The following is a 222,050-nucleotide window of genomic DNA, read 5'->3' as shown; positions in this document are numbered from 1 at the left end:
TTCCGGGCCAAAAGCAAGCATAGACATCAGTGGCCTGCATTATCTCTATTTCACTAGCATTGTCCTTCAGCCTCACTCCAGGTAGCTGGGACTTCCCAAATGGCACTGTCACTTGCTCAGGTGAGTAGTCCAATTTGCCGAGAGATTGATTTGGGAGGGCTGTAATTTCCCCCTTTCAATGGACTTCTGGTCCAGCCTAGCAATACATTAATATGGTATTCCTGTTCAGTATGAAATTCTTACATAGAAATATGTGGCTGACCCAGAAGATGGCTACTCTATAAAGGTACAAATCACTATTCTTGATTTGGCAAACAAAACCTCCTGTGAACAGTGTAGTTACTTCAACTATATATGATTGTAGATGTATGTGATCACCATGCTTTTAAACTCCTTTCCCTTGTTGTTTTTCATTAAGCATAAGCATTTCACAGTTACGGAATTTTAATGTGTATGGTAAGTTAAATGAAAAATATGAAACATTTCTTTGTTTTATTGCAGTCTCTATTTTTCTCCTTCTCAGAAAGAAAACCAGCTCTAGAAAATATGTGTACAATCTTTTTCCTCACTCCTGCAGCAAGACTGAGCACTATTATAGATTAGATTTGATTTCTGCTCATTCAGAAAGAGAATTTAAGCAAATATGGGTTAAACTGGGAACAAATGGTTATAGAAATGAAACATTGCTTTTTGTTCTTATTGCTTATTGTTCTCTGGTAACTGAAAAATCTTCAAATAAAATAATAAAAAACATTTTAATCAAGAAATCCCTATAGTGGTCCATTAACCCAATTGCTGTACGATAAATTACAAGTAAGATTGTTGATGGTGTTTTCTGAACAGTTGATTTTTTTTCTTCTCACTTGCTTTTGCTATAAATCTTTTTCAGCAAAACACACACCCTAAAGGGTGTGATCCTGAAATTAGATATGCCATAACTACACAGGAGACTGCAAGCAGCCGTCATTGAAACCTGAAAGATCACCAAGATAACGATGTACAGTCGACAAACCGCAGTATTTGAAAAACGTGAGAAACACCATGCAGGCTTATTTGAAAGGAGGAGGATGCTGTTTTCACAGTTTTCATTCTATGCTAACAATGGTCATATTCATATTTTTGTTTAACTGTGACTGTGACTGGGATACAGAAGGCTTGAATTGGTTAAAAGGCTACCCAGAAATATTAATAAATTATGGCTCAAAAGTTCTGCATACACCCCTGATATGATGTGGCTATTATAGGCATTTTAAAAAAATTATTATTTCAAGAAGATTCGAGAAGGGAAGCAGCATTAGTTGCTGTGGCATTCAAAGAAATTTATTATGGCATAAGCTAGCCTTCAAGGTGGCACAGAACCTTAAAGTCAACCATTTAAAAAGCATTTGTAGATCTAAGCCATGAGTGATCAATCCCAGGCACAGTGAATGTATTAGGCCACCCAAGCTTTTTTTTTTGCCCACCCCCTCCCCCAAGACCCGACAGATTTTGGAAGTAATGAAAAGAAAAAAAGTTGACATAGCACTTGAGTGGGCAGAAAGATTTATACCCAGTCCAGCACCTTGATGGGGATTCAACTTGCCCCTTTCCTCGTAATCAGATCAATTGTTTGTTGAGCATGAAGAGAGCAAACCCTCTCTTTGTGATTTGTGCAGGTCAGCCGAGGAGATGGGCGATGTGCACCTATTTACATGTGAGCACGCAGAAACACAGGAACATGGGGTGGTCACACCTACTTCTGCCATATGGCCCCTGGAGGGTTGGCCAAGAGTGAATGTAGCCCTCGGGTCAATAAAGGCGATCTGATCTGGATCCAGCCCATAGACAGTGTGCATATATGTAGCCTAGGTGTGTATTGATTTGAGCCAAGATTCACTGTGACTCATACACAACGTTCTCTGAATGCCAGTACTCAGTCACAGAAAAAAACAAAACAATACCTTGCAGCATGGATAGAGTTCCTGAGTAATCACAAGTAGCTCATATCTGTCTGGCATTAGGATGCAAAGATTCCACCTAGAATGCCTAAGCTACAGGTGGGCTTTAGCTCTGGTACTTCTTCCTTGGTTAAGATACAGAGCAAAGCACATACCAACATGCCTAGCCTTCAACCTTTCAGACAGCGACTCATCTTTAATCCAATACTTGCCCACCCTTCTTCTTTTCCCTTTAAAAAGTGACAAGAGGCAACAATAGTTGTGTCTGCTGTGCAACCTATTTTCAGTTAAAATCCACCAGCAGAATACTAATGATACATTATTTCTATCTAGTGTTCTATTCCTGATCCATGTTTTCTTAGAAACCTGAGATATTATGAAAAAATGTGGTGAGTGCAGTTGTTACCAACTAGTTCATTTTTATTTCCCCTATTCCCCTATTTTCAGTTAATTATAACCATTTTTATTAGATGTATATGGTCAATCTACTGTGACTTCCCAATATTGCTCTTATTTTTTTTAGGTATTCCTGTTTAGCTACATGGATGACTTAAAGGTTGAGAAAGGTAGAATGGAGATTAACATTTTTCATAAATGTTAACAGACTCCTCTGAACAAGAACATCAAAATCCTCTCTCCCTTTAATGAAATCACATGGCTAAGTAATTCTTCACATTTTTTAAAGTTGTGATGAAGGAGATGAAAGAAATATTCAAAGATTAGAAAAAGGAAAGATTAGAAAAAGGAAAATGATCCAAGATTGGAAAGCCTGTATTATTATTTTTTACAAAAAGAGCCATAGTACACACTTTTTTGTTTCCTCCTGTTCCTAGTTATTAGGAATGGTAATATATTTTATGCTGATTTTGTGTTGTTGTTGTGTGTGTTTTTTTTTTGGGGGGGGACCACAGAATTTGTCAAAATAAATATTGAATACAACCTATTTGTATGATTGAAAGTACTCTTCAAGTGCAATCTGGCCAGTACAAATCACCATTCAAGAGTCAGATATTCCCAGTGCCATCCATCATTTCTGCTCTGATATGTCACATGTGAAGAGTCAGCTTATTCTTCTAGATTTAGACATTCAGTAGTCTATCCAGTAAATGGCTGAAGTCTTCTTCTGGGCAGCACACCAAACATGAAAAGTCAAGTCTTTCGTGCAGGCACACTACTCAGTGCTGGAGCAGAAAGTTGGTGGCTACGTTAAGGTCATTATTTGAAGCCCTCAAAGCTTCCAGAGCATCCAGTCGGGAAAATCCCATTTCCATGAGCCGTGCTACCTAGCAGAAAAGGAAAGAGACAGAAAGAGGTCTTTATCTGGAATTTCAGCTAAGCAGTCAAGATAATTGCATGCTTTAAAAAAATGATTAAGAAAAGGTAAATATACTACAAGATAGGGCTTTGGCTGCCATATGGGAGGAAACCACTCTGTGGCTCCTTGTCCATGCCTGTGTTAAACAAGTTTCTGGAGGCTGATGCTGGGAAAGAAAAGGAGAAGTCTTATCTAATGTGATCTGGGGCTTTTCACTGTTAGTCAAAAGGGAAGGGGGGCACTGAAGTGGTTACCACACCAACAGAAAAGTGTGAGAACCCAGCCTTAGTTTTTAGGTCTTTTCTCTTAAGTGCTACGTTCTGAGACAGTGAAATTTTCACATGGAGCGGTTGCCCCCGCCCACCCTGGTTTAAACTGAAGAAGTGTATTGCCTCAAAAAGGGAACATTTGAATTTGGTTTCAGAGATGCACTGTACGAAAATCTTGAAATTGGAGGAAACACTTTTTAAAATAAGGTTCCCCACAGTTTGGAATCTACTTCCTTATCACAATAAAGCTGTCATTATCCAAGTTCTCAGTTGGAAGCAAATGTAAAACCATGTTGGACTGCAAAATGTGTCAGGGGTGTGCTACCTGTGTTTCCAAGGAACATTTAATAAGGCCCTTAACTAAACCCGCTGTAAACAGAGTTGTCATTCTAATGCAGACAGTTCCAGCTCCAATGCTCATAACAAAAGGAAGAAGGGCCATTGGCTTTTGATGAACCGTGTGCATTTAATTGCAGGTATTCAGGGAGTGCTGTTGCTGTTAAGATATAGATGGGCCTACTGCTTTGCACGGTGGAATGGACATGTTTAAATCAGAAAATGAATTTCTAAATGAATCAACATTTCCAGACTGATGGCATGTGTACTTTTAAAGAACAGAGAATGATCAGTATTTGTCACAGTCCTGATTTTCATTTTTTCTTATCCAGTTATAGAAATGAATCAGAGGGACAGGTGAGTCAGGCAACCCCCACACCAGCTCATCAACTGTCATTTGGCTCCTGGCCTGCTTTTCTTTCCACCAATGAGCCTGTCCACCCCACCACCCATGGTCTCCACTGGATCCAAGTGCTACTCGGCTCTCCTAAAATTGTCTCATGCAATTCCAATCTTTGGCCTGTATACTTTCAAATCTAATGCTTGTAAGAAAGGAAGGAAAGGCCACTGTACCTTTTGTTGTTCTGCTGTGTGTGCGCACTTCGGTGTCCTACACCGGCTACACAAAACCTGCTCCCTGTGGCTGACAGGAACCACAGTGGGAACAGACAATGCAAAATTCCCATAATCAACTTTCTGTTCTCCGATTGGGTACTACGGTGCTAGGAAGGGAGCATGGGAAGCCATAGAAGTGCCCTTAATTAAACAGAATTGAGTAATATGCCACATAACCATGTTGGCTCTCTCCATCACCAACACAATCACACGTATCCTTACCTGTTCTTCAGAAACTTCAGCCGGAGGTAGCACCTCCTGTTCCGTCTGGTGATTATCCTGATAGTTTGCATTCCGTCGATGGCGTAAAGTAGGAAAGAGACGATTCCAGTTGATCATTCCACCCTGTAAACAAATATCCCCGAAATTGCTATTGTTTAAATAGAAAACTGGCAAAACGACCGTTACGACTGAAGAGGAAATCAATCTCTACCACACAAAATGAAGCATTACATGGTTTGAGACCAGGATATTAAAGGACTGCCTCTTTCCATATCATCCTGTCTATACCATGTCATCTTCGTTGGAGGCCCTACTATGCGTCCCACTAGATTCAGAAGCATGACTGTGAGACAGGGTATTTTCTATTGTGACACCCAGCTTGTGGAACACTCTCCCTAGAGAGGTTGGCTGGATTCTTGCCTTTAAGCTTCATGTGTATGAGTGAAACATTATTATTATTATTATTTCACAGACCCATTAGTGTGTGGATTAAATCTGTATCCCTGTTTCTTTTATTGCACTCTTGGTTTTAATGTAGAAAATTGATTTCAATCATTCACAGTGTTTCTATTGTTAACTTGTTGCATTTTCTTTTGTAAACCGCTTTGAATTTATTTTATCATGAGAAATGGGAAATGAAAAAATAAATACATGAAGACTGGTCAGAAAACTTGTTAGAATGATAGTTACAGGTAGGTAGCCGTGTTGGTCTGCCGTAGTTGAAACAAAATAAAAGAATTCCTTCCAGTAGCACCTTAGAGACCAACTAAGTTTGTCATTGGTATGAGCTTTCGTGTGCATGCACAATTCTTCAGATACAAAGCTCATACCAATGACAAACTTAGTTGGTCTCTAAGGTGCTACTGGAATGAATTTTTTTATTTTGTAAGAATGATGTAAAATGTACCTCAAAATAAACCTTGTCTTCTGAAAGTAGTTTAACATCCCTAACTGCCAATGGTAATATCCATCCTAAGGTTGACTAATGTTTGTTGCAGTGTCAAACATTCCATTCCATATTGTTTTAGCTTGTTTGATACTGGAGGGCTGGCATGCAGTATGAGATAAAATTTCCATAGTTTTGACCATTATGTGTAAAGTGAGCAGCGTTTGAAAGAGGGATAGGAGAATAGCTAGGAGCCAAATGGCTCTTGGGACCTGGGTTGTGGGCACCAAAACAGAACCATTTTGGGGGGGGGGTGGCAACACTTTTGATTTATAATTTTGATAAGCATTAACTAATACACTGAGGTCCAGCTCTGAGGGCCTTCTGGTGGTTCCCTCACTGTGAGAAGTCAGGTTACAGAGAACCAGGCAGAGGACCTTCTTGGTGGTGACGCCCAACCTGTGGAATGCCCTCCAATCAGATGTCAAGGAAATAAACACCTGAAGGCAGCCCTGATTAGGGAAGTTTTTAATGCTTTATATTTTATTGTGTTTTATTGTTCTGTTGGGAGCCGCCCAGAGTAGCTGAGGAAATAATATTATTAATAATAATAATAATAATATTAATATTATTATTAATATATTATTATTATTATTATTATTATTATTATTATTATTATTATTAACATAAGGGACACATTGTCAATATCACTTTTTAAGCAGAAATTGTTATAACATGTTCAATTTGGTGTTTACAATAAAAATATTTGTACCATTTTCAAAACACTCTACTCTTTATTGTTAAACTCCTTAACATATAGAGCCTATCCTTAACATATACTTTGACGTTTCAAAGGACATGCATTTCAGTAATCCTTGAGTGTGAGGCAGGCGCAAAGAATGGCACCCAGTCTTTTTGAGGTGCTCACAAATGGAGAATCTTCAGACGCCTTGCTAATTCCAAACCCTAAAATGCGCTATCTTTAGAATTTTCTAGTAATCATTGAGTCTTGCTCTGTGTGTATACCAAATGTCAGCTTTCCAGCTGGTATAGAGGTACCTTCATATTCTTCTGATCAAGGCAGTGATGTACAACTGTTCTTCTTTTAAAATATTCTAATAACTGGAGGCTTGAACACCAAATTTCAGATTTCAAGGTGCTCCAGAAGAAGCATCTATTTATTTCATAAAAATTATATACCGCTTCATTATAAAACCCTGTCAAGTACCATTACTATGTTGATGTGTCTGTACATTCATCTGCTATTCAGGCTTAACAACCTCTCTACATATAGAAACTAAGCCTGCAACATGGAATTCGCACCCAAAGTCACAGTTATTTGTAAGAGAAAGTGACTAACTACCGTGTTTCTCATATTATAAGACACGTCTTATATTTATTTTTTCCTGAAAAACACACAGCATGGCTTATTTTCAAGGGATGTCTTATTTTTTAATTAAGTACCGGTACCGGTATCTGTACAGACCACAGACCTGCTCCCACCGGGTCTTCGCCCGCGGCAGGCAAAGGCTGCAGCCGGGTCCTGGGGCTGTGCGCGCAGCAGGCAAAGGCTGTAGCCGGGTCCCGGGGCTGCGCGCTGAGGCTGCAGCCGGGTCTCGGGTGTCCACGCGCGGTGCGCAAAGGCTGCAGCCGGGTCCTGGGGCTGCGCGCACGGCAGGCAAAGGCTGCAGCCGGGTCCTGGGGCTGCGCGCGTGGCAGGCAAAGGCTGCAGCCGGGTCCCAGGTGTCCGCACGCAAAGGCTGCAGCCGGGTCCTGGGGCTGCGCGCTGAGGCTACAGCCGGGTCCCGGGTGTCCGCGCACGGTGCACAAAGGCTGCAGCCGGGTCCTGGGGCTGCGCGCACGGCAGGCAAAGGCTGCAGCCGGGTCCTGGGGCTGCGCGCGCGGCAGGCAAAGGCTGCAGCCGGGTCCCAGGTGTCCGCACGCAAAGGCTGCAGCCGGGTCCTGGGGCTGCGCGCTGAGGCTACAGCCGGGTCCCGGGTGTCCGCGCACGGTGCGCAAAGGCTGCAGCCGGGTATTGGGGCTGCGCGCGCTGCGGCTGCAGACGGGTCCCGGGTGTCCGCGTGCGGTGCGCAAAGGCTGCAGACGGGTTCTGGGGCTGCGCGCTGAGGCTGCAGCCAGGTCCCGGGGGTTAACGCGGCAGCAGCAACCCTTCTTTGCCACAGACCTGCTCCCACCACCCGGTACGGCTTATTTTTGAGGTATGCCTTATATTTTTCCACCTCAGGAAAATCCTGCCATGCCTTATTTTGTAGGGATGCCTTAAAATATGAGAAACACGGTACTACTACTACTAGTAGTAGTTAGTCACTTTCTCTTACAAATAACTGTGGCTTTGGGTAGTAGTAGTAGTAGTAGTAGTAGTAGTGTTACTAATAATAGCAGTCCCATAGCTCTTCCCTGGCCATTCTATTGAAGCGCTGTTCTAAGCCACAATTTGACTTAAGTGTGTTATCCAAACCTGGGGCTCATTTAGCTTCCTCCAAACAAACCATAAGTTGTAACCAAGGTTTGTCCTATGGTTTACAGCTCATGGCTTGTCTAGCAAAGCTAAGCACTGTCTGATTCCTTATGTTCCACCTCAATCATTAAAAGACTCTAATGGGGGACTGAGGTTTGGTTGATCATCACCAGGGTGTAAGACTTCATTGTAGCATGGTAATCCCTGCCCTGTGAACCACCACCCCTTCTTTCTTTTGAAAACTTTTCTTTTCTTTTCACAGGCACTTACAATATTATTTTTAAAATAAAAAAACCCAGTATTTTTTATGTTTTTAATGTTTTTACGGATCTTTTTAAATTTTTATTGGTGTATATTGTATTTTGTCTTGCTATATTTTTAAGAATGCGCAGATTATAAATTCATTCATTCATTCATAAATAAAGCAAGCAAGCTCAGGTTCAGATGGCAAGCTAAGGCAAAATCATGGTTTAGATCAGTGCAGCAGGAAAATGACCAAGGAGGAGCAAAATGGTGACAATCTCCTCTCTGAGAGCCTACACATTTGCTTGTTCATGCTACACCACAATTTCATTGGGCACTATGTGCAAATAAGGGCATTGTGATTGTTTTAAGAGCCTATTTACTAGAAATAAATCTGAAGCAACTTCTACCTAGGTGGCACCAGCAATTCCTTTATCTTCTTTAGCAAATCTGACCTCATTAAAAGTTGCTATGTCCATTTCCCCCCAGATTTGCAAGCAAGCAGGCGTATTCTACCATTTTCTTTACCTTAACTCTTCCTGTTATTTTTAGCATCTGCATCACTGAACTGGCACCTCACTTCCACTAGTGACAAGTTCTGGTCTACATTAGTTAGAAGGTCCTTGAAAAATATCTGATTATTTTTAAGAACTTAGTTTTAATTATTCCCCATGGTGTGCGTATGTATATCTCAGAGGCAGACTGGGTTTATTCTCCCTTCCTCTTAGATTTGTGACAAGATTCCTTCCTTTCCTGTTTCTATAGGAATGTGGTTTCCTTCCTGCTGAGCCTACTAGTCGTGTTTCTCAGCAAGGTTCCTTCTTAAAAGGAATCTATTTTTGTCTACTTTGATTGTTTTTGTTTTCCTTTGGGTGGTGATTTTTCTTCCCTCTGCTGTCTAATGGCTTGCCTGAATTAAAAAGTAACTTAATGTTCCTTTTCAGTCTTATTTTAAATGGATGGCCTAATCTTAAGACTTGTTCTGCCTTATACGTAGGCTCAAATAATCCTAACTATGGCACATGTCACAGGGGGGGGGGGACAAAACATGGATGCCATCATGTCAGCAGCACCAGGGCCTTAGGTTGGCAGATATGACAAAGTAAAGTTTCAGAATGCCCACTTTGCACATCACAGAGTTACAAGTAATTGTTTACCATTAATACACCAATCTGTGCTATTTTGTTCCTTTTTACTAACACAGAGGAAAACCCCACAATTCCCAGCTGGGTGTTCTGTCCGAGTGACTGATCGTAGTTTTCTTTCACTCCAAACAAATAACAACGACAACCCAAAGTTTGTTCTTGGCTCACCAATAATAGTGTGTTTGAAGTGAAACAAACCCTAATCTCTAGTTCAGCTGTGATTGGCTCACGCATGGTAAATACTTAACTATGGTTTACTAGGGTGTGCAAACACAGTCATTGTCATTTAGTGCTCTCCATCTTTGAAAGAGAAAAAATAAGGACCTAATTCATAGAGCTTTGAAAGGATTTGAGATAAATATTACTGAAGTTGCACTAAAATAATTAGGAACAGTCATGCTAACAATGTGGTATATTAGTGTCAGGTTACTGGAGGGTGCTACGTACACCACAATTTAATGAACGCTCCCCCCTCCCCCTGAAATAAGAAAGACTTGAACCTCTCTCTCTCTCTCTGTGTGTGTGTGTATTCTTGTGTATTCTTGTGTCTGTCTCTCTCTCTCCGCCCCATTCAGATAGCCTGAAAATAACTTGGGAATGAGCAGCACAGAAACCTCGGTTCTCTTAAGTTCAATTAGTGCCTTTCTATTTTCTCTACTGTGAAGAACAGCTGGTTGATTTGGAGCTTTAATAGCCTGCCTCATTAAAAAAAATTCCAACAGCTTTCAGAAATGAGTAAAAATACAAGTCATTAGTAAAGATGAGCAAAATCAGGTCCTATCACTCTCTGCAGCTGTGCAGAATTAACGAAAGACGAATATCCCTCTTATTTAGCACTGAGAAAAAGAGGCTACATAAAGGCTGCAATTCTACACGCTGCTCTGGGGAAAAGACCCACTGAACAAAATGGGTCTTACTTGTGAGGAAAGATGCACAGGTCTGTGCTGTAAAGATACTAATTCTGTTCTTACCTCTATAACCTTTTTCTTTATAGAAAGATTTATATGAAGATTTTTATGAGTTGGTGAGCAGGTGATTTTTTAAAAAATAGTTTTTTTTAGAGAGAACTGCTAAGAACAGCAGTTGCCTTTACTGTCCCCTCATCCTGCGCATTACTGATTTCAGGAACTCTATTACCTCACCAGGTTTTTAACTGTATTGGTTAGTTTTATGTATTTCTGCATTGTGGGCTTGTATCTTCCAAGAAAGCAAGATAGGAATAAAATTAAAAATATAATATATGACTAACATATACTGTACTTAACTTCAACTGTGTGACATTCTGAGAGGCAAAAAGTCCCCTAGAATAAAATTTGCTTTACAAATATCTTAAACATGAGGAGGGGGGAAGGAGGAGGAGGAAATGGCCAGTTGAGTTTCTTCAGACAAATAATTACAAAATGTGTGTGTCCCAGCTAAGATAGTCTTACGTCTATGAACAGACAATCTTAAATTGCAAAAGAAGAGAAGGCAGGTCGTGTCATGTTATCATTTTAGCAGGTTATTTGAGTCTAAAAACAAATAAGGAACAATTTGAACCCAGAAGTTCTAAACTTGCCTCTGCCTCGAACTCTTTGGAAAGCCACTATCTCTTAGTTTCTTACAGGGCTGGTGTAAGATTTCCTGAGATAATGTATGTCAAGAACCCAAAGAACATAGGGCAGGTTACATCAAAGATAACAAAGTATAAGAACTACAGAACCTAAAATCACCGGAAACACAGCAGTGCACCCATACAGTACATTGGGTAGAGTCAACTAAAACTCAACCCCATGAAAGCCTGGGCAACAAGGTGCATTTGCTGACCTGCTGATTAAAGATGGACCATGTTCGTGCAAGACGCATCTCAGTGCAAGATGCCGTTTAAACTGGATACTATACAAATCCAAACTATTTATTCTTATTATTGAGACATCAAATGCTCCGCTTCCTGTGCCTGTGAAACATCCTCCAAACTGTGACCTTCATTTACCACCATATGATCAGTTAATATAAAGGAAACAAGGGTAGGAGGAGTGTTTGAGAAACTGATTTTATCGCTGGCATGCTTAGCTAAGGCACCTCAGGTGACAAGAGTTGTCAGCCTGGGGTACTGCTGTTAAGTCAGGCATTAAGAAAAAATACTTCCCACACCTCCTTGCCCTATGATGGCTTAGCAATGACTCTAGAAGGGGGCATGATATCAATGGGAAAGAAGAATAAAAACGGGATAACGGTGCTAAAGAAAAAAGAACAAACTTCTGGCCATTAACAAAATAAAAAAAATTCCTTCAGTAGCACCTTAAAGACCAACTAAGTTTTTATTTTGGTATGAGCTTTCGTGTGCATGCACACTTCATCAGATACCACGAAAGCTCATACCAAAATAAAAACTTAGTTGGTCTTTAAGGTGCTACTGAAGGAATTTTTTTTATTTTGTTTCGACTCAGACCAACACGGCTACCTACCTGTAACTAGAATTCTGGCCATTAACTCATTCCTGTTATTTTTCTACACATAAGTTAATAATGAAAGAAAAGATTGTTATAACAAAACAAAACAAAACTTGGTCAAATGACTGCTCCAACCAACAGTAGGTTGACACAAAAAGATGTTGAGCCAGTTCGCATGTCATGATAACTCGTAGTTAAAATAAACAATAGTTTGATGCACCTGCAATTACAGCACTGGGCTTAGCATTACAAGTGAACGAGTGCTCACGGTTCATTTCCCTCAAACAAACCACAAGTCCTACGTGAAGAAACACCCTTGGTTTCTGCTCATGCTTTGCTTGGAGGGAAACAAAACACAAATGCTTGTTCACACGTAATGCTAAGCCTGTGCTGCAGTTTGTTTCCTCCTCGCTGGGGAAAGGCAGGAGGAAGCAAAGTGGGCATGAATGAGCAGCATGTATTATTTTCAAATATGGTTTAATGTGTCATGTGAACCAGACCATTACACATCAGTTCCTAAGAAAGGGGTGACAGCTCTTTGAATAAGGCAACAGATATTCATGAACCTTAAGTCTCAAGTCTGTGGAAAGAACTCCTCAAATCTCTTCTTCAGATTAAAATAGGGAAAAACCCTAATGGAGTGACCAAATAACAGACTTCCAGCCAGGAGCTTTGAACAGCTGTCGGCATATCACTAACCTTTTGCAGAGCCTTCCTAGATCATGAAGCCAACCAGATTTTATTCTTTAAGTGTGCTACTCACACTTTCCCAAATTCACTATGAGTAGCATAATGACCATTCCCCACATCATAGGACTAGAATGGGGAAGAGACATTGTGCAGCTGGATTTGCTCCTCTATTTGAAAATTTAACAAATCAGGGCAAATATATGCTTTAGAACTGAATAGGAACATTGATCCCTTAGCAAACAAAGTAAAAAAAGGGGGGGGTTATACTCAGACAACAATACTCACTTCAGGTCCTGATTCAGTGCTAAGGAAAACAGCCCAATTTGGTTTGGACTGATTTGGAAGCTGCCAGTTTAATCTTGGGTCTAAATCCCAGTTTGGAAAATCCAACACTTCACGTTTCCCCATTCACTATTATGAGGAAATAACAAAATGGCTATAACATTCTTCTGTTAGGCAGAATTGGATGAAACCTACAGCTATAATAGGAGCTCCTCTTGGGCTGATGCTGCCTGCCAAATTGCAGAAATATACTAAGTTCAGGAAATCAGAGGGAAAGCTCCTGAATTTTTAGTTCCAAACATCTACCATACCATTTGTTCTGCCCTCTTTTCAGTTTTCTAAACAAAGAAGCCCCCAAAATAATCTCTTTATCATTCTGGTTCCCGTTTTCTGTGCTTTTTCAAACTCTTTGATATACTTTTGAGATTGGATGATACCAAATGCTGCGATGCCATGGATTTATATATTTACGAAGCAATCTGGTAAAGCAAAGTTGGAAAGTGTCTGACCACTGTTTTTATTTCGAACCAAACACAAAGCTTGGGAACAGATTGATCATATGACCGTTGTCTAAAAAACAGACAAACACTGTTGAACCAGTTTTTCCAACCTACCTTAAAGCTTATATATCTCACAATAGAAATGCAGACAGATTGTTAACCAACAATGGAAGAATACAGACAATGTCTACAGAGGGAGAAAATAAATCAACCAATTTAAACACCTTGCCAGAGTTTCACAAATATTCTTCATGTTAAAGGGGTTGTGTGCAGTTGCTATGGCAATCTTACTTTTCATATCTCTGCTTTCATTTAGATCTTGGTTCCTATTGGAAAGAACGCTGTTGGTCAAGACAGTCAGTGGGAAGGAGAACATTGGGAAATTGAGCAAATTAAAGAAGAAGAGCCCCCTGAAAATGTATTTGTAAGGGGAAGTGTGTAGGTGGTTTCGCCACCTGGATACAAGCATTGCAGAAGACACTGCCCACAAAAAAGTTTATGCAAACCTATCTGGCAGCTACTCCAGGGTATATACTGACCCACTGAAGGCACAAATTTCCCTCCAAGTTTGGGCTAGTCAAGAAGATGTGGGTCTTGCTCATGCCCCCTCTTTGAATGTCATGCCACTTATATCAAGAGATGACAGATAACAGGAGAGGGTTCTCAGTCCATATTGGCCTAATATCATGCAATGGGGAAAGTTCTTCAGAAGAAAAATTAAACACCATCAATGCGAATTGTGCACAATAAAATGGAAATGAATAATAGAGAGGTCTACTTTATATTACAACTGTGCATCTGCAGGCCATACGCAATCAAGTTGAACATATGTTGCTGGTCATGTTTTGGAGTGTACTTATATTTGCATAAGGTATTTAGACCTATTAACTTTTTATCATGTTTCTTATATGTTTCAACTAGTCTTAATCCTTCTACCTCTTTGAATGAGGGAAAGGGGAAAAATCATTAAAGACCTGAGAAAGTACACTTAGGGGGCCCTCTCCACCACTTCCTGCAGGGTCAAGGGCCACTTGGAGAATGCTTGGAAGGGCCCCTAGCTATTTTCCTCCAACAATGCCCCTTGCTACATCATAGGGTCGATTCATTTCAGAGGGACTACCGGAACTACCTGGATTATGGAGAAAGCTAGAGAGTTCCAGAAAAACGTCTACTTCTGCTTCATTGACTATGCAAAAGCCTTTGACTGTGTCGACCACAGCAAACTATGGCAAGTTCTTAAAGAAATGGGAGTGCCTGATCACCTCATCTGTCTCCTGAGAAATCTCTATGTGGGACAAGAAGCTACAGTTAGAACTGGATATGGAACAACTGATTGGTTCAAAATTGGGAAAGGAGTACGACAAGGTTGTATATTGTCTCCCTGCTTATTTAACTTATATGCAGAATTCATCATGCGAAAGGCTGGACTAGATGAATCCCAAGCAGGAATTAAGATTGCCGGAAGAAATATCAACAACCTCAGATATGCAGATGACACAACCTTGATGGCAGAAAGTGAGGAGGAATTAAAGAACCTTTTAATGAGGGTGAAAGAGGAGAGCGCAAAATATGGTCTGAAGCTGAACATCAAAAAAACCAAGATCATGGCCACTGGTCCCATCACCTCCTGGCAAATAGAAGGGGAAGAAATGGAGGCAGTGAGAGATTTTACTTTCTTGGGCTCCTTGATCACTGCAGATGGTGACAGCAGTCACGAAATTAAAAGACGCCTGCTTCTTGGGAGAAAAGCAATGACAAACCTAGACAGCATCTTAAAAAGCAGAGACATCACCTTGCCGACAAAGGTCCGTATAGTTAAAGCTATGGTTTTCCCAGTAGTGATGTATGGAAGTGAGAGCTGGACCATAAAGAAGGCTGATCGCCGAAGAATTGATGCTTTTGAATTATGGTGCTGGAGGAGGCTCTTGAGAGTCCCATGGACTGCAAGAAGATCAAACCTATCAATTCTTAAGGAAATCAGCCCTGAGTGCTCCCTGGAAGGACAGATCGTGAAGCTGAGGCTCCAATACTTTGGCCACCTCATGAGAAGAGAAGAATCCTTGGAAAAGACCCTGATGTTGGGAAAGATTGAGGGCACTAGGAGAAGGGGACGACAGAGGACAAGATGGTTGGACAGTGTTCTCGAAGCTAAGAACATGAGTTTGACCAAACTACGGGAGGCAGTGCAAGACAGGAGTGCCTGGCGTGCTATGGTCCATGGGGTCACGAAGAGTCGGACACGACTAAACGACTAAACAACAACAACCGGGTGTTCGGGTGCACAGTATCAACTAGAGGCCAGCCACTGAGAGGAGCTCTGTTGTCAAATCTCTGAGCCAAAATATAGCCCTCTCCCCAAATGTCCATAAACTTTTGCCCCTGAAATAGTCACCCCTAGTTTTACTATCTCTTTTTGCACCTGGCATGCCAAATTTCAAATCCAAAGCTTAGAAAAGCAGCCCTTCAGTTCACCCTTAACTATAGATATTTCTAAGTACCTATAGATAACACAGGCAGGTTAACCTTTCACTATGCAAACACAGATCTGCTATGCAAAATGTCCACTCCCACAAGCAGCTGCTTTCACCTTAGTGGGAACAACACATGCTTTTTCCCCCACTGCTGTGGCTGCTGAGCCCTGTATAGTCCCAAGTTCAGCCTCTAGTCTAGGAGGAAAAGAAGCTCTGCCAGGGAGACCCCACCACCACCGCCACCCTCTGCCATGCCCCTACACCAATACACATTTTTGGGGAGCCTTGGGGCAGGGGAAAGGGGACATTATGGGGGGTACTTCTCAAGTATCCTTGAAGATGTGCAATGGTTTCAAATGCATAGAAAGCCTTGACTCTTTTGGGGGCTGCTTCAAGGATGCTTGTGTGTCCCTCGATCTAGATAAAACAAATTACGCTCCACAAATAAGCTAAATCCCCCAGGCAAAATGGTATTTTCTTTACCTGCTGCTGTCTTTGATGCCTCATCGGGGCAAACTGAGACATCAAGATTTGCCTATCCAATAGCTCCATCCTTTGTTGCCTCTGTATGTCCACAGTTGCTCCCATTCCAACTCTTATCTCACTGGATGGCTCCACAGATGAGAAAATTGGTTCAAGAGTCCAAGCAAATATTCTTGCCACACCACTGGGTACACAAAGTACATGGTACACTTTTAGCACACTGCTGCTGTAGCACATTCCAGAAATCTGAAAGCAAAAATAATCAACAATTCTTAATATGCAGCTATCAGAATGCCATATTGACTAGCAAAATTTGGATAACATTTATCTGAACAATTAGCTTTAGTGACACATCATTACCTCATAACTGGATATGGATTTCAAAAGGTTGTTACTTTTAATGTGAAAGCAAAACTCCAAAGATGACGAATCTTGTCTCACACATGGTTCCAGATTTTACTGAAGCACAAGTATATCACAAAGAATATGGTTGTTCTGGCAAGTAATACAAAGAAGAACCACCAACTAAATGTGGGCAGGCAATATGAGAAATTAGGAGGGAAATTAGTTATCTATTCCACAGCGGACTCTACTTGGGAACGTCACAAGGAGAATGTTTACAAATCAACCATTTCTCTACGCAAACACCACAACAGGCCCTATTTGCTCTAGAATAGGTAATTTCCCTCCATCTAAGTCATAACTGTTTAATCATTACAGCATAGCACAGAAAGAAGTTACATCATCCAACAGGTTAATATTACTTGTCCAAATTAATAAATTTATGCCTGATTTTTACTACAATTACATTATTTTCTTATCTTAAGTCAGACGGCTGTTTTTAGAAACTAATACATGCCTCAAGAATATTTTTGGGGGATGAAAAGGGTATGGGAGATGGCAGATATAGATGGGAAAATTTCAAGTCAGGGTGGTGGTTTATTTACCTGCTTAAACTTCAAGCAATTCAGAGGTTGGCCACTCTTTGGCAATATCACCATTGCCTATGTGTCATGGGTATGCATTCAGCATAAGTTTCTTTCTGCTTGGAGCTGCAACTAAGCTACCCACTTGGCCAGGTGAGTGGATATTTGCCTCAAGAAAATTGAAACATTGGTACTGTATCGGCAAAAGGGCCAGGATCTTTTGTTAAGCAAATGCCTTAACTGTCCTGTTTTTAGGACAGGAAAGTCTGTTTTCCCCCGGAACAAATACTATAATGGTAGAGATGAACAGCCTCTTTCTTCCACTCATTTTGTCCATGCGTAAGATGCAACCACCACAAGAGCAGCATGCATTTTTCTTTTCTCAGAAGAGATACGATCTTACACATACAACACATTGTGGGGAGAGGCATAGCTTGTGTCTGAGACAGTGTTCGTTTCCTCCTTGGAGTCTAATGTGGCATGATGAAGATGCATCACATTCACTCCCAACTCTACTTTGATAAAAAGAGAAAATAACTGCAGTGTATGTGAATGTTGCCTGTAGGAAACTAAGAGAGATATTTAACTGTCACATATGCTGGTACACTGCAACATCAGTACTGATGTATTTATACTGGTGTAAAATGTCTTAAAACCACAAAAGGAGATGGTGTGCTATACCTACAGTATTTCCATTTGCCCTATCAAGCATTTATGCGTATTTAGTGGTGTTTGATTTGCTTTATTACTTTCTTTGACACTCAAAACTTCCTCTTCCGCTAGTTCATAAGTTATCACCCGAGAAGCTAAACACATGCAAATTCAAGCTGTTTTTCTTTCTATTAAAAAAACCCTGTTTTTCTTCTGACTTAAAAATAAGATGGACGGTGTGAGGATCTTTTTACAGTTCAATTTCTTTCTAAATGAACTATATTACAGCATTATCCTGGAATCTTAATGCACAAACTAAAAAGGTTGCAAGGATATATATGCACAAACTAAAAAGGTTTCAAGGATATATATTCACGCAAGAGCATATATTAACGCAAGAGTCTAACCAATTAATTAGTCAGCAAGCTAAATGAGTCATATTTTGTATTCTCTCCAGGGTTTACTATTATTTTTTTAGAGTAGCTAAACTGTCCTAGAGCAGAGATCAATATTGTTATGGTGTAAGCAAAGGATCCTTTGCACCGTGTATAAAATCTGGCACATGATTAAAAAAAAACCTCTTCTTTTTCCCTTGGATTAGCATTGTCAAATGTCCTCATTTGAAATACACATCACTGTCTAGTGGTCTGCACCCTCCCATCTCAACACTAAACCACAAAGAAAAAAGGAAGTGGCTGTGGCTTTGTTTTCACTTCCGATAAATCAAACAGACACTCTGTGCTGACATGCTATATGACAGAGATGCCCATTTGTACTCCTTTTGCTTAAATGGAAGATTTAACAATTCAGCTAGAATCATCTACATTCCACTGAGCATGAAAAAGGGAAGAAGTAATGAATGACAGCCAAAACCCGTTGCCAGGCATGTGAAACAAGACTGTCCCATCATTTCGTTCAGCCTTCTTCCCTTTGCCTTCTGTGAGCAAACGTCAGGAAGCCAAGGGACAATTTCGTTACTCTGAGTTTCCAGCACATTCGTCATGACTCACAACACTTTCCAGTTTAGGACAGTACTTAAGCAACACCATATTGGCCTCAACAAAAGTTCAGCAGTACCTGTACAGCAGATTTGAAAACAAGTGCCGTTTTGAAATACTGACTACCAATGTGAAATCAAAGGCCGGCATATGGCTCAAGAGGCAGGTGGACTACAACTCTGATCATCCCTAGCTAACAGGACCAGTGGTCAGGGATGATGGTAATGACAGTCCCAAAACATCTGGAGGGCTGAGTTTCCCTATGCCTGGGCTAAGGGTACAGGTCCTCTTATGAATCTGTAGCTGGTTAGAGAACAGGAAACAGAGAGCAGGAATAAATCAGCAGTAGTCACAATGGAAACATGTAAAAAGGATTTGTATTGGGGCTGGCCCGTTTAACTTGCTTATAAAATGGTGTTGCGTTACGCAGGGGTGAGCAGTGTGGTTTGCTGATGGCCTCAAATGATTCAAGGTAAAAAGAAAAAGGTGACTGCCGAGATTCCCAAAATGATTTCTCCGAACTGGGGGAGTAGGCAATAAAATGACAAACTTAGTTCAAAGTAAGAGTACAACGAAATACAGTGGGGCAAAATCTCCTAACTTCATATGTAAACTAATGGAGTCAGAGTTGATGGTGACCAACAAGGTTACCAATCTTGGTTGTCCTGGGTGAGTAGCCAATAAAATCAAATTGCAGCAGCTGTGAAAAATGTGAATCCCATCCTAGCATTAGCAAAGCAACTAAAAATGAAACTCCCAATACCACAATGCCTTTATACCAGGAGTGGCAAACCTCTGGCCTAAGGGCCAGATGTATCCTGCAGCCGCACCCAACATCAGGCTTGTAGTCTCTTCCCCTTGCCCCCTCCCCACAACAAAATCAAGCTTTTAAAAAAGCTTCCATTGGTGCCAGTGGCAGGATTATTAAAAGTCTCACTGCAGCTGGGGTGAATCTTTCAGGGGTGGTGGTGTCACAGGTAGGGGGGGGTTAACCCTCCTCCCGGTGCATCATCAGTTTGTCAGTCATATTTTTATTGTTTGCAGTACCATATAACTCACTCCCCACCCCCCAAAACCCCCAGACAATTCAAGAGCAAGTTAAAAGCCAAGTTCTCAGAACTTCAAAATGTCAAGTTCCCGAAATCATTTAGGTTAAAAAGTCCCTTGGCAGTTGACACTGTTTTAAAAGTAGTTCATAACTATCTTGATTGTTGCATATAGTGCAATATAAAGTGAGCCTTGTCTATGTCATCCAGCAGCTAATTCCCAAAGCATCTGACCTTCTAAATTATTATGAAATGGACAGATCAATCTATCCTAATTTCTCATATTGCCTGCCCACATTTAGTTGGACAGATCAAGAGTAATGCAGAATATATTACACAATATCTTCAGTCTGGCCTGATCTGCCTACAGAAAGGTGGTCCCGTCAGATATTTTGTGGGCACTGTTTGAAATATAAGCTGAGTAAATGCATGCCCTAACAAGGGGTGGGGGAGGTCATTCCTACAGATAAACAGTTCATTTATGGCCAGATTTAATTTTAATATTCCAAACTGAAGGCTAAGAATCTTTCATATAGTCAAAGCTCATTTTGGAATCTTCAGCAAAAATTACATCACAGATATTACGGTCCAAAGATTACATTTGAAATGGAATAACTTGACAACAAACGATTACCAAGCTTACAAAACACAGTTTTCCTAAATACCGTGTTTCTCCCAAAATAAGACACATTGCGGCTTATTTTCGGGGGATGTCTTATTTTTTTATTGAGCATGGTACGGGGCTTTCTTGCGCCGCCCGCTGAGCCCGCTGCCGGGTCCCTGGGCTTCGGGCGGTGCGGCGCGTCGTGGCTGGGGCTGCTGCCGACTCCTGCCGGCTCCTGCCACTTCGCGCGCCGCCCGCTGAGCCCGCTGCCGGGTCCCTGGGCTTCGGGCGGTGTGGTGCGTCGTGGCTGGGGCTGCTGCCGGCTCCTGCCGGCTACTGCCACTTCGCGCGCCGCCCGCTGAGCCCGCTGCCGGGTCCCTGGGCTTCGGGCGGTGCGGCGCGTCGTGGCTGGGGCTGCTGCCGGCTCCTGCCGGCTACTGCCACTTCGCGCGCCGCCCGCTGAGCCCGCTGCCGGGTCCCTGGGCTTCGGGCGGTGCAGCGCGTCGTGGCTGGGGCTGCTGCCAGCTCCTGCCGGCTACTGCCACTTCGCGCGCCGCCCGCTGAGCCCGCTGCCGGGTCCCTGGGCTTCGGGCGGTGTGGCGCGTCGTGGCTGGGGCTGCTGCCGGCTCCTGCCGGCTACTGCCACTTCGCGCGCCGCCCGCTGAGCCCGCTGCCGGATCCCTGGGCTTCGGGCGGTGCGGCGCGTCGTGGCTGGGGCTGCTGCCGGCTCCTGCCGGGTCCTGCGGCTTCGTGTGCCGCCCGCTGCCGGGTCCTGGGGCCCGTTCAGTCGGAGCTCGGCGCGTCTCTGTGCTGGCGCTCCCGCTGGGCTGGGGCTTGGCGCGCGCTGCTGCGTTTGCCGGCTCCCGCTGGGTCGGCATGTCTTATTTTGGGGGGATGTCTTATATATTTTTGCCTTTAAAAGATCGTGCCATGGCTTATTTTAGAGGCACGTCTTATTTTAGGAGAAACACGGTACTGCTAAATTAGCAAGATTTTTTAATGGAGACTAAGGATATCAATGGCTACTCATTATGATAGCTATAGACTAGCTCCAGGACCAGAAACAGTATGTCTCTGAATACCAGTCACTAAGCACAACATTAGAAGGCAATTGCCAGATCAAGGGTTTCCCCACAGTCACCAGTTTGACCACTGTAGGAAATAGAATGGTGAACTAGATAGGCCTTTGGTCTGATCTGGCAGCATTCCTGAAATCTAGATCTCAATGTTAGACAAAAGACTAATCTTTCCACTACCTAGTAATCTTTGCACGGCACAGAGCACAATCAAAAATGCAATCCGACTTTCTTTTTAAAAACTTTTTATTTTAGAATACATTACATACACGCATGCAACAAAATAATAATGAGGAAATGGAAATAAAAAGGGAGTGGACATCATTCAGTTTAATATGCAATAAATAATGAATTCTAGTCCACAATACAACAAGTCCCTCCTATCTCAGAAGCCGCATGTGTCAAGTTTTTCAAGCTCAGCACAAGTTAGAAAAACAAACAAACAAGAAAGCAAACAAGCAAACAAACAAACTATATGGTAGATAGTTCCCGTGGCTTAAAACAAGAGGAAAACATTTACTCTATGACAGTAAACAACTGTAGTCACTAACAGAGGCTGCCAGGGGTAGCTTGAAAAAGGAGTGCAGAATGGCAAATACGGTAGATTCATTTTTTCTATATTCTATGGTTTTGTCAAAGGAGTGCCATGTGCACAACAATGTCAACATTAACAATGACATGGTATTCATTCATTCAATTTGCATCCCACCTCCCCCCCCCCCCCACGCAGGTAGAGAAAAGCCCAGAGCATAAGAAACAGCAATGATAAAACATTAAACACACAACAGGTAAAAGCAGTTTAAATATTATAAAAAATGGTTACAGTGTATCTCTGCCATCAAATACCTTAGTAAAAGGAATGTTTTTAAATTTCTCTTGAAAGTTAATAATGTGGGAGACAGATGCACCTTACTAGGGAGGATATTCCACAAATGGGGAGCCACCACTGAAAAGGTTCTGCACAGCTCATCGTCAACCAGGCAGCCAGCTTATTTGAAGGCAGTTTTCCAGTTTTGGTAAGTATAATGAGTTGGATCCAAAGGTCACTCAATCGAAAGGAGGGAACCTTTGTATCCAATATGATGTATTTTTGGAATTGGTGATAAACACTGAAAGGAAACACAGCTGGATTTCAACTTAAAACTTGTCAAGTCTGCACCAAATACAAGTTTCATAAACATTTGAAAAGAAAAGAAAATTCTCCTATGAAGTTAAAAGTAAAGGTAAAAGGACCCCTGACCATTAGGTCCAGTCGTGACCGACTCTGGGGTTGCAGCGCTCATCTCGCTTTATTGGCCGAGGGAGCCGGTGTACAGCTTCCAGGTCATGTGGCCAGCATGACTAAGCCACTTCTGCCCCCGTCGCGGGGATTTGAACTGCCGACCTTTTGATCGGCAAGCCCTAGGTTCTGTGGTTAAACCCACAGCACCACCCTTTGAAGTTACCCGCTCTCTAACAAAAGTAACACTGCACACTGAGGCCAAAAATCCTTTAGCAATGATAGACCTCCCAAGATAGCTCAGTCAGTAGAGTATGAGACACTACAATCTCAGGGTTGTTGGTTAGAGCCCCACATTGGGCAAAGGATTCCTGCATTGCAGGGGGTTGGACTAGATGACTCTCATGGTCCCTTCCAACTCTACAGTTCTATGATTCCAAGACACTGCAAGCTTCACAGTTCTTAAAAGGCTGCCCTGTGGCTTACAGCAACTAAGTTCATTCTTCCTCAGCCTCCCAAGGGTGACCATATATAGGGAAGGTCATTCAAATATCAATGGATGACATTTTACCCATGGATAGCATTTTATGCATTCCTCCAAGCTCAAGAAAGTAGAGTATTACGTCACCAGCCTAAGCTTATGGGATAGAGCATGGAACAAACGTTACAGAGTGCTGGAATTAACCCTACTATCTGGGATTCAGATTTTATGTTGTAGTACATTTTCTGCATCGGCAGGAGGTTTGACTGGCTGACCTCTGAGCTCCGCTTCAGCTCTATGAGTGGCACAAACAATGATTCACTTAAGGATTATGCAATAATAGCTTTTTGCAAGCTTTCAAGAAGGGTACAACATCAATTTGAGGTCCAAGAATTTTCAAATGATAATGAATTATTCTTTGCAAATGCAAATCACACAATGCATTTTGAAAATGAGTGTCAGGTCTGTCAAAGTCTGCCATTCTAACTGCAGAAACAGCAACTTGAATGTCTAGGCAACTGATAAAGCAATCACTACCTTACTCACCTCTGATTGCTGGTACTTCTTGTTCTGTAGTTTGCTGACAAAACATGAGAACAAAACAAGAGACCTTTCTTTCTACAAGAACTTCCTGACAGTAAGAGCTGTTCAACAGTGTAATTTGCTGCCAAGGAGTGTGGTGGAATCTCCTTCTTTGGAGGTCTTTAAGCAGAGGCTTGACAAGTCATATGTCAAGAATGCTTTGGAGGTGTTTCCTGCTTGGCAGGGGGTTGGACTGGATGGCCCTTGTGGTCTCTTCCAACTCTATGATTCTATGACCTATGCTTTCAAACAGACTTCCAACTAAATAAATGTGACAGACAAGAGATACTGAAAGAAAAACCAGCCAGGGAAGTTGGAGGCAAGTATTTAAATTCCACTTTAAATAATTGGAAGTTTTGTAAGAAGCCGAAGAATGTCAACTTTTATTTTAAAATATTTCTGTTCATCATGCTACATTTTCACATGGTAAAAAGTAACACAGGATCATCTAATAAAGGACAGCTCTAAGACCACTTTGCACCTGATGGATCTGCATGGCAATGCAGGCAGCTCCGAACATTCAAAAGTCCACTTCTTCTGTTATCCACAACTGAAATGCCATTTTGCTGCATATTTATCCTACATAAAAATGTCCCTACAGCTGTGACTTGGGGCAGCCTGGCACTGATTTCCATTATGAGAAAATAACCATTATAAGAAGAAACCTTAAAAAACCTGACCCCAAGAAGCGTTTCTCAAATGCAGCCACTTTTATAAAGACAGCATGTTGAATCTAGAGCAGCCTGGAAGTGAATACACAGGACAGGGCAAACATTTAGAGTATTCTGTAGCACTGGTGATTAGCAAGGACAAGTATTTTAGAAAAGACATTTTTCATTCTCTTGCAAAGATTTTATGAAATATATCAGTACGAGAAGGGAAGATTGTCAAGCATCTAACTACTTATGTACTCTTGCCAAAGTGTACATTAGAGTATAGCTTGAAGTTATGCCAAACGCAGAGTGCAATTCAATTCATGTGCTTTTGTCTTCCACATACAGGAAGCTACATCTGTCAAAGGATGTCAAGGAAGACTGTTTCCCCTCATCTGTCCAAATAATCATTGTAAGCATTTCTTTGTTTCGAAACCAGAAATGAAAGCCTCAGTTTTCCTGCCCATTATTCCAAAAATATCAGCTATCAACCAGCCACACAAAGAAAAACACGCCGTCTTGGCCTAATATGGGCTAAATGACTAAATTATTAGAGACTAAAAATAAGCTTCTTAAAGCAAAGCTTTATTTGTAGTCTAATGAAGAGATGAATACAAACACTAAATTAAACAAAGGAAACTGTATTAAACATTACGTCTGAAAAGCTAAGACTGAAAAGCTAAATGAGAACCCTATTGCCACTGGCTTGCTCTCATGAACCATGAGCCAGACTCCTGGATATATTTAGATTTGCCTGCATTGTGTGCGTAAGTCTACCTCCCAGTCCCAGTCTACTGTAAACAAGATGAAAGAGATTCACAGGTCCTATCCACTAACGTCAGCTGTCAACTTTTACAATATTGTGTCTTGAAATGAGGTGAATTTGGTATGACCTTAGAGGTAGAATGTTGTTAATCACAGACGCTTCAGGGTTGGTAAAGTCAACTTCAGGGTTTTGTATTTGTTTGTTTTTAAATGGAAATATGGAATAATAAAAAGTTTTACAGACAGCAGAACCAAGCTAGCAACTGGTTATGCTAAATTTAGCTTGCTAAGAGGTGTTTTCTTCTCTCCTCATCCCCACAGATGCATGTTAACTGGAAAATGAGGAACATGGAGGAATGACACCTGCGGCAATGGAATGGGACTTGGGAGCAGGAAGAGAAGGGGCTAGGGGTATTATCTGGCCATACCCAATCATCTGGCAATACTAGGTGTTAACCAGACCTCTTAACTTCTAAATGTACAAACTGTGGCACACACCCCATGGATGCATGTGTTTGGGACAAGACAAAGCGTGTGCAAGGTTTCTGAGAGGAAGAGGATCTCCTTAGTCAAGTTTAGGCATTGCTGTCTCTAAGGGAGACAGACCTGGCATAAAATACAGATGGGGCTAGGGTGATGAAGTTTCAAGGAGAGAGAGGATCATACCTTAACTTTTTCTCCAACTCCTAGCAACTGAGGCTTGACATTGCAGCTATCACTTACTCTGTGCTTCGGAAACATTTTCTGCCATATATAAAAGAGTGTGCCTGAAATTATGTGCAAGGATCGCTATATCATACATCTAACAGCTAACAAGCATTGAGTTATGGGGTACAGAAAGGGCTGCTGATTAGAAAAAGGCTTTGAGTTCAAAATGTCTGATCAACAGGGCTTCAGCTACAATATTCCAAATTGAAAATGTGCAGAAATTTTAGATGGAACATCCCTTACCAGCCTTTCGGATGTTAAGATCTGCAAAGGGCCTCTCTCTGCTTTCAGAAGTGCAGGGAATGGCAGCCCAGACGAAGGCTTTTTCCATTGGAGCTCCTAACTTGTGGAACTCCCTCCCCTCAGAGGTGCACATAGCAGCCTCATTGTACAACCTCTGTCATATGTTGAAGATGCACCTCTAGCCTTTCTTTGACAGCATAGGTCCCAATTTGGCCTGTGAGGCAATTTCCCCCAAACTCACCCCCCATCCACCCATCTGCCCCACAAGTGGTGTGGGGAATCAGTTGACGGATGGTGACTTCAACCTGCTAGACTGGCTGTGTGACTGAGTTCCTTGATCCCTGCAGAAAGCAACTTTGCTAGCTCAGCAACTTTGCTAGCCAAGCATGAGATAGGCCCTGTCTAATCTCTAAAAACCGTTTTATGGGCAAGATGTTCAAGGGCATTCTGGCAGCTTGATCCAGTTTTCCTGGAGGAAACTATTTATCTTGATCCTTGATCCTTTTTGATTTCCACCCTGGTTATAGACGGAAATTGCCTTGGTATCCTGGTGGATAACCTTCACCCAAAGATGGATGGTAAGAATATGAATCTGTGTCTCTAATCAACATTCAATACCATCAGCCACAGTATTAGTCTGAGCCAACTATGTAGTTCTAGTTACAGGTAGGTAGCCGTGTTGGTCTGACGTAGTCGAAACAAAATAAATAAAAAATCCTTCCAGCAGCACCTTAAAGACCAACTAAGTTTTTATTTTGGTATGAGCTTTCGTGTGTATGCACACTTCTTCAGATACACTGAAATAGAAGTCCCCAGACGCTGGGGGTGAAGGACGTCTGGACCTACAAATACTGCTGGTCTCCAACTCACTTCAGGTCCCACAAGCATAGCTAATGTTTGGGGATGATGTGAGTTATAGTCCAGCAGCAAATGGAGGACCAAAAGAGAGCCACCCCTGATCTATGTAAACATCTGGAGCTTGGGGGATCATCAATATTGCTTTCGCTTTTTCATTCAGGTTGTAGGGAGATAGTGGAAAGTCTCAACCGTACTCATTATGGTGCATCAAGGTGTATGCACTGAAACATAACCGAGAAGACAAAAGTACTGCTGGACAGTGAATCAGTCTATTCAGAGACAGGTGTACATTTTGTTTCAGGTGATGACTCCCGTTTCCTTTAAAAGAAGTTAGTGCTGATCACTTTGAAAGGAAAAAGATCTGATCATTACAAACACTGAAACACAGTGCAGTTTGCAAAGTGGAAGTGTTTTGCTACAGGTGTGAGGCAACTGCCCCCACTCCACTCCCACAGAAATAAAAAAAATAAAAAAATACCTGCTGCAAGATTACAATGAAGACATGTGAGCTGAAACCCAAATATAGATCCTATTTTTGGACAGTTGCATTTAGTGATGCATGCAACTTACATATATTATTTTAAAGAACACTTTATATAGCTTGAAAGGGGAAGTAAAGATTGGAATAAATTAAATCTAGTTCCAAGGTAATGATAACAGAGCTGGTGAATGACTACAGTATAAGCCCACCCATTTTGTTAAAAGCTTGCATTTTACTAGGAATTGTGCAACTTTTGGAATTTGATATATGAAGAATTGAAAAAATTATTTAAAAGTACCTTTAAGAAAAAGCCTGAGATATTTTTATTAAATTTAATACCAGAAAAAATTAAAACAACAAAAAGGATATTACTTATGTATGGATTAGTGGCAGCGAGGATCCTGATAGCCCGAAATTGGAAATCAGATAAAGTACCAAATATAGCAGATTGGCAAACATTGATGGTAGAATATATTCAATTGGCAACAACATCAGCAAGAATAAGGGGGCAAACAAGACAAAAAGCAAAAAAGGAATGGGAGATGTTTGAAGAATATTTATTAAAAAACGGAATATCAAAATCCCTAATAGCAGGCTTAGGCTGAATCTGATTTATTATGCATGAAAAAAGTATTAAGTAGTTAATATATTATTGAATGTGAGATAATTTGGGGGGGGGGAATGAATTACAGACTGGATAATTGGAAGATCGATTTCTTTTCTTCTATTTCTTTTTAAAATTGTCCTTTTCCTTTTGTATTTTTACTTTTATTTTTCACTTTTGTTCCTGTAATGGGTTTTCTTTTCTTTTCTTTTTTTGTGCTATATATTGTCTGTCTGGGGAAAGTGTGTATGTATGTAGTATGAAATGTTTGTAATTATACCTTTTTTAAAACAATAAAGATATTTTCTCAAAATAAAAAAGGGAATTGTGCCCTTGTAGACCACTTTTCACCATACTGGTTTCCATTCATTTCAATGGGGAACAGAAAAAAAATGTGAGTATTTGCAGCAAAACTGCCTCCCACACCAACTCTAAGTGATCTGATTCACCTTCAAATTATCAAGATATTCCAGGGGAAGCAATGTGTCTCGGTGTGCAAAGTGCACAGAAACTCACCGCATCCCAACCCCATGTCCTGCAGTGGGAAGACTCCATGAGTACACAAAGGTTCATGTTGAAGAAGTTCATTTTAATCCAGAAAGAGGCTTGGAGGAACTAACACACCCCAAGGCTCTGTTTTTAGGGCAGAACTGCACTACCTGCAACACTTTTTGCTCATGTACAGTACAGTATACATAAATGATGCCCTGTGGTTGTGTGTTTAGGAATAAAAGGTACATAAAATGCAGTCTTTGAGGTAATGGTGATTTGAACCCAAGTTCTAATTAATTAATCTATGGCCTTTTAAACAGTGTGTTGGGGGTGGTGCTATTGTTTTTGTTTGTTACTATGTTATGTATTTATACTGTAAATCACCCTGTGGTCCCTGGATGGCCGCAATCATGAATTTAGGTAACTAAATGTATATGTATAGATTTAAAAATCTGAGCATACAGTGCACTGACCTAGCAATGGCCACTATAACTATCATATGATACAGTTTACAGATCTATCACCCTACATCTTCATGTAACCCTGTATTGTCCAATTAAAAAGCAGGTAAGTATAACTTCAGTCATTGCCATCTTTGGCAATTACTGTTCTGTTCTGATTCAAATGTGTGTGTGTGGGAAACAACTTTCATTTAAAAATTAGTGTTATAAATAGAGGACAGAGCATCAGAAATGCTGGGGGGGGAAGTATGTGAAAAACTTATTTTGCCTGGTTTTAATTTTTTTCTATGGGATTTTAGGCTGCTCTTATATCTTTCGTTTTTGTTAGTGGTATTTCAAACATTCTGTATCCTTCTGTTTTAATTAATCTCACAGTTGTATAGAAACCATAGAATTGTAGAGTTTGAAGGTACCATCAAGTCCAACCCCCTGCGTTGCAGGAATATGCAGCTGTAGATCGAACCTACAACCTTGGCATTATCAGCACCATGCTCTAACAACTGAGCTATCCAGTGGTGCCAGTAAATTGTAAATTGTGCACAAGTACAGTACTTGATTATGTTAGCTGCCTGGAAACCTCAATGAAGGGTGGAATATAATTATTCAAATAAAAATTCGCAAACCTCCCATATTATCGTTTCTTCTGTTGTCATTATTAGACTTCTCTTAGCAAAAAGGAAGCAACTGGCTACAGAGTTTAAAATACAATACAATACAACACTGAACTTATGATCAAATCTTTACTGGTCCCGCCCCCCCCCCAAAAAAATCACTCATGTGATCTGGAAAAATATAAATGAGATAGAAAATGTTTCCTACCACTACAGTCTAAGGGACTTTCCAGATTATTCTTTTTTTTTGCTGAGTGAACCTGAATGGCCAAATACCAATCCTATGCAGCGTTCTTGTAAGCAAACCCCACTACATTCAGTGGAACGTCATTTCCATGTATCCAGCCAATATCCACGCCAGAGAAAATTGTGTTTCCCCCCCCAAACCAAACCAAAATGCCCAAATGCTGACATCAAAGGTACTGTACCTAGTAACTCTTGATTAGAGTTTACCATGGTCATCTACTGGCAAAACAACATCAAACCTGTGGTTACGTAAAATACACTCAACAAACACACAAGGCATAACCAGCTGTGTTCCTACATAAATAAAATATATTTTTCACTATATCAAATAACTCATGGAGTTCAACGGAAATGACTCATAAAGTTCAATGGAGTAAGTAGAAGACCCAGTAGATCAGTTCATGAACATACAAAGACACAGGTGGAATAGATACAGTGGTACCTCGGTTTATGAACACAATTGGTTCCGGAAGTCTGTTCATAAACTGAAGCGTTCATAAACTGAAGCGAACTTTCCCATTGAAAGTAATGGAAAGTGGATTAATCCGTTCTAGACGGTCCGCGGAGTAACCGTTCATAAACTGAAGCGAACTTTTCCATTGAAAGTAATGGAAAGTGGATTAATCCGTTCCAGACGGGTCCGTGAAGTACTTAAATTGAAGCGTTCATAAACTGAAACATGGGTGTAATTGGTTCCGGAAATCTGTTCATAAACTGAAGCGTTCATAAACTGAAGCGAACTTTCCCATTAAAAGTAATGGAAAGTGAATTAATCCGTTCCAGATGGGTCCGCGGCGTTCATAAACCGAAAATTCATAAACCGAGGTGTTCATAAACCGAGGTTCCACTGTACTAGTAAATGTGTGGACCTCGTGAATGAACTGATCTGTGAATGAGCTGATCTACTGGGTCTTCTGCTTACTCCGTTGAACTTTATGAGTCATTTCCATTGAACTCCATGAGTTATTTGATATAGTGAAAAATATATTTTATTTATATAAGAACACAGCCAGTTACGTCTTGTATGTTTGTTGAATGGTCATCTACTGGGCACTGCCCATGACACAACTGGCAGCAAGTGATGCGAGCCATTTTTGCCGCATTTGGACATAGCGCTAACCCACCCTTCCCAAGTCTGGTGCCCTTCTGATGTTTCGGACTGTAATTCCTATTAGCACCAGCCAGCATGGCCAATAGTTGATGGGGTGGTAAGAGCTATAATCCAACAACATCTGGAAGATACCAAGTCTGGGAAGTGCTGCACTAAGTCTTTGGTTTGTTGAACAAGCCAGCATCAAACACACAGCTGTTCAAACAACCCAGTTTGTTGCCCCAGCTTGCCCTGTGAATACCCAACAACTACGCCTAACCTTTTGTGTTGCCTAAAAAGGCATCACTCCATGCCCAGTTCTCTTATCACTGGCTAGCTGTAGAAATGGTACAGGGAACACAAACCCTCTCCTTATGGGAAATCTTCCACAGCTCTTGGCAAAACCCGAAGAAGAACCTTCCTAAAGCATTCCTCCCTTCCATCATTCCTATCATGACAGTCCTCTTCGTAATGGATAAGTACTGAAACGTATAGATTTATAAACTGTATCAAAGGCTCTATCATTTACCACTGGGATTTCTTTTAATTAAATGGAGTGTAGAGTACATGTAATGTAGTAGCCATCTCTCTGTGAAAGCTAGCTTATCTACTACTGAGCAAAGGAGCAGACTGGAAGTGAAATAACAGGCAAAGTTCATGTGCTGAACCATTTTGGCCACTATCTTTTGTTGTTATTGTAGTTAAGAACTTCAGCTGAATTGAATTTGGTAAAGGCTGTAAACATTAAAACAGAAAAGTGCACGTGAGTGCTGAAAACTGTTAACTTATTGTAAAGAAAATAGTAACGAAATACACTTACCAGCCCACTTAAAGCTACAATCCAGATGTAAGACCCAGAAGTTAAAAGCTACAAGACAAAAACACACAGTTTAAAAATGCAACTTATATTACACAATGCTTTGGTTGACTATTGCTATCAATAAATGAAGTAGCAGATATCACAGTAAATCTGCGTAAGTAGGAAAGTGATTGAAACCGAAGGAGATAGAACAAGAAACAAAGCTAAACCACAACCAATGAAAACACCTGTGTGGAAACAATTTACCAATTAAATATTTTGGAATATGGTGTTTCACTAATGGTGCCTGGTTGGTGGGGGGGGGGAGGGGGTTGAGGGGTTGAGTCCAACTGCGTATATAAAAAGGAGAGGGAGAATACAGTTGAAAAACCATGCACCAATCTGCTGACGATTGTTGTGCTGCAAAGTGCAACTGGATCTGACCATTTTTTCTTCAGAATTTACTTCTACGGGCAATGATGAACTGAAAGACTTTTCTTCATTAGACTCCCCATCTCTACTATTTAAAAACCATGGGTAAAATACTTTAAACAGAGAGAAGGGTTGGAAAGTAGATATGAAGTTGCAGAAAGATGAAACGCAAGAAGATGCTGAAGCCAGGGAAAGAAGTATTTAAAAGGAAACGGTTGTGTATATAGTGCAGGAGAAGCAGAAATGAGTAATAACCTGACAGTGGCATATTCATTCCCCCTCTTCTGCAAAATGTTAATAAAAAACCAACCCCAAAATAAACATGGAACAGATGAATAAAAAACTGGCAATTTCCACTGGCAGTTGCATTTGTTTTATAAATTATGCTATTGTTATGTGCAGCTCTTCAATCTTTTTAGAACTTTCGGTGTGTAACTCTTTCTAGATTAAATATTATTATTTTTTCAACAAGTCTTGCCACTGAATTCTGACAAACTGCTTGAATGTGTGCCATATGTTGGACAGGCATTTACCCGGCACGAGAAAAGCACATTCAAATGACAAAACCACACAATCGAGCAAAATCTCTGTTGCACATGGTGAAGTTTTTAACGGCACACCTATCAGTTTGTCATGATAAGAAAGGAAAGCACAGCAAGAATAACTGAAGCTGAGATAAACATCTAGACTAGATGCTAGCAGTTATCGCCTTACTTGTAAGATAAAAATGATCAAAATAACAGACTTTGCAGACCATGTACTTTATTTTCCTCTGTTATTAGGAATAATGAATGGCTCTGTCAGCAGAGCCAGGTTTGAGGCTATACTCATGGGATGCCTTTCCACTTTAAGATTCCAAACATCAGCATCTGAGCTGAAGTGTATTAAGCAGAATGCACTGCTCTGTTAATTGTTCAGACGACAGAGACTTCACATCTATACCAGGTCTGGCTGACCTAGGTCCCTAAGACTCCCAGTTCAAGGCCCAGGGGCTCCAGTAGCCTCCAGTTTTCTTAATTTGTTTAAAATACTCATTTTTAAACTCCAAGGAGAACCATCTCACCCTACCTAATCAATAAAATTTTGACAATGGGAAATACTACAGACATGCACATAGCTGCCAAGCCTCCCATATTCCCCGGGAAACCCCCGTTTTACCAGCCGTTTCCCGCTGGCAGCCCGGATTTTAAAAAAACCCCGTAAATCCCGCGGATTCTTACCGACCCAGGGGAGGCTCCTTCTGCACATGTCTGGAATCTCTGGACATGCGCAGAAGGGATTTCTGACGCTGTGGCCATTTTGGAAATGGGCAGCGCATGCGTAGAAGCAACTTCCGGTGCTGCTCTGCCCAGTTCCAAAATGGCTGCAGTGCGACTTCCGGCGCTGCGGCCATTTTGGAAATGGGCAGAGCATGCGTAGAAGCAACTTCTGGTGCTGCTCTGCCCAGTCCGAAAATGGCCGCAGCGCGACTTCCGGTCGCAGCGCGACTTCCAACTACGGATTTTTCAATCTGGAAGTTGGCACCTATGCATGCAGAAAGTGGGCTATTACTAACCATAGCTGCCAAGTCTCCCGCTGAAAAATGCGGGATCAGCAGCGGCGTGGCACCGGAAGTCGCTACTACGCATGTCTGGACATGCGTAGAAGCAACTTCCGGTGCTGCGCTACCCATGTCTGGGCACCGGAAATCGGGCGGCGCCAGCACCCAAAATGGAGCCTCTGGCAGGTAGGAAATCCAGGGGATTTCCAGGATTTTTTTCCATTCAGGAGAACAGTGGGAAACTGATTAAAATCCGGGGGTTTCCCACGAGAAATGGGAGATTTGGCAGCTATGCCACTAACAGCTATGGAACAAGGTGTCTGGATTACCGTCACGAACATTTGCAAAATTAGCGAGCACTTCAGGTTCATCATGCAACCCCATGCACTGCAGCATGAATTGAAAAGTTTCCAATTCAAACAATTATATTGTGTCTTTGGACTAAATATTTGGAACAGATTATATAATACGGGGGAGTTCTGGAAAACACTGCAAGGAAATGAAAGTTGCTGCACTGCTAAGTAAATGAAAAGCAAGCAAATCAATACATACTGTACCTGCAAACCCAATATATAGACCAGTGTCTTGTTTGTGATGGAAAACTGGCCTAGAATTTGTGTCACTTGCACTCTTGGAATGGAGCAATAAAATGGTACAAAAAGAGCAAATACAGGGCCCAAGCTGTTGAGACAAAATACAGTACAAAAATGGGGGGTCAATCGAATTTGTACAAAAAGGCTTCAGCCTCTCTCCCTTGACTGAATTTGAAGTCGAAACATGTCTCTCAATCTATTAAAAATGTTAAATGCTGTGCCTATCTTATTTAGAGCAAAAATTCTAAGAATGATCAGAGGCTTTCCACTCCCCAGATTGATGACAACAACCCAGAAGGCTGAGAGAAAGACCCTTGCCTGCTTCCCATCTACACAACCCTGTCCATCAGTAAAACTGCTATTGCTGGATGAAGAATGATGAACCAGGTCCACTCTCATCTTAGCACCTATCTAGCACATCAGAGGTGAGTGATTTCACCTGCCTCTTTTCTGCATCCTTTTTTCTTCTTCATACTTGGTTTTTTTGAAGAACAACCAAGAGACAGAAAGTAGGAACTGGCTTTCACAGAAAGACTTGTTTAGAAAACTGTGCCCTATAAAAGCAGTAGGAATATATTCATAGCTGCCAAGTTTTCCCTTTTCTCGCGAGGAAGCCTATTATGGATAACTTGGCAGCTATGAATATATTTCAGTATAACAATGGTAGCTTATTTTGAGTAGCTACTTTTACTTAAAGAGCAAACAACAAAAGAGCATAAAACACATAATATTTCCGGGGGGGGGGAGCAGGGGGCGGGATGCAGTTTATCAAATTCAAGTAGAAGAAAAGCAAGAAAACAGGAATTTCAAAACTCTGATTCATAGCCCTTTTCAAGACACATCACCACCTATTTAGTATCTCTGTGAATAATAACATGAAACCATGTGCGTAGAGGTGAAATCTCAAGACCAAAACACACAAGTTTTTTTATTGCAGCAAGGTCACACCCAGTTATTTTTTTCAGAAGCATTTCTCTGGCTCTCCCACTTTGTTGCACATACACAAGGTACTTTGAGTTATTTTGTTCTCTCTTAAGCACATTCTCCTGCAAAGACCAAATGTTCTCTAGCCTCATACATTCTCTTAGCATCATCTCCCTCAAAGGATAGAGAGCAATACTGCAGCTGGGTGAGCAAGGGGCCAAATGTCCTTGTTTCTTGTGCTGCTTTTCACAGACCTGGTGACATGCATTTTCTCCTCTGCTGTGCTGTCTCACTGATTCTATCTTTAGTGTCTGGCCATGCTCGGGAGCAGTGGCTCTAAGAGAATAGTGCTACTGCCATACTGGTTTTGCGGGAAACTTTAAGACAGGCAGCCATGCTTGTGTACGGGGCTTGAGGCCAAGACTGTGGTGCAACGCATAAAAGAATATGATCCAGGCAGTGGCGTAGTGAGGTGATGCAACACCCAGGGTGGCAAATTGCAATGCACCCAGGGGGGGAGCGGGGGCGCTACGTAACAACGCATGCGTTGTTACATGGTGGGGAATCACCGCCCCTGCGCCTCCAAAGCCGCGCACCTCCAGCGCCAAGCTCGAGGTAGAAAACCCGCTCGGTGCGGCATGCCCGCCACACCAAGCGGGCTTTTTACCTGGAGTTTGGAGGTTTGGAGCTTTGGAGTCGCGGGGGGGGCACCGATACCCCACCACGTAATGACACATGCACAGTGGAACCCGGGGCGGACAGCCCCCATCGCCCCCCCCATTGCAATGCCCCTGGATCCAGGAAACTGCAGTGCTCATGTACGTTTTGTGTGGTCTTAGGCAAATCACTCTTTACGGAAGTATTACTAGGTTTGCAAATGTAAACAAACAAACAAACCATTAAAACAGAACACCAGCATTTCCTCAAAAGCCAGTCAAGGCTTCCTCCTTCAGTTACAACAAGAGCCCTCAGAGAGCTGCTACCTCATTTGATTGAAGGAGGTAGCCAGTGGTCTTCTAAAGTCAGCATCAAGTCTCAGGTGTACATTACTGGTACTGTATTCTGTTTCGCCATAAATCAACAGAGCATTGGCCTGGGGAGGCATTAGAACCTCAAATCAGAAAATTGTTGGTGAGCTATATTTTTAAGGACATTTTAAAAATTAACATTCTGACACGCGTAATGCAAGTCAGTGTGGTGCTCTTGCATGTAAAAAGGTTTTTAATATGGAAAATACCAGTATAAACTGAAAATGCAGTCCTATCTAATATGTTTGAAAAAGATAAGAGAGCCCAGTATGTATTCTGTCACATGGCAACAACTAATCACAACCAAGGTTCTGGTAGTGCAGGGGTTCTCGTATGGCAGACAAGAAATTGAATGTCAGCTGTATTTCCCCCCTATAATTCCAGTGAAGCCAGTGTGGTGTAGTGGTTAAGAGCGGTAGACTCGTAATCTGGGGAACCGGGTTCGCGTCCCCACTCCTCCAAATGCATCTGCTGGGTGACCTTGGGCTAGTCACACTTCTCTGAAGTCTCTCAGCCCCACCCACCTCACAGGGTGTCTGTTGTGGGGGAGGAAGGGAAAGGAGAATGTTAGCCGCTTTGAGACTCCTTCGGGTAGTGATAAAGCAGGATATCAAATCCAAACTCTTCTTCTTCATCTTCATCATCCATCTGTATAAAGCCATGTGTGGACAGGTCTTTGATAACGAAGATGCACAGGCAAAAAATTATCCAGAAGCATCCTAACCATGTAGTTCCTTATTCTCTGTGCTTTTGAGGTTTTGCAACTCTCTATCACAATGCCCATTTCTTGTTACGTAATATGTTTACTTACAGAAGAGGTTTCTGTCAAAGTGCTTGTATATATAAAATAAGTTCAGCCTTGTCTGCACATGCACCAAAATAAGACTATAAGTTGGATCAGATTAATGGTCTATCTCACCTAGCATCCTGTTTTACAGTGGCAGCTTCAAGCATTTGGGAAGCCTACAAGCAAGCATGAAGGCAACAGCTCCTCTCTGTTGCTTGCCCCTTCCCTCAGTCATTAGTATTAACAACTACATTACCTCTGAACAGAGAGCCTATATTTACAAGTCATGGTGAATAACCACAGCAAATTCCTGAGGTTATTTATGCACTGTGTGAATAAGCACTTTCTTTGGTCTGTCCTGACCTTACTGTGAAAAGCTGAGTTCTAGTACAATGTTCTAGTATTGAGTTCAACATAGAAGACTCTCTCTCTATCCCCTTTTTCCATACTATAAGTCTCTATAAACCTCTGTCACAGGAAGGGGCGTAGGAAAAGGGGGGGCGGTCCTCCCCACGTGTCATCCCTGGGGGTGTGTGTGACAAAATCCTGGCAGGGCGCGATTGCGGGTGCGATCGCCACCGCACCAGATTGCACCACTCTGGGTGCCCAAGAGGCTAGCTCCGCTGCTGGTGACAGGCAGAGGCATGTTAGGATCTCTTACCCACAAGAAGGATCATGGCAGAGACACATGCCCGACTGGCATGTTCCCTCCCTCCTGGTCAATCGTTTGGGAGCTTCAAAAGCTTTCTTCAGCCTGAACATCACAGCGACTGATGCCTACTGACATCAGCACACTTACAGATCCGCAGAGTTTGCATACAGTAATTGCGTAACAGAACTCAGTAGCACAGCATTTGGCTAATCTACGTTTATTTACATATAAACACACATGGAGCACAGCAACATGGCTCCCTCTCTCTCTAGCATCAGGCAGCAAAGAGAAAGAACAAAGGACAATAGTCCCTCTTCAGGAAACACAGTAGCACAAACATCCTGTTTCCGTCACGTCCGACTGTGGAATGAAAACATATATCATCATGTGATAGACAACAATCCCATGAATGCAGACACGGGGAATGAATCTCTAACAAGGCATACCTAGACTCCCTTGTGCCCTTGCCCATCCCTTGTATTCTGCTGAGGTGCTCAGAAGAGCCTGCATGCCTCTTCTGAGCAGTGGAGGAGCAGCCCACCAAGTAAACAGATGGGCTGAGGCCAACCTGGTCAACCACTGGGTACGTCCCTGGTCACAGGGGTGGATAACCTTTTTTCAGCCCAAGGGCCAATGTGCCAGCAACCACAGGCCAGTGATGGAAGACTAAGAGGCAAAGGAGGGCATAGCAATGGATGCAATTCTTTCCTTTGTAGAGTAGGCTACATTCCAGTCATAGAAAAATCAGAGGTCTCTACATCATTCAATCCGCCATCAACACAAGCAAGTGACATTGTCACAGTTTAAAAACACATGCCAGCCAGGCAAAAACAGTCAAGTGCAGAGCCAAGTCAGTAAGAGACACTGTTTGGGGGTAGAGTACCAGGGACTAGTAAGAGAGATCTGGAGAGCAAGATTTTGTTCCTGGGCCTGATGTTTCCAACCAGGCACTATCATGTCTCCTTTGCTGCCAAGTTTCTCTGACCTAAAAAGCATTAGTGTTTGGTCTTTTATTGTTTTTAAAACCCAGAGCTGCTGATATGAGGTGGGAGGAGAGACTTCATAATGAGGAGATGGGGATATTTGACAATAGGGTGCTGCATGTGCAGTCAAATTGTACAATCTATTTATCAGCTTTGAACTCTGTAACATCATTGTGCTGCATAAGTACTACTGTGCTAGAAGTTGATAGAGGGTAGAGTCAAGGAAAGGAGTTACAGTGGAACCTCTACTTACTACCATAATCCGTTCTAGCGGCCTATCCTTTAGGCTAAATGGGTCGCTGGTAGAAGCACCGTTGTGCGCATATGCAGACAACAGCAGCTGCTTCTGCGCGTGCGCAAATGGCAGAAGCCACTTCTGCCGTGCGTGAATTGCGGCAAACCCAGTATTTACTTCCGGGTTTGCCGCGGTCGCGACTTGGATCGGGCCCAAGTAGAGGCGGTCGTAAGTAGAGGTTCTACTGTACTTCAGTCCTGTCTGGAGTTTTGAGACTATAATTGTTTCCAACAGACAATGCAAAAGAGACTTTCCCATGATTATCAGACTTCCCCATTATCTCTGATCACATGGTATATGTATCGATGGTGGGGAGTCAAATGTTGAATGCACGTCAAAACTGAACATGTCAGGGGAAAGGGTAAAACTGTATGGAAAAGCATTCAGATATTTGGCATTTGAATCCAGCTGCAAATAAATGTCATGGCACTGTGGATTATGTAAATTTAAAAGCAGCTTCCTCCTTTTGGCCTGGCCAAAGACATTTTGCAGCCTGGAATGAAAGTTATTTCAGATGCAGAAACTGAGTGGACTCACAGTGGAACAACATCATCTGCTGTACCTGAGGGTAGATTAGGAGTAGAGGCGGATTTGGAGAGAGCAACCGGTTCAGTTGCACTGGGTGCAAAGCCTCAGTAGCACCACAGGGGGCACTGCAACTATTATGTAGAATGGAAGTGAGCGGCCGGGGGCACCAAATTTTGGCATTGCACAGGGCTGAAATTTGAGACCCCAAGTTCCACCACTTTTTTTAGCAGGCTAGCTTTGGGGGCTGCTGCAGCCCCAACCCGAGGCAGCTGCCATATTGCTTAATGGCAGTGTACTTTGGAAACATGTTTTTTAAGCACAAACAAGAGCACCACAAATCACATAATCCATAAATGGAATCATGTTTAATGCATCATTGAAGTCGCACTAAGTACTATTTTGATCACATGCCTACATTTTTTAAAAAACAAAACACCTGAGCATTTCATTGCTTTTTGGAAAGACTATAGTATAAAATACTAAGCAGGTGACAGCTTATTAAAAATCACATAGCATATTAATAGCTTGCCTCTTAACACCAGTTAACTGTCAGCCTCTTAACACCAGTTAACTGTCAGTAATTGAACAAATATGACTGCAAACTTGATTACATTTACAACTCATGGACTGATTTGCATTAACTGGTGTGGAATTTACTCGTAAAAAACCCCCCACACTAAAATCAAGAGATGCTTCAGGGAATTGACATACATAGATACCCCAGGTAATTTCCTATGGAACGACTGCTTTTTAGTTTAGGCTTCTATCATCCCATTCATTATGTAACACAATTTCTTCTTTTTTAAGTCAGGAAGGTCCTGAAAACCCCACAAAGCAGATGATACAGAATACAGCACCATGGCCCTTTCAAAACATTTCCCATTTCTTTGTCACAGAAACCCACTAGATGCTTAAAGTTGTTTAGTCAGACCATGATATACAAAACCTATCTACCCCACAAAACCTCACTTTTCACCAAAACCTGATACTTGTTTCTAGGTAAACAAAACATTGGCTAAATGTCAAGTAAACATCACAATTCTTCCCTTTTTAGTGTGGGAAGTTCTGCTTTGAGTGGCTTGTCTAGCTAATTAGATTTTATTTGTGGATGTGTACCCTTGCTTGCCCTAGGTGTCCTCTTACTGCTAAAGGAAAATCACACTCTCATTCCCATTTTATATGTGAACTAGCTGACCCGGCCACGCGTTGCTGTGGTTCTTTCCTGTGATTCACCCCACCCTGTCCCGATCCATGACGTATCCTGCCCCTCCTCCCTCCACCCCGGCTCATCCCTGTGTTTTGGTAGGATACCCTTCCCTCTGTTGTCCCTGGGGAGTGTTGCCCCCGCGCCCCAGTATCTCCATACCTTGGCCCCCACCCTTCAAAAAGGAACTGTTAGGTTCTGGGTTTTATTTCCCAGCATGCACTTTTGTCTGAGCCCTCTGTTGTCCCTGGGGAGTGTTGGCCCCTACCCCCGGTATCTTCCTACATTGGCCCCCACTCTTGGAGAAAGAAATGTCAGTTTCTGGGTTCCATTTCCCAGTATTTACTTTTGTCTGAGCCCTCTGTTGTCCCCTCACCCCTGTATCTCCATACATTGGCCCCTGCGCACGCATCGTGAACATTTCTATATATTTAGATTACGGATTGGGGGTGATGATGCGCCCTGGGACGCAGAGAACTACTTAAAAAATCCCGAGCCGGGGGGGGGTGTCAAATAGTGAAGCCCCACAACCCCGTAGCAACAGACAGGCCCAGACAGAAGGAGGGGGGGGGTCATATGGGCCACTTGGCGCGGGCCTCTGAATCTAAATATATAGATGAGGAGAACACGCCCCCATGTATAAGATACCCTCTAATTTGGGAGACTCAACATTTAGAAAATGGGGGGAGGTTTTCCAGAGCTGTTGAGCTTTTTTTCCAAACATGCGTAGTAGCGACTTCCGGTGCCACGCCGCTGCTGATCCCGCATTTTTCAGCGGGAGACTTGGCAGCTATGGTTAGTAATAGCCCACTTTCTGCATGCATAGGTGCCAACTTCCAGATTGAAAAATCCGTAGTTGGAAGTCACGCTGCGACCGGAAGTCGCGCTGCGACCGGAAGTCGCGCTGCGGCCATTTTCGGACTGGGCAGAGCAGCACCAGAAGTTGCTTCTACGCATGCTCTGCCCATTTCCAAAATGGCCGCAGCGCCGGAAGTCGCACTGCAGCCATTTTGGAACTGGGCAGAGCAGCACCGGAAGTCGCTTCTACGCATGCGCTGCCCATTTCCAAAATGAGCTTTTTTTGGGGGGGGACATTCATGCCACAAAGAAACCACCAAATGGCTGTCCACTCACCACCAGCTACTGCCTATCGCCCGCCCAAATGCCGCTGCAACACCCAATCAAAAAAAGGCCTTGCCACAGTAACAAAATCCTCGTCTTATACATGGAAAAGTATGATGCCTTGCTGCCATCATGATATGAAGTCTGGACCTTGGTGTCAAGAACCATTTCATGGTACAATGCCCTCACAAGAGGGCTGAGATTTTGATATTTGCAACAACGCTGAGCATCCACACCATAGCCCATCCGGCAAAAATATAAACACCTTCATCTTACAGTAGATATCATATCTAGCAATTTTAACTTTCCCCTCTGCTTTTCTGACCTTTTTTTTTGGAACTGATGAAGTAAGGTTTGGTCTATGAAAACCACGATCTGTCGGTTTCTTTTTTAAAGGCTGTTAACACGCTACAACACTCTTGGGGGGGGGGGGAACGAAGCATGAAAAACATGAGGTGAATAGATGCTGTCACTTCCCATACTGTTTTTTTAGGTATACTTCAGCCATAGGGAGGGGAAATGCCATCAACTCCTTAAAAGTGTAGTCTGACCTAATCACTCGTAAGAACAACATGCAAAGGGGAAACAGTTGCATTTGAAATGAGTAGCGAGGGCAAGCACCACACAGAGGACTTAACAGAGGACTCAACAAACTACTGATAAAGTGAGTAGAGGGAAGACTATATTTTGTTCTTTTCAAAATAAGGCATTTAAACTGCTGTGGGAGTCCAATCTGATGTGACTATGAAGCAGGCACTTCTTTCGACAGGAGAAGCAATTTGTGGAGAATATTTATGATACAGCAATGTTCATAGAAGCATGTAGCAGGGCAAATTGGCAATGAAACTTAATGGAATATGCAGGGATGGAGAACCTCACAAGAAGAATAAGAAATCAAGAAGAGATACTTTTTAAAATAGAAGGGGGGAATTTATTGATTATTTGAAGACATATTGCAAACAAATTAAAACATTAGCGGGATTGACATAAACACGTGCAGTAAGAGATAACTAAGGGGAGGATAAAGGAAAATTTATAAATATATTTGAATTGGATACGTAGTAACAAAAGGATATGAAAGAAATAACTGTAGAAGGGAGGGGAGGGAAGTCGAGGGGAAGGTACCGTAAATTAGATTTGTAAAGTGTTTGCTTTTCTGGCTAAAATGTTTCTATAAGTTGAAAAATAAGAAGCATGTAGTAGGACTGTAGTTAACATCTGTTGCAGGAATACAAATAACTTTAATTTCAATTGCAACATTGTTAGTGTTTCTAATATAGATATTGGGGTGGGGGGTTAGAACTGGAAATTAACCCTTATATTAAAAGAGTACTAGAAGAAAAAAACTGGTTCAGTACAAGTTTTTAAAGAATAAAGGATAGGTATTTATAGGATATGTAGTAATATTAAGCTGTAATTTACAAACTAGTTTAATCACTATTCATGTTTAAAGAATGCAATATTGACTTTACAGTTCCCTTTTAAAAATGAATTTTTTCTTTAAAACTTTTTATTTCTAGGATGTTTTAAAATGTCTTTCCACTTTTCGGGAAAAATTGTTCTAAAGTAGTCCAGCCCTATGCATGTTTTACAGTATCTGGTGCTTTTTAGTTTAGAAAAAAAGGGAATCAAGAGGGGACATACAGAGGTGTGAAAAGTTCCACACGGTATGGAGAAAGTAGGCAGAGAGACCTTTTCCTCATTCTCTTCCAATATTAGAACTCAGAGTCACCCAATGAAGCTGGAAGTTTCAGGAGACACAAAAATAAGTGTTTCTTCACACAGCACATGAGAAAACAGAATTTTCTGCTGTGTTGTGATGGGCGCCATGCAATGACTTTAGAAGGGGCTTAGACAAATTCGTGGAAGATAAGGCTAGCCTATTTATAATGGAGGGGTGCTATCTCAAGTAATGGAAGCGATATACCTGTGGTATACCTGTGAATACCAGTTGCAGGTAAACACAAATGGAGAAAGTGCTGTTGGACTCGTGTCCTGCTTTTCGGCTTCCTATACACATCTGATTGGCCACTATGAGAAAAGGATGCCAAACAAGATGGGCTTTGTTCTGATCACAGAGGGACGCACATGGCACTGTGGTCTAAACCACTGAGCCTCTTGGGCTTGCCGATCAGAAGGTTGCCGGTTCGAATCTGCGCAACAGCGTGAGCTCCCACCATTGCTCTGTCCCAGCTTCAGCCAACCTAGCAGTTTAAAAGCATGCCAGTGCAAGTAGATAAATAGCTGCAGCGGGAAGGTAAACGGCGTTTCTTTGCCCTCTGGCACTCATCACAGGGTCCCGTTGCGCCAGAAGCGGTTTAGTCATGCTGGCTACACGCTAGCTCCCTCGGCCTGAAAAGCGAGATGAGCGCCGCAATTCCATAGTCGCCTTTGACTGGACTTAACCATCCAGACGTCCTTTACCCTTTTTTAGCTACCTGTTCTGACCCCCCCCACTGGCTTTTGTTCTTACCCCCCCCCACTGATTAGATTTACTCCAAAAGAGGTATGCAGTCCCCACATGACCCAAACCTGTCCAGATTTATATGGACACTGTGTCTACTGGAGCTTACTTCCAAGTAAGCATTGACAGGGGGCTTCAATCCTCGGATAACATCCAATGCTGCTTGCCCACTCATGCAATGGAAGCTAGTGGCGCAACAGGAATCCCTGGTTTCTCTGAGAATCATAGAATTGTAGAGCTGGAAGGGACCTTGAGCATCCTCTAGTCCAACCCCCTGCAATGCAGGAATCTCAACATGTGGTTCCCCTGTGTGTCATATGACCCTTTGGAGCAGATTTTTGGAGCACACAGTGGGCTACAGGGGGAAGGGAAGGGAAGAGAAGCCCTGTTGTGTGTGTGAACGTTCACACAACATTGGTTCTCACTCCAAGTGGTGTATTAACAGGTATCACAATGTTTCATTGTTTATGTTGAACAGTGACCTTGTAATATACTTTGGCTTTTTAAGTGGGGCAGAAAAATAATATTCACAATGCATTTTCTCATATATATTTTATCCCACAGTAAGTTTGACCCCCCCCCTCAAAATAACAGCACACTCTTATATTTATAGTCAAAACTCAGTTCCACTGTGTTCAGTGGCACTCATTAAGATAAACACGCATACGATTGCAGCCTCGGACTTTTTATTAAAGAACAACGGCAAATCATACACTTTCAAAAAGTTTTGTCATTGATTTCAGTGTGATAATGATCGTTGCACTTTATGTATATTTGACAGCTAAATCCTATTTTAATGTACCAAATCTGACAAGTTGAGGTTGGTTGTGTATCTTTTAACCACTCCATTAGAGAGAAAGGTTATATGCATGCTGGTTTGTATCACTGCAGAATGTATGTTTAATGCATTCAACAACTCATTTTGACATCGCTAGGGTTCTCTGCCAAATTAAGACATTAATAGATATGACACTAAGAGTTTTTCACTTTTCACGGGCAATCACATTTCAAAACTGTGCACAACTATGGTATATCCATATGCTATGTTCCTGCTAGATACTGGTCATCCTAACCTCACATTGGCAATAATTCAATATCATTTTGGGTATGGACACCTGCATTTATTTCACTCATCCTCTCTTGATATTTTGACAGGCTTTCTGCTTTATGAACTAGATAAATTTACAAAGCTTTTTTTAATCTATCACAATATTGTCCCCGAAATCAAAAATCTGGAAAAGGACATTTGATTCTTGTATTGAGTTTGAACAGAATATGGAACGGAACCGGTATACTTAAGCATAAAAACATACTAAAATGTTTCAAAACCTTCTTTATTTTGCAGTTGTGAGCTCTGATTTGACATTGTGCATGTGCAACAGCCTTTAAAGAAGGCTAGAATTGCACCAATCAGCCACAGAGTGAGAAGAGGGATAGAGGGGGGCTTTTCAAAGTTTAATCAAGCGCATACTTAACTTTGTCCTATTCAAATAACCCAGCCTATTTGTGGAGCTCTCACTGTCCAATACCATCTTCCATACACAACTATAACCATGCAGAAATTATTGAACTGGAGGAACGTCTCAGTCCACCAATTCCCACAGCCCATGAAAACAGACAATCAGCAGGATTCCAGCTTCCTTTAAAGAGCTTTGCAAATGCTGTGCTGGCTGTGAGATAGGGGGATCACATCTACAGCTCCTCTTCCATGCATTTCTGTCTAGGGATGCAAATACAGATGCCAGCTTCTCAGCACATAAATCACTGCTATTTCTTTAAGCACAACAAATTCAAAAACATTTGAAGCAAACTGCTGTTTACATTGCAACTACTGGAAACCCCAAAATTAGGAACCACATACAGTATAAATAATATTGTGAAATACACAGAAGTTGGGAGGAGCAGTTCTATCTATTCATGTCTCCTATTAAAAGCTCCCTGGGACTTGAAACAAAAAATCATTAGGAGTTGTACCAGCAAAGTCTCTTCCTTCCTCTTTTCTGCATCTGTTCTCTCCCCCCCCCCCCCCAAGCTAGGTTAGTTTTTGTACTTGCACAAAATGTAATTCTCAATAAACACAATATGGACTGAGCTCTAAGTTGCTGCTGCTGCAGATATACAGTACTACAAATCAAAGAATATACCCTCATCATTCAAGACAGCTAGTGAGGTGCAGAAATAATGTTACTACAAACTGAACTAATATCCTGTTTTTATTAACTGTGCCCAGGCCCGGCGCTACCATTAAGGCGAGCTAGGCCATCGCCTAGAGTGCCAACATGGAGGGGGCGCTGCGCTGGCCAGCCTGCTGCCCGCTGAGCGCCCGCTGTGCCCAGGAGGCAGAGTGAGGGCTCCGGCAGCGCCTTCACTCTCCGCCAGCACGGCGAGCCGCCGGGGCTGCAGGCAGGCAGGAGAGTGCCTGCCACGGCGCCCGAAAGCTCTGAGCTGCAACAGGCGCTCGCGGGGCCACGGCAGGAGAGCGAGCGGGAGATGATGGGCGCAGCGCTGGAGCAGCCGCCCAGGGGAGGGTCATGCCTTCCGCTTCCGGGTCTCCTGAGCTCACTGCCTTGGCGGCCGGCTCCTCCTCCGCGCTCTGCCTCCTTGAATGGGGCCGGGGGGCTCTGCGAGGCCCCGGCCGCACTGCATGCCCAGAGTATGGCGTCGCCAACATCTGCCTGCACCGGGACGGCGGTGTCTCCGCCTGTGGTGAGTTCAGTGTGGCCGGTGAGTGGGGCACGAGCCAGGTGGCATTAAGGAGCCGGGCCGAACGACCCACAAGGGCGGCTGCGGGGTTGGAGCGAGGGCTTCTGTGTCCTGCAATCCCGTAGGAGGAGGCCGCCGGCGGGGTCGTGCGGCTACCCAGCTCGCTGCGCTCGCTGGGGTGCCCCTGGGGGGCTAGCGCCCTGTGTTTGATATATGATTGGCCGGGGGGGGGGGCGCCAGAAGGTGATCTCGCCTAGGGCGCAAAAAACTCTAGCACCGGCCCTGACTGTGCCACAAGACAGTTTTGCAACACAGTTGTGAAGCAATCTGTGTGGCTGAGGGTTGCTAACTACACAACACACTAGACTGAGCAGAGTGAAACTCCATGTAAGTTTGGGAGCTGAAAGCCACACAACCACTTCTGCTGCCACAACCAAACATTGTAAGCTTTCTAACCACTGTGGACTGTAGATGAATGAACCTAGACTTTATTTCTTTCCTCTCATAAAGCTCATAATTGAGCTCCCACTGACCAACACAACCATAGCCATGCAGGGTGAAAAAATTGTTGGACTAGTGAAAAGGTTTATGAAGTAGTATGTGCAAAGTTTTATTTGGTAAATAAGGAGCTACTGTGCTGAAAGTGAGAGGTGGGTTTGTGTACCGGGGGAGGAGGTTCTTAATGGGCGTGCAATCATAAAATAATATCACAAACTTATTTCCCCCTTTGACACACCGTGAAACAAAGGGTTTGCATATGTGTGAAGAAGTGAGTCTGAGCATGTTGCAGGTGTTTGGGGAGAGGATAGAAACTCTTTAAACAATGCAAAGGCTCAATTCACATGAAAGAAGACCACACACAAAATACTGTATTCGTTTTTGGCAACTTCTAAACTGCTAGAGAGCTGCAGTCAAAGCTTTGACTGCTTTTGTTTTTTTTTTAAATAAATAAATAAATAAATAAATAATTGGCTGCTTCCCTGGCCTCTTGAGCTCCCACCTCCTTTTGCCCACCACTTTCCCTCTAGCAGCACACAGCTGCTTCCATTCTTAAGAATGATGTGAGGATTACAGACAGAAGTTAGTCTGATGTGGCCAGAGAGAGCGGGCCATTGGGACAAGTGGGCTTTGGAATTTCCACTCCCAGGCAGATTGGCTAGGCAATATTTCACAGGGTGAAAAAAATAGCCACATCAGAAGATTTGGCAGTGTATTTTGCAGCACAGCAAGGATTAAGTATTTCTGACTTGGTCTGCCAACAATCCTTTCAGACAGAAAGTTCATTCTGCCATACTGTTCCAAGTCTAGTGTCAGGGTCTCAGTTTCAGAAAGCAGATTTCTCCATTTATTAACACTGCCAGTGAGCATTTAGGTTAATCCTGAAGAAACCAGGGGCATGGTTTAGGCCCTTCCTTTCAAGTTACTAACTTGCTTTATCTCATTGCAAACTTCTGATCTTCTATAGATTGCTGTTTTGAAACCCAAACTTAAAGAGCTGGAATTATATTTTTTAAAAGAAGACGAAATAATTTAACTACTAATTTAACTACTTGGTTTTACACAAGGCTAACCTATTGACCACTTGCACTGAAAAATATGATTGCCTATATTAAACACAACACACACACCCCACTCCTTTCTTCTGTTTTTCTAGGTCTCCTAAACTTCCTGGATATATCAGCTATGGCAACAGCCTGGGCCACCGCTGCCTCGACAGCCCATCAGACTAATAATTCAACTTGCGACCTGTATGAGCACAGAGATACGGCACATATCCTGCTGCCCATGTTCTACAGTGTTCTTTTCCTAATCGGAATGCTTGGAAACGCACTTGCTTTAGCTGTAATCGTTAAGAACAGAAAGAAAATGAATTCTACTACTATTTACTCAACCAATCTTGTTGTATCAGACATTCTTTTCACTACGGCGTTGCCTGGAAGAATAGCATACTATGCACTGGGCTTTAACTGGCCATTTGGAGAAGCACTCTGCAGACTCTCAGCACTTGTCTTTTACATCAACATTTATGCCGCTGTGAACTTCATGACATGCCTGAGCATTGACAGGTTTGTCGCCGTGGTTCATCCTTTACGCACAAAGATCAGAAGAGTTAAATGTGCCACGTATATCTGTTGCTTTGTGTGGTGTCTTGTACTTGCCCAAACCATTCCATTGCTTTTACAAGAAATGTCATACCAGGAAGGAGAAATAATAACATGCATGGAATACCCAAACTTTGAACGAATTCCAAATCTCCCTTGGATACTTCTTGGAGCCTGCCTTCTGGGATATGCATTTCCCCTTGGGATTACACTAGTCTGTTACTCTAAAATTAGTTGCAAACTCTGCCATATTGCAAGAGAAAACCCACTAGCTGAAAAGTCTGGAACCAACAAGAAGGCTTTTAATACAATTATTTTTATCATCGTTGTCTTTGTCATCTGTCTTACTCCGTATCATGTTGCCATTATCGTATACATGATTAAGAAGATTGTGCTTAAAGATATCATTCCATGCAGCAGTCGGCAAATCTTCCAAAAGACCCTCCATTACACTGTTTTCCTGATGAATTTAAACTGCTGTTTGGATCCTTTCATCTATTTCTTTGCATGCAGAGGATACAAAAGAACAATCATGAAAATATTGAGACGTCAAGGAAGCATATCACTATCGAGTGCTGTCAAAACAGCTCCTGAGGAAAGCTCTCGTGATATAGGAGACACACAGTTGTCTCCCCTTTCAACATATTTAAATGGGAAAAGGTGAACACAAATTAACATTTGAAATGTGCTTCCAGAGTTTCTATTTCAGAAAACATTGGTAACAGTAAAAACCATGAACTATTTCTTTTTTTTTAAAGGAGCTAATATTTTTATTCTTCCAGGAGTGGCATGGATTGGAGTGGTGATGTAGCACATGTAGCCACAAGAAAGAGAAAAACTGGCATTGTATTTGCTTTTAAAATTTGGTTTCATGTTTTTGTTTGTCCATGTTACTTTATCATGGGGTGCAGTTATGTCTATTTCTATTTCTGAATCTCAGGAGCCCAGGCAGGAGAGTGAATCACTTTTTGATTTAGGGCTTAGACAGAGAAGCAAGCTAAAATTAAACTGAATGTTTAACTCCAGTTCATTCACCCTTAACACCTATGACTGGCACAAGGGATATACCTGGAAGGAAGCATGCAATAATCTTTGCTTTTCCATAGGTAATTAACTATGTATATAAAATCATCGTTTATATATAAAAGCCTCCTGTCACAAGAAAGGGGTGATTTGCCTAATCTACCAGTGTGACTTTCCAATCTACCATGTAGACATCTCCAAGAATATGCAGTATACTGGCAAACAGTAGAGTATGAAACTACCACAGCTGGGCAGATGGTAAGCAACCAAGATAGGGAGGAGGTCAGAAGCAGGGTGTGGCTAAGAATGGCACTTCTGTTCAGTAGGAAGCAGTCACTGATTTAAGCAAAAAAACACCCTGTCTCTTAGCTTCTAAAAGAAGAAAATACATGTACCGGTAGCATGTTGTACAAGAGGAAGGAGGGAAGGGTTGTTATCTACCATCAGCAACATCTGCATCCTAAAAATCCTTTGTTGAGTCTTCTGGTTTACTTTTCATACTGTTTTGTTTTCCATTAGTGAGTTCTTTTGCATCCTGATCCTTTGACTTTTTGTTTGTGTTCTTGTACCTACGTGCTGTCCTTTCTCAGAATCAGGGGGTCGTTGGATCACGATGGGCTTGTTTTTTTTAAATCCCACGCATACATATAGGCAGCTGTGTTTTGGCAGAAACCAATAACCTTGCTTGGATTAAGGATGAACTATGATAAATTACCGTACTAAGAATGCAAGGGAAGTCATTCATGGAATAAGAGACTGAGGAATGGGTAGATATGCACAAAAACATATATTTTATAAATTCAGCTTTAAAAAATTCTCCAGTAGGAAAAGTAAAGCAGCAGAACAATAGTTTAAAAACTGGCAATTATGAAATATGTGTCTATAAAATGAGAGATATTGTGGTAAAGGGCAGTACCTAGTTTTATAAGGCACTAACTCTCCCAAGAATGAAACCCAGAAGCAGGAACAGGGATTGGAGCTTGGGGTTTGGATGGCATAAGCTACTTGTAGTATTTTTAGAGACATATCAAGTGAAAATTAGGTGGTATGTTTCATTGTGGGAGTTCTGATACCTCCTGATGTTATAAATAGTTGTGGACTGGTACCTAAAAGCAGTTGCTCTGTAGTAAAACAAGCAGTGAACATGTGGCACATGACAGCTGCCCGTGCAGGTGCGGAACAGTGGCAGAGCTCAAGCTAGCAAAAGAACAGGAGTTAACACCACTACCAGTTCTCATGCAGTGTCCTTCCTTCCATTTAAGGATCGATAGATTTTAAAACATCAGAAATGAGTTAGAGGAGCATTCCCACGTGAGCCTGGTACTAGGTAGCATGAAGTGACAGATGAAAAACATCCTGATTTTTAGACTTTTAAGGGTGGTATTTTCTTCTTCTAAAAATCATGTTTGGCATGTTAATAGGGTTTGAGACTCATGGCAATCAGCGACTTTGTTATTTGTCTGAAGGGGAAATGTAACACAATATCTATTCTTTAGGAAAATATACAAATATAGTCAAAGCAAATTAAAACCAACTACTAGCAATATCCAACCTATGTTCATTTCACTTATTTGTATATTCCTGCTATTTTCCTGGACGCTTTAGTTTTATTCTAAGAGCAAGAAAAGTTGGGTCTACAAAAAGGTACCAATGCCACATATGCCTATTATAAACATTGTTGTAATAGCAAACTTGAGCTCAAGCCGAAAAAATGAAGAGCTTTACACAATAAAGGCTTAAAGAACTGGGGCATATTAACTCAATTCCCTTTAATGTAAAGCTAGTGAGGAATGGTGCCCTAAAGCACTGTTTCTCATGGTGGCCTGGAGCCACTTTCAGGTGTGCCTCCTTGCAGCTGCCTGCCCAGCACCTTCTTGCTTGCCTGTCTCACCCACTAGCCATCCCATGGCCTTTTGGTTGGACCAACTCCTTGCATGCTGAACAAAGGTGGTCACAAGATGGAGAAACTGGGGGAAGGAGGAGGTGGGAAATAACGTCTTCCCTCAATGCCAGAAGTTTCGCCATCACGAACCCAATACAATATGTATTAAACCAGGGATGGGGAAACTATGGCCCTTGCGATGCTGTTGGATTGCAACTCCCATCATCCCTGACCATCTTCCCATCCTTGCTGGGGTTAAGAGAGTTAGAGTCTAACAGAATGTGGTGGGCCCCTGGTGCCCTATCTGTGCATTAAACAATACATAATAGTCAACATAAAAAAACTTTTACAAACACACACACAGAGAGAGAGAGAGAGCAGAGAGTATATAATATTCAAAAAACAAACAAACCCAACAACCTGGATGATAACACAGTTCTAGTACTCCTGTATTAATGTTGATGGTGAGACAGTGTCTCGACTAAAGCCATTACTGAGTTGAGATTTGGACCATCAATTGTATCCCACCCTCTTTATTACTACACGACACAAGCTCTTCTCCACCTTTTGCAATGTTCTTGGTGGCTAATGCTAAAGGATAATACAGAATTCTGTCCCTTTAAGCAAGAGAAACCAGGCACCAAACTTTCTGCAGTTAGTATCTGGCGAGTTACTAGCTTTCCTGCTGAGACGCTATAAGTGGAAGTGCCAGTTATCAAGGATCATGAGATGTGTGGGTAATGGGACAAGTTACTTAAGTATCTGCAAATACAAAGGGCATGAAAATTAGTTGGTGCAGACAAACTCTTTATATTTCATTGCAGGTACTTTCAGATATCACTATTACTGTCCAGCAATGTCCCTTCCATTGCATAGAGATGGTAAATGCAATGTGCAGTGGCTTAAGATTCAGCCATCTGCCTGTCATTAACCTTCTGGAAAAGACATACATATATTTAGGCTGAGGTACTGTCAATGCTGCAAAGAGTCACAAGTTATCTGCAAAGTCCTGACATTTCAGATCAGTATCTCATGACCTCCCATTGTGGCTTCATCCTTGGCAATGAAGAGGAAGGAAGTCTGGTGACTAAGCCTGGCCAGAGGTACTCTTCACTTTATAAATGTGGCCTCACAAGGCAAAAAGACATTGACAGTATTTTCAAATGTGATTATTGAGCAAAATGCTGCAGACAAGCTGATAATTAGCAATGGTAATTATTAGTGTTGTCACTAGTTAATCCTTTGAATTGTAGGAAATTCATGTATGGAATCTGAATATATTTGGCTATGAGGAAGAAGGTGGTACCCAGACCTAGAGCTAACACACTCACTGAAATCAATGGAGCAGATTAATTATGACTGACTACAATCTGATTGATTTCATTGGGTGCACAGTATATAAATCTGGACCCAACTCTGTGTCTTTAGGTGCTGCAGATATCATCTTAGAAGAGGCATCTTCCCTTCACTTTTATACTGGAGGGAATGCCTGTTCTAAGCGTGTCCTTGCCACATGCAGCTTTTATTTGTATAAAAATAAAGCATTTTTTAGAAATCTGCCATCTAGTTGAAAATGTCATAGCCCTAGTAATTACTGGTATGTTATCCCCTGAATCAAGTTCTCTCATACAGGAGACCAGAAACCAGCACAGGAACACCATCTCTCCCGCTTCTCTTCCAAAAAACCATGGTTCTCATATCTTCCATAACCAGACATGATATTAGTGTCAGCAGCAAAGAGCCAATTGTACTACTGCACTGGAGAGTTGGTCCCTGCAAGAGTACAGTGTAGTGCACATACCATACTTAGCAGTGACAAAGGCAGAGACAGTGGCGGGATTCCATACAGTCCCCTTGTACTGCATCCTACAGGTCTTTTCAGTCTTTTTCTGAGCTCTAAAGAACAATGTGTGAGCACATATTAGTTCTGTCCCCTAGCCTGAGAGACGTTGTAGCTATAGCTGTGTTATACATAACACTACATATGGGATTTATAAAAGTGAGTAGGCAGAATATGATTTCACAATATCTGTACAACTAGGTCTGTGACCTCAATGGAACCTATTGTTTGGTTTGACTCTTTTCTAAGTATCAAAAACATTTTGAGACATAATAAAAAAATTCCTTCAGTAGCACCTTAAAGACCAACTAAGTTTATATTTTGGTATGAGCTTTCGTGTGCATGCACACTTCTTCAGATACCAGAAGAAGTGTGCATGCACACGAAAGCTCATACCAAAATATAAACTTAGTTGGTCTTTAAGGTGCTACTGAAGGAATTTTGTTATTTTGCTTCGACTCAGACCAACACGGCTACCTACCTGTAACTAGAATTTTGAGACATGTTATCATGTGTAGGAAGGAAGAAAAAAGTCCAAGTCCTTTGGCTCACCGAAACTCACTCTTTGGAGTCAACCTATCATCTTGAAATACATTTAAGAATAACCTGCAGTACAAACTCCAATTCAAACAGCACACTTTTGGAAAAGTTATTTGTATATATATATTTACCACTTGGATAAAAACAAACTAATGTTTCAGTTGCAAAGCTGATGAAATTTCTATACCTTCCTCTAAACAAACATTTAAAGAAAACTAATAGACTAAGGTCAACGCACATCTGTATGCGCTTATACAAGTTACCAAGGTAGAGACACAACATGTGGTTTATGTTTTGAAATGCTTTCTCAGAATAGCCCGAAAACTTCCTCCCAAGAATCTTTCACAACATGATATCCATCAGTAACAAACAAGAAAAGGAAGTGAGGGTACTGCTGGCAAAACACCTTTCTCATTTGATTTGCCACCTCATTATACCTTGCTGCTTCTAACCGCATTAAGCACTTTTTGTGTGGTGACAATATTGATTGGAAGTGATACTGAGGTTTTTCAAGGTGCTGAACCAGTCCTGCCATGCAGCTACTTGTTACAATTGCCAATTTTTGTGTGCACTTTTTCATTTTGAAAAGCATTTCTTCCAAGACAATGGCAAGAAAATAAATCACCAAGTAATAAATGAAATTTTAAAAAGAAAATGAAGTCAAAGCTTTTCTAAGACATAAAAGCTCCCTTCTTTCCGTGAGCAGCTGTCATGGTTTTACGTCTACAGACGAATCCAAGAAAGCCATTCTCTACACAAAGAAAAGGGGAAATAATCATCTCCCTTGATGTTGCTGCTTGGAGTGGTGGACCAGAAAAACAAACATGTAAGGGGCTCAGTAGGATGCAAGGTGATCTTATTGGTTTTATTCATTTATTTAATAAAATGTATACACTGCTTGATGGTAAAAACAACAACAACACACCACGTTTACGAAAGGATAAAACAAATCAATAAAAAAATACTGTACAACAATAGTTTAAAACATGCAAGTTAAAATACTAATGATGCATACATGCCCTCTTCACATGTTCAGATCTGCTCACTGGAAAGGAGCCTGTATCAATGCTATGTTGGATGGCACTAGCAAAAGTGTTTTACTCATTATGGCAAAGAGAAGACTAGATACTGTGAAGCAGCCTTGGGAGATAATAAGCTGTCACATACTGGTCTGTTTCTCTCCAAACAAACCACAAACAGAAGCCAAGGTCCATTCCAGTATGCTGCTCATTCACTATAAGCTGCCGTCCACAAAATCCAGGGTTCAAATGGTATTTGAACCTGGATTACCATGTCTAAGCCCCAAGTTTCATCAAATTCATGAAATATCACTTTCTTGAAGCCCTACCATATCAGAGTAAGGTATCAAGACACTTTTGCAAGATATTGCACCATCCATTTAGACATTTGCGAGGGTGGTGGAAAGAAAATAAGTTGTGATTTTTAAAAAGAAAAGAAAAGGCTTTCGTAAGCCTACAGCTAGAAGTAGTTTTATGAATAGTTTCATGGATATCAACAGTTTTAAAAGCTATGCCAAAGTCACACAACAGTTTGCAACCCCTAAAGTTGAATGCAGGTCAACAGCTGTGTCAACCAAGTGGTTGATAAAGTTTGGGGGTATGCTGTCAGCAGTATGCTGATGACACACAGCTCTATTCTCCTTTACATCTGCAGGCGTAGCAGTGGATGTGCTGGCACTGTTAGTGGGTGGTTCCCTAGACCAGATGGATGGGAGACTGCCAGCTCTTGACGGATTGACACTCCTTCTTAAGAAGCAGGTACATACGGTAGCTTTGGACCCACTGCTGTTGCTTAAGGCCCAGGTGGCCTCGGTGACGCAGAGTGCCTTCTGTCAGCTTCAACTCATGGCCCAGCTACGCCCCTATCTGGACAAGGGTTGCAATGCGTTATACATGGGGCTGCCTCTGAAGATGGTTCAGAAACTTCAGCTGCTGCAAAATTTGATAGCCAAATTGCTCACTGGACCAAGACAGTTTGAGCATATAACACCGATCCTTGCCCGACTACACCATGTGCCAATTAGTTTCCAAGCCCAATTCAAAGTGCTGGTGCTGACCTTTGCAGTCTTACATGGTTCAGGACCTCAATACTTTAAGGACTGCCTCTTCCCATACAAACTGACCTGGACCCTGTGCTTGTCATTCGAGGCGCTTCTCTATGTCCCTCATCCCCAAGAGGTTTGGAGGGTGACAAAACGAGAACCAGATTTTTCTGTGGTGGCTCCCCATCTGTGGAATGCTCTCTCCAGAGAGGCTTGCATGGCACCTTCATTACATGTCTTCTGGCGCCAGGCGGAAACATTCCTCTTTACTCAGGCCTTCAGCCATTAAATACCGTATATCGTGGCGTATAAGACGACTTTTGAACCCAGGAAAATCTTGTCAAAAGTTGGGGGGCCATCTTATCCGCCGGGAATAAGATTCTGCGGTCGCCGCATACGGTGGGGGGGAGCTCAAAAACGGCCGCAGCCGCATCCCCACCATATGCAGCGACTGTGTAAGCGAGAGGGGACGCGGCACGGGGCTTTCCTTCCTCTTCCCTGCAGGGAAAGCAGCAGCAGCTTACTCGCATGCAAGCAGGCACCGCTTTCTTTCGCGGAGCTTTTCTCCCTCCTCCCTCCTCCCTTCTCCCTCCTGGGAAAGAAAGCGGCACCCGTTTACGTGCGTGTAAGCAACTGCCGCTTTATTTTCCTGCAGGAAGAGGGGAAAGAAAAGCACGGAAAGAGAAGCAGCTTCTTTCTTTCTCTCTCCCTCCTCCCTCCTCCGTGCAGAGAAAGAAAACGGCACCCTTTTACGCGTGTGTAAGCAACTGCCGCTTTATTTCCCTGCAGGAAGAGGGGAAAGAAAAACACGGAAAGATAGCAGCTTCTTTCTTTCTCTCTCTCTCTCCCCCCCCCACTCGCCTCCGTGCCTGGAACAATAGAGTGCGAGTGGAGCCAGCTCTGGGCTGCGCTCCCTCCCCTTCTCCCTCTCTCCACCTCTCCTCCCCTCCCTCCGAATGAAATCTACGGTAGTTCAAAATGCTACCTGTAGTTCTTAGCATGCCTGCAAGTAAGTGCATTTAAACATCTGTGCATTTAAGCACTGATGTCTCTCTTTTGGCTTCATTTACTGGTATTTAAAAAGCGGGGAGAGGAAGAGATACAGAAAATATTTATTTGGTGTGTGTTGGAAGTTTGGGATAAACTCTATATTTTGACTGGAAAAGTAGGGAGTCGTCTTATACGCCCAGTCGCCTTATACACCGGAATATACGGTAATCTATGGCCTGTTAAATGTTGGGAGGGGGGCTGTTATGAAATTTTTTTAAATTATGCTGTATATTGTTATGCTCTGTATTTTTAAATTATGCTGCGTAAATTATGTTCTTACATTGTGCACCACCCTGGGATATTTGGGCTAAAGGGTGATATATAAATCTCCTGTACAGTATTTACTATCTGTGCAAGGCTGCAAAAACAAAGATAATTTTCAAGGATCTGACATACCACAATATGCAGGGGCATAGGCTGGATCTGGCTTAGTGGGTCACAAGTTGTGCAGGCTATGTAAAAACAAGTAAGGGAAGGCAAACACCAATTTGCATGTTAGTTCCTAAATATAGTAGGAAGCCTGTACAACTTATGGTTGAGCAAGCCAAACACAAGCCACCAGCTATTTATTTGGCATGCCAGGAAGTTGAAACTCACACATGACCATGGCAGTTTTTACAATCCTAAGCATGCAGCAAAAACCAATATGTTAAGGAAGTTTGTGGGCTGCATTTGGCTTGATGGATCACATATTGTAAGTTCTGATCTCTTATGTCAGAGTTAAGGCAGTCACATAGGCCACCAGCAAGTCAAACTATTCCATGACTGCTCTGTAGCAATAATAGATACTGAACAGTAGAGGGCAATACAGTTACATCAATAACTCTAGCCTTTTGAAGGCAAGGCAAATAAATACAAGATAAAGCATGGGCATACAGAATATTTAAGGAAATAGATTAAATACAATGGGATGAATCATTTGGAGTGTTGCTAATATCCAAAGATAACAACAGCACATGAATGCCATACTCATGGTCCCTCAAAAAGATGACAGCGTTCTATATAGAATCAACAATTTCACATGGAATTATTAGGGAATTTGCCACATCCAGCATAAATACTTTCAGTCTCAAACCCATACCAAGCATTGCTCAAGCACGAACAATGATTCTGCTTTTCTTAATTTTAAGAAAAGCCCCCTAAGGTCTCTTGGTTTTATAAGTATCGATTCTCATCTTTCTGAAATCTCAGCAGCCTAAAAAAAGTGTGCATTTGTGTCACACTGGAGCCAAAGTCCAAACCTCTACACTAGTGCTTAGTGCTTAAGGGGATGTATTTGGGCTTTGTGTTGTTTCCCCCTCAATTATTACTTCCTCGTCTTCTGAAAGTTCTGGAAACCTGAGGTCTGTTGTGGACATGTGTGAACATGTGCTCATGTGATTTATTCACCTATGCATGCAAACAGTGCCACAATGAACATTTACCAAAGACAATTTTCTCTCCTCTCCTTACCCACTCTCCAACAGCCACTACTTAAGGGAGGCGGCTGGCAGCGGCAGCCATGGAGAGACCATGGAGAGGCAACAGGATGCTCTGTCGCAGTCGCCACCGCCGTGGCAGCTGCTCAGGACAAGCACTGGCTTTTCCTCCTTCCCGAGCTCAGCGTTGGCGGTGCTGGTGGGGGAGGGAAACTGGGACATTCCGGGATCAAATCAGAAGCTGGTTTGGCTTTTGAAATTCCAGGGCTGTCCCTGGAAAACAGGGACATTTGAGGGTATGCCACACACGAGCGCTTGCATGAAAATTCGAAGAGTGAGCCCAAAGCATAGGAGAGTCGAGTACAAAAAGTTCACATACCAATTTATCTGCAGGATTTCTAAAATCTGCCTGCTCTTACTTGCTACCCCCCCCCCCACCACTCCATAATCTCTGGTAATAATAGCAATTTCCTGAACAGCTACTGCCTGGTTCCCAATGGAGTACTGCTTATAAAGCAAATAAGCAATAGCAAATGAGGCATCAGCCACCAGTATGCTGAAAGTGTACATCATTCTGCAGACAAACTGCTAATAGGTGGTAGAATGTTCCTGAGACAAAGCTGTGGCTCAGTATTTTACATGGAGAAGGTTACAGGTGCAATTCCTGGTGTCTCCACGTAGGACTCAGGAAAGACTGCTGCCTAAAATCCTGGAGAGCTAGATAAGCCAATGGCCTAGCAATCAATGGTTTTCAACCTTTTTGAGTCCACGGCTCCCTTGACCAAGTACATTCTTTCTGCGGCACCCCTGAGGGGCTCAGGGGCCCAGTTATGTCACCCCTTGCCTGCAAAGCTGGCAGCCTCTTGCCTTTTTTCAAACACCCTCCCCTTGTGGAGTGTTCCCTCAGCCTCCTCTCCTCTCCTTGGGAGTCCTCGGGGCAGCTTCTGCTGCAACAAACAGCTGTGCAAACCTTTGGGAAGCATAGAAGTGAGAGGACATCAGAGGAGGGAGGGAAGGAAGGAAAGAGGGACAGAGGCCAGTGTTGTCTGCGGCACCCCTGGCCATCATTCAAGGCAGATTTCTAATGACAACTAGGGCATTTCGGGAAATGTCGTTTCACTATGCTGGGGAAACAGCAACTTTACAGTAATTTACAACTGGGAGCGATTGTGTCAACCTCCCATTTCATATCGCTGTTCCATAGCGGAACTAGGGCTTCAAAAGGATTGTCTTCTTTCTCCGCTGGAAAATTCCCCAGAATCACAGGACCACATCCATCCGTCTCTGAGGGTGGGACATCTGAATGTCATTGCTAATTCTCCCTCATTTTCTCTCAGCCAATGCTGTGCAGCCCATGGCATTCTCTTTCTTTCTTTCTTTCATATATATGTGCTATGCATTTCATTGTTTTGTATTAGGTCAACTGACAGCAAATCTTCATCAAGGTAGAGTCTCTTTCTTGTGAGGGGGGGGGGAGGCACAAAGGACAGGGTTTTAGCGCGTGGGCTCACAATCAGCAGTAGGAGAATTAGTTATCATTAGTTTTTACTAGGAATGAAAGGGAAGTGCAAAAACCTAACCTCTGCATTCACAATGTGCTTTCGATTTTGAAAAGAAGGGTTACAAATTACATTTGCAAGGGGATTTCCAAAGGAGCACAGAATTAAAGCATAATGATTTATCAGAAACTCCCTGCCCTATAAAAATAAATAAAATGTATGCTTATAATATACAGCCATTACAACAATACATGTGAACATGTTTATTTCTTTACATTGCAGTACTTCAGCCATATGAATGCTTTATGTTTATGCCATGAAAATGAGTAATTTAAGGGTAGGAAAGCAGAAAAACCACACTAGCAGACAGGAGGAAATATTTAATCAGCTGACATATGTAACAAGAACGAAACGTGCCTTGTTTATACACCTATAGATTATTCACAATATTTTTTTATTGGAGAAGATCTATATAACCAATCAGGGAACTAGTTGCATTATTTCATTTCCTGACTGTAAATGAGGGCTTCTATTTTAGTAAACGGAAGTTTTTACAAAGACAAGAACTCCAAATCTTTTGCAGATCTGAGAGTACAAAGAAGGCATCTCTAAAAGAACAGCAAAGTGCAAACAGGTAGGAAATGTGATTAATTGTCCATCTCCGTTCGTGATATCAACCATTTTAAAATATCTACATATACTGTACCAATATATAGATTCTAAAGCAGCAAAATAAAATTGAATGCCACCACTGTTATAAGCTTTTAACATTAATACTTCAGTATTGTAATGTAAGTGATTTTTAACTTTCTGAACTACATGCAATTTTTCAAAATCCCTGCTGTTTTTAATCAAATAGCTAGAATGAAAGACTGACAACATAAAGACCATCTCTATAACAAAGGGAGAACTGCTCCCACATTTCTGAAATAATGAATATGCTATACATACAATATCCTCAGTTAATTTAAATTCAGAGACATTGAGAGATACAAAGAGTTGCTGAAAATGAGCAACTCTTTCAAAAATTGAGTTTTTCCTGTAGAATTAAACAAACAAAAGGATAAACCAAAGCAAACTCAGGATATATATATGCCATATTTATAATCCCAAGACCTACTTTAGGTACACCTAAGGCACTGCACACAATCTGTAGGGTTTCATTGTTGGACAGATTTCCATGTAATGCTGCAATCTGCCTTTGAAAGTCCCCTCAGTTCCAAACATTACCAGTCACATTTCATAGGGGAAAGCTACTTTTTAAAAAATACAAGCCTCACCCACCCCCACCCCCCGTTGCAAGGTTCTTTAGATTCAAACCCATGTTGTGTTGAGTTATGTTGTATTATAAGACTTGTTACTAAAAGTACTTATACCAGCCTAATTTTAAACTGCTAAACATTAATGTTGTGACCATTTTCACATTATCTTTAAGGTTAGGTTTATTAATAAGCGACTTAAAATAAGCCGCTGGGAAAGAGGTTTTTTGATGGACCTGATTATTCAGTTACAGCAGCTAAATGCTTTTACCACTAAACATAGCAAACAGGTCCAAATTCTGAGGTCCTGTGTGCCCAAAATACAATTCTAAATGTGCAGCCTTTTCAGGGTATTTTTAAAAGTCACTTACCTAGTAGCCCTCGTAAACAAGATCTGCCTGATGAGAAATCCATTTTTTTGGTCGTTCAGTCAACCAGTGTGCCACAAACTATCCTATGTATCTCCGATCAAGCAGATCCCTAAAAATGTTAAATTTGCCCAACAGCTGCCCTTTCCATACTTCTTCCTTTATGTTTTCTCGACTTCATGCACCAAAATGGTGACAAATGAACCAGCCAAGAATAAACCTTGGCTACAATTCTGTTGGTGAATCACAAGCTTGGGTTTGGATGGTACTCAAAGCCAAACCTCAGCTTGGCTAAGTGTGGGATGGGAACAAAAGGAACAAAGGAAGAGCAAAGCAGCTGTGAGCACATGGTTTGGCTTACTGTGTGTTGTGAATCTGGCCAGACTGTGCTATATGATCTATCTAAAATTCCAGAGGTATGGTACACATACAAAGGTAAAGTACTGAGAGATAAGCAGCAGTAGTTCATGGCTGGCAAAGTCTTCTCTTACTAAAGTGAACAGGTTTAGCCATAGTTCAGTGACAGAGCACACACTCTGGTTGCCGAATGCCTTCAACGTTCCAGGTTCAATTCCTGGCATCTCCAGGTATGGCTGGGATATACTTCTCTCTGAATCCCTAGAGCAGGCATCCCCAAACTTTGGCCCTCCAGATGTTTTGGGCTACAATTCCCATTATCCCTGACCACTGGTCCTGTTAGCTAGGGATCATGGGAGTTGTAGGCCAAAACATCTGGAGGTTTTGTGCCTGCCCTAGAGAGCCATTGCCACTTGGTGTAGATGCTACTGAGCATGATGTGCCGATGGTCTGACTCCCATAGATGGGGAACCTGTGGCTCTCTAGATTTTATTGGGTGACCAATGGTCAGGGATGATGGAAACTGTAGTCCAACAATGCCTTGAGGGCCACAGTTTAGCCACTCCTTCGTTAAATTTAAGTTTTATACTGAAAAACAAGGATGTGGTCTCCTCCAATATGAAAGCAATGTTTCTGAGGTTGGAAGCCAGTGCTGCTTTCTAACTACATCTGGGCTAAGCAATCAGTTCTGAGCATGTACTTGTAACGTATGGTGGTAACAAATATGCAGTATTCCAAATTTCATCTAAGCAAACTCGTTTTTTTAGTTAGGCATGTTTTTTTCTTTCATTTCTAACACACTTAGTTTTTAAGCCTTTCTTCATATATTATAAATAACTAGATGTCGAAATGTTATATCATTTCCCAGCTTGCTTTTATTCTCACAAATTTACAACACCATCGTGAAAATTTTCATTCAGAAGTTCATAGGGCTTGTTTCAAGCTAAGCGGTTGGAAGACTCCAACCCTAAATTACCAAAACCACTTCTGTTGTTGTCTACACTAAGGCTCATAGGCTAAAAGGAACTAGAAAGCCTTAACACACGTGTGCAAGCTTTAGTTTGCTTTCATTTCCAAGGCCCTATTGATCTAGGAGACCTAAAGAATCCAGTGGACAATGCCAAGATAAATTAGTTATCATGTGTCCTAATCTACACATGCCACTGATTACAGATGCACAGGAGGAACATCTGTTTGGGTCTTTAACCAAGGATTTTGGTGTACTAGGGTAAACTAGGTCTCTTGATGATGGGTCTTAGGGATGAAATATTAGTCATGTAAGGGGGAAAGGGGCTGTGGAACTTGGGGGAAACAATGCCCTTCCAGGCCCCTTGAGCCTTGCATGTTTGGGGTGAAGACTTGGGGGAGGAACACGAGGCTGTGGATTCTCTTGGAACCCTGACTAAAATCAAGTACAAATTATAAAGATGGAGGTGGGAGGAGCAGAACCTGACTATATTCCTGAAGAATCAAGCACAGTTTTCCCATCTGGATCCCCTCTTAAGGGTTTGGTCATATGAAAGAGGGATTTTCCTAGACTGAAGAATGGGAAGGGTATCTAAAACAGTCGTGGGTAGGTAGTCTGTGGGGTGCAAACAGTATTCTGTTAGCATAAATTGGGTAATGGTCTCTAACCTTGATGGCTACTGATGTGTTTGCCAGTGCCTGGCATAATGCTTCACACATAGAGCCTTTCCTAGGCAGGCCTCTAAAACCAATCAAGGTGTTCTGTGATGGTTTAATCGCTGCTGTAGGAACCAGGCTGGGAGGAAGACACCTGCATATTCCGGAGGTCTCACACACTTCTTTGCATAACAAATGAGAGTCATTCCAGTTGCTAAAGAATGATTTTATCCTGGTTCTCTTAGCCAAAGCTAAGTTTAGTTTCTCAAACAAAAATTGAGATTTCTAAAGTCATAGTGCAGATGAACATTCAAAATGGTAGTGGGACCCTCAGTAACAAATTTGGATCTAGAATCCATGTTAGATATGATGTATTAACGCTGATTAGCTATTTTCCCTGCTTTCTGATCTAAGTTGAAGATCCCATCTAAACTGTACTAAACAAAGAATAATAAGCTTCTTGACAGTAATACGGTATGTGGTCTCCATGTCAGCTACTCATGGTGGCTTAAGCCAACATCACTGCAACAGCCTCATGTATGTGATGCTAAGCTAGCTGACTGGTGGTCTAAATTCCATTATAGCAGGTTTGTAAATAATCAATTGCTCATTCACCTGTGATGAGTAAGAATCTCCTCCAGCATACTAGGCAGGAAGCTTAACAAAATGTCACCTTTTAAAGGGCAGCACAAGTTACTTTCATAGGTGGGGGGAGAGTAGGAACATTAGTAAAAGCTGCAAGGTTAGTAACCTGCAGACGTATTTGCTAGACTGCATTGCAGCAAGCTACTGCAAAACATCTAGTGGTTAGGACTGCATTGCCATAACTAACTTTGTGGTAGCTAAAGGGTCCTTAAGAGACTAGGTTGCAGCATGCAATTATGTCCCCAACCCATCTTATCTCTCTGTCCTATGTCATGCTTTTGCATACAGCTGCTGTGCTTCATTTGGACTTTCTGGAACCACATATTTCAATGCTAACAATGATCAGCTACTGCAGTACAGTAGTGCAATCTTTACAAGAAATGCAAATACAAGACTGCAATCTTTACAAGAAATGAGCAAGTGTCAAAACCAGTGGCACCCACCACTTGTGCACGTTAAAAAAAACACACAGCAGAGGCAGCTCAAAAGCACAGCAGCTCAGAAGATGAAGAGAGACCAAAGGTTTTCTCATTCAGCCACAAAAACAGGGAGGGTGTGGGGAGCTGCAAAGCAGCAGGCACTGGCAACCCACCCAAGAGAGTGAAAGAAAGTAAAAAGACTCTCTTTTACCATGTTCAGAACTTCCTCTTTCAGGTTATCTGCTGCCAAAAGACTGCAGAGTTTTTCAGTCTACTTCCCTCTACTTTCACCACATCTTCTAATTTCAGATATGAGCATCCTGGAGGAGGAGGGAGGTATGGTCATCCTTTGACATGAGTAATGATGCATGAATATGTTGTTCAGACTTTGCCATTTACAGCAAATAAAATGAGTTTTATTTGTGTATGAGAAAATCCACTGAATATTCAGGAAATATTTTTGTCCGTTGATAATTCTGCAATATTACCGGTAAAGGTAAAAAGTAAAGGGACCCCTGACCATTAGGTCCAGTCGTGACCGACTCTGGGGCTGCGCGCTCATCTCGCATTATTGGCCGAGGGAGCCGGCGTATAGCTTCCAGGTCATGTGGCCAGCATGACAAAGCCGCTTCTGGCAAACCAGAGCAGCACATGGAAACGCCGTTTACCTTCCCGCTGTAGCGGTTCCTATTTATCTACTTGCATTTTGACGTGCTTTCGAACTGCTAGGTTGGCAGGAGCTGGGACCAAGCAACGGGAGCTCCCCCCGCCACAGGGATTCGAACCGCCGACCTTCTGATCAGCAAGCCCTAGGCTCAGTGGTTTAACCACAGCGCCACCTGGGTCCCTTACAATATTTGTTGTTGTTGTTGTTGTTGTTTAGTCGTTTAGTCGTGTCCGACTCTTCGTGACCCCATGGACCATAGCACGCCAGGCACTCCTGTCTTCCACTGCCTCCCGTAGTTTGGTCAAACTCATGTTCGTAGCTTCGAGAACACTGTCCAACCATCTTGTCCTCTGTCGTCCCCTTCTCCTAGTGCCCTCAATCTTTCCCAACATCAGGGTCTTTTCCAAGGATTCTTCTCTTCTCATGAGGTGGCCAAAGTATTGGAGCCTCAGCTTCACGATCTGTCCTTCCAGGGAGCACTCAGGGCTGATTTCCTTAAGAATGGATAGGTTTGATCTTCTAGCAGTCCATGGGACTCTCAAGAGTCTCCTCCAGCACCATAATTCAAAAGCATCAATTCTTCGGCGATCAGCCTTCTTTATGGTCCAGCTCTCACTTCCATACATCACTACTGGGAAAACCATAGCTTTAACTATACGGACCTTTGTCGGCAAGGTGATGTCTCTGCTTTTTAAGATGCTGTCTAGGTTTGTCATTGCTTTTCTCCCAAGAAGCAGGCGTCTTTTAATTTCGTGACTGCTGTCACCATCTGCAGTGATCAAGGAGCCCAAGAAAGTAAAATCTCTCACTGCCTCCATTTCTTCCCCTTCTATTTGCCAGGAGGTGATGGGACCAGTGGCCATGATCTTGGTTTTTTGATGTTGAGCTTCAGACCATATTTTGCGCTCTCCTCTTTCACCCTCATTAAAAGGTTCTTTAATTCCTCCTCACTTTCTGCCATCAAGGTTGTGTCATCTGCATATCTGAGGTTGTTGATATTTCTTCCGGCAATCTTAATTCCTGCTTGGGATTCATCTAGTCCAGCCTTTCGCATGATGAATTCTGCATATAAGTTAAATAAGCAGGGAGACAATATACAACCTTGTCGTACTCCTTTCCCAATTTTGAACCAATCCGTTGTTCCATATCCAGTTCTAACTGTAGCTTCTTGTCCCACATAGAGATTTCTCAGGAGACAGATGAGGTGATCAGGCAGTCCCATTTCTTTAAGAACTTGCCATAGTTTGCTGTGGTCGACACAGTCAAAGGCTATACCGGTAGTAAATACCGGTATTAAATACCAAACAATTTATGCCCTTTATGGCAACAACAACATCTTTATGCCCTTTATGGCAACAACAACACATTTGATAATTTGTGAAATGATCAGCATTTCTCTATAATGAGGGTGGGTGATCATGGACTATTGATGAACCCTTAGCCAGTTTCTAGTGAACCACCTGTTGGTGCCTGGAATTTTTGCATAATAATAATAATAATAATAATAATAATAATAATAATAATAATAATAAATGTTAGACTAGGCCAGCCTTGGTCCGATTCAAGTCAATGCAGTCTTAAGTTCTTAATCAAGAAAGCATGCTTAGACTCACCACAGGACTCACTATGTCAGAGCCAATACAGAAACCATGAAAATGCATTCCTGCTTTGTAGATTTCAGCATGCACTGGAAGATTCTAGCAAGATTCAAGCAGAGTCTACAAAACTGAAGTCAGTCCACCCTTCCTCTACAACAGGGGTCAGCAAACTGTCCCTCAGACCTTGTGGGGGGCTGGACTATTTGGGGGGGGGGAAATGAACGAATTCCTATGCCCCACAAATAACCCAGAGATGCATTTTAAATAAAAGCACACATTCTACCCATGTAGAAACACCAAGGAGGCCCCACAAATAACCCAGAGATGCATTTTAAATAACAGGACACATTCTACTCATATAAAAACACACTGACTCCCGGACTGTCCACGGGCCGGATTTGGAAGGCGATTGGGCCGGATCCGGCCCCCAGGCCTTAGTTTGCCTACCCATGCTCTACAATATAGTTATTATAAAGCTGCTTCTCTAAAAACTTGTTTCTGGGGTTTTTTCTAAACAATATTCATTGGCATGATTTGCACATCACTTTAAACCATAGTTTAAACTATGGTTTAAATGTGGACACACAGCTGGTGCACATGGCTAAAACTGTAGAAGCTTCACTCCTCTCCCACTCTTGTTGCACTATGAGGAATGAAGTCACAATCTGCCTTTTTCAGCATGTTCTAGTTTCACTGATCTCTTGGTAAAAGCCAAACCCCGAAGAAAATTATGCGTATACATAAAACGCGCAAAAGGATGGTTAGATAAATAATTGTTCTCCAGTGGGCTCCCCTGTAGAGGCTCAACATAGTAAGTTCATGTTTATTTTTTTCAGAGATATATATGTTTGGTTCTCTAAATCACCTTTATAACTATTAAAAAAAACCGAACAAGCTACATTCTGATATAAAATTATGTGCTAATTCTTCAGGCTTTATTGAATTACAGTGGAAATTGGAGTTCTTGGGAAAGTCCAGAAATAAACGATAAAATTGATTCCCATTTAAAGTCCGCATCAAATCAATAAAACCTTGTGAGGATTTTTTTGAAATCCAACTTCTTTTGGCCTGAGTTCTTGCAATTTATCGTTTATTCCTAATTCTTCAGGCTAACAATCATGACTTCCTGCACAAACCTTGCACAGAGCACGGAGGAGAGAAAATAACATTTTAAAAATTTAAAATAAAAGCAGTTAATTTAGAGTTGCTGAGTAGAGGTAGAAACTTACTACAGACCATGTTCCTTCTCTCAAACCTTCTACATTGCAGGAGGTTGGACTCGATGACCCTCAGGATCCCTTCCAGCCCCACAGTTCTATGAAGAACTGCTTTGCTGTGCCTGACTTCTCTGCCCCCTCCACCCACCTGCCCCATTTTGCATTAGCAGCAGCATTTTACAGAACTTCAGGGGGTCATTTGTAACTTATAAAGATCTATAAACTAAGCTAGCACATCAGAGGTTATGTTCAGCCGAAGTTTAACATGCAGAATTTTAAGAAAAACCACTTTCTCCCCAGTGAAATGCAAGCATGGGACTGCCCGGTTCTAAATGCATTTTCCCCACTGCAAACTAACCTGGCTGATTGTGCGACTTAATTTATCATTGATCTGTTTCGTTTTTAGGTATCATGTTGTAAGTTTCTAATAACTACAGTACAATCAAAATCTAACTGCAATGTCTGGAAGCGATCATCCTGAAGAGTACAGAATTTCATCGCTTGTCTTCTACAGCTTTATTTTCACAATTGGCTTATTTGTTAACGTCACGGCTCTCTGGGTCTTCAGCTGCACCACCAAGAAGAGAACAACTATAACTATCTACATGATGAACGTTGCATTGCTTGACTTGCTGTTTATATTTTCCTTGCCTTTTCGGATGCTTTACTATAGCAAACGGTCTTGGTTATTTGGAGATGTCGTCTGCCAGGTTCTTAGTGCATTTACAATTTTTTACCCCAGCATCGCTCTATGGCTGCTAGCTTTTATAAGCGTGGATAGATATCTGGCTGTTGTGCAGCCCAAACATGCTAAAGAACTCAAGAACACAACCAAAGCTCTGATAGCCTGCATAGGCCTTTGGATAACGACTCTAGCGACATCTTCTCCACTGTTATTCTTAGATTCTGATCCAGACAGAACTTCAAACTTCACCACATGCGTTAAGATGATGGATATTATCTACCTAAAGGAAGTCAATGTATTAAATTTTTCTCGACTGATTCTTTTCTTCTTGATCCCTCTATTTATCATGATTGGTTGTTACCTAGTCATCATTCACAGTCTCATTCGTGGAAGAACTTCCAAGCTGAAACCAAAGGCTAAAGAGAGGTCCATCAGAATTATTGTGACACTGATTATCCAAGTGCTTGTGTGTTTTGTGCCTTTTCACATCTGTTTTGCATTTCTGATGCTCCAGCATGGACCTGTAAGTTACAACCCATGGGGAGCATTTACCACCTTTCTCATGAATCTCAGCACATGTCTAGACGTAATTTTGTACTATCTTGTTTCTAAACAATTTCAGGCCCGAGTGATCAGTGTCATGCTTTATCGCAATTATCTTCGAAGTGTACGAAGGAAAAGTATACGATCTGGAAGCATGAGATCATTAAGTAATATCAACAGTGAGATGATATAAAAAAACTGTCAATAAATACTTGAATAATATTCATCAGATCACAAGAAAGTATAGCAAAACAAATGGAAAATGGCAAAGAAAGAAAGAAAGAAACAACAATTATTCCTCTCTCAAACAGTTTCTACTCTGAAAAAGAGGTTAGCCTATTTTGACATGCATTGAGACTCCTGCTTATTTAATAAATTCCACTTTATATCTATTGTTCCCTTACAATTTTCTTATTTTTGTTGCTTGGGTGTAAAGATTATGTTACCTTTCTGGAATTACAAAATTGGAAACTTGGTTGAAAACTGTATTATTTCAGTATTTATAGGATTGCCACACACATGCAAGAGGGGGGAGGCATGGAAAGGGGGAAATTGTAGAATTCCTTATTTTGAAATAAAAGCCTCTGGAATTCTGTATTTCGAAATCAAGTTTTCACCTGCAATAAACATTTAAGTAATAACAACTGATACTGCCGAATCTGTTATTTGCGCCTGCCAAAATAAGAGCAAGATGCAAAGACTTCCACACAAGCAGACAACCATGGAAGACATCACTGTGCCCCTGGCTGCAACAAAGTTTGTAATGCTGAAGGCTTAATTCTTGCAATGCATTGAGAAGATCCTTAAACAGCTCAGAACTGCAACACTTCAAGTTCCACCTCTCCCCATATGAATCAACTTGGACCGGCAATCAATATCTGAGGCCCTTCTGTGTGTGCCTCCTTCATGATAGGTCCAGAGGGTGGTAAAACGAGAAGGGGCCTTTTCTGCAGTGGCTCCCCATTTGTGGAATGCTCTCCCCAGGGAGGCTCACCTTGTGCCTTCATTATACACCTTTAGGTTCCTGGTGAAAATGTTCCTCTCCAACCAGGCCTTTGACTGATTCACATTCTATGTCCTTTTAAAGGTGTTTGTTTAAAATGGTTTTTTTTCTTTGTGTTTTATTTTGTATTTGCATGCTGTGAAATGCCCTGAAATCTTCGAATGAAGGGCAGTATACAAATTTATTTAACAACAACAACCTTGGACAAAAAGTTACAGGTAGGTAGCCGTGATTGGTCTGACGAAGTCGAAACAAAATAAAAAAATCCTTCCAGTAGTTGGTCTCTAAGGTGCTACTGGAAGGAATTTTTAAATTTTGTTTCGACTCGGACAAAAAGCATTTTGTTTCTGCAGCGGTTCTGATATGAACACTGACTACAGCAGCTGCCTCTTCTGCAAAAGGAAGGTAAGCAAAGGGGAAATTGATGGAGCACAAAAAATAGTGGAGTTCCGCTTCCGCCTGCAGGAATGGCTGACCCTTGTTCCATCCCTCCGACCTTCATGAGGAATTCGGCGGTTGCCAGGGGAGTTAACGGCAACCCCCCTACCTCTCCGGGGGTTACGGGGAGGGCCCGTGGGCCCGCGATGCCCCCAAACCCACCCCGACTGTTCAAGGGGTGGGGTGGGGCTTGGGCTGAGAGAACTCATGAAATGTCGGCACTCCCGGACGCTAATCTGCACGGCGGGATCTCCATGATTAAAGAAGATAATTAGGCTTAAATTCATGGACATGCTTCGGAAGGAGGGGCAGAAGCTCTGTTTACTGCCAAGGAATTTGTGCTGATGAGGGTGAGAAGTCAAAGCTGTATTTTATCTGGAAGAAAGATTGATGGGGACGTTACGAGAAGGGAAGCAAGCTTTTTTATTTTTTTCATATACTCTACGAGTTACTTCATACCTTCCCGGACGTGATGTCCTTGTTTGTTTGGAACAAATGAGAGATAAAGAATACCTGACTGAGTAATGAACTCTATAATCTATTGTATTGAGCATATTTTTTGAAGTTGTAAAACTGCTGAAGAGAGAAGCCCCCCTCTAACTGGATGGCCGGAGTCCCTGGAATGCGTTCGGTGGATTTATGGCTGTGACGCACTTTGAATTTGAACAGCGATCTGAAGCTAAGTTCAGCTACAGGGCAAGGAGAGCCACAAATTTATCAAGAGTATATGCATAATGTGACGGCTGTATCTTTTGCCTGGAAAAGCTGTAAATTTTACAAAGATCGTTGGTTTAAAAAAGTTTTAAGAAAGCGAAAGTGATCTAAGCTTTCTAAGATGGCGCTGCTCCGTGTTGAAAGACTGACGCAACAGGATACTCCAGACAGAAGATATATGGGGGGGCCAGAACGATTAAAACTCACACAGGAGAAAGAATATATGTGAAATCTCGTTTGATACTTATTTCAGCAGCTGTGAAAAAATCGGATGAAAGAAGAAAACATTTTAGTGACTGGTGGGGAAAGATCGGGATTATTTTGGACTTTGAGTGAAGATTTGGACTTTAAAAAAAGACGGCAGTAGACGGTTGCGAGGAATCCCCAAATTTTTGAAGCATGGGAACTCCAGAAAATATTATATGATTTGGCATAATATTTGGTTTAATTGATATGTATTTGTATAATTTGAAATAACGAATGTGATATAATTGTGTTTAATTGGAAAATTAATAAAAATAGATTATTAAAAAAAAAGATGGAGCACAAAAAATAGTAAGGAGGCAGAGCTGGGGAAGGTGTATAGAAGAGGCAGGGTGGAACCCTCCCAAATGAAAACAAAAACAGTCCAGCCTGGCAAATTGAAGGGCCTTTTGCTAATTATAAAAATAACAACAAAGTAGAGTAACATGATAGTATCTGAATTTAAAATACCAATTTTTACTGTAAACCTGAAAGGAACTTTTAAGCACCATAACAAATCTTTGAGGCTTTCTATTGCTTTCTGTTAGTGCAATGTTAGTAAAGGCAATGTTAGTGCCTTTACTTCCAAATCTGGTATATGTCTTATCGGCTTATCATCAAAAAGAAAGATTTCGCTACTACTACACGAAACGTGTCAGTGCTCTCTTTGAACCTACTGCATTTTACAGCTCATTGGCAATTTTTTTTACAAGGGTTCTGCTGTTTTACATTCCTGATGCAGCACATAACACCACCACCCCAAGTTGTGGCCTTCTGAGAAACATAAATAGAAAAATCCAGTATACAGTCAAACCTCATAACTCGCATGGCTCCGTTCTCAAACATTTTGGCTCCCAAACGCCGAAAACCCGGAAGTGCTCCGGTTTTCAAACATTCCTCGGAAGCCGAACGGCTTCCAAGGCCCATTTTTCATTCCCCCCCCCACTGACTTTTCAGCCAGCCCAGTGATCCTCAGTTTTTGAACGTTTTGGAAGCCAAACAGTCTTCCGGAATGGATTTTGTTCGAAAACCGAGGTTCCAGTGTACTTAATATGTGTAGTTTATACTCCCAGCTGGTTTTGAATTGAATAAAAGTACTTACACACTTACAGAAAACAAGGCACATGCTATCAATTTTATGTGTCTAAAGTCACACACAGAAATAAAGAAAGACACTTTGGACTTTTTGATGAAATTTGATTTCAATTTCAAAAGTGGCCATGTTCATTGAAAACAATTCCTCTTTTTCATATATGTTAGCAGCCATTATCCTTCACCTGCTGCCACCTGGGCTTCCTTCTCTCTCTTTTTTCCAACTCAAAATAATTTATTCAATGACCCCAATTTATTCAGTGCAGGATCCCAGCCAATTGGGTGCTGTATAATAAAAGTTATGGCAACAAAGTGACATATAGCCAATAAAATTTGGCTATGCGGGGGTATCACTGAGGGCAAACGAAGAATTCCCATTGCTTCACTCTTAATAACAAGAGGAAAGCATATGCACCCCCAGTGCCCAGATGAACAAGCTCACTTCTTGTCTTACAGTACAAGTTTTCCCCTCAAAACAATTTCCGTTATAAGTAGCAAAGTTTATTGCTCATTGGCCAATCAGGCCTTATGTGTATATACAAACATACATACCAGTATATATAGCTCATGATCAAGAAAGGAACATCAGAACAAGTATCTGCGATGGTGAGCTAGTTATTAACTTTCCCTCACAAAATATTAATACATATAATCTTAACACGTTACAGTCTTGTGTAGGTTAGTAGAGTGTGGATCAGGGTGCTGAGAAGTAATGAAGAAAAGAAATGCATTTCCTTATAAGACTTAAAACTGTAATAACTTCATCCCTTGAAAGCATATTTAAGGTACCCAGAGTTCAGCAAACCCCTTAACAAGCTGCGGTACTTACAATCCCGACGGCAAACTATTGATGGTAAGGCCAAAAGAATATTCAACAGCTTCTACAAGGAGAAGATCAAACAATACTGACAGCATCCAGGAGCCCAGCAAAAATGACTGAAAAAGAGGAACACAAATGCTCAGAATCACAAACTTAATACATCTTCCCACAGGCTTGAGATGCACACTGTATTTAAAAGACTTTACTAAGGTCTAAAGATGATTTTTAGTTTTCTGGATTTTAGACAGAAGAGAAGAAAGTGGCGAAAGAGATCATAATCCAGAGAGCAAATACCTCAGCTCCCAACTTTAGTCTACCCAAACACAGTGATACAATTCCCAGCAACCTTAACACGTTTTGCACTAAGTATGCCGACAGGGAGGAAGATACAAAGCCTGAATATGTAAAAAAACGTGAGAGGAAACAGAACTGGAACTTACAGAAAATTTTCTGCTGCCATATCTTCTTTCAAATATCCTGAAGTTGTAGATAAGCAAGCTGCTACAGAATGTGTCTTTGAGATCAAGACATACTGTTCTCCCACATACAAGTCTCCAAACCTGAAAGTAGCAGAAAACACATGAATATGCATGAATACAGTATGTCCCAAATGCCAATTGCTCTTTTGGTAAGATAATTTAAAAGAACAAGTTGCTTTTATGAACACGTTTTCAACTTTCGTCTTATAAACTGCATGTCAACTCAAGTCACATTAGATACAATTCCAGTGCACGTACCTAACGTAGCTTGCTCTGTACTTTGAGAACCAATGGTCCATAGCACTGTAAAGCCATAATACGTACAAGGCCATAAAATGTTAATAGAGAGCAAAAGAAAACCTTCTAGCAAGGACACTGCTATTGCTGGAAAAAGTTATTATCCTGGATCCCCTTTTAAAGACAAACCACAAAAGGAAATAAATGACTGTGTCCGCACTCTGTACCCACCGGGGTTTGCTACAAATATTTCTATCCATTTTATCAAACTTTTTTCTTGTTCCAGTAAGATTTAACATCATATACCCATTTCAGATTACGGCCCACACGACACGGTACAGTGGCAAGGCTGTGTCTTGTGGTTCCACAGGGGGTGGGGATCAGAGTCTTATTTAAAGAGCAAAAATGTCATGCTGGTAGAGAAACACTTCCCTCCACCTGCCTGGTGCTCATTTCTCTACATTCTTCCCCCAAACATTACTTTCCTTTCGCCAGACTCAGATACTAGGATGCATACTGACAGTGGCCTGGTTAGCATATCATGGAAACCCAAGCACTGGCTTACTGGGAGCGTCCAAATGTAGCTCAATTGAAGTTTGTAGCTAAGAAGGAGAGAGCTTAACCATAATCTTGTGTTCAGATGACACAGGAGGCGCAGGTCAATTCTGTGTCCAGGGCAGCTGTTTATCAGCTCCATCTGGTACGCAGGCTGAGACCCTACCTGCCCACGGACTGTCTCGCCAGAGTGGTGCATGCTCCAGTACGTTTCCGAGCACAATTCACCAACAAGTGTTGGTGCTGACCTTTAAAGCCCTAAACAGCCTTGGTCCAGTATACCTCAAGGAGCGTCTCCTCCCCCATCGTTCTGCCCGGACACTGAGGTCCAGTGCTGAGAGCCTTCTGGCGGTTCCCTCGCTGCAAGAAGCCAAGTTACCGGGAACCAGGCAGAGGGCCTTCTTGGTAGTGGCACCCGCCCTGTGGAACGCCTTCCCACCAGATGTCAAAGAGAAAAACAACTACCAGACTTTTAGAAGACATCTGAAGGCAGCCCTGTTTAGGGAAGCTTTTAATGTTTAATAGATTGTTGTATTTTAAAATCCTTCTGGAAGCCGACCAAAGTGGCTGGGGAAACCCAGCCAGATGGGTGGGGTATAAATTTATTATTATTATTATTATTATTATTATTATTATTATTACAACAAACCTTGCTTTAGCTGTCATGTCACAATAGAAGAGGAGAAAAGTGGCTGTAATTCCTCTCTGGAAGCCAGCATTTTCATCCTAAATCATAGTTTGGTGTTATGTAAGAATGTGGATGGTAGAAGACTGTGCATGCCCACATGTACCAACAGGAGTTTCTGGGCTGAATATGCTGTAGATTGCATCCTCCACCCCATTCATTTTTTAAAGGGCAATTTCCATCAAATTTGCATGAATTGTGTGCCATGTGCAAATATGTATCCTCTTTCAAAGGTGTGATGGAGACCCACAAAAGAAACCAGGCCCACACACAAGCAAGAAGATGCCTGCCTGGCAGAAGTCAACAGGTGAATTTTCCTATAAATTTCTATAGTAGGAAACCCCTCACCTGTTGAATTTATGCTTGCCACACAGCTGTTAAAAGTACAAGAATCCTCTTTCATTCAATGACAACCCTAAACCATGCAAAGAATTCAAGTTTCATGAGCTGTAAACCAATTGTCTTAATATAGATCTTTTGTCAAATTGATTTAGACTGGCAATAATACATTTAGTGCAAAATCAGGCATGGCATTTCAAATTTAGGGGTGTGTCAAGAGAGATTTTAGATTTATAGTGATCAAGGTTCAGATACTCATGATTGGAGTAATTTTTTTTTTAAAAAAAGCAAGCAGTGTATTCCAATAACATTTATTGTGGTTACTCAGTCGTTGATCATACTTCCCAATAATAGCAATGCTATCAGCACAGAACAAACAGCCATCATTTCCTCTCCCCTTCTCTCTCTCTCTGAGCAAAAGGGATCTGAGATTTTGACATTCAAGTGTTCCAGCAGCAACAATCCGCCCCCAATAACTCTTCCCCTCACGGGTGAGAAAGCAATTAATCACCTCCCACATTGCTGCTGTGGTCAACAGCCCCCATAACTGTGTTTTCATAAAAATATGCATGAGAAGCAGAGATATGCATGCATACATACATACATACATACATACATACATGATCAGAGTGTATGCACCCACCCAAGTAAGTCAGAGCAACTGGAGTTCTCAGCAGCTGGGCTCCAGCACTTTACCTCACCACAACTCAGTTTTTGTAGAAAGCCCGGCAGACTGAGTTCAGTGTTTTGAGGCTGCCCTCACTTTGCCTTGATACTAGGCAGTATCCCTACAGCAGGCCAAAAGCATCCTCTGGAATGCATGCCTGAGGCAACATGGGGATTCCCTCCACCCCAGCGACACAATCCCCCAGCAACAAAGCTCAGTCTCTAATTTAATATGACCTTTGGACCTGTAAACTGAGACTTACAGGACTGGATTGACATCACTGAAGGAAGAACAATTACGCGAGAATGCACTTAACTCATAGATGAATGAAATGGGCAGAGCAAAAAGCCTTTCCCCCAATGTGGGTCCTCTGTTGCAGCCACTGCTAACTTCCTACATTTGACATGAGAGACTTGCTTTCCTATTCATTATGTTTCCCAAGTGTTGTGTGTTAAGATTCCATTTGGCTTAGGATCCATATATATATATTAAAATCCAGGTTGCAGAATTCCTGACCTTTAAAGTTATACATATGCATTCTTACAAATGACTTATTGCTTACCTGAAATTCCTCTTTTACTGCTTGCAGATTGTATGTGAAGAACTTCTGATAATGTTGAAAGAGCAGAGCCAACAGAAGTGAGAGAGTGCTCGGTATTATTAAGAGGCCTTTTGACAGAGGTGCTTTATCTTTAAAACAAAACAAAAATAGATAATAAAATGTTCCAGTTACAATAATATTTCGGAAAACAGATTAAAGAAGAATGCTCCCCAATCCAAATTAAATGATATTAATTCCCATTACTTATAGAAACTGATTTATGATTCAAATGAAACAGAATCACCTTATTTTATCCAAGTTCAGTCCAAGACCATAATACTCATCTTCAATCTTTCCCCCACTTTGAGTCTGTAGGAATGTGACTCTCTTATTAAAACTTACATGAGGAAACCAACTAAACAGAAACATACACAGTAATGTATTTTGTAGAATCACAGAATCATAGAATTGTAGAGTTGGGTCCCAAGGGTCATTTAGTCCAACCCCCTCTAATGCAGGAATCTCAACCAAAGCATCCATGACAGATGGCCACCCAACCTCTGCTTAAAAACCCTCAATGAAGATCCACCACCTCCCAAGGAAGTCCGTTCAACTGTCTAACAGCTTTTACTTATTTCATGAGCATGGTATTCTTTATTCATATTATAGCATTTGTACAGGCTCTTTGGCCAAAAGGACTACCAAAAGGACTACACAATCAAATTACATACAATAGAGCATAGCAGATGGTTGTTGGTTTGAGCCCATCCAGGGCACCACTGCAGGGAGTTGAACTAGATGACCCAACTCTACAATTCTATGACTCTAATCAAAATGAGGAGTCCCTGTCTGCAGGCTTACAATCACATCAGGGAAGAGGGATAGGGAGAAGGGGAAAAGCAAACGCAGGCACAAATTCCTTAATTCTTTTGACCAGCTAGAACAGAGACGGTTCAGGAACAGGAGGTGCCTGATTGGGCTTGTCTTCAGCAGAGCTGATGGAATAAGCCTTGTTTCTCACGTGTTCCCCTGAGGCAGTCAGCTGTTGAATCAGATGATGGGTGAGGGAGAGGAGACCCAATGGAGCTCTAGCATGTTATGCTATGCGTGCTTATAATACTTTTTGAAGATTTTACCAATAGGCTTTTACTTACTGTACAGTGTATGTACTCTATATGTTGAAACATATTCCAAGATCTGCCGGCTGTGGGGCAGGCAATATGAAGTAGCAGACTGCCACCACAAAGTGTGTTAATGCACACTCATATACCTACATGTGCATTAGATCCAGGGTTGCCAATGTGGTACCCTTGGGCACAGCAGTGTCCTTCCTTGAGGACTTCTCCTGGTGCCCAAGAGCCTCTGAGCACCCTCGCTTCTTGCTCGTTGCCCCCTTTGTGATCAGATAGTGAGAGTGGTTACCTCCACACTCCCTGCCCCCCCCCCAAAATATACAGCTGATAGAAGAAGCTGGAAGAGCAGAGCTTTTTCCTACTTCTTCTTTCATTTCTAGGTGCTTTCCAAGGCTCCGAACAACTAAAGAGAAAGTGACTAGTAGCACCTTAGAGACCAACTATATTTGTCATTGGTATCTGAAGAAGTGTGCATGCACACGAAAACTCATACCAATGACAAACTTAGTTGGTCTCTAAGGTGCTACTGGAAGGAATTTTTTCATTTTGTTTCAACTACGGCAGACCAACACGGCTACCTACCTGTAACAAGAAAGTGACTGAAAGGGTAGGAGGGAAAGGGGAATGGTATGGGAGATGGGAACAGAGAAATGGTGCACCTGGGGGAGAAAATGTTGGGCCGCAGGAGTCAGGGGAGGAAATGGGGTGCCAGAGAAGGTGTGCCTGTACACATGTGCACACGCACACACACAAAAATGTACAGTAAACTGGACCCTTTTAAAATTACACCATTTTCTCTCAACTTGCCCCCTCACCGCTATCACATCACAGACTACATCTGTCTTCACAGCTCTGGTGCATTCCAACAATACAATGGCACAAGAACATACACCAAAGACACAGGTCCTTATGTAGCCTCATTATTTTATTTTACAAGGTATTCCCTCAAAACCACCACCAAATCATAGATCATCTCCGTGTCCATAGATGCATTCTGTGATTTGTTAGCAGCTTGTTGTAATCCAATGTAAAAATTGTGAATATGACTTGGATCAATGTGCTTGTGGTGCTGGTGCACTAGATCTGTTATTTTGATTGAGAGGACTATGGATATAAGCTTTAATTTGATTGAGTTTATGTTTGTTTTTAATGGTGGTTTTATGTATGTTTGTTTTTAATTTTTGTGGATTGGGGTGGATGGGGTCCGGGGGGGGGGACAGTACCTCTGGTGGGGGACATGTTGTGCTCCTTCTGGGGTAGTTTGTCCAACTTTGGTCCCTACCCTACTCTCACCAGTGGCTCCTAGAAGTTGTCAGCATGTGACGGCAGCCACACTGTGGAAAACAGTTTCAACTGACTGGATAAATCAGGTGAAGGTTGCCGATGGGTCTCAAACCTCAGTGAGTTTGGGACTTCCCCTGCATCCGAAGACAGGCTCTGGCACATTGAGCAGACAAGACCAATATTGGGTCCAATGGTCCAGGAGGCGGCTTCTGCACATGCTGTAGAGAAAAGCAAGGGGCAGGTGGGGCTTGTCAACCTGAGACGGTAGCCCATCTAAGAGAAAGAAGACTCTGATCTCAAATCTTTGCTGCCTTGCAGGGTATCTTCGGGAGAAGAAAAGGCTAAAGAGTAAACCCTACACAAATCCAGAGTGGATTCCCTAAGATGGTTGGATAGCGCCTTGTAAGCTCCTTCTGGCAACTCCTGTAACCAAGCTGATGCCAAACGTATTTCTCTGCTTTCTTTTGGGCCATATCAGCAAGGCCAAGAGGAGACTCTTGTCATCTGGGGAGCACAGGCTCAGGCTTGCGCCCCAAGATCTCATTATACAGACTCAGATCCTGCTTCACTGTACAATATACAGATTCAAACCTTTCCCCCTTACTTGGTCACCTGTGTTTCTTTTAGACATCTAAAACTTTAGCATACAGGAAGTGAGTATTTGGCTATTTTTACTTTTACTGTATCACAAGGTAGAGTAGCCACAGCTGTAACCAACACCTAAATGTGACAGTTACCCACAGTGGAAAGTACAGCTGTCTGTTCAATCATCAGATGTCCTCTTTGCAAGCAAAATGTCATCAGGAAAATGTTTTAAAATAAGAATGCATGTCAGTTTTAAAGATATAATAAAGTTGTGTGACACTATGAAATTGTTCGGTAAATCAGTATAAAACCTTTACTTATCAGCAGCAAAAATACTGCTGCTAAAACAGTGCCTGTTCACATTACCTGAATTTTAAAAATATTCATATTGCCTAATAAGTTTATAAAATCCTGAACTCGTTTATAGCAGCACTGATTTGACAGTAGGAGCCCACAACTCAAGAAAGGCAAGCATTCAAGTCTTCTTAAAAAGGACCTTCCTTAACGGTCAGGGGTACCTTTACCTTTAAGAATACTACGGGTCAATGAGGATTTTTTTTTTGACAGCATAAATTGTCAGCTCATTTTCCCTTCACTACCAAAAATATTTTTGGGAGAGGGAGAAATTAGTCCTCAAAGCCCAAAAATTCACATTATAAAGCATCAAGCAGGAGGCATGGTTTGCTATGAAACTAACTGGCAACCTAATTTAGTGTCTCCTATACCCTCAGGGCATTTTTAAAGCCAAACGACTGTAAAATTTACTTTAATAATAAAGCATCAGGTAGACATCCCCCTCCCAAGGCCCTGGTTTTGGTCACTCAATATATTTTGGTTACAAGTCCCATCAGCCCCAGCCAGCATTACTAATGCTCAAGGATGATAGGTATTGTAGTCCAACATCATCTGGCTAATCTTGATTTAAAGGCATCTGTCTTTTTTCAATTCCTTAAGAAAAACTGGTTAAATCAAGAGATACTGCAAGAACTGTGACACATATGATACACTTTTTAAAAAAGTTCTAAGATTGGTCTTGTCTGCCATCTATCTGTTACTGGATATATTTATTTTGAAGTCTGAAGTTTTCTGCATGCTGAACAAAATGCAGCAATTAAAACAAAGGCTGTAATCTTGAAATCACCTGTATGCACTGCCCCATTCACCTACTGACTGCATTCCTATGCTAGGTGTGGAAGAGGGGGCTTGCCTCCTCCAATAGCCCTCTTTCTATGCTGGGTGCAGAAGAGAAACAGAGAACTCCACCTCTACTAGACTGAAAGAGTTCAGAACTCCATGCTTCACTCAAATGAAAAGGATTAAAGGGGGGGAATCCTAATTTGAACAAATAGCAAGCATTTTAAATCTACTTTCTAATCAGAATCTTCTTTTTACAACAACAAACAATATTGACGAAGTGTGCATGCACACGAAAGCTCATACCAAAATAAAAACTTAGTTGGTCTTTAAGGTGCTACTGAAGGAATTTTTTTATTTTGCTTCGACTCAGACCAACACGGCTACCTACCTGTAACTAAAACAATATTGAGTATATGGCACTCTTTCCAAATTATCTAAAGAAGGGGTGGGGAACCTGTTGCCCTTCACATAATATTGCATGACAACTCAACATAATATTGCACGACTATTGGCCACGCTGGCTGGTGTTATGGGAGCTAGAGTCCAACAATATCATGAAACCCATAGCACCCCACCCAATTTAAACTCAAGAGTTCGGAGACTGGATAATAACTGCTCTGCAACAATACTTGGTCTTGCTCTAACTACTTGCTGCAGTCTTAACCACAGGTGCTATTTAATGTGCATTATCTGTGTATCCTACTGGTAAAGGGGTAGAATTCGAACTCATGCAACAGGAGGCAGAGGAGAATGTTAAGGGAAAGTTTGTGTTAAGGTTTGATGCTCTTCCCACATTTTTACAAGTCATCCGGTCACCAGGTAAAACATCCCTATACTATATTAAGTTGGCCAACGCAGCTCATTCTTACACAGTCCAGACTCCAGCTGTGTCATAACCACAATGGAAGAACAAAAGTGTGTAACTCAACTAGCTGAGTGCAGCTAGAAACAGCCGTTCTGGATAAGACCAAAGCTCCTTTTAATACAGCATGCTGTTTTTGACAGCAGCTGGCCAGATGCCTATGAAAAGTCCACAGACAGGACATGAGGGCAACAGCCATTTCCCACTGTTGTTCCTCAGCAGATGATATCCATGGGCACATTGCTTCTGATCCTGGAAGTAGTATACACTTATCATGACCAGCAGCTATTGACAGCATTATCCAATCCCACTTTAAAGGCATCTAAATTGTTGGCCATCACCATATCTTGTTGAAGTGAATTCCAGTTTCACTCTGCGCTGTTGTTTACATGCAGTCAGATATATAAAACACACACATTTACAACATATTATTAACATGAACACATGGTGGGAAACAATTTCCCCGTTTTGCAGCTGATAAACGCTAAGGCCATTGTGAGTCAAGGGTGAGGAGGGAGTGCACTGTAATGGTTATATTATTGCAACACAATCCTAACCCTGTCAAGTCAGAAGTTAAGTGCTAGAGGTTTCAGGATTTTATGGCCTTTTAAACTGTGGGGAGTTATTGCTTCCGTTTGTTACTATGTTGTGTATTTTTGTGTTTTGTTTTGTGTTTTTTGATATTGTAAACCTCCCTACGATTCTCGAATGAAGGCCAGTATAGCCATTTAAAAAACAAAATGAAAAATAGTAATATGCTCTTTCCAGAGGGGTAAGCCCGTTGCAGCAAAAACCAAACAGTTGCGTCTTTCAAAGACAAGATCTTTCTTTAAGAACTTTGAGAAGACATGTGAAGGCAGCCCTGTATCAGGAAGCTTTTAATGTTTGACGGTGTAATATGTGTTGGAAGCCACCAAGAGTGGCTGGGGCAATCCAGCCAAATGGGCAGGGTATAAATAATAAAAGTATATCATCATCATCATCATCATCATCACTTTTTTCCAGTGGATACTCAAGGGTATGAAGTACCAGCACTTCTTTTTGTTGTTGTTTGGTTAAAAATTGTGACACTTACTGTAACAACTTCATGGTGAGTACCTGCACCTACGGTATTTTTCTAGAAAAAAAAGTTCTTCTTCCTGGGACTCTAGATAATCCACTAAGGGCGGACTCGCGATCCATTATTATTATTATTATTATTATTATTATTATTATTATTATTATTATTATTTCTGCGAACTTCCTGGGACTCTAGATAATCGACTAAGGGCGGACTCGCGATCCGGCTAACGCGCGTTCCGAGCTGGCGCCGTGCACACGCGCAAAAACTGCGACACGGGGGGGGGGGAGGGAACGATCCTTCCTTGTTAACGAAACGACGGGCCGGGCCTGCGCGGCTCTTCGAAGCGTCCCCCCGCCGAGTGGCGGTCATAGGGTTTCGGGGTTGGGGAGGGCCGAGGAGAGCGGAAGAGGGAGGAGACTCCGCGCGGGCTCCCGGAGAGAGGAGCCAGGGAAGGGGAAAGGGAGAGCCGGGTTCCGGAGGGCGGCCGCCTGCAGCTCCCTTCTCGCACTCTGCCTTGTCCCTTCCCTCCGTCCCCCGTACTTACACAGCCCGCTGGAGCCGGTGCTGGTGAACATGGTCCCGGGCCGCAGGCCTCGCCGCCGCTGCCGGTCGCTCGCTCGCTCCCCGCCGCCGCCGCGAAGTCTTAGCTGGCCCGCTGCTCCCTCAGGAGGCCGAGGAGCCTCCAGCGGCGCCCGGGCCCGGAGCCTGAGGAGAGCTAAGGCGGCCGGGATGGGTCAGAGGCGGCCGGGAAAGGCGCCCCCCCCCAATGGCAGCGCCCCCTGCCGGAGCCGCGGCGGCATCCCGGCAGCAGCAGAAAGCAGCCCCGGGCCGAGGGGGAGCGGGCTCGCCTGAGGCGCGTAGGGCAGGCGGCCTCTCAGCTACAAAATGCCCCCTCCCACCACACACACTGTGTGTGGGGGTTTTTTTTGGGGGGGGGAGGCTTTTGTACGGTACCCCGGCCCTACTTAGGTAAATGTCCCACAGTTTCGCGGGGGCGGCGGGCGACGCTGTGGTGTAGGTTTGCTCAGGCGTGGGGTGGGGTTATAATCCCAACCCAAAATTGGGACGTCTGCATGCTCATTTTGGACTCTGAAGACGCGTTAGATGTCGAAGGATATTGCCACGCTTCACATCAGAAGAATATTTTGGGGGGGGGGCTGGATGCTCCTTTTGCAGTCCTGTTCCAGGGGCACCACCGCCCAAGAGAATTGCACGAGCACCTGCCAGGAAAAAAAAATCTTGCATTTGATATAAAAGGCCTTTTAAACTAGTGGTCCAGTCATGTTTACTTTGGCTATTAAGGCTGCGATTGTAGGAATGGGGTGGTCTTCAACCAACTTTTCCATTAGGAGTCATGGACCTTAACTTCAGTCACGGGACTTAAATTTCAATGGGTCTCCCATTGAGTAAAGGTTAGCTGAATACTGTGTCATCCTTGCTTCTGACAGAATCTTCAATAGTTTGGGCTGCGAGTTCCACTGAGTTAAAGGTATAATATAGGATATAATATAGGACAAATGGGGCCTGCAACAAAGTGTTGCAGTGCAGAGTGCTGCTGTGCAAGGTGCCAGACAGCCATGCCTTTTTTCACAATACTCCACTCCATTTCCATCCCCCTCCTTCAGCCAGCATGCCATGGCAACTGAATATACTCATTCCTCTTTGGTCTGTTTTGGGGGATGTGTCCCTATCACCTGCACCCGCCTGCAACAGTTTTTGTGCTGCAAATCTTTTGGTTCCCCCAAGCTTGCTGATAAAAGGATCCACACTCAAAGAATGAGTTCAGTATTGAGCATATAGGATTCCAGCCACAGACTGCATAGCTGCCAAGTTTTCGCTTTTCTCGCGAGGAAGCCTATTCAGCATAAGGGAAAATCCCTGTAAAAAAGGGATAACTTGGCAGCTATGGCACAGAGCTTTTATAGAGCTTTCACTTGCCGCATATGCTTATAGCTGAAGTATGGATTCTAATTTGCATTTATGAACAATGGATCACTGAAAATGGCAGCCTGGATGAATTATACTGTGAAGGTGTAGCTAAGAGTTGCATCTCAGGACTGAGGCCAAATACCATGTAATGATTAAAATGGGGTTAATGATACTGACCACTTTGCAGGGTGGTTGTAAGGATTACCTACTTCAGAAATGTGCTGTATAAATACAGAGTATGCATTATAGTAGCAATTTACTGTTTGGACTGAGTAAAATAACAAAAGCAGTGATCCTATGCACATTTAATTGGAAGTAAGCACATTAAGCTCTTAAATATTTTCTTCTAGGTACGCATTAAGAGGATATGGCTGCATACATAAATTTGTCAAAGCAGTAACCTTTGGACTTGGGTGGAGGTAGGTACCATATTTTCAGAAGATCTAAAAAAAAGTAATGGTGCTTAGTAACCTCCAAACATATTTCCCACAAAATTCCAGCGTATTTCTACTCCCACACAATAAGGCTATGGGTTGGGGTACAATAGCTAGTTTATCATAAACAACAGTAAGGATATACAAGAGTTTCGAGGGGTGCTTTAACAGTGGGAGAGCATATTCTGAGCTAATAATCTTCCTGAATGTTCTAAACCTAACTCTTCATACCTCCCCTGCAGCTCCCATAATCCACAGCCTCCTACTGCTTTCTCTTAAAGCCTTAAAACATGGAGCTGCTGAATAAATGAGTCCCTGTCATTAGCCATAATAGCAGCAAAGTGCTGAATGTTTTCTGAACTTCCTGGAGCTAGTGTGAGGAAGCCTTTTTATTTTATTTGCATCATGATGAATGGGAATTCATGCTTGGGGGCTTCCCATAGGCATCTGGTTAGCCACTGATAAGAGGATGCTGAGCTAGATGAGACTTTGGTGTTACCCAGCAGGGTTTTTCTTATGTCCTTAGGATCTAGTTAAATAATGGAATTCCTTCCACATGGACAGCAGGACAAAGTACAGAAAGATGCTTTTCAATCTAAATGCTTCCAGATTTGCTACTCTTGAAATTTGTGTCTCATACTTTGTAGGAGGTATACAAAGAATTGCAGTCTTAACCCAGAAGTGCTTCTGAATAAGTGAGCTGGGCATACGTCAAATAAAATATAATATTAAAATATTGTAGCTGGATGTTCAGGTTAAAGAGAGTCCAATAGCTGTGTAGAAAAATGTCAGCAGGTGTAGCTTGTCAGGCAAGCCACACCTCAAATCCCTCTTCTGCTCAACTATTAACATACCCTCCAACATTTCTCTGATGAAAATAGGGACGTCCCATTCCATAACAATAATTTTACTATTTATACCCCACACAACTTACTGGGTTGCCCCAGCCACTCTGGACAGCTTCCAACATATATAAAAACACAATAAAACATTGAACATTAAAAAACCTGCCCCATGCAGGATTCCATTCAGATGGCTTGGGGGTCTGATAACATCATACCCTCCCAACATTTTTCGAATGAAAATAGGGACATCCTAAAAAAAGTGGGACATTCAAAGATCAAATCAGAAACCATGACAGCTTCTCTAAATCATGGACATCCCTGGAAAATAAGTACACCTGGAGGGTCTGATTTAAATGTGCTGAGCCTTTACTTTTATCTTGCCACCCTGCTTTACGGCATACTCCAGTTACAGGCAGCTACATTATTCCATACATACGACAGTGATCCAGTTTATGAAAACAACTTTTACTGATCAACAAGAGAGAAGCCAGGCAACTGTCTGTTAAAATCACATGCCCTGCCTCCAAAATATCTCCTCACCAACCCATGATCCCCTGGATCCAGAACACACGTATCACAAATATCTCCCTCTAGAGGCTGCTCCTGGAGGTGCATGAGGCATACACCAAGTTTTTGTTTATTGTTGGGATACCAAAAGGAAGCAGCCCTAAGCTTTAATGCAATTATTGTTAACAGTTGACGTCTGCTGCTGAGTATAGCATCAAAACAATTCCCCAGTCCTGTGATACAATCAACTGGCAGTTTCATGACACGGCTGCAGATGTTCGTGAATAGCTGTTCAGAGGCATTCTGGAAACAAAAGCTGGTACTTCTCAGTACAATGGACCAAGCGGATGAGGCTTCACAGTGGCCTCTTGCCCTGCTTTTGACACTTGTATAATTGCAGCAGTCAAGATCCTGTTCTGCTCATGGTAATTGTGTTACACAGAGAGTGAAGAAGCAAATTTCACTCCTTAAAGATTTTTGTTACTTATGGGCAGGACATAACATAATAAAATTATTATCTTAAGAACATAAATACAAAACAAAACAAGAGTTAACCAACAATAACGTTTCTGGGACTGGTTTTTAGGAAGTGGCGTGAAATGGCTGCCTCAGGAGGTGTGTAAATCCTCAGCTGGAGTAGGCTCAGGTGAAGGTCAGATTGAGCCCAGAAGGTATAACGGGAAAGCCATCCTGGCCGGGCCTATGTCCATAGCTGGAGCAGAATGCTGCGGCCAGGCTCCTGAGCAGAACACCTGGAAATACACATATTGCACCTGTGCTGAGGGAACTGCACTGGCTTCCGACCAGCTATTGGGCTATGTGCAAGGTCTTGTTGTGTTAACGCATAAAGCCATGAGCAACTTGGGACCATGTTACCTGGAGGAGTACCTTCCCCTCTGTAGACCTGTAAGTTTACTTAGATCATCTGCGGAATAGTTTCCTCATGATTCTGCACTCTCCAGAATGTCATTGGGCGATGTCCCTGAAAACAGGCCTTTCCAGCTATTGCGCTTGTACTGTGGAATGCTCTCTCCTCTGCCATACATGAAGCAGCAACCATCAATTGCTTCAGGTGTATGTAAAGACGTATCTTTTTGCCATCTAAAGGGTAAGACCATTAAGTCTACATTGAGCCTGGCCACCATGTTTTGTGACTCCCTTTGAAACTATTCTGCATGTTCAAGCCCCACACAAGGGGGAAGTGCTAAAAAAGCAAATGGCATCAAATGAAGAGATTCAAAATGCCTGCACTGTTTTTGTATTGGATATTTACCTGCATACAAATTTACTATACTGCTTGTCAAACTCCGTTGAGAGGTGGCTTATTATAACTGGTATATGATTCATGGTGGCTTATTATAACTGGTATATGATTCTGCTTATTTAGCAGAATTTTTTTCAATGAAGGGGGAAATGATATTTAGCGATTATGAAAGTTGTTGTGCTTGTGCTGAATATAAAGCAGTTAAATGAAATGATGCATGAGGCAAAGAATGGGAAAAGAGACAAAGGGCGTAATCATGAGAAATTTAGGATGGTGGAATGTAAGGAGTTGGCAAGGTGTGAGGGGGAGTGTAGGAGGAGATGAGGGAAGCGATAATGCCAAGTCTGAAGTTACGCAAATTGCTGTGTCTTAAATGAGACAGAGAAAACATAAGAAAGCTAGGCTGATTTACAAGAAATGTGTGGGTAAAAAATCACTGTGATAAGCTAGTGCCAATTATACTATGCACACAGAATGAATATTTATATCTTACTGGAGATAGAGATTATTTCCTCATATTTAAGCTAAACACTGATGCAATTTATAACATGGAAGGAATTCCTTTGATTCCAGTAGGGTGACTGGTCTTCATATCACTGAGAATGAAATCAGAAGGCAATGTACAAAGTTGGGGAAACCTGCTATTCAAGATAGGCATGACGTTTAGAATAAAGTACTCAAAGTGGTAGACTTTCTGTTTGCTGAGTGTGGCAGCCCTGCCCTTGAAAGAGAGCCAAGGCTGAGATGGAGAAAGAGGAGTTTGTGGTCACTGTACAATCATCTGAAAAATACAGTTGGGTTATTGATACCAAGCCTTAGGCTGATGGCCATGAGCCCTGTGGATTCTGAGACGGACACAGACACTCCCCAGATGTGATTCACCCAAAGAGCCAAGCACCTTCTGCTCCACAACACCTGTCCAGAAACACAAGGACCATACTAGGCAATAAGTCAGCGAGACTACAAAGTACTCTTCTCCAAGGCAGAGAGTTGTCCCTTTATGAATGGTGCCAAGACTCCAGCTGCCTTGCTTTCGTGAAGTGTTCCCATCTTGCCATATGGATTCCTGCTGCAAACAGAACCAGATAGCTTGCTCCACCCAATTTTTGCAGGATGGTGGATCTGCAGAAGTAGCTCACCAGCTAGCAGCCAATACAGTGGTGCCTCGCAAGATGAATTTAATTCGTTCCGCGAGTCAATTCGTTTTGCAAAAAATTCGTCTTGCGAATCGCGGTTTCCCATCGGAATGCATTGAAATTTAATTTTTTGCCCATAGGAACACATTAATTAAATTTCAGTGCATTCCTATGGGAAACTGCGACTCACAAGATGAATTTTTCGCAAAACGAATTCGTCTTGCGAGTCACCATCAGATCGCAATACACATTTGTCTTGCGAAAAATTCATCTTGCAGGGCATTCATCTTGCGAGGTACCACTGTAATGTCAAACTGCAAGTGTGCCTGGAAGTCATAACCACACAGGTGGGGCCACACCTATTGGACAATTTCTGCATATATATATATATATATATATATATATATATATATATATATATTCTGTTTAATTTAACCAGCACTTATCTGATTCAGTCTTATACATCTTAGCAAGCCTACTTGGATAGCTGAATAATTGCTTGTTCCGCTTAGGCAGGGTCCCCAAACTAAGGCCCGGGGGCCGGATGCGGCCCAATCACCTCCTAAATCCGGCCCTTGGACGGTCCAGGAATCAGCATGTTTTTACATGAGTAGAATGTGTCCTTTTATTTAAAATGCATCTCTGGGTTATTTGTGGGGCATAGGAATTCGTTCATTATTATTTTTTTCAAAATATAGTCCGGCCCCCCACAAGGTCTGAGGGACAGTGGACCGGCCCCCTGCTGAAAAAGTTTGCTGACCCCTGGGTCTCTTGCATCAGGATCTGTAGCAGGCTTAGGAAATTTCAGTTGCTGATAAAGCAGTTAGAGAGGAACAGTAACAGTAAATGGATCTGTAATTTTTTGTTTCTGCTTTCACATTTTATTACATAGTCTAGGTGTATATGCACCTACAGATCTAATCTAATCTAATCAATGCTTCTTAATGAACAGCTCAAGGCTAGGTTGACATATCAAATCCCAAGTGTTTTCCCACAGATTGTGTTCAACCTATTGACAGAAAAGGAAAGAGAAAATAAAATAATCAGAATGGCAAACCAAATTTAGTTACAATAAAAAATGACATTAAACTCACTCACTCCAAAACATCAAAACTGCTTAATGATAACATGTTTCAGGGTGCTCAGTTCATTTAAAATGGCATCACTTCTTAATTAGAGCTGTACTAATTTAAATAAGCTCAGAAATCTGGGCCTGCTTCTAAGTCCAAACCTATAAATACTTACCCCTTTATATAAATGGATCCTTTTTTATAATAGGTGTGAGTTCGTTGCAGTTGTGTTGAACTATATTTATTATTCTTGGCTCAGAGAATGAATAATATGTACAAGTTTATCCATGTTAATAATTATGGCCATATTTCAAATTATTTCTCCATTGTACTTGTCCACTGGAGCAAGCACACTTCTATTAATATCACTCGATTCTTCTGCTGTTTTAGTTTAGTGGAATGAATGAGAGCCTTTCTGGGAGTAACCTTTCAGGAATGCATGGATGGAAAGCTCCCCTGTGGACTTGGTGGTAAAACATAGCTAGTACAGTATATTATTAAAGTGACAGGACAAAACAGGCTGCACAAAAAGAATTTTTGAAGGACTACAAAACCCTTTGGCTGCATTCCTAGGTCAACTTAATTGAATTCATTGGATCCTACTTCTGAGTAAATGTGATCACATGAGTTTATGGGTTACAGAAGGTGTGGGGAACCTCTGACCCTCCAGATGTTGCTGAACTACAATTCCCATCATCCCCTGAGGGGATGGTGGTAGTTCAGTGGTAGAGCATCTGCTTTGCATGCAGAAGGTCCTAAATTCGATCTCTGACATATCCAGATAGAGCTAGGAATGTTTCCTGGAAAGCCACTGCCAGCCACTGTAGACAATACTGAGCTTGATGGACCAATGGTCTGACTAAGTATAAGATTGCATCCTATATTCCCATATGTTAAGAAGCATAGTACACAGAAAAGGTCACAAACTTTCTGAAAACTGCCATCTCCATGTTATTTGTAAGAGAAACATGGTTTTAATATGAGTTGTTATCAAATATATTTTCAGCTTCATTCACTTCATAATTCTCAGGCAAGAATCATAGAGTTGGAAGAGACCACAAAAGCCATCCAGTCCAGCCCCCTGCCAAGCAGGAAACACCATCAAAGCATTCCTGACAGATGGCTGTCAAGCCTCTGCTTAAAGACCTCCAAAGAAGGAGACTCCACCACACTTCTTGGCAGCAAATTCCACTGTCGAACAGCTCTTACTGTCAGGAAGTTCTTCCTAATGTTTAGGTGGAATCTTCTTTCTTGTAGTTTGAATCCATTGCTCTGTGTCCGCTTCTCTGGAGCAGCAGAAAACAACCTTTCTCCCTCCTCTATATGGCATCCTTTAATATATTTGAACATTGCTATCATATCACTCCTTAACCTTCTCTTCTCCAGGCTAAACATTTTTTTGCCTCTCATTTTTTTGCCCAAGTGTAGTACTTTACATTTCTGATGTACATTTACATTTCTGATTTACATAGGAAGCTGCCTTATACCAATTCAGAGCACAGTACTGGTCCATTTAGCTCAGGCAGGGGTCTTTTCCAGCCCTACCTCAAGAAATCGGGAGTTGAAGCTGGGATCTTTGGCACCTGATACCACAACATTGTTGAAGCAAAGCAGGCGTGGATATGTTCAGAAATCTGGAGGTGAAACTGCTGGGAGCCCCATGCAGGACTACATGTAAGATATAGATTGCTGTGTCAGGAACTTGGGTAAATAGATGTCTCCTGCTACCTATCGGGAAGCAATGGATGATTGGAATAGAGAAATAAGACAAAGAGATCATAAGCAGTTAAGCTTAAGTGCCAAGGAGCCTTGGCATTGGGCAACTTGATTTGTATGAGCAACGCCCTACAGAAATTCTGGCCCTAGTCCAGTCATGCCTTGCAAATCTCCAGTTGATTTCCTATGTTCATTTTTCTGAACGCAATATGCAGTTGTAATATTGCTGATTTGAATACTGTAATTATCAAAGGTGTGACAATGTATAATTGGGCAATTGGGAGGATGCTTGATATGGAAGAATGTGCACAGAGCTGAGGAATCAGGAAATCCCGTGACACAATAAAGGCCTTGCCAATTAGTCACTCTGTCTCCATCCATAAATATAAATAAGTACACCTGAGCTTCATTTTCTATTTGTGTGCCAAGAGGACTGCAGAATTTTATTTCTTTTAACGTGATGGTTGGTTTATTAAATGCATGCACATCAGTCATGCAGTAAATGATGCTTATAACTTCTCTACCCAGTGTAGCCCAAAATAGAAATATACTTACATATAGTTAACTATAGAAACTTAACAGCTTTTTATGAGACAATCAGGAGTCCTTTGTGTCAGACTCTGGTGGTGGCCAGGCAGGATTCAAAGTCTGAGCCGTGTGAACCTGTTATCAGTTTATACAACAGGGCCTAAAAAGAGCAGCATAATCCAGTTGCTTAAGCACTGTTTATATATTTATATGGAGTGACTATTAAAATATATATGATCCAAACATTTGAATTACAAGAAAAAGGCCATATTTTCATCCAACCCAAACCCACTAAAATAAGTATTTATTATTATTATTATTATTATTATTATTATTATTATTATTATTATTATTATATGCTTAAATTCCCAAATGCATTAAGCTATCTCAGTAATTCAGCTGCTGGTGAATTATGAGAATGATACTTCATTCCTAAGAGTCAGATGGGACTGAATTGCTGCAAAAGTTACTAACGTTCCTGGGAATGTCATCATGGCACATTATTTGTCATTTGATCTAGTTCACATAACATTTGCCCCTGAAAGATGGAAGAAGATTTAGTCTAAAATGACACACTCCCGAAGAATAAAAAAGTTTCCCCCCCTTGAAGATGATACATTTAGGCTGCACAATACATATGATGCAATATATGCTAGGCAGTAAATAGGCTTGAATACGTAACATCAGAATAACTGCAGAGATATGGAATCTGTTTAACCACATGGACTACAAGAAACTGAGGACAAGCTCTCACATGCCAGAGGAATGCTACACAACAAAGGTTTTAAGGCGAGGATGGGTATTAAAACAAATAAAAGATTATTCATTGGCTGTAGAACCACAATTGGGAAGTGAGTAGGACCAGTTGTGGGGTGCTCCTTCCCAACAAAGAAAAATTTGGCTAGTACCACAATAACAACCAGTTTTTTGTTGTTAACACGATGTTAAAAGTCTCAAGCAGAAATAGCTGGCCCCCAGGCCTCTGGGTCTGAAATAGCCCCCCAAGCAAATTGTTCTGCCTTCACCCTCACACCAACCATTTTGGCAGCAGGGGAGAAACGTGGGGGAAATATTAAAGTAGACACAGCACTGGGGTGGACAGAGGGTTTTAAACCTGTCTGGCCAGTCCTGATGAAGATGCAAATTGTTTCCTTCCTAGATGCAAATTGTTTCCTTCCTAGATGCAAATTGTTTCCTTCCTACTCGTCAGATGGATATTTGAGAAGTGGAGAGAAGACAATTACCCCCGTATCTATCTAAACTGATCTGTATGGATAAGCCGGGGGGGGGGCTGTGTGCACAATTCCTCTGTGTGTGTGCTTGTGCAAGTGAGGTGGGGTGGGGTGCCCACATCCTGCATAGGAATGTGGCCCCTGGAGCATTGGCCAAGAGTGAATGTGGCCCTTGGGCCAATAAAAGTTAGTTGCACGTGGTAGAGAAGATGTAGTAGTGGCTCACATATCTGTTACTCAGAATTGCTTTGGAAGTTATTTTTAGCACTCATGTTAGGAAAAGCCAGCTTTCACACTGAAACCTAATTCAGGTTGCTGCTGCCATGCCATCCCTTAAGCTACCCCAAGTTTAAATGTATGTAGGTCTAGCTACACATTTCTATTTTAGCTAAGTTGCCTTTCCAACTTGCTATTTACCTCCTTTCTGTATTATAATTTATGAATGCAGCCTCTGATTCTATATCATAAAGATGAGCATGATATGTTATACTGTACTGTGAAAATTGAGTTGACCTGAATATTACCGTACTGTACTTATCAAGTTATGTTTTCTATATACAGGGCTGCTTCTGTTGTGAAAGAAAATACCAATTTTTGCTACCAGGTCCTTCTACTGCTTTTTTCTCTTTAGAAAGTGGTGTTATTGGGCATGCATGAAAAGCAGGCTCATCTCCTCTGTAATATAATTTTATCCTCCATTGCTTTTAAACTGTTACCACATGCTGTATATTTTCATTTCTCATGCCCTATTGGCCTTGGCAGCAAGTTTAATTTGAATGAATTTTTCCTCCCAAAAGACTGCTTATGCTATTTACCCAGCATCCCAATAGATTTCTATTTTTGTATGACTGCATTCCTAATGACTTCCCCAAATAAATATTTTTAATCAGTATTCTATTCTCAGGAGGAAGGCAATGAATGTTCAGGTCTTCAGATAGTTGATATAGTAACTGTTGAGGGAAAGAAAAATGGAAGTTTAAAAGTTTATGAATTATAATGCTAATTTTAAAACACAAGGAAGAGAGAATAGTTAAAAGCTAGAATATTTATTTATTTATTTATGCAACTTAAAACTAAAGCAAATTAAGAAATGGAGATATTGCCTTTGAAATAGGGCTGCCATATTCTCCCATATTGGAAGTGTTGATTTTTTTGCGACTCCCCCCCCCCAAAAGGAAGAAAACATCAATCTTTCGGTGAAAAAAGCTCAACGAAGTTTTTAAAAATTAAAGAACTCAACCCCCCCCCATATTTTCACTTATTTGAAATATTGCAACCCTACTTTGAAATCCATGGTCACAATTGCGCAGGCAATAATTTCTGTGTTTCCAAGAGATACTAATCTTCCTTGGCATTGTACTTTGGTATTTGGTTCTCCTGGAGTAATCCATTGCTGTACTATACATAAAAATGCTACTCAAACTGCAAAGTTAAAGCCAGTTTGGGATAATATTTTAGACAATATTTAGAGGCAAACATTAAAGCATAAATGGCAGAGTTTCTGGAAGTGGCTTTCTCAATTTAAACCCCTCCCCCCCAAAAAAAATCAGAGGAACTGAAAGCTGAGATAAACAGAGGCTTAGTCTTTGAAACATTTATGGCAGTGGATTGCAAGAGCTGCCTTCAGCTGATTGATAGGAACTCCGCTTACTATTGTCTCAGCTACTGAGGTGTTGTGAAATGTTTATACAGTACACATTTTAGCTTCTCATAAGTTGATAAAACAAACAAAAAACCTGCCAGCACACAAAGCCTAGAGACTGACACAATTAAAATGTTACACACACACAGATATGCACTTATAGAGATCTTGTACTCTTCTGTTGCAGTGGAATGCACCAGAGCTTCATCAGATAAACAGGGTGATAGTCAACTAAATTTTACTCAGAGTAGACCTATTGAAATGAAATAATCTAGGACCATTAATTTTAATGGATCTGAGTAAAACTTAGCTGAATACCACCCAAGCATTACAGATAGCTTATAATGTGTGTACATAGTCTCCTGGAGCTAAAATATTAGGGAACGGCAATCTACACAGTCCCTGCCAGTTCTCACTTAATTATTCAAACAAGTGTAAAACTCTTGAAATTTGTTGGGAAACTGAACACACAAACATATAAAGGAGCAAATATACCAAGGACAGGGCCTGTTAACAGAGGCTGCACAGTGGCTTTAATAATGATGGACTTTTCGCCCTGATTATAACAGTTTCTGTTTATAATTTCCATTTATTTCAGTGGGGATCACTTCCAAGTTAGCATCCATAGGACTGCACTTTAGTAACTTACTTTTATTCAGTTACCCTCTCCCCATTTCCCTGAGCAGTGAGAAATTTAAGGGGCAGAGCATACTTGCCTTTGGTTATCTTTAGAAGGATTGATCCCCAAAGGCTAATGACCTTTTATAATTGATTTACAGATATACATTGACCAAAGCTGGAGCCAGACAGCATAGCTATACTGCCTTTGCAAAATTCAGAGCTAACACTTTTCCTGTTTCTCAAAAGACTACACCTTCTGTAGTTCTTTTTCACAGTGAACTCTTACTCATCGCTTCCCTTAGCTAGGGAGAAGAGAAGAGAATGAATCATCTTCACCAAAATGGCTCTGACCTTCTAGAGCTATCTCCAGCTATTTCCTAGCCACTCTGGGTCATTTACCTGTAATTCTCCTAACAATCCTGTGGCTGCCAGCTTATCTGCTGACTACGGATGGAAGAGAAATTAAATTCAGTTCACATTTTAAAGGGAATTTAGCTAATCTGAAACAAGATGCAAACCAAAATGCAGCTGTCTTTCGAAAGCCACACTTTTCTGAATTTTGCCATGCTGTTCTCCAGTCAAGATATTGGCACCCATCTGTCCTGAGAGACAATGGAGTGCCCCTCCAGGAGTGAAGTCAAGCCACTGCATTAGCAGTACTGAAAAGACATCCTTGGGGAGCAAGCCTGTGCAGTGTGTATGGAGGTCCTGGGCTGCCCATATGACAAGGCCTCGCCGATGTGGTCCAAAGGAAAGCAGAACAATAGGTTTGGCACCAGCTTGGCTGCAGGAGTTGCCAGAAAGGGGGGGGTACAAGGCACCATCCAACCAATTTAGGGACTTCACTCTGAATTTGTGTAGGGTTTACTCTACCGAATATACGGTATCCCTTAAGGCAGTGGAGGTTTAGAATCAGAGTTTTCCTTCTCCTAGATGGGCTACCTTCCCAGGTTGATGAGCCCCACCTGCTTGTCACTTTATTCTACAGCACATTCAGAAACCACCTTCTTGACTGTTGAACCCACTATTGGACTCACCCGCTCAATCTGCCAGAGTCTGTCTTTGCATCGATGGGAAGTTCCTAACACAGAGGGTTTGAGACCCATTGGCTACCCTCACTTGGTTTAGCTGGCCAGTCTTGTTTCCCAGCGTGTGGCCCCTGTTGCATGCTTATAGCTTCTGGGAGCCACAGGTGAGAGCTGAGTGAAGGGTGGGCACCAAAGGTAGACAAACCACCCCAGATGGAGCACAATGTGTCCCCCACCAGAGTTACTACCCCTCCCCTAACACCTCATACAAGTAAGGTGTAGAAAAACGTATGCACTAGGGGGGAAATGTGTGTATAAATGCATACATTAGTGAAAACAACATACGAAAATGCAATATATTATAGATGCTTTGCAAATGTGCATATTGGGCAACATTCTCACCAGAATGCTGATGAATTTTCACAAGGCCTTTTTATTCATAAATCACATACTGGTGTGGAAATGTGGGGAACTACTGAACTTAAGATAGGAAAAAGGAGAAATTGAGAGAGGCCAAAGCTGTCAGCTGCCTATCCCTACTGTTGACTGTTAAGGAGCTTTAAGCAATCTTTCTCACCCCCCACACCCCACATAAACCCTGTCCTATCAAAGCTCTCAAAGTAAGATGGGACTTGTATGTCACACAAAAAAGGAAACACATCATCAAAAGACATACTTGCATGAAATATCTGTATAATTCAACTTTAGAAGAAGAAGGAATTACTATAATAGAAATGCAATATAGCTAACCCTAGACTGTGACAAGGTGCCTAGTGCTAACTGTTGGATGGGCAACTTCAAAGCCTTCTTATAGTTCTTTATCTTTAACCACAGAGCCTAGGGCTTGCCGATCAGAAGGTTGACGGTTCAAATCCCCACGACGGGGTGAGCTCCCGTTGCTTGGTCCCAGCATCTGCCAACCTAGCAGTTCGAAAGCACATCAAAGTGCAAGTAGATAAATAGGTACCACTCCTGCAGGAAGGTAAATGGCGTTTCCGTGTGCTGCTCTGGTTCTCCAGAAGCAGCTTTCTCATGCTGGCCACATGACCTGGAAGCTGTACGCCGGCTCCCTCAGCCAATAACGCGAGATGAGCGCGGCAACCCCAGAGTTGGTCACGACTGGACCTAATGGTCAGCGGTCCCTTTACCTTTACCTAGAGTTAAATCAAATAGAGGACACCTTCAAACGGAGGGTTGTTCTCTGTAAGGTAGGATTCTTATCCAGCTTATCACATGCTGCAATACGTCAACTGTTTAAAGATGGTGAATAAAGGCAATTGCAATAATGTTTTTGTGAGAGAAGCAATAAGAGAGGATTATGTTTCTTTTTTCAGATGCTCGGTTACACTCATCGTACAGACTCTGTCATTGGTTGAGATGTTGTTTAAGACACACACACACAAAAAAAACCAGTGTGGTATAGTGGTTAGAGTACTGGACTAGGACCTGTGGGACAGGGTTTAAATCTCCACTTAGGCATGGAGCTCACTGGGTGGCCTTGGGCCAGTCACCACCTCTCAGCCTAATCTACCGGTACCTGATAGGGTTTTGTGATGATATAAAGGGAGGGAGAGAACCATGTACACTACCTTGAGCACCACTTCAGAGGAAAAGTGGTAGAGAAATCTAGTAGTAGTAGTAGTAGTAGTAATTAATAACTAGAATAAAAATTAATTAATTAATTAATAAAACAATTGAGTGAACATTCAGTAACCTGAATGAAGAGAGATACATGAAATTATAATTGCATCAGGAAGCGTACTTGGAAAAGAAAAACTTTATCCAGGGCTGATAGAACAATTTTTAAGGTTGAACCAACCAGCCAGCTCTCTGTCTATGGCAGTCTAAGCCTCTTGTACATGGCAGTTCTGATCATTTTTAATGGATTAATTCATTTGCTTTTTTTCCATGAGCTTCAGAAATAACTCCTGTACACGTTTGCTTTGGTTCACTGCAACTCTGTCCTTTTAAGACTAAGCACAAAGGGATTAAAGCCTTCAGACTTCAGGTTTGCCTGGCTGCAAATTCAGATGTTTGACTTACAGTTCTTGACTCTAGGGAAGTTGGATTTGTTTCTGTATACTTATGTTGCCAAGAAACAAAGAGATGACCGATTTAAGAATTTTCCTGGTGCTGGTTGTACACAAGAATTTCCTTGTGTAGCCTGAACTATAAGTAATCATAATAGTCTTCAGCAGTGGTTTTTTTTAAAAGGGGGTACTCAAGAGCATGCAGTACCGGCACCTTTTTTTTTTTGGTTAAAGAGAGTGGCATTTACGGCACCCATTTTTCTAGAATGGGTCTTCAGAACCATTAAAATAGCCAATGCATATCACAAACTGCTTAAGGCAGAGTATTGGAATTCCAGCTGTATACCGAGGTTTGTTTGTTTGTTTCCAAATTTTATTTGAACTTATTGATGCTGTAATAAGGTAGTTGTCTTACCAATAGTACAAGGCCACCTTATTTATTTAAGTCATTTATACCCCAACATTCAGATAAAAAGACTGCCTGAAAAACTTACATAAACGAGTACAATAGTCCTTGTCTTTAATTTTACAGTTACATGATACACAAGTAAAAGTGAAAAGGACAGAGAAGCAGGAAAATAAGCTCAGGCACCAGTTCTTATAACACAATTATGTAGCTCTGTCTATGCAGATCCTGGCTGTCTAGGAGAGCAGAAAAATATCCTTCCTGATCAGGGGACAATGTCCAGGCCAGGAGGCCAGGGCAGTTCCTGCAATACAGTTCTGTTCCCAGACAGCTGACTTGATGGCAGCTAGAATCCTCATAAGGTCACACGTAGGCACAGATGAATCTGTCAGTTTCTGTTTCTCTCAGTTTCTAATTTTTCCAGTCACATTACTGAATCAGTTTGTGATTATTGTTTGTATAGAAAAATCCATCAGTAACTTTGTATGCAGTTTTGCCTAATATGCACATTTTTGCTAGCAATTTTGTAGGCTATTTTCATGAATATATGCATCTTTATACAAAATCGTGTGTATTTTTGCATACATTGACTTAAAAAAAATGCATTGCAAAATTCTGAGAAGTGAGAATTTCAAAGGATAGCCATGTTTCAGCTCATATAGTGTTTTGGAAACTGCAGTTAGGTAGGGATGCATTAAACTGTTAAATTAACCAACTTTTCTTCCCTGTCACTATTACTCACAGCAGGGGTTTGGTGGCCAGTGCTAGTGGAATTTCTGGTTGACCTGGCATTGGCAAAGAGTGACCCCTTCCTAGAAGTATTATTCCCCACGCCAAGCAGATCCTGGACCATGTCCAGGCCAGAAGGGCAGGGCTGCTCTAGCCACCCAGTTCTTTTCTCAGACAGCTCATTTATGATTAATTATATTAAGGATATACTTATTTAAAATGGATTGGACCCTTATCTTTTCTGCATTCCTCCCAGTAATTCTTTTGTTTCACTGTCTCTAAGTACAATGAAATTAAAAAGATATCCACAAGACAGTGAAAGAACACTATTCTGGAAATAACAGAGAATACATGCTCATCAGATGTTAGATGCTAAGAAGGATAAAAATTAAAGCAGGTGGATGGATTAAATCAAATGAAGCGGCTAGGCTTAGGTCACAATAAACTATGTGCTATTAGAGGATTTAAGATAATGATCATTTGGGTTAGCCTACAGCCTAATAAGAATTCTGGGATTGTAAAGAAACCTTGAAGGGTACAATAGAGTTCATGACTTCTTTGTTGTGAGAGAGCACCAGTTCATCTTCTCATCTTCATTTTGGGAGCCAAAAGTCTCTAATTTATCTGAAAATGTTAGGTGGCCACTTCAAACAAGGGCCTTGGGTTTCCCACTCATATCCTTTATTGCAGGAGGGAGAAAATGTTTTCAACTCAAGGAGCACATTCCCCTTTCCCCAAATGGTGGAACATCCATTGGCATGGTATTGCATCACTTGTCATTTCCTCTCTACCTCTCCCTTTTCAGATGTCTGTGAAAACATGTCCTACCTAAACTATGTGGTAACATCCCCACTTTTCCTCCTGGACCTAGAGCTTAAAACAGTGTTTCAGTCTCCCTGCTGACAGCCCTGGGGAACAAACTGCTTGCTTTGATTAAAAGTTCTGCTCCACCCCTGCTGTACCAAGTCCTGAGATTTTGGGGAGACAAAATCCCCCACGCTACGACTCCCATAAGCTCTGATGCAATGGGATTTATTCATTTAAGGAACTTATACCCCACTTTCCTGTATATGTCTCAAAGTGACTTTACAGTAAAAACAAAACCACAAACAAAATTGAAAATGCAGATTAAAACATCAGAAATAGAAACATTAGAACAGCACTCATTGTGCAAAGGACTCCGGGGGGGGGGGATGCTTTCACGTGGTATCTGAAACTTAGCAGGCATGGTGCTTACCTGATTTTTAATAGGAAGGAGTTTTACAAAGTTGGGCCCTCTGCAATTGAAGGCCTGAGTCGTGATTGACACGAATTGTGCTTCTGGTCCATCTTAGTATTGTCACGGCCTGCTTCAGTCTGTCTGGTAGGAACTGGAAAGAGGAAATTATCGTAGGTGAAGCCTACATTAAGGAACAGCAGCCCCTGCCCACGATCTGGTGAGCATTTTCAGTGATGCGTTTCCCCCAACAGTTAACATAATTTTTTATTTACCCAAGTGTTTATGAATGAGATGTTACTGTGGTTGATGTTACTGTTGTGCTGTGTTTTGATACTCGCGTGAAAAAGCCCATTGCGCTCATAGAGTGCAGTGGGGGTTGCGGACGAGCTCAAAAGAAATCTGGGAGGGGGTGGGCTGTAGTTAGGCTGAATCATGGGGCGTGTCATTGATTTTGATTGACAGTACTTTTCTATTTAAAGCCCATGTTACTTTCGCTTTCCCTTACAATTGGAAAAAGGCTTCGATACTCGTGTGAAAAGCAGTATATAGGTCTTTGAATAAACAGGGCTCCTTTGGGAGGAAGGGCAGGATACAAATTGAGTAAATAAATAAATTTAACAAAGAAAAATAAATAAAAAGTGGGAAGCCCACATAGCAGGACATGAACACAATACTGTCTCCTTCTGTTGTCCCACAATGACTGGTATTCAGAGGCATAGTGCCTCTAACTCTGCGGATAACTATTTTTTTATTTTTTATTCTTATTTATTATTTAAATTTGTATACCACCCTTCATCTGAAGATCTCAGGGTGGTACACAGCATAAAAATACAAAATAAAAACACAAAATACATAACAAGAACAAGAAAAAAACAAACCAATAATCACCCTCCCACAAACACATTTAAAAAAACAACATAGATTGTAATCAGCCAAAGACCTGGTTGAAGAGGAACTAGAAGCAATTTATGGCTTAATCCTCCATGAACTTGTCTAATCCCCTTTTAAAGCGATCCAAATTGGTGGCCATCAGCATTTTTTATGGTAGCAAAGTCCATATTTGAATTACGTTTTGTATGAAGAAGTACCTCCCTTTGGTTTTCCTGAACCTGCTGTGTGTTCTAGTGATGTGAACTTATGAGAAAACCACTTTCCATTTACTGTGCATAATTGTATAAACCTCTCTCATATCTACTAAACTCCCCCCCCCCTAAACTAAGAAGTGTCATCCCTTTGTTTCAAGGGATGAATAAAGAAATAACTCTTCCTCAAGGAGAAGCAAAGCCTCCAAAGATTTAGCAGAATTGTACAGAACAAGCTGGCACCATCTGGTCAGAAGACAGCGGCAGGAAACAAGCTTCCCTCTTGCATCCCTGCGCGTAACTGACACATGGATTTTTATTTTTTAAAGAGGAATGTATTTTACAACCTTCTGCCATTACACCATTGTGCCAGTCAGCCTAAGATTTTGTCTGCATCCCTGCCAAGTCACTTAAGCAGAGGACGTTGGCAGATTGCTTTTTAAGCTCACCAGAGAGTTTGGTAGCAAGGATCGGGCGGAGGCTGTTGTGGCAAAAATTAATGAAAAGCACTGGACCTCTGCCATTGTTTCAGCCAAGTGTTAGTCATAACCAGCATGGTTTAGTTAAACAGGCAGGGATTTGTTAAGTGGGGTATGTTGGGTCTATAGGTTGCTATCACTTAAGGTTAGGTCACTGTGAACCTTAAAACACCCTCTCACACACAGAGACACATTCACATGCACACTCTTGCCTTAAAGGAACTGTCAAGCTCTTAATCCTGCAAATTATCTGAGTAAATCCTATTGTTTCTGCAAAGAGATTTATTTGGGGGTGGGGCTTACATTTCCACCAGAAGGTAAACAACAAGCTTCCAAAAGAATATTTCCAGTGCTTGCCTCAAGTTAGATGTCAGTTGAAACCTTTAGAACAACCAACTGAAGTATCCGTCTCATGATGGCAAATTAAGAAACCTAATATCCATTCATAATTATAGTTTGAAATCCAGTTTTATCAGTTCTTTTCTGCCATAAAGGGGGCAGGGGTTGGGGTTTTTTAGGTCAGCTACCCAGTAAAATTGACAACCAGCTGAGTCTGTCTGGTGAGTTTTGTTTTATAAGCAAACATGTACCTGCAAACTGATATTAATACTTTTTAATTAACAGCTTCCATTATTCCTGCAACAGGTTATGAGTCAACTGTTCCTAGCTACTACTATGTGTCAGGATAATACACAACAACCATTGCATGTGCCACATCCTTAAAAAAGAAACAGGGTTTGGATGGAGAAGGTGAAAGAAAAATCTGCTTGTTGGCAGGGATTTAAGCTTACTCAGCTGTTCTGCCATGAAGCACTTTTATGGAGATATATTTATGCTATGCAAACTGCAAGATTTTTACAGCTGAATACCACCCTAACTTGCTCCATCTTGCTTTTCTCTGAAGTCAAAGGCGCTGACGCACAGACAGAAACACAACTGAATACGGGCAGGCATAATGGAAAGGAAGATGTTAGTACTGAGAACTTGCAGAATTAAAATCATCTGTTTAACTTCCCTGGCATTAAACACTAAGATGGTTTGTGTGGTCTGGAAACATTTGACCTTGATAAGTACTGTTGTGCACACCCCAATCTCTGAGCAGTGAGAGACTTCAGGGGTTCCAGCACATATCCAGGGTGCTGTTTTCTTAGAATAAAGGTCAATGGAGGCTCTTATGTCTTTAGGATATATGGTTTTATTTACAACATATATAACCCTACCCCACCCTACTTATGCTGGTCTATGACTGTACTAAAGATCTGATTGATTGACATATATAACCTGGGCATAAGCTGGAACTGCTCACAGCATTAACACAGATCTTGTTTTCCTATAAGGATTCTAGTTGCATCCCCAAAGCCCAGAGCTTTGGATTCAGCACAGAGGGCAACTCAAGCCTCTGTGACCTTCCAGCTTTCGCCCATGGCCCCATACTAAACCAAAAGACTAGCTCCTGGCCTACTGTTCTCCTACCTATAAGATGATGTGGCCTCCAGCCAGTAGGGAGGAAATTCTACCTCCTCTAGAAAAAGCATCAGTTCCCAGTTGTCTCTGTGTCAACACATCTGTTCTTCACCACCTTGTCAGATATGCAAATAGGGTGACAGGCCAGGTTAGGGCAATTAGCGGGGGGGACGGGACAAAAAAACCAACCTGGTCGGACCGGTTCTACTACAAACTACAACCTTACAGTTATGAAATCACAGGCTTGGTAGGGATCCATGGACATCACCCAAACAAATCCTCCAATACTGTAACACTATGCAAGGGATACTAGACAGCACACCCAGGCAATTGCAGGGCTGTGTAACCTCTTTCAGACCAAGGTCCACATTCTTTTTGTGGCCAACCTTCCAGGGACACACCAGTGATGGATGGGACCAGAGGCTAAAGTTTGTAGAGCAATAGACACGGATAGGTCACATGGGTAGAACCTGTCAGAACCTAGGATTTACTATATTTTTAGTACAGTACTGATTACTAGTTAGTCCCGTATAGACATACTATTTAAATATCCTCCCAGCTGTTTGGGTGGGCAGCTCCTATCCAGCTGAGAGAATTCCAAACAATGTGATATCCTATACTGTACATGTTTACCGAGAGGTAAATTCCATTGAGCAAAATGCAGCTTATCCTTAAAGCAACAGTCAGGATGACTCAACTAGAGTTGTGTGGGTCAACTGCTTGGTGCTATAGCAAAAAGAGGGCCCATCCAGCTGATCTTCGTCCACATGAATGGCTCATTTAAATGCTATCCCAATCTCACAGAAGCTGCTTATGGAGAATAGCTCCCACACAATATGTCTAGGTGCACCTAGCAAAACGTGATTTTACTGGTTGGACTAGTATGTGTACTGGGTGGTTTGCAAATTCTTAAATACACTCTAAGCCTTTAGAGGACAAAACCTTCTGTGACTCCAAATTGTACACAAAGCAGCCTTTGGGCTTCTCTAAAATAACATCACTAGCAGGAGAGCCAACAGGAGGCTTTGTTCTCCTGGCAAAGAGATAGTTCACATACAGTACTCCACCTTTTACTTATATATAATATTTGAACCTTCTACAATGTACATCAGGGATGGGGAACTGTTTTTCAGCCCAAGGGCCACATTTCTTTCTAGACAGCTTTCTGAGGGCCACATGGCAGTAGTGATCAGAGCATGTTGGCAGGCTGCTAAATACAATAGCCTAGGAGACAAGTCTACTCCTGTATTTGCATTTATTATTTTAAAAGTAGCTTCAGTATGGTTTCCTGCACAGAAAAAGCATGGAGGCGTCTGGAGGCCTCCCTGATGGGAAAAGTAGCTGAAGGGATCAAACTGGTCACCTCAGTGGAGGTGATGTTATGTATCTTGTGAGCAGTACATAGTTTGAGCAATCCAATCCAATCTACCCACCTTACATTCCCCTCCGGAGATGGGTCAATTTTTCAGCAGTACAAATTTAATAATGTTCACTACTGTTCTCCACAAAATAAACTAAGAATATCCTGGCAGTGTAGGGACTTGCCCCATCTTGCACAAATAGCAGAGTTTTACTATGCTGTAGAGAACAAAAGGATGCCCAGGAATTCGTGCCTTCCTATAGCCAATCAATTTTGGAATGTGCTCTGAAGTTTTTATTTAGGAGGGTATATTCACTCTGGGCTCCACAGCCAAAGTGCTCCATTTGCAAAATCACTCTTGCTGCCAGCACATAACCCGGGTCTGACTGTTTCTCCCCTGGCTTTTCTTCCACTGCTACCAGTCACCTGCCTCCATGGATCTGGGCTTGATGAAGCAGATATTATTGCCCTAGCTGTTCAAAAGCCCTTTTTAGGGATCTACATACTGCTGCCACTATGACTATCTCGCTTCCGTTTTTCAGTGTGCGATGAGTGTTTTGTGAATAAACCTGGCACACTGAGAGGGGGAGCCACCCCTGTCTTTGTCATTTCCAGTTGATGATGTCAAACATCAGGAATCCTGTTCAGGTGATGAAGTGGAGAACTCCAAAACAAAAGGGGAAGGGTCTGCTGAACACACCCCAGAAGCACTGCCACAAGATGACTCCATGGAAGAGTCAGAGTAGCCAGAAACTCCCTTTCTCTACTGCAGTCAGATACTACAGTAACTGAGCTCCTTAAAGCAAAGCAGCAGCTCAGTTTGTTCCTTGATGAAGCAACATGGGAGCTATGTGTTCTTTGTGGGGTAGAGCACATCATGAAACCTTCTCTAACTAGTCTGGCCTCACCCAGTGTTCCACTTCAGTCAGCTCCAGAGTATGACAGATGAGGCTAAAGATGGTAACAAAAAAAAAAATCACATCTTCCTCAACATACGACTTGCAAACATGTCTTAGTGAATCTCTAGCCATGGTTTATGAAGTCACCCAGTTCATCCTACACATTCTACCCAATAAAGTGGTACCTTGGTTCTCAAACGCCTTGGTTCTCAAACGCCAAAAACCTGGAAGTAAGTGTACTGGTTTCGAACTTTTTTTGGAAGCTGAACATCCGATGTGGTTGTTGGGTATTGTTTCCGGGGCGCCTTGATCAGAAGCTGTGCCTTGATTTTCAAACATTTCTGAAGTCAAACGGACTTCTGGAACAGATTAATTTTGGCGCTTTTGTTTTTGCTATTTCTTTTGCTTCTTTGTTTTTGAGGCTTTTTCGGTTAATTTGTTATTGTGAGTGTGTGGAGCCCAGTTCAGCTACTGATTGATTGAATGTGTGGCTGTGGAAATTGATAAAAGCCCCCCATCCAAACAATGACTATCATCAGTGCAGGTAAGAAAAAAAATAATTTTCATTTTTAACATCTACAATACTATCTTAATTATTTTATAATACAGTACATTGATTATTGCTTTCCTTTTATGGATCAATGGTCTCGTTAGATAATAAAATTCATGTTAAATTGCTGTTTTAGGGGTTGTTTTTAAAAGTCTGGAACGAATTAAGCCGTTTTGCATTACTTTCTATGGGAAAGCATGTCTTGGTTTTGGAACGGACTTCTGGAACAGATTAAGTTTGAGAACCAATGTACCACTGTATTAAAATGTGTGCCCTAAGTTACTTCGCTCCACCATATTACTCATGATAAACCCTCAGAGTTCTGTTGTTACTCATGAAATTAGGACTGACGTGTAAAGAAGTCTCTAGGATTGTTCTAGCCCCTTATGCAGTACCTTTTCCCTTTGAAATTTTCTTATTCTTGTGAATATAATTTTTGGGGAATTTTAAAGAATCTAACATAAAATGTATATTTGAATCAGTAACACAATAGATTCCAATAGCTCGAATGTCAATTAGGGTTAGCCCTACTGATAGCCATTTTCTTGGACAGAGGTTCAGAGTATATGAAACCTATCTGATGTGTCTGGTGGTAATAGTTTCTCTACTTTTCCAGGTTCCCAGCTGTTTCACTTTCTCCTGTACAACTCAAATGAGAACCATGTGCATAGCCTGAGAACCACATGCATAGCCCTGACCTGGGTCTGTCATGCCAGACTAGAATATCAGGAACTGGCAGGTTGCCAGATGTTGCTTTTTCAAGGCAATCTCCTGCTCATGGGCGTAGCCAGGGGGGGGGGGGCAGCTCATCAAGTAAAACAATAAAAAAGACCTAACCAATCATGTTGGTTCTGCCCCCCCTAACAAAAATCCTGGCTACACCCATATGCTCCTGCTGTAACATTCAAGTGTTAAAACAGTGATGTAACTTAAAAAATGAAAAACGTTAAAAAGGCTACCTTTTCCCTTGCCTTTGATTATTCTTTGCAGCATTGTACCATACTTGGCATTTAAAAGGCTGTGCGGCCTTGATAAATAAAAATAATTCTAAATTAAAGTACTACTGTACCCCCTGACCCCTGTAGAAACGCTACCAAATCTACTTCTGTAATATGGAGACAAGAATTTGGCAGTATGTAGTTAGAATATTTAAAAAATTGTGGGTGAAATCTGGAAGAGTGCTTATGGACTTGGAACAGAATGAGGTGGCAGCCTTTGAAATAAGTAGAGCCTGAGCCATTATGGATTGAAGCCGGCACCTGGCCTTGTTCCTGGAGTGTTTTAAGGAGCCAGCACAGATGCTAGAGCTCTCTAGCAACATGCATCACTTACGGTAAAGAGCTTCCTTGCGAAGCCGCCCTTTGAAGCTACATCCGGGAAGTACTCACAACGCAAAGGTGATTGGAATACAACTTGTCCTTAAAAAAGCCGCTAATGCTTTAAAAGTAATAAATCTTATTTATAGAGTGTGCAAATCGTATTTATACACACACATCCGCACCGCCGCCCATTGGTTGGGACTTGGGAGTTATATGCATGGCACTTCAGGAAAAAGACCGGCAGGCACAGCGCTCTGCCAAGGGCATCCCTTCCACAGCCGCCCGCCTCCATCCACTGGAATGACCTGGTGGCACTCAATACTGCGCTAGAGAAAGCCAGGAGAGAATAAACGACGCTCTGGGATGGGATTTCCGTTCCCTGTCAGCCACGCCCCCTCCTCCCAGGCAGAGCCAATAAGGGAGCCGGGGCCAGGGTGGTGCAGGAGAGCAAGCCGGGCAGGTAACGCAAAGCCCAATCAGGAACCTCGCCAGGGCCACGCAGGTTGGGGAGGCGGCTGGGAACTTCGCTCCTCGTGAGGCGAGGAGGGAGCAGCCGGGCCACGCCCCTCCCGCGGCTCCTGCGCCAATCAGCTCAAGCGAATCCGCCTCCGCTTCGCTCTCTTCACCCCCTACCGCCCACCCTCTCCCGCGTGCCAGTGTTTGGGGGCAGGCGCGAGCGGGCGCCGCTTGGTGCGTGTGCGCGCGAGTCGCCCGGAGGGAGGGGCCGCCTGACAGGAGCGGCGCCGCGAGCCAAGACCAGCTGCGACACTGACTGGCCGGCCAGCAGCTCGCTCGCTCGCTTGGCGTTGTTCGGAGATGGTGGGGGCGGCTACGGGACTCCTCCTGAGGAGCCTCCAGGCAGCGCCCTGAGAGGGCCGGGGATTCCGCCAGGGCCTCCGGGAGGAGCGAGGGTGATGGCAACGATGCCCTTCCAGCCGGCGCTGGGGCCCCCGGAGACTCGCAAGTTCACGCGGGCGCTGAGCAAGCCCGGCACGGCCGCCGAGTTGCGGCAGAGCGTCTCTGAGGTGGTGCGAGGCTCCGTCCTTGTGGTGAGTTGACGGCGACGGGAAACCCACACACCTGACAGGGATATCAATCCAGGCTCTGCCCCGCGCCCACTTCTTGCCCCGCCATTACTTCTCGCATGTGTGTGTGTGTGGGGGGGGAGGATGGCGCCGTCTTCGTTGAACCTGGCGCCCTGTTCCCTCCTCCCCTCCCCACTCTCGGATGGACCTGGTCGAGATGGACACACCTCCTAAGGCAATTCATCCTCCTCGCCATCTCCCCACCTGGCCTGACAACACCCCCCACACCATTCTCTGCCGGGTATGTCTCCTCTCGGAAGCCTCACTCGCTCCGCATCCCCCCCCCCCGTGTGGGTTTCCCTCTCTTCCAATTCAGGGCGTATCCAGGGGCCGGATCCTGGCCTCGTTTCCTCGGGAAGGAAACCCTTTCCCTATAAAAGGAAAAAAGAACTGTGCTTCCTTCCCAGGGACGCGTGCGTGAGATCGCAGCCCAAGGCAGAAGAAGCAAAAAGATGAGAGGGCGCCTTGGGGAGATTTCTCTCTCTCTCCCCTCTTGCCTCTCTTTTCTCTTCTAATCCGCATGTCGGAATTTGCATGGGTCAGCTTAACCTAATCAGCTGGGGGGAAAGGAGCACTTGGGTGGGTGGAGAGAAGGGGGACACAGGCTGCTTCCGGCCGGGCTTCCCTCCTCCTTTCGCTTTCCATTCCAACCTGCGTATATAATACTTAGACCCCATTTCCCTTTGCTCAAACCCTTCTGTTTCCCGTTCCTTGCATCGGGATGCTGAGCGCACAGGAACGGGAAGGAGAGGGTGGTCCTTTCTAGCTGCGGCGTCTCCACTCCAGCCGTGCGCTTCTCTCCCCCCCCCTTTTCTTTCTCTCCCTGTAAAAACTTCCGTCCATTCACATTGAGTCCCGCCCTTGCTTCCTTCCCCGCGATATTTATGAATGAATGAGTGGCTGGAAAACTTTGGAGGGGGGTTTCATACTGCCTGCCCGCACACGGATAAAGGCCGGGAAACATTTCTGGGTAATCCGCAAATTTTTTCAGTCCCACCACCCCACATCAGATCACAAAACCCAACAATACACTCAAAGTTGTGGTTGTACATTCACACACTGATATAAGGGTGAATGTTTAATTTAATGTTTAAATAGCTTTACCCACCCCCAGTTATGTTTGAAAGTATGGACTGCATTCTTGTTACTCAGTTCTATGATTTTCTGTGATCTGCTGTCTCTTGGTGTATTGTTTGGAGTGGCAGAGGGAGCACATTCATTGTGTTTCTATTTGTGTTTAGTTGGCAGCTTAATTGTTGCTTCTCTGCCTCCTTTTACACTGGGTATAGTACTGTAGCTATATAGTAAGCTAAACTGAAGATTCACAGCAGAGTTAGAATTTATTTCAAGCAAAATATTCATAATCTACACAGAATAGAATTTATATTTTGGCAGCCTTTATTCTAATGCCTACTGCATTATTATTCGCCTTGAATGTGTTGCAAGGCTTTAGTGTGATGATATTACTATTCTAAGACATTTGCTATTAACAATAACTTGCTGTAGTCATTCACAATTAATTGTCTTAGAATTTGATGCTGCTATCTAATCCTGTTTCTACCTTTTGACAGGACTGGCACTTAAACATATTTTAGAATTTTTCAGATAGTTCTTGGCCATGGATGTGTTTATTAATTTATAAAAACAAAATGCTGTACAGTAAAACAAAATTTAGACCAGTCTTGTCTGCAAATAGGTAAATATAGGGAGAAAGGGAGCTTTAGCATTTCATTCAGTGATGTGTATTCACTTTGCTAAGGCACTTGAATTTGTGATGAGGACTGGTATTTATCACATGACTATCCTGCTGCTAGGGGAAACTTTTTGTGCACATTAATTGCTTGATTGTGATAATCATGTTACTTTTATTGTCACAAGCAGAAATGCCACTGCATTATTGAGAAGTTTGTTGTAGCTGGCAAAGTTTTAGATTCTAAAAACCTGTTCACTATACATCTGCAATGTGCTGAGGAAAACATGACCACCATGAGCTGGACATATGTCAAGAAATGTTTTTAAATTCTTGCTCTCAGCATTGTTGACTACTTCATTCTCAGTGACTTGAAAGTTCTTCTGACATACAAACTTGCTCTCCAGTTTGTCAGAAATAAAATGTGATTAAACAAAGAAACATAGAGGTATGAAAATGTACAGCACAGCCTTTAAAAACTGCTGAAGCTAGATTCTGGTTACAGCTGTTCCATCACCACATAACTCTTAGCTGTTAAAGGCTGAACCATAAGTAGTGTACTGGTCAGGTTTAAAGGAATTGCTTTAGTATGCAATGCAGTATGACAGACCACTGCTTCACAGATCTCTTAGCTGTCTTTCTACCTTCTCTCCCCTCTGTGTAAATTTCATTGTATATTTTTCAGTTGTACTGTCAAAACTCTGTATATAGTGCATTTTCTTTACTATCTGATTGCTAAAGCCCCCTTTCTCCCTCTTTTTACCTATGTGCTATTCTATTTATGTGAGGTACCCTCTGTGCTATTCTATTTATTTCTTAGAGTTAATGTTGCTTAATATGTTGGAAATACTATGGACATGTTGGCAAATAATACCACATGTAGTTAATGTGTTCTAAAATCTTGCTGTTCTGGGCTTGAGTTCTTCTGTTTATTGTATATTACTGGATACCATAGTGAAATTGGTTCCCAGCAGAGGTAGTAGTCAACTTGGATCTGGGAAATATCCTCTGTGTTAGAAAATAGTTTGGGTTTTTTCATGCTGGTGCCCACCAAATCTAGTTGAAGCCCGGTGAAAAAATTAAATCACTGTTTCTCAATCTGGTTCTACTAAAGTCTTCAGTCTGCTTTTTTGGAAACATTCAAATCATTTATTTCAAATCTGTTTTTGATCTTCCTTGGATATAGTGCTATCATCTGGATCATTGTTAATCATCTTTTGTCTCTCATGTTTGTACATATTTGTTCTGCTTGGTGAGTTGGCAAAGTATTGCCTACTGAAGAATAATTGGTTCCCCTTATTTTGGTTGCAATACTGGTAGTATCTTGTCTTTCTTCCTCAAGGTCCTTGAAAAATGAATCTCTTCTTCATCAAGGCCCTTAAGAATCTTAACAGTGCATAGGTTAAGAAATAACAAACTGTTAACAGACACATGAGAGCTGGCACAAATGTCTGGCTTGCACAACTATATTCCCCTATATATTGGAGGGGAGATGATTTAATGTTTCTGCCATCATTAGGAACAAACAGTGGTTTGTTGCTTCTTACAAACACTGTAAACAGTGGTTTCTGCAGACCAGTTTTTTGTTTGTTTTTTACAATCTAAGATATCAAATCTAGATCTCGTCCTGAGTCATGGTTTGTTATACCGGAACTGCATCAGTGAATTAAGTGAATTCCTTTACAGTGGTACCTCTGGTTAAGAACTTAATTCGTTCTGGAGGTCCGTTCTTAACCTGAAACACCACTTTAGCTAATGGGGCCTCCTGCTGCCGCCGTGCCACCGGAGCACGATTTCTGTTCTCATCCTGAAGCAAAGTTCTTAACCTGAGGTACTATTTCTGGGTTAGTGGAGTTTGTAACCTGAAGCGTTTGTAACACGAGGTTACCACTGTATTACCGGTAGACCACTTTGAAGCTTTGGGGGTGGGGTGATGCTTCATTCCAAGGTTTCCTAACCTAACAGCATTGTATCACCAGGTGCTCAATGGGGCCTTGGGGAAACCTGAAGCACTATGCTGAGAGCCCTGGAAGTGTTTTCTTGCAATAAGGTCATACAAATATAATAATGAACACTGTATTAGTGAGGGACAGCTCTTTGCTTTCAGTTATGATTCGTTGTGATCTCTTATCCATTCACTAACATTATTTTAGTTACAGGTAGGTAGCCATGTTGGTCTGATGTAGTCGAAACAAAATAAAAAAATTCCTTCCAGCAGCACCTTACAGACCAATACTTAGTTGGTCTCTAAGGTGCTGCTGGAAGGAATTTTTTTATTTGTTTTAACATTATTTTAGTTACTGATTCATACTAATACTCCCTCCCACCTCTATCTTCCAAAGCTGCTCCAATTATTATTATTATTATTATTATTATTATTATTATTATTACTACTACTACTACTACTAAATGTAGATTCCACCCTTACTCCTGAAGGGCCCAGGGCAGCAAACAACAGAGTAGTGGTTCATGGGGTCACAAAGAGTCGGAAACGACTAAACAACAACAACAAGAAAATTAGGGGAGGGGATTAAAGTCATAAACCCTCACATCTATTGATGTGAGTCACTTATGTTTTCTTTATCTAGCATTGGGCAACCTCCAGCCCACTGGCCTAATTGGGCCCAGCAAGTTCCCTGTTTGCTGCTTTTGCTAAACAGTGCTCACTGGCCCTATACCTGTGGCAAAGCAACGTTTGCAGGCTTTGTCAATCAGTCCTGTTCCTTTGCAAGTACCAACAACCATCAGATTGTCAGTGCTTACAAAACCCTTGCCTGACAGCATGTCTTCAGAGTCCATATGCTTATATATTAACCAATAATAACTGTATGTGAAAAAACTTTGTGAACTGGTAGATGCATTCATTATGGAGCTACCTGTATAGTGATTCCATAGTTTTAAGGGGACTTGCTTTTTCAACATTCAGTCATTCTAAACCCCAGAACCTCTTTGTTGTGAAAATAAGATGATTTATCCTATCAATATGATACTTGATATGGGAATTTACTTTCATAAGTAGTGTAATTTGAGCAAATTGCAGAAAAATTCTATAAAAAGGTTGAGTTACAGCAGTTTTAGAAAGTTTGATTTTTAAAACTACAGGTACTTCAAATGTTAAGTGTTTTTCTAGTCATCAAATACATCATATATGCATTCAAATTCTCATTTTTGTCTTTTAGATTATATAATCTAATCAGAGATATTGTGGGAGTCTGCCCTTCAGTAGAAATGCATTGTGTATTTCTAAAACTCTAGTTTCTAAGACCTCATTTTAAATGGAAAACTATGCATGTCAGGAATTCTGTGAGTGCAAAGAAGTGAAGGAAGTCCTGGCAAATGCAGCACATGCCTGATTAGGCAGATGGAGTTGCCAGGGTAGAGCTGCATCCTAGCTGCCATCAAATCAAGCAGAAGGTGGGGATAGTGGCATCTAGAGATGTGAATGCCTGAAAAAAGAGGGGGGAAATGAAGGACCCCCAATTTTCTTGTCCCTCCCCATTTGTTTTTGAAAAAGCCACTTCCGCGCCTGCGACGGAAGTGGGGTTGTGGGCCGACCGACTGCACCACCGCGTAGGGGCTGCGAGTTCAGCCCCTACGCGATGGTGGCTTCCCGCCTGCGTCACCCCCGACCGGCCAATGAGAGCGGTCGGGGCGGAGCCGCCAAGTTTAAAGCTCCCCGCAGGCGGGAAGCAGCCCTCTTTACTTCCTTGTTCGCCGGAGCGAACAGTTCAGACCATTGGTTTGTCTAGCTCAGTATTGTCTACACACTGACAGGCAGTGGTTTCCAGGATTTCAGGCAGGGTTATCTTTTGCCCCTACCTGAAGATGCCAGGGATTGAACCTGGGTCTTTCTGTATGCAAAACTGACTCTTTACCGATGGCTAGAGGCTTGGCAGGCCACTTGATGGGTCTGATCAACCTCACAGACAGTTGGCTTGCCACTTTGGCTATAAAAAGTAAACACGTACTTCAGTCTGGCATAGTGATCACTTAGAACTTCGTCACCTTTTGCTCACACTTATCCTTGGTCTTTCAGCCCAATCCTTTTATCCTCTTGTTTGGAGTTTTTGGGGTATTGCTTGCTGAGATTTGTGGTATGTCAAATTTTAATATATACTGTACTTTTAAATGCTAAACCATTAATTCTGACAATCAACCTCTGGCAAAGTTTATTTTAAGTTGTGGATCACAATGTTTAACCAAAAGTTAAACCAGCAGAGTACCTAGTCATAATTAAAGTATTCTCCTTGTAGATATGTTCTGCTTGAAAAATCTAAATATTTATAATTTAATAATTTTAAAAAAGAAAAGAAAGAAAAATCTAAATATTTAATCATATTAAAATAGAACCATCCTGTGACAGAGCCTAGTCCTGTGCAGTTTAATTCATAAATATTGAGTTCACCACCTCTTGTTTGCCCCACTGCCTGTTTGCCTCCAGTCTTGTGTCCTTTTCTTCATGCTTGGTCTATCATCTTTATTCTCTCTCCCCTGTATATAGGTGGAATCTAGACACTTATAAAAAAACATTGTGAAAAATGCTATTTTTTAACGTTTTGAAAAACATACTGAATTTGCCATAACCTACCATCGCCATCTAGTGTCACATTTGTATAATGCACTTTACAGCACACTTAAAACGTTTTATTTGCAGCTGTATAGCTGAGCCCTTAGTATGACTTTTTACTAATGCCTTTCTCTAACTCAAATGAAATAATGTAGGGAAAGCAGATTGGTGTGCAGCTACGTCCTGAGCTTCATTATATCCCTCACCTGGAAATAAGAAGATTGGAACTGTAAAGCTTAAGATATGAGGTTACAATATGTGGGATCAGAGAACATGTTTATTGCTTATTAGAATAACTTGTCTCTTAAATGAAAGGCACCCATTCTAAGGGAAGTATGTAGTTCAAAACTTCAAATTATAAGACATATATTTAAAACTATTGTTTTTGTTTTCTAAATGCATACTTAAAACATGCTTCGAGAGCCTGAGCTGTGATAGACCCTAATCTATTTGTGTTCATACATCCCCCCCTTTTGAATTCCAGAGGATTATTCTGTAATCTAGGAGTGGCAAGATAAAATGCCATTATAATCCTGGAGCTGTCAATTTTGTTCATGAGATTTATCACTAGCTACTTTACCTCAGTGAATCTCCTGTGAATACTCTTTGAATTTTTGCAGCCCTTGTACAGTGATGAGAATTTAACAAAATGGAACTATTTGAACATATATTTCATTCAAAAATTGTTTTACTTTATGGACATATCTAATATCTTTCTCTTAATCAGACTCCTGATCCAATTCTATGGCTCAGGCCAGACAATACAAAAAATCATTTGGTGCTATGGAAATTAACCTTGTGCTCACATGCGCCTTCCCTTGCTTCAATAAATAGCTTTGTGGTTTGATCAGACCACAGTTTCCGGTGCCCAGAGAGGTTTTCCTTATATTTCTCACTGGGATCAGTTCTCAGAAAGTAATTTGAGAAATGGGCAGCACAGTCCTATGAATGTTTGTTCAGAAGTACATCCAACATTCATTGTGTTCATAGGATTGCAGCTTTAAGAGAGCATCAGAGAAGCATGACATTTGAAGTTACCTAGATAATATAGTGTGACTCTGCCAATATGCTAAAAAATAACCTGTCACTGAACAAAAAGCATACTGTCCAAAGAAGAGAGCTTTAAACATAAAGTGCTAATCTGAGAGCACCCATCACTGGAATATATGGATTGATAGCATGGCTAAATGAGACTTGAAGTTAATTAAGTCCCCCATCAGATTTTATTTGAAAATTCCACTAGAGCTATGTCTGTTTTTCAGCCACTGCAGGGGTATTCTGCTTCAAGTCCTTTACCTGTAGATTCACTAAACATTTTTTTCAGTATACCTTGGTGCCCACTTAATTGGTAAAATTTGATGAGGAATTCTGCATTCCTTATTCCAGTAGAAACTTGTTGAACATTTTTTTCAGAAGTTGTTTGGTTTTACTTACAGTTTAATGCCTTTCGGCAAGATCAGCAGCAGAAAAAATTGAGAGAGCATGCCTGCAAATTTGAATTCCACCCCGTTTGCCTTGTCCTTAGTTAAGGATTAATTAGAGCTCATGAAAATTGACAGAATACTGAGTAGGAATTTGAGCTTTCAGAAGCATGTTTCTCTCCTTCCCTCAAATCCTTTGGTGCTAAAAAGGTACTCCTCTCACTCACCCAATGATCCTTAGAGAAGGCACTGCATTCTCGGAGCCCCTTTGGCCACTCCAGCCCCCTTCTCCCAGTCCAAGACTTGAATGGAAGTTAGTGATGGACTGCTTATTTCCTTTAAGCTTCCAGTCCTGGTTGGTTGAGGGCTAGTGCCTGCCCAGTAGTTGACAGGAATTCCTGTCAACTTGAGAGCACTGTCCAGGCTTGTATGTCCAGGCTTCACAGAGTAGTAAATTTAGGGTTAAATGTATTCAGTGGTATCTATCCTTGATACATCTATGATGCCATCTAACCCTAGAACATAGATTGGTGGCAATATATGGCTGCTTTCATCTACACATTGCAATTTACCAAGGCCCTGAAATTACTTTTATATAAATTGAAAATATGCTTTATTTGAATAATATACCTCTTCTCATGAGAAGACTCCCTGGAAAAGACCCTGATGTTGGGAAAGACTGAGGGCACGAGGAGAAGGGGACGACAGAGGACGAGATAGTTGGACAGTGTTCTCGAAGCTACTAAAATGAATTTGACCAAACTGTGGGAGGCAGTGGAAGACAGGAGTCCATGGGGTCACGAAAAGTCGGACATGACTAAATGACTAAATATTTCCCCAACCATTGAAATTAGGGGCAACAGTGTACTTTATAATGAGAAAAAGGAACAATACCCTTAAATGAAAGATTTATAATTACTTTGCTCTTGAACATTTTAGTAGCTGAAGCAATGAAGATTTATTTTGTATTGTGTGAGTTCACTTCCATGTTCCTGACCAATACAGCTTGTTGATTTTTAAAATACTGTATTTTTAATATAGTGCTCAGAAAATGGCCCATTGGACTGAGCAACAGTGAATTCACTGTTATGTTTTGAAGTAACATGCACATGACTTAAAATGTATGTACTCCAACCACTAGATGGAGTAATATGGAAGCATTTTAAATAAGATGCATCATACTTTTAAAAAATCTATATTTGAAGACTTAAATTGTATTCTTTTGGGTTTTATAAGAAATATTGGTTTATCACCAGTAAGAAACATATTTTTCAAATCATATCTGTAACACTTTTAAGCTTGTGCATAAATAAACCAGAATATTTCTAGTAGAAGGTAGTATTCAGTATTCAGATCAAGAAGCTGTTTACCTTTGCTTTAAATTAAAGTTTCTAACAGTATAGCTTATACACTATAGAAGAAAAAAGCTTTGGCTTGATCTTATGAACAAACAAAGTAAGATCAACTGAGTATAAGCAGTTTTCTCTAGTGCTTACTCTAAAGGCTGGAAAAATATTTCCAATTTCTAGGCTCTTATCAAGCATTGTAAGAAGAAACTCCTGCTTGGAGTGGCTGTAATAATTAATAGACAGAGAAGGGAATACAAACTGATGTTCTGGATAGGGTTGCACTTGCTCTGAATGAACAGGTTTGTTGTTTGGGGGTGCTGCAGTATCCATCTCTCTCACTTGAGGCTCAGCTAGCCTCAGAGGCTGGTAGTGCCTTTGACCAGCTATGGCTAGTATGCCAACTATAGCCTTTCTTGGACAGGGATAGCTTGAACACAGTGATTTATCTATTTATGCATTGGTAACCTGTAACAGAATGGGACGCGGGTGGCGCTGTGGGTTAAACCACTGAGCCTAGGGCTTGCCGATCAGAAGGTTGGCAGTTTGAATCCCCGTAACGGGGTGAGCTCCCGTTGTTCAGTCCCTGCTCCTGCCCACCTAGCAGTTCTAAAGCACGTCAAAGTGCAAGTAGATATATAGGTACCGCTCCGGCAGGAAGGTAAACGGCGTTTCCGTGCGCTGCTCTGGTTCGCCAGAAGTGGCTTAGTCATGCTGGCCACATGACCTGGAAGCTGTACGCCGGCTCCCTTGGCCAATAATGCGAGATAAGCGCCGCAACCCCAGAGTCAGTCACGACTGGACCTAATGGTCAGGGGTCCCTTTACCTTTTTAACTTCTAACAGAGACTCCTCTACCACAAAAGCTCAATTATTAAGCAGGAATGTGAGGAATTCAGCAGTCCTTAAGGTAACTTTGCCAAGTAGGTAAAAAGATAAAGTCTAAGGACTGGACAGTTAAGTCCAGTCAAAGGCGACTCTGGGGTGCGGCACTCATCTCGCTTCAGGCCGAGGGAGCCAGTGTTTGTCCACAGACAGTTTTCCAGGTAATGTGGCCAGCATGACTAGGCTGCTTCTAAGGCAACAGGACACTGTGACGAGTGCCTGAGCGCACAGAAATGCCGCTTACCTTCCTGCTGCAGCAATACCTATTTATTTGCACTGGTATGCTTCCGAACTGCTAGGTTGACAGGGGCTGGGACAGAGCAACAGGAGCTCACCCCATTGTGTGGATTTGAATTGCTGACCTTCTGATTGGCAAGTCCAAGAGGCTCAGTGGTTTAGACCACAGTGCTACCTGCTCCCCTTACTTTGCCAAGTAACACAGGCGCAGCCAGTGCAAACTTTTAGGCACCAAAGTTATGTGTTGGTGGTAGTCTGTCCACTGGCATGGGGGGCATTGCCCCAGGTGCACAATGGAGAGGGGCTCCTGAACCCCACAGAGATCCCCAGTGTGCAGCTGGGTGAGTGAAGAGCACCCTCTGTTCCTCACGCCTGCATGCGGTCTTCACCCTCTATTTAACCCAGCCCTCATTTCCGATGAGCAGTTGGGCTGCAGCTGGCAACTCCACTCCTGGGTCAAACCTGACCCGTGGGTGGAGAGAGGAGAGTCAGTGGCAGTGTTGCTGCACCTCTCGGCTGGGTGACACCAAGTGAGGATGCTTCCAAGCAGCATTCTTGAAGTCAATAGCCCTTTCACCAATTGTAATGCATATGCTAACAAATTTTAAAAGACTCCCTCAAAGACAAAACAAAGAAACTGGACAGGAAGCCAGAAAATGAGACTGCATGGGCCAGGTACCAAAAAATAAGCACAGGTGTAACATACATGAATATAAGAAACAGGAAATATCTTTTTCAAAAAAAAAAATTAAAGATTTTTATAATACAAGCAGAACAACTGGAATACCAAGTTCTCTCCTAAAGGCAATTCTCAGCCCCACCAGCCCCATCCCACCTCTCACATGGGATCCCTCCTTTTCCCTTCCTGCCTCTCATCTGGGGGAACCAAATAACCCCGTCTCCAACCCTGGAAACAGAAAAAATATCTGATTGTTTTGATACCAGGGAGGGGAACCTCAGGCCCAGAGGCTGAATGTGGCCCTCCAAACCTCTCTCTCTGGTCCTCAGAGCTATTCTCAGGACACTTCTCGTCCCAAGGCCATAGCCCTCATCAGCTCTTCTTTGTACAGTGGTACTGGTAACTCCGGTTATGAACTTAATTTGTTCTGGAGGTCCGTTCTTAACCCGAAACCGTTCTTAATCTGAGGCGTGCTTTCACTAATGGGGCCTCCTGCTGCTGGTGCGCGACTTCCGCTCGCATCCCGGGGCAAAGCTCGCTACCAGGAGCACCTACTTCCAGATTAGCAGAGCTCGTTACCTGAAGCATTCGTAAGGAGGACAGTATGTAACCCAAGGTTCCACTGTACTATCAAGTGTTTTTGTCTGACTGGAATGTGCCCTCGAACTCTGATAATACTTCTTGGGTAGAGAGGCGTTTGTATGTATGTGTGCATGTGTAACAGAGGCTAGCCTACTGTGCAAAGATAACATTTATATGCATTGCTTTGTCTACCTTTGCCCTTGCCTGCCGCTGGCATTTCACAGCCCCCACCCAAGAAGGGAATGTGGTATTAAAGGTGAAAATGTCATGCCAAGTTTAGACCTTAGGAAAGGAGTCTTTGTCATTCACCTTGCTTGAAATGGATTTTAGAACAGAATATCTGGAAGGAAAATACAGTTTGGTTATACTCTGCCCATCTGGCTAGGTTTCTCCAGCCACTCTTGGTGGCTTCTAGCAAAATATAAAAAATAATAAAATGTCAGACATTAAAAACTTCCCTTAACAGGGCAGCCTTCAAATGTTTTCTAAAAGTTGTGTAATTCTTTATCACATTCTATAAGCAATAATATTTTAAATTTAAATTCAGACTTCAATCCTGATATTAAACATATGGGATTGGATTTGGCTAACTGGTCCTGCTAGCAGAAGCCCTCATAATAACATACACTAGTGAAATGTTTCTTCCCCATCCCTCTCCCTGCTACGCCTTGTTGTCTTGGGAGTGTTGGTAGAAGCCTGAGAACAGTGCATGGGAAGAGTAGGGTTAAGATTGCTCCATTAGGCAAGTAGCAATGTGCACCAACAGAATGTTTGTTTCAGCATGATGATGAATTCTTCCCATAGGGTGGTATTCAATTAAGTTTTAATTAGAGTAGATTCATTGAGCTTAATGGCACTAACGTGGACATGCTCATTTACAGTATATAAATGGGTCTTAGCTGAACACCCCTCATGGTCTTGTTTTCTGTATTCACTGTGAGTTACTTTCAAATATGCAGTTTTATTCAGAAGTGTTTAATATGTTTGTTCCATTCTGAGAGTGCATGGGATTGCAAGTTTACAGCACATTCCCATACTTGTCTACCTTAAGTCACATGGAATTCAGTAGGGCTTATGACCAGATAATAGAGTTTAGTATATTTTTTTGTTTGTGTCCCCAGTTAAAATAACAAGGTGTGTCCTCTTTGTTTGGACAAGGGGAAAAACCAAAAATGACAGAACAAAATCTTGTGCTCCCTGGTGGTTTTGTACTCACAGTACAAGCGTATAAAGTGATTTGAAATAGACTTGCACATTAATATGTGTTAAAGTGTTTCCATAGCAGCAGTAGGTGGGACAATTCTCCTGAATTTTGATTTTTATGAAAGGCATATGGTTCCCTTTCACTTCCCCCACCCAATGCAGTACTCCCCCACCCTGCAATATTTAGGTCAAGCAAAGAAACGTTGAATTTGAAGCTAAGCATTCTGGGCTAGCCTTTTTTTTTTGCAGCAGATGAGAATTCTTTGTGCCTGACAGTAGAAGCTGCAGCAGTATCTTTGCTTTAATAAGATTTGAGGATATTTGACAAATGGAATTGAGGCAATTTCTTTAACAATACTGTATTATGTTTCAGTCTATTGTATTAATAGCATTTGAGAGAGCATTCTCTTTGAGAGAGGGTTATATTGTGAGGTGTGGCTCTTGCTGAAACCACAGGATTTTTAGCACTCAACTAAGCAAGCTTACAATACGATCACTGATGGTATTTAATCTGAATAGCTACTAGCTGGACTTGGTAAAGAAGACTGCTGTGAAGCAAAGGAATTAGTCTATGAAGAGATCATTTAGCAAGAAATGCAAGTTGAATCGTTTCTGGAATGGGTTGCACCACTAGCGTGATTTTATTTAAAGGTATTCGTACAGTTATTGAGAGAAACTGTTCATATATTTGCAAACATCAAGGAGAAAACAATGCTCTGGAATATGCAGCAAATAGTTTGACAAAAGAAGATTCTGAACTATTGAGCCATTCATTACTGGTAAATGTTCACTTGTTTCATTAAGATTTTTTAAACTGACTTAATATGATTATGATGTTTTTTATATTTATTTGGTGTTTCAGAAATGGTTCAACAGCTACTGAACACAATGCACTATAAATGCTATTTGGAATGAGATTTTAATACTGCTCTTATTTTGTGGAAAGCAACATATCTTGCATAGATATGCTAATTCATAATTATAGGAAGCTCTCTGTTGTTGTACAAATATCCAAATCAAACATTCGGATATACTGGTATTACTAAACCATGATTGGAGTAGATGGGGGGGGGGAAGTTATTTTTCTTTCCTGTACAATATATGTGGTTTAATGTGGTTGATTGAAAGGATGAACTGAATGCACAGAAGACAAAAATAAGTCATAGCCTTTTAAGGCAGGTTTTTATTTCTTATAGCCAGGTGTTTTGTAGGTAAGTGTTGATAACCTGAAGAGGGCTGCTTAGGAAATACTGTAGGCATCACTCATTTACTGATGCTTCTTGGCATAGCAGTGAATACACTAGTACTTGGTGGTGGTGGCTAGTAGGTACCACTTGCCTAGAAATCTGTTTAGTAACTATATACTGTAAAAGCTCATTTGAATAGTTTTTGGAATTATCTAAGACTGATTCTTGTTCCTTTGTTTTGGGAACGCCTGTTTTGGGAACATGCAATCCTGTACAAGTCCCGTTGAGCACAATATGGATTGTACTTTTAGGTTTTGTTGTAGATAGCAGGAGACAGTAATTTCATAGTTTTTGTGGAACTGAGCTGTGTCTAACATTTTCTAATAAAATCAGAAATATTGAAGAGAAACTGAAACAGTGCAGTGGTTCCCAGTTAGCTATGCACGCGGATCCCCTGTTTTAAAAAGCCAAGCCATGGATCCCCTACTTCTGAAAATTTAGATGTCTCTATGGTAGTCTTTTTGTGTGAATGGTGCCATGGACCCCCTGGGTGGGTTACTGATACAGTGCAAGCAATTTTATTGAAGAAAGAAGTTCTGGAAATTAGGTACCGGTAGCTAATGAGCCTCATTCATATAACCATCCAGTGTCAAAAGAAACTCTAGATACAGAATCTTCTTAATTCACCTTTTTAAAATAGCATTGTGCTAATATAAAGTAGCTAGATGCCTGCAGTCTTGTGGAGGTAAGTGTCAATCCTAAATCTGACACATTGATATTTTATGGAAGGTGTGTTCATTTGAATATGCTTATATATATCATTGCATTAATAATGAAGACACTTTAGTTTTAAAAGGCTGTATAAGGAGAACTAGGTTACACTACTGAATTTCTTTAATCATTACCACATCAGTGGATGTGATTTCTCTATGAAAAGTTTGAAAGGAAATATTGGTTAGAAAAACTTGCATATTTAGACATGAAGGTTATTGGGTGCTGTTCTGACTGAGGACACTGAAAAAATTCACTTCATTCTAAATTATCACTCAAATGTAAGGAAATATAAAATTTGCCTAGAAACAGATCAGAAGACTTTGTCCTAAAAGAAACTCCTTACTCCTCCTCTATGCTCTTGGGAATACATTACCAGGATGAATATTAAAGCTAGTTTCTAATATAAATTTACACTTCATAGTCTTGTGCTACTCCATTCCATTTTCTTTCGCCCCTCCTTGTTTTCTATGTCTGTCTCTTTCAAGCAGACACTCATTCCTAACTTATCTGTTTTGGGAATATGCTTCGTTCAAGGCCACTATAGCATGCCCTGCCTTGGACGATGCAGAAGATGTGTGCCGTTTGGCTTTTTCAATAAAAGCACGTAGATTATATACTTGTTAGGGGCTGTGGTAACCATCTTCACTTTGTGTGACTAGGTGACAGGTAATTTTATTTTTATTTTAGCAGGCTCCCCTAATATTTTGTGTTGTGAAGGAATAGAATGCCTGGCAATTTGTATTATGCTTATTTATATGTGCCGTGTGTGGAGTTGGTGGTGATTGGAACAGCATTCAGTGCCAAAGTATATTTAATATTCAAGTGCACGCACTTCAGCATTCTGGGCTATTTTATTTTTTGAAAAATGTGAATTATTCTGGATTATTGTGTTTTAGCATATGATGCATCTTTGAGGATAGCTTTACCTAGAAGAGATTTTGTTGCAAGGCCTCCAATCATTTCTCCAGTTACTGGGAAATAACCACCCATTAGCTAGCTGATGGAAACAATAATTGGCTTAAAACAGCCTGCCTCAGCTTGGTTCTTTCCAAATGTTGTTGGATGTGACTCCCAACAAGCCCGGCCAGCATGGCCAATGCTCATGAATGATGAGAATTGTAGCCCGGCAACCTCTGGAGGGCAAACTGTTGGGGAAGCCTTTAAACAAGTGAGTTTTGACATAATTTCTGACAGTGGCCTGGCTACAAGTTCCTGGGACCTTGCAAACATGCAGGCTGCTTTGAGAGAGGCACTCACAGCTGCTTTTCTCTTCAATTGTCATCAAGCTCTCTCATCACATGCTGTAATCAAGAGCTTGTTTGTGTTGTCCTGATAAGCTATAGTTTGTCTTATTGTGATTTGAAAACCAGGCCAAGATATATGATTATGCATAAAATAAATTAGTAGAAATAATATCTGCGGTTGGTTGAAAAACATGTGTTTGATTATCCTGTTTACCTAGCTTATTCTATATTCATCTTTTGGGAATACAGATAGAAATGGTGTCTTGTCATTAATTTCATTACCGGTATATCTACAGTGAAAGGTAGATTAATTAAATTCATCAATATTAAGAACTCTGCATTTAATATTTTAATTATCGTTGTTCCACAAAACTCTTTAAGATTGCCCAAATGGAACTAGAAACTTTATAAAAATTTACAATTGAAAATGCCACTGTCATTGTGATTTAAAAACTAGTTTATGGCTAAACTAGTTTGGTTACAAATAATAGTTTTTTAATAGAGATTTTAAAAAGCAGATATGAACAAAGTTTCTGTTAAGTACAATAATACACATGTTTCTATATTTTAGTTATGTTAATGCTAATTAAATGTCATCCAGTACAATGCCTCAGTGTTTACAAGCGGAGACTAGTGAAAATTAATTTTTTAATATTCTGTACCTTCTGTATCCATTCTCTATTTACACAGTAGTAACACACTACTAAAGCCTTCCATTCATAACACTTATTCACATACTGTACAGTCTTAACAGTTGAATATTCATTGTAATAATGGTCCATGTTCCTTTTTTGCAGCCCTTCTCATTAAGTGTACCCTCTGTTTTTAGTAGGGCCGTGCACGAGATTTGGCTTCTGCCTCAATCTCAAGCCAAATCAGATCTATTCAGAAGGATTTGGCCCTTAGTCAAAGTGAGTTGAGACAGCCACAGACTGCTTAAGTTGGGTTGGATGGCCCAAAGGATCTGGGGCTGTTATGGGGTAGGTTGTCAGGCATGAAGAAGAGGCATGCATTGGGTTTCCCATGAAGAGGTGGGATCCTACCAGATCCATTGCTGGTTGTGTCTTCCCAGGAGAATTTAATAATAATAATAATAATAATAATTAATAATACCCCGCCCATGCAGCATGATTTACTGCTGAGTTGAATTGTACAGGGTTGCACTCTCAGGCTGCAATATTTTGCTTTCACACTTGTTTGGAAGTAAGATGACAGTTGCACAAAGATGATTTCTAGTGGGGTAGGGCTGAAATGATGAAAGCTTCACGAATAGGAGATGAGAATGGGTGAAAGGGCAGGGAAACCAACCAGGCAATTCGTATCAGGCAAAGACATCCTCACTCCCTCTTCACCCTCTAATGTGGACAGACAGTAGGAGATGTGGAAACACATCAAAACAGAGGATCTGTAAAACAACATGCAAATTTGAATTTAAACAGTGTGGTAATGTGAACACAGCATTGGACCTACTGGTTTGGGATAGTTGTCACCCAGATTCCAATATTCTATCTTGGACAAAGTGTTGGAACAATATGCTGGCTGTTCAACTCCAAACAGTGTTGGAGGATGCAGAATCTGGTTTCTGGCCTGGTTTTAGGATAGATGCAGTCTTGGTTACCTTGGTGAATGACTCGCACTGGGGAAATGGATACAGGAAATTCAAGCCAAATCATTTTCCTGAACTTCTCAGCAGCACTGCCCATAGAACCCTTTTGGAGGCCTTGTCGTTCAGCCTGAAAGGCATGATGTGATGATGTTTCTGGTCCTTTGTGGATAATTCTTCTCAGGCAGTGCTGAAGAGTGACTTCTGTCCCCACAATGACAATTGACTTAATGACTGTTTCAAGGTTCTGTTCTGTCACTCATGCTTTTTAACATCTACATGCAAACATTGGGAGAAGTCATCCAGAGATTTGGGCTAAAGTGCCATCAGTATGTAGGAGTAGATTATATTTGTGGTGGTGTCCAAGTCATATCAGAGTAAACCTATTGAAATTAATGGACTCGACTAACTTTTAAAATTTAATTTCAGTGGTCATGCTCATGATTACTAACCCTATGTGTTTTATATGTTAGTTTGATTTTGAGAGTCACGTTATGTTGTTGTTTTTCTAATATTTGGGGTATAAATCCACTAAATAAGTTTCTTATTGGCATCCCATTATCTCCTGAACATTTCTTTGTTTCAATAGGTTGTCACTTCTTTAATTCTGCTAACACTTCTGTCTTTTGTTTTGCAGTTTTCAATCAACTGATTATTAATCATGTTTTATGTTTCTGTGTTTATTTTAGCTGCCTTCATTGGTTCAAAGCTTTAACTGGAGAGTTGGAATATAAGTGCTTTAATTGTGTAATCCTTAAGCTTTCTATTTAAGGCTAAACATTGTTTCTAAGTTACTACATTTGCTTTTCTTATAAATCACCATTGACAATAGTGTTAGGCAGTCAGATCTCCTTTATCTACAAAATGATGCTATTCATTCCAATAATCCTTGTATAGAAATATGACATCACATTTTATCTTGAACTCTTTTCTGCACCTTACTGTGGCTTATTGTTGTTAAGATAATCAGTGATAAATTTAACCCATTTCTGTGACTAAAGACAGTTGTTTGTCTTTAAAACGTCAAACATACATTCACTAGCATGCATTTTAGATAATGTTTAATGTTACATCTGTGTTTTATCATGATGAGATCCACTTCATGTGTAGGTTTATGCAGAGCTCTGCAGAGGAAGCATCAGGCTGTTGTCCAGATCTTAATCCCTAATGACTGGGCTTTTTTAAACAAATGGAAATTCTGACAGTTTGTGCAGATACATGTTTATACAAAGAAGTTAAACCAATCAGTAATATCAGAATCTCCTCAGTGTGGTACATAGTCATTTCTCAGTTATAAATCGAAGGGCTATCTTTACTCACGAAGTACAGTACCTGTAAATTTCATGACTGCAAAAGGGAAGCCAAGCCTCGCCATCCCCAAATACAGATCAGCTTGTTTCTGTCAGATAGTTTTGGCAGCAATACAGGTGAAAGGTGAAAGGGAACCCACATGGGTAGAGGGATTATCAGATTGTTTTTGTTTTAAAGTTTTCCAGATCAGTGGTACTCTGTGAAAGCCACCTTTTAAAACAAGCTAGAAAGCAAGATCAAGAGAATGTGGTAGATTGTGTTGTTCACCACTACCATCATCACTAAGATGTGCAGCATGTGCCACATTCCACAAGGTAAACAGAATAGCAGTGGAAGTACTACAGTATTTGGGAGAAAGCACTATATCGCCGAAGAATTGATGCTTTTGAATTATGGTGCTGGAGGAGACTCTTGAGAGTCCCATGGACTGCAAGAAGATCAAACCTATCCATTCTTCAGGAAATCAGCCCTGAGTGCTCCCTGGAAGGACAGATCGTGAAGCTGAGGCTCCAATACTTTGGCCACCTCATGAGAAGAGAAGAATCCTTGGAAAAGACCCTGATGTTGGGAAAGATTGAGGGCACTAGGAGAAGGGGACGACAGAGGACAAGATGGTTGGACAGTGTTCTCGAAGCTACGAACATGAGTTTGACCAAACTGCGGGAGGCAGTGCAAGACAGGAGTGCCTGGCGTGCTATGGTCCATGGGGTCACGAAGAGTCGGACACGACTAAACGACTAAACAACAACAACAACTACCGTGTTTCCCCTATTTTAAGGCGTAGTCATTTTATAAGACGTAGCAGGATTTTTACACTTTTGCGGAATTAAGCCATACCCCGAAAATAAGCCATACCCCGAGCCACCTGGAACTGGTTGCTGCTGTTGCTGCTGCTGAAGCGCCGTGCAGCTCTCTATCCGTCCTCGCCCTCAACTGCTAATTTCTCACACGGGCGGGGGGGGGGGAGAAGCAGGAGGAGGCACAAGCACCGCGCGCTCGGCCCTCTTTCGGCGTCGCCAGGCGAGCCGCGCTGGGAGCCTCCCCACTCGGTGACGGGAAACCCCTCGGTGACGGGAAACCCCTCGGTGACGGGAGCCCTGCTGGCCCCTTCCGCGCTGCCGGAATGTTGTGGGGCCGCATGGCCCGAAGCAGAGCAGCAGCGGGTGACAAGCGGCGGCAGGAGCCGCGCCGCCGAAACGTTCTGGGGCCGCATGGCCCAAGGCAGAGCGGCGGCGGGTGACAGGCGGCGGCAGGAGCCGCGCCGCCGAAACGTTCTGGGGCCGCATGGCCCAAGGCAGAGCAGCGGCCGGAGGTGACTGACGGCGGCGGGAGCCCTGCTGGCCCCTTCCGCGCCGCCAGAACATTGTGGGCTGCATGGTCCACGGCAGAGCGGCGGCCGGCAGAGCGGCGGCATGGTCCACGGCAGAGCGGCGGCCGGGTCCGCTGGCCCTTCCGCGCCGCTGGGGCGACTGACGGCAGCGGGAGCCGCGCTGCCGGAACGTTGTGGGCTGCATGGCCCAAGGCAGAGGGGCGGCGGGGCGACTGACGGTGGCGGGAGCCCTGCTGGCCCCTTCCGCCTTCCGTGAGCAACAAAAAGAAAGCGAGCCAGCCAGCCAAGAGCTTGCGTTCGCTCCTCCAGACCACTCCGCCGAGAGCCTCCGGCCTCTCGAGCGGCGATGCTCGGGCGCCCAAATGGGAAGAAAGACCCCCCTCACCAGATTCTGAGCGCTCCCTGCTCCCCGACGGATCGGGCAAAACCTGGCGCGCAGCGCAAGCGCGGGACGGAAGGCGCGATCCAGCCATTTAAAGCTGTGGCCGCTGCTGCTTTTTAGCCCCCTCCAGCTGTTTGCCAGTTTTCTGCGTCTTTTTTGTGGTGTGTGAGGAGCGCTGCCATAAGGCTGCGCTCCGGCCACCTTTTTAACCTCCCCCCCCCCAGTTGTTTGGTAGCTTTTGTGGCGCATGAGGAGTGCTGCCATTGGGACGCGCTCCGAACTTTTTTCTACCCCACCCCCCCAGCGGTCTGGCCGGCTTCTCCTGCCTTCGCAGAGTGCTGCCAGCCCAGCAGCAGCAACGCCGGTCGCGGCAGGAGGAGGCAGGAACCATACTAAGACACCCCCCGAAAATAAGCCATAGGCTTATTTTCTTGAGTAAAAAAATTATAAGACGGTGTCTTAAAATGTGGGAAACACGGTATATTGGTAGCATCGCTAAATAGATTTATTTAAATAGGCAATAAATAAAGGTTTAAAGGTTCAGACAATTTTCTTTGCATGCTCCTGAGAAAAGTTGGCTATTTCATATCAACAGTGTTAACTGAGATAACTTTGACTTGAGTTAGTAATTAATTTCATGGTTTAAGTTAATAATTTTGAAAATCTAATGCAGCAGCTAAAAAAGCCAATGCAATTCTGGGCTGCATCAATAGGAGTATAGCATCTAGATCAAGGGAAGTAATAGTACCACTGTATTCCGCCCTGGTTAGACCTCACCTGGAATACTGTGTCCAGTTCTGGGCACCACAGTTCAAGAAGGATATTGACAAGCTGGAACATGTCCAGAGGAGGGCAATCAAAATGGTCAAAGGCCTGGAAACGATGCCTTATGAGGAACGGCTTAGGGAGCTGGGTATGTTTAGCCTGGAGAAGAGAAGATTAAGGGGTGATATGATAGCCATGTTCAAATATATAAAAGGATGTCATATGGAAGAGGGTGAAAGGTTGTTTTCTGCTGCTCCAGAGAAGCGGACACGGAGCAATCGATTCAAGCTACAAGAAAGAAGATTCCACCTAAACATTAGGAAGAACTTCCTGACAGTAAGAGCTGTTCGACAGTGGAATGTGCTGCCAAGGAGTGTGGTGGAGTCTTCTTCTTTGGAGGTCTTTAAGCGGAGGCTTGACAGCCATCTGTCAGGAATGCTTTGATGGTGTTTCCTGCTTGGCAGGGGGTTGGACTGGATGGCCCTTGTGGCCTCTTCCAACTCTATGATTCTTTAAAATATATTAAAATATATTTATTGCCTATTTAACTTCAGTCTAGAAAAAGAATATATTATTTTTAACTTTGAGCTTCCTTCAAGCGCTGAATGCTGGAACACATGCAGAAAATGAGGTTCTGGTCTCAAATACCTGATCCACCTGGCTTATTACAGCACCAAGCTAAGCAGGACTATCTACATTTCAAAAACTGATGCTAGGCTGCAACAAGGTTGAGTCCTTGAAGCTTTGCTCTCGGGTTGCATCCAAAAACTAGCACTGGTTCAGTTAACTTCTGGGGTGAACCCAAGGCTGAGAGTTAGAAGAGCTGCTGACAAGGCCTAGGCTAATACCGGTAGTGCTGCTGAACCAGTATGAAACCATTTCTATATCAGCTTCAATAGAGGACCATTGACTAATCTCGGGTGAAGGAGAGGTGAAGTCGTCTAAGGTATATGACCCTGAATAAGAAGAAAATGAATGGGTATGAGAGGGAAGAGAGAGCAAGCAGGTAGTGGTAGGGTTATCTGCGACATACTTCTTCCTGTTGAATGTATTATCTGCTTCTGAAGTGAGAACTTCAAGGTATGGAGGATATGAAGTAAACTCATAATTTTTCATATCGGAAACTAACATGTCAACACAATCCCTATCCCTAGTAACATATGTCAAATGTTTATTGAGTACATAATTTGTTCAGACTGTGGCAGAAATCCACCCAACATTCATGGGATAATGTGGAATGATCTTTTAGAGGAATCAATTGAAAATTTATTACATAGGTCTGTAATTTTATCAGGACAAGTTATTTGTTGTTTACTGGATTGGGGCACAGTAGAAGCTATTGGTAATTGTGGCTCTGCAGGTAGGCACACGCTTGCAGAGCCATCACCAGAACTCTCTTGACCTGACCTCCACCTTGTCCCTCCCCATCCTGAGGAGTGCAACACTGTAGGCAGGAGGACACCACACCACAAGCCGCTACTGCATCCTACTGTAATCTTGTGGCCGCCCTGAACCTTTTGTGATATGCATATATTGCCTACGGTACATCCTGTTTAAAACTTGACCACATTGTTTCTTCTCTCCACAGTAGCCACAATACTTTACTCTGCAAAATAGTGTAGAAATAGACATATTTGGATGGCTCAGTTCAGTAATATCAGTGCAGAGGTGCCACATTAAAGGTTCAGACAATTTTCTTTCCATGCTCCTGATAAAAGTTGGCTATTTCATATCAACAGTGTTAACTGAGATAACTTTGACTTGAGTTAGTAATTAATTTCATGGTTTTAGTTAATAATTTTGAAAATCTACTGAAATGACAGTACTGAACTGTAAGATTTGCTAGCTTTATTTCATGGGGAAAATTACTTTCTGTTCCTAACACTGAAAGGGACCCGCCTTTTCTTTTCCCACACTCTTTTTTCTCCCCCTCCCAAGGGGTTGGCCTTCATATGTCATGCATTCCCACCCTAACTTGTCTCAGACTGCTGCAGAGTAGCACTTGGTTTTCTTTCTAGCTTGAGGGTGGAAGAAGCTTTCATTTCTTTGAGATCACTGGTATGCTGCTGTTGGAAGAGAAAATTGCTAAAGTTTACAATTGTGTTAAACCTTTTGGTTAAGAATGCTGGCAAGAACAAATAGTAAAAATATGAAAAAGGAACTGGTTATAGAATCTCCACAAAAGCGCCCAAACGCAGCAAGTTCTGAGGCAGAAGTGGACAGTCCAGTTGAAATTTTGGTAAGGTGATCTCTCTCTCTCTCTCTCTCTCTCTCTCTCTCTCTCTCTCTCTGGGTGGGTGTAGGTGTAAGAGAGAGAGAGAGACTATGAAGAAACATGTCTATTTAGAAATCCTTGAAGACTTATAAAGTTTCTTAATTTTCTTTGTGATAAACAATTGCATCTTCTAATGTTCACTGTTCTGTTGCAATCTGCTAGTGTGATTTTCAGTGACTAATTTCTGTATGAAACATTTGGTCTCTCTTTATAGTTGTTAAAACACTCTAATTTCTTTTCTAAATGTCTGCCTAATATTAAAGTAATATAAGCAATCTAAAGTGGAAACTCTTAATCCTTTGATATTTTAAATAATATGATGAAGCAAATGTCCCCAGTTTAATTTTCAGTGTAGGGTGCATTTAAAATACTTGAGTGTTTGAAATGTACAGATATTGTTGCCTTTGTTATATTGCTGTCTTAAGGGAAACATTTTTTGTATGTGGAGACTGGGAATTTTAGTCCTCTTGAGCTTGATTATATTCAGGGGTGAGGGAACAAGGCATGCAATGCACTTCTGAGGAATCATTGAAAATATTATGATCTTTGCGACTGATGAGCTTCTATGTTCCACAGGCGACCTGTATAGTTGTACAAGTTTCTGATTGTGTATTCTTTTTGTAAAATCTGCATTAATTTTGACATGTATCATTTTCATTTGTTTTGTGTGTTTTTTTTGGGGTGTGTGTGTGTGAGAATGTTATGTCTTAATAGCTCATGAGTTGTGACACCAAAGGAAGTATGGTGGACCTTATTGTGTGCGAGGTCCACCAACACTCTGCACTCAGATAATTAGTTCTTTCAGCTGTTTGGCAAGACGTTAACTAGAACATTGTGTTAAAACAAAACAGCTGCAAGTGAGGAATTGTTCCAGTTGGCAGGCACTCTTCATTAGACCTAGGTGTATTGTTTGTTAATATATAAATGGCTAATATCTACTACACAATTTTCAAACATGCATGTTCTCCATGGAGAAATAAACACGGCAAATGTTTTGCCAGAAAGAGATTCATTTTAAGGAGAAAGCAATGAGCAGTATGCTAGATTCCTGCTTGCTTCTGTTTTGAATATCCTTCCTGTGAAACCCTTGTGGAATTTGTATTTGGATGCACTGTACTTTCCTAAGTATTTGGGAAGGGCGGTGGGGGATGGAAAAGGAGATATGTTTTGTCTTAATAGCTCATGAGTTGACCCCAAAGGAAGTGCACATTGCTAACAAAATTGAATGGAGATGTGAGCCACATCCCTTGTTTTGAGAAACTAGTAATCAGTGGGTGTATATTCTAAATAATATCCAGGTTTTCATCAGAAATATTCTAAGCAAGTATTCATTTTCTCAGCCCTTCTTTTGCAATGCTTCTTGATTTAGACCCATTGCATTTTCACCCTTATGTTATAAACAAATTAAATGTTAAAAGTGAAGTGATTCTGCATGTTGGTTATTGAATTTATTTTGTACATTTCAAATGAGTTAAAGGGGGAGACGAAACATTCATAACTTCATATTTGCTGTGTAACACTGAAGTGGGAACTATATAGAGAGATCTGCAAGTTTCAGTTACGTATTATGCTTGTGCATCTAGTTCACAGGGAAGATGCCAATTACGGTTGTAAAAAGAAGTGCTTTCGGTTTCCCACCTGGGCCCCAGGAAGACAGAATATTTAGCATGGCTTGTTGCCTTTCACATGTAATTTCAGAATGTCTTGTAATGGTTAAAGGTAGATCACAAAGGAAACCGTATCGCAAGGTGGATTTCTATTAACTATAGAAATAATATTCTTGTTCAACATAATAGTAATAGCTTCATGCTACGTACATACCGTAAGTTAAAACAAACCCAAGCAAAGCCTTGGTACTATCCTGTCCCTATGCGACTGGGTGAAGGACTTCTGCAGCATTATGTATGAACAAAAAAATGTTGTTTAAAACACACTCACACAATTTCCAAACAAACCAACTTCAGAACATGGGTTCATTGTGCATGTAGTGCTAAACTATAAACAGTAACATGAAAAGTCAGTTCATTATGGTTGACAAAAAAACAAAGTGAGTTTAAGTTGGAAAGTTGAGTAGTGTTATTTCTTTGTGTATTTTCTTAGAAAAATTATAGGGCAGGATTCAACTCATTGGACCTGTTAGCAAAAGCCCACATAACTACTTATACCAGGCATCCCCAAACTTCGGCCCTCAAGATGTTTTGAACTACAATTCCCATCTTCCCCGACCACTGGTCCTGTTAGGTAGGGATCATGGGAGTTGTAGGCCAAAATATCTGGAGGGCCACAGTTTGGGGATGCCTGACTTATACTTAAATCCTACCAAATGAAAGTAAGCTTGATAAGGATAAGTCATGTACGGAAATGCTGCGTTTTCTCCTACCTCTTCACCGTTCATGGTTTTCATGAAGGAAGAGAGGAATGCTCCAGATACTTTGCTCATAGCTTACCAAGTTTTTGCAGTAGGGTGGGGAAATCATGGTGGTGAGGCAGAACAGACTGGTCTTTAATTGTATACTAAGGGGAATGTATATGCTGCTTTCCTACATCTTGCTTCCCTCTCTCCTTCAAGTTCCACAGCTCCTTTACTGGATTACCTTCTTGCTGTAATACATGTTAGAGTAAAAGGTAAAGGTAAAGGATCCCTGACAGTTACATCCAGTCGCGAACTACTCTGGGGTTGCGGCGCTCATCCCGCTTTACTGGCTGAGAGAGCAAATGTTTGTCCGCAGACAGTTTTTCCGGGTCATGTGGCCAGCATGACTAAGCCACTTCTGGCAAAACCAGAACATGTGGCCAGCATGACTAAGCCGCTTCTGGCAAAACCAGAACAGCGCACGGAAACACTGTTTACCTTCCCGCTGGAGCTGTACTTAATTATCTACTTGCACTTCGAACTGCTAGGTTGGCAGGAGCTGGGACTGAACAACGGGAGCTCACCCCATGGCGGGGATTCGAACCACCGACCTTCTGATCGGCAAGCCCAAGGCTCAGTGGTTTACACCACAGCACCACCTGTGTCCTATGTTAGAGTAGTAATGCTTAAATGCTTTTACCACATTGGACACACAATTATTTTAACCAATACCCTTTTGAGTCCTCAATTATATAACTTCTCTTGTATGGTTTGTACGAAACAAAGTAGTGAGGAAGGAGCAGAAATGCAGATTCTACTGAGACAGAGGGCCTTCTCGGTGGTGGCGCCTGCCCTGTGGAACGCCCTCCCAACAGATGTCAAAGAGGAAAACAACTACCAGACTTTTTGAAAACATCTGAAGGCAGCCCTGTTCAGGGAGGCTTTTAATGTTTAATAGATTACTGTGTTTTATTTTTCTTTTGGAAGCCGCCCAGAGTGAAGCCAACCCAGCCAGATGGGCGGGGTATAAATAATATATTATTATTATTATTATTATTGCTATTATTATTGAGACTTTTCAGACTTTTTACTTCACATGAATGGGTCTCAAGTTCTGAATTCAGGCACATATATACATGTAAAGATGAGGACAGAAGGAAATGAAATATAGAAAAAGACAGATGGTGGTGATCATAAATGATGATCATTACCTTGTTAAGAATGGCCATTCACAAAAGTAGTTGATAATACAGAAATTGTGGCATTGATATGCCAATTAGCATGTGCAGTGTGGAAAAAATACCAATTGTGCTGATTCAGTCTACAGTACTGTCAGATGCAGTATGCTTCTGAATACCAGTTAATAGAAACTGTAGAAGGGCAGAGTGTGTCTGAGCTCAGGTCATGCTTGCAGGTTTCCCATAAGCATCTGGTTGACTACTGCAAGAACAGGATGCTAAACTAGATAAGTCACTGGTTTGTCTTATGTTCTTACTAGCTGGCCCGGCCATGCATTGCTGTGGGTCATCCCTGTGATTCCCCCCAACCTGTCCCGATCCATGACGTATCCTGCCCCTCCTCCCTCCACCCCCTCAGCTCATCCCTGTGTTGGTAGGATACCCTTCCCTCTGTTGTCCCCAGGGAGTGTTGGCTCCTCCCCCCTGTATCTCTATACCTTGGCCCCCACCCTTGGAGAAGGAACTGTTAGGTTCTGGGTTCTATTTCCCAGCATGCACTTTTGTCTGAGCCCTCTGTTGTCCCTGGGGAGTGTTGGCCCCTCCCCCATGTATCCATACCTTGGCCCCCACCCTTGGAGAAGGAACTGTTAGGTTCTGGGTTCTATTTCCCAGCATGCACTTTTGTCTGAGCCCTCTGTTGTCCCTGGGGAGTGTTGCCCCCCCCCCTGGTATATTCCTACATTGGCCCTCACCCTTGGAGAAGGAACTGTCAGTTTCTGGGTTATATTTCCCAGTATTTACCTTTGTCTGAGCCCTCTGTTGTCCCTTCCCCCCGTATCTCTATACATTGGCCCCTGCACACGTATCGTGAACATTTTTATATATTTAGATTAAAAAATTTTGAAATAAGAACATGAGAAGCAGAAGTTATTATTGTTTAATTTTATTTTGGGGGTTGTCATTTATTTTGGTGGGTATTGTATGATTTGGGCATTGTTGTGTGTTTTGGGGGGGGTGGTTATTTGGATTTTCTGATTTTGGAGTAGGTGTTTTGAATGTAGGATGTGGTGTTGGGTTTTTTTTAATTGTGCTGTTTGCAATGTTTTATTTCTCTAGTTGGGGTTGTCATTTATTTTGGTGTGTAGTGTATGATTTTGGTGTGGGTGGTTGTTTTTTGGGTTTTTATTTTTGGTGTAATTTTTTGGAATGTAGGATGGGATGTATTTTGTTTTTTTAATGTGTTGTTTGTAACGTTTTTTATTTTTATGGTTTTTATTGTGGGTATAATTGAGGAGTATTTGGTGTTGAGGAAGGTGGGGAGAGGTCCATTTGGGGAAAGAAAAGGATCGGGGGTGTTGATGTGCCCTGGGACCCAGAGAACTACTTTAAAAATTCCGACCGGGGCAGGGGGAGGTCAAATAGCGAAGCCCCACAGCCCCGTAGCAACAGAAGGTGCGTTCCGAAGCACCTGAGCTGTTCTGTTCCATAAAAAACCCAGTAAGTGGCAAGGGGAAGGTAGGGGATTTTAAATTGGGGGGGGATTAGCCACTGCAAATATCCGAGGACTTAAACTGGGGAGAGAAAGTGCATGGTTGTTGTTGTTTTTTAAAGATGCAGAGGCTTGCAATCAGTCATAGAGGCTTGCAGACAGTCGTTGGCTGTCCACTGGAGGGCGCAATTTTTTGACCACATATCCAGGTTTTTACCTGTGTTAGGTGTGTCAGCTGGTCAGTGTAAGTGCATGACCTGCTCACATGTGACTCTGAGGTTGTGGCCAAATTTCAGGACGATCGGGTAAGTGCTTGTGGGAGAAAAGGGGGGAATAAAACACATGCACCTTCACCATTTTTTTATATATAGATGATAGTACAAGTGCTGAACTGCAGCCTTACAGACCCAGAGGGAATGTAGCTCTCCAGGCAGGGGGGTGGGAGTTGCCCCACACCTGCTGCATGGTTCATTACTTTTCAGCGGGCCCTTTTCCTGTGCTACAAATACCTCTGTCTACTACTTACCCCAAAAGGTCACAAGATGTAGTTTTGAATACATTTAAAGAGGGGAGTAACTACAGTGAAACTTTTGCTTCCAAATGTGTGTGTTTTACAGGGGTGAAGTTATTTCCTAGCATCTTGAGGCCCTAAAGTAATTGCTTTAGAGGCAGTATTGTATGTAGCCTATAACTTTTTCCCTGTTAGACAAAGGTTTATAGAATGGAAAACATCTGTAAGAGGGAGCACAGGGGAGAATCTGCTTTCCTGGAAAGTGTGTCACTGTAAGTAGTGCCAAAGTCAATATGTTGTCCTCTATTCTTTTGTTGAGAATGATGAAATATCCTTCCTCTTACTGAGGATGTGAACATATCAGAATATTCTCTTAAATGAGATGATTATTGTTAGGGCTATGCAAAAGTGTGTAAGGCATTAGTTTAAAGAATAGCATGCAGTCTTAATGAGGGCCCCGCGGCTAAGGTTAGTAGATTTCCATATGTTTCGGTAGGGTAGAAAAGATAGGAATATTGTCCATTAGAGCCAAGTGTAATTCATGCTACTCAAAAGAAGATAAGAGCAGGTTCACTGGATCAGGCCCAAAGACCATCTAGTTAAGCATATTGCTCTTACAGGACCAGCCAGATCACAAGCAGCACCTGAGTATTATATGGTTGTTTTGTAAGGTTTAGCAGTTTATAAATATAAATAAAACACAACAGTGGTTTTTACAGCAATTTCTATTTGTTTGTTTAAAAGTCATATCCCGCTTTCCACCATGCAGGTCTCAAAGCAGCTTACAACAACAAATAAAGTACAACAAATAAAGCAGTTATCCCAAGAGAAATCGGTTACTGCCCATGAGTCAGTTCATCCTTCCTGCAAAGCCTGTAGAAATAGGAGAGTTTCTGGCACCTGACAAAATATGTACAGTACAATCTCATAGCTGGGTTAACTTCAATGGGCTGTGTATTCCACAAGGCAGGTACTCTGTGTGGAAGGACTTTGAGTCACTGTGAAACAAACCTCTGGTAAATGTGACACCGCAAGCAGGGCCCCCATAGATGAGCACAGTGAACAAGCAGGGCTTTATATATAATCAGTAAAACATTAAGTTTGGCTCAGTAGCTTTTTGACAGTTTCTCAACACAGGTATTATGTCCCAAATAGAGTCAATGTCTAGAAATATCTGTAGTTGGCACACCAGCCAAAACTTATAGTTACTACTCCTGCCCACTGAGGCCACTTGAGCCTCCAGTGGCAATTACAGATCAGGAAGTACTCCTAGACTATATAAATATGCCTTTGGAGGTAGTATAACCCCATGCTGAAAAGTTAACTGACCTATATCCAGAACAGCAGAGCCATTCACCCACAGAGCCTCCATTTTACCAGGATTTGGCTTCAGTTTATTGCTTTTATTAATATTTTGGGACAATGAGCTTTGAAATACATTATTTTATTGTGTATCTAGCAGTTCGAAAGCACGTTAAGTGCAAGTAGAAATGGTCAGGGGTCCCTTTCCCTTTTTACCTACATGTGCTTGCAAGATGAAAGGGGGAAATAATCCTATTTTGTCGGATCAACACGTCAGTACAAACAACAAATAATCTTCCAGTTCTTCGCAAACCTTAGATTTTTCTTCAATAGATTACGTAACTACTTTGCTAGAACATACCGGTAGAAATAAATATGTACAGTGCCTTAAATCTTAAAACATTGTTATGATAGGGAAGAATAACTTTTACTTGTATTCAACAAGAAGTTTTATTTTTTTTTAAATTGTTTTTTATTAAGGGTTTTCTTGGTTTACAAAGATAAGAGGAGCAATGTCTCTTTTAACATTTTTACAGCTTGGTTTCATTAGTTGAGACATTGGTGAGGGGAGGGGAAGGATAGTGGGTGGAGGGAGGGAGGGTGGGATGGGGTGGGTTTTTTCTTGTCAGCAGCGCTTGCATAGGTTCTCTGTTGTTCGCTTGTTTTCCTTTGATGGTGAGAGATGCTGGGGTTGGCCTAGAATATGGTTGTTCCTTTGTGGTTAGCTGTGGTGGTCTTTGGTTTGTTTGTAAGCAGGGGGTGAGTGTTGTGGGTCAGGTTAACCATATTGATTTGTATGCTGTTGGTGGGTTTTTGTCGTTAACTTGTTGGGCTGTGTATGTGATAAAGGGGAACCATACCGGGGTGAAGCCATCTTCTTCTATTTGTCCCCGTGTCAGTTTCAATTTATTGGTTAATTTTTCTAGTAGGGCTGTTTCCCATACTATTTGGTACTAAAGGTCCATGTTTATTCCTGATAGGTCTTTCCAGTGTCTGGTTATGGTGCTTCTGGTTGCTGAGAGTAAGTGGGTTATGAGTTCTTTGTGATGTAGGTGTGTATTATTGTCCTGGAAGATGTTTAGCAAGGCCAATTCTGGGGTGAGTTCTAAAGTTTGTTGGGTTATTTTACCTATTTCTCTTATGGTTGTTTTCCAGAATAGTTGGATTTTGGGGCACGCCCACCACATGTGGAAATATGTGCCTGTTGAGGTGCATCCTCTCCAGCATTTTGATGAGGTTCCTGGGCGTATTATCGCTAGTTTCCGTGGTGTTAGGTACCACCTGTAAATGATTTTCAGAGTGAGTTCTTTCCTTTTTGCTGATATGGATTTAAAGGGGGGTTTAGACCACATTTTGGTCCATTGGGTGGGGTTAATTTCATAGCTTATGTCGTCTTCCCATTGTCTTTTGATTGTGTCTAGGGGGTTTGTGGGGTTTTGGAGCAGTATTTTATATATTGCAGATACCATCCCTTTGCCGTGTCCCTTTGTCGTTAGGAGGAGGTTCTCAAAGGTTGTTAGGGGCCTGGTTGCTGCTGATTTTACTACTGGGTTGTTTAAGAGGGCATGTAGTTGGTGTTGTGCTAACCAGGGAATTTGGATGTCTTCTAGTTTGTCCTGTATTTCTTGTGTTGTCATAGGTTGGTTGTTTTTATAAAAGTCTAATAGGCGATATAAGCCTTTGGTCTGCCAGGTTTTTATCTGAAGGTTTTGTGCTGCATGGTGGAATAGCGGATGGTAAACCAGGGGGATTAGTGGGGATGAGGTTGGGGATAGTTTGTCTGTTTCTGTTTTCCATGCTTTGAACATGGTTTGTGTGTACCTACTTAGTGTTGTGGGAATCTTCCTTTGTTTGGGAGGAGTGGGTATGCTGTGGTGCAGATACTATCAATCGTGTCCCTTTCTAAGTGTATCCATTGTTTTGTTTCGTCTTCCAGTATATATGGGATTATATGTCGTATTTGGTTGGCTCTATAATATGTTTCTATGTTAGGGATTCCCCATCCTCCTTGTGAGGTGGGAAGGTGCAAGTATTTGGTGCTTGTTCTTGGTTTTTTATGCGAGAAGATAAAAGAGTGTAGTTTTTTCTGCCATCTGCGAAGTTGGGTTGGGGGGATCCAGATTGGGAGGGTTTGGAATAAGTAGGTTAATTTTGGGAGAGTGGTCATTTTGATCATGGCCATTTTATCTGAGAGGGTGAAGTTCATATTGCTCCATCTCTTTAGGTCTTTGTTTATTTGCTGCCACAGGGGTTTATAGTTGTAACAAGAAGTTTTATAGGAAATCTATAGTAAATGAGAAAAGGAGTTTAAAACTGCTTGTGGGTAGAGATCAGGAATATAACTGTCCACACTGAGGAAGAGAGAAGGAGGTTGTAACTTTTTCCAGGCTTGTCTTTAACAGTAATATTTTTACCTGCTTTAGTTATTTTTCCATTGGAGATGTGTATTTATTAGGGTTTGAACCTCTAATTTACATTATGTGCGTATACTTTGCTTGAACTTTTCATGCTATTATCAGTATCTTGTAATCTTACCAGATGCCTTTTTCATAGGAAACTTTCCATGATATGCCTTATTTTGAAGCTTTCAGGAAATAGAATTTCAGGAAGCATATTTAAAAACAATAGTCTGAGCTGTGTTTGTAGGAGATATTTCCACCTGATACCATAAAACTAGTGTTCTTTCTTAGAGTTGCTAATAGACCTGGGCCCTTGTCCAGAGAACCACAAAAGCAAGAGAACATTGCATACACAGAGATGGGCTTGTTCTTTTACAGTGCCAACTGGAATTGAAGCAAGAGCTTAACACAGTGCTGATCCACGGTTGAAGGAGTATAAACAGGGGAAGGGTGTGCCTCTAGTTGTGTTTCTCCTATTGCAGATTGGAATTATGAAGCTTTAGAGTGAAGACTTTCGCATGTTTACCTATTAGACTGGTGAGGAGAGCACAAGGATGGCAGTTGTTCTTTTTTTTTTAAATATATTTTTATTAATTTTCCAATTAAAACCAATTATATCACATTCATTATTTCAAATTATACACATATATATATCAATCAAACCGAATGTTATGCCAAATCGTCTAGAGAATTTTTTATTTGGGTTCCCATGCTTCAAGAAATTGGGGATTCCTCGCAACCGTCCACTGCCGTCTTTTTTCTAAAGTTCAAATCGTCCTCCAAGTTCATAATAATCCAGATCTTCCCCTTACAGTCACATAGATGTTTTCCACTTTCAACCGATTGTTTCCCAGCTGCTGAGATAAATATCAAACAAGGTTTCACAAATGTTCTTTCTCCTGTGTGGGTTAATCAGTCCAGCCTCCCCATAAATCTTCTTAGTCTGGAGCTCCCTGTTGCGTCGAAGCAGCGCCATCTTAAAAAGCTCAAATCACTTTCATTTTCTCTCATAGCCATGAAGATTAACGATCTTTATAAAATTTACAGCTTTTCCAGGCAGAAGACCCAAACATCAAACCATAAACTCTTGGTAAATTAATGGATCTCCTTGCCCTATAGCTGAACTTAGCTTCAGGTCGCTGCTCCAATTCAAAGTGCGTCACAGCTCATAAATCCTCCGAACGCGTCCAGGACTCCTTCCGTCCGACTAGGGGGGGGGGGCTTTTCTCATCGGCAACTCCACATCTTTAAAAAATATGCTCAGTAACAACAGTTTATAAAGTTCAACTCACACAGTCTTTTGCTTCTCTTTCACTCCAAACAAGCCAGGACATCGCGTCTGGGAAGGTACGAAGTAACTCATATGAAGAAAAATAAAAAAAACTCAATTCCCTTATCGCTCCGTCCCCATCAATCCTTCTTCCAGATGATATACAGCCTTTGACTCCTCTCCCTCAGCAGCATAAATTTCTCAGCAGTAAACAGCGCTTCTTCCCCTCCTTCTGAAGTATGTCCATAGTTTTAAGCCTAATTATCTTCTTTAACCATGGAAATCCCCGCCATGCAGATTAGCGTCCGGGAGTCCTGGCCCTCGTAAGTGCTTTTCAGCCCAAGCTCCCCCCACTCCATAAACAGTCGGAGTGGGTCTGGGGGCATCGCGGGCCAGTGGCCCCTCTCCGTAACCCCCGGAGAGGGTAGGGGGTTGCCATTTACTCCCCTAGCAACCGAGGATGGCAGTTGTTCAAGTGTGCGCATACAGGTAGCTGTGTCTGTGACACAGCACTAACTGGTTCACCCATAGCCCTCCCCACAGTTGGCTTCTGCATCTGTAGTATGGCTGATCTGGAAGATACCGTGTTTCTCATATTATAAGACACGTCTTATATTTATTTTTTCCTCAAAAAAACACACTATGGCTTATTTTCAAGGGATGTCTTATTTTTTTCCTCCTCCTCCTGCCGCGGCCGGCATTGCTGCTGCGCCTATCACTATGTCTTATTTTCAGGGTATGGCTTATATTCCTTGAATGCTTAAAAATCCTGCTATGGCCTATTTTATGGGTATGTCTTAAAATATGAGAAACAGGGTATCTGCATATGTGAATTGCATTCTCTAGATGTATGCAATTGGAAGCTCTTTCACTAGCTGTTAAAGAGCTTCAGTATCATTCTGGCTCCCAGTGGTAACAAGTGGGTATTTGATCATGGATTAATAGTCATTATTTCCCCATCCCATAGTATCATTAATCTAAACAGTGGTGTGAAAATGACAAATTACAGAATCTAGCTCTTCCATTTGTTTGTGTATATTTTCTTTGATGGAGGAAATGACTTATGGTACCGTATATTCCGGCGTATAAGACGACTGGGCATATAAGATGGCTCCCCACATTTTCAGTTAAAATATAGAGTTTTGTATATATTCACCGTGTAAGACTACCCCTCTTCCACTGCACCGCACACCAAATAAAAATTAAAGAAACATCAGATTTGATTTCAATATGGTAATTTTAATTTGACAGTTTCCCTTTAAAAGCCTTCAAAATCCTCCTGTTCATCATCTTATGTCATAAGTATATCAATGACATATTGTGGTCTATAAGCTATAAGGCAACTTCCTATGCTTCTGTGGGGAGAACTGGGTTTCATTGAAACTCGATGGCCTTTTCTCCACATCCTTTCCTGGGAGAGCTGCCCTTTCGCCACCGCTTCTTGCCCCCCCCCCTGTTTTGGGGCTCCTTCCACCCACCCAGAAGGCAGCAGAGCAGAGAGACAACAGCCTTCTCCTTGCAGGAAAGCCTTCCCGGGTGGCTGGGCAAGCTGAACGCACCCAGCTCAGCCCCCTCTCCCTCTCTAAAGCAAGAGCACCTTCCACCCACCCAGAAGGCAGCACTTGCAGAGGAGAGAGGCATTTTCCTTGCAGGAAAGCCTTCCCTTTTGTTCCTGCACACGGCTTCGGATGGCTGGGCTGAGCGGGCTATCCTCTCTAGGACTCCTGCTCAGTTGCTTTTAACCTCTAGCAAGCCGAGCATACCCAGCTCAGCCCCCTCTCCCTCTCTAAAGCAGGAGCCGACAGTGTAAGAAAGCTTTCCCTTTTGTTTCCTCCCCCCCTTTTGTTCCCTTTTGTTTGTCGGGCTATTTGCTGAGCGAGCTATCCTCTCTAGGACTCCTGCTATCCTGCCGCCTCACTTCAGGCACCTCCATGTGCCGATGAAGAGGCGCTAATCCGGTCGAAGCCATGAGGGAGCCGTTCGCCCCTGCGTTCGCCCCTGCGGAGAGCAGCCCTCTCCCGAGCGTGCGCTTCTTCAGGGGCTCCTTTAGGGAAACTGTGCCATGCCCCACGGCCGTTTCTGAGCTCCCCCCACCATATGCAGTGACCGCAGATTCTAGTACCCGGCATATAAGACGGCCCCCCAACTTTTGAGATGATTTTCATGGGTCAGGAAGTCGTCTTATACGCCAGAATATACGGTAAGCAGTTTATGCACAGGGGTAACAGATTCTTTAGGTAGCTTGTTTCCCTTTTGAGATTAACTAAGAACTAGTATTTGTTAATAGCACCAAATGGAACTAATTGACATGAAGGGCTGTGATTGGATCTCAGCTCGAAGAGAGATGCTGTCATTGAGCTCTATGTAGTGTCCTTTCCCGGGACGGAGGAAGAAGGGTGCGGTGGGAGCAGGTTGCCCTGGGTGTCACCACTGAGGGGGGTGAAAAAATGCTGGGCGGCACTCACTGCAGGGCTTTAAGTACGCCCGAGCCACCACGTCTCTCCCATCTTGCTGACGGCCACTGCCATGCGGCCACCACTAAAATGGCCGCCGGGCATGCGTAGAGGCGACTTCCAGTGCTGCTCTGCCTGATTTCCAGTGACCACACATGGGCGGAGCGGCACCCAAAATGGAGGCTCCCTGGCAGGTAGGAAATCCAGGGGATTTCCGGGATTTTTTCCATTCAGGAGAACAGCGGGAAACGGATTAAAATCTGGGGGTTTCCGCGAAAAATGGGAGACTTGGCAGCTAAGACCTAGATGGGTAGCTATATCATGTCTGTTAAAGTTTTGATACTTTCCCGCTGTACACCTTTATCAGAGTAAGGTCAGTTACCTTTATGTTCTCTTTTTAATCAGTGTTCCTTGATTAAAGGAATTTATCTTTCACATTCATTGGCAATGGTCAACTGCTTTTAATAAGTCTCATCCTGATTTGTTCGTTTGCAGAAATCATTAGATTTTGCTGGTGGTTTCGGCGAAAATATGTCTGTATAACTAGAGATGTAATGATTTAGTTATCTAGCTGTTGAGTAACAAGTGGGATATTAACAGGTGGGATATTATGGTCAAGTTGTATTTCAACCAGAAAAACGCTGTGTGTGTGTGTGTGTGTACCTTGTTGTATTTCTTTAGGGTTTGGTCTATTTTATTATGTCAACTACAGTTTCCACATTTACTTTTGAAGTTAAGTTTGCTTATTCTTTTGCATGTGGGTGTTCTTATTATTCTTTGAATAATATGAATAATATCTTTGAACTAAGTATGCTCTGCTATACAAACAATTAAAGCATACTTTTCTTTTCTGTAATAATGTTCTCTGTAAGAAAACAACAACAAAAAACTTAGTTGCACACTCCCAGTTCTCTAGCCTCTCCTTTGATAGTGTTTCTTTCCAAAGATAACATTTTGTGCTTTTGAACTCCGTCCAATATGACGTTTTATTTAACAGGAATGTTCCCATGTGGTAGATATTAGAAAATCTGAATTAACTTTGACAAACCTATGTGCAGATCAGTGTGCCTCCAAAGAAGACTTTTTCAAAGAAAATCTTAACATATGCTGTATCTTCCTCTGAATCCTGAAATAGGAAAAATTGATCTTTGATAGAAATTCTTCTGATTTGCCTTAATTTACTTCATGTAATTGTTAAATGTTGGGACTTAAATTCCCACATATTGTTGCTGATACAGAGAACTTTTTCATATTTTCCAGTAAAAGAGAACCAGTTGCTCACGTGGGGTTGAGCAATAATTGACATACTTTCTTTATCTATTTTATAAGTAGAGTAATTTTGCTTAAATTGTATGTACCGTATGTATGTATGTGTATGATGGATGGATAGATGGATTAGATTAGATAGTGGTATTACAGTAATTTCCAAGCCGTTAGAATCAGATTGTTTAATTGCAGCAAAAGATATTAGAGGTTACAGGTAGGTAGCCGTGTTGGTCTGATGCAGTCAAAATAAAAATAAAAAATCCTTCCAGTAGCACCTTAGAGACCAACTACCTATGACAAACTTAGTTGGTCTCTAAGGTGCTACTGATATTAGAGGTGTTTGCCTTGTGTTAAGAAGGGCTGTACAATATTCAGTGATAAGAGTAAAATACCTAATTTGTAAACTAGGAGAATAATGCAGCTATTAGATAAAAGTGAAGCATCAGTTTAATAACATAATAAAGGTAAAGGTAAATGGACCTTTGACCATTAGGTCCAGTCACACACAACTCTGGGGTTGCGGCACTCATCTCACTTTACTGGCCGAGGGACCCAGCGTACAGCTTCTGGGTCATGTGGCCAGCATGACTAAGCCGCTTCTGGTGAACCAGAGCAGCAAACGGAAACACCGTTTACATTCCCGCCAGAGCGGTACTATTTATCTACTTGCACTTTGACGTGCTTTCAAACTGCTAGGTTGGAAGGACCAGGGACTGAACTTCGGGAGCTCACCCCATCGTGGGGATTCGAACCGCCAACCTTCTGATCGGCAAACCCTAGGCTCTGTGGTTTAACCCACAGCGCCACCCACATTGCTAATGACATAATACTGTGCTGATTAAAAGGAATTGATTGTTTTATATACATTGTTGTTGTTGTTTAGTCGTTTAGTCGTGTCCGACTCTTCGTGACCCCATGGACCATAGCACGCCAGGCACTCCTGTCTTGCACTGCCTCCCGCAGTTTGGTCAAACTCATGTTCATAGCTTCGAGAACACTGTCCAACCATCTCGTCCTCTGTCGTCCCCTTCTCCTAGTGCCCTCCATCTTTCCCAACATCAGGGTCTTTTCCAAGGATTCTTCTCTTCTCATGAGGTGTCCAAAGTATTGGAGCCTCAGCTTCACGATCTGTCCTTCTAGTGAGCACTCAGGGCTGATTTCCTTAAGAATGGATAGGTTTGATCGTCTTGCAGTCCATGGGACTCTCAAGAGTCTCCTCCAGCACCATAATTCAAAAGCATCAATTCTTCGGCGATCAGCCTTCTTTATGGTCCAGCTCTCACTTCCATACATCACTACTGGGAAAACCATAGCTTTAACTATACAGACCTTTGTCGGCAAGGTGATGTCTCTGCTTTTTAAGATGCTGTCTAGGTTTGTCATTGCTTTTCTCCCAAGAAGCAGGCATCTTTTAATTTCGTGACTGCTGTCACCATCTGCAGTGATCAAGGAGCCCAAGAAAGTAAAATCTCTCACTGCCTCCATTTCTTCCCCTTCTATTTGCCAGGAGGTGATGGGACCAGTGGCCATGATCTTGGTTTTTTTGATGTTGAGCTTCAGACCATATTTTGCACTCTCCTCTTTCACCCTCATTAAAAGGTTCTTTAATTCCTCCTCACTTTCTGCCATTAAGGTTGTGTCATCTGCATATCTGAGGTTGTTGATATTTCTTCCGGCAATCTTTATTCCGGCTTGGGATTCATCTAGTCCTGCCTTTTGCATGATGAATTCTGCATATAAGTTAAATAAGCAGGGAGACAATATACAACCTTGTCGTACTCCTTTCCCAATTTTGAACCAATCAGTTGTTCCATATCCAGTTCTAACTGTAGCTTCTTGTCCCACATAGAGATTTCTCAGGAGACAGATGAGGTGATCAGGCACTCCCATTTCTTTAAGAACTTGCCATAGTTTGCTGTGGTCGACACAGTCAAAGGCTTTTGCATAGTCAATGAAGCAGAAGTAGACGTTTTTCTGGAACTCTCTAGCTTTCTCCATAATCCAGCACATGTTTGCTATTTGGTCTCTGGTTCCTCTGCCCTTTCGAAATCCAGCTTGCACTTCTGGGAGTTCTCGGTCCACATACTGCCTAAGCCTGCCTTGTAGAATTTTAAGCATAACCTTGCTAGCGTGTGAAATGAGTGCAATTGTGCGGTAGTTGGAGCATTCTTTGGCACTGCCCTTCTTTGGGATTGGGATGTATACTGATCTTCTCCAATCCTCTGGCCATTGCTGAGTTTTCCAAACTTGCTGGCATATTGGGTGTAGCACCTTAACAGCATCATCTTTTAAAATTTTAAATAGTTCAGCTGGAATATCATCGCTTCCACTGGCCTTGTTATTAGCAGTGCTTTCTAAGGCCCATTTGACTTCACTCTCCAAGATGTCTGGCTCAAGGTCAGCAACCACACTACCTGGGGTGTACGAGACCTCCATATCTTTCTGGTATAATTCCTCTGTGTATTCTTGCCACCTCTTCTTGATGTCTTCTGCTTCTGTTAGGTCCTTACCACTTTTGTCCTTTATTATGGTAATCTTTGTACGAAATGTTCCTTTCATATCTCCAATTTTCTTGAACAGATCTCTGGTTTTCCCCATTCTATTGTTTTCCTCTATTTTTTTGCATTGCTCATTTAAGAAGACCCTCTTGTCTCTCCTTGCTGTTTTTTGGAAATCTGCATTTAGTTTCCTGTATCTTTCCCTATCTCCCTTGCATTTTGCTTGCCTCCTCTCCTCTGCTATTTGTAAGGCCTCGTTGGACAGCCATTTTGCTTTCTTGCATTTCCTTTTCCTTGGGATGGTTTTCGTTGCTGCCTCCTGTATAATGTTACGAGCCTCCATCCATAGTTCTTCAGGCACTCTGTCCACCAAATCTAAATCCTTAAACCTGTTCCTCACTTCCACTGTGTATTCATAAGGGATTTGATTTAGATTGTATCTTACTGGCCCAGTGGTTTTTCCTACTTTCTTCAGTTTAAGCTGGAATTTTGCTATAAGAAGCTGATGATCTGAGTTACAGTCAGCTCCAGGTCTTGTTTTTGCTGACTGTATAGAGCTTCTCCATCTTTGGCTGCAGAGAATATAATCAATCTGATTTTGATGCTGCCCATTTGGTGATATCCATGTGTAGAGTCGTCTCTTGTGTTGTTGGAAAAGAGTGTTTGTGATGACCAGCTTGTTCTCTTGACAGAACTCTATTAGCCTTTGCCCTGCTTCGTTTTGAACTCCAAGGCCAAACTTGCCAGTTGTTCCTTTTATCTCTTGATTCCCTACTTTAGCATTCCAATCCCCTGTAATGAGAAGAACATCCTTCTTTGGTGTCATTTCTAGAAGGTGTTGTAGGTCTTCGTAGAATTGGTCAATTTCACTTTCTTTAGCACCGGTAGTTGGTGCATAAACTTGGATTACTGTGATGTTAAAAGGCTTGCCTTGGATTCGTATCAAGAGCATTCTGTTATTTTTGAGATTGCATCCCATTACAGCTTTTGCCACTCTTTTGTTGACTATGAGGGCCACTCCATTTCTTCTACGGGATTCTTGCCCACAGTAGTAGATATGATAGTCACCCGAACTGAATTCACCCATTCCCTTCCATTTTAGTTCACTGATGCCCAGGATGTCAATATTTATTCTTGTCATCTCGTTTTTGACCACATCCAGCTTACCATTATCCATGGTTCTTACATTCCAGGTTCCTATGCAATATTTTTCTTTACAGCATCGGACTTTCCTTTCGCTTCCAGGCATATCCGCAACTGAGGGACCTTTCGGCTTTGGCCCAGCCGCTTCATCAGCTCTGAATCTACTTGTACTTGTCCTCCGCTCTTCCTCAGTAGCATGTTGGACGCCTTCCGACCTCAGGGGCTCATCTTCCAGCGTCATAACTTTTATATGCCTGTTGTCTTTGTCCATGGAGTTTTCTTGGCAGGGATACTGGAGTGGCTTGCCAGTTCCTTCTCCAGGTGGATCACGTTTAGTCAAAACTCTCCACTATGACCTGTCCATCTTGGGTGGCCCTGCATGGCATAGCTCATAGCTTCTCTGAGTTAAAGCCGCTTCGCCACGACAAGGCATTGATCCATGAAGGGGTTTATATACATAAACCTGCATAATTTGTTAAGCATTTTGAACTTAAGTAAAACTTGACTTGTATCTCCATTGTGTACAGCCATTTCTCCACACATGTTGGCTACATTGTTTTTTATACAAACAATTTGGTATCCGTTGTTCAGTTCAAACTCTGTTTCTATGGCATTCTAACTTTATTAAGTCTGCAATCCAATACACACTTAAATGGAGCTTAATGTGTAGAATTGTGCTGCAGTAGCCCATGGGTATACATAAATCCACATAAGTATATTTATAAATAAATTTGTGTTATAACTTAAATATTTCTATTTCTTTTTAGGCAAAACCAAAGCTCATTGAACCATTAGACTATGAAAATGTCATTGTTCAAAAGAAAACTCAAATCCTCAATGATGCCTTGCGTGAGATGCTACTTTTCCCTTATGATGACTTCCAGGTAACGTCTTTAATTCCAACACTAACAATTTTTTAAAAAGTTATTGTGTATTACCTTGTTAGCCATACAACATCCAATGCTATTTCCTTTAAATCTAGATTCAGGCTATAACCTAACTGATTTTACTGATTACTATTGCTTCCCCTCCCCCTATGTGTGTTATATATTGCAGTGTTTATGCCTCTCTCTTTCTCACTTTTAGCACTCTTAAATTAGAAATATGGTAAACTTGTGATTTACCTATTGTTTCTTCTGTGCTGCTTACTTGCTTGTCTCCAGACTCTGTTCAATGTCTTGGTCCTAATCTTTTTTTTAAAAAATTTTTTTAATTGAGTGACTCCTTGTACATTTGTGTCTGCATGCTCATATCAACATCTGAGGTTCTGTGTCTTGCTCTGTGTGTCTGATGTGCAGGCAGGTACAGATTCTCAGTCATGGAATCTAGCTGCCCTTAGGAGTGCTGATGTAACTCCTATCACTGTGTGGTTTTGCCATATAGTGACATCTTGGCTGTTAAGGCAGGCTCTTTGGGATTGCACAACTTGCCTTTTGGCAAATGGCTGTGTAGCTGATTTCCCCACTGTCTTTTTTCTGTCTTTCATTTTTGTTTGCTTCTGTGGTTTTGGTCATGTTCATTTTTTTTGTTATAAAACTCTTACTGATTTTATCTGTTATTAATTTGATTAACTGTTATCAACTTTGGAGTTCTTTTTTGAAAGAAAAATAGAATACAGTTTTTAAATAAAAAAGGAAAAGTAAACTATGCAATTCACTATGTTTAATTACCTCAATGTAGCTGTGGGAGTCCCCCCCCCCAAGACAGAGTTCTTTATTTTAAAATGTACATAAACAAATATTCTTCTTCCAGAATAAGGTTAACTTAATTGTGTGCATTTCTTCAGTGACTTCTTCCTTCACCTCACCACAAAAGAGTGTATGTGGAGCAGAGGTGGAGAAACTTTTTTTAGTCTGAGGGTCATATTTCCTTCTCAGCAATTTTCTAGGGGCCACACACACCAGTGGTGCACACAGAAGCAAAAGTATGTGGAGCAAAAATGAATCCCCCCTTTATATAGTAGGTTGTTCTCTACACAAACTCATGCATCTGTCTGTCCCCAATCAAGGCAAGCAAAATGCATGATCAGAGTTCAAGGACACATTCCAGACAGTCAAAAACACTCAAGGAGGTTGCAAGGCAGGACTAGAGGGCAGAGTCAGAGGTGGTTAGAAAGAGAATGTAGTTTGGGAAGAATCCCAAGGGCCAGATAGAGAGGCTTGGACAACTGCATTTGGGCCAGAGGTTCCTACCCCTGATGTAGAGTCTTCCATTCACTACAGTGGTACCTCGGTTTATGAACACAATTGGTTCATGAAGTCTGTTCATAAACTGAAGCGTTCATAAACTGAAGCGAACTTTCCCACTGAAAGTAATGGAAAGTGGATTAATCCGTTCCAGACGGGTCCGCGGAGTACTCAACCTGAAGTGTACCTAACCCGAACCATGGGTGTAATTGGTTCAGGAAGTCTGTTCATAAACTGAAGCGTTCATAAACTGAAGCGAACTTTCCCATTGAAAGTAATGGAAAGTGAATTAATCCGTTCCAGATGGGTCCGCGGCATTCGTAAACCGAAAATTCGTAAACCGAGGTGTTCATAAACCGAGGTTCCACTGTACTTAAAACCTGGTTGTACAGCTAGCATAAAAACACAACCAGCGGCGTTAGTTTGTCTCACAAGAAGACCTGGATTTCTTACTACAGCCATGCGAAAGTATTTTAACTGCTCTGGGATTGACCACTATAACTGGCTGTGGTATGGTGACATTGTTTTTTTTTATTAAAAAAAACACAGCAAAAACTATTCTGAAGGCTCTCCAGCTATCATGGAAGTAACTCAAATTGGTATGTAACCATTCTGACAGAGATGGTGCAAAAAAAGAACATGTAACATAGCATGACAGACCTGCTTCATGTGCTTGCTGTATCTTCTTGAGACTTGTAGGATCTACTGGGGTTTTAAAAGGTAAAGGTAAAAGGACCTCTGACTGTTAGGTTCAGTCACAGACGACTCTGGGGTTGCGGCGCTCATCTCACTTTACTGCCTGAGGGAACTGGCATACAGCTTCCGGGTCATGTGGCCAGCATGACTAAGCCGCTTCTGGCGAACCAGAGGAGCTCACAGAAATGCCGTTTACCTTTCTGCCGGAGCTGTACCTATTTATCTACTTACACTTTGATGTGCTTTCAAACTGTAGGAGCTGGGACCAAGCAACGGGAGCTCACATGGGAATTCGAACCACTGAGCTTCTGATCAGCTCAGTGGTTTAGACCACAGTGCCACCCGCCGGGGTTTTGCTATTCATTAAACTCCTTTAAGAAAATGATCACAGTTCTTGCTGTGAGATTTCTCTGTTTCTTGTTGAAGCCCCATGAATCCTGATGCAAAGTAAAATGAGTGATTTTTTTTTGTTGATATTTGCCTGAAACGTTTGATATAAATACTGTACTGGATTTAATTCATGGAATGCTGTTTTGTTTTTTCCCCTGGATATGAGCATGTTACTTCTCTCTCTCTCTCTCTGTAAATGGCCTTTGTTTTAAAGAAGGATGCCCTCCTTCTTTAAAGGGTTTGGACTATGTTTATCTGTATGTTTGGATAATGCTATTTTTAGCAGAACAAAGGAAGAAGTATCCATGGAAAGACCAGTATTGAATGCAGGAAACAGGTGTGACTGCAAACAATAGCAAATGTATATGTGGCTCAAAGAAAGTTAAACATCTTGGGATTTGTTAGCAATCCAGTAAGACTCCAAAAAAGTTTAAAACCATACTAGAGTGTAGGCCATAATCTCGATAAGAATTATTGGGAAGACATCAAAGTTAATACGCATAATGTACTTTACAGAACAAATTAAACTACCAGTTCTGCCACAGAACTGATTTTCTTATGCACAATTTGATTTATAATACAGTAGTAGCCATGCTATGTTATTGTACTCCATATAATATGTAATATAATACTCCATTGCTAATAGCTATGGAGAGAGTCATAAGACTATTACATCAAAAGAGGCAAATCACTTGGGGATCCTTTGTTTGACTGAAGTTATGTATATGAAGATTTGTAGATGAGGGATTATTGTGGTGTAGAAGGTTAGGAGAGGCATGAGTCTCATAGTTCAGGCATACACTGATGGGAGGAGGGGGAAATAGGACATGCCGGGGAGGTTTGATTTAGGGGAGGAAAGAATTATTTTGACTAAAAATAGAGCTGAAACAAAAAGTTCTTCCAGTTTGAATTTGAGATAGGCAAGGGGGGGGTGATTTTCCCTTACAGAATATTTTTGGGGTAACTCCCCATAATTTTGGGAGGGAGGGGGCCTCTCAGTAGCAACTACAGCTTTCTCTTTCTTTAAATTGCTTTTCTGTCAGCTGCTATTCCCTCTTCCAGTGCTATGTCATAACATTAGGTGCTGCACCAGTCCACCACATCTTGTGAGGGCAAAGTAAGATTGTTGTTCTTTTCCCTTTTTCTTTTTAAAGCAAATGAGGAAAGCTCCCTGAAGCTTCAATACAAATTAACCTTCACTCCCAGGAATAGTTCCAAAATATTTCCCCAAATTTGCTGCCCCCAAATGGGGTGATGAATTAGGGGAGGGCATTTTTCATCTGCACTCAGTGAAATAAAATGAAGGCCATCCCTCTGTTGACCCCAATAGACAAAACATAAGTTTGTGGAATTGAGGAGGAGAAGCTGCTACAAGAGAAGTAAGGAGAAGCTGCATCAGCGGTGGGTTCTAGTGAGCTCTTGCTGCTGCTACCACTGCTCTGATGGGGGACAGCTTCAGCAGGGATGAGCAGTGAAGTGGCAGTAGCGGTAGTGGCCTGGTGAGGCGAAATACTTTCCCATTTTGTCTTAGGCAGTGAATCAGGATGAGCCGCCCCTGAGGTTCCTTGTCTCTCTGGTCAGTTAAACTTCCAGCCAGTCGACACTCTTATGAAAATTTGTCTTCAGCTTTGTTAACTCATACACAGCCTTAACAACTGTAGAATAAAGATTCTTAAAAAGTTGAATCTGAGATAGAGGTGGGGAAAAACTGGGACAATTTATCTTGGCTTTTTTCGTATTTCACAAACAGGATGGTGAGCACTAAGGGACAGAGCACTCTCTCAGAATGATATGTAAGATGACTATACTAACAAAATCCAGGCTACAATAAAAATGTATTAGTTATGAAGAGTAGTGGTCGGACTAGGACCCGGGAGACCATGGTTCAAATCTCCCCTTGGCATTGAAGCTCACTGGGTTGCCTTGGACCAGTTGTGCCTCTCAGTCTAACCTACCTTACAACAAAAAAATTCCTTCAGTAGCACCTTAAAGACCAACTAAGTTTTTATTTTGGTATGAGCTTTCGTGTGCATGCACACTTCTTCAGATACCTTAAAAAATGGACTTCCATTTCATGCGGCTCATGCACACGAAAGCTCATACCAAAATAAAAACTTAGTTGGTCTTTAAGGTGCTACTGAAGGAATTTTTTTATTTTACTTCGATCCAGACCAACACGGCTACCTACCTGTAACCTACCTTACAACATTATTGTGCATATTAAATGAGAAGAGGAGTGTCCACCACCATGAGCTCCTTGGAGAAAAAGATGGGATAGAAATGTAATTTATAATAATACTGTAATGACAATTTATTTCCATATTGTGTATTTTGCTATTTTACATAGAGTTCGAAAAAAATATGAATTAACAAATTAATGAAGAACAAGCCTTTCCTCGTGAGCTATTTGATTTTAGAAATCATTTTAGTTGAATTTTATATTCATTTCAGCTGCAGTCCTTGCCATATTTATTTGGGAGTAAGCCGCATGGAACTCAGTAATGCTTGGTCTGAGTAGACCTTGATAGAATTGCATTGGAGGATGTAATTAGCACTTATAAATACAAATGAAAACTATTTGCAATTAATTATACTTTGATCTCTCACTAAAGACAGCAGTACTGAAACGACAGCATCGATATGTATGCTCTACAATTCCTGATAATGCAGAGAAAGAAGCTCAGAGTTTATTTGTTAAAGAGGTAATGCTTCTAGTGTATCTGCTACTTGATTTCCATGCTTTGTATTTTTAATTTTATGTTGTAGCAAGTAGAACATTCCGCAAAATGTTTTTACGTAGTTATCAACCCTAAAAGGAATGATCCTGTTGAGGGCTTTAGCTAGCTGGAACAGAAGACATGTAGTTTTGTTGAAGGCACTTGGGAGTTTTAAAAAGCTTTCACTTTTTAGCGTGTTCTGTGAAGTGGTAAAGACATTCTGACTGTACTGCTTTAAATAACCTATTCTTATCTGTTCATACATGCGTTATTTTCACAGTTTTGAATGTCAGTACTTTTTACAAGTTGAGAATTGTATGGTTTATCTAGCTGTATCATTTCACAAATAGGACTTTCAAGGGCAGCTACTAAATTAACGTTTATGAAAAATTAGTTGCTAGCATAGTCTTAGTTCTTATAATGAGTTTGACCAACATGCAAGATAAGCTAGTGTTGAAGCGAAAATAAATGAGAATTGTTATGTTAGCAGAGCATGGGTGGAGTACTTCCTCTGATCGAGGGTTGAAAAGGCTTTGCTGCTAATTTAGCCAGATTAGCAGCAGAACAAGCTAGTTGTATATTCAGATGTATATTCAGTAATATTAATTGTGATAAATTTTGTACAGTGTATGGGCGCATTTTTATTTTTTTTACTTCTTCTTACTATCCTTATTTAATGGAGAGAAATGCTTTCTCACTAATAAATCTCACCAAATTTTTAAACTGACTGTTTTAAAGGCAACAGTTTAAATAAAAAGCTTTCACACTGCTAAGAAAATCACACCGTTCTATAAAGAATCTCACTCAAAGTTAATATGTTTTCTCCTTATTTGCAGTGCATTAAAACGTATAACTCAGACTGGCATGTTGTCAATTATAAATATGAAGATTACTCAGGAGAGTTTCGACAGCTTCCAAAGTGAGTAGGATTTTCTAGGATTATACTACCTCTGTACTTGCAAAAAGATGTTTGTAAACTTTGGATAACTATTGGTGAGTGACAATTCCTTATCTTTGTGCTGCTTATGTAATGTTTGAAATAGTTTTGCCTCTCTTCCTTGCCCCCTTGAGGGTTCCTTCTGTGAACACAGAGAGCAGCACTGTAGCAGTAGGCTGTATCTGTGTGCTGCCTTAAATGCTCACATACTTTGTTAGGCACTTCTGCCTATGACTGGGAACCCTGTTCCTTCAAGATTTTCCATCACAGGGAGATTTATAGGCCTGTTGAAAAAAAGATCCTGCATGCCCTATACATGTTTGGTACATCTTCTTTGGAACTACTGAAAGGGGCTTGAGATTCCCGAGTTCCAGATGTAGGTACAAGTTACATATTTCAGTGGAAACAATGCAGGACCACAGGAGTCATTGGGCTCTTATGCTATTTCTTTGTACCACCATTGTATCTGAAGTTGCTATGGGTGGGAACACTATAAGGAATGTTAATTTTAAATGTCTTAGTTTCATTTTTACCTTTACAGTGCACCTCTGAAAATAGCAACTTGTTACATGGGAGGTACTACAAAATGGTAATAATTGGAGAGGCAAACATTTTTTGGAAGACAACAAATTCTCCTTTGAGAGGACATACTTGATGCTAACTCCATATATGTTATTTCAAGTACACATACTGTATGCATTGATCATTCATTACCTTAGTCATCCTGAACTGATTATTGTGGGACGTGGTATTCTTTTTTTCTTAGCAAAGGGACCAAATTAGAAAAACTTCCAGTTCATGTTTATGAAGTTGATGAAGAAGCGGATAAGGATGAGGTAAGCATATGACTTCTGATTTCAACTTGTCAGTTCAAACTCTTGTAATGTAATAATTATTCAGATATTCTAGCATGGTAGAGTGTCAGATGGTTATCAGAGATGTGTAAAATCTCCGTCTAAACGCAGTTTTTAGTTTGTGATGCATACCTGCTTCCAGAGTTGGCAGCTCAATAATCCTAGCGCTATTGGCAGCTCCTGCTGTAACTCTGTAACTACAGCTTCACTGTAACTCTGGTGGAAATTCTCTCAGACTATTTCTCTAATTCAAAACTAGAGAAAGTGTCATTAAATCTCTGTAGTTAAATGTGAAACAATAAAATTTTAAATAATAATCTAATATGGTGATTGGCACAACCTATCAGCATTAAGTAGTTTTTGCTTGATTCAAAAGACATTTGAAAACATGACCTGTGTGCAACTTTGATGGGGAAATGACCTGATCTACAGGAACCAGAAAGTCACTTTCTGTTATAAAATTATTGTGTAATTAGTTAGGGCATTGTCTTCTTGATTTAACAGATGGCGTGATATGAGGTACATTCAGAGTTCGTAAATTAATTCTTTATTCTCATATCCTGCCTTATTCCCTAAAGGAAACATATGTTAAAGCCGATGCAATCTTGATCTACCACAGTAGCATCAAACTGTTGACTACAATTGGCAGACAAATTAATAGGGCCCTCAAAGATGTAGAAACGTGAATTGAATTTAAGGTTGGAAAAATGAGAAACGGAGAGAAACTGAAATTGACTTATTTATCGATCTCTAGTACAAACGTACCTTGCATCCCGAACGCCTTGCGAGTCGAACATTTTGGCTCCCGAATGCCGCAAACCTGGAAGTGTGTTCCGGTTTGCAAATGTTCTTTGGAACCCGAATGTTCTTTGGAACCCGAGCGGCGTCCGATTGGCGGCAGGAGCTTCCTGCTGCCAATTGGAAGCCATGCCTTGGTTTCATAATGTTTTGGAAGTCAAACGGACTTCTGGAATAGATTCCATTTGACTTCCAAGGTACCACTGTATATATAGAACCAGCAGCTCATGATAAAGGACTGAAATACTGTATGTATCACTGTCTTATTGTAGCCTTTTCTTTTTTAAAAACCTCAGGATGCAGCATCTCTAGGATCTCAGAAGGGAGGAATTACAAAACAAGGATGGCTATACAAAGGCAACATGAACAGTGCTATCAGTGTTACTATGCGGGTAGGTTTTATCTTTTCTGCTAAACTTTCAGTGGACTGTGGTATTGCACACAGTTGCACATTGTCAATATTATTGATTTCAACAGCACTTCAGAGTGTGTAGTGCATTGTAGCATTGGGGTTGAAATCCTACTAAAGATCTGTGAAAGTGCATTTTCACTTTCTCCTCTGACAACCACTCTTCACAATGCTACAGGATGTTTCTGAAGCTGCTTTTGGGCCAGGCAATATGACCGTTCCTGTTTGGGGGCTTGCGAGCCCTTGCATGTTCCTAATAGGGTCTTTGGATTATGGTGTATGGAAATTGAGTGCTTTTTTGTGTGTTTTGTTAGTTTCATATTTTTAACGTGACTACTTTCTCATAACTAGTCATTCAAAAGAAGATTTTTTCATCTACTCCAACTTGGTGATGGATCATATAACCTAAATTTCTACAAAGATGAGAAAATATCAAAAGAACCAAAAGGGTCAATATTTTTGGATTCCTGCATGGGAGTAGTCCAGGTAAGCAGAGAATTATACTGTTTAATATGTTGTTTCAGTATTGTACAAACTTAAATCTATATGTTCCTTTTATCTCTCTTCAGTACTTTTGGAGTGGATAAATAGGTTTAGGAGGCAGTCATAAATAGATATAGTAGGTTGTTTACCTCGTTAAACACACTGTCTTACTTTTGAATATACACAATTGCTCCCTCAGTGCATAATGAATAATAGGGATGATCTAAAATGATAAACATAGTGTTTCTGTGCTTTTAGTGAGCAAATAGTTTAAAATAATGTGTGCATTTTTTATTTTAAAAAATCAGTAATGGTAGCACAGTTCATATCAAGATTTTCAAGGAGTGCTCTGTTTTTATATAAAACAATCAAGAAATATTGCCACTAAGTGTTTTGTTGGTTGCTGCTGTCAACTGATTATTTGTGATTATCTGCTGACTTAGGTTTTATGCCTCTGGAGTTAAGAATGGAAAAATAAATAAATCACAGAATGGAATTTAAGATTGCATGAAGATCTAATAGAAGCACAAACAGTGCTGCAATATGACTGTAAAATGTTTTGCATAACTTCTTGTGTGGGATATCAGTTGTAGGAGCTTCATCACATTCATAGCTGTACTCCCAAATGTTTTCACTTGACCTTTCCGATATTAACTTCTTTTTTAAAAAAACAACCACCCTTTGAAGCAAAACATAACGCAAACTCCAAGTCTAAATCTTGCCAGTAACAAATGTCAAAAATGGGTTGTTTGCAGCTGTGTTTTGCTCAAAGAACACTATGGACTTGTTCTGGTGGAACAAACTTGGAAACAATTGGGTTCTTGAATCTCTCCTAGTGATTATTGCATTTCAGTCATAATGGCAATCATACATTCTTACAAATTGCTTTGCAGCAGTATACATCTTTTGCTTATATTTTGTAGTATTCTAGTTATGAGTCGAGGACGTGCCACCCGCTTAGAGATAAATAAGACACAAGGACACATGTATTTTAGGTTAATGGGCTAAATAAGGCCACAACTTTATTAGTTATAGCATGTGAGTGGTATTGGCTTAGGCATTGAATCAAACAATCTATACATGACTCCACCCTGCTCAGTGGGGAGTCGAGGGTTAACAACCAGTGGGAGGAGGTTGTTGATGCAAATACAACTGGAAGCTTCCCCTGACGTCACCAGGGGTCGTGCCATGGCCCTAGCAACCACCAGGGCATCGGACAGGATCCACGACCGCCGGATCCCTTTAATGGAATACCCAAAAGGTGATGGCCACAACCTGCCCTCCAACACACCACACATATTCCAATACCTAACTGCCAATACCAGAAAAGTTGTGATGAATTGCTACAAGGTAGGCAAAAAAACCAAGAGGCTGGTGCCAATTTGCCAAATGGATAAAAATTCCTACCAGAGCCTAGGGCTTGCTGATCAGAAGTTTGGCGGTTCGAATCCCTGCAACAGCGTGAGCTCCCGTTGCTCGGTCCCAGCTCCTGCCAACCTAGCAGTTCGAAAGCACGTCAAAGTGCAAGTAGATAAATAGGTACCGCTCCAAGCGGGAAGGTAAACAGCGTTTCCATGCGCTGCTCTGGTTCGCCAGAAGCGGCTTAGTCATGCTGGCCACATGACCTGGAAGCTGTACGCTGGCTCCCTCGGCCAATAATGCGAGATGAGCGCCGCAACCCCAGAGTCGGTCACAACCGGACCTAATGGTCAGGGGTCCCTTTACCTGTATGTATGTATGTATCATAGCTGCCAAGTTTTCCCTTTTCTCACGAGGAAGCCTATTCAGCATAAGGGAATTTCCCTTAAAAAAAGGGATAACTTGGCAGCTATGGTATGTATGCATTCATTAATGGTCCCATGTGTGCCCCTTTGGGACCCACAATAATTTTCTCCACTCCAGACAGTTGCTATGTCCCCTCACTGCTTACATAGTTGATTCATAGTCCATAGCTTTAGAGTCCTCTTCTGACCTGCAATTCATTAATTTACTCTTAATCGTGGTGTCCACAGTGCAGTAATTTTTATTGAGCTGTAAGGACTAGAAAAGTTTGATTTTCAAATGAAGCCTTGCACTTGCTTGATGAAAATAGCTGCTTCCCCTCTTATTTTCTTCCCCATTCCCTTCCAAAATGTTCAGAGGCATGCACACAGATATTATATATATTAAATAAATTAGTTATTTATCTTAACTATTATACAACAATTCATACAATAATTTAATCTAAAAACAATTCTTACCTTGGCTCTACATCATCCTATATCTACACATTTCATATTTGTTTTGATTGCTATATGTTTAGAGCTACACACCAAAAATTACACCGTGCCTAAAACATATGCTTAGATTTAATTCTGTGAATGTGAAGCTAGAATCCTTTCCCACTTGCCAAGAATAAGCAATCAAAAAGGGTGTCAGAAAGTTAACAAGTTCTGCAAGCTCCAGGGATGTTGAACATGTTGAACATGTTTATGCACTATACTTTTCTCCACTTAAAACGGTTACATTTGCCCAATGCTTATACTGTATATGTGTGATGACCTCAGATGACAAAATAAATAAACAAATCCATTGTAGGTAACATGTTGATATCCTTTATTATATTGCAGAACAACAAAGTCCGGCGTTTTGCCTTTGAGCTTAAAATGCAAGACAAGAGTAGCTATCTTCTTGCAGCAGACAGTGAAGTAGAAATGGAAGAATGGATTGCAACTCTAAATAAAATTCTCCAATTAAATTTTGAAGCTGCAATGCAAGAAAAAAGAAATGGAGACTCTCATGAGGGTAAATGCAAGTTACGTTTGCTCAGTAATTTAGAAAATGTGATTCACTAAAATAAAGATTTGTAAGGATTTGTGGCTACTAAATACAATATAGTAACTACACACTTCACTTTATTCAGCCACTGCATGAAATACTTTTTTTCTTTGTGCAGCTGCTAGGTAATTTGGTGATGACTAAACTGTGAACCATTTTATTTAGGGAGTGCTTAGAGTATCACGGTAAAAAGCAGCTGCTCCATTAGATGGTACCTAGGATAGAAAAAAGTATTGAGGGAATTGCTGATTACAGCAAAAACATCTCAAGTTAGAATTTGCCTTCTCCATATTTCAAGTTAATCCTTACAACATTTTGGTTATAGCACTTTCCTAAAGTGATTGGTGAATTTTTATAGTTTCACGTTTTAAAATTTCCAGATGATGAGCAAAGCAAGATGGACAACTCCTCATCCAGTATAGATAGCTATTTTCCTGAAAGTGCCAAGGTAATGTTGAGCTGACTGTGTTGCAATTTGATTTATGATACCTTCACAGCATAAATGTTCTTTTGCAGAATGTATATCAGACAAATATTTCTGAAATAGTTATTTAATAGTCTCTAAATCTTACAAAGAGGTTAATGTGGTTTTACCCTCCGTTGATAACCAAAACCACCCCAACACAAGTTGCATTTTTGCACGTTTATACCACTTATACTGAATAATGTAATGGGTGGACTAGTCCGTGAATTTTAAGTAAAGCAATCTATGGAGGCTCAACTGTAAGATGGATGATAGTTTCCAGTATCAGATCTGTAATTCATCAACTAAAGCCTCTGTGCTCTGCCATTTTCTTTTTTTGCTGCTTAAAATTATTCACTTTTTTTAAAAGGTAGCATTCCCTGCTCAAAAACAGACTTCTTGTTCTGTCTGTGCAATGGAAAGATTGAGGTTTTAAGATAAGCTTCTCTGTGCCATCATGAGTGTGCCTAGATAACAATATGCTGGCCTTGAACTTCCTAAAATAAGACAAATAAAACTTACTTATCTAACAGTGCTTGGTGATTCCAGACACTGGGTAGCAAGATCAGTGAGAAAGAGAGGGAGTAGAGCCACATTAGTAGCATTCTTCATAGAATTGCACTTCCTTGTAGTTCCTCCTACTACAGAAAGTTGCTCCCTTCATCCAGTATGAATTTAACAAGCATAAACTAATAATCTATCTGTGATAGATTGGACTACATTTTGTTAATTTATTGAAGTTAAGCTGGATATAAAACTTAAAGTGTAAAGAATTCTAAAATTTGTACTTTTTAAAGCACATATACTGTAAAATAGGAAATGTTTTGGTTTATAGGCAATAATTGAGATTTGGCTCCTCCTTGAAAGTCTGAACACCTGCTTATTATATCTAATCTTAGTGCCACAAATGCAGCTTCCTGTTTCCGTGAATGCTAGAATCTATTTTGGCATCTATGTTTTTCTTGTATGCTGTGTTCCCCTGCCTTCCAGGGGCTGTGCACTTTTTGTTGCTATTTACGATCAGCTTATTTTGTTTTGTTTTAGAACCTCTCCAGAATATTCCTGAGTGCTGTGAACTAGGCTCTAATGTTCACCATCAATCTGTTAGCTATCTTTTTCTATACAGAAACAAATCTACATTTTACATAGGAATAGAGAATCTAACTGTCCAGATGTTGTTGAGCTCCAACTCTTATCCTCTTCTATTGGCCATACAGAGGATTTAATGGAGTCCAACAGCATTTGGAGAGCATGTACAGGTGTCCCATCCATGTCTTAAGCATTCTCAAAAGTAACTCAATGTGTGCCCTATGTATTTTGGATGCTTTCTTGTTTAGTTTAGTTTAGTTTAGTTGTTTTCTTTTTAATAAACTTTGCAGCAGAATTTCCAATGGTAACATGCTCTTCTCATATGTTCTTCTCTTCATTTTCACAAAGTATCATTGCAGGGGTTTTTGCAGAGTTCACTGTGCCATCCTAAATCTTAGTGTAGTGCCAAAATCTCCTGTCACAGTCTTCTTCTTTATTTTTGAACCAATTATTTTTGAACCAAAATAATTCTAGACAGGATGTATGTAGGTCAGGAAGGTTGTGTTTTAGTACAAAAATAACTGAAAAGTAGTTCTTGCAAAAATAAACTTTATTCCTGGAGAACTGTGCAGAACTGAATATGTTGCCACATGTGAAAGTTTGCCCCATTGTTGCACTGTAAACTTTGGCTCAATGACTTGATACTTCCTCTTCATTTTATTAGTTTTTCTTCTCATAAGAACAGGCAGCCTTTCTGCACTACTTCCTTAACCTTGGCACTTGTTACGGTGATTCCTTTTCAACTTTTTGTTTTTCAACTGCTCACACTCTTGATATACCTGATATACCTTTCCATACTTTGCAATGTAAGCAAATATGTATGCTTCAGGGTTACAAAATCTCTGGGGATGTACTTTTGGAAGCACCCACTTGGATTGTGTCTGGGTAACAACAACAACAATAATAAAGTAAATAAATAAATAAAAATAATATATTATTTATACCCTGGCCATCTGCCTGGGTTTCCCAGCCACTTTGGGTGGCTTCCAACAAAATACTAAAAATACAAACATCAAGCATTAAAAACTTCCCTAAACAGGGCTGCCTTCAGATGTCTTCTAAAAGTCAGATAGTTGTTTATTTCCTTGACATCGGGTGTCACTACCAAGAAGGCCCTCTGTCTGGTTCCCCAGGGAGGGCATTCTCTGTGGCATACCCTAAGCTTTGGAACTCCCTCCCCACAGAGGTGCATATGGCTCCTTCATTATACAGCTTCCAGTGAATGCTGAAGATGCACCTCTTTACTCTGGTTTTTGACGCTTTAGATGTACATTTTTAGGATCCACTTTGCTTCTGAGATTTTATGTTGTTTTAATCTGTTATATTTGTGAGAACTCTGTAAAATGGTACCAATTATTCCCTTTTCTGTAGAAATATTTCATAAGTAAACTATTGTTTACTGCAAAGAAAAATTGTAACATGTTTACAGTTAAAGAAACAACCTTTTGTGTTTGTAGTAAAAATCCTGTTTTAAAATATTAACTTATTATTTTGCAGAGTTCCAGAGATTCTGAAATCAAATTCAAAAGTGAAAGCAGAGTTAAACTCTTTGCATTGGATCCAGATGCACAGGTTAGATAATTTGGTAGGAAAAGAAAATTTTAAAGAAATAATTATTCTTTTTTGGCAAGTGAGACATTGTTTTCTCTCTTCTATTTATCTTAAAGAAACTTGACTTCTCTGGTATTGAGCCAGAAGTAAAACCATTTGAAGAGAAGTTTGGGAAGAAGATTCTGGTGAAGTGCAATGATTTATCTTTCAATCTGCAAAGCTGTGTGGCTGAAAATGAGGAGGGACCAACAACAAATGTAAATACTTCTGAGAGTTCTCAAGTCCCTTGATGTTGGAATGATGAATCAATATCATGTCTAAATCCCCCCCTTCATTTACCCCCTTGATATATTAATGGATGTTTAGAGAAAACAAAAAAATGAGGGACATAATTGCACCTGCAGATGTTTGTCAAGAGTCTATGAGCCAGCCCAGGAGCAGAATGAATGGCTATTGCCAGCAGAAAGAGAGAAAAGAGGAAAGGCAAAAGTTGTGCAGAACTTCATGAGTAATTGTTAGTTGTTGATTTATACCAAACATGGTAGTGTCATATTATAGTGTGGATTTTTGTTATTGGATAAAATACATTTTCCTAAAAGAGAGCATAAAATCTTTACGTATTCGGTGGTATAAGGTATTTGGATCTCTAATTTATAGAGGTTCTAAGATACAATTCTAACACATTGAATTTATAAAGTAAAAGTCACTGTATAATATAATAACTGCTCTTTCTATGTCTCAATTATCAAGTACCCCTTATTTCTTTGCCTGATGGCCATGTTTACTGTTGTTTTTTTAAATGCCCAGGTAGAGCCATTTTTCATAACGCTGTCACTTTTTGATATAAAAGATAACCGGAAGATTTCATCAGATTTCCATGTGGATTTGAATCATAGCACAGTGAGGAATATGCTAGGTAGTGCATCTCAACAGGTATTAAATGACAGCAGTGATTGCTTACATCGGATTCCAGATATTATTCCAGAGATAATGTTACAATATCCCAAACAGGTAAGGAATAAAGAAGTCACTATTTCCGCTTCTTTGCAAAATAAAGACCTCTATTTTCATTTCAGTGTCAATAAACCAAGCATTTATTTTCAGGGAATATTCTCAGTGACATGTCCACATCCTGATATATTTCTAGTGGCCAGAATAGAGAAAGTCCTGCAAGGGAGCATTACCCACTGTGCTGAACCATATATGAAAAGTTCTGATTCTTCTAAGGTATACTATTGACTATTTGACATCCCATTTGTAAGTCTCAGTTTGTTTGCGATGCCATAAACACTGGAGTATTAAAATGTAGTACATATATTCAAGGCAAATGAACTTTTCAGGGTCAAAGATCAGATCAGATTCTGAATCATTTGTTAAACATGAAAGTTCAAAATGTGGTGCAATATCTCTCTTGAATGTTATGGCTCAGTGCAGACATCAGAAACCAGATCTTCTCAGCTGTGGTTTGGAGATACACTAGGGGCTTTCAGTTCTGTTCCTTCTCCCTCTTTTCTCCCTGCTTGCTTGAAAGTTCAATCTTTCACTTCCTGGTTTTTTCTAATCATAATTCGCTATGACATCAGAGCTGGAGAACTGTGGTTAGTACCTTGCTATCAAACCTTCATTTGTTGACCCACTTCAAACCTTCCATAGTCAAAGGCACCAACATAACAAAAGTAGTAATAAACAAGAAATAAATAATTTTAAAAATACACAACCAAGCTGAACAATTTCCAAATAAATCACTATATCTAAAGTGAAGATACAAAAAACTAAGCAGCAAACAATAACAGCAACACCCCAACCCAATAATCTGTTCAGCAGCCCCAGCTTTTGTAGCTGAAATCAGTCAGGGCCCCGCAGAACTTGAGCTGACATACAAAATTTCACTCTGATTTCCCTAGCTCAATTCAGACATTATAAACCTGGTCCTCCAAATCATATTTGGAAACTTAAGAACATACCACTGGCTCCTCACCATTTGTGTGTAAGATTCCTCTTCCCCTTTGATTTTTTCCACCTATAGTTTGTTATGTTGTACTTATGTATTTTTTTGTGTTGTAAGCCGCCTTGAGCATGGTTGGAAGTGTGGAAAGGCAGCATACAAATAATACCATATATATGCATTTTAATAATCAAGTAAAGTAACAGAAATGGGAAAGGGAAGGAGGGAACCAAGGTACTTTGTGAGAATAATTATAGCACATATAGATTTGTATGTGTCTTGTTTCATACTGTGTCTTGACTACTATTGTGAGTAATAGTGTTAAAAACCTAAAATCTTCACCAGTTCCATCCAATCCAAAATTCCCAGTCTGGGACAGGACCTTCTTGTGGTCCTGTCAAGAAGAATATCATGAAGGATGGGTATTTGAGATAAGTCATTCTCAGTGGAAGTGAGGTTAAATAAATTAAATAAATAAATAAACCAAATGTTATTTTATCAAAAACTTACATATTTCTATTATCACTTACAGGTTGCTCAAAAAGTTCTGAAAAATGCAAAGCAGGCATGTCAGCGGCTAGGACAGTACAGAATGCCATTCGCATGGGCAGCTAGGTAAAAACTGAGGCTATTTTTCTTCAAAGTGTATTAATTTGTGTGCCTTTACATTTTAGTCAAAACTCAGTTTAGTATTTGGGACAGAATTCTTTGCACTTGGTGGGCAAGGCTAAAGTCACTCTCAGCCTAGTGCATTTAAGTCAAAGGACTTGGGAAAAACCAGATACTATTTTAGAAAAATACATTGTGTAGGTTAGGAGTTCCCATACTGTGCTCTGTTAACCACCAGTGGTCCTTGAGCTTTATTCAGGTGGTCTGTGGTGTTTCTGTGAATTTGTGGCTGAGAACACAAATTCACTGTATTAAATATTCATGCTGATTTTTAATTGTTTTTATTGCTTCTTGTTGTATTTTATTTCATTACAATGTGCATTCTACAGCATTCAAATTATAGTCAATAAAATGCATTATATAAGAAATAAAAGAACCACTAAAAGTACAATTTTAAAAAATCATGCCGCTTCTTGCTCAATGCATTACAGTTGCTGCAACATGCAGAAAAATCATTAAGTAGTCTGCCAAGACCCTCAGCAATTTTCAAATGCTCCCTGGGGAAAGAAGTTTGGGAACCACTGGTGTAGGTAGTAATATGTATTGTTACACAACAAATTTTGGCTTCCTTTCTTTGTGAGCATTTATGCATATTTCAGTGGATCAGAGTTTGCCAATCTAATTTCAGGATGTCAAGCGTTCACTTTTTTCTCTGTTTCATTTTGTAATGAGATTCTTATATAAGAGTTCATGTTTCAGGACACTGTTTAAGGATGCATCTGGGACACTAGACAAAAATGCACGATTTTCCGCACTCTACAAACAAGACAGTAACAAGCTCTCAAATGAAGACATGCTTAAATTGTTAGCTGATTTCAAAAAGTGAGTACTGTACATATTTATTATTTAGAATACTTACACCCTGCATTATTCTCCTTGAGGGCTGTTAAAGCAGCACCTGACACCTTTGTTATATATCTTTAGGCGCCAGGTAGAAACATTCCTTTTCTCCCAGGCTGAGTCTGCAGCAAGCTTCCTTCCATAAAGAAAACAATCTGAGTATGAGTGGAAGTGCTTTCTACTCATGCAAGTACAACTTCAGAGCCAAATCTGTTTTCACATACATCTGTCAAGTGCTTGCTGTTTATTATGGCGGGCGGAGGCACTAAAGAAGGCCTTAATGAATGCCATCATACCATTGGCTCTAGGTTGACCTCTCCTGTTTTAAGGTTTCGGTTAAATGGGTGCTGTGGAAGAATGAATACTTTTTTTTACAAACAGATTATAGGTGAAAAGTCTGGACTGGAGTCAGTGGTCAGTACAGCTGTTCTTGTCATAAGGCTAAAAAAGTCAAGTCTGTGAGGATCAAATCGTCAAGGGAAGTTGCTAAATTGGACTTGATGTGGTTTCAGCGAAAAGCTGCACAAATTTAGGAGATATAAGTATTGCCAAGGAATGTAGTGTTTGCCTATTTCTCTGGGGGAAAGACTTTGTCATGCTTTCCAAGCCTTTTGGGGTGTTTCCTTTCCTATTTGAGTTCTGTATTTTATCCATCCCTAGTGATTTTTCTCTTGAGTCACTTTGTTTTTTCCTTCTTCCATAGACCTGAAAAGATGGCCAAGCTACCAGTTATTTTAGGAAATCTAGACATAACAATTGATAATATTTCTCCAGACATCCCAAGTAAGTATAGAAAAGTACTTTTAAATAGCTAAAAAGCATTTTTCCTTCAATTTTTTTATTGGTTTTTAATATATTTTCAGATTTTGTTAGCTCATCATACATTCCCATGAAACAGTTTGAAAACAGTACCAAGACAGTAGTAACGTTTGAAGTAGAGGAGTTTGTTCCCTGTATACCAAAACACACTCAGCCTTTCACCATCTACAACAATCACCTTTATGTTTATCCAAAGCACTTGAAATATGACAGTCAAAAGTCTTTTGCAAAGGTGAGTTAATGGGCCACTAATAACATTCAGATTCAAGACCAAATTGAATCTGAATTGAATTTGGTGTTCTTTCCTGGAAGTTTTGGTTGCTTGTCTGGCACTTCTTAGGAAAAACAAAAATCTTTATATGTGCTCTTTTTAGGCAAGAAATATTGCAGTTTGCATTGAATTCAAGGATTCAGATGATGAAGATTCCATACCTCTAAAGGTTTGTTGATCTAACTTACAGATACAGTATTAACTCGCTGCTTATTATTCTGCGCAGGTAAGGTGTCCTCAAGTAGGAACTCGACCTCCCCCTAGTGATTGAAGGCAGGAATCAGTTTGCTTCAGAATAAGTTTATGGGCTTTTCAGTTAGATTGAGTATAACATTTCCTTTAGTAGGGCTTTTTGTACTTGTAGACAATATTGAGTATGTGATCCTTCTGATGATTTCAGTGAAAAAATAGAGTACTGATTAATCAGACATGCTTTTCTCAGTAAAGTAATATACAGAGTATGTTTTAATCACAGCTGCTACCTAATTTTGGTTTATGTGTCACTTACATTTGAATATAGTTTCTAGATGATACAGTGCCATCACATATATATGTGAATTTATAGAATAACGTAGGCGAAAAGACAGGAGCTTATGGTCTAAAATCGTAGACATCAGTCTAGTTGCATTAAACAACTATATAGTTCTTGTGTAGTTGACATACATTGAGTGGGAGCATTGGTTGATCTAGGCCCAGGACTATCTACTTTGACTAAAATCAGTTCTCTAAGGCATGGGTGGAAACCTTGGGTCCAGGGGGCAATGCACTTCAGTATGCCCCTCAGGACTCTTCCCTACCTATCCTCAGGCCTTCTCTACATCCTCCTCATGTGCTTTTGCCTGGTTGGAATGTGACCTTGAAACACGATAACACTTCTTGTTTACCTAATGGATATTTGTGTGTGTGTGTGTGTGTGTGCGTGTGTGTGTGTGTGAGAGAGAGAGAGAGAGAGAGAGAGAGAGAGAATTATGAATGGCTGGAATGTGGCCCACCTTAAAATATAAGAGTCAGATCAGTTACTCCCATATGCAGCCCCTGGAGGTTTTCCCAAGAGGAAATGTGACTCTTGGCTGAGAGAGTTTCTCCTGCTATATAAGGTATCAGGCAGATAAATTTTCCAGCCCTGCTACCTGAGATCCTTTCACTAGGCTGTATTTTGGCATATTGCTGCAAGTGTTTTGTTTATTGGATATTGTGATTGGAAGTTCTCTTTGGATTTTTTAACAGGACTTCAAAAAAATTTCATTCATGTTCTTGACCTAAAATACAATAGAGTAAGTCTTTCTTTTGTTATTTTATTTTTAGTGCATCTATGGCAGACCCGGTGGATCAGTATTTACAAGACAAGCATTTGCTACAGTTCTGCATCATCACCAAAACCCAGAGTTTTATGATGAGGTAACCAATTGTACACTTGCCAATTTCCAAAAACATAGTGAAATGAGAGTTGATCTGGTTCCTTGAATTAGAGCGCAACTGTCTTAATAAATTTATCAGGTAGCCGTAGGCAAACTAGTATCTGTCTGCCTCCGTTTCCTTCTTACAGTCCTGTTGTAGGCATACCTGGAATCATGCATGTTAAGCGCTTTGAGTGTTTAGCAAAGTATAGTAAAATAGTAACTAGTAATAAATCAGTGGTGGCTCTGAATGGTTTCTTGACTACTTTGGAGAAATTGCTTGCTGCCTTAAATGACAGTCCTGTCAGAAGCCCTGGATGATCCCTGGAACAGAAAAATGAACAGAGAAACATTTTGGAAGATAGTAGGGTGAGATGGTATAATTTCTCTCAGGTGAAATCTACACACATATAAAAACCGTTCTGAAAATGCTTTTTAGAAAAAGTGTTTTAAAAAAATAAAAAATTCCTTCAGTAGCACCTTAAAGACCAACTAAGTTTTTATTTTGGTATGAGCTTTTGTGTGCATGCACACTTCATCAGATACACTGAAACATTGAATTTTCCATAAGGCTCACCATCGCCATCTAGTGTCACATTGTATATTGCACACTTAAAACGTTTTATTTGTAGCTGTATAGCTGAGTCCCAAGGAAAATAGGTCTCAAAACTGCCTCAGATATACATATGGAAAAACATTGTCATTGGTACATCTCAGGTTAAAATTCCTCTACACATATGAAGCTAGAATTCTGTTGGATATAATTGTTCTAGTTCAGCCTTGTTGCATATTTAAACTCACATATTCACTTTTGTAATTTAATTAGAACTTTTAAGGGTAGCACTTTGCTACTGTACTTTAATACTGTACACTTAAGATTATATTAAGCTGAAATCATGCAAACTAGTCAAAATCTGTACAGTATATGCTACCCATTCCATTTTAGATAGCCCTGACCTAATTCATTTGACCATACAGTGCATGAAGTTCACTGTGTGTATTTCTTTGCATGATCACAGCAGCTACCTCCACTGAAATGATTCTAGAGTTTCACATATATCTGTCTTTTTTTAAAGTGCATATAATCCACTTTTCACCAATTGCTCCCAATGTATGATCTCTTGTTCTAAATCTTGCTTTAATTGCATTGAAAATTATTTACTATATGTACATTTTATGAGGCATACCACTACACAATTGGGAATATTATCTGAAGCCAAACTTATGTTTTTCTTCTTAGATCAAAATAGAGTTGCCCACACAGTTACACGAAAAACATCATTTGTTGTTTACCTTCTACCATGTCAGCTGTGATAGTTCAAGCAAAGGAACTACCAAAAAGAAGGACATAATTGAAGCACAAGGTATGATGTTCTGTGTTGAATTCAAAGTCTGATACTCATTTCATAGCTTCTGAAGATTTATCATTAAATCTACCATTTTCTTGTTGCTGGGTTACAATAAAAAGAGTCCAATGCTAAATATATTTACTGACTTTAATAGCATTTTTAGAGAAAAAAGTCAATTGCTTTTTGAAATTGAAATTGCACTCTAACTGCTGTAGATAAAAATGTGTGCTTTGTTCCATTAGTTAGAGCCCTTCTTACATGTTTAACAGGATTTTAGCAGAGGAAGTATAAGACTCACCAAGTCTTGCTAGATGAGGCTGTGTTGTGTTATGTTATATTATGTACTTAAGGTGTGAATATTAGAAATGTTTTTTCTTTGCATTTCTTGTAGTTGGGTATTCTTGGCTTCAGCTGTTGAAAGATGGAAGAGTAGTGACAAATGAACAACATATCCCAGTAGCTGCATACCTTTCATGTGGATATCTCAACAATCAAGAACCTGGCACGATCAAAGTAAAAAAAACAGCAACAACACAATAATGATTGATTATTTTATTATTGTGTAATAATAGTATTTATGTAATATCAACATTATTTTAACTTTCTTCTCTATATACAGCATTCTGGTTCTGAAATTAAATGGGTAGATGGAGGCAAACCACTGTTAAAGATTTCAACCCATCTGGTTTCCACTGTATATACACAGGTAGGCTATTCCACTAGAGCTTTTTACCACATTTTTTTAGTTGATTGTGCTGTTAGATGGTACATAACTGGAGGGCAGGATGACAAAAGTCCGCATTCAGTGATGGTATGGCTGAGTTGGAGTGGGGGGTGGGGAAGAGAAGTGAAAAATAATTTTTGGTCTTCTGGTGCATATTATAAAATATTTGCTATTAAAGCACACCAAGCAAGCAAAAGCAAACTTCATAAGCTTTGGCTGTGAGATTACTGTTGCTCCAAGAATCAGGAGTTTTATTTGCTGAGAATTCCGTCACATTGCTTTATTCTTTTCAAGCTTAACTTTGATGGATGCTTGAAAGGAGGAACATTTTGGTCGTATTTAGAGTGGATTTCTTTTATCTAGAGGTAGTGACATTTGCAATGGCACATTTGCAATGGCACATTTGATCAATTCAATTTGAATGATGTATTAATTGACTTAACCTGTTTTTGTCGTTCTTTTCCTAGGACCAGCACTTAAACAATTTCTTCCATTATTGTCAAAAAACTGAGTCTGGAGCTCAAGCCTTAGGAGTTGATCTTGTAAAGTATCTTAAGGTATATAATTTATACCATGGCTTGCTAGTGTAGAGATCATACTAAATTATAGTTAATCTTCCTTAATTGTGGCTTGACATGTAGCCTGAATTTGAGTCTTCCTGTGGTATGCCACAACACAACATGGGGGGAGGAAGTGATCACGTGTAACTAGCGCATACTTTAGACTTCCTTTGTATTTTAGCCATACTATTATATTTTGCCATGTAAAATATGCACATTGCAATGTTGTGGCTGCAAAATATTTTCAACATTTAATCAACATTTATTTCACAAATGTTTTGACAAGTATTTTAACATGGCAGCATTAGCCACTATCATATTTGTCAGAGGACCTTCCTACAGGGAAGCTTCCCCCCATCCTGCTGACCAGCACTTCGCCCAATGAGAGCAGCAGCAGTGGGTCAGGTGGGAGGAATGACAACGTTAGCGGGATGGAGGAGGCAAGGCTCAGTGATGTGGGAGAGCCCTTGCACCGCCTTGACCAGCAAGTGGAGGGGAACACGTAGCTCCTTCCGGCGCCCGAATTAAGGCGCGCCACCAAACCTAAGGTCGGGAGGAGGCATTTCGGGGTGCCCAGGCTCTTATGCTGGTCACGCAACAGGAAACGTCCACTCCCGGATTCTGCGAGTGACTTGGAGGTCATGTTTTCTGCTATCTCTGCACTGTACGCACAATAAAACCTTTAAAGACAAGCACGGACTTGGGCGTCTTACTCAAGAGTAGCCGCAACAACACCATTACAATATTGAACACATGTCACCTTATCTCATGATGCTTTTGTGCTCATTTCAGTATTTGCTGCTGAATTGCTATTTAATAATGTATCCTGTATATGTATACCTTCAACTCCCAATGCGCTCTCTCATTTACCCCATCTGCTTGAAATCTGACAGGCTATGGAATAGCATCAGATGTTGCATAGGAAACAATTTACTTATATTCTTAGATTTCCCCGTTTCCTCCTAGAATAAGTTATGTATAAGTTCTGTTATTTCAATAGAACTTGCTTCCGAGTAAAGTTTCTGAGGATTGTTAGCTTTACACTTCTGAATTTTTATTTTTTTAAAGTACGTGTTGCTTCTCATACAATTCTAATTTCATTTTATTATTTTCTTAATTTAGAGTCTTCATGCTATGGAGGGCCATGTGATGATAGCTTTCCTGCCTACTATTTTAAACCAATTGTTTAGAGTCCTTACTAGAGCAACCCACGAAGAAGTTGCCGTGAACGTGACAAGGTAAGCATTTTGATGCAACAGTCCTAGTACATTTAATCACCTAAAAAGCAATTTTGGGGTATTAATTTGCCAAGGTTGTTCTAATTTTTGTCAAAGTACTTTGCAATGATATTTTATGCTCACTTCATTTTATTTAGAGTTATCATCCATGTAGTTGCCCAGTGTCATGAAGAAGGGCTGGATAGCTACTTGAGGTCCTATGTCAAGGTAGGATTCATACAAAAATGCTTTATCAAAAATTGTACCATTAACATCTGTAATAATTACTCCTGCATTATGCAAAGCTAATTTCACTTTTTTCCTTGCCAAGTATGCTTACAAAGCAGAGCCTTACATTGCTACTGAATATAAGACCGTACATGAAGAACTTGCCAAATCCATGACAACAATCTTGAAGCCATCTGCTGACTTTCTCACAAGCAACAAGCTGTTAAAGGTATATATTTGGGGGGGGGGACATTGATTGCTGCTTTTGTTGGTATTACCTATTTAACTGTGCAGGGTTGTTCTATAACCAGATTGGAGTCTTTAGTGCTGCTGAGACATTGCTTTTCCATAAAGTGGGATTTAAGTGGAGATTCCACACTGTACTTAATATACAGATATATTATCCGGGACCTACCCTTCCTCATGGCTATGAACCTTCTATAATGTTTGCTCACAAATAAATTCTGTTCAGCAAAGCCCCTTTCCAGTGCTTATAAGTGTCTTGTTTGCAGGACCTACCTCTTTTCTCTTTTGTTCCTTTCTGATGATTATAACTAGGGGATTACTGTCTGTTTTGGCTATCACAGCCTAGGACTTCCATCAACCTTGACTAATGGTTTTGTAACTTTCTTTCTGATTTTGCATTTTATTTTAATAGCTATTGCTATAAAATCCAAATCCTAAATAAACTCCTCCTTAGTCCTTTTTTTGCAATAATTCATGTAGTTCTCCTTACAAAACTTCTTGCAACCCTACAAGCGATGTCACTTGGTTACAATTGTCTTTCAAATATATCATAAATTTCTTCTGATATTTCAGGAAAGTCTGGTCTTGCTGGTTCTGAATATTCCCAGTTAGTTTCGCCAACTCGGCATAGTCCATCAGTTTCATCTGCTACAAATTATCCATTTCTTTACATTGCTTTTCTTATATCCTTTCAGTTTAAGTGAAACTTTTTGAATGGCAGTTAAGTTACTATTCATTACTATTCCGTCAGCCACAATTGACAGGAAGCAATCAACTGAGCAGGACCTGCAAAGAAGAAACTTTTAATTAAAAGCTTAGGAGACCTAAAAAGTCTCAATAGCACTTTGCTTGTACTGCAACTGCATGCTATTGCAAAAGATAAAAATGGAGGCAAATCCACTCCACGGCATGGTGGGGAGGAGTTGCGGTGGATCACATGACCTCCCCCTCCCCTCCGGGGGGGCGGGTACGTTTTTCCCGCGCCGCCCGGGGGGATCCCAGCCACGTCATCCATTGGCCAGCCAATCAGCTGGCTGGGGGCGTGGCCGGGCCCCGTTTAAACTGCCATGCGAGCCGAGAGGCTCCCTCTTGGCTCACACTCTTAATCTATAATAATAATCTATTATAAAAGATATAAAACACGAGGAGACAAGACGGAAAAAGCTGGACTGCAACAATTTGACAAAGAGTGAAAAACCCATTTAACAATAATCCCATTAACAATAAACATTTCATATATTACAGGTATAAATGGACTGCTTGTATAATTTGTTGATTTTGTTTTGTTTTAATAGTACTCCTGGTTTTTCTTTGAAATTCTAATCAAATCAATGGCCCAGCATCTGCTAGAAAATGCTAAAGTAAAGGTACGTATAATATTCTGAAGAGGCTTAGTAAACAGCTAGCCTCTTAGTCTCCTTCATTCTAGGCACTTCCAATTGTTTGCTGTATGAAAACGGAACAGTGCATAAGTCCAATTATTTCTTTAGTGCAGCCTTCCACAACCACCAGCCGCTTCCACAACCTCCCAACCATCAGCCCCAGCCAGCCTGGCCAGTTTATTTTTATATTTTTGTAACATATGAATGAGTATCAAACATAATTATATAAAATATGTTCCTGCTCTAAATAATCTTAACAGCACACATTTTATTAGAGCCAATGTGAAATAGTTGTGCTTGACATAGTCCAGAGAGACAGAAGTCGAATGCCACACTCACCTGTGAAGCTCGCTGGATGACTTTGGGTTGGTCACTATATCTTAGTTTAACATACTTCACAGGATTGTTGAGAGGATAAAATGAGAGGGGGAAAGAGAACCACGTGTGCTGGAGAAAGGGCAGGATATACCGGTAAATGTAGTTAATAATAAACAGATGCCAGTGATTTTCAGAAACTTTTTTTGTCTTTTGCTCTTGGCTTGAGTTTTTAACTACCAATTCTCAAACACTGGGTAAGGGTAAAAGGATAATTTTGTCAAATTCTGTTGGTTAATTTTTTCCCTAGTTGTTACGAAATCAGAGATTTCCAGCATCTTATCATCACGCTGTAGAAACTGTAGTAAACATGTTGATGCCACACATTACTCAGAAGTATAAAGATAACCCAGAAGCTTCAAAAAATGCAAACCATAGCCTTGCTGTCTTCATAAAAGTGAGTATGGTTCTTTGTTGGCCTTTCTTGAAGAAGGCTTCACTTAGTCAACATAGCAATACCTGAAGTGTTACGAAAATTTCTCTTTGGCCCACAAGCCAATCTTGGCCTGGCAGGAGGTCTAATTTGCCCCAAACCATGCCCCTGAGGTCAGCTACTGGGTGGGTGGGAGCACATTGTTAAAGGGAACAGTCAGAAACAAAACTTTACAAGCTCTTGCATTGTGTTTGTGAGAGGAGTGCTTTTTCTCAGCTGATCTGCAAATGCAGGGGGAAGAAACCAGCTTTTTGCAAATTGGCTTTGAGAGGGACCTCTCTTGCACACGTTGATGCCTGCAAAATGCCAGCTTCTGTGCCCCCACCTCCCCATGGGGAGGGGGGAAAAGAACCACTTTGCTAGTCATGTGTTTGATGCTTTGGGAAGTATTGAACACAGGGCTAGCAACCTCCTATGTGCAGTAATCCCGAGCACCCAACAGCCACCAGGCTTGGGAACCCTAAGCAAGGGATTTTGACAGGTAGTTGGGTGTGCCCCACCACTGTCTTAGCAATTGCTCATGCAGAACTCAAACTGATCTTAAGCTTTTCTTTTCTCTCATGGTCAACATGATGCAGCAGGTTTAGAAGGCAATAGCTGGCAATCTCTCTCCCCTCCCCACCCCCAATAAATTGGCATATGAAAGAATAGTATGTGTCAAGAAAACAGATAATGTAAATCTTTGTGATTGAAGCTGATTTTGAATGTTATGCTATTAATTATAGATAGTACTGAGATGATAGAAGGTGCAGCACTTTTGAAATAAAAATCCTGCAGTTTTGGGATATTTTGCCAGTTATTGATCCTGGAATAATAGTGAAGACTCTGAATTCATAGTCTCTCATCATAAGTGGTTATATACAATAAAAACTTGTTTGAAATGTGGTGTACAATAAGTTCAGGTGAGATTATTAACTCTTTGATTTAATTTAGAAATATATAATTTATGAGTCATGTATTAAGCACCTGATGTTTGACATCTGAATGCTGCTTTAGGCTAGTTTAGTTTTTATAGATTTTTCTTGTAAATAGCTATAAAAATAGAACTTACTAGCTACTATGCCTTTAGAATGCTCTTGTGACTTTTTCTGCTTTTGCAGAGATGTTTTACCTTTATGGACAGAGGATTTGTGTTCAAGCAAATTAATAACTATATCAGCTTCTTTGCTCCAGGAGATCCAAAGGTACTGTATAGCTTTGTTGTAAGAAATTGTGTTGCCATTGCCATTTTGGTGTTTTTTTTGGGGGGGGGGTTGTCCCAGGTCCCCAGCTTACCTAGAGAACGCCATTTGGCTCCCTGTGTGGGCAGAGTGGGTGGAAAAGGCTTGTCCTGGATGTGATCCCCTCTGCAGCTCTGACTGACTCATAGCACAGACAGGTCTTCCATGGGGAACTAATGTGAGTTCCGCTTGGTTGATTGAGGAGCAGAGCCTGGCAGTTTAACCCTACTTACCACTGAGCAGCTCTGCTTAAGGGATCTTGGACTGTTGCTTTCTGCCTAAAACAGAGCTCATAGATAGCATGAATCCTAGTTTGCCCGAGAGGCCCACTGGACGTGCCCACACCCAGATTGCCCTGTACTCAGGCCAACTCCTCATTTCTGATTGAGTTCTGCAGATAGGGCTGCACAATGGATAGTTCCTTGTCCTCATAGACCAAGCCCAGTTTGCTGTAACCAGTAAAAGTTGTGACCTTGTTACACCCATGAAAGGTTTGTGTCTGTAACTTTGTGTCCTGTAACTGGATAATATTGTATGGGCAGTGATTTTTTCTTAGTTGCAATATTTAAATACATTTCCAAAGCAAAGCTTGCTTGCTTTTTGGTTTCCAAGAATATCTTATCTCAGAAAGCAGGCAAGATCTCACCATGTGTAAGCTGGAAATCGGTTAAACAAAAAGATATGCTATATTTCATATTTCTAATAAAATTAGAAAAAAAGAGCCGTCATGTTATCAGAACATGTGTGTCCTTGTATGAAAACATTTTATGGAAATCAGACAGTGTGCTGTTTGTTTATTGGGTCTTAGCTATCCTTTCAAAGAACTGAAACCAGACATTAGAAATCTTTTTGCTTGCTTATTGAATTTAAATACATTAATTTTGTTAAACAACCAATTTTATGACTTCAACATATTTTTGCAGACCCTCTTTGAATTCAAATTTGAATTTCTCCGGGTAGTATGTAATCATGAACACTACATTCCTTTGAATCTGCCTATGCCTTTTGGAAAAGGCAGGATTCAGCGATATCAAGGTAAATTCACATTTGAAAAGTTAATTTGACATTGTTGTCTTGTAAGAAAAACCTTGACATCTAATGTGGCTTGATACATGTATATTGGGGTTCTTTAATTGTGAGATGGAGATTTTATTTCAGTCTCCTCTAATTTTCACCAGTTTGTATAATAAAGTGATAGAGTGAAAGCAGATAGGTAAGTAATGTAGTTCTGGTGTAACATACACACACTGAATGTCTCATTAGCATTGTTTCTTTGTGTTGTCTCAAACCAGAAAAGCTATTTGTTACTTATTGGTTTTGTCCTACTTTGCTTCTTTTTTTCCTTTGAATTAGCTTTTCTTTCACCAACAGTGGAATCCTATGACACTCCTATAGGTAGGTGTGGAGTGTGCTGCTTGATCCTAGACTGACTTTCTAATTTAAAAACCATGGTGACTTGTGCAAAAAGGAAGAATGTGCAGTAATTCCATTTGTGAGTCATGCTACACTGCTATAGATAAAATAAAGCTTTTAAAATAAATTTGACGTGCTTATTTGGAAACAAAGTGAAAATGCATGAACATGTCACTATAAATTGATTGAAAACATTCCAGAGCTTTCATCTTGCTAGTACAAGCCAGAGTATCAAGAAACACTTCTTTTCTTTCAGTTGTCCTGTGGCTTGCATGGATGCTTCAAGCTTGTGTGTATTGAATAGCAGCTCCCCTGCACTGCATTGCAGAATCCTCTTGATACAGAAAGGGTTTTCAAAAGTATTTTGTGATGTGGCCTTCTACTCAAAGGGAATAAATTTCCTCTGGGTATGCCCATGCCCATGTCCTCTTTGGAACCTGTTTTGTGTCAGCAAGCTTTGCTGATGCTAATTGTGGAGCAGCAGGGGTGGGATTAGTTGTGAGCCTTTTTTGAGTGACTATGGGGTAGTTTGCAATGAATCACATACCTAACTTTCTCCAGCAGTAATAAATATTAAATGATCCTTTAAAGCGAAATTTCAAGTTCTCAAAATTCAAAAGGACTCATTCAGTCTTTTCACCTACTGGATGTATTCTATACACATATGCACCCTGGTGGTGTCATTGGACCAACAGAATGTTATTATTATGCATGAAGCGAGGCACACAAATATAAAGGCCCGGCCTTCTAAGGACATATTAATTCTGGTGTCTCCAAAAGCTGCCTCATCAGCCTCTTGTTGTCTACAATATGCTGACACAGATGGTAGACGCTCACTACAGCTGGAGTCATAGGGGATGTTTTCTTCCTGCTTTTCTTCTGTTTCACAGTGCTTAAGCAAAATAAGGCCTTTTCCACCATTTTCCAAGTTCTATTTACATTTCTTTAGATGTATTTCCTGGAAATATCTGTGTCTAATCCATCACATTCTAGGGGCAGTGCTTGCATTTTTTCCAACTAAGAAAAGGAAGGCTAGCTAGCTGTGTGTCCAGTTCTTGGACTAAATAAAAAAGTAATATTAAAAACAAGAAGTTTGATACTACAAGTGCCACTGAATTACTAGGTGTGCCATTGGTTGTTTTCTTTTTAAAAATGCATGTATAGTTTTGTCACAGATACCTGACCTTTTGCTTGTAGTCACCCACACTTGCTTGGTTTTAGCAGAACATATTTGTGCGAAAGTGTGATTGTCTGAAAATTATTTAAAATGCATAAACGTTGCTCTGTGGCCATATAAAGCATGAAAGAGATTGACTTTCCACCAGTTGAGTTCTTTTCCAAGAGTTCATATTTAGTCAGTAAGCCACCATGTACTCAAGAGAGTAAATTACTGAATTACTGTCTGTACCAGTGACTCTCCATTTACAGGGGGCTTCCGTTTTGAGCCACCATGAGCATATGCGGAATCACATAAAATAGAGAGCACCCTGGCGAGTCCTCCTGGCTCAGCAGGAGGAGACCTACTCCAGAGCCCAAAGAGGGAGGGTCTCCTCGTGAGCTGGAGGGGCTGCAGGGCTTTGTTGAGATGCTCAGCCTTCCCATCCTCTTTGGGCTCTGGGAAGGGTCTCCTTATGAGTCAGAGGCTTGTTGAGGCTGCTCAACAAAGCCTTCCTGCCCCTCTGGCTTGTGGGAGCCAGAGGGATGGCAGGGCTTGGTTGACCAACCTAGCTGGCGTGCATGGGGAAGCTTCTTCGCCATTCATGTCAGCTGTGGAAGCTCCGCCATCCCTCCAACTCTGTTGTCCAGGTGATCCCCATTTCCTGGTACCACTTCTGGGTATCTGGCACTGTGTGTGCACATAGTAGTGTGCAAATAGAATCCGCGTAAACTGGGAATGGCCTGTAAATTCATTACTGCTTAAATATTTTCATTTTTAGTCTTTGCTCTGGTTATAAAAAGCAAAAGAACCATCTATAGATACACTATTTTGTTTTTCTAATAAATGAGGACATGGAATATAATGAACATTGTGGTGCTTCCAAATGGCAATGGATTGCATCTTTCTGTATTAGAATATACCCTTTCTTAACTGTGGTGTTTGCTTTCAGACCTTCAGCTTGACTATTCCTTATCAGATGACTTCTGCAAGTATCACTTCTTGGTAGGACTGCTGCTGAGGGAGGTGGGAAATGCACTGCAAGAGTTCAGAGACATCCGTCAAATTGCAATCAGTGTTTTGAAGAATTTGATGATAAAGCATTCTTTGGATGACAGATATGTTTCCAGGGTAAGTGTATTTTCAGAAGCTTTTTCAGTTATATTAAGCACGGAAGTTTTTGTGACTTTGGTCCTAAGAAAAGTTAATTTAAGGACGTGAACTGAAGAAATGTTTTATATCCCTTCTTCCTTATTGTAGCCGCCTGTGCCCCATGAGAATCCTCTGTGGAGGAGGTTGAGGGGCTCTCCTGAACAATGTGGGATGTGGGTATATGGGACTATTAGGAATCCCATATTAGGCTGCAATTCACAGATAAATATCACATTCCCATCCTTCTCCCAACAGGCCTCCATGCCCTGTCCCCACATTGTTCAGGAGGGGGCACCACCTCTCTGGAGAGGCTTTGTGGAGGTTCTAGGTAGCTGCAGGAGGGAGAAGGGATGGAAATATTTCCCTCTGTGAACTTCACTAAGCTAGCCTGTGTATGTTACAAAATACCTGCAGTGCTTATTTACTGAAGTTTCACAAATAGTCTAATCCCAGGGCTCCTACTCATGCTTTAATAGTAGATGCAGAGATCATAGCCAATACAGGATTCTAAACTTGCTGCACTTCTCTGAATAGGGGAGCCTGTCTGTGCACCAGAACTCTATTGTCTTTGTATACAGAGATCCTCTGAGATTAGGTTCGACAACACTGGGGGAGATGATCAAAGAGCCTTTTGCCTGTATTACCAGCTCAAGCAAGAGTGTATCATTAGACAAAGATAGACTTGCTCACATGGCAAAATACCCTTCTTTCACTATAAAATATATTATTAATTCTTACTCTGCCATACTTGTTGAGCTTTTTCTTAATTGCTAATATCATGATAAGCAAATTCAGTTTCAGTAAACTTGTGACTCCCACCTGACTGCAAAAGGGATATATTTGAGGGCTTTCAGCCAACATCTGTTCCTTTTAAATGTGCAAGAACCAAAAATCAAGTTATAACTCTAGCTCCACAACAGCAAATATCTGAAATGTGTGTGTATATAGTCCCATGGAATAATGAGAACTAAAATGTTTTGGTACAGAGCCATCAAGCAAGAATAGCTACGTTGTATTTGCCAACCTTTGGGGTGCTGATAGAAAATGCCCATCGAATTGATGTCAAGGATATTTCACCTTTCCCTATTAATGCTTCCAGCAGTGTGAGTGGATATTTTTATTTCTGAAACTTTAAAGCTTGAAAAAATTCTAGTGTAAAAATATACCACTTTTAAGCATATCAAAGGAAGTGAAATAATTTCTTTTTTAACAGAGTACAAAAGATGAATCGCTTAGCTTACCAGCTGCAAATCCATTGATGACTCCTCAAAAGTCTGTGAATACCCTTGATAGCAACCTCCAGAAGGACGTGTTTGGTGCTATATCAGGCATTGGTAACCATTTTAAAAAATTTATACGCTTCTTTTAATGTCCCATTGTGAACAGCAAAATGTAGCCTTCTAAGAAATGAAATTTGATACTTTACATGTAGATCTTTTATTGGTGAAAATGATCTTTTGAGTGATGTAATGTTGATGTGGCATAGTGGATGGTGTTTGAACTTACGCCACTAAGACATGGGTTCAAAATTTGAGTCTGTTGCTGATGCCATGAATGGGTTGTCATGTGATGGAGGCAGGAGAGCAAAGAACTCTGGGGGGCAGGTGTGGTTGCTCCTCAGTTTTTTCTCTCCTGCCTGACAGAGCAATTCGTTTTCCTGCTCTCACTGATCTCTCTTTTCAGTTATGTTTTTAAATTAATTTTCCATCTAATTTTGATAAATTTCCCATATACTTCTTCATCCTTTACCTTATGGTTTCTCCTTCTTTCCATTTCTGCATTCTATTTCTAACTTCACATCCCTTTAAGCCCTTATATTACTTAAAAATACAAGTATCAATTTTCCACACAGTTACAGAGCTTGTTCCCATGAAACTCTCTCAACCGAATCTATATGTATATGTTTATGTATATGTATATGTATATATACACACGTGTGTGTGTGTGTGTGTATGTGTGTATCCTGTAACTAAATACCGCAAGTCTGTATTTCTTCGCATTCAGATATCTCCTACTGATAAATCTAGATGTCTAGCTAAAACATGCACCCAGCTGGCAACCCTTTATAAGCCAGGTTTCTGGCATCTACCTAGCCTATAGATATTGGAAGGGTCATTTGAATAAAAGAGGGCAGTTGAATACAGGTTGAATCTCACACTAGCAGAGCCTCTAATTTATCTCTTTTCTACCAACTTATTATTCAGCATCCCCATATACCTCTTCGACTCCAAATGTTAATTGTGTAAGAAATGCAGACTCAAGAGGTTCTCTTATAAGTACAGATTCAGGAAACAGTCTCCCAGAAAGACATAGTGAAAAGAGCAATTCCCTTGACAAGGTAAGGGTACTTTTATATATTTGTGCCTGTAAGAGAAGCTTCTACGCACTCTACTCTTGCTTTTTTGCTATTATAATTTATTCCACTGAGGGAAAATGAGTAGCCATTTCTAGTTCTTCTCTTATTCTACATTAAATAAAATGTGTCTAGCTGTAAGGGGAGGCCCCTATTGAGTGAACAATAATTTCTAGAGGAAACCATGCCACTGTCTCAATAAATATGTTATATGTTATATCTATTGTGTATATTTACTTATGTGTATATATAATACAAATTTATTTTGGCTATTTATTAGACTTCATGAATGCAGGAAAATTTACAATAAATCATTATTTTTAGAAAATATAGTACCATTATTTGAAGGACACTCTTAATTCACCAAGGGCTGTCTCCAGTAGTAGCCATACTCAGTGTAAAGTCATTAAAATTAAGGGGGATAACTTAGGTTCATTAATTTCAATGGATCTCCTTAGAGTGTGACTACCATTGGATACAGCCTCACTTGTCTTAGTTCACTGGTATAAATCCACATGATTGCTTTCAGTGAAAGAGTTTTAATAATTAAGCGTGTTCAGCCTCTCACGTTCAGTTGCATTTGCCTTTTACCTGTCCTATTTCTAACGTTTTGAGGTTGGATCTTGTGGCAGTCACACCATTGTTTAATGTTTTCTTCTTAACCCTGACATGCCGCCTTGTGGCAGAGGGAGAAACTTCTCAGAAGGCATTCTGCTCATACATTATTTACTAGTGGAGAGGAACGAGAACACTACCATTCATCAAAGAAAAAGCGTGTTACAGTGGATTTTTCACTATTGACAGTTCCATCTTTACCAGAGAGAGATTTCCATGCTGTTGTGTCTCCTCCATTACAAGAAGTATTCATTTTTTGTGTGATTTATTTGGTTAGGTTTCTGAGTGCAGTTTGTTGCCAATTTTGCCCTGAGCATTGAAGAAGCTTCTACTGGAGAGGAAACAGTATCTTAATTGTTTGAAAGTATCATGGCATACTGAAATGTACAAAAAACACACCATCAGATTTGTTAATGATCTGCGCACTGTAAAGCTACTTCTGCTAAATGGCAAAATTGTCATCTAATTATTTTTTTCTTCATTGTAATGGCTTGATTTGCAGTGTGAAGCAATTGACAGTAGTACTGAAATTTTAAAACTTGGTGTAGCCTTTTTGAATATCGTATGTTCAAGTTATACTCGTTTATTGCTTGACATAGCTGCTATTTTATTATACATTTCATGATGGTACTTATCCTAGCTGACTTACTTCTAAGCTTTTCTCCTGGCTGATAATATTTTATTTGGGCTGATTGGTTTCAAAGCAGACTGCCTTTTGGGGCTACAGTGATGGGTGTGGAGCTTTCCTGCAGCAACAAATATCGCAGAAAGTCTACAACTCAGGAATGGAATAAAGAAGACCTGAGTTGATCTTAATAGGATTGAAAGACTACTCTGCATATGTAATTGTATATTTTTATCTCAAAATTAGTATGCCTGGGGAAGGCATGCAGGCAGACGCTTGAAAGAAGGCCTGGAACATCTATAAGGCTTAATTAATTAATTAATTAATTAATGCAAGTTTAAGCATTTACTGTCAGATTGTCTTTGGCTTTTGTGTGATATTCCTGTTTCCTGTGTGTCACATGATCAAGCATGCCTACCAAACATTCTGAAACTTCAATATAGTTTCTATTCCATTTTTGGCAGTTATGATGGTGCATTATTTGTGTTGGCTCTTTTTATTGTTCAAAGTTATAGCATTACACTTCATTCCTTGCTCATAGTCTTCTCTAATTCCACATTAGTTTAAGCTGTTTGTGCGTGTCTGCAGTGTAGCACTTTTGCTATTGTAGTTTGAGGCTCAGAAGTAATAGCTTTATGGTTTGGCATATCCACATACAAATCACATATTGAAGCATATACCTTTAGATTTTGACCAATTGCCCTAAAGAAGATACACATTTACTTTAACTCTTATCCTTAAGTTGCTTTTCTTGTTTACAAATTGAAGGCTTGAGAGAGGTAACCATGGAATGTGTACAAAAAGGGAATTGGATCTGGGCGCAATGTACAAACTTAGATCGGTCTATATGCTGGTGTGTCATAGCAACTTACACTATCAACATGTGAGTGTTCCTCTCCCAACAAAAGGATCTGGTTTGTGATTTAGGAGTGTTCCACCTTTGTCCTTGGACACCCAACTCTCTCTCGGTTTTGAGATGCTGTGTTTGTGCCTTAATGCATTAAGATGAGCCTCTTGTCCAAGTGTTTTCCTGTATTTTTCAGAACCAACAGATTTGCCCTTTGGGAAGTTCTGTAGTTCGATGTGACAAGCTTGATCAAGCTGAAATCAGGAGTCTACTGATGTGTTTCCTTCATATTTTAAAAAGCATGTCAGATGGTAAGCTCTTAAATTTTCAGCTCTTAAATTCTGACAGTGAGTTAACACAATAACTTGGTGTTTTAAACCCCTGTTCAGTAACAGCTGTAACATGTCATGTGTAACTTGGAATGTAATAGCCTCTGTTTGATTCTCTTCTGATTTGTATTCCTTGTGCTCAATTCTGCAAAGTTTTCTGGTTCTGCTGTTATTTATCAGGGGCTGAAGACTTGATTACTTCAGTGCCTCCTGTTTCCCTGCCCCAGAACTCATCTCTGAGTTTGGCATTCTACCAACCAAATACTTGCTAGGGGATGTAAACTTATATAAATGAGCAGAAAATGCCCGCAAGATGAATGCTTAATCCAGACAAGACAAAGGTACCATTGGTGGGTAGTTTATCCCTCTACAGAAGTGGAGTTCAGTTCAGCCTGCTCTGGATGAGATTCCTCTCCCCACAAAAGGATCAGGTTTGTGGTTTAGAAGTGCTACAGCTTTGTCCCCAGATATCCGACGTGTGTTAGTGGCACAGAGCATCTTCCACCAGCTAAAGCTCCTTCCGGTCTGAAATGGAGAATCTGGCTCAGTTATACATGCTCTGCTAAACCTCTATATTAGACTATTGCTATGCATTGTATAAGGGACTGGTTTTAAAGACTGTTCGGAAACTCCTGGCATTTGCCAAGCATGATTCAAAGCTCTGGCATACATTTACATGGCTGGGGACCTGAGGGAATGCTTCCTTCCAGTTTACACACAGGTGATATCTCATCCTAGTTCCCCTGCAAACCTACCTGATCCTTCCCAAATGGGTATCTCCCCAAATATCCTTTGAATTTCACATTTCTACAAATTTTGTAATCCAGTTCTTCAATTTTAAAAAAATGAGCAAAAGTTAAAAATAAAATACAGAAATGCTTCATATTGGGTGGTATTGCTTGCATATTAGAAGAAATGTCCACTGAAATACAGAGCAATATTCCTGAGTAGTTTTTTTTAATCACAAGCTAATGTGGAAATGTGGTGAACTGAGCTTAAGACTAGAAAAATTAGAAACTGAGAGAAATTGACAGATTGGTCCATCCCTAGTTCAAGCTATGTAATCTTGAAAAGTATTGAATAGAGAGCCTGTACAGAAGAGATGTGGAGTAATAAGCCGTGCACTTGTACCTCAAATGCATACAGTGGTACCTCGCAAGACCAATGCCTCGCATGATGAAAAACCCGCAAGACGAAAGGGTTTTGCGATGTTTTTGGTGACTCACAATACGAAGTTTTCTATGGCCACGCTTCGCAAGATGAAATTATTGCAAGGCAAAGCGACTCGCAGAACAAATTACTTTCGTCTTGCGAGGCACCACTGTATTTAGAAGGCTGTCTGCTGTTAGATGTGTAGTCTCAAACCAGGTTTTGCTTTGTGTAACATACTAGCTTTCCTGCTTCCTGTCCTTAAAACTTTTCACATCAGTGATACTCACATTTATTAATTGCTTTATCCAATACATTATAGATGCCCTTTTCACATACTGGAACAAGGCCTCAACATCAGAACTCATGGATTTTTTCACAATTGCAGAGTGAGTTGACTTGGCTATTACTATAACTCTTTGTATAGTACAGTTGTTGCATTTCAGGCATGAATTTAAAGTCCGTGGTAAATATTGTATATACTGTATAGCACTGCAACTTTTCAAAAAGTCCTGGTAATTGAGAAATCTGCAATACATCTCACAAGCTCCCAAGGCGACATGCACACATTTATCTCCACACATTCAGCATTAATACCATGGCGGCAATTATAAGTGAACCAGCTTGCAGTTTTTTCCATAAAACAAATATTTGAGCAAGTTTTTCAAACAGGATGTAAGCAAACCTGTGTGTGTATTCTGTTCCACTATTGTTCACATATAAATTGGAGATAGAAATTACTATTTTATACTTCATGAAAAGGGATGCACAGATGAAGGGAAATTAAACCTATTCCCTTTCCCCCATCTTACCTTGCTGCATTCCATTGTCCCAAGTGTTATTATCATTATACAGTATATTAAGAAGGTATTGTGAGCTCCCTTGAACATTTTATTGTAAACACAGGGTAATAATAAATATTGATTCTACCACTTTATGGAAATGCAGAATTGCACTTAAGATGCTAACAGATTTCTATAAACATTGACGGGAATCGATGGTCCTCAATCAGATACAGATCTAACACACAGCTGTTTGCATCAATCCGTCTGTCCCTAAGAAGATCAAAAGAGCCCTGCTAGATCAGACCAAAGATCCATCAAGTCTGTTACCTAGCTTCCCACTGTGGCAAACCAGATGGCCCCAGGAAGACCACAGAGCATGGAGGAAACGGCTCTTCTGCATTATGTGTCTGCAGTACAGTATATCATATTCAGTCATACTGCCTCTGAATATGGAGAGTCATTTATCAGTCATAGGTCATATCTCTTGATATACCAAATCCCTAACTAATTTGTCTTCTATAAGTCATGAGCAAAGTTCTTTTATTTTTAAATATTTTGGGTTGCCTGTTCTCTGGGCATTTATTTATGTACTTTTTGACATTTCTGACTGCATGCTAATGTTTTCAGTGAAGTTACCCAATAATGTGAATAAAGCACTCACTATCCCTGCTCCCTAATCTATTAATGATGGGATGGCAGGTACTAGAAACCCAAATAAGTACACTGTTATAGCTCTTTGAGAAGATGCTCAAGGTAGTGAACTTTTATGGAAAGGTCGCTCCACGGGGCAACAGTATGTTCTATGATGCTCCCGTCACACAGTATCTGTATGTGGGAAATGTTCTTTAGACTGCCTTCTGTAATTAGAGGTTACTATCGTGACCTCTCTAGCATAAGTAGAGCCCAAGGCAGATCCTGGTAAGAGTGCATTTTGACCCCAAAGAAGACCACATGCCTGTAGGCTTTTCATTCATTACTATTTGACCGATGCTGCTGCCATAGCATTGGCATAAATATTTTTATGAAGATGGCAGATTGACTGTGAACTGTTTCTTCACTGTTTGGGGTTCAGGAATTTAAATGTACTAGAGATCATTGAAGACACAGGTACAATCCTAACAACTTACTTTTCATTAGACACGGTTTGGATTGCACTACAGTACAAAAAACAAGTGGGGGGGGAATTGTCAGTGATAATTGCTATACTGTTTTAATAAACAGGATCAGCACTGCATCTTGGCTTCACTCTGCATGAGAGCAGAAAGTGTTGAACATAACTTGTTTGGCAGAAAGGTGACAGCTGTAACATGGGATTGAGGTAGAGATTCTGGTTTGGGGATGGGAATTAAGCCAAGTGATCATTAAAATCAAGGACATTCATTATTTTATTATATCATGAGCTGGCTCCAGTTAAGTTTTTACTAAAATTTTGTCTTAGTTTTAAAACTAACTCTCACTGTGTTCTTTGCAGAGTGTGCTTGCATCAGTTTCAATACATGGGGAAACGATACATCGCCAGGTACTGTGTATAACCTAATGGTGTAACTTTGTTGTGACAGAATGCCTTAAATTCTTGTCAATTGAATAATGTTCAGTTAATACTGGAAAGAGATGCGTTTGTATTAGAAGGTAAGTAAATGGCCTTTGTAGTGCTTGACACGTTACCTGAGTTGCCTTACTAGCACTGAAAGCTAATCCCAAATTGCTGCACTACATAGTTAGGGATTTTTGTGTTGGCTGTTAAAATTGGGGAGGTTTGCCCAAACTGCCTTGCAACATTCTCAAAACTGTGCATAGTACCTGAATGATAGCCTGTGAATTATTCCTACTTCCTGTGCATTCCCCAGTCAGACTAAACAAGGCTTTTTAACACCACATGTATCTTTTCATCCTATCCAATGCTGGCCACACTGTTCTTAGTTCCATTAGCTGCTTGTATGGAAATTTACCTCTGTTGTTGCAATATTTTTATGTTAGAGACAGCCTCCACATGGATTTTTGGCACAAGCCTGTTACTTGCTAGCTGATGCTATTGTGACTTATACCAGACACAAATACAGGAAATTATGACTTGGATATATGAAAGAGAAAAATAAAACATACATTGCCATTCTTTCTCTCCCAAAAGAAAATTATCCTATTGTCATTAGTTGATTTTGCTTTTAATCTTTGACAATGTCTTGAAAGGGGGCATGGAAAAATCAAAATAAAGCATGTTCTGTGAATCAAACTGAATATGTATTTGAATTCACCTAAAAATGTTGCAACACTTATATGACTATTTATCCCCCCTATCTCCCCAGCCTACTCCCAGGGGGAAATGCCATTTGGGTTTTTTCAGCTTTAGATTTGTTCTGCCTGCTTCCTAATGTTTGGGCCTTGTTCTCATAAAGCAGCTGATGTGGTAAAGCAGTGTATGAGCTGTAAATCACTTCAGATGGCAGGTATGAGCTCTTCTGACCAAAAGATGCCTCCACACAATAAATTAGATGTCAGGGAGAAGGATGCTAGCCTAGCCTTCTCTTTGAGCTTCTGATTTATAGGGAAGTGGTATCTTCAAGACGTTGAACTATAGCGTCCATTATCCTGATTATTGGCTATGTTGACTGGGCTAATGAAGTTCAGCATCGGGAGGGCATTGTTGTGTTGGTTCCTCTTGAGTAAGACCTCACATGCAGACTGACGTGATACAGCACATACATGGTTTTGCCATCCAGAATTAAGCCATACATTTCTAATGTGGCACTGGTGCTTGTGTTATTTCTCTGGGCTAGGGGTAAAATATCCTTTATTTATTTATTGTTGCATTTTTCTTAATGTACTCCATGATGTTTAACCATTTTATTTAAGAATAATACAGATTGTTGCTCCTGAAATTACAGTTTGAGCTTTTGCCCACTTGATGTATAAGTAGGAATATTCATAATGCATGAAAATGCATTAAATAGCTCTTGATGAATTTGTTAATAGACTATTTCACCAATAACATACCACTTGGTTGTGTTGCATGTGAAAACATTGAACTGAAAACTATGCACGTTTCTGATGTTCATGTGATTATTGAAGTGATTCACAAATATTTCACATTGAGATGCACCAAAGGAATGTGCTAGCAAAAAGATAGTGCATGCAATCTTTACACACCCTATGGTTGAGGAAACAGGGATGTGTGTAATTCTGGTATTGGTTTTCATTTCTTGTCAGCTCTGGTGGTGGTACACACTAGGAGGTTAGTCTGTACTGATTGCTAACACAGATCACTTTTCTATTTCCTTCACTTGATTGCTGGCAAGTTTAACAAAGTATATGGCTCTACTCCCTTCCTGCCTCGGTAAGATACAGGCATTAGTATTTCACATAATTTTGCTCTTACTGCATGTGTGCTTACTAAATACTCTCTCAGATCCTCCTTAAACTTTCTATAACAAATTCAGATCACACAAAGCTCTCTTTAAAATTATTTGTATACATGGTAGCACATTTACTATTCTGAACTAAATGTTTCTAAAGCAAGTTGTGTGCTGCTGCTTTCAAGCATTTTTGAAGCTTTTGGACTGAGAAGGTACTTGCTGTGATGCTTTCAGAATTCTACCTATTTTAAGCTAATGTAAAATGACCAAAGTACAGTGGTCAGGTAGAGCTAGTCTTCCTGACTGAGTCTGTCTTCCTAAGACTCTCACTATGGCTGACTACCTCCAGTCTATCCAACTGTAAATAATCCATTGTGGTCAAGAAGTAAATACTATAGCCCACATCCTTTATGTACTGCCTTGACTGACTGGATAAATTTGCCAGAACATTAACTAAAATAGATAATAGGCTGCATTGTATTTTCATCTTCTATTAGAGTTTTTGCTTGGCCTGCTTAACTAACTCTCACCCACTCTTGCTGCAGTGCAACATGTTTAACTTTTGCTTCTGTCCCATTTCACCCATCTTGCAGGAACCAGGAGGGGTTGGGACCCATAGTTCATGATCGAAAATCTCAGACATTGCCTGTTTCCCGTAACAGAACAGGGATGATGCATGCCAGATTACAGCAGCTGAGCAGCCTGGATAACTCTCTCACATTTAGCCACAGTAAGTTCCATGACATAACACCTGAAATCTCATCCAGTACCACAACACCAGAGGCAGGTCGAAACCCACACCAGAGCATGTCATGGACTTTATTTTTCTAGGTCAAGCACCAACATGAACTCTGTTCACAGTTTAGTGGAAGTACCAAATGATGACACAATGTGGAACATGGTTAACTACAGCATTTTGACATGCTATACTCAAAATTTTGTATACGTTGGTATTTGATGTATGCTACTTCAAATTTATGCACTCTGTGATGTTCATCTTGAACAACGTTTTCAACTGCCATTGAGAACTTTCATTATACTCTTTCTCAATAACATTTTGAAAACGGTGAAATGTGCTTGGTTGATCATGTGACCATGTTTTGGCATAAAGTTTTTAAGGGGAAATTTTATGAAATAGCATAAAACTACTGTGAAAGTCCATGATTTAGTTTGGATGTGAAGAAGCACCCAGTAATGAAGTGACTTTTTCTGTGTTTTCAGTGTGAGAAAAATATCAAGTTTGCTTGGAATTTCTGTAGACAATGGTAAGACAATCAGGTTGAAGTCAGCTTCTGTTGGAATTCTTGAAATGAAATCTAGATTTAAGTAATCTTTGGAAACATTTCAGCTGCATCATTAAGAATATCACTTGACTTTTGTGAAGCTTTACAGTATTCAAGAATGGGCAGCTTGCTGAAATAATAAAACCCACATTAACTGTGTACTGCCTGAATACTTTTAACAAATGCATCTGCTTTTCTGGAAATTAGTAGTGAGCTGGTTTAAGTCTTGGATACTTTTTCTTCATTCTAGCCTGTTTTTAAGGCTATAATCTAGCAGTGTATTCCCCTTTTTTCAAATTTTCCAAAACTGAAAGCTCACCCAGACCAGACACAGAAAAGATTGACAGCTCTTTCTCAAAAATACCTCACAGAATCCCCAGAATTATTTTCCAGAGGACTTCTATCCCTGAGTTCAATTTTTTTTGGCGGGGATGAAGAGATTTTCCAATACACTTTTTAAATATGGACATGGCACTGCTGCATGCAGATTGATTTGACTGAACACTGTCTTTGTGAAATCTGAAGTAATTTCCACTCAAGCAAAGTGGGGGGGATTTCCCCCTCCATCTGGAACTCCCACACCACTTGCTCTGGAGGGCCCCAGGAGCAAAAGACTGAAGGCAGAAAACCCCTGTTCCACAAGTGGAACTTAGGACCAAAATCATCATTTTTGTCCTATTTTAAAACCATCATGTCAATTTGAACACAGACATAAAGTGCACTTCAGGAATTTGGTTGGGATAATTTTTGAGAAGGAAGGTATTCAGGGGGAAAATGGGTGCATGCAAATCCCCCTGTGTCTCTGCTTGAGCCTTAGGAGATCCTTAGATTTCTTCTTCTTGTAGCCATATTTCACAGTTTGCCAAAATTCATTTGCTATTCACTTGATGTTTCAATGACGGTGGTTCTCTGCTGCTTCCTTTAATGTACAGCAGGACTGTGGAACCTTTGGCATTCCAGATGTTTATGAACTACCCACCAGCCCTAGCAAACATTCCCAAATGGCCAAGGATAATGGAAGCTGTAGTTCAGCAACATCTGGAGGGGCAAAGGTATTAAAGGGTCACCTTTTTCCTAAGCATAGGTTGATCAATGCTTCATATTTCTGGGAAGAAATTTTGATTTTAAATTTTGCTAATTGGTATTCCCCCCCCCTTTTAAAATGACTATACCTATTTCTTAGCAGCTTATTTACTGAAATTATGCTCCCCAAGAGTAATATGTCATTAAACATTTAAATAAATAACTCATTTCAATAGTGCTTTTATGAAGATAGGAAATAATGGTGTTCAGTTAGGGAAATACAAGAGATATGTACATTTCTAACATACCTAGTCTAGCTTTTTATTGGTTTTGCAATACAGTTTTAGTGCAAACTCAGTTAACAGTATATGAGCAAAAAAATCCAGAAATTAATTGTTCTAACAAAGTGGAGATACAGGAATGAAAGTTAGTTAACCCAAAAAAGGGTTAACTCCACTAAGTTGCTTGGATTTTAAGTTTGCAGTGATTTTAGATGCTGCTTTGTGAGGTGCCTAATGCAACATGAAGCCCAGTGTTGCTGGATCAGTTCCAGTTAATGCAGTCTGATGATATAGACAGGATACTTGCAATGATGTGCCTAACTACCTGTTCATTAGATCCTTATCCATCATGGCTTATTAAAACTAGCTGGGGTGAGTTGACTGAATGGGTCAGAGGTGTGGTAAATGCATCATTGTGTGGTGGTGTGGTGCCCACTGCCTTTAAAGAGGTGGTGGTGCATCCACTCCTGAAAAAGCCCAATGGAGTGCAATAACTGTAGACTAGTCATCAGCACTCCTTTCTTGGCAAAGGTGGTAGAGAGGGTGGTTATGGAGCAACTGCAGGTTGGATCATCTAGATCCAATCTGGTTCAGACCTGGTTTCAGAACTGAATCAGCCTTGCTTGTCCTGATGGATGCACTTCATCACAAAAGGGACAGGAGAGTGCAACCCTTTTACTTCTACTTGATCTCTCAGCAGCTTTTGATACCATTGGCCATGTTATTCTCCTGGATTGACTTAGTGAGATGAGTATCCATGGCATAGTATTACAATGGTTCCGTTTATATATTTAAATAAGAATGAAAGTAAATGCACTTGTGAGCCTATATGAGCCTCCATAAAATGCATCTCTCAAGGATGCATGGTGGGGACTTATTTCCTTCTGTCTGTGTTGCAAATGATTAGAGCATTTAAAGACTCCTGATGCAGCAGAATTATCTGCCTTTAGAGGAGGCTAACAGTTGTCTGTCTGCATGAGTCTGCTCAGGACTTGTCACCTTCCAACAAGCAGGCATATCCTAAAATGAGGACTCATTAAGAAACACATGGATTGTGGTTTTTTTGAAGGTGGGTAATTCTTAATCTTACATTCTTAGTACAGTATGAGGGTATTTTTTTTGCTATGCTTTCAATTTTAAATCATGAAAAAATGTGCTTCAGGTATCAGAAGTCTGGAAAAGAACTGTCCTAGACCAAACTGAATGTGTCTCAGAATTTTTTGGAAATTATTTTTTCAGTTGTCACTTATCTAGGCTAATTCCACCTATGTGTAGTCCACAGGTCTGGGATACAATTGGAATATTACTGTAACTCATTTGTTATTTATGTACTCTCATCCCTTACGTTTTGCTTCAAGCTATCTGAAACATAAAGCAATCATTTACACGACCCAAGCTTGCAAATATGTGCACATGTTACCGTATATGTATTATAAATACCTGCAACTGCAACATTCCTGTAAGACACATAAGAATTCCAGCTTTGCTACTATTTGATTAGTAGTGTTGATATTAAAAGTTTGGAGTTTTGTCAAAGTCTGGTACAGAGTTCAAAGTAACAACTGCCTCAAATTTCCACAGGTTATGGCCATTCAGAAGCAGATGTCCTTCACCAATCTTTACTTGAAGCCAACATTGCCACTGAAGTTTGCCTTACAATTCTGGACACTTTATCTTTATTCACAATGGCATTCAAGGTATGTGCTTAGATACCTGTATAGTTAGGCGTAGCCAGAGTTTTTATCCAGAGGTAGCCAACATAGTGCTCTCCAGATGCTGTTGCTCCAACTCCCATCAGCCTCAGCCAGCAATACTGATGATCAGGGATGATAGGACCTTAATCTGACAACATCTGGAGTACAGGCAGCAACCAATTTGTTTGAGGGTTACACCCCAAGGCACCACACACTTATGTGAAATCCTGTATAATCGGAACACCCATTGAAAAACCCTTCAAACAACTCCTCTGTTTGTGATGTTTCCAGGTCACCTCTGAGTTTGACGCAATGTGTATAGTCACGCTTGTGCTCGTTCATCAAGTACTTTAAGGAACACCACTGCAGTTGGGTCCCACCCAGTTGGGAATCACTGTGGTATGTCCCAATCTAGTGGGCTTCATCGTCCACCACAATAAATAGAATTATAGGTCTTACCTGAAAAGTAGATTTGTAAGATGACAAACAGATGAAGACACTGGAGCCCTCCCTGCTGTGGTCTGCAGTTGTGCTAATTTCAGACTGCTGTCAAGGCTTTACTTAAGGGTTCCCTTTGTTCCTATGTTTAAGGATTATGTTATTTATTTTGGGGGCATGTCATCAGCCGGAGGGAGGTAGGCAGGTATGTTCAGATTTCTTTTCTATGTACGTACATCAATTACTGCTGCTTGGTGAGCCTGAAAAACTGAGATTAAGCCTGCCTCCCACAATTCTGTGCTCCTGCCTCCATCACTTGATTACCCAATCAAGTGTCTTCATTATCCACATTAACAATCTGCAATTCAAGTAAGACCAATAATTCTTTCCCCAATGTTTGTGTGCAGATAGCCACCAGGGAAGCATTCCATTAACAAGTCTGTAAGGTTTATAATGGTTTTTGAGGCCTTAAAGTAATTCATCTGTGTAGGGATCAAAATATAATTCTCTTAATTTTAAGAATCAGCTCCTGATGGATCATGGGCATAATCCTCTGATGAAAAAAGTATTCGATGTGTACCTTTGCTTTCTGCAAAAAAACCAGTCAGAAACTGCATTAAAAAATGTCTTCAATGCCTTAAGATCACTAATTTTTAAGGTAAGTAGTCTTCAATTTATAATTTCTTCTCTCTGTATGCTATATTGATTGGGGGGCGTGGCGTTCTGTTTTGTTACTTATATGCTGCCTATAAATGTGGAGAGCCCAGGGCAGGGTGTTGTTTTTCTCCAGACAGCATATTTCTTTGTTCAATTAGAGTATATATTTCTGAAACTGAGTGAAGGAGGACTCTGTTGTGTTCATGGAGCTTCAGCTTGGGAACTAGATGCCAGGTTCTGAAAAAAATCCTTTTTTGAATTTGGACAAGTCATTGTCTTGTTGAGTAGACTGACATTCCAGTCCAGCCAGTGCAAAGAAGCAGGCTCCCGAATCCCTTGATGGAACAGGTGGACCCATTAACTGAGTAGGCCACTATATGTTCAGAACCCAGAACTGCATTACCAACAAGTGCTAGTCCGGTATGTAAACATAGTGTTTGGCCATTCAGTTTTACAGTGGTTATCTCCAGGGGTCATGGGAGAGATTAGAATGTGGGCCATATGGCCCACCCTTTAAAACAGGTGACAAAGTCACAATTGCTTTCTTTTTGGGAGATGGAGTTGCAGATCTGAAATATGACAACCCAAAAACACTGAAATCCTGCCTAAGCTTTGGGCTTATTTTGAGACAACAACTACCTTCTGTCAGGCTGTCAATATATATTTTCTAGTCACTTTAAGGGTGAAGCTTTACAAAGTTGCAAATTTTTGCACATACCACAAATTACTAGATTTGTGAGGTAGACAAGCTAGCAAACTCTTTGTACACTTACTGTATTTGCAAAGCTGACTTTGGGACTCCTAAACAAACTGGTGCACATGTCTACATCAAAAGTGTTTGTTTTTAGAGCCCCTTTCTAATGTGTTATAAATTAAACAGCCAACTCCCATGTGACTTTTTTTGAACACTTTGCTATTTGAAACTTGTTACCTGATGGTTTTATTTTATCCTACCTTTTAAAGAGTAAATGTTTCTGTGTGTTCTACAGTTTCCTTCTACATTTTATGAAGGAAGGGCTGACATGTGTTCTTCACTGTGCTATGAAATTTTGAAGTGCTGCAATTCCAAACTGAGTTCAATACGAACAGAAGCATCACAGCTCCTTTATTTCTTGATGAGGAATAATTTTGATTACACAGGAAAGAGATCGTTTGTGAGGACACACCTACAAGTCAGTACAGTTTGTTTTTATGTATTTAAGGTGTTTTAAGGAGATGAAATGCTGACCTTTTCTGGTATCGTGTCTTAAATACTGGATTGTGTGTACTTAGCAACATAATCCACCACATCCACTGTGGTGTAGTGGTTAAGAGCAGTAGACTCGTAAGCTGGTGAACCGGGTTTGCGTCTCCGCTCCTCCACATGCAGCTGCTGGGTGACCTTGGGCTAGTCACACTTCTTTGAAGTCTCTCAGCCCCACCCACCTCACAGGGTGTCTGTAGTGGGGGGGGGAGGGGAAAGGAGATTGTTAGCCGCTTTGAGACTCCTTCGGGTAGTGATAAAGCGGGATATCAAATCCAAACTCTTCTCTTCTCTACATACTGCAGCTATATAGTGCATCGAGCAGCACACACAAACACTGTAAGTTATGTGTGATAATAAATGCTGCATGCCAAGCAGCTACGTGAAAGGGTCACCCTTGCTGCTGCACTCTCTCTGTGTACTTCCTATGCACAAATTTTGGAACAAGTAGCTGATGTTTCTAGATATTCAAACTCATGCCCTATTATATCACTGCAGTTTTAATGCAAATTATTCACATATAGGTTTGCATTTTCCCCACAAGAGTCTACAAATCAATTTTTTTGTATTTGTTTACTTACACAAAGTTACAGGCTGCTTAATATTTAGGAAAGTTCCAAAACTGTATACAGAATTTATAATACATACAATATAAATCCCAAATTGAAATCTTCAAGATTTATGTTTCTTCTTCTTTACAAGGTTATCATTTCCGTGAGTCAGCTGATTGCAGATGTTGTTGGAATTGGTGGAACCAGATTTCAGCAGTCTCTTTCCATCATCAATAACTGTGCTAACAGTGACAGACTTACTAAGGTTTGTAGTAGGCTTTTTCCATTTCATTATAAAATTATAAAGAAGGGTTTGGATCATCAGCTTCATTCCCATGGCATTGATGCTGAAACTTCAACATGTAAACAGCCCTTATGGATCAACCATAATAAGCTTATAGTCATGTATAAGCAGAGAACAAAATGTACAGAAATGCTGTAGAATGAAAAATACAGAAGCAGTCGCAAAAGGGACCTTGATGAAGTCTTATTTGAAAATGCTAAAAATGCCAAGTTGTTTATGATGCTTGAGAGAGAAAGGAAAATATCTGTAAAATCTTTTCAGATTACAATAGTCCATGTTTGAGACACTAGTTTAAATATTCATTGTATAATATAAGTACATACAAAATTAGCTTTTAAAATAGTTACATTTTAGAGTTTTTTTACTTTGAAGGAAACAATGTAACATTAACAGGAGTAGATGCAACAAATAGTCAAGGCCATGTTCATGCGGTTAGGATTCTGAGGAATAGTCCACACAACTTTACTCTTCTTTCATACTACTTGATTATTTCTAAAGGAATTTCAAGCAACAGGTCACTAACTGGATAGGTACAGTTTAGTTTCTCACTGCTTTGTGCCGCTTGTTGAGCTCATTTTGCATATCGTGCCGCTGTTTTCACATTACAGCACACAACATTTCCTTCTGATGTCAAGGATTTGACAAAACGCATCCGTACAGTCCTAATGGCTACAGCACAAATGAAGGAGCATGAGAATGATCCAGAAATGCTTGTGGATCTTCAGTACAGTTTGGCAAAGTCTTATGCCAGTACACCTGAACTCAGGAAGACATGGTTGGATAGCATGGCAAGAATTCATGTTAAAAATGGAGATCTTTCAGAGGTAAGCAAGACAGAAAGTACTCTACTGGTTTTTGTGATCTGGCAATACTGTTCTTAAAGTTGAAATTAATTATATTATATAAATTATAAATTTATAATTGTATAAATCACACACATATTGAAGAGGTTGGAGAAAAATGTGCCAACAGAAATTAGAAAGAATTGCTGTGCTGCTCCAACGTTTTCAGTTTTATTCAAGATATACAGTAAGCCCACAACTTATGCAGGGGTTACATTCCGGGGATTGTGCCTAAAGCCAAAATTGCATATAGTCAAAATATAATGGGTACAATGGTAGGTGGGATTGCCAAAGCTTTTATTTTATTTTTTATTTTTTATTGCCAAGCATGTAAAGCTGAATGTTGCACTTAGTCACAACAAAAATTGTGTAGTAATGGTTGCTATTGTTCGTATTTTAGGCAGCAATGTGTTATGTCCACGTAACAGCTCTGGTGGCAGAGTACCTTCTCCGAAAAGGTATGTTTCATGCACCTACTCCATTGTTGTTGGAATATTTTAAACTGCTGCTTAAATGGTTATATACCAGTTATATAGTTTGTGCATTTATGTTTTGTCTAGCCAGTTGTAGTTATGCATATTGTGTATTGCCCTAGCATCCGTGTGGCTAAAGGTCCAAAAATAGTTTAATAAATAACAAATTAATATTCTTTCTATTTAAAAAATAGCAATGAAACATTTAAAAAATATCTTAAAGAAAGACTTACAGAAAGGAAAATCCAATGTAATATCATCACACTCCGCCTGTTAAACTGTCACTCGGAATGTTTGTTTCTTATAGTTTTATCCTTGCCTTCCTCCAAAAAGCTTAGGGTTCTCTTCTCCTCACTCCTCCTTTTATTTTTACAACAATCTTGTCTGTGCAGGGATTGCATGGTAATAGTTGTTCAGTGGATCGCTCTATCGCACTGGTGAGCCTTTTTTTTTTTGCAACTGCTGGACTATTTTATTCATTGTACAACCCTTCTCCAGACACACATCTCTGACAAACTAGAAGGTAGTTGTTTATCTCACCTAACGTAACACAAAATTACCTGGTTTGGGCAACAAAATGACTGGTAAGTTGAGTACAGCACCAGCTGCCTTTGCTGTGGACTTGATTGCTGTCACTTATTTGGAGAGGGTCCATTTGCTCCTGGAAGTCTGCCCAGCAATACTTGGTAAAAGCCAGTCATCTTTCTCCTGTAGCTGCTACATATATCTCTCAGGTGATTCAAGAAGAACATTGCTACGCGACACCATTGCTCAGCTTTATTATATCTGCCAAAAGAGTTGTGATATACTCCTATATTCCAAGCTCTAACCATGAGCCAGAATATTTCTGCGTCTGGATAACTGGGCCGCAGCACCATACTATCCAAAGTCTTCAGAGCTTCTTCAAAATAGGCCCATGACTCCGCCAGTGCGTATACGTCTGCTCCAGCCACATCAGATGGCAGAGAAAGCTGAATCAAGTTATGTATACATTTGCTGAAAGTGAGTGTATCGAAGGGTACACATTTGCTAACAATAGTCAAAACCTTTCTGAGGGCCTTCTTGGCGAGTGAAGGGTAGTAAGCTGGTGGCTCCATGGCCAGCGAGGCAATTGTTTCCAGCGTCTTAATATCAATATTGGGCCTTTGCAGCGTTTTATCCAGAAGACTGGTTACTTTTGGGTCGTTGAGCTTCGCCCTTGCTTCGAACTCATAAAGAAGAAGTAATATATCTGCTGGGTCTTCGGGAAGGTTGCCAGTTTCCTTCAGATACATCCCAATATTCCAACAAGACTCTATGTGTCGGAGGGCCTCCATCAGTAGTTCTTTCTGGTCAGTAGAGCTGCTCCGTCCTATTTCAAGACCAATGGCAGCAGCCATAAGCAGGCATGATCTCTGGTCAAGCAGAACAGTTTTGTCAGAAGGACAAAGCTGAGAGAACTTGAATGAAATTAGAAATAAATCCTTTGTTAGTCTCAGGCAGCTCCCGGACAGGGCAGCAAAGGTCCAAGCAGTCTTCCTGAACCACTGAACTTCACTGACTCTTGTTTCCATTGTCATTGTGTCCTTTCCGAATTCTTCATCATATCTATAGTACGCTGCAGTCAAGTATTTTAGAAGGTTCTCCAAATCAGCAGTTATCTCCTCTCTGGGTTTTCCTGTGATTTCGTACATTATAAGTGGAACCAAACACTTAAAATTTGCAGCTATTAGTCCACAGTCGTCCAAGTGCAGAGATAAACACTCCAAGGCCTTTATAGCTGCACAATGTTGCTTATTCTCTAAAGCAAACTGGGCAGCTAATTTCAGGAGGCTGCCCAAACTTTGTTCTGGCATCCAGGTCTTTGAGTCTGGATCTGTTACTGCCTTCTCCATTTCATCAATTGCATTGGAAGCTGCTTCCATATCATTCTCTAGGATGGCAATTTTATAAAAATAAAAATAAGTGAATATGCAGTTGGGATGGTGCCTCTCTGCTTTCTCCAATGCCTCCTTAGCCTTGAGAGGCTCTTTCAAGCGAAGAAAGCAAGCAGCCATATTCCTTTCCAAACTTGCAATGTTCTTGTCTGTTTGTCCACTTGAGTAGAGTTTGAATGAGTAAGTGTACCACTCAAGGGCTTCATAATACTTTTCTTCCTTATAGTACTTGGCAGCTCTATCCCACAGAACATGGTGCAAGTGGTCCAGTGTTTCAGGATGCAGACACTTTCCTTGGTTGTGGTCTGCAATAACACATTCAATAATATTTTGGGCAAGCGACTCATTCATTCTTTGTATCAGGAGTTCAATATGAAGAAGAATGACTTTGCCAACATCCGGAAATCCTTTAAACTTCTCAGCAACTGAGTCCAAAAAGCCTAGCACAATGGTCTGCCTCTCATGCTCCAGAAGCAGTTTTGCTACATCCACAAAAAAATCTAGAGGAAACTCATGACGCAGAAGTTCAGCAATAGCTGTGCCAAGTTCTGCACCTAGCACATCACCTTTCAGGAGAATTCTAATTTTCAAGAACAAACCAGCTGGATGCAAATCTTCCTCATTAGCCATGTTGACAGCCATGAGAGCTTTGTATTCATGACCTCTGTTCCCCCAATCCAGATAGACAGTACTTAGTAACCGCAGTACTTTAGCCTGCATTTCTTGTCCACTGGAGTATTTCCTATCCATCTTCCCAATTTCGTAACTCTGGCGGAGCCAAAAGGAGCTCTCTTCATATCTCTTCTGTGTGTATTCATCCACACCAAAGTTATAGCACAGGCGGGAGAGGTAACAGGTCTCTTGGGGCAGCCTCATTAGGAAGTTTTTGCACTGAAGAACACATGTGACTGCTTTCTGATGATTCCCTTGAGCAACTGCCGATTCAGCTTGGAAAGAGAGAATTCTGAACACACCCTTCTCTATATCAGATTTGTGTTCACAAATATCAGTCTCTCTAGTACTCCTCTTATTCAGCAGAGCATAGAGTTTTTCCAGACTATCCAAAGCAATCTCAAAGAATTCATTGGCAAGATCAGATTTTCCAACATCCACATAGCCTTTCCCAGTCTTTATAGCCATCAAAATCTGCCTCCGCACTATCTCCTCAGAAGGATCATCTCCTTCACAGAACTTCATCAGTTTGCAGGCTACATGGTGCAACTGAACTTTCTGCACATCAGCCATAACACAGTTTTTATTTCTTGCCATGGTCCAATTCCATAAACTGAGTGCAGTTTCTTCAACCTTGACCATCTGAATATTGGTAATGCGTCCTTTAGTCACTGTCTCTGTCTGTCTGAGCAGAATGTCTACATCCACTAAAATCTCTTTTTTCATCAGCTCTTCAATTTGCTCTTTTATTTCCATAACTGGGTCAATTTTGTCCATTTCTTCCACATAGAAAAACGGCTCCATGGCGAACCAGCCCGTTTCACTCCTCCGACCAAACCCCAAGCCACGCCTCCCTGCTTTCTTCTTTTCCGCGTTCATTTTATGCACCACGTAGTTGCGGCGGGGGCGGGAACGGAGGACCGGAAAATGAAAGAGAAGAAGGGAATTTGATGAGGTGGGGGCGGGGAGAGAGAGAGAGAGAGGGGAGGGGAGGGAGCGAGCACTGGTGAGCCTTTTAAACATATCAGCATCACAGAATGTACCATAAAAAACCAGCTTCTTTACTTGTCTATATAATGTCTAAACACTGGGTTACTGAAGATAATTATATCTAATGCTAGCCTGAATAGTCATAGTAACCATGTGTAAAGGGCCCTCCTTTTACCCAAGTTTCCATCTTAGGCTTTGAAGGAACTAAGGTTGTGAAAATAGACATGCTTACTATTAACTTGCAATCAGTAGAATTTTGTCCTATGGTTCAGAAACCCAAGAGCATGGTTCTGATTATTCAAGTCTTTACTAAAACACTATACTGTTTAATAAAAAAAATCCAAACCTGCTGCTGCTGATCCCCTGCATGGTGGTGCTACTGCCACATCTGCAGCCTAACCACCAGCAGTAGAAGTGGCAGCAGAGGATTTGCAGTGGGGCAGGGGGTGGATCAGGACTTTGGGATTGGCTGTTAGGAGCAGCATGGGATCCAACAGATTCCAGGCTAGCTCAGGCCTGCCCTTGAATGCCCTATTTGGGGACTGGATGCTGGCAAGGATACTGCCAGTTTGCCTTCCGCCCACACATTCAGCAGGCAGAAAGGGGAGGGGGGCTGCTCCAGCAGAGTGGCACAAGCACTACTCAGTGGGCATGAGGAAACCAGCTGAGTTTGCAGAAGTTAGTGAAGGGATGCCTCTACTCAATCCAATACCATCCCAACCAAGTGTAACTTGAAATTAGATCTATTCACTGCAACTTTAAAACTGTCAATTTCTTTCATGCCTTTGTGGGATTTCCATTGATCTACTTCTTCAAAAGTGTTGTCTGCATTTTTCCATCCAATATAAATAGGAATGTTTAAACAAGGCTGTATAAGCTTCAGAGTAATCACTCCAAATATAGATGAAGAGGCCTCTATGATGGAAGATGTTGGGATGCAAGATGTTCACTTTAATGAAGTATGTAAACTTAATTCATACTTATTTCTGTATCCTTATAATACTAATTTATTTTTATTGAATTCTAAAATGTCTTGCTTGCTGTCTAACACGAAGAGTTCATAACACATTGAAAATATTTTTAACCCATGGAAACACAAACTAAATAATAAATAGCATACACCATTACTCACTTTATAGTATGTTAAGACAAAGAGGCCAATTTAATGGTGGAGATGCTATTAAAGCCAGGCTATTAAAGTTCAGGGCCTGGGGAGAGAGCACTGAGGAATCGTGGACCTGGCAATTAAATGTTAACCAAACTGGATTTCCCCAGAACCCTTTAGAATAGTGTGTGAAGTGACACTGCAGACTGTAGGAAGAAGGGGGAATTGGTGAAAATTGCCTCTCCCCTTCCACTGTCAGGAGCCTTTACTGCATCAGAAACACACTGTACTGGAAATTAATCCTTTTGTATGCTGCCTGAGAAAAATAAAATTAGATTGCTCTAGGTTAGTCTCTATCCACATGTGTGTGCTTTTTCCCCTGTAACTAGGATGTACTGATGGAGTTGTTAGAACAGTGTGCAGATGGGCTGTGGAAGGCTGAACGTTATGAACTGATTGCTGACATCTATAAACTTATCATTCCTATTTATGAAAAGCGGAGAGATTTTGAGGTATTTGATACAAATCTATTTATGCTATAATGATTTCATTTGATACCTGTTAATGCTGCGGGACATTGAAATAGGTAATGTTCAGCTAAAGTTACAGCAAAGTCTCATTGAAAGTTGTGAGGATTCATTTGATTGCAACTAACTTCAAAGTGCTGGTTTTTTTTTTTTTTACCTTTAAAACTTTATAAGGCTTGGGACCCCATTACCTTATGGAGCCTATTTTCCCATATGAATCTGGCCAGCTCTTCAGATCAGCTTTGGAGGTCCTTCTCCAAGTACCTTTTCTAAGGCAGGTGGGGAGAGTGGCTACATAAGAAAGAGCCTTTTATGAAGTGGTTCCCATTTTTGGAATGCTCTTCACAAGGAGATGCAGCAAGCCCTTAGTCCATCATCTTTTTGTAACCGGGCTAATATTTCTTTAGATTCCAAGGCATTTGAAATTTTGATATCTGGTGTAGTGGTTAAGAGCGGTAGACTCATAATCTGGTGAGCCAATTTCGAGTCCACTCCTCCACATGGAGCTGCTGGGTGACCTTGGGCTAGTCACACTTCTTTGAAGTCTCTCAGCCCCACTCACTTCACAGAGTGTTTGTTGTGGGAGAGGAAGGGAAAGGAGAATGTTAGCTGCTTTGAGACTCCTTCAGGTAGTGATAAAGCAGGATATCAAATCCAAACCCTTATTCGTACTCCTACTCCTCTTCTTCTACTGGTTTACGGTGATTATAATGTTATGGTAGGATATGTGTATACCGTGTTTCTCATATTTTAAGGCATCCCCCAAAAATAAGCCATGACAGGATTTCAAAGGGTTGGTGAAAAATAAGACATATCCCGAAAATAAGCACTATCGCAAAGCCCCGACCGAGCGAGAGGCGAAGGCGCGGGACCCAGCAGGAGCTCCCTGCCTGCTTCCCCGAGCCGTAGCGCATCGGGGGACAGAGCCGAAGATCGGCGGGCGCTCCTTGCTGGGCTTGACAAGCCCGGCAAACAGCGCCCGCCGATCTTCGGCCCTGTGCTGTGTGACGGGCGGGGGTGGGGGGGAAGCGGAGATCATTCTCCGCTCACCCCCCACCCCCGCCTGTCACCGAAGATCGGCGGGCGCTGTTTGCTGGGCTTGACAAGCCCGGCAAACAGCGCCCGCCGATCTTCGGCCCTGTGCTGTGTGACGGGCGGGGGTGGGGGGGAAGCGGAGATCATTCTCCGCTCACCCCCCACCCCCGCCTGTCACCGAAGATCGGCGGGCGCTGTTTGCTGGGCTTGACAAGCCCGGCAAACAGCGCCCGCCGATCTTCGGCCCTGTGCTGTGTGACGGGCGGGGGTGGGGGGGGAGCGGAGATCATTCTCCGCTCACCCCCCACCCCCGCCTGTCACCGAAGATCGGCGGGCGCTCCTTGCTGGGCTTGACAAGCCCGGCAAACAGAGCCCGCCGATCTTCGGCCCTGTGCTGTGTGACGGGCAGGGTGGGGGGGAAAGCGGAGATCGTTCTCCACTCTCCCCCCACCCCCGCCTGTCACCGAAGATCGGCGGGCGCTGTTTGCTGGGCTTGACAAGCCCGGCAAACAGCGCCCGCCGATCTTCGGACCTGTGCTGAGTGACGGGCGGGGGTGGGGGGGAAGCGGAGATCGTGCTCCGCTCTCCCCCCACCCCCGCCTGTCACCAAAGATCGGCGGGTGCTGTTTGCTGGGCTTGACAAGCCCGGCAAACAGCGCCCTCCGATCTTCGGACCTGTGCTGTGTGACAGGCGGGGGTGGGGGGGAAGCGGAGATCGTTCTCTGCTCTCCCCCCACCCCCGCCTGTCACCGAAGATCGGCGGGCGCTGTTTGCTGGGCTTGACAAGCCCGGCAAACAGCGCCCGCCGATCTTCGGCCCTGTGCTGTGTGACAGGCGGGGGTGGGGGAGAAGCGGAGATCGTTCTCTGCTCTCCCCCCACCCCCGCCTGTCACCGAAGATCGGCGGGCGCTGTTTGCTGGGCTTGACAAGCCCGGCAAACAGCGCCCGCCGATCTTCGGCCCTGTGCTGTGTGACGGGCGGGGGTGGGGGGGGAGCGGAGATCGTGCTCCGCTCTCCCCCCACCCCCGCCTGTCACCGAAGATCGGCGGGTGCTGTTTGCTGGGCTTGACAAGCCCGGCAAACAGCGCCCGCTGATCTTCGGCCCTGTGCTGTGTGACGGGCGGGGGGGGCAAAGCGGAGATCGTTCTCCGCTCTCCCCCCACCCCCGCCTGTCACCGAAGATCGGCGGGCGCTGTTTGCTGGGCTTGACAAGCCCGGCAAACAGTGCCCGCCGATCTTCGGCCCTGTGCTGTGTGACAGGCGGGGGTGGGGGAGAAGCGGAGATCGTTCTCCGCTCTCCCCCCACCCCCGCCTGTCACCGAAGATCGGCGGGCGCTCCTTGCTGGGCTTGACAAGCCCGGCAAACAGCGCCCGCCGATCTTCGGACCTGTGCTGTGTGACGGGCGGGGGTGGGGGGGAAGCGGAGATCGTTCTCCGCTCTCCCCCCACCCCCGCCTGTCACCGAAGATCGGCGGGCGCTGTTTGCTGGGCTTGACAAGCCCGGCAAACAGCGCCCGCCGATCTTCGGCCCTGTGCTGTGTGACAGGCGGGGGTGGGGGAGAAGCGGAGATCGTTCTCCGCTCTCCCCCCACCCCCGCCTGTCACCGAAGATCGGCGGGCGCTCCTTGCTGGGCTTGACAAGCCCGGCAAACAGCGCCCGCCGATCTTCGGACCTGTGCTGTGTGACAGGCGGGGGTGGGGGGAAGCGGAGATCGTTCTCCGCTCTCCGCCCACCCTCGCCTGTCACCGAAGATCGGCGGGCGCTGTTTGCTGGGCTTGACAAGCCCGGCAAACAGCGCCCGCGTGCACTTTATTAAAAAATAAGACATCCCTTGAAAATAAGCCATGTCGTGTTTTTTTGAGGAAAAAATTAATATAAGACATGTCTTATAATATGAGAAACACGGTACTAGGGGGAAATGTTCATTTTTAGTTATCATTCTTGCATGTTTTTAATATTTATTTACTACTTAAGTCAACTTCAAATATAAGGTGACACCTAAAAAAGTAATCATAACTTGTTCCATTGCTTTCAGTCGTACTTAGTTATCCCTAATTTTAGCTAAATTGAGATAATTGGCTTTTCCAAGCCTTTAAATGCTGTATTATTTTGATACAGTTTGCTAACGATATATAAAAGCTTGTATGTTTTTTATTCTGTTTTGTGTTGTTCAGAATATACTAAATATCTAAGTGCCACCATTTACCAAAACGTGTTTTTCCATTTTTTTAGAGGCTAGCTCATTTGTATGACACATTGCATCGGGCATACAGCAAAGTTACAGAAGTTATGCATACAGGAAAAAGATTGTTAGGAACCTATTTCAGAGTTGCATTTTTTGGACAGGTGAGCATTGTCCAATGCCTTTCCTGAACTTTAACTTAGCATATGAAAAATTGCAATTTTTTGCAATGTATCCTTTTTAACAGCATGCATTAACTGCGTTGTATATTTCTACTTGCATGTATTTGAAACCAATGAACTATTGAACTAATAACTGTATTCTGAATGAGAAATTTCTTCAGTAAACTTTCCTTTTTTCCTTTTTCCCTTTTTCTATTACTTTCTTAAGGCAGCGGTAAGTTTTTCAATAATAGCCATTCATAGCTATTACTTAAACACTGCCTTTGGTGTTTTTATATATTATGTTGGTTCACTTTCTGATCTATATTATCTTGCTTTAAAATATTAATATATTTAGTTCCACTTGCAGATGAAAACTGCACAAATTCTGTCTTTGTACTGCATGCTTATACAAAGAATCAAACTTCTTCACTTTTATATATTATTCCATAGTGGCAAAATACAGTGACTGCAGGGTGTGTGTATGTGTGTGTGACATGAGCATGTGTATTCAATGGAGGAAACACAGTTTTAGATAGAAATAGTTGACCAAAAAAAATATTTAGTCAGTCACTGAATTGTACAATTTGAGTGATGTAACATTCCATTTATTCTATTGTCTCTTATGACTGTAGCAATACCAGTTTACAGACAGTGAAACAGATGTGGAGGTAATTACAGAAACTGCTGTCCAAAACAAGCAATGCAGTAATAACTACTGCATATAAGCTTAGTTTGTTGTGGGTATTTTTGTCACTCTAGTTTGCGTTTATACATGCTATGTTGTGATCCTTGCCCTACATTGTCCATTTCGTCTTCAGATAGGAATATTTATTTTTGCAACTTAAAACATTAACTCAGATCTGACATTCTGTATGAAAGCAGACACCTGTTTCACCTTCCATGGGACCTATTTTGGTTGTGTTTTGGGCTTCAAAGTAAATTATAAAATAGGATTATATTAAAATTCATCTAGATAAGGTTGGTTTATTTGTATAGAACACTTGGCCATATTTTGTTCAAAATAACTCGGCTTTCTCAGAGGACCACCATATTGGCATGTGAAACAGGCATGTGAACAATGATATGGAAATAGAGTGTTGTACCCTCAAAACATTAAAGTTGGCATATCATGTAATTTACAGCATTCCCTCAATAATATTGTAATAATTTCCAATGCATCCATACTATAATTAGCTGTTTTGCTCTCCTTATCTTGATTTTTCAATATCATTCTTTTCTTTTTCTTTTGCTTGCAACCTTTGTGTTATACATTGACCTTGCTTTAATTATTAGGAGTCATTCTTTTTTGGACCTTGGTTTGTTTAGAACTTAACTGTTGCTATTGGTTTTTCTTTTCTAAAGGGATTTTTTGAAGATGAAGATGGAAAAGAATATATATACAAAGAGCCTAAACTCACATGCCTTTCAGAGATTTCCCAGAGGCTACAAAAACTCTACTCAGATAAGTTTGGATCTGAAAATGTCAGGATGATCCAGGACTCTGGAAAAGTAGGACTTAACTAATAATATACAACTGATTTATATATAACTTAACATGAGCTCAGTTCGAAATTTTCTTTCTAGCCTGACAGTTCTTAAGCATAGTAAAGTTTGGTTCCACAAAGGATGATCACCTACTTGTGCAGTACAAAAAATACCAAATGAATAAAGCAAGAAGGACCTTGGTGGCATACATTGATAATTTTTATATTGAAGGCACCACAAAAAGTTTTCACATTTTTTTTAAGGATGATCAGTGTATTAGCTCAATTAACGTTTTAATAATGTAACTTTTAAATAATTGCATATTTTCATAGTTGAGATTTTAATTCTCTCAAATTATTTTAAGGTAAATCCTAAGGATTTGGATTCTAAATATGCCTATATTCAAGTTACTCATGTAGTTCCGTACTTTGAGGAAAAGGAACTACAAGAGAGAAAAACAGAATTTGAAAGAAATCACAACATCCGTCGCTTTATGTTTGAGATGCCATTTACTCAGATGGGCAAAAGAAGAGGGGGAGTGGAGGAACAATGTAAACGACGCACCATTCTTACAGGTACTAGGTCAAAATTTGCAGTTCTTTGGGACAGTACTTTGATTTCTAAAAACCAAAAGAGAGCACTTGACACCTTTCATTGTTTTTTTTTTGTCTATAGTACCTGTAACATGCTTCCATTTAATCCAAAAAAGCCACAGAGAAATCTGAGTCTTTGGTAAATCCTGCATGTTTTGGGCCCTAATAACCTATCGGAGCCTAACTGTTCAGCAGGAAACTAACCTATAACTAACAACTAACCAAGTTAAAGCTATTTCATGCACTACACTTACATTTTGTACACGTAAAATGTTATTAAAATTAATGTTTTGCAACCACGTGAATTATACTGCTATACTTGCTGGGGAGCTGGAATTGACCTAAGGGTACACTTTGACAAATATGGGTTGCCACAATATAGTGTGTGAAACAAAGGCACACAAATTGATGCCCTATCAGTACCTTGGATGTTATTGATGCAGTTTCTCTCCTCTGACAGGAAGCTGTTTAACAAGAAGGTCACGTTTCAGAAACACTTGTAACTGTGATCCAACTCAAAGAGAAAGGTCTTGGGTGTATTTTAAAACCTGTGTAGAAAGGGAGATATTTTATGTTCAGGGCAGTCAGCTGTAAAATTAGACAGAGGTATTCACCTCTGGCAGCAGGTGCTCAGAAACAGGAGCCTCCCCATTCATTCCTCCTGAGTCATTCCCTTCTATTCGAGATCAGAGCTATGTGTGGCACAGGCTTGCCCTACAACTAGTCTACTACCCTCAGCTCACTGGAGTATGCTACCCCATTTTGCTTCATCCCCAAACTGGCCTAGTATGTACTGTTGCAGTCCAGTGAATAGCTAATAGGTAGGTAGGTAGGTAGGTTAGATATTTAAGTTTACTCAAACATTTATTGCCTCTCAATTGCCTTATGTTCATGCACAAATATGTCAAGGCCAGGGTCCAGTTATGTTGCATGCTGACTCATGGCTACTCTTTGCACCAGGATTACTGTTAGCTTAAAGACTGACACTGCATGTGAACAACTGTTATTGCTAATAGCTAATCTCCCGGCAAAGAACCAAGTGGAAACAGTAGTGTTGTGATCCTTCTTTAGATAACAAAATGTGAATTACATAAACTAAACAGAAAAGCATAGAAAGACCCATGCTTAATTTTTTTCTAAGTTTTCCCCACTTATTGGTTTACCCAGTTGATATTTAATCATTAGTCCTTTCTGGATAGAACAGCATGTAACTTTCATGAGCTAGCATACAGTACTATATATGTCCCACATAATGAGAAGATACAGGCTAGTCTTCTTCTGCAGATCAGAATTTTTCCAGGGGTAAACAAACACTGGACAAAAGAAGCACACAGTCTGCAGAGCAGAGGTAGCCAATGTAGTGCCTTCCAGATGTTTTGCACTAAACTCTCAGCATCCCAGACAACATGCGATGAGAACTGGGGCTGATGGGAAATGTAGTTCCAAACATCTGGACAGATCACATTGATTAGCCTTGCTCTATAGAATTATGCTATTAAAATATATGATTGTTTGTTTACAAGTCTACTTGCACCCAAAATAAAAAGCATTGACTTGCAAGTCTCTTAATATTTCAAAATAGCATGAATATAGTTGTGTAAACATAATTTCATTGTTTTCTTTCCCTAGCTATACATTGTTTTCCTTATGTAAAGAAACGGATTCCCATAATGTATCAACACCATACAGATTTAAACCCAATTGAAGTCGCTATTGATGAAATGAGTAAGAAGGTTGCTGAGCTCCGGCAACTTTGTTCATCAGCTGAAGTAGATATGATCAAACTTCAGTTGAAGCTGCAGGGTAGTGTTAGTGTTCAGGTATGTTGATTAAATTGATTATGGTGTGGAGTTTTCCTTTACCTTAAAATCGCCTAATAAGCTTCTTCCCGCTTTAGAATTCTGTTTGTGTATTTGTGTCACACTGATAAAATAATATGCAGTGCCAACAATGTCCACTGAATAAGAGTGGTATACTTAGTGGTAGACTAAGTTTTACTCAGAATAGACCTATTGAAATTAATAGGCCTAAACTATTCATGTCCATTTATTTCTGTAGGTCTATTCTGAGTAACAACAACAACAAAAAATTTTTTTTGCATTAGCTGGGTGGCCATAGCACATAAAGGATCCAGGTGGTAGCTTACCGCTATTATACGGAGAATGTATCAAATACACTTGCAAAACAGCGAATATAAAATCATGCTATATAAAACAGAGTTTGGTAAAAACTATGACACATGTGTCTTTTGTCCGTAGCAAAATATTTACAGAGATCCGAGTCTAGAGAAAGTTAGCCTGTCAAAAGAGCCCTGAGTTTCAGGGCCTGCAAGATATAGATGGCCACTCCCGCGGGTAACCCTGGGGTTAGCGTCCACCAATAGAAATTTCATGCGGTCATCTTCCAAGACAATGAGCGGAGGAATTAGTAGAAGGAGCCTTGGTCTTATTGCATCATATAGGGGGCAGTGAAAGAAAAAGTGGATAAAATCCTCTATCTTTCCCTTGTTTCACGGGCAGAGTCGAAGGTCGAGGGGGAGTGTTGGAAAATATACCCTGTAGGAATGCTGTGGGAATGGAGTGGAAGCGGGCAAGTGTGAAGGCCCTTCTTTGCATAAGGTTCGTCAGGTCACTCAGTGAGCCATAGATCTTACTTCCTTCACACGAGGAAACCATGTGGATAGGTTGGTCGCATTGGATAGAGCCAGGTCCAGCGCTTCGTCCCTGTCTAGAATCCATTTACGGATTTTGTCATTGTCCCAAGCGACCAGAGCAGAAAAATCTGGGAGGGAATAGCATTCACAGATAGTCTCCATGCCTTTTGACCAAATGCAGCTACCAGTAAAGGCTAGAAAGGCTTGTTTAGCAAGAGTAGAGTAGAGTAGGCTATTTTTCAGAAATGTCTTTGACTTTTGTATAGCCCAATTCAGAGGGATGAGCAAAACTAGTTTTAATATTAATCCAGGGGGGTTGGAACATAATTTATAACTGTTTATATATTTTTAGGTTAATGCTGGGCCGTTGGCATATGCCAGAGCTTTTCTGGATGATACAAGCACCAAACGGTATCCAGACAATAAGCTAAAGTTACTCAAGGAAGTTTTCAGGTAAAAAATATGAAAGTTTATTAAATTTCTTTTTGGAACTTTGGTATTAGAACCATTCTCAATATATTTCATTTTATTAAATTATATTTATTTCAGACAATTTGTTGAAGCTTGTGGACAGGCGTTAGAAGTAAATGAGCGGCTTATAAAAGAAGATCAGATAGAATATCAAGAAGGAATGAAGGCTAATTACAGAGAAATGGCAAAAGAACTCTCTGAAATCATGCATGAACAAGTATGTACTGAACATTAAGTATTTCATTCAGGTCAGGTCATCCTGTTTTGGTTGAGAAGAACCAAATATTTTTCTTGGAATCATTTATTATTTGAGTACTTAATTCAGAGGATCCAATTCTTTAGTGTATTCCTAGCTTTTAAATTGCTGTAAATTGCCAATAAAAATTTACTGCTTTTGAGGGTGGTTGTTTTTTACACTCAAGTTTCTTTCTGTAAGCCACCCTAGGGGAAAGATGGGGTATAAATAAATGTGATATGTATTTTTATGACATTAAATAATATAATGATGCTGAAGGAAATGGGTTAAGACTTCCACCCTGGAATGTTTCATTTATATTAGATGTTAATGGATAATGCCCTTGAAGCATATCCTATGATTTATTAACTGCTGTAACAGAGTTATCTAACAACAAATCCTTTCATTTCTTCCTTTCTGGTTGGTACAATGCACACACTTTCATGAATTCAGTTGTATGGGGGATTTTAAAATAACAGAATTACAAAGAAAATCAGTTTAGTTGGCACATGAGTCAGACTTAAATGCAGTAGCCTATCTTGCTTTAAGCCTGCTACTTCTAATATGAAAAATGAGCACCTTTCTCTCCCTTTTTTCCATTCTTGCCCCTAATAAAACCGCTTAATTGATTATTATACTGTACTTGGCGATGTAACATTAGAATATGGTCAGTCCACAAGTACACCATAAGTTGCTTTGCTAAAAGAATGACTTCTGCTGTGACTGTGTTCCAACATTGCATGGTGTGGGTGAATGTTCAAGAATTAATATATTTCTAACGTTTCCTCTACAGCAAGGAGTGGGGAACCTCAGGCTCAGGGGCTGCATGCCTCTGTATTTGACAGTTTGAACTCTCCTCAGGCCACTTACTTCTCTGAGCCTGCTTTACGCCCCATATATTTTTGCCTGGCTAGAATGTGCCCTTGAACTCAGACAGTGCCTCTTGTTTGTCTGGACAGAGCGTAGAGAAGAGGGGTGGGCAAATGTGAGTAGAAATTAGCCTACCACACCAAGATAAAATTAACATTAATTGCTCCACCCACCTTTGCCTCTGACTCTGCCCACCACAGGCTACTTTCCCCTGCCTAGAAGGCCCTTGAGCTAAAAAGGTTCCCCATTCCTGTTTTACAGATTTAATTTCGATTTGAAGGTCATGTATTTTTCCGTTGGAAAATGTAATCATAATGGAAGCAACTCTTAAACACCAAGGAAACAGTCATTTTATGGAAATATAAGTGCATGGCTTGCATGTAAATTTGGTTGTACTACCTATTCTGCAAACATTGGAATGTCCATTTTGCTTTCTTGAATAAATGTTTCAGAGATTTTTTCCCCTGTTTAATACATTTTATAGAAATCTTAATGGGCACCTCTCTTTCTTCCTTCCCTTTTCCCCTATGCTGCTTTGAAAATGTGATCAGCTGGGATGGTAATACATTTTTAGTTTCTCTTTCGAGATCTGAGTTTTGTTTAACTTCCTTTACACAATATATAATGTGGAATATGTAGTGCAGAACTGAAGGGAGACTTAGGCTTTGTTTTGTTTTAATGTTGAATAGTTAACCATTCTGCATATCACTGTTGCTTAACAGAATGTTTATCAGTCAAAGAATAACGTTTTGCTACACTGCTTCTTACAAAACTAATAGGGCAATCAGAATTTTTAAAAAGAAGGAGGATCTAGTTTCTTGACAGAAGTAGTTAGAGAAGGGTGAATTTTAGCTAAACATCTTTCTTTGCTATTTTCAGAACCAGTCACAAAATTAAACATATATTAATTGAGAAGGTCATCTGACCTATATCTAACTTTTGTGTCTCTATAGACTTGCTCCCTATCATAATTCCAATTATCTAGAAATACATTCCATTTAAATCAAGTTGGACTTTGCTTCCAAGTAGAGATGGGGGAGAAATTTAATCCTGGTTGCATTTAAAGCTGAATCTACATAATTCCCACTTTTCAAAACAGTATGCAAACCAGAAAACAGCCATCTTGGAAATTCACAGTTCTCCCAATTTGTAATGTGGTTCTCCTGCCAAGTAATATGTAGGAAAATGTATATTTGGTGAAAATAATATACAAAACTGTGTTATATTAGAAAAAATATGCCTTGCACGGATGTATGTGTTAGGCAGAGTTGCATGCTAAAATGTGCCCCCCCCTACTTGCTGTATCTGAAGTTAGGTCCCTGTTGACATTTTAGCTAGAAGCCAAAGGACAAATCCATGGTTACCCCACTCTTTTGAAAAACCTCCTCCCTCAACCATATGTAAGGCATGTGTTTTTCTCTCTTTAAGATTACTGCTATGGAAGAAAAAGCCAGTGTAATGCCCAACTCGCTACACATTTTCAATGCCATTAGTGGGACACCAACAAGCACAACAGTTCATGGGATGCCCAGCTCTTCTTCAATTGCATAAGCATTTTGTAACGGAAAGCGCTCCTATTACCTTGGAACACAAGTGGATCTTTGAACATTTGCAAACTCAGGATGAATTCCAAATCTGAAAGAGGACTGTGAAGATACTAACAATTGAGCATGCTTAAATCTTTGGGTCAGTCAGGGATAAGAAACTAGTAAGAGGTAGATTTCTAAAACATATACTGATGGTGCACATATTTTTTTATATTCTGCTGGCAATATTACAACAGAAACACAGAATTGTTCTGGGGAACTTAAGTGATTCTGGTATGATAATGGTATTCTAAAATAAATGGCACATTATAGGCAAGTGTTATGGAATGTAAGTTTGCAGACATAAACCATAAAAGTGTTCTTTGATATATGCACATACAAATTGATATAAAGTACAAACACTATTAGACTTAATAGGCACTAATATGAGGGGTTAATGTAGGTAGAAGTAGTTTTTTGTACTGTTGACTAACAGTTGTGCACCATTTTATACCTTGCTGGCATTTTGGAGAGCATATGAGCTTAAAATTGATCAAGCAGTTGCATCCAACCAAAGGTTACCATATGTTACTAACTATATATTAAGCAAGACATGTACATATTTGTTAATACAACTCATAAACCCTGTACATAAATGAAATGCATTTCTAAACATTTTTAATATTCATACCAGCTTTCATCCTCCTACAATTGTGATAAATTCATGTTCATTCCAAGTAAATGCTCTATTTTCTTTTACAGTTATTGTATATAAATACAGTAAGTGCAATATGAGGTTGTATACAGTTTCTATAACGTTATGCACTGTTTTTAAAAAGAATACATAATTTTTGCCAAAGTGATGGAGTATATAAGTGGTGTTAAACTACTGTGGCTAAATGGTGATGTAATTTAAAGCTTTTGCTATATTGTTTTAAGACATGAATTAGTAATTTTATATTTGAGAAAGATAAAGGGTTTTAATTTTATTTAACTGGAATCACTGGCCTGCTGTAATTAAACATGTACTTCATCTATATTAAAAAGGAATTAATTTATGTAGAGTGTGGTTGGATTTTTTTTTTTTTTTGGCTGCTGTAAAGGAACACTGTGTATTAAATCAATTTATGGAGGGTGTCGCTGGGCTATCAGGTTGGTCTTAGGATGACAAGGCAGGAGCAAAATTCTTCAGGGACATGACTGGCTCCCCATCACTGCAATGAGCAGATCACCTCTGCTTCGCTTCTGTTTTTTCTGTCAGGTTTACTCACTTTTCTTTGCTATCTTTTCTTTATTTTCCTTCTCCAAATCTCTTCTTGGCTCCGCTGGTATCAGTTGCCCTTAATCTCCTTTCCTTTACTAAGGGGAAAAAAAGAAAGGAAGGAAAACAAAAATTATTTACCTCAGATTCCCTCTGTGTTCTGTTTTCCCGCCTTTTTTGTTCTAATGCGCATACACACACACACACACACACACACACACACACACACACACACACACACCCTTGCTTTGTTTGCTGGTGGATGTGGTTTTTTTCCTGCTCTTTTGGGTCAGAAAGAGAGGAAGGAGAATTTGGTGAGGCAACATTAAAAGCAAAAGAGAAGCTCCTTAGCTTGGACTGAGGCCTCAGCGCCAGTCGCTCTGGAGCGTCCTTTCTACCGGTTTGGGGCCTCAGGGCTTGTCTGATCCGGTGAGTCTCCTCATGACCTGCTGAGTTCTGTCTCCTCATTCTGAGTTCCGTTCCTTCCTCCTTATATACTGAGCTTGGTAAGCTTTGGTCTTCCTGGGCTACCTGGCCTTAAGCTCTTTTCCATGACAAGAGGTCCAACAGGCAGTCTGAGCACACCCTGCCATTGAACCCGAAGCCACAACAATGTTGTGCGCCCTTTATGAATGTTGCACCAAACACACAGCCCCCAGATGCGGCATCCTGCTCTTTATGCATAAAGGGCAGATAACCCCATTCCAAAGTATAAAACACAACCCAAGACTTATCAATACACATGCAGATGCTGAAGTGGAATCTGCTTCTTGTAATAACAGTTCAGTTACTCTTATTATCAGCTGCTATTCTTGTCTAATCCTCTTCATATATCTTAGAAATGATGATGATGATGATGATGATGATTGAAATTTGTATACCTCTTTATACCCATAGATCTCAGGTCAGTTCACAGGAGGGAGGGAAAGACCCCTATATATGGGGGGGGGGATCTTTGTGCGATGTTTAGGATGCTTTTTGAAGATAATATA

The 222,050-nt window shown here is 41.1% G+C and overlaps 5 protein-coding genes and 1 long non-coding RNA gene across 14 annotated transcripts; 4 read left to right on the top strand and 2 right to left on the bottom strand.

The window, feature by feature from the left end:
- Nucleotides 1-473: 473 nt before the first annotated feature.
- Nucleotides 474-84,535, bottom strand: UBAC2 (UBA domain containing 2). Its single transcript, XM_035114308.3, has 9 exons — nt 84,373-84,535; nt 77,786-77,913; nt 74,702-74,821; nt 74,271-74,377; nt 34,429-34,552; nt 31,921-31,968; nt 16,306-16,551; nt 4,695-4,817; nt 474-3,220 (listed from the first exon to the last, which is right to left on the bottom strand). Exons 1-9 carry the CDS (start codon nt 84,401-84,403, stop codon nt 3,113-3,115), a joined length of 1,035 nt encoding a protein of 344 aa, XP_034970199.1. The 5' UTR covers nt 84,404-84,535; the 3' UTR covers nt 474-3,112.
- Nucleotides 42,410-51,830, top strand: GPR183 (G protein-coupled receptor 183). Its single transcript, XM_035114307.3, has 2 exons — nt 42,410-42,651; nt 48,809-51,830. Exon 2 carries the CDS (start codon nt 48,838-48,840, stop codon nt 49,918-49,920), a length of 1,083 nt encoding a protein of 360 aa, XP_034970198.1. The 5' UTR covers nt 42,410-42,651; nt 48,809-48,837; the 3' UTR covers nt 49,921-51,830.
- Nucleotides 57,476-70,434, top strand: GPR18 (G protein-coupled receptor 18). Of its 3 annotated transcripts, none has more exons than XM_088667546.1 (2): nt 57,476-57,612; nt 69,130-70,434. In XM_088667546.1, the coding sequence occupies exon 2, from the start codon at nt 69,182-69,184 to the stop codon at nt 70,142-70,144; it is 963 nt and encodes a 320-aa protein (XP_088523672.1). In that variant the 5' UTR covers nt 57,476-57,612; nt 69,130-69,181; the 3' UTR covers nt 70,145-70,434. The 3 variants fall into 3 exon arrangements, with proteins under 3 accessions (XP_088523672.1, XP_088523671.1, XP_034970200.1); XM_088667545.1 differs by having other exon boundaries at nt 57,610-57,817; XM_035114309.3 differs by lacking the exon at nt 57,476-57,612 and adding an exon at nt 61,092-61,204.
- A 74-nt stretch (nt 84,536-84,609) lies between the features above and the next one.
- Nucleotides 84,610-88,886, top strand: LOC148685855 (uncharacterized). Of its 2 annotated transcripts, none has more exons than XR_015949462.1 (3): nt 84,610-84,797; nt 86,108-86,176; nt 88,130-88,886. It is a non-coding gene; the product is annotated as an uncharacterized LOC148685855 (long non-coding RNA). The 2 variants fall into 2 exon arrangements; XR_015949461.1 differs by having other exon boundaries at nt 84,672-85,317.
- Nucleotides 88,887-109,748: 20,862 nt separating this feature from the next.
- Nucleotides 109,749-220,855, top strand: DOCK9 (dedicator of cytokinesis 9). 6 transcript variants are annotated; one of them, XM_035116160.3, is made up of 54 exons: nt 109,749-110,366; nt 152,512-152,628; nt 157,629-157,718; nt 158,570-158,652; nt 159,437-159,506; nt 160,619-160,714; nt 161,083-161,217; nt 163,824-163,998; nt 164,412-164,479; nt 167,081-167,155; nt 167,251-167,391; nt 167,942-168,145; nt 168,239-168,361; nt 169,612-169,694; nt 170,448-170,570; nt 171,292-171,371; nt 171,452-171,639; nt 171,782-171,847; nt 172,984-173,076; nt 174,316-174,439; nt 174,816-174,937; nt 175,044-175,130; nt 175,616-175,705; nt 176,831-176,946; nt 177,084-177,153; nt 177,257-177,382; nt 178,695-178,766; nt 179,407-179,553; nt 180,690-180,773; nt 181,733-181,844; nt 182,163-182,204; nt 184,331-184,509; nt 185,517-185,633; nt 185,744-185,864; nt 186,735-186,868; nt 189,167-189,281; nt 190,771-190,837; nt 192,705-192,752; nt 195,805-195,848; nt 198,752-198,867; nt 199,823-199,960; nt 200,949-201,131; nt 201,905-202,018; nt 202,666-202,881; nt 203,300-203,357; nt 207,803-207,909; nt 208,445-208,567; nt 211,851-211,964; nt 213,327-213,473; nt 213,814-214,024; nt 215,672-215,862; nt 217,048-217,148; nt 217,245-217,383; nt 219,700-220,855. In XM_035116160.3, exons 1-54 carry the CDS (start codon nt 110,232-110,234, stop codon nt 219,820-219,822), a joined length of 6,243 nt encoding a protein of 2,080 aa, XP_034972051.2. In that variant the 5' UTR covers nt 109,749-110,231; the 3' UTR covers nt 219,823-220,855. The 6 variants fall into 6 exon arrangements, with proteins under 6 accessions (XP_034972051.2, XP_034972047.2, XP_034972053.2 ...); XM_035116156.3 differs by lacking the exon at nt 195,805-195,848 and adding an exon at nt 195,177-195,313; XM_035116157.3 differs by lacking the exons at nt 109,749-110,366; nt 195,805-195,848 and adding exons at nt 133,585-133,846; nt 195,177-195,313.
- LOC118085053 (testis-expressed protein 11) lies at nt 203,661-206,907 on the bottom strand. Its single transcript, XM_035115317.3, has one exon. The coding sequence runs from the start codon at nt 206,837-206,839 to the stop codon at nt 204,005-204,007; it is 2,835 nt and encodes a 944-aa protein (XP_034971208.3). The 5' UTR covers nt 206,840-206,907; the 3' UTR covers nt 203,661-204,004.
- Nucleotides 220,856-222,050: the final 1,195 nt, after the last annotated feature.

The sequence above is a fragment of the Zootoca vivipara genome, chromosome 4, assembly GCF_965207765.1.
Source record: "Zootoca vivipara chromosome 4, rZooViv2.hap1.1, whole genome shotgun sequence".
Lineage (NCBI taxonomy): Eukaryota > Metazoa > Chordata > Lepidosauria > Squamata > Lacertidae > Zootoca > Zootoca vivipara.
The sequence above is the reverse complement of the archived record's forward strand: the minus strand, read 5'-3'. Positions and strand labels throughout refer to the sequence as shown.

Bases quoted from the DNA above. Each gene is read 5' to 3' on its own strand.
- LOC118085053 (XM_035115317.3), bottom strand. From the start codon at position 206,839: ATGAACGCGGAAAAGAAGAAAGCAGGGAGGCGTGGCTTGGGGTTTGGT.
- UBAC2 (XM_035114308.3), bottom strand. From the start codon at position 84,403: ATGTTCACCAGCACCGGCTCCAGCGGGCTGT. The intron at 34,553-74,270 runs GTAAGTACCGCA...TTGTCTCAACAG, and splicing joins AATAGTTTGCCGTCGGGATT to CTTGGGCCCTGTATTTGCTC. The intron at 3,221-4,694 runs GTAAGGATACGT...CTTTTCTGCTAG, and splicing joins CTGAAGTTTCTGAAGAACAG to GTAGCACGGCTCATGGAAAT.
- DOCK9 (XM_035116156.3), top strand. From the start codon at position 110,232: ATGGCAACGATGCCCTTCCAGCCGGCGCTGGGGCCCCCGGAGACTCGC. The intron at 160,715-161,082 runs GTAGGTTTTATC...TCTCATAACTAG, and splicing joins CTATCAGTGTTACTATGCGG to TCATTCAAAAGAAGATTTTT. The intron at 168,146-168,238 runs GTAAGGAATAAA...ATTTATTTTCAG, and splicing joins TGTTACAATATCCCAAACAG to GGAATATTCTCAGTGACATG.
- GPR183 (XM_035114307.3), top strand. From the start codon at position 48,838: ATGGCAACAGCCTGGGCCACCGCTGCCTCGACAGCCCATCAGACTAAT.
- GPR18 (XM_088667546.1), top strand. From the start codon at position 69,182: ATGTCTGGAAGCGATCATCCTGAAGAGTACAGAATTTCATCGCTTGTC.